The 283,507-nt window shown below is 44.6% G+C and overlaps 9 protein-coding genes, 1 long non-coding RNA gene and 1 other non-coding gene across 29 annotated transcripts in view; 5 read left to right on the plus strand and 6 right to left on the minus strand.

The window, feature by feature from the left end:
* Positions 1-6,344: 6,344 nt before the first annotated feature.
* LOC143695223 (uncharacterized) lies at positions 6,345-22,153 on the plus strand. 2 transcript variants are annotated; one of them, XR_013184295.1, is made up of 4 exons: positions 6,345-6,479; positions 9,941-10,043; positions 14,537-14,742; positions 16,175-22,153. It is a non-coding gene; the product is annotated as an uncharacterized LOC143695223 (long non-coding RNA). The 2 variants fall into 2 exon arrangements; XR_013184294.1 differs by lacking the exon at positions 9,941-10,043.
* Positions 22,154-27,332: 5,179 nt separating this feature from the next.
* PABIR2 (PABIR family member 2) lies at positions 27,333-38,286 on the minus strand. Its single transcript, XM_054641374.2, has 10 exons — positions 37,815-38,286; positions 37,432-37,510; positions 36,098-36,154; positions 35,689-35,732; positions 35,554-35,608; positions 35,226-35,327; positions 33,870-33,958; positions 33,277-33,341; positions 30,918-31,014; positions 27,333-29,888 (listed from the first exon to the last, which is right to left on the minus strand). Exons 1-10 carry the CDS (start codon positions 37,928-37,930, stop codon positions 29,738-29,740), a joined length of 855 nt encoding a protein of 284 aa, XP_054497349.1. The 5' UTR covers positions 37,931-38,286; the 3' UTR covers positions 27,333-29,737.
* Positions 29,960-30,103, minus strand: LOC129126049 (small nucleolar RNA U109). Its single transcript, XR_008535035.1, has one exon. It is a non-coding gene; the product is annotated as a small nucleolar RNA U109 (small nucleolar RNA).
* Positions 38,287-41,447: 3,161 nt separating the features above from the next.
* Positions 41,448-57,741, plus strand: LOC129125737 (P2R1A-PPP2R2A-interacting phosphatase regulator 1). 2 transcript variants are annotated; one of them, XM_054641337.2, is made up of 10 exons: positions 41,448-41,945; positions 45,186-45,264; positions 49,173-49,229; positions 51,246-51,289; positions 51,369-51,423; positions 51,848-51,940; positions 52,397-52,485; positions 53,126-53,187; positions 54,194-54,290; positions 55,424-57,741. In XM_054641337.2, the coding sequence occupies exons 1-10, from the start codon at positions 41,797-41,799 to the stop codon at positions 55,581-55,583; spliced, it is 885 nt and encodes a 294-aa protein (XP_054497312.1). In that variant the 5' UTR covers positions 41,448-41,796; the 3' UTR covers positions 55,584-57,741. The 2 variants fall into 2 exon arrangements, with proteins under 2 accessions (XP_054497312.1, XP_054497311.1); XM_054641336.2 differs by having other exon boundaries at positions 41,454-41,945; positions 53,123-53,187.
* A 6,281-nt stretch (positions 57,742-64,022) lies between these two features.
* On the minus strand, positions 64,023-77,418 carry MOSPD1 (motile sperm domain containing 1). Of its 2 annotated transcripts, none has more exons than XM_054641435.2 (6): positions 77,274-77,418; positions 72,060-72,316; positions 71,803-71,878; positions 68,817-69,043; positions 66,710-66,871; positions 64,023-64,360 (listed from the first exon to the last, which is right to left on the minus strand). In XM_054641435.2, the coding sequence occupies exons 2-6, from the start codon at positions 72,211-72,213 to the stop codon at positions 64,329-64,331; spliced, it is 651 nt and encodes a 216-aa protein (XP_054497410.1). In that variant the 5' UTR covers positions 72,214-72,316; positions 77,274-77,418; the 3' UTR covers positions 64,023-64,328. The 2 variants fall into 2 exon arrangements, with proteins under 2 accessions (XP_054497410.1, XP_077042029.1); XM_077185914.1 differs by lacking the exon at positions 64,023-64,360 and adding an exon at positions 64,416-66,133.
* Positions 77,419-97,797: 20,379 nt separating this feature from the next.
* Positions 97,798-137,808, plus strand: LOC129125760 (integrator complex subunit 6-like). Of its 6 annotated transcripts, none has more exons than XR_008534992.2 (19): positions 97,798-98,051; positions 98,135-98,212; positions 116,019-116,168; positions 116,596-116,685; positions 117,001-117,184; positions 117,994-118,122; positions 119,952-120,115; positions 121,171-121,323; positions 122,932-123,064; positions 128,829-128,923; positions 129,681-129,791; positions 131,464-131,679; positions 132,160-132,283; positions 132,833-132,975; positions 133,637-133,868; positions 134,515-134,907; positions 136,275-136,368; positions 136,796-137,172; positions 137,534-137,808. XR_008534992.2 is itself a non-coding variant. In XM_054641370.2 (18 exons), the coding sequence occupies exons 1-18, from the start codon at positions 97,941-97,943 to the stop codon at positions 136,893-136,895; spliced, it is 2,700 nt and encodes an 899-aa protein (XP_054497345.2). In that variant the 5' UTR covers positions 97,798-97,940; the 3' UTR covers positions 136,896-137,808. The 6 variants fall into 6 exon arrangements, 4 of the variants coding, with proteins under 4 accessions (XP_054497345.2, XP_054497346.2, XP_077042026.1 ...); XR_008534993.2 differs by having other exon boundaries at positions 136,796-137,097; XM_054641370.2 differs by having other exon boundaries at positions 136,796-137,808.
* A 9,836-nt stretch (positions 137,809-147,644) lies between these two features.
* MMGT1 (membrane magnesium transporter 1) lies at positions 147,645-152,446 on the minus strand. The gene is made up of 4 exons (XM_054641551.2): positions 152,306-152,446; positions 151,655-151,707; positions 150,766-150,869; positions 147,645-149,790 (listed from the first exon to the last, which is right to left on the minus strand). The coding sequence occupies exons 1-4, from the start codon at positions 152,385-152,387 to the stop codon at positions 149,628-149,630; spliced, it is 402 nt and encodes a 133-aa protein (XP_054497526.1). The 5' UTR covers positions 152,388-152,446; the 3' UTR covers positions 147,645-149,627.
* Positions 152,447-153,403: 957 nt separating this feature from the next.
* SLC9A6 (solute carrier family 9 member A6) lies at positions 153,404-176,618 on the plus strand. Of its 2 annotated transcripts, none has more exons than XM_054641450.2 (16): positions 153,404-153,716; positions 159,520-159,719; positions 160,073-160,150; positions 160,795-160,871; positions 161,783-161,895; positions 163,464-163,569; positions 166,359-166,488; positions 166,695-166,833; positions 167,060-167,148; positions 167,366-167,479; positions 169,051-169,162; positions 170,071-170,224; positions 170,759-170,789; positions 171,967-172,046; positions 172,711-172,816; positions 173,298-176,618. In XM_054641450.2, the coding sequence occupies exons 1-16, from the start codon at positions 153,455-153,457 to the stop codon at positions 173,571-173,573; spliced, it is 2,067 nt and encodes a 688-aa protein (XP_054497425.1). In that variant the 5' UTR covers positions 153,404-153,454; the 3' UTR covers positions 173,574-176,618. The 2 variants fall into 2 exon arrangements, with proteins under 2 accessions (XP_054497425.1, XP_054497424.1); XM_054641449.2 differs by having other exon boundaries at positions 153,440-153,716; positions 166,359-166,500; positions 166,728-166,833.
* Positions 176,619-185,073: 8,455 nt separating this feature from the next.
* On the plus strand, positions 185,074-219,672 carry FHL1 (four and a half LIM domains 1). 8 transcript variants are annotated; one of them, XM_077185842.1, is made up of 6 exons: positions 185,074-185,092; positions 215,169-215,350; positions 216,315-216,492; positions 216,975-217,144; positions 217,745-217,931; positions 218,693-219,672. In XM_077185842.1, exons 2-6 carry the CDS (start codon positions 215,195-215,197, stop codon positions 218,848-218,850), a joined length of 849 nt encoding a protein of 282 aa, XP_077041957.1. In that variant the 5' UTR covers positions 185,074-185,092; positions 215,169-215,194; the 3' UTR covers positions 218,851-219,672. The 8 variants fall into 8 exon arrangements, with proteins under 8 accessions (XP_077041957.1, XP_077041958.1, XP_054497284.1 ...); XM_077185843.1 differs by lacking the exon at positions 185,074-185,092 and adding an exon at positions 189,585-189,603; XM_054641309.2 differs by lacking the exon at positions 185,074-185,092 and adding an exon at positions 190,184-190,331.
* A 727-nt stretch (positions 219,673-220,399) lies between these two features.
* Positions 220,400-263,227, minus strand: MAP7D3 (MAP7 domain containing 3). The gene is made up of 20 exons (XM_054641314.2): positions 263,019-263,227; positions 250,138-250,233; positions 249,256-249,336; positions 247,674-247,837; positions 245,541-245,655; positions 244,556-244,588; positions 240,081-240,185; positions 238,283-238,381; positions 237,804-237,902; positions 236,613-236,735; positions 234,604-234,749; positions 234,084-234,214; positions 233,187-233,431; positions 228,766-228,901; positions 227,493-227,673; positions 226,276-226,380; positions 225,987-226,040; positions 225,124-225,217; positions 224,527-224,725; positions 220,400-223,421 (listed from the first exon to the last, which is right to left on the minus strand). Exons 1-20 carry the CDS (start codon positions 263,098-263,100, stop codon positions 223,112-223,114), a joined length of 2,598 nt encoding a protein of 865 aa, XP_054497289.2. The 5' UTR covers positions 263,101-263,227; the 3' UTR covers positions 220,400-223,111.
* A 17,255-nt stretch (positions 263,228-280,482) lies between these two features.
* The window catches only part of ZC4H2 (zinc finger C4H2-type containing), a 15,634-nt gene continuing 12,609 nt past the window's right edge, over positions 280,483-283,507 (minus strand). For all 3 annotated transcript variants that reach the window (XM_077186002.1, XM_077186003.1, XM_054641682.2), the window contains one exon: positions 280,483-283,507. This exon is cut by the window's right edge and continues 1,231 nt beyond it. The gene's annotated coding sequence lies outside the window, so the exon portion shown is untranslated.

Below are 283,507 nucleotides of genomic sequence, written 5' to 3' on the forward strand. Positions count from 1 at the left end.
AGAATTTCTTGCCCTCTATGCAATTTCTGGCAGAAATGTGTCAACAGAATTACTTAACAAAATAATAATAAGTATCAGTCATTATTAATAGAAATATTATGTAGATTCAGTGCATACTTTTACATGTGATTTGGATATAGGGACACACATGGAATTGCACTGATTAAACTACAGATGCAACACTTAAGGTGGGAAAAACCTATGTGACCACCACTGTGTCTTAGTCTTAAACCAGATATATCTAATTTTAATTGTTTGGAAGTGGGTTTTAAGTAAGCCACAAGGAAATTAGCTTTAAACCACCAGTCCTGTCTGTACAGGAAGTTGCATCAGTGTCTTTTAGCCAGTGCAAATCTTCGTGCAGACAAACCCTGCGTGACCCTCCTCCTGGAGGCACATTCCAAACTCACAGCACACTGTACCGTTAGTGCTGGCAGGTCAGCACCAAGATCTAGGGCAGGAACTTTAAAAAAATGGGAGATCATTAGTTTTTTTCTGTGGTGATCAATGAATCCGGGACAAAAAAATTGCACTAAGTCATTAGCTGCAGTGAATTAATCACCCAGGATTTGCTGTTCTGCTTCCTCCACTGGGGTTCACTGAATAGTAGCATCCACAGGAACTTTATAGCACTTGTAAAAACTTTATGTTTTAGGTGAAATGTGATTTCTTTGAAGGATAACTATGAACTGCAATCAGTAACACCAGTGACTTCAAATCGTCACTCTGACTGCCATCGTGGTGGGTTGGCTAAAAGGAAAATGAGTCTGTTGGTCTCTGTGTGTGCTCAGGCTATTGTAAAACACCAACAGGGGCTGTGGGACCTGCTGCTGCTCTGAACCCAGCAATGCAAAGGGGTAGCTCCAAGGATCCACAGGAATCAGGTGAGAAAGATGTTGCCATAGGTTTTTTAAAAGGGCATTTCCAAGGGACTGTGCTGGCAGGTGAGCTTGTGCCTCCCAGCAAAAAGAGATAGAAACACAGAGCTGGAAGGTGGATTTGCAGCAACAGAGCCCTAAAAGTAGGGCTTGTCCCATGCAGGAGTGGGAGCTGAGACCCCTCTGGCTTCTCCAGCCAGGACCCAGGGCAGCCCAGCCAGCTCAGCTGTAAATGTTATTGTGTGTGTGTATTTATAAACAAGAGCAGGCTGGAGGGATGACATGGCTCTGTTTACCCCAGTGGCATGCAAAAGTAAACACCCCAGATGAGCTGATCATTAGCTTGTCTCCCCTGCTTTCGTGCCTATGTGAATAGGAACATTCCCCCTCTCTCCTTTGCTCTGTCTGGTTTTGTGGCTCTATCTCCACAGGGCTGATTTAGCAGCCCTCCTTGAACTCAGAGAAGGCTATCATTTGCCTGCAGATCAAAACAATGCTGACTGCCTTACATTTGAAAAACCCCCAATTTCTGCTTTATGATCGAGATAAAAATCCTCCTCTCAGTTTCAGCAAACAGGCAGTGAAACTTTGTGTGGTTCAGGACAAGCCCACAGAAACCAAGACTTTACTGAGAGGTTGGGAGCAAGCCAATTTGATGCATTAATCTCAAGACATAAATCACATAAATAAGAGATAAGCACATGTTTCCCCCCAAGCAAATAGAGGCCACTTGGCTGTGAAAGGCACGTCCTTCTCAAATAATGAGTGGGAGACTCTAATTCCAGGCTCTCAGTCAGTATTTCTGTAGGGGCTTGCAGGCTGTGAGCAGAGGAGTAGCTGAGCATTATCAGGCATCTATTGAGAGAGTGTATGTCTGACACAGCTCACAGAGCCAGCAGAAAAGTCAGCACAGATTATTTTCCCACCCACACACTTTCACAAGGAGTCAACGGCGCCACTACTGCACAGGTCTCGTAAAGGGTCAAGGATTTATTTTTCTTGAGTGAGCAACAAACTTCTTTTTCCATCAGCAGTAATATTTTGTGACAGTGAGGCACCATCCCTAGGATCCCAGTAGTCTCTGACCCAACAGACACTGAAACTGCAGGCACACTGTTGGGTAAGTGCCCAGCATTTGGTGGCTCACAGAACCCCCCCCTTTACATTGGGTGAGATGTCTAAGGCAAGCACTGGAAAGGTGAAAAACACCTGAATTGCCACTGAAATCCTAATCCACCTCCTTCATGTTTCATTGCATAGGCCTCAGTAATGAGGGCTGGTCCAACACCAGGCACCAGAGGGGCAGGAGGGGTCTCAGGTATGGGCTAGTGAGTACAGAGGCAGAGGCTGCTGGGTTGTGGTACCCAGCATCCACCTTGATCTGCCTTTTCCCTTTGGACAGTGAAAAGCCAGGGAGTTCTGTGTGGAGAAGCCACATGGATGAGGTCTGGTGCAGACTGCATTTGCAATCCTGAGTGTTGTAATGTGACTGTGGCAGCAAATTTGGGTTAATCTGGAGTTTGGCTTTTGTGGCTCTAGGAGGCACTTCATGAAAACCCAAAGCAGCCAAGTCAAATGAACAAACACCCACATCCTTGGTAGCCTGATTCTGCTAAAATTAAATGCCCTGAGATGTGCTTCTCTCATTAGCTCTTTCCTAAACTTGTCTTTATTTCCTTCCCTCTGCAGCATCCACAAAGCAGGGCAGCTCTGCAGCTCCCCAGGGTCACCCATCCCCAGCTCCCTCCCAGGCAGTCCCATCTCTGCAGTGTTCCTGAGGTGGCCTGGGCTGTGTTCTTTGGCCCCAGCATTTTACCTCTCCATCCCCACAGCCCTGTTTCAGCTTTTCTCATTTATTCCGGGCCATACTGGCAGCTGGATTGATTCTTGCAAAGCTACCAAACCACATCTCATGGAGATTGATCACAGAAGCCATTGTTGTCCTGTGGAAAGCCATTTATTTTCTGGTTAGTCCCCAGGGTGTCTCTGGAGGGAGAGGGGGAAGGTGGACAATAACGGGAGTGAAGGGTCCCTGCTCAGCTCAGGCTTCCTCAGGGATGTGAAACCCCAGCCAACCACAGTGTGCTTCCACTCACACATGGGGCTATTTTTAGTGCAGCATTTCAACTGGGTTCCTGTTCCCTCTGCTCAGAGCCCAAATGTTCTCTCAGACACTGACTATTGTGAGTGGCCTGAGGCAGGAGGGTGGCACAGCTCTTCCTGCATGCTGGGCAGCTTTTAGGGCCCAAAATCAGGGCATGTGCAGATCCAAACCCTCACCTGCAAAGGGTTCTTCAGGGCCTCCTCTGCTGAGGTCTGGGCTGATAACTCACAGCACAGGACAGGCATCTGCTGCCCTTCTTCCTCTGCTCAGCTCTGTTAAACTCCTGAGCTGTGAGTCCTGTGCATGGACTGCGGAACCAGCCGGGTGTGCAGAGCAGGACGTGCTCAGAGGTGCTGGAGGGCTGCAGATGACACAGAGGTTTGGCTGCTCTCAGATACATCTCTCCATGCTGTCAGCTTGTGTCACACCTGCCTTGTAGCAGCTGAGGCATTGCAAAGGGTATATAGAGAAAACAAGATCTAAAACCAATGCACCATTGATCTGCAACAACTCTTTTCAGGCTCTTCCCCCACCTGCAGGCAGGGAAGTTCTGAGAAACACTTTGACCCCCTGCTCAGAAGAGCACCCCAACTCCAAACCAGTTCTTGTTTTGCCTCCTAACCAGCCCAGTATACCTTGCCCTCCTCAGGAGCTTTCCCCATCAGCTGGAGACATCTCCTTGGGACAATGTCTCTCCTGCTCATGGGGTCACAGTGTGTAGGGACAGGAATTATTGGACTGCTGACTCTGGGACATGATTGTGTGCTCCAGGAGAAACAGAAGAAGATAGGAAATAAATTCTCTGTTTTAATGATTGGTTATGGAGACAGAGGTCATCACCACAGCAAACAGAGTCTCCTCTGGGGAAAGATGAGGGTTGCTGAGCCGAGCTGGGTTGTTCCCACGTGCTGTGTGCTCACCGAGATGTTTGGGAAGTGCTTTGTGCCAGTGAGCTCTGCTGTGTGTGCGTGTGTCTGGTGGGGCACAGGGCAGCTCTTCCTGTGCCTGGGCTGGAAACATTTTAAACAGGACACTGAAGAGTAGCAAATAATAAAAACCACACTCAATCTGAGATTACTGGATGAATAATCAGTGGTGTTGAAATACACGAAACTCTGTGAGTCTGGGCTCTCAGTGCTTTGTCTGGGCTCTCAGTGCTTTCACCAGTACCCAGTGGATGTCCAAACACAAACAATGAGCAACCACAGCAAAGCAGTGGGGGGAAGGGCAGTGACAGTTTGTTCTGTCACTGGGCGAGGGGACAGGGACTTGCCAGTCTCAGGGGTGCTGTGGCCTCTGTATGTCTGGACTGCACAAAGGAGGTTTTGTGCCCAGACCCCCTCGCCAGTTCCTGGTTCCCTCTCCCTGTGCCTGCCTCTTCTGCTGCTGGTGGGCTGCAAACCTGGGTGAGCTGGCTCTGGGGGGCTCCCAGCCACACACAGCTGCCCCAGCTGTGCCCAAGTGCTGTGTCTAGAACTCACCCAGAGCTTTTTCAATGAAGAAATTGGTCTGGGACCCCAAGGCCATGGCAAGATGGTTCACACTCCCTCCAGTAACCTTTGGAAAAGGCCCATAGCCTGCTGAGCCATCGAGCTGCCAGCTCCAACCAGAGAAGCAGGTTACAAAACAGAGACAGATGGTCCGGGTTTAACTTGGGCACTTTTTCATTACTTCTATCACGACACAGCCATCAGGGGTGTCTCTGCTGCCTTTGCTGTGACTGAAGGGCTGGGCTCCCTCTCACCCCCAGTTCAGTGGCACCCTGTGCCCTTGCTGAGATCTGGGGGCAGACCTGATTCTCCCTGCCAGGACTGGAACCAGTCTCTGTATACACAGCCAGACTGGGAGCAGTGGTGCAGGGGCTGCTGTGTTCAAAGGGGAGGGGAGGGCAGTGGTCCAGTCTGCAGGGTGAGAGCAGTGTCCTGCAGGGATGAGGAAGGAGGTAGCTCAGGCAGGGAGGGATGCAGGGAGCTGCTGGAGCTGCTGGGGATGAGGACATATCAGTCTAAGGCCACCATCTGTGGCCACATCATGGCAGCAAATCTGCCATTCCCCAGACCCCTGGCATCAGCACTGACTACACAGGTGCACTGAAGGACTTGGATGCCAGATTGCACAAAAACTCCACCCCAGGCTGGTGTCTGGGTTTAGGGTGGGCAGCAAAGGTTCCTGGGCCTTATGCAGCACCCTCAGTGTGCAGTCCCACGTGCTGCAGGGGATAACTGCACTGACCATCCCATTGTCCTGCAAACTGGGAGCTGCAGTTCCTGGAGCTGCCCTTGGCCATGCCTGGCTGGATCCCCCCCCACTCTCAGTCTGTGCAGGGCAAATCTGCAGGGGGGAGCTGTGCCACTCGTTCTTCAAACCTCACTGGTCCAGGCCAATGTCCCCTCAGTCACAGCTGGAGTCAGTTGGACCCTGATTCCAAATCCAAATCATTGTTAAATAAAACCAAGAGGGATGTATCAGTAACAACTGAGAGAGATTAATTCCTTGCACGGGTGGAGAGAAAATACATGCCAGGCAATGTCTGTTTTCTATCAGCAATTTAAATGGCTCTCTGGATGTAAGATGAGTATGTCCCCTTACTGGGGAGCACCACACTGCACTTGCAGGGCTTTTCCCTCTCTCAAGCCCAGCTGCTGCAGAAATACAGGCAGACAAAATTGTCTGGGATCAGGAGTCACCAGCACTTAATTTTTAAATAGTTTAGCTATTTTAAATGCTGACAGTGTTGGTTTTTTTGACCACAAACTTTGCCCAGCCTCCCGCTCCAACTCCACCTGAAGCAGACCAGCTGGCCACTGGCACATTGCTGCTGTGGTGGCACCATGGTGTGACACATCTGCCCAGGGACACAGCATCACAGAAAATCCTTGTCCAGAGCCCTCCCAAGTACTGGCTGCTCTCATGCCCCTATTGTTGGTGGCTCTGAGTGACACCTGGCTGTGGGTGTTCCTGGCTGGCATTGGAGCTGCTGCTTTGTGCTGGTCATGGTGCCTGTGCTGGAGTTTTGCCCGCAAATTTCTTGTTCAAACATCAGCTGTACTAAATTTGTACAAACCATTTCTCATGCTGTCCAGATGCCACTGCTTCTAAAAATAGTCCAGTCTAGTCTGTTTTCCCAGATTCTTGCCTTTTATCAGCAATAGTTTTAATAGTCCTTGCAATATTTGTCATTTGTCCATGTCAGGCCAGCAACTCCTGGGAATAGGAGTCAATCCCAGTTGTCCCATACTCCCATTCATGCCCTACACACACAGAAAAAAAAAAAAAAAAAAAAAAAAAAAAAAAAAAAAAAAAAAAAGACCATGAACAAACTTTTTTCATTGGAAAGCAGAAGTTTTTTATGCACACTCAACTGAAGCTGGATGGCAGAGGGTCAAATCTCAGCTTTCCCTGCAGAGCTCCCCAGCACAAAAAAGCTGCTGTGGGTCCTTCCCTTGGCACTGGTGCAGCACCTGGAGGGGGAGCAGGACATCCCTGAGGATTCCATGGTGAGCTGTGCTGTCTTACCAGGACAAGGAGAGCCATAGGATGGGATGGGAGGATGGGATAGGGTGGGAGGAGATGAGAGAACATGACATGACATGAGATTGAGTGGGCTGGGGGTGAGCTGGGATGGGGATGAGGCTGGGGTAGGAGGGGGCACAATGGGGTGCCAGGCCAGCATCTGGGGGCAGTTTTGTCCTGCTGCCAGTTTGGTAGGAAAAGCCGGAGCGGGCTCAGGCGCGGAGCAGGGGCTGTGTGCGGGCAGGGCTGCTCCTGCAGGCTCAGCCGGGGCACTCGGTCCGGTTCGCCGGCTCCCTCCGCAGGAGCTGCTCCCGTACTCTGCCCTTTATTCTGCTTCTTCCCGGCGCGGAACAAACAAGCACGGGAACAATGCTTCCCAGGAACCCCGCACTTCCTGCGGGAGCGCCGGCTCAGCGCTGCGAGCGCCGCAGAATCGCTCTGGGCTCTGCCCGTGGAGAGAGCCCGAGGGGGAGCGGCCCGCCCGGCCATCCTGACAGTGGTTTTGGTTAAAAAAAAAATAAATTAAAAAAAAAAAATTGTGACTTATCCTCCATCCCCCAAAAGAGCGTTTGGATTCCCGGTGCGAGGGCAGGAACGCATCGGTGTTTCAGGGAAGGCTCAGAAAGTGCTGATGGAGCATTTGGACTTGGGGACTTGCAGAGTGGAGGGAACACGCGTGGTGAGAGGTTCGTTCCCACAGCTCCTCTAAAAAACTAAACCCCGTGCATTTTGTGCATTTGTGGAATGGGCTGCATATAAATTATCCATAAATAAGCTTAACATTAGTGAGCAGGTGGAACAGGGCAGGGTTCAGGAAATTATACAAAGAGAGTAGACAAAGAGCCAGGCTGAGATTGCTCTTTGTGTTGAGGAGCTGGGCTCACTTCGTGCAGTCACAACGAGTTAGTGCAAGGCACAAAGGCGGCAATTTTGGGTTTGATTAAACTCTCTGACAGCATTCATATGTTAAATGATTATGTGCTGCTATCTGCTGCTACAGCATGCATATCACAGGAGAATCCCAAACGAATCCGTTGAGGCCGGACTGCAGTGTCACAGGAGATGTAATTAATAAGCCAAACAAGAGCAGGGTAAAAAAGCAAATTTGTTGTAGTTCTTACTCAATGACCAGGCACATCAAGTCAGGAAGAAATTACTAACATGGAGCAACACAGATGTACATTCTGGCATTTGAAATTCTAACCCAGATGCAAATGTTGTAGTCAGGATCCTGTCTCCCACCTTCAAAACTTCAGACACACAAGAGCCACGTGGCATCCCCGGTGCCAGCCGAAGCCTGCGGGGGCAGGCCAGGGCTGTTCAAAGGCATTCCCAGCATAACCATTGTCCTGCCCTTATGCTTGCTGTCCATTCAGCCTTTTGTGAGGTGCCACGGGGAATTGAGTGACATTTGAAACAGGAGCAAGGATTAGACATGTCCCCCCTCCCCTGTGGGTCACACAATGCCTGGCAGAGGAGCCCCCAAAGATGCTGCCAGACAGAGCTGCTGCACACCTGGATCACCTCCAGCAGGAGGGGAGGGCACCCACATGTGCTGCCTTCAGCCCCTGCCTCCACCCACCAGGGAGAAGATGTCTCTGGAACCCTCGATGGCGGGCAGCAGGAGGGGAGTGGGCAGGTGATGGGCTGCAGAGCCCCAGGTGTCCCTGTCCCTGCCATGGCCCATCCTCACTGGCATCGGCACAGATGTGGGAGCCATCTCATTTACATTGGCACAGCCATAGCAGTGAAACAGCCACATCCATGCAGGCTGGGGATGCCCAAATCTCCAGAGGGCAGCCAAAATTGGGTTATGGGGGCTGTGGAGGAATTGCCCCAGCTCCCAGGGACACAGAAATTCATGCACCAGTCTTGTTCTGCTGGTTGGCAGCTACCAGGTTTAGGTTGTTTGTGGAGGGATTCACCCAGGGCTGGCTTAGAGCCATCTGTGTCCTGATCCCCAGCAAGGTGCACAGGGTCTTGCAATGTCACCCTGCCACCACTCCTGCCCCCCAGGATAGAATCACAGAGTGGTTTAGGATGGAAAAGCCCTCTAAAATCATCCAGTCCAACCATTAACCCAGCACCACTGTGTTCACTGCTAAACCATGTCCCCAGGTGCCACATCCACACACCTTTTGAATGTTCAGGACAAACACTCCCCCAAAATCTTTTCATTCCCATTCCACTATTGCCAACTTTCTTCTCGTAAAGCATTTTCACCTCCCCTCAAAGGAGCAAAATGGAAATGAAGAGTGCATAAAGATTTTTATCTGGAGCCAGAGGGCTTTGGGAGCGTGTCTGCCTGCCTGGTGGCATGGAGGGCAGGCTCCATGGGGAGGGCAGGCTCCATGGGGAGGGCTGGTTCCTTGGGGAGGGCTGGCTCTGTGGGGAGGGCTGGTTCCTTGGGGAAGGCTGGCTCCATGGGACCCCCAGCTCTGCAGGGAGCCCTGTCCAACTGCAGAGCTCGGCACAGGGCTGGCCAGTGCAGCAGATTGCAGTGCAAGGTTTTATTGCCCAGTCAGCTCACTGGTATCAGTCAGCTATTTGGCTGAAGGGGAGGCGTCCATTCAAAGCCAGTTTACAGCAGAGGCTTTATTTTTATTTTTAAAGCATCTGGAAATTAAAAATCCCCTTTGGCACTCATCCACTTTGGAGAGAGAGCCAGGCCTGTTGTCTGGCCAAGCAGCCCTGCTCTGGCTGAGCTGGGTGGATCCAGGGCTGGGACATTTTTCTATCTGGAGCAGGAGTGGGGTGTTGGCTTTCTTCCAGCAGCCCCACGAACTCCCCACGCCGAGTGCTGGTTTGGTGCTCACACCATGTGTGTCCCACAGTGGGATGTCACCCAGAGGCATACGGGGTGTGCTGTGCCCTTCCCCGGCCCAGGGACACCTTTGAGGAGGTGACTTGGCCAGGACAAGAGTGATGGGATGGGTGGTGTGTGTAGGGTTCACCTCAGGTGAAGGGCAGCCATGCAAAACATGGGTTGTTTATTTCCATTGTGGGATGGCTGCAGGTCTGACAGGTGACTCTGCCCAGAACTGGCTGAACCTGGTGCCACAGGTGTGCTGAGTTTATAGCAGAGCCCTGGCAAGTTCTCCATGAGCAGGGTATGCCCTCCAAATCCACAACATTTTATTGAATTTTTCCTTGGCAGGGTGGCAAACCCAAGGCAGGGTCATCCCTTGGGTCAAGGGATGTTTTGGAGAATAAAAAACCAAGGTAAGTAAATCCAATGCCTGCATGCAGTTATAGTTACACAGACCTGGTTTGCATCCTGCAGGCAAACAGCAGGCACTGGAAATGTCCAGCCTGCTCTGGCAGCTGGCACCTCTGGCTGCCCAGCCCCTGTGTCCCTTCACCACTCCTCAGCAGGAAGGCAGGTTAGTCTGGAACAAGGCAGAGAACAGAGTGATGACATGGATTTGTCCATTCTGTGTCACAGAAAATTGAGAAGCCCCTGTCCAGCAGCTTGGGATTGCCACTGTGGAGACTGAACCTGCTGAGTGCATCAGCTGCAAGCCAGAGCAGCTTCTTTTATCCAAAAAGTGAGTGAGGTGAGGTGAGCAAAATGGTGTGTTCAGCAAAGAGCTGAGGGTCTCCAGACTCAGCTTTCACCTCCATCCCAGGAGGGCCTGGGCTGCCCTCCTGCCCTTGAGGTGGGAGCTCCACAGCCTGGGGCAGCTGCAGCCAGAGAGGTGTTCCCTGCCTGATCCACACCTGGAGGGAAATGAGGATTATTGCTTGTGAGTGTCCTTTCTGGCAGGAGAAGAAGGGAATACCCATCAGGCTGGGAGAGGGGATCAAACAGGCAGAGAACCAAAGAACCTCTCAGCCTTCCCAAGCTGCCCTGTCCCCCTGGCTCCTTGTTCCAGGCACAGCCCCCATCCCTGCTCCATCCCTCAGCACTGCAGTGCCTGGGCTTCCCCTGGTCCCTCCCCAGGTCCTGCTGCACAGCGGATGAGGAAGATCAATTCCACCAGTGGCACGGGCCAGTGAGGGCCAGGCACCAGGAGACACAAGCAGAGACTCTTCTCTAATCTTAGCTAAGCCCTTGCAAAGCCCTGCTGCACAGACACAAACTAGACTTCTTCAAAGCCTCATAAAACTGAAAAAACTGTGGCCAGACCCTTATGGCAATGGCAACACACCCTCTTTAGCACAAAGCCTATCTTCCCACATTGGATTGCAAGTCCCCCTTTCAAAGTATGGAAGCATTAGGTCTTTGCAAAGAAAGGATTTCCTGAATTATTCTAGTACTGAAAAAAAAAATGTATTCTTTCCTGGCTCTTGCAGGCCATTGAAGTACTTGGCTGAATTTTTTTTTCCTTAAAAAAACCCCAAAAGCCAGGGTCATGATATAAGAACAGGATCTTGTACTTAAAAGGGACATGAACCTCCAGAGCAGGCTGGGCTACCAACTCTGCCTCTAATAATAGCTGCCAACTTTGTGAGCATTGTACATTGTTTAAAGAATCTAATCAAGTTATATATTCCTTTTGAAGTCAGACAACTTTGATTTAACAATGGCCTCAGAGCTTTGAAAAACCCAATCTTTTCTAGTTTGTCTTTCACGATAGTTCCTTACCTGTCTCCCATTGCTGAATAAATCATTATAAACATAAACCAGATGCCTAATGCTAACAATAACTTTAGAGAGCCCTGCTTTCCCCAAGATGTATGGGCAATGACTAACACACTTTTAGCCTCCAGACTTAATTTAAAGCATTCTGGAATTGTGCACTGGTGAGATGAAGGCTGCCCAAGACAATAACTTTTACATTAAATGTAATCTCTCTCTTTAGCAGCAACAAAGTCAAGGCTGTTCTCCTTCAGCCCTGGTGTCTCAGCTGGCCATGGGCTCTCTGTGAGCCTGGAGGCACTGGAAAAGGAAGACCAGGTTAAAGAAAATGAAGTGTGTGTGTTTGAATGCATGGGAGCAGCAGGTTATGTGAGCATGCAGCTGCCAGGCACTGCTCCTCACAGCAAAGCCAGTGCTGTTTTCAGCAGAGGTGTGACAGGGACAGTGCTGAGTCTCAGGTGTGACAGGGACAGTGCTGAGTGTCCTGGTGTGACAGGGACAGTGCTGAGTCTCAGGTGTGACAGGGACAGTGCTGAGTCTCAGGTGTGACAGGGACAGTGCTGAGTGTCCTGGTGTGACAGGGACAGTGCTGAGTGTCCTGGTGTGACAGGGACAGTGCTGAGTCTCAGGTGTGACAGGGACAGTGCTGAGTCTCCAGCCACGCCGTCTCCCTCTGGCAGAGCAGCAAACACTCGAGCTGCCCTCAGCCTCTGTCAGCAGCTGAGCTGCAGCACTTTGAGAGCTGGAACTCACCTTTCCTGAAGACAGATCAGGGCTGTGTGGAGCAGTCAGGGGCTGTGCTGGTGGAAGAGGAGCGTTCCTGACCCAGAGACCTCGGCCTGCAGAGCTAACAGCTGCTCCAGAGCTGCTCCACAGGGAATATATTGCTTAACAGAGGAACACATTTAAATGCATTACTAGCAGAGCTAAATTAGTGTCTGGAGATTGAGCTCTGGCAAAGAAACAAAGTTTTGAAAGCTTCCTTCAGTATTCTTTCACTTTCCTATGTCTGTGCACACTAAGCCTGCAATTGGGTTAATCCTGCAGTTTTATTTTCATGATTTTGTCAGCCCTGTTCTACAAGGTTTACTGTCTTCCTTGGTTTGGTTATTTGAAGCCATAACCAAAAAGTAGAGAGAAGAAGAAAGGATGGGAGGAAATTAATATTAGATAAACTCTTCCACACTGAGGTGCTTTGCCCGTGTGACGTTGCTGGCACAGCGTGGCACAGGGGGAAGCTCAGTACAGAATTTCCTGACAGACTGAACTAAAAGGAGCCATTGCTAAAAATATACCAAAAAGGAGGCTCATGGGGAGCTTGATGGGGATTATTTCTCCTCCCTGAACTTCACAGCAATACCCCTGTTTTTTTTAGGGACTTTTGTGTGACAGTCTCCCAAGCAACCCGGTCACACCGAAGTTCAAGGATGTGTTTGAAACCCTTGTAAAGATACCCCATGAAAAAGAAATGCACCCCAAAACAACCAGAGGGAGGTTTTCCAGAAGGTCACCCTTTTCATGAAATTTGTGTTACCTTTGCATCACAGCTTAGCCTTTCCTAATTCCCAGCTGCTTGGTAAAGCTTCAGCCCAGGACTGGCTTTTTCCATTCTAATTTTCAAGTGAAGCCTCACCAAATTATTTGATATGGAGGGCAAGGTAAAGCACAGAGTGGCTTGAGGGGAGGAAAGACTCCAGACCCAGCATCTCCCAGGAAACTTTTGCCACCTGTTTCATTCACAACAGGAGAGCTCCTTGCCAAACCAGACCCCACCAGCTCTCCAGCCACACTTGCAGCACCACCAAATCCATCTCCAGAGGAGGCACTAGGGCACTGGAATATAAAATACTGTAATTTATGTACTTTAAGCCATATTTTTGATTATGGTGGATAGCAAGAGAACCCTGCAAATCATCTTTTACAGAAAACATTAATTCTAGATGATGTTTTTCCCTTATAAAGAATGATTTACCTGTCTCTGTGGGGTTGTACTTTTTGTACAACAGAGCACATGTCTGTTCTGGTTCCATACATATGAGGTACAGATCCCAGGCAAGCAGCTGTCCTGGGGTATTGTGGGGTTTCCATGACAAATGGGAATGCTTTACAGGCAGCTTTCATTTTTTCCTCTGCAAGCCTCAGTACACTGGCAGTTGTCAGAGTCCTGTGAACTTTCATATCTATTATGCCTTCACCACTACAAATGCTTCCAAATTAACAACCAGCCACATTTCCTCTCTATGAGCAAGCAGGAAAATGAAGAGAAAAAACAGAAATTATTACATTACAGAATACCTTCTCCTCAGACCCACCTAGCAATCACTTTGTAAAGTGATCTGAAAGGTTATTTACATTGGGATACATCTAAGGGGATGAATAAGAGCAAACACTCCAAAAAGGGATCACAGCTGTTTCCTTTCCTATCCTTGCCTGTCTCTGCTCCCAAACAATCGCCCTCATGCTGGCGTCAGGCAGAATCCTCAAAAAATAGTAAGAAATGTGCATTTTAAGTAATCTCATAAATACATTTTTATTTCAATTTTTAGCTTGTTGCTCTTTCCAATTCCTGTTTACCTTTGAAAAGGGGTATCTTAAATTTGTGCATGGACAAGGGCAGGTGTTGCCTTGGGAAGGCTGACCTAGAACAGAGGCTGGACAGAGTTAAAGAATAAAGTAGGGATTTATTAAAAGGCTTCCATGGATACACCTTGGGCAGTGCAAAAGCCCAGCCAAGGCTCTACCCAAGATGAGCCAAAATGGTCACAAAATGCACAACCACTCACAGGGTCTCTCCCTTTTATAAGTTGTGCTCCATTTGCATCTTGGAGTTAATTGTTCAATTCCAGCTTTAGCCCATGCAGTCCCATCCTGCTTGTTTTTCTCTCTTCAGTCCATGTTGTTTGTGCTCTTGAACCTGAGATTTGGATCATTTGTCCTTGGTCCCCAGCTGGAGAAGGAATTGTTCTGTCTCCGTGCTCTGTGAACAGAGCTCACCATCCCCTAATGTGAATCTCAGAACTACACTCTAAAGCAGCACAGAATCTGGAAAATATAGAAGCTAAAACCTGAGGCATCACAGACACATGGAGAGCAATCCCTTCTGTAGGAGCAGATCCACTGCTGCACTGGCAGTGACAGGAGGAATAGAAAACCAGGAGGAACAGAATAAAAAGCAAGACAGCACTGGAAGAGGAAAGTTTTCTAGCAGAGCTGTCCCACCATTGCTGACACAGGCACATGTGGTGGGATGCACAGCAAAAGGCAGGAATGCTGGAATCACAGCCCAACACCTTTTCTGAGTATGACATCGGGGTCCCAGGTGTCCTTTTGGTGCATCTGGCACAAAGATCTTACATCTAAAAAAAATGAGAGACATTAAAAAATTAAGGAAATTCACTCTTTCACAGTCTTTTTTCACAACTTTGAAATCTTCCTGTTAATTTCCCCATCTTTTGACAGTGCCTTTTCAAACCATGATCAACAGCCCCATCTGCTTGGCAATGAGAAGTGGAGTCTCAGTCTTTGATGAGGACTTGCAGGGCTCCAAGACCCTCCATGGTCACTGGTGGGAGATCACATTCAGGCAACCCCAGGGATCCTCCTGGTCTGGCAGCCTATGGATAAAATCTGTGTGAGTGACTTAAAAGCCTCAAAAAATTGCCATGGTGAGTAATCCCCTGAGATTTGGTGTTGCCCTCATAAACACAGGCTGTCCTTTTTTATATTTAAACATCAAAGGATGCCATTTGCTTTTAAAGTGATGTTTGGTGTTAATATTCTGCTCCTACAGGCCAGTTGGACCATGGGGAGGATGCACTCATCTCAAAATAAAGGTCTGCTTTGCTGACTGATAGGCTTGAAAAATTGTGCAACAAATGCTGATGGGCTCATTTATATGGGACACAACTGTCCTGGAAATGTGCACAAATGTTTTATTTCTACCTTCACTGAGGAGAAAACAGAATGTTGTGGTCCTATACTTTTTATAACTCTTCCCTCACCCTGCTTCAGGGTTAAAATTTTGCTATTGTGGGAACATTTTAGCCCTGAAGAACTGCAGTGGGGGAGCTTTCATCAAGGGGACTCCTTTATGCCACAGGTTCAACCAAAAGGAACTGCCAGGGTGCAGGTTCAGGCCAAATTTTTCTGTCTAAATGGTGATGCAAAAATCAGAAAAGTAGCAAATTTTATTATGCTTGTACTTCTGGGGGAGACTGTGGATCTTCAATGACTTTGGATGTCCTGGGGACAAAGTGTCCAGGCTTTGTTTCTTCTCATCCCTGTGTCTTGCACAGCTCTAAGAGTTGTATGAGAGGAGATCACAGCAGAGAGAAAGGAAGATACAAACCCCTCTTTTCTTAGCCTCTTGGCTAAACTCCAAGTATTTTAAGCATTTCTGGTAGGGGTTGATTCCCCCAGCGAGCCCCAGAGCTCTCATCTCTGAGGGCTGTAAATCAAAGCCTGTTCACAGGAGATCAGCACATGCCAATACTGCTTTAGGCTTTATGGCATGCACACTTCATACATGGATAGCAATGGGCCATCCCTCCCTGCAAGCCCTTTAGTGACCTCAGGGTTGTGCTTTGATTTAGTGGACAGGGGAGAAAAGCACAATGGAAGTCGTACAAATGAGTACATGCAAAGATCTGCTCATCTTGTGAGATCCCTTGTAAATAATTTAACAAAGATCTTTAATGAGTCTCACTCTAAAGGAAAAAGTTGGTCCACTTTAAACCCTGTTTTTCCAATTTGGATGTTTAAATCAATACTGCAGTCTTTTAAAACAGCCAGATTCTGTAGAAGTTGCCATAGACAGACAGACACAGAGTTCTGGTTGCCAAGTGTAAAGGAGAAAAATGTGAGAAACTCTGTAACAGGCAAACATGGGGTAATCTCCCTTCCCCCAGGAGAGCTCATCCAAGCCTTGGAGATAGTTAAAATATTAAAGCTGGAGGTTTTGCCCTTCCCAAAACCACTGTTCACTTGAACTCTGCAGTGATGCTTTTCTCCACAGGAAGACTCAGCAAAGCTTTTGATAATTTTATGGGAACACCTCATTGCATATTTTAAGTATTCCCTTTACCATCTCTCTTCCAGAAGGACACGAACATCTCCAGTAAAGCGCAGCTGGAGACAGCACATCTCAGGGCTCTTGGGTTCCAGCCTGCAGTGGCACAGCTGCTCCAGGGCTCGTGTGAGGAGCGTGGATCCTCCCCAGGAGACACCTGATCCCCAGGGAAGGGAGGCCAGGGCAATTAATCACTGCAAAACCCTCTAACGAGGCTAAAGGAACAGCAATGGCCCACGCTCCAGTAAAACCAAGTGCTTTATGTGACTTGAGATGCAGTTGGAGGAATCTGGCTAATCTTCTGCTCTGCTAGTAAATCATTCATTGAGGCCATCTGTGAAATATGAGAAGAGCAGCTTCAACCCAAGGTTCCTGCTTAGCAAAGCTCTCACTGGCTTGGCCGGAAAGAAGCTTTCCTGATAAAGCTGATAGCTAGTCCAAGCCCTCATGATTTCCAGAGGCAGTAATCCTGCTGGGGAGATTAGAGAAGCAGCCCTTGGAAGCCCTGAAGTGTGGCCGTGCACTACAGCAAAATTAAAGGGAACAAAAAAAGGTAAAATCTGCAGCACTCGGCAGGGCCTGGCCCTGATGTGCCCCTCGATGCTCTCAGGCCCAGTGGCCTCTGCAGACAGGGCTGACCAGCAGCCCCCAGACAAGTCACAACCTCTCTGGGACACACGGCATTTATGGAGCTCTGGAACAGCACCAAGGAAAATACCCAGTGCCTTGATGGCCAAGATTGAACCGGGGTTTTCTTCAAGAAGTGTGGATGCCCATCTGAAAAGTGATATTCAGCTCTCACAGCTGAATGCAGAACCCAAAATTCCCTGCTTCAGAAAAGTCCATGCTTGAATCAAATGAGTACAGTGTGAGGTCGTGTATTAATTCATCCAAAACAGCCCTGCCAACTCCCCACACCAGCCTGCCTGTCTGTGTCCTCCACCCAGACTTGACAGATTTTTAAGAAGCAGTCAGTCTTTCTCCACAGGCATAACCACTAATCTGGGGAAAGAAGAAAGTTCTTGGGTAAATATTTCATATGGCAAAATAAACAAAATTTTCATTTACAAGAGAAATGGGCTGAGCACCTAAGCAGAGCATTCAAGGACATGAGTTACAATCCACCTCCTCCGAGAATTAAGACAATACAGTTTTTAAAGGCTTTATTTTTTTATATCTTGTAGCTTCCAAACTCTTAGGATCTGCAATTCCCAGGTGACTCAGTAGCTGGTAGAACAGAGAGTTTCAAAGTGAAAGACGAGATTCACCAATTCCTAGAGCCAAGTGTTTGAAGGGAAGTGAAGCAAAGGCCCAAACAGGAGACAAAATAAGAGCTCAGCAGGGCTGGAGGCAAAAGCTTCCAGTCTCACCTGGTGCTGGACTCTCAGGGAAGGTGAGGTTTGCTCACAAGGAGGCTGAGCACATCCCTCCTTTGAACTGTGTCCAATCCCTGCTGTATGAATCCAGGCATGTGCATTGTGTTTGGGTGCCTGCAGAACTACAGCCATGGAAGGGAAAATTCACCCCCTCCTGCCCTGTGCTTCAGCTGAGCAAGACCATGCTTGGTTTAGTGCTGAAGTCTTGGTCCAAATTACAGCCCTCCTGGTGACCAGGGAAAGCTGGGCAAGTGACTTTGTCTTGGAGCAGCATGGGGGACAAACAGCAGGAGCTGCAGCTCCCAGAAGACAAAGATCCTCTTTGCCATGTGAACTTTAACCAAAGTTTGGTGTGATAATCCATCTGTTTGTAAGATTTTAACGATTCTTTCTGTTCTTCTTGGCTTCCTGGTGTTTGTTCCACTGACCTTGGGGCCAGTGACTGTCTAGAATACATCAAATTTTCTGCCTTCTCTGTAAAATCTCCTCAGATCTAAGTGAAACAGCATCTCACTGACCATTACCCCAGCAAGCTTATTAGTGATGCATTTTCTGCTGTGGAGAGAAACAGGTCAAGACAAGTAAGACTGAAAGTTGTTTTATTTTGGTTTTAAAAGTGAGGGGTTCTTCCTTGCCACTTCCCAAGTATCTAACTGCTGAAGAAAGTATTTCACCCAGTGCATCAGCTGAGGCACTAAGGAAGCACTTCCTCTAGTCTTAATTAAGTGTAATAAGCACTGTAAATGCCCCTTCCTGTAGCGCTGTTTCTGTTCTTAGCACATTCTGTACCATCCCTGGGAGTCAGGGCTGTGGGGACACAAACTGGGGCTTGGATCCCTGAAAACAGAGAAAGTCTGGAAGGAGCAGCAGCAGGGAGAGCAGCTGGCATCCCCAGGCCAGAGGTGAAGGAAGGTGAAAACCAAAGGGTAACAGAGAAGTGCTCAACCTCAGCAAGACCAAGGACAAACCCTGGCTGTGGCACTGGACAGTGCCTGAGCAAAGCTGTTGAGGAGATGTGTCCCAGCACACCAGAGCTCGTGCAGGAAGGGAATCTCAGTGTCAGCTTGGCTCTGGGATTTTCTGTTTGTCAGCCAGGACTTGTGTTGTTCAGCAGAAAGCTGCCCTGGCCTCCCTGGCACAGCAAGATTGGTGCATCCTCCACCTTCCAAATCACACAATGCAGGCTGCAGAAGCATCTGTTATAAATCCTCTTCTCTGGGCAAGGGCAGGAAGCACAACTTTCACAAGACTCTCTTAAATTGGAGAAAGTCATCCAGGCCTTTTCTTTGGAAGTGCTGCACCCCTCCTGGAGCCCTTTGTGATCTAAGCTGTTTAGAAAGTAAATGAAATGGAGTGAGCCAGAGAGACAGTAATGGTTATTTCTCCAAGAAGGAAAAGCTTAATTTTACCATGGGGATCTTGCCTCTGCCATGACCCCTCCAACAGCTCACAGGAACACAGGAGGAATTAACCAGCAGTGAGGACTGGTTCATCTTGCAAATTTGTAAAGAGTTTCATCTTAGTTCCTAACAGCAATATCCTTGATCCTGAAAAAAAACCCCAACAAACAAACAACCTGCCCACCCCAAACTCAAATAAACAGCACCTAGTCCTCAGCTAAATGCACTCAGCTTCTCCATAGCTTGTAGCACCCTCCTTTTCCATCTAACCAAGACAGAATCAGGGCTTGTAACTTCCTTGGAGGCTTCCCTGGGCTGCAGCTGAGATTGTCAGTGCACAAAGAGCAGTGAACATTTCACAGGCAGCAACCCTAGAGGGGCTGGTCCCAGAGAAGATGAGAGGACAGGGAGCAGGATGAGGATTACCAGGCTCAGAACCATTTGTGTTTGCTCAAGGTTGGTATCTGTGCAGCTGACTGGTAAATGAAATCAACAGGATTTTTCCATCTAATCTAAGCAAGCAGTTGGGTTTTATTCAAGTAATTCTTCTAAGGGATAATAATGTCTTATTATGACTACAGGGTTTATTACTAGAGTGCTGCACTAAATTCAATAATCTGAACTCACCAATATCATCCCTCTTGTGGGAGCTTCAGCTCTTTGAGAAGGAGTCCCAGAGTTGCGTGATCATCCCTAAAACCTTCTCCCCTAAGTTCCAGCTTTGGAGAACAAGTTGTTCATCATATGCTGAATTCAGCCTTGGAGTAACTCCAGTGAAAACAAAAGGAGTAACAACAGGAATGGATTAGGCCCAATTGCTTTCACATTTCTCCAACTTGAATTTTCAATTCCAGTACTAAAGGAGGAGTAAAAAACCTGACCCAACTCATGGCACAGAGACAAATACACTCCAAAATGTAAGTCTGCTTTGTGATGTGACCTCGTGCCCTTTGGAAAGTGCCCCAAGGAGGGCTTCCCAAAGCCTACCTAGGGAAAAAACTCTGCTATCATCTGGCAGGAGTGATAGATATTCCTGTTTCTGCCACTGTATTGTACCAATTTTTGCACAGAATGGTCAAACTCTGCAGTTCTAGGCTGCTGCATTTTGACTACTGACCTTACACATGTCTGAAAAAAATCAGTATCTGCCAAACTGAGATATAGAGCCATGAGGATTTAATTTAATTTCATAAAAACATATTGAGGAAGATTAAACAGTGTGTTTTCTGTACCAGCCCCATTTTTCAGAGGGAGCTGTGCTCAGATCAGGGGAGGGCACAGTCTCACCTACAAACTCTCATCTGACAGATCATCACCTTGGCACCTCTTTGGTTAAACAGAAGTCAACAAGCAGAGAGGAAGTGGAATAAGGACAGAGACAGAGAACCCCAAGCTCCCCTGCTGACTGTGGAGCCTTGCTTGCTTGCAGTGCTTGCTGCACCACTCACTCATCAGCTTTTAAGTTCCTTCTAACTTTGGCCTGCTGTTTCCTGCCGGGGCTGATGAGCCACGAGTGCAGAGTCTCTTCCTCTGGGCCAGTTCCTCAGAGCCACTTCCAGTGGCTGCCACATGAAGTGAGCTGAAGAAAAAAACGTTGCTCTTGTTTTGACTGGAGTTATTCCCAGTGAAATTCCCAGTGTGTTATAAAGGGGGTAACACAATTACCCAGTGATCAAAGAGCTAAACTGCAAGTCAGAAATCCTGGGTTCAATTTCTAACTCACATTCAACCAACACTAACCACATGACCTCTCTGTGTCTCCACACACTCGAGGGTTTCAGTAATAATGATGACACTCAAAGCTACTCCCAAACAAACAAGAAGTTTATGAAACATCACAGAAGCACAAAATGCTGAGACCACATTTGACCCACGAGCTTCACTAGGTGAGTGCAGAGCTTTGTCCAACTGACAGGCTGGAAGTGGAGGAGTTCAGCTCAGCTGCTATCTAGCTCAGAAATCACTGCACATTGTTTGCAAACTTATCAGGAGTGACTTGAATTGTGAATTAGCTTCAGCAAGGCAGCTGGCAGGCTGCTGAGGCATACAATGCCTGCTGAATCTGCACTTCCTGCTGGAGACGTGCAGAGGAGAAGGCAGACTATGAAAGAGCAGAGAAACCCTCCCAGCCCCAGCCAAACCTACGTGCAGCACAGGCCCAGCAGGGCCAGCCACTGATCCAGGGGCCAATCCAGAATTCCCAGCAGCAGCAGTGCTGGCAGCACTCAGCTCAGCTCAGCACTTGCTGTGGAGGGAGCCCAAAGCCCTTTGGGAAGGTCATGAGGCTCCCCCACCTTCCCCCAGCTCTTTTCCAGGCTGGGTAAGGCCACAGAGCTGGAGGGCAGCACTTGGACCATCCCAGCCCACACTGTGACCCTGCAGGCAGCTCTCACACACAGCCCAGAGCTGGTGCTGCCCCCTTTTACACCTTGGTTTTCAGTAAATAACCAAATCTGTGTCCAAAGCAGCAGCAGACAGCGAGTCCTGTTCAGGCCAGCCTTACCTGAGCTCTCACCTGGCCAGGGCAGCAGAGCAGCTCCATGGCTGATGCTGCCATGCAGGCAGACATTCCCTGGGTGCTGCGGGCACAGAGCTGAAGCTGCTGTACCTTCTCCAGCATCCAGGTCTGTGTGTGCCCACTCAGAGAAACAACAGGAAGATGTGCAGTCTGATGGGAACACTGCAGCATCAGCACTTGGGAAAACCCCAGCTTGTACACTGCAATCCCCCAGACCCAACCAAAGTGTGCCACAGCAGGGAAAAGAGCCAACGTGCCATGCACTGCTAGGAAAGCTCTCTTACTGTGAGCAGGGCCACTCACTCATTTCAGGCTCTCAAGTAAATTTGATCCCAGTCCCCTCTAGCACAGGATTGAGTTATCCTTACAGCCACAGAGAACTTCTTTTAAAATCAGTTTTAAGGTTATTAGCATGAAGAAGTCCACACCCTCACTCTGGGAAGTTGGTGTTGACTCTGAAAGAAGAGGTTACCTCGTAAGTGAAAAGGAAAAAAACCTTGCAAGTTTCTAGCACAGAAGCTGCAGGGTCAGTGCAGATCAGAGCACCCACGGCAGCACCACCGCTGCTCTCCGAACAGCTCCCTGCTCTTTGCAAGCCGCCAGACGCCATCCCGTGGCCATCCCCATCCCCACAAACCTCCCAGCCCGCTCAGGGAAGCGCTGTTTGCTCGCTCCGAGTCCTCCATGCTCCACGTTCTGTGCTGCTGATGTAAAGCAAGGCTGAAAAATTCTGCTACTTCCCCAAAACGCGCAGGCTGCAGGATGTGCCGGGGCAGGTTGCTGCCTGCATCCAGCTGTGCCGCGACCTCTCTCCCTCAGTGTGAGCCTTCTGCTGGCTACAAGGACAGCCCCAGCCCTGCAGGAGAACCAGGGCACTCTCCACAGCGAGTGTGCCCCAGCCTCTGCCAGCCGTGGCCATCCCGCAGGGTGACACTGCTCCCCTGCTCACTCACGGTGCTGTATTGTGGGGTCCCAGCTGCGGGTGTCCCCGGGTCTGCGTTGAAGGCACCTGAGATGGTAGCTCATGTTCAGACTCAGGTGTTTGTTATTTCTTACCAGTAAAACAGTCTCACTACTATGAGTTGGGCAGTTTTTCATTAGAAGGCACAAAATGGCCAACAGTCTCTTGTTATAGGGTCTTTTAAGACTCAACTGTTCAATAAGAGGTGACACCCAGTATTTTCCCTTTTAACCCAATAACTGATCCCACAGAGCTGCAAGGGGGACTTTTCTACCAAATTACAAAATGCCACCCAAACCCAAGAAGAAGAAGGAAGAAGAAGCATGAAGAAGAAACCCAGGATAACACCCTGTGCCCTCCAGTTGCTTCCATCCACAACATACTAAAAATCCCAAACCCTAAATTTCTCACCAAGTGATACACCTACACTACTGTATAATCTATTTTACACTTTTGTGGATTCCAGTCTATCTTGAGGTCTGGGAAACTTTCTACTGAAAATAGACCTGACCCTATGAATGAGGGTCAAAGTCAGTGCTCCCCTGGGGGTCAGGGCACCCCAGAGAAGACTGAGAAATATTCCCAGTGTGCTCTGGGTTTCCACATTTTATCTACAGTCCCTTGTCCCACCAGCTCCCTCGTGCTCTCCCACAGTGCCCAGAGCTTCTGGAGCACCTCTGTCCCACTCCTGCACCCTTAATTCCCCTCTCATTCCCCCAGGAAGGGCTTTGCCCCCATGCAGGACACGTCTGACAAACTGACAATCCCATGTGCTCACTTTCCAGCTGAAGGCACAGAGCTGAGCTTCCAGCCTTGCTTTGGTTGCCCCAAAAACACAACCACAGCCTTTAAGGGTGATGCAAACTCCATATGAAGGGGGTGGGAGGGAAGCTGTGCAATCCCACAGAAATTCAGCTGCCCCTCCATATCCCTCCTTGCTGCCCATCCAGCTCACCCTACCCATGCTCCTTCTGTGTTTTAATACAGGAGGGGGAAAAAAAGAGGAAAAAAATAAGAAGTGACCAGAAGCAAAAAGAGTCCTCAAAGGCAAATGTTTTCTATTACAGCACTGGTTCTTTCAGGGCCTTTGATGTTGCTTCTCCCACACAGAGCTGTTTCTTTCACAGTCTGTTCTTGCACATGAACAAGATGTTACACGTACTCTACACAGCACATCCTCATCTCTTATTCAAAGTATATTTGTCCCAACTCACTGTACTTTGTAACATTTTTCAAACCAGAACTCATGCATCATAGGCACAGAGGAATTTTTATTCTAGTTCCCCTTTTCATATTTAATTTTCTTCCAAATTCTTGGAGGTTCTGGTCATAAATTGGAAAGTGTTGACATTAACTAGGGTTGAGAGAGAGCTGTTAAGTTCATGGCAGTAGATTAATTTTTCCAAAATGTTAGGGGCTTGTAGAACTTTGTCAGAGGCTAGATCCAACATTTTTATTTAGATACTGGATTAGTTAACTTCCATTACATTCTTTATTTTACTTGGGCCCACAGTTTTTAATACCACCTGCTTCCTACCTGCCTATCACAAGCCTTAACTTTTGCATACTGAAAAAATTATTGAGCACACATTGCATTGATAAACGATTACAGTTCTCATGATAAATTTAAATTGAAAATTATTTGAGGGAAGGAAAATATTTTTGTTCTAGCACAATGGGGTTTTCATAATCTGTGTTATAAACTATCCAAACACAAGTAATAGCTGGGAGCTTCTGCCAACTTACTCAACTTTGGTGGTAGTTCAAAAGTGGTGCCAGAATGCAGGAGGTTTCATTAGGTCATGGAGGGGTTAAAGCTACTCATCTTCTGAAAAAAATCTCATGTCATTGTCTCCAAGATTCATTTAACTCATGTTGTCAATTAGGACTTACTTCTGCATAAACTATATCCAAACATCTTGCAGAATCAAAATACAATGGAAATTCTTCCAGAAAATATCACATCTGAAAAATAATCAAAAATACCAAATTTTTTTATACCCCAAGATAAGAGACAGGCAAGAGACCACCAGGAATTTTACCACAGCTATTCAGTAAGATAGGCAACCTATAGTAATTAAATCATAATTGTGTTTGTATAGAAGGTAATAAAATTTTATGGCCCTCAGAAATAAGCTAAGGAAGAACAAGAGTGTTTGAACTCTTGTACAGTGTAAGATGATGCTTTTTGGACAGAGAGCCTGGTGTCACTCACTGTCCTGTTGAATCACAGGGACTGTCACTGCAAACTTAGGCAGAGACCAAGAGAGACCTGGCCTGGTTGGTTAGAGATGAACAAATTTTGTGGTCTTTCAGTAATAAATTCTTACTTTACAGTAAGAAGACTTTGGAGGTGGAAGCACATTGGGTTTTCTTGCTGCTACTAAAAATATGCTCAGAAGAATATTGCCTGTGTTTAGAAAAGGAGCCTGGTATCAAACCAGCCAAATTGGTTCACTAAAAATAGGCATTTCTTTGTTCTGTGTTTTCAGGTCTCATTTCTTTTAAACCCCCACAGTCTTTTGTGATCATCCAAGCTAACTTGCATTCTTTGTTAATAGCAAGAACCCACCTCCTTTCCATCTCCAAACTTCATCATGCAAGAACAACAAACCAAAAGCTCCAGGTTTAAAAAGAAAATGCTGGCCCTGCCGTGATAATCAGAGGCAAGACTCAAACCATAAGGCTTTAAGATCTAAGAGCAAGTAATAAAAAGCAGCTTGAATGCAAAAAGGGCTTGGATTGAAACAAGAGACTTCCGCCAAGTGCCCAGTCCACTCTGAAGGGATGAAGGAGAGCCTGGAGGTGCAGGGACCCTTTGCAGTGGTTTCTGTGCCTTTGCATTTGTAGGAACAGCAGCCCTGTCCCTGCAGGGAAGCAAACCCCAGCTGCCACCCTTAAACCAGCTCTGCAGCAGAATTACTACCTCAGAAAACAGACTTGCCCTAAAAAAGATCTACTTCTGATTTTAGCCTGATGACAAAGGTCCTTCTTGGGACCTTTGGGAATTAGATAACCAGCCCTGAAGGAAACCCAAACACCAAACCCCTGCCCTCCTCAAAACCAGCTGGAACTGAGAGAATGCCACTCCAATTCTGATGGGCAAGCACAGCTCCCTCTTTTTGGAGTGGATTAAGGAACACAGCCCTAGACTTGCCCACAAGGAACCTTTTCCTCTAAGTCTGAACAGAGCACCATGAAAAATCTCAGTTGTCTGAAGAATGCATTTTTTCCTTTGAAAATTAGCTGAGTAAGATTAACTCAAGGCTAAAACTCTTCATTTATCATTAGGGGAGCACATCACTGCTTCCTTCTCACTGGGTCTTCTGTTACCTCCAGTGACCCATCTTACACTGAGTTTGCTAAGGATTACTTCACAAGCCTCAAGAGAGAGTAAAATACTCAATGATGGGCAAAGGCAAAGATCCTTCCCATCTCCTATGGACAGCTGCCATTCATGTAATAGCTTTGGAATACAAGGGGCAGTTTGTATAGCTCCAAAAATATTCCTTGGCCTTTACTCCAAAAAAAAGCAAATGCAACAGGCCTACGACTTCATGAAATTCTTGAACTCATGTTAATGCAAAGCTTTTTTATTATGAAGTTACCAGGAAAATTATATGCTGATAAAATTCCTTCCAGGAAAAACACGTTCTCATCTTTGTTGTCACACAATGTATTAGCAGGGTCTACAGATAAGAATGTGAATATTTGCAAAAAATCATTTCCCTGGGCCAGTCTATTGTGTTTGTGCACCAGAACCTCAGTTCCAAATCTGCCTGAGCCTGCTCAAGTTCCACCTCTGCAAACAGCCCCCAACACAGACCTGCCTGGAGAAACATGCCAAGATAAAGACTTGCATTTAAAATCTTTTTAGCATTTTGAATTATTAAAATGATTCTCTATTTTTATCATGACTTACAAAATAATTTTTAAAAAATCTCACTTTAGTGCTTTTATGCAGTATAGAGTTCCTCGAGCCATTCAAAAATGAGTTTTCCAATAAAGTCTGCAGGACTCAGATTTACATCCTCACCCACTGACAGTTTAATTACTTCCATTGTAGGAGAAAGTATTTAATCACATACAGTCAGAAGAACAGCCCCTTAAATACAGGCTTTTGGGCCCATGATCCCCCAATTTGAAATTCAATGAAGGAGAATGAAACATGCAAACTGTGATCCATTTCCTGATGCAGAACACTTGATATTATCAAAACATACAGAGTTCCACAGCTGACACACACATTTTTCTAAACCATTGGTGAAATTCTTCCAGCATTTTAAACCCATGAAATGAGGATTCAGTGTGCTCTGGATATAATCTAAAGGCAGTGCTGGTCAATGAGCTGTGCAAAGACCATTGCTGTAATGCTGTGCTAATTAACATATTAAAAATAGTCCATCTAAAATGCTGCTTGAATTACACAGGTATTTTAACTTAGTTCTCAACTATTACAACGTTAAAGGTAACTCATCACTGCGATTCTCAGCAAAAGATATGCACTAATGATCCCTTTTAAAAAGAAGGAAGTGGGGGAAAGACAGGAATTCTCAGACACTCATCACGGCAATTCAGCCACAATAAGTCTGGTGAAGTCATAAAAACCAGTTGTTAAATGTCAATAGTTATACATTAAAGCTGACTACTAGCACCAGCTGGCCTTCTTTCCCAACTGGTGTCTAATTCCCTCGGACAAAGGCAGGTAACAAATCCAGAAATGCAACTTCTAGTCAGTTTTAGAGTATGCTGCAGTATCAATGAACCCTCTAAGCAGTGGCAACTCAAAGGCAGTGAAGAGCAAGAATCAATAATCAGCATGTTAGAAAACTTTGCTTCAAAATTAGCAAGTTGTGCTAGGAGTGTGAAAGAGAACCTGGGCCCGTTACACAGCAACATCCATTTGTTCTGAAACAACAGACACAGCGAGAGTGGGCATTACGGATATATTTTATATTTTATAAAAGAGCAATGTCTTGTACAAGACCTTCCAAGAGTGGGGAATAGCCAGAACACTACAAAAAACTGCTGTAACAAGAGTGACTGTTTGTGCGCTTGCTTTATGCAGCTTACATTCGAATGTTTACAGAGGCCAGCACTCAGAAAGGACTCTCCACTAACAAACAAATCTGGAATACATCAATTGTACAGGTAAATCAGCCAAAATGAAGCAATAGCTATGCTCTTCTCAGGTTTAAGAAAGCATGCAAGAGGTTTCCCCCTCCTGGCACCCCTCAGATTTCCACATCACAGTACCAGTAAAAGCACGGTGGAAGGGAAGCGGGGCACAGGTAAGGGGTTGGATTTCATCACAGACTGTTTATCAATATTTTGCAAATGGAAAAGCAGCCTTCCTTAAGCACCAAGAAGGCAGAGAAGATACAGACATGAATAAAAAAATAATTAAGCGACTTAAGACATCAAAAGTTCAAGAAATAGCACTGTGCATATACAAACAAAATTAACATTCAATACTGTAGAGCTCATTTAAAAATGGCACCAATGGACAATATTTTACAATATGCACATTTATTTGAAGTGGGGAACTAATGTTCCACAGGTGGAAATGATCATACAAATAATAGTGCCACTGTTGGCCCGTTCTGGTACTTCTTACAATTTAATGGAAACACTTTTAAAAATAATCTGGTATGTACATGTCTTCTGGATACCCAACGGCTTCTTCAGAACAGAAAAAACTACAGTTCTCCCCCTCCCTTTTAGCCAGACAGTATTGCCAGAGATTGTGCTCACATCTAAAGCACATAACCTTACTTTAAATTCAGTGCTATTTTCTTTCAGAAAGATCACAAGTTGTACTTTTAGGTAACAAAAGCATTTATGTTACAAACATTCAAAAATGGAAGCTTATGATTCTGGCAGACAACGTTGCGTATTAAATACAAACCAGCCAGCAATTACTGAACATAAAAAACTTATTCAATCATAAAAAAATACTATAATTCATCACCACAGACTTTTTACAGAGTTATAAATAATAAATAGCATAACACAGTAGATTACAAACGGATTTATTTTGCCCCGTTATAGTCTTTAAAAAGTAAAATATCTGTTTCTACCTCAGACTGACCAAGGTACTGTATCAAGACTACTCATAGCTCAAAGGGAACTCCTTCACCAAGCAATTTGCAGAGCTTGTATCCAATCCAAAGCCTTTCCTAAGGAATCCAACGTTTGCTGAGCTGTTTGCTCTGCTCATGACCAGGAAAGGGACAAACCCTGCCCCGAGCAGCTGCAAAGGGTCTCACCCTGGCTGCCCCTCAGAGCTGGGGCTGCCCCAGCACCTCCACACCTCACAAGGAACACAAAGGGAAGCAGCACCCCCGACAGGCTTGGTAAGCACTCTATAAACAAGCTGTACACAAAGGACTTTCCCCACCCACCCCTCTGGTTTACATTCCATAATTTTGTAACAATGTCCCCTAAGGCACAAAAATACTTATGACCTCAATGCCACAGGAGACATCGATGGTGCCATACATGGTTCTCCTACACAGTAGTTTAATTAACTTAGTTATCTGCACTGTATGTCTTCAATCGAGGAGTGGATTATTTTTTTTCTGGCCAAATCTTGCTGAATAATGACCTTATTTCATACAATCTGTAGGACAAATGTTCTGGGAAGAGAACTATGCAGCTAATTTAATTGTTTGCAGAGTATTATTATTTCTTCACTGATGGCAAAAGTGACAGTCATTAGTTATTTTGCTGTGGGGTTTTTAGTTGAATGTAATAGAGTGAGATTTCCACACTCAATGTGGTCTTCTATAAATGAATTCATAAAAATGACTAGCAGCACTAAGGAAATAAAATATTTTTTCTCCCTTCCATAAAGGAATTTGAGGCTAGTGACTGAACAAAAAAAAAAAAGCAAGAGTAATTTTACTCAATAGTAGAAGTGCCAGAGAATAAATTAGTATTTTCAAATCCTTCCAAACCAAGTTATTTCCCTAGACATAGCGACCGTGATAATGATAGAAGTACATTCCTAAAAATTGCAACACTAATAGGTAGATACCTATTCCTGGAATCAAAAAGTGTATGCAAGTTCCTGAAAGCAAAAGTTAGTATAATATCAGCAGACATCTTGTTTAAAAAATAAATTCGCAAAACCAGACATTAATATGGTCTACAATGTCCATTAAATGGATAAATTAAAAAAAAAATCACTGGAAAGTAGCCAAGGATTACAGTAACAACAATTTTTCCTTTTAATAAACCTCATATGAATGGTTCAAGGATCAGAGTTCATTTCTCTGTACGAGTGTACAGGAAGGGGACAGCACAGCCAGACACTGACTCAGGACTTGGTAAAGTCACTTGGGTGAGAAGTCATCCATGAGAATGAACGAGGAGCAGGAGTTGGAGCACGTCACTGGAGACTCCGTGGTGATGCTGCCTTTAGTCAGGGAATCGGAGGAGGAGCCGACGCTGCTGCTGCTCCCGTCCAGAATATCCGAGGACAGGCTGGGGAAAGGGAGAAAGGTCCTTTAGTGCAGGGCCACGGGGCTCTGAGCAAAGCCTCCCCCTTGGACAGCACTTGTAGGAGACCTATACTACCACTCAGTCTTTACTGCAAGACTGGCAGCCCTGAAAACTCCTTGTTTTCTGTAGCATGTTAGAGATATTCCTGCTCCTCATGGGAACGAGGAGCAGAATTATTGGGTTTTTATAACATGCAGAATCAATTATGAAGCTGGTTTTAATCATAGAAGGGAGGTGACAACAAGTAAATATAAAAACTTAAAATCTTATAGTAAAGGAAAAATAATAAATTAATCAGTACTGCAGCAAAGATGTCACTAATTAGCTGGTATGCTCTTTAACATGGCACTACTCAAATCAAGATTGAAACCTATTTTTCTCACAGAATTCCTGGGTTTGGATTTTGCAGTCTAGATACAAGATCCCAGAAGGCACATAAATTGATGCTTTTCCAATTTAGAGGGAAGCAACATGAAAAAAACCATCTAGGCAGTTTCAAGTCCGTAGTGAAATTCTGAAATTACAGCAGTAACAGCTGATATTTTTGAATACTTAGTCTCTGACTCAATAAAAAACAAACCTTGGTATTTTATGATTGTAATAAAGAAAGATAAGACTAAAAATCATGAACTTAGGGACAAGAACAATTAAGTACCCACACACATTTTCTAAGTATTCAGTGAAGTGCCACAGACACCGTATGATCACTGCCTACAACATATTGTAAGGATGAACTGAGGTAACTTTGCTTATGAATCAACAGGGATTTGTAACAATTATATTCAGTGTAAAAGCTTTGATACCCAAAATCTAGGCTAGAGTCTGTTCAGGAAGAATTGATCAAAGGAGAAGGACCATTGTCACAGGACACCACCACAGGAGAGCTTCCATTATTACACATCCACAAGATACAGACAAAGTATTTTTTTCCTGGAAAAAAAAACAACTAGAAAACTTGTGATAAAAGCACATTCCCTGTTCTGGCATTTCAGGGCACGTGAAATATTTTACCATGAACTGAGATCTGTCAGATGTGTAACATCTGGAGAAAGCATGTTGGTTGTTCCTTGGAAAAGTCTCTTTGGCTGACTTTCAGTTTCCATTTCACCTAAGGAAAACAGTGCAAACAATCAAACTCACTTGAGTCTCTGCAATATACTTTTAATATTTGCCTGCTGTAAAAGAGAAGTTTGACCTACAACACTCCAAGGTTGCATTTGTAACACCAGTTCTCTAATTCAGCCAACCAAGCACCTGGCTAAGACATTAATTTGATGATAGCTTTTGTTAGACCATCCAGTCCATCCTTAGCTAAAATTCCAGCAGTATCTGAGGGGCTACAATGATCTCAAAGACATAAAACTTGCTACTTGTACTGCAATCAGACAAAATAATCCAAAGCAAACTAATTACCATGACTTATTTTAAGTAAACAGTTGAGATGAGGTAACTGATATAAGTGAAAATACGAAGTTTAAAATTGTTAGTGATTGTGAAAATAAGAATGACAGCTGGGTTCAGTTTCACCCTCCCCTGTACAATGAATTCTGATGCATGGGTACACCTTTGCAGGAAAGCTGAATGGAATAAATCTGTAATGTGGAAGCATTTCCACTTACTCATCATGGATCAGACTATCTTTGTACCTGTAATCATCTACAGACATTAAGAGATTAAATATGATGGGGAGAATTCATGTAATCTCTTTAGTATAATCTGCACTGAGGATGAGCTGGCTCACTAATAGCTGCTCTACAACACACATTTGAAAATATCATGAACTTGAAAATAAATTTTAAAAATCCAAACCCTCTCACCTACAGTATATTTTCATTCTTACTTTGGGGGAAAAAAGCATGAAATGGGAACAATTTTTCTGGCTTTTACCTACACTGGGCAGCAGTTGCAGAGTCAGTTCAAAAACCTGACAGAAGCTGAACATTACACCAAACCAGTCTATACATTCTGCAACAGAATCACACTGCTACATTTATAGAGGACTGGTAACTTCCAAAAGTCCCATTTCCTTCACCCCACAGGGATATATTCCTATCTTAAGGCAAGGAATAATTGGTTCTAGCAAGCAGAATGGGCAAAAAACATTTATAAAATACTTGGTCATGCAGAAAAATGAACAAAACACCAACACTTTTGCCCCTTAAATTTCACAGAGACAAATCTGCACTGCTACAATACATTGCAGGGTCCACCAATATAAATCCCCTATGGCAGTGAAAAGTTCTTCTGTTCATGGCTTTCCTTCTCCTACTGTAAATCTATGGCTGAAATTCAGAAAAAACCAGGACCACATATTTAAAAAAAGAAACTAAGTTGATTTATATGGATTAGATGATCCAAAATTAAGCAGCATTTTGAAAATTCCTTGATATTTCAAGAAAGATAAGGAAAACTCATGCCTCCACTTTGTAAAAGATGTGCCATGGGAGCACATGGATTTGGTGAGGAAAGGCCAGTCTGTCTACCTGCACTGCTTTTACAATTTGTGTAAAGTGTAAGTGTGGATATTTATTCCTTATTGATCATTTAGTTTGATAAACTTTTGATCAATTTTAGTGCCTCTAAAATTCACAGAAAATAAAAACCAAGACAGAACTGACATCTGTGAGAAAACTTCTCTCTCTCCACTGTCAAATCAGTATCAGTTAGATAACGTTCTTCATCTGACAAGACAAGCAGTACTTAAAAAAAAGCCAAACAAAACCAGTAACTTTTCTCAAAGCCTAAATGTAAGTCTTGTACAATAAAAGGATGTTTTTGGTGCAGTTAAGAATGCCTAAGTTAAAAAAAAAAAGGCAGAAAGGACAAGCACAGCTAAAGCTACACTTTAAGAATATCTCATTTTTACAGTTCTACTGTGGAGATTTGTTTGAGGATGTTACTTGTAAATCTGTAAAAAGGAACAGTTCCAGGAAAGAATGCATTTTCCTCCTTCAGGAGGAGAGGGCACTGATCTATTCCATTTCTCTAAACACTCACCTTCTGAACTCTCAGAGTGAAAACAAACATTCAGTACTAAGTTTAGAAGATACTGCATGATAAGCAACATTCCTAAGATGATCTGAAGGGTGTGCACTGTTCAGTGGTGCTTGGAGGAATGTTTTGAACATTTGTAAGCTCTGCCATTTAATCTCGTGTATAACAAAGTTTGCATCTGTCAAACAGTAGCTGTTTTTTAAGTTTTTCATTCCTGTGTTTTAGATTAGCTACTTTACATTGTATTTTTGAGTTATGCTAGGCAAATTCCAGTTCACTGTGGATACAAGTGCATTATAATTACAGAATAACAACAACAAAAGAAGTATCCAGCTAGAAAACGACATCCATATTAAGGTAAGGTAAATACACCTACCTTTTCTTTTTATGGGGCCAAGAACACTGGGCCTGATACAGTTGATTGGACTTTGACTCCTCCTGCTGAAGAGAGAATACTGAGAGTCAGGCCTGTAAAGGTTCCAGTTTGCATCAAATCAACATAACCACAGCATATTAAGAATTCTTTAAAACTATTCCTGCACAACTGGAATTCTTGTGGAATCTAAATGCATAGATAACAAATAAGGGCTCCCTATTAGAGCAAATTATCTGCCACAGAAAGCTGTCGATTTTCTAAGGTCATCTCCTTCCCTTAGTGAATCACATCCTCATTTCAATCCTTTTCCAAATTTTGCAGTTTATTTATGTAAAAACAATCTGCTGACAAAGTTAATTTGAAATACCTGAGGACTTCCCCCCAAGTTACCAAGTCCAGTTTAAAGCTGACACATGCTCTATAAGAGCACACACATAAAGCTGCCATTGGTAAAGGTTGAACTGTCAGAGCATTTTTATATGGCAATGCTCTGGCAGTTGTAAAACTGAAATCTCTTTTAATGCCTTAACATCAGCTTGAATTCATCTTTGGCTTAAATTCCAATGTTAGCAGGACAGAGACTCATTTCTTACTTGCAGAATCGCCTTGTTGGACTGGGAATAGGGCTTGGAGGTAATCCATTACTGCTCACAAACATTTGCAATGATGGTGAAAAACATTGCTGCAGGAAGAAAGTTCAAATAAAGATAATTGAGAATTTCCTTTAAAATACTCAGATGTGACACTCCACCCTCCCAAACAAACATCCCCTATTCTATTCCCTTTTTATTCTTAAAGAAAAGCTAGCAAGAGATTACTCAGACTATCAAATATAATCTTACAAGTATTAGAATTTAATTTAAAAACATACTGGCCCATGCAATTCTGCTCAGATTAAGCTAAAATTGAAACCCACAAGAGAAGTAAAATTGAAATCGACACTGTTCTCTAAATAAAAGAATTGTTTCTGTTCTTTGTTACATTTAGAAACAGCAGTACAGTACTCAGGACTTACTTCTTTCAAAGGGCTTTTGAAACAAACAAGTTGAGTTTACTCAAAATACATCTGCCCTGAAAACTGACAATATTCCAGAGTAAAACAGAATATTTAGCTCTGTGATTCTGCAGCTAATTTGAGTTTAGTCCACGAATGCTTCTAGCTAAGCACAAAAATCTTTCTGTCAAGTTATCTGCTAGTGCTTTACAGTCAGAATTCCAAAGGTGCAGAACCAGCTGGCAGCATCAGTGTTTTCCCAGAACACATTTACCCAGCCTCATACATGGCTGCTACATGCACCAGTCTGGTGGGAGCACAGAGATTGCTCCTTTTCTGTACAAAAGCAGAATCACACAAGAGGTGCCAACAAGGTCAAGCAGCTCATCTTCAAACCCAATGCCAGCTTCTCTGTGCTACATTTCAGTTTTCCAATCCTCACTGGAAAGGTGGTTTATCTAACATCCAGCTCTTTCTCTGGCATCTGCCACCAATTTTCAGTACAAGTTCAACACACCCAAGTCCTCCTTCAGAGAACATTTGTGCCTTCCTTTCCATAACTGATGGACACATTTCATCTCTCACCATACAGATTTGGAGTCCAATTTTGGTGCTTGTTCCCCAAAATCCCCTCACTTCTGCACCTGGAGATGCTGTCTATGACTATTTTCATGACCTGTTCCAGCTTCCCTTGAACCAGAACCCCAACCCACCCAGCACAGCAACTAAAATCATCCAGTGTTTCACTGCTTAAACTCTGCAGGCTCCCAGATGGCAACCATTTGATTCTAAGAAACCAACAAAATATGGATTTGGCTTTCTTGGTGCTCGTTCAGGTGTGTTGCTCTGGGGTTTTTTAAACTATGAAACAATTTGTGAAGTTACAAATCCTGACAGTTTAGCTTGGTCCAGAATTCTGAAATATTGTCTCAGCCTGGTATTTCACTTATCCTACCTTTCCTATTCCTCTTGTAGGTGAAGGTGCAGGTGAAACTGGAACGAAGTCTATTCTCTTTGGGGAAAAAGATTTCTCAGACTTGTCCAAGTCATTGTCGCTCTGTGAATACAAAGTTTCAGATTTAACACTGGCACAGGACATTACCTTGAAATCCAAGGCACAACCTTCTAATGGAAAGTCATTGGGTCAAATGCACAAAGTAGCTAAAGCAGATGGGCTTAAATTCTTCTTAAATTATTTTCACAGTTAATTCCTCTCTTTCCCTTAAATTCGTCATTTGAGTGTAAAAGTGGAATTAAATAGGAAACATCTATAAAAAGATTACCAGGCTCAAGCTTTCCTCCCATGACTGGCTTATCTGCATTGCTGTCTGCACTTCCCTAGAATACAAAAAACCCCATCAGTAGCTACAAAGAGGATAACTCTGGCTATTTTATCACCTTCTTTCAGTAACACTCACCTTTCATGTGCTGCTTCTCTGTTCATTAAATCCACTCCTTCCTCCTGCAAGAGATAAATGTCCTAAGTTTTCCCATAACATTTGACTCATCACAGGTACTTGAAAGAACTCTTGTGATTCCATTATTTGCCATCAGGATTGAAAAATGAACAGCAGAACCACTACACAGAGAGACAGGACAGCCACCAGTCCAGCTCATTGCTTCTCTCAAATGAAATACTTCTAAGATGCAAGGTAGCTTAAACACAACAATAAGCCTTGCAAGGCCACTTCCTTGTTGGAATTAACTCTTAAGAAATATCAGTTTTCTTTAGTACTTGAAATACTCAATAGGAAAGAAACCCCCACTTCAATATCATACAGTACTCTTCATTCTGTTACTGAACACACAGATAAAAACTCCACTTACCCTCCTGATCTGATGAAGTCGGCTGCTAGGAATACGAATAGGAGATGATGACAAAAACTGGGGAAAAAAGTGACAGCCACAATGATTAAATCACACACAACTGCTTGCATGCACACATGTTTACCATCAGCTTCATTCTTAGGGAGTTCAAAATGAGCTGCACAGCTACATGTGGATGACTCAAACAATGTTGCAAAAAAGCAAACACTGACCTTCAAGAGAAAAGACTTGTTTTACCACTCACAAATTCCTTGTATCACTCAGCAAGTGGCACGGATCTGACTTGCAGGCAGATACTGCTCAGCATCTCCAGTGCACAAATAGCTACAGATGCCATTTAGACAAGGGAGATACTACAAATGAAACTGTGATTGTTACACAATTCCTCACTGGCCAGGATATGACAAACTCCTGCAGGACACCTTACTCAACCTGCTGGCTATGGCAAAGGAGAAATCTCAATGCTTCAACCCAATCTTGAACAACACTCCCTAAAGCTTAACTTCTGCAAGTTTTCAATTGTGTGCAATTTTATGCATTTCATTTCTCTGGAACTCTAACACCACATATAAATGGGCCAACAGCTCCCACTCAGGATGGCCGTGTGTCCAGTGTCACACCTACTGACATGCTCCAAAATTCTGGATTCTTAAGAAGTCTCACAACAGAAGACTTTGAATTAAAAATCCCTGTCACGTTTCCTGAACAGAAGACATGGAGGAAACTTATGTCAAGACTTCAAGGTTTTGAGAAAAGCAATATTCAATCTTCACTATCCTCAGATACAACAGACAAATTTCAGTGGAAGGAACACATAAATCCCTCACCTGAAGAGGAGAGGGTAGAAAAAAAGAAATGGAATATTTCTGAAAAGTTAAACAACTGCAGTAGTGTACACTACCAGAGAGCAACAAATAAATTTCTCTTCTTTCAGTGATTTTCTGAGGTCTAGTGTTCTGCCTTTGCAAAAAAAGAGCACGATGTCAAACAGGTCAACAAAAACTGTGACAGTCCATTTTCAGAACACAGTAAAACACTCTTTCAAGACTTTTAATTCTGACAGCATTTTACTCTTCTAACAGAGGCTTAAATTAACTTTAAAATTTGACTTAATATGGGGAGTCACATAAAATGTCAACTACTCTTGTCTTCTTGGGGACAGTCAACACACCAGTATTATTTCAGTATATATTGCAGTGAGGTGAAAAAATGCTTATTCTGCAGCTTGGAAGTTTGCTAGGATACTTAGTGCAAATACAAATCAAGTTTAACTTCATTTCTCTCTCCAATTATTCCCTGTAGTGTGTAAACATGACATGCTTAAGATTCCTCACCATTCCATGGCGGCTCATAACTGTTGTGCTGTTCCTGCGAGTCCGCAACACGTAAGGCTGAAACACCTGGGAGTTGTCACTGCAGGGGGAGAAAACAAAGTTTTGTGAACAGCTTTTTTGGGTGCGCCTTACTTAAAGCTCCACAGTGCTGTGACACGCGCTGCAGCCTCCAGAGCGCTGCAAACACCATTTTATTTGAACGGGAGCGCTGCTGTCGCCGGGAGCGCGGCGAGCAGTGGAAGGGGACAAGGGGGCACCGGCGGCCCCGGCCCCGTGGGACAAGGGACACGATCCACAGGCCGCTGAGGGAGCGCCGGGCCTGGCCCAGGCCCCCGGCGGGCAGCGGCGACCCCGGGGCTGGATGAGCCCCCCGGGCCCCTCACCTGAGCCCGTGGATGAGCGGGGCGCTGTTCGACCGCCTCAGGCCGCCGCCGTCGCCCGGGGCCGCGGCGCTCCCCGGCGGCAGCTCCAGGTCCAGCTCCATCTTCTCCTGAGCCATCGCGGCGGCGGCGGCGGCTCCGGCTCCTCCGCCCCGCCGCGGCGCCCATTCACTGCCAGCGGCCGCCGCGGCTCCTCGGGCCGCCGCTGCCCCGGCCCTACAGGCCCCGCGGGCGGCGCCGCGGGCTCAGCCCGGGGGCGCGCCGAGCCCGGCGGGGGGGGCGGCCGCAGCAGCGCCGCATCCCGGGGACGGCCCGGGGGCGGCCAATTCCTCCAGCGGCTGCAGACGGTGCCGCTGCCCGCGGTGGCGGTGGGAGCGCTCCCGCTGCTCCCGGTGCTTCCCTCGATGCCGACCGCGCTCCGCGCCCGCCGCTGCCGCGCACTACGCATGCGCGGGGATCGGGGCGCAAGCAGCACCGCCCGCCTCGAACGGCGCAAGCGCGGTGGCTCCGCACCCCGGCACTGCTTCGGCGGCGGGAGAGCTCCCGACAGCCCCCGGGGCCGGCGCGCGCACTGATTGGCTGTGGGAGGAGCGTGTGTGTGTTTGAAACGCCGCAACGGTCGCTAGGACGCGCGCGCCGCGGGGGCGTGGCCAGGCCGTGACCTGAGCAGGGTCCGGGTTCGAGTCCCGCCCCGGTCACAAACCCGGCGCCGTTTGCCCGTCTCAGTGGGGAAAATGTTTTACAGCCTGCTTCAAGATTAGCTCCTGTCCGACCTGAGTCCCGCAGGCTTTCCCAGTGTTCTCCCCAGCCTTCCCTAGCTGCTGAAGCACGTACCAGGGCTTTGATTGCACTGAAAGTAGGCTCAGCATTCAGAAATCTGCTGTACAACTCATTATAAGACGTGATCCGAGATCTTGACAGTGTTCAGGTTTGGACTGACTTGTGCAAACCCACTCTAAGTGATCAAAGTATCAAAGTTTGTGCTTACTTTACAGTATTTTTCTGCGATAACTGTTGTACATATTTGTCTCACACATGCAGGGGGCTTCAGGGTCTTTCCTAGCACCAAATTTTAAAAGGTCTTAATTTTCCCCCTGGATAAAACAGTTCTTTGTCATAGTGCTAGGTGTCGAAACTGTTAAGATAGAAAAGTTAGGGTTTTTCAACATTTCAACTACCTTAGTTGGGAATACACCTAGATGAATTATTCTCTCAAACAGTTGAGGGTAGATGCTTCTAGATAACTGATTAGAACTCTTATTTCTGTACCTTAATATTTATTATAGTACCTCCTTACCTTTTTTGTTAATCAAGACTGACTCAAGCATATTCCATTTTTCTGTGTTTGGGGACTCTGTGTCTCATCAACTGTTGTTGATGCTTACATTTCTTTCACTGAAATGATACTATTAATGAAGAACTTTGTGCTGACATGCACAAAGATGCATGGAGATGAGTTAAAAGACCCACAAGATTGTATATAAAATATTTACAGGATTTTTTAATATGTATTTATATTGAAAAACCCAGAGAAAAAATCCTTATCTTGTACTACTACAGAGGAGAAATACCTTTTACAGTCCTGTGCCCCTTACACTATGGCCTACCACAGCCAATAATGACACCCTTCTGTGAGGTGGTACAGAATTGCCATCTCCTGCAAAGACTGAGAATGTAAACATGCAAATAATTTAACCTAATCTCTAATAATTGTGACCAGTCTGATTCATTGGAAAATTAGGATCTGCAGCTGTGAAAGGAATAGACTGTTAATCACCTTTTGCTGCCACCATTCTCGAAAAGCAATACGACACTTTTACAGAACCTACACCAAAATCCTTGTCTGGTGCTTCAGCACAAGCATTTCACAGCTTGGAACAGCTTCCATACCTTTATTTTCCATGGCTAGAATTGCCTAAAAGGCAATTCAGGTGAAAGTTCTTAGCAAAACTTCTAGTTCTGAATGGAAATCTACTCACAAATATGCTCGTTCTCTTAATACAAAAGCCACCTGCAGGATCTGACTACAGCACTAAACTATGTGGATTTTGCTATTTATTTTTATTGTGGAGATATTATATTATATCCTTGCCACTAAGGGCAGCAAACAGCTTCAAATGCCATGCACCAGGATACTGTTAAGGAAAAAACCAACAATATCCAAAATGTGTCTGAGAGCTCAAAATCATCTGCTCCATGTTCTCAAATTTTCCAGTGCCAGGCAGGCACATCATCCTGCTGTCTGACCAGGATTTACTGTAGCCAAGAGAACTTTAATGGGAATATATGTCCAAAGAAAAGTGGGGACTGTCAGGGTGACCCTCAAAGGGCTGAGGAGGGTAATGAGGGAAAGGGAAAATTGTACTGTGGAACAGAACTATGGAAATGAGGAAACCACAAGTTGTTGAGTTAGATAACACCATGGCAAGAGGGGTTAAGAATGGAGAGAACATATTAAAAAGAGCCTTGGGAGGGTGAGGGATGGATATTCATAGTGGGGCAGCAGAGACTGAAAGAATGAGATAGGTGAGTACAGTGATACAGAGGGACTGGTGGGCATGAAGTGGGTGATGTTGTGGGGGTATTTAATAGTGTCAGGGAAATACCCCTGTGGGTGAAATAAACACAGCCACAGTCACAAAATGCCATCAGCCTTAGATAAATTAGTAAGCATGGAGCCCATGAAAAAAATGTTTTAGCTTTCTATAATCTACCCTCTTTCTCTGGTTATTTCTGTTCCTAAAGACTGCCTGAAACTCTCACTATAAACAGATGAAGAGATGGAGCTCCGCTCCTGAGGAAAGGCTGGGACAATTGGGATTGTTCAAACCGGAGAAGCTTTGGGATGACCTAATTGTGGCCTTCAGGTACTTGAAGGAAATTTACAAGAAAGATGGAGATTATTTACAAGGGCCTGGATTGACAGGACAAGGGGGAATGGCTTCAAATCAAAAGCAAGTGGGTTTAGACTGGATGTTAGGAGAAGTTGTCCCTGGAAGTGTCCAAGGCTGGGTTGGACAGGGCTTGGAGCCACCTGGGATGGTGGAAGGTGTCCCTGCCCATGGCAGGGGATGGATCAAAATGGTTTTTAAGGTCCTTTCCAATCCAAACCATTCCATGATTCTAGGGTTAATGCCCTATTAAGGCAAACCAGATTCCCCACTTCTTTCCAAGAGTTAGGAGCCCCAGCACTGTCCACCAGCCAGTGTGGCACTGCCCTTCCAACCTATTTCACCACAACCTCCTCTAGGTATAAACTAGGGCCACACATAGCACGTTTGGTTTTATTCCTCGAGCTGCCTGGTCCTGCACAGAACCACCCGCTGGTATTTCTGCGAGCGAGAACATCTCGCTACGAGCTCAGAGGCGGAATTTTCGCTGTGTAGCGATCAGCGCGGCGTCCCTCGGCCGGAGAGCTCCGCAGGACGAGCACGCTCCGGTCCGATCAGAGCGGTGCCCCCTGGCCGGAGAGCTCCGCAGGACGAGCACGCTCCGGTCCGATCAGCGCGGTGCCCCCTGCCCGGAGAGCTCCGCAGGACGAGCACGCTGCGCTCTGATCAGCGCGGTGTCCCCTGCCCGGAGAGCTCCGCAGGACGAGCACGCTGCGCTCCGATCAGCGCGGTGTCCCTTAGCCGGAGAGCTCCGCAGGACGAGCACGCTGCGCTCTGATCAGAGCGGTGTCCCTTAGCCGGAGAGCTCCGCAGGACGAGCGCGCACCGCTCCCCTCACGTCTGTCCCCTCACGGAGCCGTGCCCGAGCGGCCGCGGCCCGAGCGCTGCGCCTGCGCCCTGCGGCCGGGCCCGCCTGCGCTGGGGCCGGGCGGGGAGAGCGGCCCGGGGCCCGCGGGGCCGCGGGGGCTGCGGGAATCAGCGGGAACAGCGGGCACGGGCCGCCCCCGGAGCCCCGGGATGCGGCCTCGCTGCTGCGGCAGCCCCCCCGCCCGCGGGCTCGGCAGGGCCGGGGCAGCGGCGGCTTGAGGCCGCGGATGGGCGGAGCGGGAGGAGCCGGAGCCGCCGCGATGGCTCAGGAGAAGATGGAGCTGGACCTGGAGCTGCCGCCGGGGAGCGCCGCGGCCCCGGGCGACGGCGGCGGCCTGAGGCGGTCGAACAGCGCCCCGCTCATCCACGGGCTCAGGTGAGGGGCCCGGGGGGCTCCCGGCCCGGCCCGGCCGTGCGGGGGCTCCGGGGATGCTCCGCGGCGGCACGGGGAAAAGCGGGATCCTGAGCGCTGTCCCGGGCTGGGAGGGATTTAGGGAGCATACCAACGTATGGAGGGGTGCGAGGAAGCCCGGGAAGACGGGCTTTGGTTTTACTGAAACGCTTTGTTTTCACCAAGGGCTGCTGTGTGTTGTAGAACACTGTCCGCAACGTCAGAGTTGTGGCTGTTCTTCTGCATGGAATAACAATCGCGATGATCGGGTCTGAACAAAATAAATCACTGCTCTGTGTATCATTACAACAGTAAATGCTTTCGGAACAATCAGGCAAATTTGGTCAGGAAGGTAATTTCACGGGACCTTGACGTAAGTTTTGCATTTAGTGTACAGCAGTGTGTCAGGTGGCCAGGAATTTTCCTGGCTGGTACTAATTCCTGTAGTATGCATTACCGGAGAAATACCGTGTGCTGTGGGGACAGTTGTGCGTGGATGTTGCCACCAGCCTGTGGCAGGTCCGTTTGCAGGAGGGTTGGGTGTTTGCCAGCTCTGGCTCTCTTCAGCCGACAGGACAGAGAGTGGCAGTGGCAGGCAAGGGCAGGTGAAAGCTTTCAGACAGGTAGGGTTTCTTGTACAGTTTTGTTTGGGTAAGTTTATAACCCAAAGGGCTGTTGCTTGTCTCCTCTGGGCTGTTGAGAAGTTGGGAGATGCCCCATCTGCTACATGATGTGGCTTCCATCCAGCTGTGAGGTGGTCCATGTGCTGCTGCTGTTAGTGGCACGTCTGCATTTTGGGGAGAGCATATTGACAATAAGTTTCATAAACTGTAGTGTATTAAATGATAAGTACTTCCTGGTGGATTGATTTTTTTTCCTTTTTTGTTTCTGTAAGGAACTGGGTATCAAGAGATTAACAAATCTCACACACCTCTTTTACCAAAATGGTTAACAGTGTCTGACAGTTCAGATGAAATACTACTTTTTATTCTATCGTGATTTAATGTTAAGTGAATGTAATTTTGATTCGTTTACATAATCACAATGAAACAACTCCCATTTTACATTTTGATGCAGTATGGAAGGGTTGTGTATGGCAGCTCTCCCCTGGGAGGTTTCTGAGCAGGTAAACGAATTGAGTAGCTGAGACAAGACATTTTTATAATCTCAGCCTTTTGTAAATTGGAAATTGTAAGACCCTTGTCTTTAAAAAAAAACCCAAACAAATTATTTAGTCCATGGTTTGGGCAGATAGAAGGATAAGCCTGAGCTCTTGCCTTGGCACTGTGCATGCACTATGGGTTAGGTGTTCATACAAATAAAGCTGAAATGCCATTGAACTAATCTGAGGTGGTTGCAGTGGTTTGCCTGTTAGTTTGGAATTTTCCACCAGAATACTGTTTTTGCAAGATTGCAGCTCTTGGCAAGAAACCTCAGTTTTTCCCAGAATGGCTTTGTTGGGTAAACTGAAACAAAAGCTCTTGCTCTTACACAGCTTGCTTTTTCTCCTCTGCCTCTTGTTTTGACTTCTTCATTTTTTAGTAGGGAATTTGGAAAATGAGTTGCCATAGATCCAGAGAACAGTTATAAGTGGAATATTTTAGATCACAAAATTTACATTTCACAGAACTTTTAACTCTTGTTTTTGTGCCAAATAAAATTGATTTTTCATGGGAACTGTGGTTTTCTGTGAAAGTAAGTCTGAGATCTGACCAGTCCTGGTGTTTTTGCAAGGGAGATTAAAGATAGGATTATTTGTAGGTCTTTTTTCTCTCCCTCTTTGCTAGTTAGCACTGAGTATTGGACTCAGGCTGTGGTAATGTGGGACAGGATTGTTCCAACCTGTTTCCTTGACTCAGACCCTGGATTTCAGGATGAGCTGTTTGTCCTGTGTTTGCATGCCAGCCAGTGCACTTACACTGAAAGGAATTGTGGCTGCTGGCCTCAGCCAGAACTCATCTCTAAACATCATGTCATGGATCCCTTCAGCTTCTCCCCTTCCACCTCTGTCAAATGGCAGCTGCTTGATCTCTCAGGTGTGAGCTGAGTGAAACTTCTTGGAAAATTGGAAATGATGTCTGATCCTATGTACTTGACATTTTGGAGAAGGAGAGTCTATGCATTTTTCTTGGCAGAAAGTACAGTGCTTATGCCAGTTGCTGTTGGCTTCTGTTTCACAGTATAAGCTTTATTTGTTTTTTATTTACAGCTACCTAAAAGCTGTCTAAAACTTATGTGTCTAACTGGTGTGTTTTAAACTAGAGGATTCTGACAATGGTGTGTCATGAAAGTGCAGTAGGATTATCACTCCTTACAGCAAGGTAGTGCTGTTGGTCAGGTTAGTTTTAAAGAAATTTTATTTTGGGGGGCTTTTGTTCATCCCAAGTTAGCAGCTGAAACAAAAAGATACAATGTGAATTCTTGTAATTTGAATCTTATTACAGTCTTATATTTGGATTTGTTCACCTTTGCAGTTCCTCATTGATTTTTGGGCAGGGGGACTGTAGGGTTGTGGCTCAACATTTTTTTATGGTTGCTAGAAAAGAAAGTTTATTTCTGCAGTCACATTCATTAAGTGCTGATCATTGGCTGTTGATAACATTGGTGATGACATGACCAGTAAAACTTGCTTTAGGAATCAATAGAACTGAAATTGCCTTGAGAAAGAAGTTCATTTTGTGTCAGATAAATAATCCTATACCATTTCAATGGTACGCTGCTGTGGGGCCTTAAAAACTGGGTTTACTGTAAGTTTAATTTAACTTCTGCTGGAAAAATGTTCAGAAGATATTAAATGTTTGTGGTGATAAGATTTATCAAGATGCTGTATTTTTTAATTCTGTTTTATCTGTGGGATTGAAGCTTGTTTCAGTTACTGCTTACGAGCCATTGATACATTTGTTCTGTTGAATGACATTTGAAGCAATATACAAGCAGCAGCCATTCCAAACATAATAAATCCCCACAGTCTAAACAATTCTTCAATTATTCTGAAGACACAAAATGATTAATTGAAATCATTAATTGAAGTAGGTGGGAATTGGAGGATGAACGAGTTGATTTGCACTCTGTGCCAACAAGCTGAAAGAGTTCTCACCTGCCTGTCTCTGGGTGCTTTGTCTCCACAGGAGAGCTGCCACAGCCCTTGGAAGGGAGCTGGTGTGAAGAGGGGCTCTTTGCTGGGGAGGAAATGCCTTTGGCACTGACGGGTTTTTCTTTTTGCAGCGATAATTCCCAGGTGTTCCAGGGCAGCGTCCTGCGCACCCGCAGGAACAGCACCACGGTGATGAATCGGCACAGCCTGGTAAGGAAACTCCTGCACCACCCCACAGCTGCCAGGCAGAAGTGTGCAAACAGCAATGAACAAAACTAGACTGCAGTCTGGGAAACCAATACCACGTTGCTTTCAGAAACAAGGCTCTAGACTGTGACATTAATATGCTGTAGCTGCAATGAAATGGTACTTGTAGATCATTGGGTTTGGAGAATGCTTGTATTTCATTGTGATCATAACTTTGCTTGTAAAATAGATGTTCCAAGTAAGAGTAAGAAAGGTAGCTTGCTAAGAAAACAAATTATATAACTGTACTGTTAACAATAGTCAATGTCTTAAATGATTTCTGATGCTTAAGAAAAAAGTGCAGACAAATACTTCAGCAAGGTTGCATCTGTAACAGAACCAGAATAGTTATGTATAAGAAAAGATGGGTGAAAAAGCCTTTCTCCTGCTGGGATGAAAAAACTGAAAGAAAGTGTTATGGTCAAGATTTCTTAATCAAGTCTCTTTCTTCATATTTTTAGGACAGCAACTTAGTATAAATCAGTTTGGGCTTGTGGTCAGGCAAGAGGAGAGAAAAACAAAGGCAAAAGCTCAGTTTATTGTGTTTATTCCTGAAGATTCTCAGTTGATGGGCTAAAAAGATGCTAATTCAGGATGCCTTGCCCAGAACTTGCTGGGAAGCAGGAGCTAATTCACTGATGGGCTGCTCTTCTGCCTGCCCCTCATAAGTGTTGCAGTCTTCTGGACTTAACCAGTGTTTCCATCTTCATGGGATGATGCTCCTAACCCATCCCCTCACACTAATGTTATTAAAAAGTGTCCTTCTTCACTCCCAGCTGACCAGGTGCTAGCAAAAATACATGAAATTTTACTTACATGAAAATCAAGTTCCCCACTGACTGCTAGATCAGTGCCTTGTCTGCTTTGAAATGCTCCTTTGAGTTTTGATCTGGGTTATGGTTCTGTTGAATATGGCAGGGAGGATGGAATTGGAAAGAATCTTAGATTCTTGTCCTTCTGTGGTCTTAAACCAGGATCATCCACAGATAAATGATTTTGTGATAGAATTAAACTTTCAGTATCAAGGACCCTAAGCAACCTTCCCTGGTATTCTTCCTATAGCAAAGAAGTACATTTAGTTTTATGATGTTAGAGATATTCTAAGGAGCTAGATCACATCTAATTTTGTAAGTTAAATTTTACATAAGAAGGTGATAAAGTGTATTTCAAAACCCTCTTCTTTGTATTTAAGAAAACTAATCCAAGGTTTACTGCAGTGTAAACTGTAAGAGGGTTAAAAGATTCAGTAAGCAACTGAAACTTCTTATTACAAGTATTACAAATACAGCTTAAATTTTATATTCTGTTAAACTTCATAGAAAAAAAGTTGATTAGTGTTTGTCTAATCTGTGTGGTGTTCCCTGTCAGGGGAACAACAGGAGTTGCTAAAATCTCTGGTAACTGGAGCTCATACAGTATCAGCTGCAGCTTCAGTGCTGTCCCAGTTGCTCAGCTGAATTCCACAGTCTGGTTTTGAGCAGCTTCTCCAAGTCTCAGACTTCAGCTGGTTTATAATGATGGCTGCAAGGGCAGTGCTGCCATTTGGGCTGGGGCTTGATCTGCAGTTTTCTGACACTACATGTAATTGCCAAGGGAGGGTTAACCAGGCTCTGCAGTATCTGCAGTTTATTTTCTTCCAGGAGATACCAATGAGTAAATGTTTTGATGGTTTTTTGATTTGTTTTGCACGGCTGGGGTTTTTGTTTTGTTGCTTAAGCAGAGTCTGTGGTTAGATACTTAGGTGCTATTTCAGCAGAAGCTGATGTTAAATTTTTTCTATTTTTTTTTTTTTTTAACCTGGGTATTTTCCCTGCTGGGTTCAAGTGGCTGTGCTGCAGGAGGCAGAGGGCACTGCAGGGCAGGGCACAGGCACTGGGGCAGTCCCTGCTCACCTGGGCAGTGGCTCCTGCCAGCCTGGCACTGCTGGAACTTTACCTGCTCTGGAGCACAGCATCTGACACATTGTATTGGGGGAAAGGTCAAAGTATAATAGTTTGTAATGTTTTTAATAAGCTTTTTGCTCTCTTAAAGCAATGGGGATTTGAGTAGCATAATTTTAATATATGGGTTCAGTTTAGCAAGTATCCTTTGAAAGTGACAGAGCTTTCTTTCCACAAGAATTAAATCAAAGGATGCAAGCAGAGCAAAAGTGAGTTTTACACACTGACAAAGCAAGGATGATGACCTGTTGGAAACAAGATGTGGGATCCTCAGAGCTGTGTTAGTGCATCAGACCCTGCAGAGGAACACTTCATTGTCTTTTTACATTTTTTGTTTTATACTGCAAACCACTGTTTTTTTGCATATTCTATTAATGTCAAACCTTAAAGTATGTGGATCACAGTCATAATATTAGAATATAATGAGTGGAACAAATGCATTTCTAGTGTGGAATGACAGAGTGAATAGGCAGGAATGCACTATTGTCCAAATCCTTTTCTGTGTGTGAGAATCAAGGTCAACTCAAGGTCTGCATTGGCTGGTGCAGCTTGGAGGAATTTTTATTAGGTGCACAGGATTTTTGGGAACGCAGTATAATAGAAAAGCTGACCTAAACTGGACCTTAAAAGTAGCAAATCAAGATATTATAGTTGTTAGACTTTAGTCTTGTGTATTATGATGACTAAATTCTGGCAGAAATGTTAGTCATCCTCTGTGTGAGCCTGATAGGCTGAATTCTTTTGTGAGAAGCAGGGTGTGATGTGTTCATGTTTGTTTTTTTAGAAGGAGGGTTCTGGATGTATGAAGCATTAATAGTCTGTGCTAACTTACCCTGTCAGGCAGCAAAATCCTTGTATTCTCCATGGCACTGATTAGAAGATGGTGCAGTAACAGCTAAATGAATGTCTCCAGCCTCAGCATGATGAAGAGCTCCAGTAATGTTTTGTGAAGCAGATGAAGCCTTATAATGAATGAAGTATAAAAACACCTATAATAATGCAAGCCTTACTTACTGAACACATCCATTTTGAAAAGACACCTTATTTTTTGGAAGGATTGTCATCTTACAGAGAGGTTAAACCTCTATTCAAGGCTTCAGTTTAGAATTTTTGTTCCCCGAATGGCTATGACATAAATAAACTGAGGGCTGACAATGTGAGAGGTGGGAAATTTATGAAAGAAAATGATATTTTGAGAAAATAATCACTTTAAATTACTCGGTTTGGGGTGTGCAGTTTTAGATCATAGCATTCCAGTGAGATCTTGGTGCAAAACTGTCAACATTAACAGAAGACCATTTTTAGTGACGTCTTCTCTGATTTCACCCAAATTGGTGAAGCTCTTGAGAAACCATAAAGAAAGTGTTTAACTCTTTGTTAGCCTTCTAATAGCTGATTTTTTTCACCTGTCAAAGTACTCATTTATAAGCAGACAACAATCCAGGAACCTTTTTGTACAATTTGTTGTTTTGGCTTTGTATTTCAAGGGATCTATTGGGGAGCTTTCTGGACCACTTAAATGAAAATAAATATTCTGAGTCACATAAAGGAAAATATATATGCCAACATATATACTAGGGGTAACAGTGTGCTAGTGAAAAGCAGCTCCATTCTGTGGGGAAAGCTGTCAGTTCTAGTTGCCTGGAAATGGAATGGAAGCCAGGCTGATACCAATTAGCATCTGTGAGCTTACAAAGCAGTATAATGTGGAAATACATATTAACATGCAAGAATGCATGTTAACATGCAAGAATGCAACATTCTTGCAAGTAATGTAGGTTATTTATACACTGAGAATGTTATAAGTGATATGGGGTTTTTTTTAATCAGTTTTTAAATTTTAGTTTGGGGCAACACTAGTTTACTGACACTTCTGTGGCACCTTTCCTCCCTTCTGCTGTACTTTCAATTGTGTGTGGCTTTGTTTTGCAGTTTGTGCCATCGTCTCCTGTCCGTATTCCTAGCAGCCGTCTTCATCAAATCAAACAAGTAAGCACAGATTCTTCTAAATGAGTTTTCTATAGGTGACTGGGGTTTTTTGCAGTCAGTGTTTAATGTCCTTCAACTGGCTGTAGATTCCATTTTCAAACTGCCTGCCCAGTTCCATGTTTCATGAAGCAAAATGCATCTTACAGCAAGGAGAAGATTTAAGCAGAGAGAGGATTCTTAAAATGGACATTTTAGAAAGGAAACCTTTAATGTAAACCCTTAGGGTAAAGTTTCACCAAGTTTTTGGCAGCAGTGCCAGCATAAATATTCGGGGCCAATAACAAAGTGTTCCTTAACTTGTATTGGCACAAGACTCTTGTGCAGCCAGAAAATGAGCAGGATAAGGAAGCACTCTGGCTGAAAAATAGTCTGTACTCTTCTGGCTGGGCTATTTTTCATCTGTATAATTTTCTTATCCAGATCCCTGTACTTGTGCTGTCACAGCAGGAACGGAGGGGGAAGGGCAGCAGAGCAAACACTCAGGAGGGGGGGTGGTGTGGGGAATATCTGAGCAGGCTCAAATAGCTCTGCTCCCAGCCAGCACACCACAGGCTGAAGAATCCAGCTTTAAAATCAACAAGCTCCAACTCTTATGTCTCCTTCATTTTATATCTTTTTGATAGTAGAATGGTTATAAAATTGGCTTGAAGATTCTTAATTTTTTTTTAAATTTTTTTTTAGCTGGCTAGTTTTCAATGGACAGGCTTGATTTTTACAGGGTCAAAAGTTAAGAAAACAATTTAATGCTTCAGGCAGCATTTTTAGGGTATGGTGCCTGAGTGGTGGAAGGCACTTCTGCTTCCTACCTCGGTTTTTTAAGGTAGTTGCACAGTAATCCTGAGGAAAATAACTGCTTGCTTTCATTATGTAAATAATTCACTGGCTTGAGTAGATTCTGAAGCACTCAGGTCTGTTGTGCAGCTCTTTTTATCAATATAAAAATGCTTAGGATTAATATGTAAATATCATAGAATCATAAATTAGTTTGGGTTGAAAGAGACCTTTAAAGGTCATCTGGTCCAACCCCCCTGCAGTGAGCAGGGAGATATAATGAGAAATATGCTGAGAGCAAAGGAATGAACTCTTGTGGCTCTGCTCTATTACCTGAAGTAAAATTTGATAATTCAATCTTCTGGAAAATGTTTCTCATTCATGTTTATGTTGTTCATTTATTGAAGCAAATAGTGTAATTTCCTCATTTGTGTTTGAGCTTTAGATTCACTAGTTGGAATTAATTCCATGTCCTGTATACTCACTGAGAACCTGTGTGATTCACTTCTGATCTCTTTCAAATCTGTGCAAATGATCACACAGGTGAAGAAGTTGGACTCCTCCTACTTATGATGAGGATTGTGAAGATGTTTACTTGAACTTTTACTTTGAATTAGGGAACCTACTCATTCACTGAACAAACTGGGTAGCATTCAGTTCATTTTAAGGAATGGTGTCTGCCTAAGAGGAGATTGAGTCATGTTTGTACTTGGTGTTAATGTTTAGTTTAATTTTATATATTTGATCCATCTTAATAATATTTTATGGAGTTTTTTTAAGAAAAAAACCCTCACTGACTCCTGAATTCATGGTGTGCAATGCAGTGTATTGCAAATGAGATGCTGACAAGTGTCTAGTTAGTCACCAATCCATAGGGTCAGGTAAGAACCCAGCCATGTTTTTGAGGTTTATCTGTACTAGCGTCCCCTTTGTAAAATGAAATTACTCAAGACTGCATAAAGACACTCCAGTTTGGTGGCTACTTCTTGGTTAGTAATGAAAATAAAGCTGCTTGGGAAACAACCAGCTCACATAAGCACTTCTTACATGATGGTCTCTCCTGCTACATCTTTCCCATCCTCTCCTCACTCCTTTCCGTGGATGAAAACTTGAGGTTATTGTTGCTTAACTGAGTTGAATTAAATTTTCCACATGCCAAAGGGAAGTGAAACCACAGCTTTTCTGATTTGCTGGAACAAAGTGGGGTTTCTTTTGACCTTACTTTTTCATGTGCTAATCTTTTAGGAGGAAGGAATGAATTTGCTGAACAGAGAAACCGTTCGAGAAAGGTGAGCACTAAGGCAAAGCAGAACAGTCACTGCAGCCGTCTGTGGGCCCAGCACAATACATTTCTTTTCTTCTTTATAGAGAAGTGCAAGTAGCAATGCAGATGAGCCACTCATGGGAGGAGAGCTTGAGCCTGGTAATGCATTCATGCTTTAATTTGTGTTTCTATCATCAGTATCAGGACACTAGAGACTCTCATGTCAACATTTCCTTTGATAGTTTGACCTACAGTTAAGTTGTTATCATAGTACTGCTTTTGATCAGCAATTTATCACACTAACAAGACATAGAATTATCAACTGTTCAAGGTACATGTGGGTTCCTTGGGCTGCTGTGTCAAAAGGAAATTGCATGGATGTCTGCCTATTCAGATTTTCTTCCATGTTCTGATACTCTCCATGTAATGTTTAAGGCTTTTTTGGTTTTGTTAAGCATAAGCTCATAAATGGCTGCCTAATAATTGTTGATATGATGGAGGATAACTTTGGGATTTCACACCAATCAGTCCTTTTCTTGTTAAGGTACCTGCTTGTGAGATTTATTATGTGTACTGTTTACAGAGTGACAATGATTTTGAAAAATCACTATCACCAAAGCAAGTAGACTTTGTTCCAGTTTCTCCAGCTCCTTCACCTACACGAGGAATAGGGAAGGTGAGCAAAATGTGATAATAATGGTTTTATCTTAAGTAGAGCTAAATAAATTCAACCAAATCAGTAGCAGAAGATTAAGCCACCTGCTCCTTTCTACCTCAGCTGCAAACAAGAAACTAGAGAGTAAATAAAACCCCCTAAAACCCCAAACCAGAAAACACCAGCTGCTTATGTTGAGGATGTGAATTTCTGTGGAGTGTTCAGCTGTTATGCTGTGGTTAATAAAAACCAAATAAGTTTGTTTAACCAGAGTACAGTGAAATACATCTGCATGAAAATGGAATCTGTCCAATTTTAATTTTTTTTTCTCAGTAGCAAAAAGTGATGTCTCAGTACAGCCAATGACTGGCTGCTGAATTTGATACTGGATTGTTTATTTCTCTGCAGTTAAGCATCAACTGTTACCACACGGGAGTGATACAGTATTTATAATAACACAAACTCTTTTCCTCTCAGCAATGTTTCTCACCATCTTTGCAAAGTCTGGTGAGCAGCAGTGGCTTGCCTCCAAGTCCCAGCCCAAGTCCAACAAGGAGATTTTCAAGGTAAGTCACCAGATCATACCAATGATAGAAAATTAACAAAGCTTGTTCATAGTAGGCATTTGAAATACCAGGATTTGTTGCATCCATAATTGATTTCTGAGCACAAACACAGTTTCATATATTCATGCAGAGTTTAGATTTTACAGTGTTGTAAAACATTTGTCAAACTCCTCATGTCATAACATTGGGAAATGGGCTGCATTGTGGCATCAGTCTTGCCAGTGTAGTCTCTGTATTGCTCTCATTCACATCTTTAGTAATTGAATTCTGAGGGAAAGGAAACACAAACAGATTTAGGGTTTGTTACTCCTTTGAGTGATGTGGGTATACAATTAAATTTTACTAGGCCCTCACAGTTCAGCCTGTCAGCTGAGATGTTGTCAGTGCCTGGATGAGAGCTTTTAGACTGCCTGCCCCAGTTGTGAAATAATGTAATTAAACATTTCCTGCTCAGTTCTATCCTTCCTGGCCTATCTTCAGAGGGGAAAAAAAAAGATCTTTTTTTGGATAAGCTGTTTTAATGCCTATTTTCTTAATGGTTTCCACCCAGTAGTTTGTTTCCTGAATATCTTTTGATTCTTTTTTTCAACCTTTCTCTTTCAATGGTGATCTCAGTGCAGCATTTGTCTTCTTTTAGCAGGAGAAGCCAGAGCCCCATTAACTGCATTCGACCAAGTGTTCTTGGATCAATGAAAAGAAAAGGTACAGTATTTGGGTTTGGCAAATACAATAGGCCAACTTGTTAGTTATGTAATAATTCATATAGCTTTCTTCATAATTCTGTCCAGTTGGCTGATACTTCAAAAAGTAACTAGAAATAGAAGATAGTACGCATAATGAAACAGATAAATCATTAAATTAGATTTTACTATTCCATAAAGCTTTTAATTCCATAAAGCTAATAGTTGTTTTGTTCTAGTTCATCCCCATTGCTGTGGTCATATAGATGTGACAAAAAATCTGATGTAGCCTGCTTAACAAAACAATAATTACAACTATTGGTATATTTAACTTAAACAGAAAACTTTGAAAGTCCTGGTTAACTGAAGCACACAGGTACTGTACATTTAAAATAACTCTTCAAAACCCAAAGCTGATGCACAGGCCTGGTAGGCACCTTACAGCTTTATTAGGAAATGTTTCTCTGTCTTTCTGTATTTTCCTTCAAGTTTAACTTCTGAAAATTTTATTGCACCTATTTTTATATCCTCAAGCTTCACCTCTGTTACAGAACATCTCTGGCTCTGAGACAACTTTTAAAACACTTTCATCAGAGTTCTGTCATAGCCTTTTTAAGCACATATCTATCCTCTCCTCTTCCAGAGTGTTTGGAAGTCAAAGTCAATAGAAAAGTTCTGTGATAATTCTGGGGCTTGTTCCTTTTCCTTATTTTCAGCTTCTCTACTCTGGTGAAGCTGGTCAGTGAAGTGATAGCTGGGTAAACTGAAACAAAAGGATTATTCTTCACTACTGAAGGATAAATATCTGATATCTAAGCCTTAGTTAATTATTCACTAAACTGTACTGAAGCTTGGACAAAATGGCTCCAGAAAATAGTCTTTAAAATTTCAGCATCTAAATTCTATGTTCAACATATGAAATATTGTAAGTTTGAACCTCTATTCTGTTTGCTCTGTAGAAGTACATTGAAAGCAGATTTTAGTTTAGGTGAGCTGTAATTTTTACCACTCGGTATCTCTTCCCAAAGGTGTGACAGAGATGGAAGATCACCCAAAAAGATTATTCCAAGGATCCAGCACCATGCTAACCCCCGAGGCTGCGCATCAGGCGGACCTTGGGGCATGGTAAATCTCTGCTCTTTATCTCTTTATTGTCCCTTCAGCAGAAGCATTACAAATCTCTTTTTTTTCCAGCAGTGAGAATGCTTGAAGTTTTTTGTGCTTGTTTTTGTCTTTTTTTAATAGAGATACCTCATAATGCTACAGCACTGAAATTATCACAGTAAACAGGCAGCAATGTTCTCTTCAATTCTGCAGTTTCTAGGCCTGGCTGATAACATGGGATGTTGAGCATGTTTAGGAAAAGACACCTCATGGATGACAGCTTTTGGAGTCTGATTCAAATTGCAATCAAATGTCAGTGCTGATGCTTTTTGGGTGAACTGGGGTTTTCTTCTTTTCCCTTGTTCTTAGTCACAGAGGAACATGAGTTTGTCTGACCCTCCCTGGAGGGTCAGAGAAGCTGGGAGGAGATAAAAAGTACTTTGTTAAAAATTGTAGTGATTGGTAGTAGCAAGGGATTTTGTGATATTAGTGTTTTAGTCAAAAGGTTAATCCTACATAGGGTGTGCCCACACAACTGCCAAGGGTTGTTCACTGTATTTCTGTCTTTTTGCCTCTCAGCTGATGTACAAGTCATGCAGCAGCTTTGAGTAGCAATAGCAAAATAGGTGTTTTAAAGGTACTTTAAAAACATCTTTTTTGCACACTGTGTTTACAGTGGGGATAGCAGTGTGGCTTCAATTGCTGCCTCTTGGTGTAGGAGAGGGTAATTTAAAAAAAATCTCTCTGCTGCCATACTGATGACAGATCAGCTGTAGTTATGAATTTGTGTCCTGTGAAATACATAGTACCATGGAAGATGGACAATTTATCATTGGCTCTCATGGCAAAAAGGCCTCAGGCTGTTGTTTTGGCCCAGGGCTTTGAGGATGGAGTAAAGCTGGAGTGGATTGTTCCATCTGGAACTTCTGATCTGTGCCCTGTTTTGGGTGAGCAAAGGAGAACATGGGCAGAGTGTCCTGTGTGAGTCTGGAAGTGACTGTGTGTGGCTGCAGGGGTATTTCAGATCACAGGGCTTGCTGCTCCTTCAGAGCTGCACGTGTGTTTAGGATGGCTTTGGGGTGATTTGGGCTGGTTTTGGGCACTTTCCTGAGCCAGTGCCTTGTTTCTCAGCCCTGGTGTCTCTCTGTTTTCAGTCTGTCCTCGCACACCCTGGATGACAACAGGAGCAGTGCAGGCTCCTCCTGTGACTCCCCAGCTGAAGCTGGCACCAGCACAGACTCTCCAGTGTCACTCTCTGACTCCAGATCCCCGTTTTTGCCCGTGGATCTCATGGCCAAGTTACCAATGAACTGAGGAGCAGAATCTGCTGCTGGACACTGGGATACAGGCGGATATCGCCCCGACTTTCTGTTGTGTGTGACCCATTCTGTTCCTCATAGGAACTTCCAGCAATGTCATTACTTCTAGAAAACTTCCAGAATAGTTCCTTGAGGAGGAATTCACCTTTCTAGTGATTTGTATGACATTTACTACAGTACAGAAGCATTTGGGCTGCAGACACGTTGGGTGCTCACGTCAGTCAGCAGGCAGGTTTGCAGTGATGGGATCTCCTTGGCATGAGTTACAAACACTGGACTTGTGTCCTGCTTGTGGAAGACTTGGCTTGCCAGCAGCCTCTGTCCTCCCTGCCTGTGGAGGAGCAGATAACTCACATTTGTCCTCAGCCTAAAACCAATGAAGCAGCTTACTAATTGTTTCTATTCCCAGAGTGTTAGATCTTTATATTTTTTTCCTTCTTCATATGAAAGGGAGAATATTGAAGGGGGGAAATTGATTATTATTAATATTATTGTGTTCTGTTATGATTGGCTCTTAATCAATTCTGTGTTCCAGTGGATGTCAGAAAATAACAAGTTGGTAAATTGTCAAATTTATATGTTGGATTTCATTCATGATCATGACTGCTGTTGTGACTAAATCTAAATTAGGTGTGGAACATTCTTCTGGGGTTTTGTATCTGGCATTTGTTTCTTTTTCTTCCCCATTTAGATGATGTATAGGAGTGGTAGATGCTCTGTTAAAGGTCTTTTAATAGGGAAAAATAGTGACAATATTTGGAAAAATGCATTAAATCCTGAGATTGTAGTATTTAGTACTTCAGAAATGCATTATTTTAAGTCAGTATTTGTCCTCATCTATGACAGATACAGTGAGGAATCTTGAATGCCTTTTTACAGCCTTAGGCCATCAAACATATTTAATCTGTATTTAATTTCCTGATGTTGCTTCCTCAAACAATGGCATCAAGTCATTTCTGCTGTTGAAAACTTCAGATGCTGATTGGAAGCCTGGATCTGGTAATCTGAGATGCTTGAAAAGTCGGTGTGTTGAGACATCCTGATCTCAACTCTGAAATTCCCCAACCAGGAGGAAGAATTTGCAGACCCCCTATGACAGCTGTCTGGGATTTTGCAGTGACCCCCTCACTGGGGTTGTGCAGCTGAACTCCCCCAGCTGAGTCCCTTTTTGTACATGTCTGTGCATCTGTGCTATGTGGTTTCCAACCTTCTCTCCAGAGAGGTTAAGAATGAAGCAAAATGTTTTATTTTTAAACACTAAATCTTTGTAGTGTGTCATAAAGTGAGAAAAGTATGGAAACTTCCTCAAGTAGGAGAAAAACCTGCCCTGAACTCTGCTGTGAAAGATTCACATGGATGAAGCTTTGACTGACAGCAGCCATCAAAATGAGAAAGGGATGACTTGGAGTGCAAAGACCTGGCAACCTGAGGGCCAGTGACCCATTTCTGTGTGTCCTTATTGTAGAGAGAAAATAGAATGTATTTAATAGTCTGACTCTGTTCTAGTTAACATACAACATGGTTTACTTCTGGTATCATTCCTCTTAAATTATTGTAATAATCACCCTGCTGGTTGCAGCCCCTGCCCGAGTCCAGCTGCCCTTTGTCCCTGGCAGAGGCACACAGGAGTGCTGGGCTCTGTTTGCTCTCTCTGCTGAGGCAAAATTTGGCTTTGCAGTTTCAGGTTTGTGCCAAAGAGTTGCTGTGCCACCACTCTTCTGGGGTGACAGCAAGACTCTTTTTTTTTTTTTTTTAAATCTTGCTTATTTCTTAAGAAGGAACCTCCTGGTGTCTCTTCCAGTCTTTGCTAGAAGACACATCAGTATAGGGGGGTTTAATAGCTGAGTGTGGGTCAACTTGTCTCTTTTCTGTTGAATATTTATGCTATTTTTCAAATAAGTGCCAATAAATGGAAAAATAAATGTGTTTTGCTGTTTCTGCACTTTTTTAGATAACCATATTCTTGTTTCCTTCTGGGATTAAATGCTTTCTTTTAAAATCAGAATATCAATTGTAATTTACTTCCACCCAGTCTAGTTAACATGCAAGCAGGTATGAAAATCTTACCTTGTTTTCCTCATGCAATGCTGCCTTGCAGGTCTGTGACAACTCTAGGAATAAAGAAGAATAAACCTAAACACTTTTGAATATGAGTTACATGTGTCCCTAGTTTATACCTAAAGGAAGTTGTAGGGAAATAAAGAAGCTTCTGCCTGCTGGTGGGAAATACTGAAGGTCTTAACTCTTGGGAAGAAGTGGGGAGCCTTTGTGGTTTGCTTTAATAGGGCAGTTAATCACAGAATATGGAATGGGTTGGGTTGGAAGGGACCTTAAAAACCATCTCATTCCACCCCTGCCAGGGGCAGGGACACCTCCACCAGACCAGGTTGCTCCAAGCCTTGTCCAACCCAGCCTTGAACAGTTCCAGGGATGGGGAGTCCACAGCCTCTCTGGGTCAATGAATGCTGTTGGAGGAGAGTGAAATAGTTATTTATCTGTATCTGCTCCTTTCCCTGCTTTTGCAAAACAGAAACTGCATTGAAATTGTTGGAAAGCAGCTCAAGCATGTCATCAAGAAGCTGCAGTTCCACTCCCTGAAGCCCAGTGACACATACAGAGGTTTTTTCCACTGAAATGAAAAATTCTGGAATCAATTATACTCCAGAATATGTATCTGGATACAGGGAATCAGGATGTTATACCTTGCACATAATCAGCCCTGTACTTGTCCATAACTCATGCTTTTAATATTGCCTCTGCTTCTCTCTGCAATTCTGCCATGAATGGCACCTTCCAAAAATCACACTTAGATTTGGCACTTGCTTGGTCTGGTTGAAAATTATCCTGCAGGATTTGTTGGCAGCTAAATCAGCTCTTGGGCTGCTGTGTCTTCCTTGACAAAGGACGGGTGTTTTCCTTCCACCTTCTCCAGAGTGACACAGTTGCTGAGGGAACGCCGGTATCCGTGCCAGTGCTCAGGGGCTGTGTTTTTGGAATGAACCCTTCAGTGGTTGCTGCATTTAGCAGAGGGATAGATACTTCCCTCTGGAAGAGGTACAAATGCCAGGAAAAATGAGCCTCTGCCTCAGCTAGGTTGACTTGCAGGAGCTGTGTGCTGCCAGCGAGGCAAGTGACCTGAATGCTCAGCTGAGCTGCTGCCCAAGGTCCTCCTGAGATCAGGGTAAGAACTCAATCCTAAATTCTTACTTCTCACCTTTTTTCAGAAAACTTGCATGTAAATGATCACCAACCCATAGAAACAAAACAAGTCTCCAAAGCCTGGTGAGACTGAGATATTTCCATTTATAGATGTGTGCTGTGGTTCCAGTATCAGTGCTGTTTGTGAGTCCAGCCCTGCTATTGTGCAATGATTTGCTGGTGAAGTGACTGGAGGGACCTCCAGCACTCCCTGAGCTTGAGAACAGCTTGTGCCTGCCTTAGCAGTCATCATTTCAGAAATGTTCACTTTATGCTGTTGTATTCTTGCATATGCTGGAGTCGTAACTCATTTACTTAAAATAGAGAGCTTCAGGAGTCATAATTAAACTGTGTGAGCTCTTCCTATCCTCTTTTAAGCAACCTTTCTCATCACCAACAGGCAGATGGAGTTTAAGTTGATCCCTCTTCTCCTGGAAGCAACAAGTTAAAATATTTGTACATGCAACTGAGTGTTTACAGCTACAGCACAGTAATTAAAACCTTACTGACACAGAGAGGAGTGCTTGGCAAGAATCCTTTTCAATAACTGGGTGTAAAAATTGTCACCTCGGGTTCATTTTCTTGGAGTGATTGTTTTACCAGTACCAGTGGAGCCTTCCCATTTCTGCATATCTGTTGGGAGCATCCTTGTTTGATAAACTTGAGAGCAGTTGCCATCTAGCCCAGGCCTTGGAGATTCTTTTCCTCTGGCATGGAGCACTCAAGGCAGACACCCTACATCCCAAAGACCCAGACCCCACACACGCTGAGACTGCTTCCACCACTGGGGCTTTGTGGTAGAAGGACAAGAGAGGAGGTGAAAAAAAAAAAGCTGAAGGAGAATAACCTTGTTTGACTCCAGTAGCTGGCTTGGGAGCAGAAATTTCAGAAGGGGGGAGGAGCATTCAAACCAAAACCAAAGACAGCCTCCACACCCCTTCGTGCTGGCTCCCCTGTGTCTCTCAAGGAACTGGTGAGACATCCCCAGTGCCACAAAGATTCCTCAGACAAATCTGGCATTTATCAAATGTAAAATTCTTCTGTGAGTTTGTTGTTTTTTTTTTTTTTCTTTTATTTGATTCTTAAGAGCCTTAGAAGATGCTTGCTATTTTAAGACTTCCTTCCATGACAAATAATTGTATGTAAAATGTTAGGTTTTTCCTGGATGTCAACCCAGGTAGGAAGAGCTGCTCAAGAGGAAGCAGGTTTTGGTGCAGGGACTAATCTTTGGAAATGGGGTTCTCCTGGTTATTTTCTGTCCTTGTGTGGAGAAAAATCAAAGCCATGATGTGCACAGCACATGTCAGGGTGTGTGGCACAGAAATCAGGTACTGGGTTGTCTCTCAAGCCAGTTTAAATACAGCTCGCACTGAAATGACTGCAAGAATCTTCCTGCTAAAAATACATCAACATCATTTCATTTAAAGTGCATTCACTTCAGCAGTCGGTTTGGATTGTGGAGATTCCTGGCACATTCCTGAGGGAAAGGCGTTGATGGAACACGGGTTTTCTCCCTACTGCAGTCTCTTGATGGTGGTTTTTTGTTTGTTAAAGCAAATGTTCCTCTAATGCCTTCATGTTCATACCTCAAGCCACTGAGTGTGCCATTTTCTAGAGAACACTCTCATTTTGTTACTGTAAATCATATTTTGCTATTGAAAATTTTATGGCTATTTTTTTTCTTTTTTTAAACTGGAAACATGGATTTAAGTTCCATTACTCAGCTATACCTTACCAGCCTTTTTCCTCATGCTGAGGAGACAACCATAGCTGTAATCGTGGTTGTGCTCTTGCTTAAATGATTTCTTTGCAGCCTCTGCTGTTTTGAAGACCAGTGTGGTCACTTTGCCTGCATGTAATCCCACATTTCATCGTCAGCGTGGTTGTACTGGTCATATCAAAATCAGCTTTGCAGATTTCCTAGAGCTGATGTGCAGCTGTGATTAGCTGCAGCTCATTATCCAGAGCAAACAGCTCGTTAGCGTTCAGTGGAGAGCTTCTAAAGGAGACAAAGATACACCAAAAGTGAGTGAAGAAACCCCTTACTCGGCTTTACTGAGATGCTGCGAGTGTCGCCTGCCCGTGTTCATTCCTCCTGCTCTCCTCTGGGGAGGATGCATTTGTTCTCCTTCCACTGAGGTCCCTGGCTGGAAGTGGCTCCTGCTGCCTGCGTGGGGTTCCCGATCCTCACCGCTCCTGTGGGGCAGTAACGAGTGAGTGACGGCTGCTGGCAGCAGCGAACTTCACTTTCCTTCTGTGCTTTCAGTCTTTATTGAATTTCCTCATTATGCTTGCAGGAAAGATACTCCAGCACTGTTACCTTTGGCTGTTTCTCCTCCAGCTCTGTGAGAGATGGTGCCTGCCCTGCCCTGCAGGGAGCAGGGAGTGCCCCATTTCCCAGGGACACGGAGGGAACCCCCTCTCCAGGGCCACTTGGCCCCTCCATGGGCACACAGGTGGCAGGAGGGGCAGTGGCTGCACTGCTCAGCCCTGCAGGCCTTGTAGGGCATCACTGTTCCCTTCCCTCTGCCCAGGGGGGCTCATGCAAGGTCAGAGGGCAAAGCAGCTGAGCTGCTCCAGCCCAACAACTCAAAACCCACCTGGCACAGATGATTCAAGGCTTGGGGGTTTTTTAAGGCCTCCTGTACAAGAGGTTTTTTAAGATGTGGTCCTTAAATTTGATGTTGCCCTGAGTGTGTTTGAAGTGTGAGATTCACACTCCTGACAAAGGAAAGGGGTGTTGGAACTTGGCATTTATAAGGAAAGCCAGGTATATTAAGTGTACATTGACAAATAAGGACTAAAATACAATGATTTATTGCCAAACCTATTTGGCAGCCTCTTTCAAGTTTAGGCTTGTTGGTCATCAGATACTTGTACATATTAGCATAAGATGAAATAACACATGATTGGCTTTGACAGTTCTTAATTAGCTGATTGCAGGATTTCTCTGCTTTTATTTTTGTTGAAGGCACAGTTCTGTTCATGGGCTCCTCCTGGAGCTGCTGCAAACATCCCTGTGGAGCTTTTCAAGAGGAGCAGTGACTGCAACATCCCATTGTCTTCCTGGGGCATGTCTGAGCCATGTCAGCAGCAGCAGCTCAGCTTTTCCCTTTGCAGGGGCTGATTTGGGGCTGATTTGTTTCCAGGGGGTGGAAACACCAGGGCTCCATTATCAGCTGGTGCAATGAACTGATTCCCTGGCAGCCCCTCCTGTCCCTGGAGCTCTGCAGCAGTGCACTGGGTCTGCTGAAGTTTCAAGCACTCTGTGATTCATTCCTCCAGAGAAACTCGATCACCTCAGGATTTTCTGATGCAGACAAGTGCAGACAGCTCGGGAAGATCGTGTAACAAGCCATGGGAGGGATGCTCCCCAAAGCGTTCCCACTTCCTCTGAGGCACCCGTGCCACGGCAGGCGTGGGTAAGCAGCAGGATTGTTTCTGCTGGATGATCTCAAAGCCCTCCCAACTGTCTGCTGAAAACACTCACCCATTGCAAGGAAATGACTGTTTGTTTGTGTTAGGAGTCAGGAATGGGAAATGACGTGAACACTTGACTGTTTTTCCTGGTGTTTCTAAGAGGTATATGCAGTGTCTCGGGTCTTATTTCCAAAGGTGTTCAGTGTTTTCTGAAACTCTAGTATGTAAGTACCAGAGGTTTGTGCATGGACATGAATATACATAAAATCAGGAAATATCTTCAAAATCTTGTGTATCCACCTGGTAACATTTTACTGGTGCCCTGCTGTAACATAATTTGATATGTTCTCCCTCAGTGCTGAACTGAAACAGTCCCCAGGTCTTGTTTTCATAACTGGGATAAATCTGTGATTCTGCAGTGTGCTGCAACCTCCCTGAAGGAGAAAGAAGTCAGAATTCACACTTGTCATCCTTATTTCACCCAAGCACCAGTTTTATCTACATCTGCTGAATTACTCTGTGCATTTAATATTTTTTTTCCTGCGCTTTTTTGATCAGCTTGGGCACAGGAAAACGTTCAGCCAGGCTGTTGGGTGCTAAGATAAAGTACCATGTGGCACTTTTATCTCCCCAACTTCTGCTCCACTCCCTCACCTTTCCCCAGGCAGCAGCAGGTTAAACCACCTGGAGAAAATCAGAATCCAGTGTAGGTACTGAGGAACAGTGAAGCTACAAGAAGAGAGCCCTGCAGAGGCAGGAAAACACTGACCCAGCCATGAGCTCAGTGTTGGAGGGCAGTGCTGCACCTGCAGCAGGCTCTGGCATCCGGCCTTCTAAACCAGCTGGGAACCTTTTTTGGTTTTTTTCCTTAGTCAATGTTTGACTTTATCATCTGATGCTGATTGATCTATGACACAATCCCAGCTCTTCTGAGAATCAAACTGGAGTAGCATTGTATAAGAAAAAACATAGTGGTTAACAACTTTTTCAACTTCTCTTTCTCATTTTTTTGTTTTTTTTAATAAACACTTTTTTGCATGGTTTCTTTGTATTTCTATGCATAAGCAGAAAAGTAACCCGAAACATGCAGGGGGAAAGGTTTGATTTTCAAACTTTATTATTCATATCAGAGCATACTCTATAGACTTCTTACAAACAAAGATTTGTCTGTATGAATCCAATGCAGTAATAGCTGCCCTTTTAGAATTAACATCTCGACAATGAAATGTCAAATAAAGGGAAATACTTGTTGTATGAAACAAGATTAATGTTCACCTCAAATATGAAACTGGCATTTAAGCAGGAGTTTCTGATAGAAAAGAAGTTCCTGTGGTAGCTGTGGGGGGGAGGGATGTAGAGAAATGCCTTTGCTGTTTCACTTAGTTTGGTCTCTAAAATAGAGAAAATTATTAATTTTGTATTAGTATGAGTTCAGCTTCCATTAATGCCACTTCCATGCATCCCTAAGAAATGAAGGATCTGATTACAGAACTTGGTTTTATTGTCTAGTAATTGTGGTACAAAATGACTCTTGCAAGAAATTATTTCCCCAGGTAAGAAAATGAGCACTCAACGACATATTGGTAATGATGAAGTAAGAAATTTGAGAATTACTTCTTCACCTAAAATTCATGGTTTATTTCAGTTCCACTGATGGAATTTTTCATTTTCTTCAATGATCAGTCACGACTCTCACCCCTTGGCATGTATATACAGAAGTGTTATGTGCCAGCCTCAGCAGGTACAACCACAAACCAAATGAGCGTTTTTACAGGAGACAGTTTGCTTTTATAGTGATCACACACTGATGTGAACATAGACTAAAAATAACAAATGTTGTTTTAATAAGGATTTTTTACAGTAGGCATAGATATAAAAGTTTTTTCAAATTATTTTCACAGGTATCACTGAACATTTCATAGCTGTCTGTTACAGAAGCACCGCCAAGTGCTTTGAGTCTTTCATTTATTATACACAGTTAAAATATATTACACTTCTGAAGGTATCTTAAATCACTGAACAGTTTTGCTAGCATCTTAATGAGCCAAATGGGAGTAAAAGGCAGTCCACATTCATGATGTGAATATACAGTAAGGTGTTTGACATCCTATGAACTCATTGCTCATGTTCTCAAAATAACCATGGTGATGAGACCTGAAAGACAAGAATTAAGAACTAAATACTTCTATTTCACTCAAAATAAAACATTTAAAATAAAGAGTTTACCCTGTCACAGGCCAGAAAATATGGTAGAAGTACACAAATGCATGCAGAATGCATTTATGTACACGCTTAAATATTAGAACTATTGCTCCAAATTTTGACATAGTCAAAAATCAATGCTGACATGTGGTGCATCTAATAACTGAATGTCAAAGAAGGTAGAAATACTCCAAACAATTATTGCCCTCTCTGCTGGAAAATCTTAACATTGAACTTTTGACTGGGGTAACTGTAACAGCAAACCCCATTCCTCATGGGGGCCAGTTATGGGCAGTGTCATCCAAATGCTGAATCATCAGTAAGGCAGATCAGTTGAAGGCTCCAAGGCTTTTTTCTGCTCTGTGAATAATAACTGATCAAAGACCAGTTCCAACAAAGATGTTAAGCTTCCTTGTCAGTTTGCAGAGGGAGCTTTCAACAGACTCTTTGTTGTGACCTTTAGAGAGGGAGGAAAAAAAAGGCAGCTCTGATAGAGGTTAAAAACTATTAAAAGCAGATGAAAACAGGAAATAGGGGCTAATAAACCTACCCATGAAACACTGAAAAGTTCATTTTAATTATATGCTGATACAGGAAAAAGTACAAATCTGCAGTTTTTAGCCATGGGTTATATTGCACAAGGTGAGGTAGGTGGAAGAACACAGGGGCTCCCTGAATTCCAGCCTTATGTAACATCAAAATAACAATTTATCAGTTCTTGAGCAATCTCACTTTCTTGCAGGCTCAGATGATGTCACTATAACAGCTTTTCACTGCAGAAAGCTCAGCTAAAACCTACAGATCTCACCATGGATAAAGACATTTCTGAGACTGTTTTATCTCCTGCCACTCCATACTGATGGAACTCTGCTACTTTATGAAAATGGTGAGGGCAGAAGCACTGTCTTCCATTAGTTCAGCCATTTATCCCTTAAAGAGGAACTACAGCTCAGCTATTTCTTAAGGTCTGTACTGGTTCAGACAATCAGTGCTCCCACAGCTGCTGGATCCTCAGCTTGGATCAATTCCATCACCTCAGAGGAACAGCAGAGGCTTCTGCAGAACAGCCTGCACCACTTGTACAGGGACTCGCAACAATAAAGGGTTTAACTCATTTCTGTAAATCAGATCCTTCTCAAATATCATAGAGTCCTGTTTGTGTGGTATAACAACCCTTTCCAATTAAATGCTCCACAGTCCAGTTGTACTTCCCTGTGGAACAAAGTGGTTTCAACTTCTCAAGAGCAATTGACTTTCTACATGAGCAAGAGCTGCACACAAAAGAATCTGTCCATGAACACTAAAAGCACTGCCAGCAAAGAAGTCAAAACCTCTCAAAACTTCATAGGGAATCTACAAACAGGTTCAGCTCTTGCAAATGTATAAAGTCAAAAGGCTTAAAACTGTAGCTGACACCAGCAGAACCTGGAGTAATTTTCAAAAGCAGAAATAAAAACCAAGTGAGGAGTACTGCAAGGTCCTGATCTGAGAATCCATCAGCACCAGCCTGGGCAAAGAGCCACAAGTGAGATTTCAAACCACTTCAGCAGATGGACCTTTGTGAGTCAGCAGAGTGTGCATGAACCATCAGAACTTGCACCTTTCCCCATCACTACCTCACCTCTAGCTATCAGTTTGGAGCTGCCTAGCTCTTTTCCTTTAAATCCTCATTTCTGCCAGGTAGTGGGAGAGGAGAACTGAGTTTAGTGTGACTGCTCTTCAAATCTGAAACAGTTATAGAAAAATAGTCATAACAAATGAAATGTGCAACTCATCTATGCTAGCTAATGCAGGAGCAGGTTACAAATCAGGAAGAACTGGGCATGGTAGTGGTCTCAGACAGGGTTTACAACAACTTACTGCTACACATATCAACTCCTGATTAAACAGGCACTGAGAATCAAGCCTTGAAAAACAGCTCAGGGGGCTAGAGAGAAACACAATGACACATTCTACATTCTGCAAGAGATTAACTATTGCAATGCAAGGGTAAGAAACAGCACATTCCATTCAGGTGTGTTGGCAGATGACTGTTACTGGCCCATCATCAAATAAAGCTGAAATTAGCATGTAGGGGCCTGTGTGCAATAGGTATCAACTCAAATCTGGTCTAAAACACAATAACTAACTTACCCTGCTATCACCATGGCTACAAATTAAGATGTAAGCTGAGATGCAAAACAAAACCTAACGTGGTGCTTTGTTTCCATCCAGTTTCCCAAGGCCACTGGCACAGACAGGTAGAGTTTTCCAAACTCATAGATTTTGCAGGGAAATGTTTCTAAAATCCAAAGTACTCACCTAAAACATAAGCAGCTACTAACTTTTGATTCACACTTAAGTGGAGGTAGAGAGGCACCAGGGATTCCATTTCCCCCAATGTAGGTAGCATTAGTGCTGCAACACACACCACTCCAAGGAAGACTGTGAGTAAACTAGGTCCCGACGAGGCAGTTCTGTTTTCTGAAAAGCAGCAAAGGACCAATTGTAAGGAAGATCTAAATAATATAAACATTAAATATTCTGCAAAAATGTCAGCAGTACATGGGAGCTGAAATATCCTCAGATTTTCCTTTTTGCTCTGCAGTTTGCAGGGGGTGGAAGCCAAGTCTTAAACCCACCCTTCTAAACCTTCTGCATTCTGCAGTGGAGGAGGCTGCTCCCTGTTCTGATGCTGGAACTTGTTTTCACATGACTTCCCAAACCACTCCCTTCTGGAGGAACAGAGCCTGCCAGGCCCAGTTGCTATATATACACACTCAGGACAGCTGGATGTCTCAGCTATGCTTGAGGTTTCCCTGTGCATCCTGACTCCATTCCTTGATATGTTCCTTCAGTGATCAGTAATCCATCAATGTGAGCACCCAAAAGACCTGCACAGGCAGAAAAGCTCACAGCTCCTGAACAAAACCTGCCTGCAGCAGGAGCACAGGTTCCTGGGCCAGATGAGCTCCCCTTCATTCTTTACAGGGTTCAGGGGCTATACCTGAGCCAGTCAGTTTAGAGGCCACAAATCAGTAAAATTTGAATCTTACTTTAAAAACTGTGAGAGTGCACCACTCTGACAGTCCAGTATTATCAGAATAAGAAAATGCAAACCACAGACAATAAAGAGTCCTTCACAGTCTTTATTGTCCTGCACTTTAACAGCTGGAACCTACTCAAAGGCCCACTGTGTCATCTTTGAAAAGAGCTGTTAACATGTTAGTTGAATACCTCCAACCAAATCCTTAAGACCCACTGGAAAATAGCCAATGTTTTTACCAACTTCTCCTATTCTCAGTGACTAGCAATATGTGCTCTATTTTAATGTCATAAATCTTATTTCCAGGTTGCAAAACTGCAGTTTCTTTGTTTACTGCTTCTTTTTTCACTACAACATACCACAGTCAATGAGGTTTTTAAGCAGAGGAACAGCATTTGGAGTAAGACCAGTATCAGATTGTTCAGGATGGCTCAGGCCCTCTGCCCTGGATCAACTATCACAGGAACATTTTGTTCTGTGAGCCCAGAGACCTTTGTAAGTTTGCTTTAACTTGTGTATCCTACTAATATCTATTATGAGGGCTTTTTTTTTAATTAAAAGTGTTTCACCAGCCAACAAACTCAGTATAAATAGTGAAACATTCATTTTAACAACATGAATACCCTCAAGGAGGTTCATCTATTTTCTGGAATTGGTTTTTGTTGTCCTGAAAAATATAACAGTGATAAGAACATTTCAGTATGAATCAGTAAAAGCAAGAAGAATGTAGACAATCAAGAATCAGTTCAGATTCATTTGAGGTACAACTTGACACTTTATATCCTATCCCTTCCATTTAACTGTCTGGCCCAGGTTTTCAAGACTGTTGATTCACTTCCTCAGTGTGTGTATGAAACACGCAGAGTTTTCAGCCACCAACTGTGCTCTTCTGTTCTTGTGGGACAGACAAAGGACAGGGCACAGAACAAGGAGCACTTTAGAAGATGTTCTGGCAATATTTCCTGCTCATCAGGAAATGGGGGATTAAGGGTTTGGAACAAACTCACAAGGGGCATATGTTTTGAAAGAGCCCAAGGGAAAAAGTAACTAGCATCCTTTCACAGATAAATTCCCATTATCTGTATGAGAACTCCTGCTCCAGAGGAACAGTGGATGCACTCTCCAAGGTATGACACACAAACACAGGGCAGCAAAGGGCCTTGATTGATCAACACAGCATAAGCAGAATAGTCAGAATGGGTTCCTGAATACTGTCATCCTCAAGTGAAAAAGACAGCAGTCCTACAGGTAAGAAAAATGAATTATTTTTAAAAATTATTTTAAAATGTATTTCTTTTTAATTTAAAAAATGTTTTTGAGTCTAGTCACTTGAGCTATTCAAAACTGATACAGAACATAGGAGAGGAAAAAGATTTCAGTTACCTGGTTGACACAAAGTCTGCTCAAAAAAGACACTTTCAGCCAGGTGTTCTTTTATTCGCTTTTCCTCCTCTTCCTTTTGTTGTTGTTGTTCCTTTGCAGATGGAAGCAGAGTAGCAATAATCTCCTTTTTCCCCAATGCTTTCCTCTGGCTCTGCTCAGACACTTGGAGTCGGAATTTATCTATGACACCATAGTAAGAGGCCCGAACGTCTCTGTGACGAATCACACTGCAGAAAAACAACATTTTCAAACAGATGAGCTGCTAACAAGCAGGCCTGTTGTGGAATTACATCCTATATCACAAAGTCTGCCCTCTGTCCCCCCTCCTCCAGATAAACTGGAATAATCTAGACCTCCATTACCTCCTCCACCACTCAATGTTCTTGAATACTTGATCTTACCTCCTCTCTCCCCTCCCTATGTTTGCTTTAATTCCCAAATATAAATGCTCCTGGCCAAACAGGACAGTTAATTCTTTATCCCAAGCACATCTTTGCCTCAATCTGAGGCCCTGCTGCCAATTGATGAAACATCAATGATCTGAAAGATCCCCTCAATCCCCTCCTCCTGTATCAAAGTTGTTTGATGCTGGCCAGTGATTTTAAAAGGACTGAGGGGACTGGAGTGGCCAGGGAAGGAAAGGAGTTGGGCAGGTGTTTGGCAAGAACAGTCCAGCTTCTGGAGGAAACCAGGCTGAAAGCTTTGCAATTCTACTTTCTCAGAAGCAAAACTCATTCCCTCTATAGACAAGAGTCAGCTAGGGATTTTCAAAATCAGAAACCCACCACTGAGAGCATGTTTGGAACCTATAAAAAGCACAGCTTTAAAATAGCACTGATCAACAGCAAAACAGACCTCTGAGCAGTGCTGTGCTCAACTGCCTCCTCTCTGCATTTGTGATTCATCATGAGAATACATATCTAGCATTGAAAAGCTACAGCATTTGGGTTTTGAATTGTTATCAGCTCTTAGGGTAAATAAGGATTTCAACTATTTTTCCAGATGTTTTTTGTTAAAGGTTATTCTAAGTTTCCAAGATAACAGCAGCTGATCTGAAGAACACACATACAAAGAAGAAAGTTGTCATCTCATGAGGGAGGAAAAAATGACTGTACCCTTAGAGACACAGAATAGGAGTCTTAAAATTCTTCAAGAAACCAATCTTTGTGATACTATATACATTAAAATGCTGCAAGAAGTAGATTTTTGTTTTTCAGTCTTTATTTAAAGGAACTATATCACATCAAGATATCTACAAGCATTAGCACGTAGCCAGTGCTTGCAACTGGTATCTGGTTTGAATGGACTATTCAACACAGAAACAGAGACCAAGTCATCCCCTCAGCAAGAGGCTGCAGTGATGTTTTACGTCACTTCAGAGGCAAAGCAGAGTGCCTGTGACAGCCTTCCAGCAAGTGGAGTGTTGGCTGGGCAACTGCCTTCACTAAAACAAAAGGCTTTTTGCCCCCACAACCCTAATTCATCCAGCTCTCAGCATATCAGTACAGCAGATCAACTCTGATTTCTTCCTTTAACACTTCCTTTTAAACTGGTGTTCCTGCTCCTAGTGCCATGGTACCAGCTACCAACCTAAACAGAATCTTTACATAACACTGTGCTAGGAGAACATGTATCTGCTGCCAAGCAAGGAGATATTTTCTGCAGACCCTTATAAACAGATACATTCTCCTGTTTCTTTTTAGAGATCATTGCATAATTGGAAGCTCTGTAGAATATCTGTTTATCTGGCAAATGGCCACACTTGCATAGTACTGCTCATATCCTAGCAGTAAACACTGTCCTTCGACAGCAACCACTGGGGTGGGATGGGGGGTTTTGCTGCACAGAAAAATCCCCTTGGAACAGTCTTATTTTCCTTTATTTAATAAAACACATTTGTTTAACCAAATGTAATCAAGCTTGTGTAAATGTCTTCTAAAGAATGGAATAGCTCACTGGTACACTGGTATAGTCTGACCTGTTTAGTTCCATTTTTAGCATTGTTGCCCCTGCTTACTGAAATCTTGCAGTTCCATGTTCTAAGCTTCCTTTCTATTTCATGAGTCCTTGGAATTTTTTAAATTGCACCTAAGGAAAACAGTCTATAGAAATAAAGAGCCATTCCCCAAGAACAGTTATTATTTATCTGACAAAGGGTTTCTGTATATGGCCATTTGTTAGACAGAGAGTCCAGGTGGTCTTTTACAGTTTGGAAAATGTCTATTCAAAAAGTTCAGTCTGCTCTTTTAGGTACTTCAGATTTTCTTCAGCTGTATATTATTTATATTCTATTTGCCACAGAAATAATGTGGCAAATAGAAGATAAAAAGAGTTGTTCTATTTTAGCTTTTACACCTACTCTGCTTCAGCTTTCGGCAGCCTACAGACCCTGAACATTACTGTGGTCACTTAGGCAGCCTCCTTCTGTTCTGAGTTACTGGGTTAAGACCTGACAGGAGAGATAAAGGGCAGGCACAGAGATCTGAGGATGGGTGGTCAGGGTGGAAGGTAGGCAAAACTACCTTTATTTACATGGCCCAGGAAAATGTGCTCAGTAGAACTGCATACATTTCCATTTTGCCAATCTGCAAACAAATATTTCTCACAAACAAATCTCAACCCTGGGGGTTTTGCTTTTCTTGTTATTTCTAACAAAAAGGTGCTCAGAGAAGGCTCATATTACTCTGGCTCCTGGTTTACAAACTGGTTTACAAACATTACAAGATGCATTTACTGGCATTTTATTTATGCCCAAAGGCAAAATTAAAGAAAGAAATATCTCCAGTATTGTAATACCTCTGCTCTAGAGGGACAGAACAGCAAAAATCAGAACCACAAGTATATACAGGAGATTAGGAAAACATATATTTATCCAACTTATGTATTATAACATGCATGCTGTCATTTACAACCTCTTAAATAACAAAGGAAATGAAGGTAATAAAATGTTGTATATTAGGAAAAAACCCAACCAACTTCTACTTACATATCAACACAGCACTGAGGCTTCACTGCACCAGTAGCATCCACCACCGCATATTTATTTGGAGTTGTACAAAGAACTGCAAGGAAAAGGACAGGAGTGGTAACAAATCATGAACTAATACATCACCAGTTCATCAACAGATACATGTAGAGAGACGAGTTTGGTTTTGTCACAGATATGATTTTTACATGAATTATAATTGGACTGTTCAAGATCATCAACTAGCCCTTAAATAGAACTTAACCTAAGAAACCCACCTTTGAATTTTAAGGCAAACTCATAGGGGTTATATAGAGTCAACACCTGCTTGTGTGTTGACTGGTCATCTGCATAAAATATAAGTTCTGTAGGAAAAACAAAAACAGGAAGATTTCCTTCCACTAACTCTGGCTGTCTTTTTTGTTGCTGCATTGGCACTGAATCCTCCTTGCTGCTTCTTGTGTTCTTATGCTTTTGTATCCTCAGAGACTTCAGCTTTTGAATCGTTTAAGAATTCCAAAGCATTTTGGCAATTCTAAAGGAAAAAAAGGGGAAAAAAAAGAGAAAAGGCAAGAAGATTATTTCCATAAGTCTATACTAAACTGAGGCAGTTAACAAAGGTGCAAAAATATAAAATACGATGCTTGATTATGAATCTACCTCTACTTATGTTCCTTCAAAAATACTGAAATAGAAAAAAATATTTGCACTGAGCTTCCATCTATTCAACAAATTGCTACAAAATAAATGGATAAGCACCTGTGCAGTATATCATGACTAGGGCTGCTTATGCTGGGTCTTTGCAACACAAACCAAACAATGACAGCAGAAAGAAATCCCATCCTTGCCTCAGGACAGCAACACATCAGAAACACGAGGGCAGAAATGAGGAAATGCAAGGACACTGAGGCAGCAGGAGTCACTGTTTGGGCAGGAACCTTTCTGTGGGGATGACCTCCCTGGATGAGGTTTAACAAGTTAGGAATCTCCTCACCTAGGCACCCAGGTATGTCAAATCCCAGGGATTCAGAACAATGGAATGGGGAACGCCTTCATGTCTTGTTTAAATCAAACTCCCTGTTCCAACTGCATAGTTACAGGTCATGAATGGAAAAATGACTGGGATGAGTAACAGCAAACAGATTTGGGATTCACTGTTTTATTAAGAGATGACAGGTTTTCTACCACCACTACCTCTAACCAAAGTACAATCATCCCAATTCTCCCTCTGCCACCCCCCACAGTTCTGTTTTATTTTGAGTGACATTCCAGAACTAAAACCAGAACCAATGACCCAACCAAGAAACAATCCCAAATGTAATTCATAAAATAAAATTAAGGCCAGACTCCTCAGCACACATACCATTGACTCAACACATGACAGAGAGAACAAAGTCTTTCTCCTCCCATGAAGAAGGTCACATTTTACTGCAGCTTCTATAGATTAATTATCAAACTGAAGGTGTCCTTTGAGGTCTAACTTTATAGCAAAAAGTATTGAAACAACAAAAAGTTCCTACTGACTCATTAGATGTCATTTCCACTTCCCATAGAGCTTTTTAGAATAAGGTACATTTTACCTGTTCTCCAGCTCAATACACTGGATAGTTGCACCTTAAAGAATTTAGCTTCTGACATTTCTAGCAGCAAATAGCCCAAACACTATGAACAATCAAAAACAAACACTCGTTTCTGCATTTTAAACATCACAACGATCACATTTGCAGGCACCATATACATATTCCATACTTGAAACATGACACACATTCATGTGTTTACAAAAGTCTATCTGTCATACCATCAGGTTTACAGATTCTGATTGTTATTCACAAACTAAGCTTTTAATTTTATTTATTTAGGTATTAAAATAGCAAATTATCCCTGTAGAATTCAAGTTCATGGATCTCACTGGAATGTCTTTCCCCATGATCCAGTTCCTTTTCAGAGCACAGGTTTGTTTCCACTTCACTGAAATGCTGCTAATAATATTCTGAAAACAAATCCCCAATGACAGTGTTCCAAGCTGATGTTCTGTTACCTTATTAAGAAGAGTCTAGAAAAAGAAATGGCTCCCTAAGTGGCAGTTTGGGTTCTGAGTGCTTCTTGGAATTACAGTGAATCCCTTTTGTTTCAGAAGAACCAACAAACTCTGGAATGACTTTGTACAGCAAGTGTAAGTATTATTTCTTGAACAACTTCATGCACTATTGCAAAGTGAGTTTCATTGTTCCAGTCAAACATATTAAGACTATATGAAAAGCTAATGTGGAAAAACTGCCAGCACACAGGAATACAAAATACCTTTTGATGCTTGTCATAGGCAGAAGATTATTTATTTAAATTTCTTATACCAAAGTTAGCTCAATGCAGTATGCAGTAAGAATATGTTGGAATCTTTGGTTCTCATATCTATCTACACCTTGCACGCCATGTGTAACAGAAATACAGGCAAATTTTTACATTAACAAAAGGGATTTTTTTCAAATAAATATTTGCAGCTACCATTAAACCAAGAGCAAGCTACTGCTACACAACTTAATTGACTATGCTTAATAAAATTTTCAATTATTATTTATAATAATCAGTATGATTTTGATGCTGTAGTTTATTATTTAAACACTGCACATGTTTCATTCCAATTCCTGGCTTCATCCCACATCTTCGGTTTCTTCAGCTCCATCCGTGGCAAGTGTCCAGTGTCCAAAACCCCACAATTCTCAGTATCAGTGGAGGTATGGATCACTACACCTATCAACAGGCTCATTTTTGTTACACATCTGTGTAAAACAGAGTGCACAGCTCCCAGGATCCCACAACCTGCATGTGGAAAGCCACCAATCTTAAAAAAGAATATCCCGTTATTGCTTCCTTTTCCTATTTAGCTTGGCTGGATGAGGAGCTACCGCCCCAACCTGCAAAAGCAACATCTGGCAGGCCTAGAGCAGAGACATCTGCTGACACAGCAGTGTCATTCAGGGTATACATTTCTGTATTCCTAGGCAAGCAAACCAGCATCCTTTTTGAGACAATGGTTTTAGCTGAGAAGTCACCTTGCTGGGGCATCTCACCAAGTGACAGCAGTAAAAGCACTTTTCCCAAAGATTGATGGATAAACCACACATGTGATAGGGAGATGTGATGGTTTAGTACTGATACTCTTGATAACAGCACATCTTTCCCATCAACGAGAATCTGCCAACACTTTTACAGAGGAAGTTTGTATCACCACAACTTCTTTGCCCAGATTAACCCCACAGCAGCTCTAATGGTGAGAACAAGGTCATGTACCCCAGACAGTTCATGAACAGAAACTCAGCTGCTGCTCTTCTGCATCCCCACTGCACCACAACCACTAAATTTTGTGGTCAAGTCACCACGATTACTTGCAGCACATAAAGGTGAGCACAAGCAAACCTGTCCCAGCCCAGGATCTGTGGTGTCAGGCCTGTGATGTGCACTGCACAGATGGGCTTCTCCCAGGATGGAATTCCCACAGGAGCAGGGATCTGTCACAGGTAACATTTGCCAGGGCCAGCGTGCAACACCTGAACAATGCCAGCTCACTTCCCAGCTCCCTTTGAAGTCCTGACAAACAATTGTCACTGGTATTTTTTCAGCACAATAGGGATCTTTCCTTCATGAAGTTACTAAATATATACTGCTGGTGTCACAATAGCACAGATCTGCCAGTGTTTCCTTTGAAATCCCTTTCTTCATAAATTTAACTTGACAGAGAAAAACACAAAGCGAAACGTAACTTCTCTCCAGAGTCAGAATTAACATCCATTGTGATTTGTTTTTACTTAACAAGTATCTGTTGAATAAATAAATCAACTGAGGAACTTTTTTGTTCCCATTTTAACTTCCAACAGCCTCATCACCATGGCTTCCCAGGGCATTTGTTGGTTGTTTTTCTTCATAACAACTGCAAATAACTCTACAGAATGTCATCGGGTAAACACTTCATTCAGAAGAAAACCTCTTTACAGTCATGCCTCCACACTGCTGATTTAAAAGTTGCCTAATTACAGTGTAATCTACTTTTGTTACATCTCATGATCTACCTCCTAAATCTACACAAGTCTTTCTACACTTTATACTCAGTAAAACTGGTGTTTTTGAGCACATATTTACCAAATAAACCACAAAGTCTCGAAATTCCCTCCTATGCCAAACTGAGCAATCACTTTAAGCTACATGCAAATGCAGCATGGGATCTGAAGCACAGCATAAGCATTTTGTTTCTCCAAAATGTTTTGAAGGCCTCAACGTGCACTTACGCAAACCAATGTTTAAACTACCTGCAATTATTTGGGAGCGTCACCCAATGATGGGAGCACAGAGCCAGCAGCCAGGATGGCTGGATTCCATTGTTGCTAACTCTGTCACTGACACTCCATGACCTTGAGCAAGTTGGTTAACCTCACCTCAATTTGCTGATCTATGAAGGCACACACATTCTACAAAGTATTTCAGTAGGCGGAAGGTTCCCTTTGAACCCGCAGAGCTGCTCTGATACTTTGCAAAACTGCTACTGTTTACCCCTCCACAGGATGATGAGAAATGTCACCAATAACTTGTGTCCAGGATGCTGTAAAATGAAACAGTCTCAGAGCATTAACTATTAGCATGGATGACCACATGCATAAATCATGCTGACACTGACAGCAAAATTTATTAGGACCACATTATTGTTTTAAATGCTGAAAAGGTGACTAACAAAAGGAAATATTCAAATACAACTAAGAGGCATGAAAAGCCGTGAAAAATTAAGTAACAGCGGTGCACTGCTTCTGATCCATTCTGCTACAGGCTTGCAAGGATCCTAGAGAAGACATTCAAGGGCACGTGTGCTTTAGTCTCCATTTCCTCACTTTAAGTTTGTGTTTAATGCACTAAACTGGCTGATTTTTAAACGTGTGTTTCGCTCATTAGCGCTGCGTGGCCCCAAACCGCCTCGGCTTCACAGAGGGGAGCACTCTTCCCCGGGAGAGCGACGGGAGCAAAGGCGTTCCGAGCCGTGCCTGCTGCCGGCAGGGCACGGCGGTAATTGCACACTCTTAATTGATCCTCTTTGTTCTCCAGCGAGGAGCAGCAGCGATACGGGCAGAGGCAGCTGCGCGATAACGGCGCCTCCCGCAGCCGGCCCGGCCCCGCCGCACCGCCCCCGGTCCGGCCCCGCCGCACCGCCCGCAGCGAGCCCCGGCCCCGCTCCGCCGCCCCTCGCAGCGACCCCCGGCCCCGCAGCCGGCCCCGCACCGCCCGCAGCGAGCCCCGGCCCCGCGGGGAAGCGGCTCCAGACCGGGGCCTCGGAGCGCGGCCGCCGCCCCGCTCCTCGTCCCGGCCCCGCCGCGCTCCCGCAGGGCCTGCGGAGGGCAGGGGCGGCAGGCCCGGCCCGTGGGGCCGCGCGGCCCGGGACGGGCCAGGCCGGGCCGCGGGTGCCGCTCCGCTCGCCCGCCCCGTGCCCGCTGTCGCCCCCCGGCCCGACTCACCCGCCCGGGGCCGCTGGTGCGGGCTGGCGCGGCGCCCCTTTGTCCGCCCGTCACTGCGGGCAGCGCTGGGGCTGCTGGGACCGACCGGCCGCCGCCGCCGCCGCGTCACCGCCCCGCCCGCCGCCCGCCCCCGCCGCCATGTCGGGGCTGCCCCGGCACCCCGGCTCCGGCGCGCTCGGTACGGCGGCCCTCGGCGCTGCTTCCCCCGCCCGGCAGCACCGCCGGCTCCCCGGGCAGCGGCCGGCCCGGCGCCTCTCACCTGCGGGAGGTGTTTTTAATGGTACTGCACCTCATTCCTGAGGTTTGGCCCCGTCCCGGAGGGGTTCCTGCCCCTCTCCCGGCTCCCGCTGCTCTCGGGGCCGCCGTGCGTTCTGCCCTGCGGGCTCGCCCCGATGCCGCCCATCGCGGGCAGGTCCCCGCTGGAAGGGTCGCCCAGAGCCAGAGCAGCAGGGTTTGCGAGCGAACATCCAGGCGTGACCGCCTGCTCACCCAGCAGCACGGCTTAAACGGGACACACTGTCCCTGTAAACACTTCCATGCTCTTACCTTTGTTCTTTATTCCTCTTATTTACTTAATGTGCTTTCATTCAGTGAGGCTCTTTGTGGACTTCAGCTCGTACTGTGCGTTATCCACTATATCATGTGCATTATCCACTCTATCATCTTCCCTTGTTTTTTTCCCCAACTTCCCCTCTGTATAATACAAACAAATCCATGTGTAATCACCACCCAGTATCATCCCAAACTTCAAGATCTTTAGTACAGAAAAATGTTTTTGTTGCAAGTCAAGTGGATAATTAAGATTTATGTTGAACCACCCAGTACAGGATTGCAAAATCTTTTACCCATTACCAAGCTTTACCCTTCAGTGAAATGAACACAAGTCCGTGGTGAAATAAACACAGCAGCCGTGAGTGTTTCACAATAACATAATGAAACAATCCAGAACAGGAAGTAACATATTTAAAATCATGGAAGACATTAAATAAATTCTAAAAAGTATATTTTCCAGCGTAGGCAAGGTGTGCGTACTAGCACTCACCTTTTTCTGCAGATCTAATGGTTCACTAGAAGTTCAGTCTTTCAGCCACAAATTACATAATATTGTTACATTATTGTATAGAGAAATCATAATCTTGTCAGAATTTCTGAAAATGTATGCAGTGAAAAGTGGCAAAATATTTTGTTTCTTGATGAGTGTAAATCAGTTCAGATTTTTACATGTTTAAAAATAAACTGGAATTCTTGTTTTTAAAAAGATTATCAGCCTTTCAGAATTTCAGAAAATTATTACGATTTTACTGAGTATTAATCCAATGGAGGGTGCTCCTCATTTTGGAAACCTGTCTCAGGAGAAGCAGCAGACATAAACATGCTTCAGAGATATTCAAATTAATAACAAACAGAATGATCAAATAAAAACATAATCTCAAATGGCTAGACTTAAAAGCACATTAATTAGACAAATTGGTATTTTCCAGTTCATCCAGTTCATTCACAAAGTTCAGACTCTCTAAAAGCAGATATTATGTCTGCCCCTGTAAGCTTCCCAGGATCCAACTTTTTTCTGTCACATTTGATAAGGTTTGCATCCACCTGTTGAAAACTGAGCTGGTCTCCTTCCTCTCTCGCCCATGCTGTGAGTTACCTAAAAGCATTGGCTAGACTTCTGTTACATAAAATATTGCCTCCTTATAGCATGAAACCTGACAGTGGAGTGTGCAGAGATGAAATGCTCCTGAATGACTCTGTGGTGGTTTTGGTTGCTGTGGTGATCATCCATCTGTTTAAATACTTCATATGGGAGATTCACAACTCATTTATCATGGAAAAGATTTACCTAAGTTGTCAGAAACACAGCATTATGCCTGATTCCTGTCATTTTGCACACTTGATTAGCAAAATATTCCACTTTATCTGTCATGATACAAGGACATAGTGTAGCATTTATAACAGAGGGTACCATGCTTGGGTTCTCTATTCAGCACTAACCTGGTGGGCCTGGGACATGGGCACTGTGCAGTTGCAGAGCCTGACTGCAAACACTTCATGAGGGGCCTCCTTTAATGAATCTTCAGTCTGAAGAAGTCACACGGATTAAATTGTATGTTTACAAAATCTGATGTGAAAACAATGAGCAGATAAAGAGCTAAACACTTTATATATCTGAACCTTACCTAGAGCTCATAATGTATTTAATTCTTACCAATCAATATTGTTAATGTGATGTTTTGGGGTTTTTTGACAGTTCCCTTCTCCATAGCACAATGTGGCAGATCCTCTTTGGCTTTGAATTAACTCAGGAAAGGGAGTGGCATGTCTGACTTTCCATTTGGCCTCATGTTGTCTTTCTGTAGAAAATTACTGGAGTTTTCTTTCTAATTACTACCAATTTATTAGAAAGTCTCGATAACAAATATTTTTTTCACTTTTAGAGACTAGCAGAAGAAACAATATTGCATTTAAACTACCTTAAAGCAGCAGACATGTTCTGACTTACAATAGAAGAAAGAATTGTTTAACCTAAATTGTCCAAGCTGTTCTTGTAACTTTAATTCACCAGCAAAAGTGGTTTTTTTTTTTTTTTTGTTTTTTTTTTTTTTTTTTTTTTTTTTTTTTTTTTTTTGACTAGCTCATGTGGCAGGTTTTTAAATTTCCCCCCTCCAGTGGCAGCGAGCTGTATTCCCATTCCCTGTCAGTGGGGACTTAGACGAACTCGTGTGTATTTTTTGTTTCAGACTGTTTGTTCTTATGACTAATGATGTGGACCTTGGGAGCTGCATATCACAGCACTGTTGAGGAAATATCTAGACTTCTGTTAAAGTGTAATCCTTTCCAGGGCATGCCTCTACAGGAGAGTTAAAGACAGCTTGAAGCTCTCTCTGCCATGCTCTCCACTGGCTGGAGCCAAGCCAGTTCCATCTTAGGAATCTTTTAGCTCAGCTCTCTGCCTGTGCTGCTGGGTCCCTGAGGTGTGCCTATGGACACAGTGAGCACAGCATGCCAGAGAGCCACATTTGCTGCTGAACAGATAAAATTATTTGAGGAAAATGCATCCTAAATTGTTGCTGTCTTTAAAACAGTCAATGTAAACAAGGGCAGGTTTCATGTATGCTCAGGTGAATAAGGCTAAGTTAAGATCTAAGGGATCAAGTCCCTTTCAGATCTCATACTGAGTGAATTTTGCCCAAAATGTGTTTGCATTACACCTCAGGCAGGCATCAGGGCTCACTTCCTTTTACTTGGTGTCTTATGGTTCTTCATGTGGGAGCTCCTGACGTGCTGTGCTCCTAAGCTGTATGAAAGAAGCCATAATTGAGTCTTAGACACTGTGGTATTTATAATCATTTTGAAACCTCAGAGAGAACAAACATTTAGAGGTTTATAGACAGTCATCATCTTTATGAAGTGTAGGATCTATTTCTGCATTGTCTGCAGGACCCTGCTGAGAATCTCCATGTCCTGCTCATCAAAAAGCTGCACACCCAGCATGGGCTCTACTTTTTTCCAAGGATGTGCGCATACATCTCTTATAAATAAGCAGTTATGGTTGTTTCATTAGACCTCTAATAACATCTCTATTTTATTTTCCTTTCAAAGATGTTTATTCAGTGTTGACACATATTTATAATATCATCTCAACAGTAAGAGTCTATCCTGTCAGATTTACAGCTATTATAAAATATGATGCTATCTGCATACAAATGGATGGTGGGAGCCCTACAGACATTTCTCCTATTATTACTGCCTAAGGAAGCAATAAAAATTTAACATTTACCATCGGGAAACACCTGCAGAGATTAAATTAAAACTAGATTATATGCTTATCAGTTATATGTTACAAAAGCAAACTCTTTAGAGATTAACATAAAAATCATTGTTATCAAAATCTTATTAAAAGCTTCAGTTAATACGCTCCATTTTGCACCTCCACTGCTCAAGCATTCTCTGTGTGTGACTTACTGAGTCTTTGTGCAGCTGTAGGGAGGGGAGGCAGGGCAGCCTCACAACAGCTTTGCTATCGCCTCAGCAAACGCCTGCCCTGATATTTGGATTTGCTGCTAAAAGCTGCTGCAGGTACCGTTTGTCCTTCCCCCCGTGCTCCTGGCTGCTCTCTGAAGGGCTCTCCACACTGCACGCTCTGTTTCTGGAGCATGGCGCCAAGGCAGGCTCCAGGCTTCCTTGTGGAGTTCTGCTGGGAATTACTCTGGAGAGCACTTGTCCTTCCTGCTGAACTCGTTCTTTAGTGTGGTCAGCAGGACCAAGACAAGGGATTTTCTAAGGCTAGAAGATGAGGACAAGGAGCTGCTGTTGCTGCTAAGCAGATGGTCTTGTGTTTAGCTTGTGCAGCTTTTGACACGTTCCAAACACGCTGCAGAAAAGAGAGACCAGGAGGCAACTGGGCTGGAGTTGATCTCTGACCTGGAATTCAAAATGCTTCTGGATTTGGGCTTTGCTGCCACCAACGACTGAGAAGCTTAGAGTGCAGATAATCTACCTGCTCTGGCTCAAAGAGGACATGCAGATCCTACCTGTGCCTGATTTGCACACACACTGGTTAGGGTTTATTTCTCCATCTGGTATTACAGTGACCCCTTTGCCTCCAGGCATTAGAAGCAACCTGCCTTGGGCATATTCCAAACTGTGCATGGGAGGGTTTCACTTATGAACAGCCTGAGCTGCTTACACGAAAGCCCAGGCCAAAACCCCCTTTGTGGAGAATCTGCCAAGTTTGGTGGATCTGGAGGAGGTGACACTAAGAAGAGGTTAAGATCATTGTTTCTGTGATTATAAAATAACCAGAGTCATGTAGTTTACCAAGGGCCAAACCCAAAAGAGGATTAGGGTGTGTTAGACCATGATTTCCTCAAGACATTTATTCTGAAGACAAAGATGATGTAGGGAACCTTTTGGTGATTTTTTCCAACCCCTCTGATGTGTTGGCACAGACTGTAACATTTGTTTAAGTGAATGAGGAGCGTTGGGGGAATCAAACTTAAAAAAAAGAACAACAACTTAGGTTTATAGAAATAGACAAAATAGTGCATAGACCTGTGGGGAATTCAAAGCCAAAGCAGACCCAAAGAAAGGGAGTAGAAATGGATGGAGATTGCTTTGCAGGGAAGAAAAAATGTCTGTGCAACCATGGCCTAACATTTTAAGCACTAATGGTTTGCTGGCCCAGCTGATTTTTTTCTGAAATAGGTTAAGGAGTGTTCAAACAAGTATATCCAGATCAGAGAGGTGGTAACCCATTGCTGGGCAATGCTCACCAGCCTCTGGGCAGACTGGGGGAGGACTGTGCTGTCAACAGAGCTGCATTTGGGAGGAGACACGTGTCCACAGCCTGACTCTCAGCACTGTCAGAGCCTCACCCAGGCCTGCTGTGTGTGCCTCCCTCTCAGAACAGCTGGAGTGTGCACTCTGCCTTCCCTCCTGCCTGCAGGGACAGGCTGCACATTTGCATTTTTATAACAAGCTCTCCTTTGAGGGGAGGTGATGGCCAGACCCCGTCACTTCAGCCCAGCCACGGGTGCATCCCAGTGCTGTGTGGAAGCCTCAGTTCTGTCATTTTACTTGGGCAAATCACCATATTTAACTTGGAAAGGCTTGCTCATCCTCTCTTGCTCCACTTTCAGGCTCTGAGCAATGTGAATTATTGACAGGGGGATTTAAGGTTTCATTTTTCAAAACTGACGCACATTTTTGTATGTACACACCTATAGCCAAGATGTAGAAACTCCTTAACTGTAGTCTGAAATTTTCCATCGTCATTATGCTAAATAATTCACTTCTGCTGCCACTAGAGGTATAACATTCACTTGAACAAATACCAAAGGAAACATTTAGTTGGAAATCTTGCCCATATTAATATTTCATTTTTCAAATAATGTTTTTGATCTTGGTTCTTTTGGAGGCCTCAGCCTACTTTGCCTATTCCTGTTGGGCAGCCTTTCTTTTATTGAACTACAGCTGGCTACTCCTGAGATGAAATGCCACTTTGTGATTAAAGGGTACAGAATTGAGTGCTCATTTAAACTGCATAAAAAGCTAAATTATAGTATCAGTCATTGTATCAATCATCTGTGACTACCTTATGTGCAGCCTTGTACCAACACATTTGTAAGTCTCATTCCACATCAATTCTGGTGCAAATTTACATTTATTCTGAAATGCAAACATAACAAAATTTATTTTAAATGACTTTGCTTTTTTTCCCCCCCATGTAATAACCAGCTCTCAGATATAATCTCCTCCTTCTTGAAAGTCATGAAAGTGGCAGTGGGGACAAGGGTAGCAATGAAGTTCTCAGATTTCCTTCGGCACTGGTAGAAGAATTGCTGCATAACCTGGGTTTTCACGGCAGACCTGCAGTGCCTACACGGGATGGCTCAGCTCAGGGGTGATGGCTTCTTGTAAGGGGTCTAAACTACACCTAGTGGCAACCTAATCTTTGTCTGTTTGAGGTGTGTAACCTTCCTTTCAGAATGCTCTGCCATGCTCAGCACCGGGCTCTGCTCGGCGGGTGCTGGGAGGCTCAAGGAGGTTCCTGTGGGCTTTGCCTGCTGTGCCACCACCAGCAGCAGCTCTCCTGCTGCCTTCCACATGGCCCCCCTCGCCTTCCCACTGCAGTTCCACGTGCTGCTTCCCACCTCCCCCTCAGCTGTGCCCGAGCAGCCCAGCCAGACGCAGCAGCAGCTCGGGAAGGAGCGTGGGGACAGCGAGTGACGCCAGCCGGAGCTGCAAACCTGCCCCAAAACTGCCTCCCTGCCACGTTCTCCCTGCTGGCCTGCACCCACCTCACCCCAGGGGCAGCTGGGAGAAACAGAGACAGCATCAGCGATGCCGGAGAGAGAGAGATCTCTTGCCCCTGTTTTGTGAAGTTGAATTTGTTATTTGGGTAAAACTGCAGTGCTCAGAAGATGAAGGTGTGATGGTTAGACTGAAACGTGGGCTTTAATTTAGAATCCCCTGCACTGCAGCATGGTGTACCCCCTGTTTATAGGCACTGTGCTACTTGTCACAGGAAAATTATTTGGGAGAGAAAATATAGAAACAAGACACCAGATGATCTCAGAAGTTTTCCTCTAAAATGAAATTTTGAGAAAATTATTGATTGCTTGAAGCAGTTAATTCCAGTCAAAGTGGGCTATAGCTGGGAAAGGTGTTCCCAGCATAAATGAGACACAGATCCTCATAAAAGTCCTGGCCTAGTGCAGTCTTTCCCCAATCTAAACTAATAGCACAGTTCAGTATAGAGCACATACATATTGCACTTGGTATCTTAGTTTCTTTGTATTTTTGTAGTAATACTGATAAATTCACCAAAGTCTTACTACACTCACAAGAAATATTTACTGAGAGAAAGAATGAACAGTTGGGATACTTTGGATTATATTAGGATAAAAGTCAATAAAGTAATACCGCTGAAGTTATAGCAATAGGAGATAAAAATTAGATCCACTGAATTCAGTGAAAACAACAGCACTGCTGTCTGACCTTATTTCTGCCCTCTACACAGTCATTAGCAAGACTGTGCCATTTATTTACAGCATCCTCCTGTTGCAGGCCCAATCTTAGGCAGTAAATTCAATTGCAGAGTATTTTCGCTGAAGCAGTTGCATTTAGAATAAAGTTACCAACAAACTTTCTCCCAAAATTCAAGAAAATGTGTGGCGACCTTGTATGCTTTGTCTGCAATTTTGATAACTCTTCCCAGAGATACAGTTTAGAGTCAAGTTGACCTTTATGGGTTTCACAGCTAAGGCAACAGTTACATAAAAAGGATGAACGAGCAACAACAAAACAGGAAGATCGTGTAATCTGAACGCCAGAACTGCCTGCACTTCTACTTTACTACTTCAGTGAGGGAGGCAGCACTGGAGAGTGGTAAAGCTCATAACTTTAGGTAAGGAAATGGAAGTTCTGCTTTAATTTTTGCCTTTTATTCCTTGTATTGCCCTGAGTCATTTAAGACCAGACTGCAAATGTTACCTGATTTAGATTAAAAGGCAGAAAGTGTACTATTAAAAAGAACAAATACCCAAACCAAACCTGTTACCAATAGTCAAAGAAAAGGGGGCATGCAGCAAAGTGATTTTCAATGACAAAAGTGCCTTTGGCTCCTACAAATTAGACACTGATTTCTTCCTCAGTGAATGAGAATAAAACACTGACACCACGTGAAACATGTTGGATGTGAATTGGTTTATGCAACTGTTAACAGTTGGGACTAATATCTGTCACTAAACTAAAATATTGGCAACTACACCAGTAACAGGAGTGTCTCTGTTGCTCAGTCTTGCTGGTTGGTTATGCTCCCTGCTTTAGTTTTTTGCTAGGATACAAAAGGCTCCCTTTCCAAGCCAATGAATCATTTAATTATGACAAGAGATGTATGACATGCCCATAGCCATGGCTGGTAGAAGTGTTTCCATTTGTTGTGATCCTAGACCAGATCTGGGCTCATCTGGAGATCTTCTTCCAGCATGGTGATACTTGGGTTTTATGGGACTTTCTTTCCTTTCTCTGCAGGATTCTGGGGCAGACATCTGGGATGGCTTAGGGAACTGGATAAAGTTTGGGTCCCCTTGGGGAAGCAGCAAAGACTCCCTAGCCTTTGAGGGCAGAAATTCATACTTTCTTCACTGAGTTGGCAAAAATTGACCTGTTTGTCCTTCTCTTCCAAGATTCGGAAGGGAAGGGACACTTTTGGAGAGGCAGCAGATTGGTCTCTTTGCCACTCAAGCCAACAGAATTTTTGTTCAGCTGCTGTATTTGAGGCCTGCCTACTTCTGATTTTAACTGTTCTTAAAATATTTCTGCACTAACAATGAGGAATATTAGCACACATAAACCTGCTGGGCTTGCTGAAACAGTTTGCTTGTAGTTTCATTGACCCTGACAGCAACAACAATAGTGTTTCCGGGGGAGAACTGACTTTTTCTGTATGTTTGTTGTGCTAGTTCTTGGTTCAAAATTTTTTTCCACTATTGTCCATTAAAATTTGTTAAATGGCCTGTGTGACACAGTGACTGATGCTGAAATCCTCTGATATCTTTTGGAAATGCAGTAGAAGCAATTTCCAGCCCATGTCACAGGAAATTTACATATTCCAATGAATAAAAATTAAGATGAAAGCAGGATGTGTGGGAAGACCTGGTAGTGACAGAATCATTCCCAGCTGCTTTCTTGGTTGCAGAGTAATCACAAAATGAGGTTTTTTACCAAGCTTGTTTAATCCTCATCACTGGATTTTGGAGGGATGTGGCCACTACCAGCTGCCTCGCTGAGTTATGTGTATATTCTGTACCACTGGAAAACTCATGATTTGGCTCTGCCCGGAAAACAAACCTCAGTGAGAAAGAACTGTCAGCAAACCCCTAAAGTCCACTGTCTACAGAGTCCTGTTTCTTAGATGAGCTGGCTTTGTTTTAATGGTGTTAGGGAAAAGCTCTGTTTGGAGGCAGAAGGCAGAGTGTAGCCCTGGCCTCTGAAATCAGATCACACTCTTGCCTATCTACTGGGAAAGGAGCAGCTGAGGATAAAGCTTGCACACAGGCAGCTCTGTATAGTGTTTCAAGGAAAGCTTTGGGGAAGATAAGATTCTCATTTTGTGCTTTGACAAAGAGCTGCACTGACTGCAGGAGTCTCCATGTTACACTCACAGCAAGTACTGCAGTTTTCCATGGTGCTGCTGCAGCACTGCCCCACCTCATTTTATTGCCCTCCCTGTTTGCCACATCACCAGCTCCAGGGAGCTGGGGGTGCTGTGGCTGTGCCAGTCCCAGAGCCTGGAAGCAAAGGGTTCATGGGAGAGTTCTGAGTCTCTGCAAGCAATGGGAAGTTAAGAGTCCAGACAGCTTTTGCTTGAAAATAGTAAACAAGTAAGAAAAATATTATGGTTGTAGCTGGTATACAGTAAGGCTTTAAATTTGAGTTTACTTACCTTTCAAGTGTTCCACATATCCCATATTTGACCAGAGGTTTGCAAACGTGGCCCTGGGAGGGTTGCAGGGGTAATTGGCTGGCAGCCTAGGACTGTATTTAATTAGCAAGGAATGCACCGGGCCTAACTGCATTCCCTGCAGGAGCCACAACCCACATGGCTACAGGTGCTGTCCTGCTTGCTCCTCAGGCCCAGGGACTCTTCCTCAGGCAGGAGTGCTGCATGTTGCAGCTTGTACTGCATTTGGAAAAGAATATGTTTGGATATCACTACCAGGACACAAGTCCTTCTATTTTCTGTATTTTGCTCTGCTATGGTGTCAGGAAGTATCATCAGATTTAGGATCTTGCTGCCCTCTTAGTACATGAACCCCTGGGTGCTATAGCCTTGCTGGATTCACATTTTTTAATGCTTCTTTGATTAACCATTGTGGGACAGCTGGGCCTGACTCTGACTATCATCAGCTGCTGATCTTCCTGAGTTCATCTGGAGTTTCAAGTGATTGATACCGCAGAGAATTAAGCTCAAAGTGCACCAGGCGAGACTGCCTAGAGCTAAAATACCCACAGTCAAAGCCCATTAACTGAAACGTCTGTGTTTCACTGAAGGTGTCTTTGGAAAGCTGAGGCTAATTTTTCCTTTGTTGCCACCGTTCTGAAGTGTTCTGCCTTGATGCACTAAGATATAATGTACTGTTCTGTTTTTTAAGCAGTCTGATGGATAAATATTTCCTTTGGTGCTAATTTCTGAATTTAAAAAGTTAACTTCCGTTTTTATGGTGATTTTAGTTTTATCAGGTGATTGTTCTCCTGAGACATGATTCAGGTAAGCTCCTGTTATGTGTATCAAAGGGTAATTTATGATTTCAATGCATTAAGTTATGTATTTTGCATCATAGTGATTCCTCCTCAAAACAGCAGGAACCTTGTCCTTGTAGAACTGTTTTTCTCTCTGCTTGTTTTCCTTCAGATCTATGCTTGTTTTTTCATAACTCCTTTTCAAAGGTTTATTCCTTTAGCTTGTCTCCATCCATCCATTTTCCTGCATTTTATTTTCTGTGTTCCATAATGTGTGAGCACTGAGGAGGCCTGAGCAAGTGGAGAAGAGAAGAGGATTTGTGAGCACTTAGCTGGAAACCCCAAGGCATTGTGCTGAGATACAAACCCCTGAGGGGCACAGTCCAGGCTCAGTGACTCCCTTCCCAGAAAACCCACAGCACCAGGGGTGCTGAACAACTCAGGGTCCCCCTGCCTTAGTGCAAGTGTAAGCACTTGCCTCTATTTTTCATTTTAACCTGCTCCTAAGCTGAGAATACAAGTGCTGTGGAAACCTTGATTCACCAGTAGCTCATCACAGCTTTCCACTGTGCCAGACTGACTCTAGGCTTCTGTGGGCTTCCCCCTTGAATTTTTAATTTCATTTCTTGTAAATATGCATATACAAGGCCTGTGCACAGCACTGATTACCCACCATGTCCTTTTCCCTTCCTTCTTGTCTGCTGCTTTCTTCTCTCCTCTGCTCTTTTTACCCCTCTGGATGGTAAAATGAGGGAACAGGATGTGTGTGTTGGGAGGAAAGGGGAGATTGCACTAGGGGTGGCAGGAGGATGGGGCTGCTGGGGATAAGGGACAAGCTGCCTGTCCCTGGCTCAGTGGTGATGCAGAGTGTGTGTTGTGACATGGGAAAGGGCTGGCACAAACTCCCTGTTCACTTGGATTTTCCTTGCAAACACAGTGGGTTTAGCTGAATAGGGAATAATTGAAGTTTGAAAATGTTTGGATGAGAATTGGCATTATTACAGTTGGTTTTTTAATAAAAGGGTGAGCATAATCATAATTGGAAAATTTTGTCCTTTATATGAATGTTGAATATAAAATCTTTTATTGCAGATACTATTTTTTAAAAATTAAACGGAGTGACTTTAGGGTGGAGTTTCTGGTTTTTCTGTTTGGTTGGTTGATTTTTCTTGCTGTCTGAGGTAAATCATTACTTTCACTTGGCTATGGAGACCAGTTGTTTGGTTGTCTTTTTTTTTTTTTTTTTTTGTAGAAAGCACTGAATTATTATTGGGGACTGACAAGCATTTTGATGAATAATGGGGGCAGCTACATTTTCTACCCTTTAAATGAGATAAATGCTACAATTAAATGCCCAAACATAGGATTTAAACTTTCCTTGGTTTAACCTGAGCTAACACAATATTCTCTCTCTGCACAATTATAAGTGTGGTTGCTTTAGGGAAAATGGGGGGGAGGGTTGGATTGCAAAGCTCTGTCAGCAGCATCTCTGAGGGAATCTGCTGGAAGTCAGAGTCAGGCATGAGACTGCAGAGAACGTTTCTGCTCCTCAGTGATGTGCAACACCCGGGCTCACAGCACCACAGGAACTGCCACGCTGTTTCCAGGAACAGCCGGCAGTGCTCAGGGAGGGAGGAAAAGGCCACACACCGAATCATCAGGACTTGGTGCCTCCTCCCAGCTCTGGGAAAGGGTTTGAAAGCACAAAAGTTTCACCAAAGCTACGGTGTTTATTTGCTGTTGATCACACTGTCCCATATGAATTTCTTTAATGCCTTTTAAAATCCATTTTCAGTCTCCACAACCTCCTGAGGCACTGACTGCCACAATGCAATTATGGATGGTAGGAAAGAGTATTTCCTTTTGGGTGTGTCTGTTTTAAACCTGCTGCTAAATGCCTTTCTTGGATGCCCCCTCAGCTTTTGTGCTGCAAGAGAAAGTGAACAATTACTCTGCATTTACCTTCTCCATTCCGTTTTACAGACTGCCATCGTTTCCCTCTGCAGTCATCTTTTTTCCCAACCTGAAGAGACTTTGTCCACTTCTTCTTGCAGTGAAACTTCTGTATCTCAAAAAAGATAAATGTGAGCTTTTTATTACTCCTCTCTTTTTTTCTCCATTCGGACAAAAGTGTCAAGGAAACCCTATACAGGAATGCCATGGTTAAAGGTTTCTTTGGTGTTTCTTTGTGCCAAAATAATTAGCTTTCGCTCTGGAAATTACCAAAACCTTCTGAAAGGAAGAGAAAAATGTTGTTCTTGTAATCCCCTCCAGTCTGAGATTGTGTTCATATACAAAACTAGATAAGAGAATGCAGCAAATAAACAGAAGTGTCTGGGTTTGAAGTTCTCCTTTGTTGCCAAGAAACCTTCCAACTTAACATACAAGAAATGAGTGAGCGAAAGGAAGTGACAAAACTGGGACCTGAGAGTTCAGGAAGTTCAGTAATTCAGTCTGTACTGGGCAAGGTCGGCAGCACTACCAGGACACAGCATCTCCAGAGAGAGTGGGGCTGTTTTATTCTACTTAGTCCAGAATAAGCACAGTGTCTTCTATTATGTCTAAATCTGAAGGGACAGAGGAGTAAAAGAGAACACATTTTTATTTGAAGTTTCTGTGCTCCTATCTGGCACAAATACTCCATCTGAGAGAGACAAATGCAAATGTCTCCAGATCTGAGCACAGCCATCTGCAGGGAGCACCTTGCTGTCCTTTCAGTCTGGCAAAGTCACAAAGCTCTTCCACCTTGTGCCCTTTTTTCTTACCTTGTCGCATTCGAGCTGACTCTTCAAGACTCTGTACACCTACTTCTTGCTTCCTGCTGTGTCTCAGTTCTTTGGATTTCCCATCTGCTGTGTGCTGCTGCCCTGCACTTTCTCCTCCTGCCATCTCCCCTTTCAATGTCCCTACACAGAGAGCTGCTCTTAAAAGATGAGGTTGTGTCCCTGCTGAAGATCTTCCTGGAAAATTGTTTCTTACAAACAAGATACCAGATATCTCAGGAGAGGAGCTTTATTTCACTTCTTCTTCTTCATCATTGTCTATCTAAATATATATATATATATATATATATATAAGAATGAAAATATCTTTGTTTCATTTTCCCATGCACTTGCTTTTTGGTGAGTTTCCTGGTAAGCTCCCAGTGCTGCTTGGGCCTTTCCATCCTGTCCTGCTTCATTGTCTTGTTACCATCCACTCATTAGATCATGGCTGAAATTAGCTGGTGAGAACTACAGGGCAGGGCTGATACAATTTTAAGTTGTTATCTTTTTTAAAATAGTGAAAACAACAAAATTAGCACTTCTGCAGCTGGGGCAACCAAGGTAGGAAACCATGGAAAGTGCTGGTGAACGTCTGTAACAGAACTAGTGAGAGCTCACGTGGCACCTTGTGTTCCAAGTAGATCATTCTGTCTGCTTTTGTAACTCTCTTTAATGATAAATAGTCTTTAGGATTAAATATGGGATTCCTTTGGGGGGAAAAATATTTTGTGAAAATTGCTTATAGTAAAATACAATGATAATTAAACTAAATAATGATAAACATACTCATGTCATGGAAGTGTTTGGTTTCAGTAAGTTGATAATGATCTGTTAAGGATATGTTGGAAATGTTAATATTCATCCCTTAATGAAAATATTTCCTATTTGGGACCAGTAAGTTATTTTCGGTGTCCTGAGCACAGAGTTAACATCCCATGGAGTGGTGTCCCATCAATATTTTGGAGACTGCCCCCAGTTTTATTTTTAAGACACAAGGTGCCATGCCAGTGAGGGACAGTGGGTGTTCCCAGTGCAGTGAAATGATGGTGAGGGGTGAAAGGTGACTTACTGAGCTGAAATCAGAGGGCTGAGGCTTCCAGAAGGATCTGATCTGCTTTGGATCAGGCACAAGCAGCATGTGGAGTGCAGTCAGGTTAGCTAAACTTTCTCTGTGGGAGATACTTTGAACTCTGCAAGGGAGAATTTCTGTTGCAGGCAAGCCATGTATATAGTAAAAAATCATAACTGTGTCCAGAAATGAAACAGCCAAGTGTGGTTTTTGCTTTATGATAAATCCTGTCAGGTCCCCAGTCCATGAGTATTCTTTGCCATAAAATAAATTCTGATAGGTAATAGATGAAACAGTGTGAATTTCTCACTTGGTGGCACAAATCTGTGTAGCATAGCCTGGGAAAACTACTCTCCTAACCAGTCCCTCTTGGCTCCAGTCTATTTAAACATATGTATTTTCAGGTTTCAGTTCTGGTAACGAAATGCTGCTTTTATGACTCTTCCTCAGAGGAACCCAGGCAGAAGGATGTAGTTTTCCTCAGAAGTGGTAATTTTTTAGTCTGTCTTTATATTTTACATTGTAGAATGTAATAAATCCAAATCCTGCCACTTGTGCATTCATTTAATTTATATTGTTGCTTTCCACATTGGTAATACTCTGGATTTTATTTTTTTTTTTTTAATGCCTTTCATCCAAAGATCCCAAGCTGATTTGGCCTGATTCCCAGGTACAGCTTAGCAACACTTAGCATAAGACCAGTAAAAGGAAGTAACGGGGAGTTTCACGCCGTTCTTGGCTGGCTGTCAATTCAAATGCACCTACAGTGGGAGCATCCCCTGCCCGTGAGCCCCTGCTTCCCGTGGCTCTGCTCCCCTGCCTGCTGCAAGGCTCCTGTCTCAGCCACAAATCCCTCTCCCTTTCTCTCACCCCCTCAGAACAAGCTCTGTTGTCTCCCAGTGTTTATCAGCAAGAGATGATAAATCTTTCCTAGGGGAGAACTTAGGCAGGACATATGGGGGCTTGGGGCTGGGGCCATTAATCTGATATTATTTGCTGTTGGATCACAAACATGCACGAGGCTCAAGCACACACTTTCGGTTTTGTATCTCCCTGCATAGGTATGTGCACAAATTTAATTTTTTTTTCTTATCTCCTGAGGTTTAGAGTAACACAATTCTCCAGTTTGCTAAACAGGAGAAGGTTTCAGTTTCTTTTTCAGCAGCCAGAATATTTTTCAAACTTTTATTCCGAGAGTTGTTTCTTCCTTGGCGAGACTCTTGGACTTTGAAACCTGTTCTCATATGGAAAGCCTTGCCTATCTGGAAATCTGTTCTGGCTTGCTTTGCTGTTCAAAGTGCTGCTTCGTGGGTTCATTTCATGTCTCCTCGGAGACATTTTGTCAGAATTTTGCTTATCTACCAGTATTGCAAAACGATCCCCCATCTTAGGCAACCAATCACTTCCTCATCCCCCTCTCATTGGCCTTTTAAGCAAAATGGAAATTAAACTGTCTGCTGTTATGCAGGCTGTGGATCTGGCTTTCACCTTTGGACTCTGGGCAGTATTAGCTGTGCTTGCATAAAAACTTTGCAGGAAGAGGAAACCTTGCTGAACTGTGCACAGCAAAGGGTTAACACATCTGAGGGAGAAGGGGAGAAAATCAGGATGGCTGGACTCTGCCCCTTTGCTAAGTGGCTGCTTTTTCTGAAGTACATGGAAGACAGATGAAAAACCTCAGAGGTGCCCTGAATTATCTTCTTGAGCATAGAGCTCTCTCTTTTTGTAGTTAAATATGACAGTTATAGTGCAGTATTTATGCACAGTCAATAAATCAGCAGAAAACGTGCTGCAGTCAGGGCATGTATCCATAGTCTGTTCTTTATATTTTAGCTGAAAATGGAATTCCTGAATTTGCTGAAGCCTGTGAAAAGAAATTCAGGTGCACATCTCCACTGGAGACTTACACAAAGTCTGATGGCTTACAGTAGCCAGGGTTTGCTCCTCAGCTTCCATTAATGTCCTCCCATCTGCAAACCCACATTCCTTAAAAGTAGAGAAAAGGCAAATTTTGAATCAGGTTCCCAAACTTTTGAGTGAAATCATTACAGAAAGGAGAAAGAGCAAGTGAAAGGGGCAAAAATCTTTAAGGCTAAGTTACAATTTTGTGGAAGTTTGCAGTGTAGTTACAGAAAAGAAAAAAGAAAAAAGGTCCTGCTGAGCAATATCCTGGAAAATACTGGTTTGGGGGTTTTGTTTGTGTTTGTTGGTTTGGGTTTTTTTTCTGTTTTGTTTTTCCAGAAGGGGCTGTGTGACACACTGGCAGAAGCAGCCTGGCCTTTTCTAGTGTGTGGCTTAAGAGCAGCTAACTGCTGACAGGGGAGAATATTTTGCCCTGATACAGCACACACAATATCACAGGACTTGAATTTGTTCAGCTTCTGCCATCTTGAATATAACAGTGAAGGAGCTGTTATTTAGAACAATTTCTTACCTTCCACACCCGGGTCCAGCTGCACACAAATTCTTTAAGTTAACAGGGGATTTCACCTTTCTGAAAGGGACAGCACACACCTATGGTTGCCTAAGAGCTAAACCCTTCTAAATTCTCACTGTGGTACTGAAAAATGGGCCTTGTGTGGTGCCAAGTAAGTCCCTTAGATCTGGTGACAGCCTCTTTTTTTGTGTGATAGGGATCATACCTCCCAGCTCCCAGCATGGATTAATCTGTATTTTTGTAGTGATTTAGCAGTGACCATTTCTCTTCTGGCTGGAAGTGTTTTAAATTAAGCAAAAAGTCATCAGGACAGCTGTATTACATGACCAAGACAGGGAGCCACAGCAGCAGAGGGAGTTTTGAAGGGTTTAGCTGTTGATCCAGATTTTAAGTAGATAATTTCTTCCTAATGTATCCAGTGTGCCCCAAATTCAGGTGGCTAATCAGTGCCAAAGCTGAACACCTTCAGCATCTAAAGCAGCATGGCTTCTGTCTCACAGGTGTATTACTTGTTCAGGGCAAAAAGCAGCTAGGTGAGAAAACAGTAAGATGAAGCAATAGAAAAGTGTTAAGAAACAAACTGTTAGTGCTAAAATCCTGTTAGAGGCAACAGCTTAGATGTTAAGCTGTGTTAGAACAAGAAACAGAAAAATAATACTTTATCAGCACAACAGGGAAAAAATACCACTGATCTGTTTGGTTCAAAAATTGACTAGAATTAGCAATCCAGAATCCTGTTCCTTTTTACTATGGGATAGAATATCTACACAGAAGTTATTTCAAAATATTTAATTATAGGAGAGCTTAACCTGCTGTACCTGTTGTGATTAATTTCCCCATAAAGACAATTTCTTGAACTATTGCAGCTGAAGAAATGTAGTAGATGAGTGTATTTTCAATTAAAAACCAAGAAAAGTTTAAACTTTATGGAGATGATAAATGTCCACTGCCAGAAAGTCAGCACTGCAAAAACAAACTGTATGGAGGAGGAGTAAAAGCCACTCTAGCTATATTCATGCATGTTAGCAACCCTGGTGTCTGTAATTTCAGGAACAAAAAGTGTCGCATTAAACTAAATAAATGTCTTGCATTGTGTCTAGAAGATTGCTAGACTTTAACTCTTGTGGTGTCCAGCTGGAGCAGGATCCAAAAACAAGATCCTCAAGAGAGAAAGAGGGAGAGTATGTGAACCTTGCCTGCTGCTGCCCTTGGAAAGGTCAGCCTGTGAATTGGGAAACAAGAGTTTCATCTTGACCTTTAAATACTATGTTTGGATAGGAAAGAAGTAGCTTTTAGCTATCTGGTGGTCTGGAATTATAAAAAAAATGGTGAGGATATGAACTTGTAATTGTTTAGCATTTCATACAGCCAGTCAGGGAGGCTGCAGGACATGGGCATTGGGCTGCCAGCTGGAATTGGCTGAGGTCAGCTGGAGGCAGAAGGAGTCTCTGATCTCATCTGGCTGACATGAGAGCAATGCATAGGTGGCCTCATCGCACTCCCCGTGCCAGGACCTGGCGGTGTTAGGTGGCATCTTCTACCAATCCTTCAGTTTCCATTCAGGCCTTTGCAAATCCATTCCTGTCCAGGAGTTATCTTTCCAGGCTAACATGCAGCAGTACAAAAATACAGTATCTGCATTTTTATCTTATCTATAGAGATTCAAATCCCATTTGATTCAGTCTGGCTCCATTCATCTGCACTAATGACTTGCGTAAAAATATTTCTCTGTTTATCCCTCTTGGCCTTTCTGCTATGATTGTTAAAATTCAGAAACCTTAATTGCAGATACACATGCACAACTTATGGAGGGCCTGGATAATGGAATGGAGTCTCCACGTTTGACAGGATTCTTTTTCAACTATTTAACTTACCTACTTTTGGTTCAATAGAATTAATTAATGAGATAATGTGATTTGAAAAATACCTGCAGAGGTTTTTTTAAAAGACAAACGTCTTTCTAAAGACAATATGGAGATGTGGCAGGTCCTGTGTGCAGGTGTTGGGCTTTTTCTGGTGACAAAAGGGATGAGTACATGCCTGAATCAAATTAGCTTACATCTCTTGATTATTCTGAGCAAAATGGGTAATGGTATCTTTACCAACATGTGTATTTTGTAATGCTTTGTAATGGGGCATTAGAATTCACCTGTGATGCTGTGCAACAACAGTATTGTCCAAGTGCTTCACAAAAATGGAGTGAGAACTGAAACTGATTCTGCTTGCTGTTGAAATGAATGGCAAAAAAATATATGGAAAAAGCCCTTGAATTTAAAAGCAGTGGAAAATATTATCAGTTTCTTTATTATTTCAAAGTAAGATACTTGCTGGCAGTGCTTTTTTGTGTGTTTTGGATTTGCTCCTAGAAGAAAACAAGCATTCATGAGTGCACATAGTGCTAAATACTTCCTCAGCCTCCTTCCCCTTATCTGGTTGCTGCTGGTAGTGGCTGCCAGGCCCGTTGGAGCAGGACACCTTGAAGAGGAGGCTCAGGGAGGACTTTATTTCTCTCCAAAATTACCTGAAAGGAGGCTGTAGCCAGGTGCAAGCTGGGCTCTTCTCCCAGGCAACCAGCGGCAGGACAAGGGGACATGGCCTTGGGCTGTATGGGGAGGTTTGGGTTGGACATTAGGAGGAATTTCTTCACAGAAAGGGTGATTAGAACAGGCAGCCCAGGGGAGGTGGCAGAGTCACCATCTCTGGAGGTGTTTAAGGGAAAACTCAATGGGGCACTCGGTGCCATGGCCTGGCTGACAAAGTGCTGGGCCATCAGTTGGACTCGATGATCTCAGAGAGACTTTCCAGGCCAATTGAGTCTGTGATCCCTCCTTTCAGACAATACTTTTTTTTATTTTTCTGAGTGGTAGGAAATATTGTAGGGTGTATGTATTTTCAGTTTTGCCACGATTAGTTTGTTGCCATACTGTATTGATTCAGGTACACTGAGGTGCCCTGTCAGCGTGTGATGGCCAGAAACAGGCACTGCCTGTGGGAGATGATACCTGACCCGGGAAAGGATCGCATGTGGGGACTGGGGATTCAGTGCTTAAGTGAAACCTCTGGAGAGCAGAAACGGGGCCTATTATGTCACCGGGTGAGCTCTGAGAGGCTTCGCTCGGCTCCCCGGGACCAGCACACAGCTCCTGCATACTCCTCAGCCATGGAGGGCTGCGCGGGCCGAGGAGAGGCGACGGCGGGAAGGTGCGAGGCGACGGCGGGGTGACTCAGTCGCGGGTACCGGGAGGTACCGGGGGCACACGGCGATACCCGGACCGTGAGGGGCCAGCCCGCGAGGGGCCGGGCGGGGCGGCCCCTGGAGCGCGGGGCGGGGGACCCCGCAGAGGGGCGGGGCGGGCGCTGTGTGTGTGTGTGTGACAGGTGCGGCGCGCGCGCGCCCGCCGCCACCCCGCTTCCCCCCTTCCCTCCCTCCCCCGCCCCGCGCGCGCGCGCGCGCGCCGCCATGAATATGCAAATGTCGGTATAATTGCCAGCCAATGGCGTGCGCGTTGGTCACATGGTGCTGGTGGAGGCTCAGGGAAGAGAAGTTGAGTCCGGGCGAGCTCGGGCAGCGCCGCCAGAGCCGAGCGAGCCGCGGGCGAGCGCCGCGCCTCCTCCGCAGGGAGCCCGCCGGCCGGGGCTCTGCCTGGACCATGCCGATCCTCCTCTTCCTCATAGACACGTCCGCCTCCATGAACCAGCGGGCGTACCTGGGCACCAGCTACCTGGACATCGCCAAGGGCGCCGTGGAGATCTTCATGAAGGTGAGTGCGCGGCGCCGGGGGAGCCGCCGCCCCCCTCGCCCCCTTCGCCCCGCTCACGCCGCTTCTCTCCGCTCTCTCCGCAGCTGCGGGCCCGGGACCCCGCCAGCCGCGGCGACAGGTACATGCTGGTTACATTCGACGAGCCGCCCTACTGCATTAAGGTAATGACCCCCCCGGCCGCCTCGGCCTCGCGGCGGGGCCGCCCTTGGCGCGGCGCGGCCCCGTCCGGCCCGGCGGCGGCAGCAGCAGCCTGTGAAGATGGCGGACATTTTGCTTTTGTATGGAGGAGAGAGGCTGAGGGCGCTGCTGAGATGGAGGAGGGGGGGGGAGGAGACGGGCGGGCCGTGATTCACCGCCCCGGCGCAACGAGGGGCGGCCGCGCTCCGCCCCCCGCGGGGCGGTGGCTCCGGCGAGGCCATCACCGCGCTCGGGCTCCGCGCAGCCCCGAGCCCCCCGGGACACGCGGGCAGGGTGGGGCGGGCCGGGCCCGAGCCCGGCGGGCAGGCCGGGGTCAGTTACCCCTCACGGCCGCGGGGCAGCGCGGAGGCCCGGCCCTGGCGCGGCCGTGGGTGTGGGACAGCACCCGCGGCTGTTTCCGCCTCTGCGATTGAAGGAGCCTCAGTGTTGGGGTTGTGTGTCCCCCTGCCCCGCTCCTCCCGCCCCGTTCATCCTGCTGAGCACGGTAGCCTGCACCGGTTCCGTGGAAGGGGCTCGCAGCCGCCACTCCGTGCAGGGTTGTGGTGAGCTGGATGTGGAACCATCGAATCACCAAGGTTGGAAGACACCTTTAAGATCACCAAGTCCAGCCATCAACCCCGTTCTGCTACTGTAATTCCTAAACCACTAAATCACATCATCCAGTGCCAGCCTCTTAAACACGGCCAGGTACAGGGACTCTGCCACCTCCCTAAGCGGCCCGACCTCCTGAATTCTGAAAATTTTCTTTCTAATATTTTATCTGAATTTCCTCTGTCCCAGCTTAAGGCCATTTTCTCTGGTCCTTGCTGCCGGCACAGCAGAAGAGACCAGCCCCTATCTCACTGCAGCCTCCTGTAAAGGAGTTGTAGAGGATGATGAGGTTTGCCCTAAGCCTCCTTGAGAGTAAACAAGTCTGCCTGGCTGGCTCCTCTTGTCCCTGTTGTCTCATTCCTTGAGTTTGAGGCAAGTACAGCCATGCCGTTCTCCACTGCACCACGAGGTTTAGGCAGAAGTAAAAAAATAAATCATGGTGCTGCACCCCTTATGCTGAAGGCTGCAGCTTGCTGATGGAAACATCCTAACTGGAAACACTTAGGTAAAGTGTGTCACAGAAAGCATTGCTGTGGGAGTTTTAGAATCCTCCTGAATAGTCCTGGATTAGGACTGTATTTGCTCAGACTAATACACTACTTAAAGTAACTGTTTACCCATGCTATGAACACCAAAGAAGTTCATGTACGAATACATTGTTGGTCATCCTAGAGAAAAAAGGAAAATACTCTATAGATCTCCCAGATAGAACTTCTTGAGATGTTTAAGAAGTAAGTAGGCTCACTGGTGCTGTGAGCTTATTCACTTATTCACATCTTTGATAATGAGGAAATGTAATTATCATGAGCTATGAATCTTGGCTCCTTTCATCGGTAATAAATTTACACAGCTTTCTGAAGTGACAAGTCACAGAGTAAGTATTTATTGTTTGGTATTGCACCTTTCATTTTCCCAGAAGAAGGTGTGGAAGTAATTTCTGTGAATTGAAATCATCCTTGACTTACAGAAAGTTACTGTCAAAAAACCTCCATCTGCCTTGGAGAGATGTTTTTTAGACACAGTGCATACACCATTTTCCCAATCCGTGGCTGTGCCTGGATGCAAACCCTAAATCTTTGTTATACCAGTGTTAACTGGATTTCTTTTGTCCTAGATTTCTTCTAGTTTTGTGTCAAATATTTCACAAATGTATCTTATGTTTGAGGAATGAACTCGCTCCCTGCAGTGACAGCAAGCATACTGGTGATTGAATAAAAAAACGACTTTGCTGCTGGAGGTCTGTGTGGTAATGCTACAGGTTATTACCACGTCTGTACTCAGATTTGCTGAGGAAGATCCTTGTGTTTAATAAGCATCTGTGTACATTCTGATGGGCTAATGAACATCTGACTGTTGGCAGTTTTAGTAAATAGTAATTGAAATAAATGGGGCTGTGATACCCATCATAGCATTCAGTCATATTTAATATACATTAAATAGCCGAGGGAAAGGAAAAGAACTGTGGTGCTTGTAACTTGCTAATGTTTCTTCTTAGAAATTTTTATTTCTGCCTTTAGCACACTGATTTCTTAATTGGACCTTAAACAATCTTAAAAGATTTTTTTAAAAAAATTAGTAACTTTTCTAGGAACAGGCTGCAAATTCAATAAATATCTGATTATAGTAATTATGATCACAAGTGCAGCTCAACTATTGTGTAAAGACTTCATGGAATAATGAGTGTTACTGGGCTGTCATCATGTCTGTTCCTTGAGCAGAGAAAGCCTCACAGCAGTGATGACTCCCTGTTTGGAGACTTGTTCTCAAGACCTGCTCTGGTATTTATGATGTTCCCTCCGTTGCGTTTTTTAACAATCACAGTTGTTCCAGGAAAACTTCCTGGTCCAGGCCAGATTCTCTATGTCTTACAGAACATGCCTGTAAAAGATATAAAATCTGGTTTCTTTACTAATGCTGCTGCAGTTAAACACTTATTTCTCTTGATTTAGAGAAGGTAAAAACAAACCTGACAAGTGAATGCATTTTGCAGGCTTGCTTTCCAAGTATGTGCAGCAGTGGCTGCTTTATCCTCTTGTTTTCTTGATGATTTATACTAATTAAATTACACAGTCTCTCAGATAGTTTACCAGTGAAGCATTTGAGGGAAATAATATGGTGGTGGAGCTGAGACCACCTAGAAGGCAGAGGAATTACAGGAACTTGAGCTTTGGAGCAGGGGTAGCTGAAATACGTGCCTTGGGTTGGTTTGTTTCAGAATTTGTTTGTCTGTAGCATTAAAGTATTTCAAACCAACAGCACCAGTTCACTTTTGATGGACAAGAATATATCAAGAAAGTATTAAGCATATGTGTTGCATTGTGCTAATGAAAGAATCATGCTATTGCACATATGATTTGCCAAAATCTATGAAAGTAAGATGGGGTTTTTGAAACTGTCTTTAGTATAGATGGTTTGAAATTATTTACAGGACCTGTTGATTCTGTTTGGCTGCTTGTAGCTCTCTGTGCCATTTTTTAAACATGAAATTATTTAGTCTGTCAGTTTGCAGTGGGGCTCTGCAAAGAGCTGTGATTACAAGTGTCTAAAGAGGAGTCAGGATGTTGTCCTGGGAAGGTGGGGACAGGAAGATGGGGATGGCAGGAATCTCAGCCCCACTCTGGCAGCAGATGCCTCTGGAACCTCGTCAGCTGTTTGGCTCCTATTTGTTATATAATGTATAGGTGGTGATTTGTGACAGCAATTACAGTGCAACCATTTATAGCTCTTACTTTGTTTCCAAAATACTCTACAGAAAGAGATAAATATATAATATTTTAAAAGCACATTATGAAATGTATTAACCTTGTAATTGTCAAGTGATGTGATCCTGTATAGGTCAGTGGAAAAATACCTGTACATTCTGTTGGATGTTGGGTCAAACTCCCATTTCATGAACTAGGAGGTAAAATTAGTATGTTACTTTGAGAAGTAAGAATGTTCAGCCTAATGTTTTTAGTGTATTTTTTAGATTGAAATTGTGATAGGGTGCTATCTAGTGAGTCTGTCTTAGTGAGTGCCATGTTAACATGGAAGTGAGCCAGTCTGTTCTGGTATTTGGGTATCTGATTTGGGGTGTTTGGCATGCATGGGAAGGTAATAAGATGTACAGTAAAGCACCTTTGTGAAAGGTGTCTATCATTATTAAAACACTAGTGTTTAAATTTAGTTACAGAAGGAATTTATTTCCAGTGTGTATCCAGTTGGGCAAGAAAAAGGGGTTCAAGAGCAGCCTTGCTGCCTGGCAGGGTATTTGATGTGCCTGGCCTTCTGGCTAAGAGAAGTGCATTGTCCTATTCAGGGAACAGTTCCTGATGTGTCCTTGTTGTGAGGACTTTGTGTCCATGGATTGCTGGAGCCCGGATATTGCTCCATCCCAGCCCTGTTGTGTCCTGGTGCTGCAGCACCTCCAAGCCTTGTGTGCCAGCCCCACCCTTCTCACCCTTCCTGCACAACGTGGCTGATCTGGAATGCCTGGGCAGGAGGGTGGCAGCGTGCCAGGCGTGGCACTGGCAGCTCTGCACAGCACTGCCCCAGCTCCCAGGGCTCGTGGGGCTCCTGAGCTCTTGGGGGTGACCCTTATGGGCTTTTTTCATATATTTACCCAGTTGATTGATTTTCTTTTTGAAATCACATAAATTTCAGCATCCTCTGTCAAATATAGATGTATTTCTGTACATAAGCACATGCTGTGGTATAAGTGGGCAGAATCTTAAACCCTTTTTTTTTTGTGAAGTAATGGTGCTAGAGTAAAAGTATGGAGAAAAGAGAACAGTCTTCTCACCTACCCTTTTCCCTGCAAGCTTTTCTTATTTTCCAGTGATGATGTTTCAGCAAGATCTATCTAGATTTGTCTGAAAATGGAGCTCATGCCAAAATCTTAGCCCAAAGAGTTTTTGAAAAGGAAAGCAAGGCTTAACTCTTCATTTATTTTTTTTCCAGTCTTGATTTTTGTGAAACCTCACATCCTGCAGTTTGTGGTTTTCTTGTGGATTTGGGCTGTAACTGGCGAGTTCAGGCCCAGACCAAAAACACAATGGTGGCCTTATGTGAAGTTATTGATTAACTGGACTGCCCTGTTCCCTTGTGACTGATATCTGGCTGCTGGCAGTGATATGGCTTTTCCTCAGGGCTCAAGGAATATTATTTATTATCTGGTCACAGAAATATGACTTCTGTTTTATGTTCTTCAGAGACTCTATCGTCTGACCTTCTTAAATGATATGGTCACAAGTCAGAGGACTGAGAGAACATAAGTTATATTCTGAAATACATATTTTCCTCCTTCTGTTGTGTTATACTGAATTCAAGAGTCAGCTGTGGCTGCACTGCAGAAATAGTCTCCATGAATTTGAGTGCAGAAATATGTATGTAGCTGTCTAAGAAGTAGCTCAAATTACTTTATACAGTGTATGTGAAACACTGCACTGTTTGAGATGTGCAAACTGGGGCTGATGGATAGGATGTCTTCCAGTTCCACTGCTGTTCCCTGCTAGCCTGAACATATGTTTCAGTGCTAAAGAGCTCCCTTGTGGAAACAGCTCTTCATGATGGGCTCTGAGCAACCTCTTCTTTTTTCCCCTGAAATTCTGGAGTTGGATTGGGATATTTTAGAGGCTGGAGCAGGAATTTGTAGAGGCTTTTTTAAACATTTGTCAAAGAATACTTATTGTATGTAAATAACCTGCTCATTTATGATATTGAAATAGTGCTTCAAAACTGGGAGTTCATAAGGTCACACTTGAGGAGACTAACTTTGCTGTCTTTTATTTCAGTGGCACAGAAGCTTCTGCAAGCATTTTTAAATTTTGCTTTCATGGAGAACCTGTGCTGCTGCAGAATGGAACCGATTACCACTCACTGTGCACAGGGCAGAGGCAAATGAATAAGCTGTGCTGCTGAAAGAGAGATGTGAGATCTGTTTGTCTGTTTCTGGAAGAAATAAGATCAGAGCTCCTGACTCTGAGCTGCAGGGAGAAAGAGGAACCCAGCCATGAAGCCTGTTGGGTTTGAGGCAAAGATCTGCAGGAATGCTGCCTGAGGTGGTAGGAAATTGGTGTGTTTTTCTACTTCTGTGAAGGAGGAAAACCTGAGGGATACCTAGTAAGCTTAACTGTAGCAGATCCACAGAATAAGCCTAAGTTGATTAAGGTTTTGCAGGAACATTTAGACACTGAAAACCATTGGGTTTTCTATGTAAAAGATCTGACTTTTGGCAGGCATGAGTTCTTGGTGGCCTGTGCTGTGGAAGGAGTGGTGTGAGCAGCTGGGAATACACTTGGACGTTTACAAGCTGGCACTGGGGTGTGCAGGCAGAATTTTTGGTGCAAGGCAGATAGCAGCTGCAGGGGCAGGAGGGAGGCTGCTATCTGAGAGGTGAAAAAGGGAAGGAGAGCTGAGCCCAGTGGGAGAGGCCTATCTTTGTCTCCAGATATGCTGTTAATGAGGCACACACTTAGTGAACCCACCAGCCAGCGTTGTTGGAAAGGGGGAAAAAAGGTGCTGAATGTGGTACTGAGGGACTGGATGAAGGGTAAGCAGCACACACAGTGTCTGTTGCTGATAACTAATTCAGGAGACTGTTCTGTACTTGTTCAATGCAGAGAGATAGCCATTCCTGTTCTACCACTACACACGTTTTGGGTCAGTTACAGCAGTATTTTTATTTCTGAGCACCAACATCTTCCATTGCCTGGGAAGTACTGCACACACCTCTCCTCCATGTCTTCCACTGTGCTTGTTTGAGGCTTTGTTGTGAAATTTGTGTGTTTTCTGAAGGCTGTCTTTGAGCAGAAATGACTGGCAGGTTAAAGCCAGCAATTTCTTTTCCTCTGTTAATGACTTAAGGAAGAGAAACAGAAGTCAGTTGTTTAAGGAACACTCATGCAGATAGGATTGTTTTTTTTGAGGGCAAAACAAAATCAACTTAATACTGTTTGAGAATAACCACCAAACAGTTTTTACACACTTCTTTCAATTTAACTGCTTTATCACTTAAATCTGACCAAAGAATGTGTACAAAAAAGTTCCTTTTTTTTAAAATTAGGCATCTATTCTGAAATTGGATAAGTAAGGCCATAGGCAGAAGGTTCTTGTTGGTACAGGTGGTAGGTTTGTATTTTACATACTGCAGTGTATGTGTCTCAGAATCTGAAAACATCTAAAAATGTATTTTACTAAAATCTTTGGAATCATCCCTGCAGCAGGAAAGGAAGTATTGTAGTCCCTTTTAGCTTATAAAGGTATCAAATTGATTCCTATAGAGAGTGTCCTTTAAAAATCACATTCCCATTCCTGAGAAACATCACACTGGGTAGTGTAAAACATGTTAAAATGCTTTTAAACATGCATAAGCATGCTGCTTTACTTCTTTGTGTCCTGGTTGTGAGTTGTAGTAAGCAACCTCTTCCAGGAATTGGTGTAATGAGGCCAGAACATTATAATGAGGAATTCTGTGAAAAGTAATGTACCTTTGCTTAAAAAAAATCCCAAAGCAGTAGTAATCAGGGTGATTCATTCTTCTAAAAGGGGTAGTTTTGTGCCTTCTGAAATTGAGGTATTTTGTAAAAAATCAAATTCATGCAAGAACTTAAAGGTGACGGTTAAATTTTTGAAAGGAATTGATTTAAATGGAAGGACAGTTCAGAAATTAACTTCTTGATAGGTATGAGGGACTGAACTCTGCTTAGCTGTCCTTTTTATTATTATAATTTTGAAGTAGTCAAATACTGGAACTTGTGCTTTCACCTGCTGCCTGTCTTCACAGAAGGGCAAGTGTGTGTTGCTGGGTTAATTCTTAATGAAAATATTTTAACTGGTTCTGCTCCTACAGGAATCTGTAAAGTAAAAGCTTGCTTTTTTCATGTGAGATGGGTTTCTGCTTTGTACTGTGCAGTAGATGAGATGCCAGAAGCCTTGAATGGAAACCATCATCTGTTGTTCATAGCCACTACAGCAGTTTATATTTTCTTTTTTTTATTTGGTTCTTTATTTGGGCTTGGACACATTCAAAGATGTAAGCCCTTAAGACTACAGGATAAACTAGACAAAAGTAGATAGGTTTGCATTAAGAGGCTTTACTCATCCTCAGTGCAAAGGTCACTTTTATTTTAAAAATAGAAGCTTAAAATGTGGAATCAAACACTTGAGTTGGATCTCCAGAGTTATATTTTTGTAGGGAGGTGTTCTGTAAGGAGGAAGGTGCTTTGTGTGAAGTTGGTGGTTCCTGGCACATGGAATCTTTGTGGTCTGCCTCTACCCCTTTTGTGCTGTTATTATTTCAGTTTCACTTAGAAGTTGAAAAAAGACATTTTTGAAAGGTTTCTTTTTTTGTTGGTGTATATATATGTAAAAAGGCCTGGGCATTGCACCCTGGCTGTGTGGTGTGGCTAAAAATATGCACAGAACACATGTGATACCTTGAAAATGGGCATTCATTCTTTTTGAACATGATGGGAGCTGATGTAGTATTTGATTGGCTCACATTTTAACAGTGGGAAAAGGTAATTCAGATTGCAGGCACTTCTACCTTGTTCACCCTTGCATATTTTATAACAGCTTGCCAGGAGGAACTATGGTTTGCAGCAGTGGTGCAACAATGATGTTTAGAGCTTGCTGTGATCTAGAAAAGATGTATCTTAGTGCTGTCTCCTGCAGTGTTCTCATACCCCAGGCACGTTCTGTACCGTGTGCCCCGTGCTTGGGAGCTGAGGGCTTTTGGGGGGAGCAGGGCAACTCCAAGGGCCCTGGCAGAAGGTTCCAGATGGCTTCAGCCTTAGTGATTCTCTTCACTGTCTGTGTTTTGAATGCCTATATCCTTGATTTTATTTAATAACATAGACTAACAAAAAAACCCCAAAAAACTCACCACCAAAAAACCCCACCAGAAATAAAAAAACCCAAACAATGTAAAGAGCAGCTGGTGCCGTTCTTTATTCTAAATGCAGATTGTTACTTAAAGAATTCACTCTAATTCACTCTTGTAGATTGAGTCTTGGAATTTCTTCTTCTTTCTTAAACTTTATTCTTACAGTGCACCTCATAATAATGGAGCTCTTATGCTTTTACACCCCCAAAAGATAGAACAGGCAATAATTGAAAGGAATTTTTTTGCTTTGAAATTTTCTGGCTAATTTCAGAATACTTAAAAAACACATAGCAATCAATTTCAGCTGTAAGCAGCATGTTTAAGGTTCGAGATTTTAAGAATGTACCAAGAGATTCATTCTTGTAAAGAGACTGTTATTGTGCAGATCAGACTCTGTAGTTGCCCATAGACTTGTATTGATCTGTATATTCACTCTGCAGAGCATTAAAAAAACAAACTTTATTGTGGTGTAAGAACTGAGATTGACAAGGATCTCTGAAACTTGAACTGCTTTTTGTCAGATAGGTAAACAAGTCTTGTTTTGTTTTAAAATAGCTGCTGCTATTATTATTATTATTATTATTATTATTATTATTATTATTATTATTATTATTATTTCCCACCCAGTTATGATTGTTTCCTTGTGTATCAATGCAAATTTCAGCATCAGCAGCACTAGATTTATTGAATGTTATTCTAGACTAAAAAAACAAACAGTTCAGAATGCCTTAATTTTACTTTTTAAAGATAAGGCAGTTGTTGGTTTGTCTGTCTTCTCACAGATGCTTTTAAAATCTTAAATGTGTGAAATAGTGTTTGGAAAAGTAAGGATCTTGATAAGATGGATGTTGTGGAGCAATTAATTGGACAGAAAACAAAGATCTACAGTGTGATTAAGCTGGTGTTGCTATGCTCTGCTTCTAAGTGAGTATAATGCATTAGCACTGGTCTTCATAGCTTGTTAATGGTTCAGCCAGTGAGTTTTGATTAAAAAAAAAAAAAAGTTAAGCTCTGCTTTGTGGGAGAATGTGCATCTGTTGAGGCAGAACACTTGGTGCCTGTAGCTGCTGCCAGGGCTCCGGTGGCTCTCCCAGGCTGGGATGTGGTGGGATGGGAGGGCTGGATCTGGGCCATGTGCCCTGCCCTGCCCTGCCTGGGGAGCTTTCCCTAATCAGAAGAGCTTCAGCTCAGGTGGTTACTTTTGGTCCAGGTGACTCTTGCATTGAAAAGAAATCCAGCCTTGCCATGATCTGAAATAAAAATCTGACCAATAGTAATGCTCCCAAGGCCATCAGTGTATTTTGGGCTGTATAAGAATGAAGTTATTTGCTGGGCTGGCTAGTTGATATTTCCATGAGTATATGGATTTAATGGTCATCTAAAGTATTTATTTTCCTCAGCACTGCCTTGAACAGCATTTCAGACATGAATTGAGCAAAGCTGGTGATTAGATGACTCCTTCTAGATTCTTGAGTTTTGAAGTAAATTTGTAATACCTGTAGCACTTTGGTGTGCTGCTCTAGTTCTGTGATGTGCTTTTGGAAGGAAGGAGGAAGGAATGTGGCATTTTGCAAAATTAATATGAAACATATTGTGTTGTTTCAGTTCTGGGCTGTAAAGCTAGAGTATCATCAGTAATGCTTTTCCACTTGGTTTCCAAAAACGTGCAGTGAGGGATCCCTTGTGTTGATAGCAGCTACTCTGTAACCTCTTAGCTATTGCCTTTGTTCCTTGTGGCTTCTCCAGGCATGCTGAGTGTAGGAAGGGACCAGGAGAAGGACAGAGCTGGGGCTGATTGGTATTGAAAGCACATTTGATAGGCTGAAAGAGCAGCAGGCACTGTGAGAAGCTGAAAATCTTTGATTGAAACCTCCACATTTCTGCAGTTGCCCTCTCTACAGTGTTTGGATAAGATGCACCTATAATGGTATTTCTGAAATGACTGCTATGCTGCTGAACAGGAGCATGGAGCCTCTTGTTATGCTTACTGTGCTAAGCCTGCAGACTGTGTGATTACTTCTGTGTTCCCTCCATTAAGCTGTTGTGTGAAATGTAGCTTGTTCTGGTTCAGCTCTGTACTGAAATATCCTGGCTTCTCGAGAATTCCTCAGAAATAGGTGCTTTTTTAACTGGATAGTGTTTTTCTATTTAAATAAGAATGCTTTTTGGAACAGGGTGATCCCACGATCTCTTTGGTATTTATACTTTCCTTTCTTCATGTGTTTCCTTTTTTCCTTGTACAAGATAAAGTGCAGTGAGAGTAACTGTCAAAATACATGAAATACTGATGACCAAAAAGCTAAATCCAGAGATAGATTGAAGCAGGAGCAGCAGGTAATAAATAAAAAGGTAGTGTAGGCTTTTTTCTTTCTGCTTGGCATTGATTATTATCCCTTGGTTCCAAGCAGTTTCCAGCTTTGAGTTGTTCATACAGCTTCTGCATTTGGCATTCCTGTAGCAGGTGCTGCTTCTCTCTAAATGCTGATATTAACAAAAGGCCCCAGCACTTGTTTCATAACTGGAGCTTAAGAACCTCTCTGCTTGTGTTTTGCAGGGGTGTTGTGCTTAAAGATTATTTGAGTTGTTTGTAACACAAACATCTTGAATTCTTCTTGAAGGAAAAGTGTTTCTATGTCGTATTTAATGGTGAAGTCATCTTGAAAGGACAGGGAATTGCATGGTGTAGTTTGAGCTTTCTTTGGGTTGGGTTTTTTTATTTTAAGGTTTCATGGAGAAATTCTTCTTTCTATACAAGATGAAATAGTTTTCTGTGTAGCTGACTGCCTGTAATAAAAGCTGGCACTTAGATGCTGTGCTAGAATGTAGTTAACATTCACTAATGTGCTTTAGAAAACCAACTGGTTCGATCTGTCTCTAGAAATTATTCAGTCTGATGGGTGCAGGTACAGGAGAGTTCAGCTTAGAAATGTGCAATTGCAGGGGATCTCCTGGGCATCTCACTTCACACTGTAGCCCTTCCTTGGAGTGCAAGGCCTGGATTGCTTTGAGGGGAGGTGAAACTGGAGGGTGCTCCCCAGGCACTGAGGGCTGTCCAGGAGGGGCTGCAGTGGCTGTTGTGTCCCAAGGGACAGCTGCAGGTGCCTGACACCTTCCCTGCACTGTTTCCAGCTGTGCAGGGAAAAATAGTGTGGGTGAGGGCAGGAGAGAGTCTGTGTTATCAAAGTACATAATGTGACCCAGAGAAAAAGGAAGAATTGTGGTGCCTGGAGGTGGATGGAGATAGAGGGGTCTGCAAATTGGCAGCTTTCTGCTAAAAATCTGGTGTAAGACTGTATCAGCTGTGTGGGATCAAAGGAATCCTCTACTTCAGTGTCTTCTTTTTTTTAAGATGTGTTTTTTTCTAAAGATGTTTTAAAGCAGTTTATGCTTCTTTGGTCTCTTGGAGATGTTTTATGTATATTAAACTTCTGTGATATTTTATTTGACTGGAATTTAGGTGCTTTTAAAAAACCTCAATTTTCAGAAAGTCCCCACTGGATTTCAAGAAGGACTTTTGATGGATGGTTTTCAGTTTGAGTGTCCTACAAAAGCAGCAGAAATAACTTTACAGGAAGAAACAATTAACTTACTATTCACAATACTTAGCCCTAACACTCTGACCTGGTGCTCACTAGCTGTGATGTAAGGAGGACCAAGTGATGCTTCTGTAGATTCTTCACTGTACTTGGCTGCTCTGTGGGATTATTGAGGCAGTAATTTAAACCTGTGAATTGATTACCTGCTCAAATACTCCTCAGATGAGAACTGAGGAGGGTCTTTGTTAGGCAGGTCTCAGAGCAGGCAGCAGTGAGTCCTGCAGCTCCCTGTGCTCAGCACTGCCCCAGTGATGAGCTCAGTTCACACTGTGTGCCAGTGCAGATTTCAGATACCAGAGGTGGGTGCTGTGCTGCTCTCTGTGCCAAGAACAAAAAAGAATTGATCTTGGGAATCTCTTTGCTCCAGGCTGTTCTGTGCTTTGCAGTGACAGGAACTGGTGTGCTGCACAGAACAAACTAGAGAGTGGTAGTGCTGAAATGAGAAGAGTTCTGCAGCCAAAGGTACAGAAAGCCTGAGAGCTCTCTTGCCTCAAAAATGGCATTCATAAGTATTTGGAGGGGAGTCAATATCTGTAAGTGTCTCTTAGAGCTGTTTTTCTGCCCCATTTGCACAGAAAAACGTTTGTGAGGATGAAATTAGTAGGTGATTAGTAGGTCATATGATTTTGAATTATTTTAGGAAAATGAAAAATGTTAAATAAAAATGTATTTGGTGTTCATAGTGTAGTCAGTGCCTTTCTTCTCCTGTGTGCTATTTTTAGCCAGCAAATCTTCGAACACCAAATCAAACACATGGGGGTAGCATGGGCATTGGCTGCTCTGTAGTGACAAGCAGCCTTACCCTGTCCTTCATGGGCAGGGGACACAGGTACCAGCACCTGTCCCTCTCCCTGTTTGTGCCAGAACTGGGGTGGCCAGGACAGTCTTGGCTTGCTAAAACTCCTCTGCCAAAGTTGTCGATGCTCAGGCAGGAATCTCACGACTGCAGAGGAAGTTATTCCCTCCTGCAGGACCCACTGAGCAGTGCTGGGGCTGGGTTCAGGAGATTTTAAAGAGATGAAGATACTTGGGCATTTGGGATGCAGCCCCCTGAATTGTAGGGTGTCCAAAAGCATAATTGACTTCTGTACAAAAGAAATATCTGCTTGACTTTGGCTCAGACATGAGCAGGTCTGAGTTGTGATTATGTGTACAGTCACAAGTGAACAGAAAGGTAATTTTAAAATGAATCATTCTGGTGATTTGGGAGGCAAAATGTTCTGCTGGTTTTACTGTCTTCCTGTGGTACTTGGAAATTCCATAACAGGAGTGGTTTCAGATTTCAGCAGCTGGATTTTTTTTCTTACCTTATTTTTTCCAAATGATTGCCACTGACAAGCTAGGATGCCCCAGGCATGTTGTCTTAAGGTAGTCTGTTTTCCTAAGATGGGTGCATTTAATAATAGCTTGAATTTTTGAGAAACTTAAATACTTAAAACAAGTTGTAATATCTGAAATGCAGTTGTTCTTTCTTGGGCAACATTAGCAGAACTCTTAAAAATCTGTATGTTTGACTAACTATTGAGTATGTACTGTAACACAGATTGTTGTGATTGGCATGCAGGATTGCAAATTGTCTTATTGGAAGATTATTTTTAGTAATGTTGCAGTGTTTGAATTAGATCTGAAAGCAATCCAGTGAACAATAAACTGTGCAGTTCTGTATTATGGCATTGCTTATTAGAAGCTCTGAAGATGAAGACTTGGAGCCTCCAAAGCACTGTGTCCCTGGATTTCCTGAAGCTGGTGAAACTGGGAAATGCTTTGGACCTGGAATTCTTGTGCTCTAATGCCCAGCCTTTGGCTCTGCCCCTTTTTTTACAAGCTGACAAAACTGTGCCAAGAAATAGTTGGAAAGAATAAAAGAAAAAAAGCACAGCACCAATCAAAGCCAGAACAAACCAACAATGAACCAGTAAAAAACTACAGTAAGACCAGTAAACCTGACAGATTGGCCAGTGTAGCTGAGATTTCAAGATCTGTGTTACATGTATTCAAAACTTGGTACTGTTTTACTTGTACATCAGTATTACCCCTTTTATGTGATAAAGGTGGAGTGATTCGTTTTGTTTTTTTTTTTTTCACTCCTGCTACAGCATTTTTACAAGATTTTCTTTCTTTCTCTTGCAACTAAAATCTTCTGTTTCTCCTAAGTCTTTAAAGTCTTTTTAAGCTACCGACCCTGACCAAGATTTTCTTTTGCTGCTGAACTCTGTTCTTTTGATGTTCAGTTAGTCCTGATTCTGCTTGGTCTAAATAAGGCCTCCTTTTCCTCACTGGATTTTTCACCTTGGTGTTTGAATTCTCGTTAATCTGGGCCTTTCTCCTGCCGAAATAAGCTGTTTTGACCTTACCTGCTTCTTGAAGCAGCTGAAATACTTCTCTAGCTGTGTGGTGAAATATAGAGCAGGGCACGGATTTGTCTGAAAACTCAGTTAGCAGAGAAAAATGTTACTTTTTAAGTATGTTATTTCTTGTCAGCATGATTTGCTTGCCAAGGCCGAGGCCAGGAGCTGGAGGGTGGTGTGATGCTTCCAAATCTCTGGGTGGTTTGTAGGCTGGTATCCAGAGCTTGCAGAAGGCCAAATGACAGTGCATTTTTGTCTGTTGTTGGCATAAGCAAAAAGGGTGAGATTTTTGATTTTAGTACTTGTTTTTTCCTACCTATCTTTGAAAGTCTTCTGGTATGTGTTTAGAGTCTAAAATTATTTGTTCATATAAATTATCAAAGGAAAGGCCAGTAATATACTGGCAAGGTAAAGGCTGCTCAGATTGCTATTAATAAATTCTGGGCATAAAAGTGACTGAGTCGGAATGTAATATTGAAGATTAGAAGCAAATACTCTCACTGCTCAAATTGGTTCATAAACAACTGAAATAACTAATATTCAGTTCTGACTTCTTAGTTACTGACCTGTAGAGGATTTGTAGTTTTGTGGAATATGTTTGTGTTTGCTCCTTTAAGGTTGTGGGGTTTTGGTTGGGGTTTTTTTGGTCATTATGTTTATCCTGGCAAGTAAAGCCAGTGAGTTTTTTGTAAGCAATGTTAGTGGCAGTATTTTCAATTTAGAAAGGATTATTATTTATTCACTTCAACGTGAACTCATTGTGCACCTGCTCGGTGTGGGGTGCTTGACTCTGTTTTGCCCTAAGAATATTCCCACTGTATATATGGAAAGGAGAATATACAGACTCTTTGGGGCAGGAGTTTCTGTCCCTGAAATATGTGTTTCATTATATACATTGGCTTGGGTCTTTCTGGAGAAAAACATGTTACAGAAGTAGACTTTCTTGTCATTGATTTAAGTGGTTTTTGATTCAAGAATCTTTTTTTTGATGATAAAGTAGAGAATGGAGTACATTAACTAATCAGACATTTAGTTAGAGCTGGATATGGAAATCTTGCATTTGCTGCTCTTGTTCTCATTATGAGAAGTTCTTCCATTTTACTCTGTTTATTTCAAAGGTACAGTTCTTGGCTTTATCTTTAAAGATCCTGTGAGAGCTGTAAGATGAAAAACAGTTTCCTTGGACAGCCAACCATTGGTGATCAGCTGCTCCTTGTACCTTCAGCTTCCCTACTTCTGCCTGGGGAAATGGTACATGTTTTATTTTGCAGGCAGTTGACCACGCTGCAGCAAGATCAAACAGAGAGCTGGAAGCTGAGCAAACATTTTCACAATGGGAAAATAGCAGAATCTCCAAATACCAGTGAAGAAGACTCTTACTGTTTATTTTATAAAGAATACTCTTAAATTCATTGGAGTTCAAATCAAGAAATGTAGACTGGGAATAATGTTTCTTTTGTAAATGTTTTGTTCCCCCCTGTGCTTTAGTAACAACGTAAGGCAAATGGTCTTTGCTGGAAAACACTTTGTGAACTCCAGCCTGGCTGTTCCCAGGAACATTGATGGACTCAGTGATGGGTGTTCTTGCCAGACAAAAGGGAACAGTCTCACCTGCATTTATGGATCTGTAGAATTCAGACAAAACAATTTTGGTAACTGTTCACTTAAAATTGTTTAAGAGAAGCTTTTTTACGATAAGACAAATAATCTTGTTGAGATTTGGTGCTATTTCACTCTGAAAAAGTACCATTAACTAAGTCACTTTTACTCCAAAACAATGACTCTCTGCTTGCATTTCATTTTTGCCTTGAGCTGACCACAGGTGTGGGAGGTTGCTGTGGCTCTGCTGATGAGATGCTGTATTTTAAGCTGTGGTTGTGTGTGAGTGTTGGTGTTTTATTGAGAATTACCTGGTTCTTTTGAGCTTCCAGGGCAGTTTAATCATAAAGCTGAACCAGTCTTGGTGAAAGTCTGTTCTTTCGTTGTCCCATTGCAAAGTTTTCTCACTTGTATCCCTTGCATTAATCTCAAGCTTGAAGAACTGGTTAAGGGAGCTAAACTTGACCAAAATGCTTTTGTTGTATCATCTTATGATAATTCTCCATTCTGAAAAGAAATCCACCCAGCTTAGGCTTGTCAGCTCAACAGAAATGTTGATCATCACAAGTCCTTTCTGCTCAATTCTTCTATCTTTTACAGAACATGTCTATCCCAAGACCATTCAGAGAGCCCTCAGTGTGTACTAAAGGTTGGAAATGGGCTAGAGCAGCTTAAAAAGCCCAGGAAGATCCTGTCCTGGTGTTCTTGCACAACTTGGCACAGGCAGTGGGTGCTGCTGAGCCCGGGCACGGGGAGGAGAGCCTGCTTCACCTGGAGGATGCGTTGCTCAGAGGCTGTCCCAGCAGCAGGCAGGCTGTCTGAAATGATCCTCTCCATGTCTGCAGAGCTGGGATTCCTGGTGGAGCACAGGCAATGTCTCTGGTGCCAGATGAGAGTGAGCCTGGGTGAAGAGCTGCTGGCTTGCTGCAGGAGTAGCTTGGAGAGTATGCTGTAATAGCAAGGCTGAGAGTTACAGGAATATCCAGGACTTCCAGGCTTTTAGCTGAGGCCTCTTTAAATGCTGTACCAATTCCTTGTGAGCTGGTCTTCTCTAAAATAGCTTTCCAACTGTGCAGCAAACCACTTTTAAGGGAAGGGTATGTGAATCACACCTGTTGGGCCTGCTTACCAGAGGGTCCAGAGTGCTTGGTTGGTGATCCACCCTCATCACTTGCTCTTCCTTTGATCCCTAGGCTTTGTCAGCAATAACTTTTTTAAAGACCTCCAAAATTTTAAGCTGTTACCCTGAGACACTAAACAGTGATTTGATTCTTAATAGGGTGTTTGCAGCCACTCCTTTCTTTTCTTCCAGACTTAATTTATGGAAGAAAGGACAAAAAGGAAATGAGTATATGCCAAAAGAGGCAGTGACATTATGGTGCTTTTATCTTGGTTTTACCTTTGCTGTTACTTTGGCAGCTGCATTTCTGATTTCCAAACTTGGCAGTTTCTCCTAAAAAAGTACTTACATGCTAAATCCAAATACTTCTATTAACAGCATCATCTCTACAGCAGTTTTCATGGTAATGCAAAGTTTTTCCAGTGCTTGGCAGTGTGTGTGTTTCTTGAGTCTCCCATTGTAGGTGTAACCATGTTTCACATCAAGCTGTGCATACCTGGATTAGGTGTGTGCAGCATGTAAATGGTGCAGTGCATCCGTTAATCAGGAGTATAATTAATTTTTGTTGGGAAGAGAGATAAATGCCAACTTGCAGTTGATTGCAGTTTGCTGCTAGAATAACTAATAAGCTTTTTTTGTTTTATGTAACAGGCTGGATGGAAGGAAAACCACGCAACATTCATGAATGAACTGAAAAACCTTCAGGCTTCAGGACTAACAACCCTTGGTCAGGCACTCAGGTCATCGTTTGACTTGTTAAATCTCAATAGATTAGTGTCTGGAATAGACAACTATGGACAGGTAACAAATCTATCTATAGTCTTCTGTCCTTTATATTTCTATGTTTTTTTAAATTAGAGTTGGTGAGGGATTTTGGTGGTTCAAGTTCCTTTTTGCATTTAATGGTTTTTTTAACGTTGGATAGCTCTGTGTAAGAGCTTGAACTGGGAACTCATTTTTTCTTATTATGGCTACTGAAAAGACCCTGGAAAATGCTGACATTTTTTTCCTTTCTGAAGTACAAAGAAGCAGAGTATAAATGCCCCAAATGTAGACACACAGGAGTAGCCCATCTTTGTAGTTCTGGTGGTTCCACATCTATTTTAAAAATTACAGGATTATTTTGAAAGATTGCTTATCTTACTGTTTATTTTATAATGACAAAAATACAAGCCTCTCATCCTGTGTGTTAAGGTTGCTCTTAGCATTTTTGTGCTTTTGTCTGTAGGGAAGGAATCCATTCTTTTTGGAGCCATCTATTTTGATTACCATCACAGATGGAAACAAACTGACAAATACAGCTGGAGTCCAAGAGGAGGTAAACTTTCATTAAGTTCTTTCAAGTTATGATTGTGCAGGTTGGTGCTATGCTGAGATGAATATTAATCAGTTTTTCCCTGCTAATTGTACTTTTTCATAGCTGACTTGTTTTTATAGAGAATAGAAACCAGCTGTCCTGTCACTGCCCAGCCCCTAAATTCATAGTCTGTAAGGGTTTTGAGATGACAACTTCAGATAAATTAGTGGGTTGGAGAAAACTGGGACTTCTACAGATAAATGAATGAATTTGGAGATGATGTTTTTAGCTGGTTTGTCAAATACTGGAAAATGTTCTTCAATGTTTTTTTACCAGCTTCATCTTCCGTTGAATTCTCCTTTGCCTGGAAGTGAACTAACCAAAGAACCTTTCCGCTGGGATCAAAGGCTGTTTGCTCTGGTGCTGCGCCTGCCAGGAGCTGCATCTGCTGAGCCAGAGCAGCTTGGGAGTGTGCCTACTGATGAATCTGCTATCACACAGATGTGTGAGGTCACAGGAGGTAACTGCATGCTTTTTTGCTTTGCTTCTCATTTGGCATTTTTTTCCTTTAATTCACCTTCACCTCTGTTTTGTCTGTCTGAATGACTCTGTGTCCATGTGAATCCATTCCATGTGGTGCTTTCTTGGATTTCAGTAGCACAGGAGAACTTTAAAATAAAGCAATATTCATATTTCAGATCTAGATGTGAGAGCATTTTCTAAATGCAGTGGGAGGTTTTGGAAAATTTCTTTGGTTATTCTGGATGTTGGCTTTGCTCATCCATGAGGGTTTTTTAAATTTTTTTTGTTATTTAAGTGCTGAATTGAGCAGGACTGCTATTAGTGAGATGTTAATTCTGCTGCAGGGCTGATAAGCTAAATTTAATCTTAAAAAAATTAATTCTGGATCCTATTGCTTGATATGTTGATTAGATTTTTTTTTAAATTGGTGCTTGGAGAAATTGTTGTGTGGGAGGAGGAGGAGCTTTGGGTAGACAAAAGCAGATAGATTACATAGTCTTGGTGAAATCAGGCCTTCCTAAGGGCCTCTGTAAACTTGGCCTTGGTCCAGCCTGATGAAGCCTTAATGGCCTCTTTTTAGTAACAGAATCTCAGCAGGTTGTGGGGTTTTGGTGCTTTTTCTTGGTTGTATTGCATTTGCCAAGTACTTTGCCTTTTACATAAACTTGGACAAGGTTTGTTGCTGTTATTTTGGATAAAATTGAAAGCCTTGGCAGTGTGACTTAGCTAATAAAACATCTTCCTTAAGTAAGATTACTCAAAGTTTGCTTTTCTTCTGTTTCCCCATGTAATTTCTCTCTTGCATAGGTCGTTCATACTGCGTTCGGACACAAAGAATGTTGAATCAGTGTTTAGAATCTTTAGTTCAAAAAGTCCAAAGTGGAGTTGTTATTAACTTTGAGAAGTCAGGACCAGACCCAGCTCCTATTGGAGAAGGTACAGTGATTGTTGGTTCTTTTCCCTGTTCCTAATGTTTAAGACAAAATGTTTTGTTTGTGTGTAGATGTCCTTAAATGTCTTCCATGTCCTTCCTGCCAGCTTTTCCCTGTAGTGTACAGGATACACCTTTTACCAGTGTTACTTTGATCCTTGCTAAGTTAAATGATGCCATATGTCTGCACCTGCTTGTATGGATCATCTACTGCTGGCTGGCTCTGTGTCACTCTTTTTACCTCTTTGGATGGCTGAGGAAAGGGAATGTTTGCAGGAAGCATTTTAGTTTGAATTACAGTGTTGTCAGGACTATACTTAAAATAATTAAATCTACTAGTAGTGTGTTTAAACACTTAAACATCTCTAAAGCAATCTCAATGCTTAATTTTCTGTAGATTTTCATTCTGCTAAATGATCACAGATCAGTAAATGCAGGTGAACATTCTTAGCTGTGAGTGAAAAACTGTGCAAAGAACAAAGAATTACTTTGCTCCCTTGAGTCAAGTGCATAAGAGGAAAAGAGGAAAGTGCACTCCAGATGTGAAGCAGTTCTTCAGATTTACAGAAGTTCATGGCTTGAAGGAAGAGGAGAGGGCTGAGCAGTTCCAGTTTAGGAAGTTAGGATCCTGGAATATCAGAAAACATAATAGCATTTAGCATCACCTGAACATTCTAGCAAAGCCAGCTTTTCCTGCTTTCATTCTGGAATCAGCTTTTTCTATGTTTGTTTTCTCCTTTTGCTTATTTAAAGAAGGCTTTCCTGTAATGCTGTGCTGGACAGCACAGCAGCAAATTCCCAAATGTCTCTGGTGGCACAAATGTTCTCTCCTGTGTGGCAGAATGACTGGTGAAATTTGGGGGTTTTGTTACCTTCATTTCTGTCACATTTGAATGGTGATGGACTGTGGATATGAAAGCCAAGGCTTTACTTTTCTATGGAAATTGAGAAAGTCCTAAACTAGAGAGAAATACGATAGTATTTACCCAAGCTGTAAAAATCACTGTTTTTATAATGCAGAGAAACCAAACTGATGTGTCACTGAAACATGGTTTCCACAGTATTACTGGCTAATTCTTTAAAGCAAGGAAAACTAGTGATGTAAAATCTTTTTAAAACAAGGAAGATTGGTTAAGTGGGTGATCTCTGCTGTGCTGTTTGCTTTGAAGAGCAGTCTTTGAAAACTGCTGGTTACATCTGTAATGCTACAAAGTTCTTTATCCTGAGCATGCAGGAGTGTCTGTGCTCGTGGGCTGGTAGGGAATGCTGGCCTTTGCAGCCCCCAAACTTAGGCTGTGGGGTTTAAGTGATTTGTGAATTGTTGTAATTAAAAATGTGGCAAAATCTGCCTCCTGCAAGATGGATCCAACTTCTCCTAGGAACTTTGCTCCTCTGAGTTTCCACGTGTGGCAGCATCAGTCAGTGAGCACTGCAGCCTGTGTAGAAATGAAAATGCCAATTCTCAGCCTTGCCAGGTGCAGCAGAACCAGCAGCAGTAGCTTGGTGCTGCCTGTGGGAGCTGTGTCAGACACTGAGCTTAAGCAAATACATTTTCCATAGTAGGTGAGGATGCCTTGCTGCACTCACTGTGTGATGGCTGTGCCCTAGAAGCAGAAGGGAGAGCAGGACAAATGTTGTAATTGTTTCTCAGATGATTCTGTGATACACCTGGATGCATAGGTTATTTCAGCCTCTGAATAAAGATCTGTATGTCTTTGGAACAAGAGTAATGAAATGCCTTACTGGCTGCTAATACAGAAATTTTGCTAGCAGACAAATGCATGCATGGAGCTTTTCATTTTCTTTTTGTTATTTTGCTTTGTTTAAATTTTAGATGGACTTGTTGATTCATCCAGGCCCATCAATTCATTTGCTTCTCAGCCGTGGCATAGTTGTCATAAACTCATTTATGTACGGCCTAACCCTAAAACGGGTGTTCCTGTGGGGCATTGGCCAATCCCAGAATCTTTTTGGCCTGATCAGAATTCACCAACACTGGTAAGTAAAATAAGAACTGAAAAAAGATTCTACACTAATAGTTCAGACTGGAAATAAATAATGGATAGAGTAGTTTTTACTTTCTCTGTTTATAATATGATGTGACTTTGCTTTAAAAGGTTAACAGAAAGGTGTAATCCAATGTGGATACTGTAACCTGTGCCATTTCTTGTATCCAGAAAGTTCCCTTCCATGTGTATGGTTATTTAATTTGCTTAATGGTTTTAAAAAGTTAAAAAACTGAACTGTAAGGTACTTCATGTAGCACAAAACATAGTAAGCCTATTAAATTTTAAACAAAGCTTTATAAAATTCATTAACATGGAAAAAGGAGTATTTGTTTTTGAAAGAAGATCAACCATGGGTTTTTTTCCATAGTATTACTTCATGTGTGGACTCTTTCACTAGCAGGAAGAACTAAAACTGAAACAGAAGAGCTACTCCCTGCAGAAAATGAGGAGAAAACAGTACTAATTTCTCCTTTTCTTACTGAAGTGATCATACATTTGACATGCCTTATTAGTCTATCTAAACATCTCTCTTTTGTTAGGCATGTTCTGTTCCTGCACTTCGCAAGTGCACCAGGTACTGTCTGTCCATTCTTCTTGCTCCCACCTCCTGATTAAAGAGGGGAAAAAAAGAGATTTGTTGAGAGTTCTTTGAGATATTTTTTGTGAATTGAGTGCCCTCTCCCATCTGTTTTTCTGTGGACTTCAAGATGGGAAGAAGAGTTGAAGTCTCCTTTAAGCCTGTCTGTGTTGCAGCTCAATTGACATGAAGGCTTTTAAATATTAAGATAAATAGTGGCATATTAACCATGTTTTTCTCTTGGTGGGAAGAGTGTATCAGTGTGTGAGCATTTTTTTCAGTTAGAGAAATATTTAGTTTATATTCTGTTGTGGGGGCTTGTATTTTATTTTCTTCAAAGGACTACTGTGGAACCTGAGTGTTTTAAGACTTACAGGATGGTGAAATATCCGCTCATGGATGTTTTTAAGAGAATTGTTTTGTTTGCCATAAATATGTGAAAACTGATACCCTTTTCCCCCTTTCAGCCTCCACGCACAGCTCACCCTGTGGTGAGGTTCTCCTGTGTGGATTGTGAGCCCATGGTCATAGACAAGCTTCCTTTTGACAAGTATGAGCTTGAGCCTTCACCCCTCACCCAGTATATCTTGGAACGAAAGTCTCCCCATACCTGCTGGCAGGTACTTGCCCTTTATTTGATTCTAGAAATATATGGGTAATCAGTACTGGTTCTAGAAATATAATGGGTACTTCAGTCTTTGCAAGCCTGGAGAATTGGGGTCTGGTTCAGACTCTGCAGCAGATGAGAAGAAACATGTCAAGGTTTCACTTACCTCCTTTCTAAGAGAATTATTAGAAGTCAGAATTGAGTGTTCCCTCCACAGGCTTTGTAATCTCATTTAATTCTCTTTCTAGGTCCATCTCATTTTGCTAAGAAATACGCCCCCCAGGTTCCATTTTTGGCTAAATTGAAATTCTCTGCAGGTTTCCATTTGCTTACAGGGAAAACCCAGCACTAGTTTCCATCATGTTACCTAATGAACAGCTGCAAATCATTTTCACTAGATGCTTGAGGCTGCTAATGGGAATTGAATGGAAGCTGTTGATCCTGTTGACTAGATTGGCCTTGAAGAGGTCGAAATTCTGTTGCTGAAATCCTTTGTCACATGATAGTTTTGTAATTTTTTAAATAAGTTTCTGTGTCCTCTCTAAAATCAGACTCCCTTCTTGGTGGTGTTCTTTTAAATATTAGCCTAATGTGTACACCAGCAGTATGCTTAGTATGATACTTCAGCTGGAAAGGTGAATTTGGAGGTGTCTCTGTTTTTGTATCCCTAATAAATGCTACAGCTTAGTTGAAAATATGACAGCATATTCAAAAGAAAAATTAATGTTACTTTAAAAAAACTAATTTAAAATGTCCTTTTTATTCTCTTAGGGACATTATTTGCTTGAATTACTAAAATTACTCTGCTGTTTTTCAAAAACTGCTTTTCTTCTCCCTGCTACACATCAGACCCTTAAAAATCAGAGAAATAGGCTCATTGTCATAGAAACCATGCAACAAACCCAGTTTCTTAGGCCCTGAAAAAACAGAGGAAAGCCGCTTGCTATTTGCTGCAAGGTTTATTTTTTTCTAGGAAAACTATTTTTGACTTAGATGTGGGTTATTTTGCTTACCTCAGTCAAGAACATCTACCATTTTTATCCTGTTGAAATATTGTTTACATGTATTGCTTTTCATGGTTAAAACCCTCATATATGTGCACTTAAAAAAATAAAGTCAATTTTAAGAATGTTGGCTCTAGGCACAATCAAGACATTTCTTGAGTGGATGTTTGTTTTGTTTAATTTCTGTGCCTAAAAACGTTTTGCATTTCTTTTCATCATTGTTGTAAACATTAGTTGTGCTATTTTTGAGTCAGAAGACTAATTTCAAATAGCTCTTTTATTTAACATTCCTTCAACAGATGTCCCTAACCTGTTTTAAATAATTTCAAAAACTCTGCAGGGCATCACTTCACAGTAGCTTCACTAAAGCAGTCAAGATTACTCTGTGAAGAGCATTTCCACACTTACTGGGTGTACACTAAATGTTGCATGTCTCAGTTTCATGACTGGGGAGTGTAGGTCCATACTCCCCCTGATGTGTTCAGATTTGTCTGTGCTTGATAATTTGTTGTCTTAATGCAGTTGGATTCAGATTGATTTAAATTTTTAAATGCCCCATGTTTACTGTTCTTCACATTCTTCATTCTAATGCAGTGCTCTCTCTTATTCTTTGTCAGGTATTTGTGAGTAGCAGTGGAAAATACAGCGAGCTCGGCCACCCGTTTGGGTATTTAAAAGCAAGCACTACTTTAACCTGTGTAAACCTCTTTGTGATGCCTTACAACTACCCTGTTTTACTTCCATTGCTAGGTAGGTAACACCTCTGCATTGCACTGCCAGTGCAGCTGCTCCAGAGTAAAAGCAAAACAATAATGGTTGGTGTTCTGCCTTAGTTTGAGACGTTATAAAATAATGGAGATCAGAGAGTAGAGAATGTTGCAAACTCTTTTAACCTACTTTGGGAGGAGAGGATTTTCATACCCCCTCTCCCTTTTTTTCTCTCCAGCAGAGGAGGAGAGCTACCTGCTTCCAGTGCATGTTTGATGCTGTTCACCTCCTAGACACGTAGCCTCTTCCTTAACCTGGAGTAAGCTTCAACCTCCATTCTTTTCCCTCATTTAGGGTGTGGTGTATCCAGGTTTTGCAGTTGCTCTTGTAGCAGCTTATTTTTTACTGGAAGATGAGATGCAGTGTTTGTCACGGGTGTTGGGAAGAGGGAATTCCCTAATGCAGTTCAGAGCAGTAAGAAGGAATTGAGCAGTGAAACAGTCTGCATTTCTTTCCTGCCCAAAGGACCAGGTTTTGGTTTTGTTTTTTTTTACTCCCACAATGAAATTATTTTCTAAGGAAATATAATATGAAAAAGTGCTGTGTGAGTAACTGGCATAAAGGCAATGGCAGAGAGGAGTTTCCAGAGTGCCACTAACCCTTTCAGTTTCAGATGCTGTTATGGCTTTTTTGTTCTAGTTTTTGTGCATGTTTTAGTGATACAGAAGAACAGTGACCAAAAATTGAGTCTTACTGTCTTACACAGGATTTTTCTATTCATTTCTAGGGAGAAAGAAAAAAGATCAGAACACAATTTAGGAGTGCTTTTTTGTAATCCTGGTCATAACCAAAAAAGAAGAAACTTGTGCTTGCTAATAATGTGTCTTTTATAGTTATCTATGTAGCCTGGTAATTGTCCCAAAGTGTGCAAGGAGGATGAGAGTGTCAGTGACTTTGTGGTTCCTGAAATACTGCAGCAGATCCACTAGCTGGAGAGCCATCACTGATCCTAAGTTAACTTCCCTGTTCATTTTGATGTTGATATTTGCAGTTCTGCTGAGTCTTCCCTGGCAGCTCTTGTCTTCCCCCTGCCTCTTTTTTACAGGGGTGTAAAGCTCTTCCTTCTCTTTGAGGAAAGGCACTTGTCAGTGTGTGTAGTGCTATTCTGCAGTTTACTCACCTGGTAATCAATTTCTTATATTTCTGAAGGCTCTTCAAAGGAAAATGCAGAGTTTCCACATTGCCTGAGTTGTAAAGTGGATATTTCCTTGAGGTCATGAATCCCATGCATTCCACATTGTTCATACAAACACACACAGTGTTACCTTCAGATCTCCTTCCAGGGCTTTGTTTATCCTTGGTCTCTAAGGCATGGTAGGATTAAGTTCTGTGGAATATACCTTCAACACAAAAGTAGATCTGGGTCCTTTTCTACTTGGCACAGAAGATGAGTGAGATGATAAGCAGCATGCCTGGTGAATTATTTCTAGATGATTTTAGCAATACTGACTCTGTATTTGGCTCGTAGGTAGGTAGGAACACTCCCCCTGTTCTACCTTCATACACACCAGTGGTGGATACTGATGGTTCAGCAGAGGACTGATAGGAGTGTGTAAAACCAATTTTTCATTACTCTCATCCAGATTTAAAAGGATGTGGAGAACTCCCAAGGCCAGGAGAAGTCTCCATTCAGCCACTACCTCCCATATTGATCAGTGTGGGTCTTGTGGCTCCTGCCCTACTGGTAGAATATTGTGTTGGAGGACTGGTTGGGACAGTACCGTGGATAATCTACCTCTGTTCCTTCTGGTGACTCTTTCAAAGACAAACCCACTTTACAACTGTGTATTTGTACTGTGTTATCGAATGTGTTCAACCTTAGAAACAGATAGTAAGATGTTTAAAGATTTTTTTTTTTTGCTTGCATTTTTGTTTTCCTCCTGCATTCCTGAGCAGGTGAAGTTTTAAGTCTCTTTTTGAAAAATAATGTAAGACAGCCCTGCAAACAGGTAGGTAGGCATGAGGCAACTTGCAGGTGATACTGGAGAAAACTGAAAGAAGTTGTGCTGGTCTGTGGCTGAAGGAGGTGAATTGTACCACATCCTGTAGCTTTGGTGATTTTATGTCTTGGTTTCTGCAAGAGTGGATTTGGGAATGCTGTAACTCCTGCTGGTGTTTAACTCCAGGGCCTGCATTCAGAAGCTTTGTAAGGGAAAGGAGCCAATGAATAGGAGTTGATAAAACAGGGAAGGCACACAGTCTGTGTGTTAATGGGCTCATGCACTGTGCTTGGTTGACTGACAGAAACCCTGGCCTCTGCTCCATTTCCAGCCATGATGGATGATGTGGGATGAGAGCTCCAGTTTGCTTTCAGACAGCTAGAGAGAATCCTGACTAGCTTGGTGGTGGTTTGCTCCCAGAGCTGAGGAGGTGGGCTGCAGTTCTTTCTGCTCAGTGGGAGGCTGCTGAAGGCAGAACTTTTCACAGGCAGATGCTGACGTGCTTCAGTGCTGAATGCCTGGCCTACAGATGATAGAAATCTCCTCTTGAAGGATTGTGCAAAGCTGTTGTACTTCAGGTGCTGTTCTGTTTAAAAACATTGTACAGCCAAGTTCATGAAGCAGAAGTTGAAGGAGGGGTTTTAGGGAGAGCTGAGTAAAGATGAGGTAAATTTTCAAATGCTTCTGCCTTGCCTGAGATGTTTCCTTGGTTCCTTTTAGCTGCATGGGTGGGAGGGCAGGCACTGCTGGGCAGTAGGAGTGACTGTGCACTGGGAGTGTCAGCAGAAGCAGCAGTGAAACAACCATGAAGGAAATGCCTTGAGAGAGTGGTTAAATACCCTTTTTCTGTGGGTCTAAATATTCAACAGGATGAGCATTTAGAAAATGTCTGCTTGTGAAGGACTGCAGCATTGACAGTTTACTTTGATGCTTTGACAGGCTCTGGGAGAGAACCTGCAAGTAAGGATTTTTATATTTTGGAAACTAAGGGCTGTGTTCTCACCAGTGTGAACACAGCATGCTGTTGGCTCTGGGAGGAACAGCCAGATACTTTTGATACATTTTGTATCAATGGGGAAACAGTGACACAACACCTTTCTTAGGTAATGATGGATGCCGTTTTCCATTGCAGTGCCTTACTTTTGCTTAGATGGTTTTCAGGGAAGGATACTGTTTTCTGTGAATGTAAAATCATGAATCTACTACCTAGAATAGTGGATTAGTGCCTAATTAGGAGAATTACAGGAGTCAATAGGGAATGGTGGTATACTTGCTCAGGTGGAGTTTAATGTGAGTGGGGATTTAAAAAATAAAAAAGAAGTTCTAAGTTTTACTTTGAGTTACATGGTGCATGACTGTTGTAATTTAGACTCCAGCTGAACTACTTAAATTACCTGCTGACTCTCCTCTCTCTCACACTCTCTTTTTTTTAACTGTTCACTGATCTTTAAAGGTACATCCAGCCCCCTTCTGTAGTACTGAGTGTTAAAAGTGTGTATTGTGTCCTGTCAAAATTTGATTGTTTTGTACATTAATCTGAAGTAGATAAAGACTTTGCAATGCAATTTTCAGTTAACTGGTCTGTGATTTTACCTGATCCCTTGAGTTGTTGCTTGCAGCCTGTTCTTAATGGGTTTTAATACCATGTTCCCAATTATACAGTGCTTTTAACTCCCTCTGAGTTCAGAAATAAAGAGAATTCTGCATTAAGTAGACTTTGCAGAAATTAGTATCTGAAAATAATTAGATAGAAGTAAAACTAAATTGTGTAAGGATTTTTTCAATACTTTTTGATTTTTATCTGAAAAAAATTGGTGTTTAATCTGTCGAAGACATAGTTAACTGGATTATTTTTAGTTTGCTTATTTGTATAAATAATCATGTGCAGCACAGGGGAAAAAGTGCTTTTCAAGTGCCTGTGTTGCAATCTGCTGACAGTGTGTGTCTCAAACTCTCGAGGTAGAGGCAGGTAAGATGCTGATGGTGAAGTTCTCTCTGAAACTTGTGGCTGTGTTCACCTCCCTTTTGAGAAGGTGGCAGTGCCTGCAGTGAGTTTGTGCTGTGGGGAGGCTGATTTTAAAAATTTGAAGCTCTGCATAGGTTGGAGAATTTTTTCTTGGGATAGCAGAGATCAGGGAGGTGCTTTTGCATTTGATGTCTGGGAGTAAAAGTGCTGTGGATTGGGAGCTGAGCTGAGGAGTGCCTGTGCCATGTCACAGTGCCCTGTACAACCTCACAGTGCAGCAAGTGAGACACTAATCAAGTGCTGATAAGGGATTTAAGGTTCAAGCTGTACTCAACCAACCCATAGACTGTCAGATATTAGGACATGCTACAATACTGAACATCTTGCTTTTTAAGTTTTTGGTTTTATGTTGAATTTTGAGAGGGGTGTAGTTTAACTTGCATTTTGCTGCAGAAAGGAAATAGGTCTGTGAAATAAAAATGGATTTTATTTTTTTTTGCCATATGTCATGATATCACCCCAGGTTCTTTTGGATAATAGTGTAATAGTGCTAAGCTTGAAGTATATTGAGATTTTAAATGGAATTTTGATTTGTCCTCTCCAACTCCAGCTCACTTTCTTCAGGCCAGGAAAGAGAAGAAGTAGCATCTGTAGTATGGTTTTTATATGTAATCCAGAATTGATTTAGATTGGAAAATACCTGTAATTGAGAGTGGTTTGTCTATGAGAACTTGGGAAGTAGTATCATAACATCTGTTCAATTTGTGCAGACTACTATGCAAGTCAAATTTTCTTCTCCAAATACATCTTCCTGAAAACTCAATGTGGAGAAAACTATTTCTTTGCTACATCTGTCTTTTGCACACCCTCTTCTGTGCATCTCTGTCTCCTGCAGCTCTCCCCAGTTAATTTTTGAACATCCCTTTCTCCAGACCTGCAAATCCTTCCATTATCCTCACTTTGCCAGCACGCTACGATCCTACTAAGAACCTTCATTTCAGTGGATAATTCATAATTGCAAATGGTAAATTGCAGGATGCTGTGTTTGGTGTAGAATTCACAGTGTGCACAGCAAATAGGCCCACGCTTCACCTCAGCCATTCCCGAAAGCCACGTGCACACCTGGAGTGAGCCACGTGCTTCTAAAACACTACCCAAAGCAAGAAATGTCTGCTTGCCCCTCTCTTAAAGGACATCAGTTTTTGTAGCTAATATTTCTCTCTTGTCTATAGCTGTGGGAGACTTTGCTGCCCTGGCATGAGGCAGGTGTTGTGGCTGGAGGTAACCCCTTGTCTGCCAGGTGTAGCTGCTGCTGTTGGCAGCAAGTCCAGCAAAGCTGTCCAGAAGGATTCCCTGATTTGACTTGTTTTATTCTTTCCCTTTGATGCCAAAGAATATTTTTACTGGAGACCAGAATTCATCATACAGGTTGAACAGAAGAAAGCTGGTTTGAAAATGGATCTGGAACCAAATTAATGTTGTTTGATTTAATCAGATCCAGGGACTCCCTGATGTGCAAGAGAGAGGCAAGGGAGGTGAAACTCTTTAACAGGTGGATCTGTTGCACCTTCCATGCTGCTGGTAGTTGTGTGCGGTGTTTAAGTCTGGTGTACCTTGTAAGTTTGCTTGTAATGGGGACTTGCTCTGGATTACCTACTGCAGCTAGGAGTGGGGATTCCCAATCCTTCACACCTCAGGTTAAGAGCAGTTTTTGGGGGGAAGCCCCAATGGGATTCGGGTGTGGGGAGAAAATGGGGGGAAACCTGGCACGTACGATTTTGCACAAAGCTAAAGGTCTGGGACTGTATAAATGACACCTTTTGTTGTTTTCCTTTTGCAGATGACTTGTTTAAGGTTCACAAACTTAAGCCAAATCTGAAGTGGCGACAGGCTTTTGACAACTACTTAAAAACAATGCCTCCTTACTACTTACTGGTATGTTCCTCTTCTCATCTCATCCTCCGGGGTATAATGGCTGGTGTGGCCAGAGTCCTTTGCATCATACCTCTTCCCAGTAAAGTTTTTTTACATAATTATGATGGCATTTTGGGTAGTTAACATTCTGCCTTTCAGAGGTATGTAGATTAGAATAAATATTTTTAAGAATTAAAAGAATTTGTAGAAATACTGAGGAGGAGGAGTAGCTATGTTAAGATATTAAGTGTTTAATAAATGTGTTTTCTGATCATTAAAAACTGAATTAATTTTGATCAAAAGTACTTCAGAACATTCAGAGAAGCCAAATTTGGCATTATTTTTGTAACTGGATTAGGAAAATGCAGTTTAAGTTGTTTGTTAATGTGGGTGTAGTGCTACAACTTGGGAAGCTGATACTGACTGGGCCAAATAAAGGGTGGAGGGAGGCACTGTGTCACCTTTCACGTGTAGCTTGGACAATGCACCTCAATATGGACTTGCATCATCCCGGCTATTCTGGACCTGAGCCTTGGAGTGGAAATTGCCAGTGGCACCACGCTCTGTGGTGTCTTGGTGATGTGGCATAATGTCCATTGTGAGCTAGTTAGACACCAAACTCATGTCACATGTTATCTGAATAGACTTGAATTTTAGTGGCCAAAAGTGGAAAAGCTAGAGCACTAATCTATGTGCCTTAGCTTCCTATAATTGAGCTTATAAATTTCTTTTTTAAATACTTATTCTCTTACTATTGTGTATTTTGTTTTCCTTATAGCCATTAAAGAAAGCCCTAAGGATGATGGGAGCTCCAAATCTGATATCAGATAATTTAGATTGTGGACTTAGTTACAGTGTTATCTCTTACCTTAAAAAACTCAGCCAACAGGTAGTATTGATGAAACCTTTGCAATTAGAAGTGCGTTGATTATTTAGTTTGTGGTAATCTCATTATAAAGCAGTTAATCCCTGTGGGAGTTCATATGGGTGTGCAGCATATATATTATAATTGAAGATTGGTGAGCATTTCCACTGCAAATATGGATGAATCCTGTACGGTTCTGTAGCCAGTGATTGTGCCTTCTGTAAGTGGTGGAGAGGAATGCAAATGAAACCTCTTCAGCTATACTTTAAATATTTGCTAGATTTTAAACTCCAAAGATAATCATTAATTGGATTTATGCCTGTTCTTGCCATTGTTCTTCACAGCTGAAGTCAGAGGCTTGCTTTCAGTCTCATATTTATTTCCATGTGTCCCTTGGCAATGTGTATTTTCCAAAAAAAAAAAAAAAAAAAGTATATTCTTGTCTGTGGGGAGTAAAATCACAGTTCAAGCTTTATATCTGAGCTTCATGTTTCCTTCAGGTCAAAGTCTTTCTATGTGTTAAGTGTGACCTGGTGGGAAATAATCCTGTGTATCTTTTTCTCTTTGCCAAGACTGCCATCCCAGGTGTAAGGGCCTGGAAGTTCTTCCTCCTTAGCATGAGGAGCTCCTAAAACAGCAGTTCAACATCTAGAAGGCAGTGGGGAAGCAGCCTTTAAAATTACAAAGCAAAAATCCTCTGCCTTAAAGAATGCACAAAATACATCCCAGAGCCTCTGAATGACTGAGCCTCTACTAGACATAAAACTTGCTGTGGTATTTTGGTAATCCAGTGATATGCAAATTGATATGATTTATCTGCACTGTGGAATTGGAATGACTGGAGATGGCTGCTGTGGCTCTCACAGGCGTTCTCAGCACATGGAACAGTTTGAATGTGTGGAATGCATTATCAGCTCCTCTATAGGCACAGGCAATTCCAGAATTCTGCTGTGCTCCTGCTGTCCTTAAATTCAATTTCCCACAGATAATGAAGCAAACTGTGCAGAGGAGGAGTTCTGGGGGAAGTGGCTTGCAATTACAGTGGGTTCTGGGGTTTTGGTTGGTTGGATGTTTTTATTTTTCTTTGGTGGTATTGCTAATGGGTAAAAAAAACCTTAACTCTGAATACAGTTAGAAGTTAATACAGTAAAATTCTCTGTAGCTGTAATAAGAAATCTCTGCTAATTGGAGAAGTGATGCATTTTTAGAAATGTACTCATAAAACAGATTTCTATTGCAACTTTTCTCCCTTATATTGTTACAAGCATACAGGGCAAACCTTATTCATAGGTTCAAAAATAAACTGAAATTTTATTACTGTATCTAAATAATACTATTGTTTTAAATGCAACTTTATTGTAACCTGAGGATCCTACCTTCCATTTTGTTTTTTCTTTCCCTTTAAAGATGGTTCTTCAGGGACACAAGAGAGTCACAGACTTGCAGCAAAATCAGGGAATATTCACAGACCTCCTACTGGCATATAAATTTAGATACACTGGCTAAATATTTTTCCATATGCTCGCACATTAGGATTTCTTTATGCTTGAGATCTAATCTATGTAATCCAATGTATCCCTGGGTAGGTAGCAGGGAACTAAATTTGTAGTTTTATTCTGCTAATGTTCTGTGTGTTTTGTACTGGAAATGTGCAGTGCCTGCTGATTCTTTAACTCACGGTGTGATTCCATTTTAGACAAAAATAGAATCGGAACGGATAATAGGTTCAGTGGGTAAGAAAGTTCCACAAGAAATTGGAATAAAAGTGAAAAATCACTCCAGTGGCCTCTCCTTGGTACACAGTAGGGATTTTAAACAACTGCTGCAAGGGATCACTGGGGAATCTCCACTGAGACTGTCAGAAATGAATGTTAAAGAATTTGCTGGATTCCACATAGGACTTTTAAACAAGGTAAACAGCACTGTGATCTTGCATGACTAAGCAGTTAATCTCATCTGTTTTATATGGGTAACTTTTATGGACTTAGTGTGGAAGGAAGTACCTTTGCTGAACTGTGATGAGTACAGCGTAGACATAAAGAGCGAGAAGAGTAAATGCAATTTTTTTGCACTTGATTTTGGGACACTGTTTAAAAACCCCATGGTAGTAAATGAAAATTACTGTGTTTTAAGTGCCAGTCTCTGCAAAAGACAGCTATTGTTGTTCATCCACAAATTAATGTGCTTACTCTTAATGGAGCTGAAAGCACTAATGCTGAATAAGGTCGTGTTGAAAAGACAGCCACTGAGCTGCTTGTATCCAGCTATGAAGCTCTAAAGTTACTTAAGAATATTTTTCAAAAGTTAATGTTATTACAGTTCTTAGTGGAATTTCTCTATGTATGAGAACTGATGGATTAACTGAGAGTTACTTACTTTGTTACAAAACTAGGATTTGAAGCCACAGGCATTCAGAAATGCATATGATATTCCTCGTCGCAGTCTTCTAGACCAGCTAACTAGAATGAGAACCAATCTTCTGAAAACACACAGGCTTATCTTGGGGCAGGATGAAGGTAAGGAATCCCATTTCTTCATTAAGAGTTTGAAGAGAATACAGCTATTTTTGTTATTTCCTTAAAGTAGTGGTTCTTGGTGTGGGGGCAGAGGTGGCCATTGCATCTCTTGCTGAGTCAGACAATGTCCTTTTCTTGACTCTGAAGGGGAAGGAAGGAAATCTTTGCCTTCTGTCATGCAAGATGTCATGCTGGCTTTGAAATTTAAAAATAAGTTCCATGGGAGAGCTTTCACATTCACCAGGGTTCAGTAGACATGTGTTATAAAGTGATGAGGGCTTAAGGCAGAGAGGAGCTCTCTTTGTTTTTTGTGAGGTGTTGGTGGTCTAAAGATGCAGTTGTCGGCATAGAAATTAAACTTGGTCATTTTTTTATTCTTCTGTCAATTAAGCTCAGCTCTTGCCAGGCTTATTTCCACAATTGTAGTCTTAGCTCATCCTCTGTAGTCAAAAGAAATAATCAGTTCAAGTTCTTAATGCTAACACTTGAGGTGTGAAGTTTATATTGCCTTAATTTTAAGACTAAATTAAGATCTCGTTTCTGTTGCAGACTGCCTTCATAGTGTTCCTGTTGCTCAGATGGGAAATTACCAGGAATACCTGAAAATGATGCCTTCACCTCTTCGGGAAATTGACCCAGATCAACCAAAAAGACTCCATACATTTGGCAATCCATTTAAACAGGACAAGAAGGTAGGAGGGGCCTTGCTGCCTGCTGTGCCTTTATAGTTAATGCAACTTGAAATTATTTGTGTGTAGGGGGATAGAATATAAGAACATAAAAGATAGTGTAGAAAGTAATCTTACCCCTAAGGAGTTGCCGCTGGGCCAATTATCAAAGCTTAGGAACAGGCCTGATTTTTAACAGTCCACAGCTGTAACCAACGAGAAGAAGATGCTATAAGAGTGGGTTGGTTGGTTGAGAGGAGAACTGGAGTCAGTTGGCTGCTTTGTGAAGAAGAAAGAGTCAGTGCTCTGAGGAGCTGCCCACAAGAAACACCAAGAAGGTGTGAAACTTAAGCAATAAGGAGACAACAGTATGGAACCCCTGCAATAAGATGACAACATCTGTGCATAGAATTTCTCCCCCACAACAACAATATATTGCTAACCTGTGCAGCCTGTGGAAAGGAGGGGTGTCTCCCATGTGGTCCAAGAGGAATGTGTATGGAATTGTGCTGCTTTACAGAGTGGCACTGGGCTCTCTCTATTTATGTTAGGTGTCTCTGTTCTGAGAGCTGTCAAGTGTTCTGAAAGCCACTTGAGTCTGAACACAGAGGGACTGAACTCATCAGTGGATTGGTGAAACAGTTGCTGCTTTGTACTGCTGCTGAAATTATTACTTCCTTTTCAGGGTATGATGATAGATGAGGCCGATGAGTTTGTGGCCGGGCCCCAGAACAAGATCAAGCGTCCCGGGGAGCCGAACACGCCAGCGTCGCTGAAGCGGCGGCGCAGCCTCTCCCCGCTGCTGCGGCGCCCGCAGGCACCGCCCGTCGTCACCAACCACGTTGGGGGCAAGGGGCCACCCCCTGCTCCTGGCTCCCCCTCCTACCTGAGCCTCAAGGGGCTCCCAGTTAATAAAGGTATGCTGAGGTGTGGTGCAGCAGCTCGGGTGGTGGGGGGATCTGAGGAGGAAGGGAAAAGGTTCTGCCAGCACATCCGTGCGTTGCTGTTATGTAGGAGTGGGTTTCTTTTGTTTGCTTAGGTGAACAGGTTGCTGCTACAGCTCATGAAATCTGAAATTAAAATAAACGGTTTGGAGATAGAAAGTATCTCATATCAGTTTTTAGTTTTTCTTTGTGTATTCTGTGGTGAAGAAGGAAAGTTAGAATACAGTTGTTTCCTTTCCCACAAATAGGAATTTTCATACCCACCTAATGCAGCAAATGGAGTCAGAAGAAAACTCTGTTAGCTGGGTTTAGGGAAGAGAAGGAAGACATGAGTTTACTTAGGAGTCATGACATTGCCCTAGGAATACAGAACATGGTGACTTAACAGTAATGATAGGAGATGCAGCAGGCTCAAGGGGAACTATTCCCTTGGTCACATCCACAGCTGAATAAAGGTATTGAAGTGTTGTCCAGTGCTGTCAGATTGCTCCACAGCACTTTAGACAAAAGGGATACAGAACTACTTCTGTTTAGTTCTTTGGATGATGTACTTATCCACCAGTAAGATATGTATTTTTCACTTGTAGATACCAGTAAGATATGTATTTTTCACTTGTAGATACCAGTAACAATGTTGTCCAAGATGGCAATGGAGAGAAGAAAGCAGAAAATTGTCAGTCAATGGAGAAGCAAATTGATGGCTTACCTGTGCAAATGGCTCCTGTGGTTCCAGCTGCTGTGGGAGAGGATGAGATGTTACCCAATGACTTAGACTCCTTGCCTGTTGAATTCAATTGTTTAAGTGAAGATGGGTTGGATCACAAACCTGGTACCAACGCACTTGTTCGAGGGCCTGTGAATTACAGTGTGAGTGGAGATGACCAAAAGCGAGCCATGGAGTCTACTTCTGAATCTGTGCCAAATTCCTTTAAAATAACACCTACCATGTTGGAGGGAAGCAATGCTGACATCAAAATTAAAGTGATGAAAGAGGTTCGCAAACCTGGAAGAAGTAAGTTACTTCTTTATTTTAGTAGTAAATATTATATGTGGTGTGAGAGAGAAGACTTCCTGGAAGGAAGGAGCTATTTTCAATATACACAACTTCAGATTTTGAGTAGTTTCTGGTTGCTCATAAATGAGCAATGGAGGGGCAAAAAAGAAGGAAATGCTGGGCAGGTGAGTTGAAGTTTAGATGTTTAGACTTGTGCTTGGCAGGTCGAGTGCCAAGTCCACCCTGGTTTGCCCTTGAAGACAGGCTAACAGGTGTAAGAGGTGCCCTGTAAAGGTAGCACCTTTCAGAGGTTTTGGTTTTGTTTAAAATGATCTAATGAGACTGAATACTCTGCCTCAGGCTGCATTGCTCCTGTGTACACAAAGTGTACTTGTTGCTGTGTGTCCATCAAAACTCCCTTTTGCAGGGCAAAGACACATCTCTGTAAGGCTGTGCATCTTGGAATATGCTTGAAAAGGAATAGTAACAGTTTATAGCAGAGTGATTTTTAAAAAAAATTTGTTAGACTAATTACTGATGAAACACTAAAAGTTGCAAACTCTTAAGAATTGAAGACTAAAAGTGACAGTCTGCAAAGTGGGTTCATCTGATTTTATACCAAATTCATGCCTAGTAAATGGTGATGCAGAGTGAAACTGTTCAGTGTGAGTCACCTGTCTTGCTGCAGAATTCAAGTAGTCATCAGAGAAAGAAGCTAAATTGTAGTGACTGGAATATGTAATCTGTTCAGAGGTCTCACCATTTGTGCTCCCTCTGCTTGCTGCATCACTCTGAGCAGCCTCTTGGTCACAGCACCATAAATGTATTCATACAGGGGTCAGTTATGGGAAATAATGAAACAATGCTGGTTTTAAATTTGTTTCCGATTTAGTATGTCCAGTTTATTCTTTTTCAGTGGACATATTTACCTTGTACCAAAGGGACAGTGTTGTGCTCACACTAAGGGTTGATAATTTTTCTTTCTGGAGATGTAATGGCAACCTGTGCTTGCAGAAATGATGGCTCCAGGCCAGATCAGGGTTTGGTGGCCCTGTGTGTAACTGTGATCATGGAAATGGGAGGCTTCTCTCTACCAGCCTGCATTTTCTGAGGATAAATGTTCCTACCTGCTGCTTTTTAAAGAGAACCTTAATCTTTGGTGCCACATTTGAATTCCCAGATCAGCAGCATTACTTTAAATTATTCTGTCACCTGTGTTCTGCTCTTAAAGCTAGTGCAGGTGTTTTTCTTGCCTTATGTGTTTTATCATACAGAGATGCATGAAACTGAGCTTTGTTTTTCCTTTTTGCCTCTTCAGCTTTTCTGAAATTTTATCTGCAACATTCATTTTTAATACTTGGTTGAATTTTTATCTCTTTTTTTAGATTATGAAAAAATATTTTCTCTTCTTGAGGAGGTGCAAGGACCTATGGAAATTCAGAAGTATTTCATTGAATTTGCTATCAAGGAAGCAGCAAGGTTTGTATAGATAGAAATGACTCAGAGTCATAAATTTAATATTAATTTAGATCATGGTAGTAAATAATAAACTTTATCAGTACTAGTATTCTGATTTTCTGTTTTGACATATTTAAACTATAATTGTTTTAGTGGTCAAACTACTACTGTTACATTTTTAAGTAGTAAATGATGTTAAAGTTTAAATATGAATTAGGGAGATAACAGGTTGTTCTTGAAGACCAACTCAAAATACGAGTGGGTTGGGGAGGGGCAGATGTAGTAAATTAAATTTTCTGGCCATTCTAATGCCAGCAATAAAGCAAGCTCTTCCCTACTGGAAACAGAGAGCCTCTGGGAATACGATTTGTCATGGCTGAACATTCTTGAGTTGTTCAACTGTATTTTTCTAAGAGGAAACTTATATCGCTCTCCCTTTCTTTTGTAGGTTTAAAAAACGGGTCTTAATACAACACTTAGAGAGAATACTAGAGGAACTAGATTTCACCAGCCCACCCAACAGAGTTAATCATGTCAACAGCAGATAATAATGAACCAGCCGGACGAATGCGGACCAGGAACGAGTTTGCTGTGCCACAGAAGAGTGGAAGAGGACGAGGCTGCTGCCCTCACCATCTCGGCAGTCAAGTGATTTTACTGTCACAGTCTGAGAAGAAGCAGTGGAGCTTTAACTTTAAGAGCCTGATTCGGCAGAAGCTGGGCTATAACCTTAAGGATTTGCTATGAAAGGTGTGGCTTTTTCCTGTGGAGGGTGCTCTTTGCTCAACAGGCGGAAGAAAATAACCATTGCTGCCCCTCCTGCAGGTGATGAGAATTTACTCATTTGAACGCTGTCATTAGACATTTACGTGCTATAGGCAGCAGGTTGCACTAAAATGGGGCACTGTCAAATGCACACACTGTCTGCATCGTGGAGAGAGCCCGTGTGTTCCCAAAAAAACCCTCCCAGAAACACCTGCACTGGTAAAATTGCATGTTGCCACCACAGAGACAAGGGTCTTGTTCCCAAGAACTGCTAGCCATGCCTTTAAACTTGAGATTCAGTGTAGATTGAGAGTAAAGAAACTGCTATTGTGTTAATGAAAGCTAAAGACAGCCCTGTGACTGTTACCACCTGATGGTCACTAAACAATCTACCTCAGACTCTCTTCTGTTTTGTCTGCAGACATTATGAAAGTGCACCTGAGGCTTCCCAGGTCCCCGACTTCAGTTCTCTTTCATCCTGTGAGGAGGACGGAGATTCTTCAGGTGGCCTTGGCACACGCTGTGCTTTGGAAGCACTAAAAGGAAACGCTTTTAAAAACGTGTATTTTAATGTTCATACAAAAGAGATTATTTTGAACAGTATTGTTACCAGATCACTAATTTGATATTTTAACTGTATAAATTTTTTTGAACATATGTATATATAAAATAAACCATTTTATTAATTTTTAAGAAGTGCTAATCTGAGGAGTCTGTAGCGGGCAGCACTGAGTTCCTCCAGTTGTCTGTTACCAGCAGACTGAGGATATTTTTGTAAAACCAGCTGAACCTGGTCTTTCACATCCTCAAACTCAGCTTGTGGTGTTAGCTGCAGAATGTGTTTGTACCCTGGAGCAGCTGCCCAGGTGTCACTCAGCTTGGCCTCTGGGGTGCACATTTTTACTCAGTTTTGAGGGCCATAAGTTCCAGTTTACCAAACCCTTGGTTACCTGAGCTGGTATCCTCTCCTCTGTTCCTCTTAACTATTTTGTCCAAAGGCAATTCCATAGATGACAGAACTTACAAAGAAGACTGAAGCCACCTGTATTTAATTTTTTTTTTCTCCCTAAAGCAGTTCAGTACCAGTAATGTGCCAGTATGAAGTGGCTCTTGGGACAAGTGTGTACTTTCAGTTGTTTGCTCATAACCTCCTCTGATCCTCTAACAGCTTTCTTTAAAAGACAGGTTAAAGTTGTGCTCGTGCTGACTTGTGCTCTTGGCCTAGCAGGGGAAATATCCCAGGGATTCCAGTGGATTGGCCAGGCAGGGAAACAGATTCTCATGGTGAGCCTGTACTTCTCTGTTCCTGCTGGTATTTTTAGTGCAAGCCAGCCTGTGAGACATCTTTTCCATCCGCTCTCAAGCAGTGGCCTTGGTTTCCTTGGAAGATGCAGTTTGACCATTGGAATGGCACCAGTGAAATCCAAGAAGGAAATGGAATTCAAGAAGGAAATGAAATACAGCAGCAGCAAATCTGTCACAGTGTATATGAAGGAAGTGACATAGGAGAAGGCATTACTAAAATTTGCCCTGATTCTTAGAAGTAACTTTTATTCATCTGTGCCGATGAATAAAATTGAGTATTTTAAAACCCCACAAATACCTTGAAATAATACAAAGGAGGATTTACTCCTTCAAATTTCATATAGCAGCTGTTTGTCACTGTGATGGACATCCCATGCCAAGTGTTGGACTCTTCTAAGGGATTTTATTTACAGAGGGTCAGATATACTGTGCATACCTTGTTGTAAAATGGCCTGGTTGAATGCATCAAGTTGCATGTAATGTGCTATTCTTGAAATAGTAGGTGATAAGAGGAGACAGATTTCTTCCATATAGTTAATGGCTGTTTTAGTTTTCAGCACTGATTCCAGAGACACTCAGTTGATCATTGTGTGTCTGAGCAGGGGCCATATTTTTCACTAGTGACCTTGGCAGTGTGTAAATCTGCTCTTTTGGTGGGATGGAGTTGGCTGCCAAATCAGCTGCAGAGAGCTGGTAACTTCCATGCACTCCTTTGGAATCTTGCACCTCAGAAGCTACAAAATAGTCAAGTGCAAGCAGTGGGAATTTTCCCTGATTTCACCATTATTTTATCTGAATAGATTGAATTTGAGTTAGAATATTAGAGCAGCAGAAATCATACAGTGAACTGGACATGAGTCTCCATAAGAAGGAAGGAAGATGTCCTCAGGGCTTGTCAGTGCAGAGATGAAGAGAAAGGAGCAGCAGCAGTTGATGAAGAGCACACACAGCCCTGAATTCCACATGGAAATGTTTCATTTAGGAAGCAGCACAGCTGGTTTAAGAAGATTCTTAAAGGAGAGAATTCCTTGTGACCAGACCCCAGTGCTGGATGTGGGTGGGACATGCCTGGACAAACACGGTCCCAAGCTGTGCTGGCACTCCAGGGACAGCCAGGAGAGCCACGCTGGTGCCAGGCCTGGCCTTGCCTGGTACAGAGCACAGCCCAGCAGCAAGAGCTGTGTCCCCAGGACTGTGACCTGGGTGCCAGCTGAGCCTCTCACAGCAGCAGTGTCCCTCAGCAAGGGCTCAGGAGAGAGGATGGGGTCCATTGATGCATCCTGGAATTGGAAGCCATTTTAGCTTTGCTCAAACTTACATGTTTGAGCCCTTGTTTATGTAAGGTTGAAATAATGTGGCACAGTTGAATGTTGGGAAGTAGGGAAGAAATGTGGCTCTGTGTTTCCTGTAAGGAGCACTGTTTAACAATCTGAATTAACAAATTTAGCATTTGCCTTCCTTGGGTTGGAAGGGTTGTGAGGTACTTGGGAGCCTGGATACCTGTGCGAGTTCTGCTGCATCCATTTTCTGACCCTCTCTTAACTAGGCCTCCTCAGTGTGTGTTACCTTTATTTTTTCCCTTGTAGACATCAAGGGTTTTTCCTCCTAAGCCATGCAGTTCCCAGGCTGGTCACTGTGGCAGGTGTCTGTTGGATGCTGCTGTTCCCACTTTGGGGGTGCAGTGTATTTATTTTATTTATGTGTATTCTTGCCCAGGTTTACCCAGCATTAGAGAGTGATTATCATCTTCCAAAATAGCAGCTGCAGAGGCTGTTACTGTGCTGTGCTTGACTGTGCTGTGGTCAAGCAATTTTATGTCTCCTTTTGCAGGAAACTGGGAAAAAAAAAACCCTCAAACCTATTTTTTTGGTTTTTCTTCCATCTGGTAATTTTCTCCTGGTTCTTCCTCTAAACTGCCTGGCTGAAGTGGCAGCAGCATAGGCTGTTGAGTTTCATTTCTTTTGGCCTGTTCTTTAGTATCTACTAAGAAACTTCGGATGGAAAAATACAAGAAATGCATTACCTAACAGGAACAAACGGTTGAAAAAACCTGTAAAGCTCAATTACAGTGTTTCATACCAGCAACATGGCAACATCACACCTTTAGCAAATGGACTTGAGAGTGCTTGTCTTGAGAATGTGCAACCTAGTTAAGCAGAAAACAAGGCCAAAGACACTTCAGATCTGGCAGACAGGAGGTTTGGCAGAGATCTGAAGGAAGGATGTTAGTCACTGGAATTAAAAGGAGCTGCTGCTTGCAGGTCTGCAAAAACAAGTTGGAGTCTATCCTAAGTGGAAAAGGAAGAAACTGGAGAAGAAGAATGCCTTGGGATTTAGCAAAAATCTTCTGGCCTGCAGGAATTGTTAAGCTGTATTCTAAATCTGAATCTCGAGATCATTTCAAGGAGGATGGACTAAACAAAAAATGTTGAACTTCCCTGAAATTATCCATTCAGTTGAGCTGCAGCCTGGCTTGTTGTTTCATCACTGAAAGACTGGCTTGGTTTTGGCATTGGTGTTTTTCTTGTCTCAGTCTGTGATGTGGTGGTGTTTCTTGGTAGTGGCTAAAGCAGCGTGGCAGGAGAGCCCTGTGGTTGTCCATGGAGCTGGAAATGCAGAGACAGGGGTTGTGGGAAGAGTTGGTGGAAAAGGCAGGTGCTGCTTGTGTGCTGTGGGAGGTGGTTCAGCTTCACCTCTTCCATATCAGAACCTTCATTTTAAAAGTGCACAAGATGCTTTTCAGGCCTGGGAGCACAGATCTGATGCCTTGAGCAGGTGATTACTCAGGGTTCAGAGGATGGATGTCCCAAGGAAGGAGTTAAATTGTTGTACAGACTTGTACAGCCTTGTGGTAAATGGTGGAGGATGTTTCCATAAGCAGTGGAAGAACTGAGCTGCACATGCCTTCACCCACACAGCTTTGCCAGGAGTGGGGACTGCTGGTACCATGTAAGGAAAATTGCTCTTCACCAGGAGCTGGCTGGGAAGTGCTCAAAGCAGCTGCATATTTCTTCAGATTTTGAGCTCGGGATGAAGCTCTCAAACAATTCATATTGAAGTCCAGAAGAATAGTTTGGCCTGGGAAAGGTGGTGGAATGGAAACCTCAGATGAGATTTTTGCTTGAGATACGATGTTTTTGAGAGCTTGGGGAAGTTTTATCTTTACATCTGCAGTGGGAATTTGATGGCTGTTTCCTAGTCCTGGACCATCTCCAGCTGCAGTGGAAGTAGCTGGATCCTTGGCACTTGGATGTGCTTGCTGTCATCTCCATCACTGTCACTCCTCTAATGCAAACAGTCTTGCATAATGTCCCTTCAAATATTGGACACCTTTGGCAATTTGCTGAATCCCAGTGCTCCACTTGCCACTGCTGAGCAGCTGGTAGGAGGAACAGAGCTTTTTGGGAATGATCCCCGTGGTGTGTGCTCATTTACAAAGTACTTAGAGCAGAGCCCTGCAGGATGCTGAGCAGGAGGAGAGGGTTATAAAGCATTTTTGTAGTTGTCAGGGCAAAGCTCTTTTTGCATGGTCAGCCTGTTTCTTGTCATTTACTCCAGAGCAGGTGTATATTTTAATGTTAAATTGTATTTGTAAATATTTAATATGTAGAATATATCAGAGGTTCTTTCTTTTGTAAAGGATGAAGTTGGGAGACCTCCCCCCTTGCTTCATCTTGCAGCTGTTACCCATGTGCTTGTGCAGAGGGTGGCCCTTGCAGAGGAGGATGCTTGGCTGTGCTCAGCTTTTCCACAGGGAGGGACTGCTCTGGAACCATCCCAGGTCCTGGATCAGTGGCAATAGGCAGGCAAATGGAGCTGATTTTTGCTGGGTTTGTGGGAATGCACTTGCTGTTCCTTGAGGTGGTGGTAGGAGTGTGAGCAGTTCCTGTCTGGGCACAGCTTTGAGAGCTGAGGAGGCTGTCAGGGTACTGGGGGTTTGAGCAGCTGCAGGTCTGGTCAGGGCACGCTGCTGTAGTCGCTGCCTGATCCCTTGGCACTGGGTGTCTCAGGGATCAAGGGTGCTTTCCTAAGTAGGACAGAAATAAAAATGAGCCCTGTTCCCCAAGACTAGAAAGTGATTAAAAAAAAAGGCATTTTGCTGATTGCAGATGATTATAATGCAGCTGTTCGACAGTGACATCCCAGCCATGGAAAAATAACATTGATTCTTTGAGCTGTTTTCCAGTCTGCACAGCATATTAAAACCCTTCATGCACAGCTGGCACATTTAACTTTGATTATGTTGTTGAAGTGACTGATCTGAGAGCAGCCTGGATCCCAGTTGCTTGCAGAATTTGAAAATAAGATTGTTCCAATTCATCTGCAGTTGGTTATTTTGGAAGAGAGACAAGCTATCTTGAGCACTTTTAGGGCTGCTAATTAAAGTCTTGTGGCTCTCCTCTGAGAGTGCCTTTAAAGATGGATGGAGGGACTTACCCAAGGTCATATAGTGTGTCACTAACAAAGATGATTATAAAATCTGTGCCCTAATTTGGTCTTGCACACTTGAATTATTTCCCTGGTGTGTACAATCTCACCACAAACCAGCACACTGGCTGCTGGGCTCTTGTACATGTCAGTGGGCTCCTTTTTCCCTGTGCTCTCCCACCTGCCAGCTGGGTCTGGCATGGGAGCAGTGTGAGGTGGAGGCAGGACAGGCTCCCTGCTGCTTCCACACTGAGGTGGCTGCAGTGGGTGCCTTTTGGCTGGAAGTGTGCTTCTGGAGCTGGAAAAAAGCAGGAGCTTGGAAAGGAAGGTAGGAGGACTGCAGAGAAGCTGCCCAAGCCTTTTGGCACTTGTGGTGGCGCTGCCTCTTTGTTAGAGTTTGGCTTCTGACCTGAGCTGCTCCAGCACCTTTCCTTTCCCAGCTCGGTGGAAGCACATTTTGAAATTCCGCTGGCATCCCTGGGCTCAGGGCTCCTCCCTCTTCCTACACACAGAACTTAGAAGCTGCTCTCCAAAATGATCATTAGTGGAAAAGGAGGCGGTGGGGGACTCGGGAGCTCTGGAAGAGGCTGTTTTAAGTGTATCCCATCCATCCACCCCTCCCGCAGGAGTTGTGTCAGAGAACAGGAATGCCAGGAGCTGGATGTGGGCAGGGCGTGCTGGGGCTCGGTGAGCTGGGAGGGCTCTCACCGAGCTGCTGCTGCTGCGGCAGCGCCTGCGGCTTCCAGCAGGTGAAACGGGGTCACAGCGACTCCTGGGAACGGGCTGTGAATTCCCGCAGGAAAGGCAGCTCCCGGTGAGTCACGGCCCCGGCTGCGATGGGAAATGGTTGCTGGATAATAGCTTGAGCGATGGCGGTGGCTTTTCTTCACACATCAGGACCCTGAGGAGGCTCTGACGTCGTGGGGCAGCTGAAAGTTGTTTTTTTGTCTGGGTTCCAGGTGGTCAGAGGTGAATTCTTGCAAATGTAGATACAACAGGCCCTCCTTCCCAGGGTATGCCTTGCACCCCTGGCCCTGGTGTACCCACTGTTGTAGGGAGAAGGGGTTGTGAAGGTAAGGAGATGAAAGGGACAGCTCTTGCTATGATAGGAAAGCAGAAGGAGGTTGAAAACCTGTCCCTGTTATGTTCAGGCACGAGGTGGGAGCTCTGAGGGACTGAGCAGTGGTGAGTTGGGGAGGTCAGGGCTGTGCTCAGTGTGAGGCTGGTGTGGGGCCCTGTGAGGGGGCTTCTGCTGATGGAGTGCTCTGCTCTGCCTGGGGCTCATCTGTCCTCACTCACTTCTTATTTCACTGCTCCTGTTTTGACTTGCACTTCATCTCTGTGGAGCATCCCATTGCTCTGCTCCTCAGTGTGCTGGGGTTGAGCTTCAGGTCTGCCCCTTTCAAGCTCTGCAGCTGCTGCCTGAGCACAAGAAGCAAATGCAGAGAAGAAAGTGCCTCGAGACCCCCCTGCCCAGTGCTGCCATGCTGGGAGACAGCTCAGGCTGTTCCCATGGTTGTTTGTCCTCCCTGCCAGCCCAAGGCAGCAGTGTGGCCATAGCTGTGCTTGGCCACCAGCAGAGCAGGGTTTTTAACCAGCCCTGGTGCATTCTGTGGGATATGTAGGATATGTGGGTCCCTCCCATGGGAGATGAACACGGGGCTCACTCTGCTGTGGATTTCCCTTTGTGTTCTGAAGCTGCTGTATTTAAACAGGTATGGAAGGAGCAGCTTGGCTCCAGCTTCAGAGTGGTGGCGGTGACTTTGAAATGGTGCCACCATCTCCAAGGTCCCTCAGCAGGGATCTGTGTGTGACAGGAGGCTGTAGAGCAGCAAGGTGGCCTTGGGCAAGGAGGGGGCATTATCTGACCCCTTCTCTCCCCTCCATGTGCTTTGCATTGTGCTGGGGAAGTGGTGCCTCACTGGGGGCTCACCCAGGCCTTGGAGGCTTCAGTCCAGGGAGTGACAGCCTGGAGTGGATGTGGGGAACAGGAGTGGAGTCCCTCTCTGGACTGCCTGCCAAACTGACCTCTCCAAAACTGCTTTGGGCTGCGTCCTGTTTTGTGCACTTCTGCATCTGGGATGGGGAATAAATCACTGCTTCAGCCTTTGCTGTGCACAGGGGATGCTCCTCCTGCATCCTGCACTGGAGCAGAGACCTCCTGGGGCAGGGACAAGGGATTCTGGAGCAGCCTGTGGCTCTGGGGACATCAGCACTGGCCTTTTGTGGCTGGTACTGAACTGCTCTAAAATACATAGCAGAAATACTGTGGGGGGAGGAAGGGAATATTTTTTTCCCTTCTATTATTTTTTTTTTCTGAAATGCAAAGTGAAGTGCCCCTGCAGCATGGTCTGCCTCAGGCAGATCCTGAGGAAACTGGTTCAGCCAGCACCAGTCTGGGCAGAGAGGGCACTGCCAGTGCTGGGTGCTCTGCCTGGCAGCACTGGGGTATGAACTGGGAATAAACATCCACATCTCTCTGTCTGGGGGGCTGTGGGTTCCCCAGAACCACTGGCACGGGGTGAGCCATTGATAATCCAAATGTCACCTTTTATTTATTTTTTTTCCATCTCCCTTCCTATTAGAATGGCCTGGGAAGCTGTGACACCACACAGCCTGGGTCCCTGCCAAGGAGCCCTGGGGCTTGTGTTCCTGCTCACACTGCCAGACTCCCGGCTGCCTCGCTGCTCTGTGAACTCCCATTTGCCTTTCTTGGCTGGAAAAAGGATTAAGTTAGCAGGACAGGAAAATTAATTCACTGCCATTTTAAGGACGTAGCTTTCGTCGCAGTCTGAAGTGTTTGGAAATGGCATTGTGTCACTGAGAGCAAGCTGGGGTTGATGAAAAGGCTTTTACCTGCTGGAATATCAGATTTATTTCCGCCAGGGTTCTGCCCCTGGTGATTATGGCTTCAAGGTGAACCTCAAGGCCAAATCCAAGGAGTGTTTTGCCTTTGCTGTTAGTTCTGGCTGTGGAAAGCTGGTACCAAAGTCTTTTCTGCTTGTTTAACATTCAAAATAGCCTTGCTTTGCCCTTCCCCTCTGCAGGCAGCCTGCCAGTCTGGCACAGCATGGCTGGGACAGCAGGGAACTGCAGAGCTGCAGCTTCCCTGCCCGGCTGGGGGCTTCCCACTGGGAGCCTGGGGGCAGCACTGTGTCCCTGGATGCTCTGGGGTAAGCCACAGCCTTCCCAAATTGTCTGGTGGAAATCTGCTGCTGTTGGTGCAGGTGGCAAAAGGGAGCAGAAATGGTGCCACTCTTGGTGGGGGGCTGTATCCAGCTGGAGGATGTCCCCACAGTAATGTCCTTGCTGAAGGTGTCAGAGGTGGAGAAGGACAGATCTGCTGCAGTGTGGTGAAGTGTGAGGGAACCTGAACCGTGGGAAGCGAGTGATAGGGAAGCCAAAAATCATTTTAGGGTTAGAAAATAATAGTCATTCCCTGCTTTCTTCAGCAAGGGGGACTGTGGGTGCTCCAGAGCACCTGGAAGGGGCCATGAGCTGCCAGCTTTCCCAAGAAAGCTGTGCTCCACTTTGGGCAGCAGTGGGGCATGGAGCACATGGGAGCCAACTGCAGCAATGGCTCTGTCTGGGACACACAGAGGGGACACATCAGATGTGTGACCGGGAGGGATTTCCACACGTGGTGCTGCATTTCAGCCCTCACTGACCTCTAGAATAAGTGCTTCTGCCAGCTGCACTCCCATTCCAGCCTCACGTGGAAGGGCTGCACGAGTGACCAATCTCCAAAACAAACTGTGGTCCCCATGCCCCCACCTGCAAGGGTGTAAATGACTCCTGCCCTCCTTAGCAATTCCCCACTGAGCTCTCACTGCAATAGTTCAAAAACAGCAAAATTAAAGCAGATTAAAGCTGCTACTTCAGCAATGAATTGAAATTACCAGCACATATTTTTTTATTTTACTATTTAATGTAGTAGAAATATCAGGGCTTGTAGCCAAAGCAATTCAAGATGTGACGGCTGTAAATGTGCATTGGGCGAGGCTGGAAACTCTCCAGTCTAATTCAAGAAACTCTTGGCTCGACTCTTGCTTTGCTTTTGAAGAAGAGAAGCTCATCTGTGAAGAAGCCCATGCTGTAAGGTAAGCTCGAGGTGGCTTTGGGAGCTGGTGAAGGTGCCCCTTCCCCAAACAGTTTTATTGGTGTTTTCCCCTTGTGTGCTGTGCTGGATGCAGAACTGCAGCAGCACAGAAAGCACATGAGGGGTGAGTCTGGTGCAATCCTGATGGATGTTGTAGTTGAGCAAACTCCTCCAGTGCTTTGCTAACTTTTCAACCTCCCCCAGTGGAAAAGCAGAGCAAGGAGTGAAAAGTGATCTTGCTCAAGTCCAGGATTTTAACTATCACCAGCCCTGGGAGCAGCCTCAGTGTTTCCCCCAGTGACTGTTGCAACACCAGACCTTGCAGGAGCCTGTCCCTGTGGGCTGGCAGGGTAGATTAGCACATGGTAGAAAAGCCTTTACTGTGGTTAAACTGAAGACAGAAAATATGTCAGCTCTGCCAGAGAGGATGACGAGGAGCCTCAAAGGCAAGCAGATCCCCAGGCTGGTAATATTTCCCTCCTCAGTATTTTACTCAGCTACTTGCAGTTATTTTGATTCCCCCTTCTGATCTTATCTCCCAATAATGAACACCAGGCCAGACAGCACTCTCACACAGAGCTGCCATAATTAAGGCAATCACTTCATGTCAGTGCTGGGCAGTCACTTTTAAATAGTCATTCACCAGGGATTTGCTGCAGCAGGCTGCAGGATGGTCAGAAATAAACAAACAAACAAACACTTTAAGGATATCAATTTTTATTTGACATTGTGAGATCAATAAGAAAAAATAATTTGTACAGCTTTGTGATAGAACTGCTGCTGCTGCAGAGTGAGGCTACTCCTCACCAGAAGGGCCCTGAGGCAGCCCCAGGGTGCTCCCAGCAGGACCTGCTCTGAGCAGCAGGTGATGTTCTCCACCTCCCTGTCCCAGCAGCACCTCACACCTCAGGCAGGTCCTGTAGCCTTCCAGCAGCACAAACGAGGCTTCTCAGATGTTTCATGTGAGCAGCTCTGCTCTAAGGCCCTCTGCAAAGGGCTCAGTGCAACCACGGCTGCAGAACCCATCTGTGACAGTGCTTACTGAGCTCCTGCCCTGCTTCTCCCTCCCTCTGCTAATTCTGCCTCTCCTCTGCCCCACGAGGTCACCTGGCCCGTGTTGAGCCTCCCCTCAGTGCCAGCCCTGCTCCCCAAGGGAACAGCTCTGTCCCCAATGGAGGGATGACCCAATACTATTTCCGAGGCCTTTGGTGTTGACACCAGCAAGAGGGGAACCAGGACACTTTAGGAACTCATCCTGCAGCTCAGATGCTTTCAGCTGGCAGAGTAACCCTTTCTAATCAAACCCAGATGCTTTAGAGTGATTGTAGAGCAGCAGCCGTGGATATTGCTCGAGCACTGGGGCACCCACTCCATAGGACGGGCAGAGCTAGAAAAAGGGACTTGGGTTTACACAGTATTTTTGCCAAGCTTTTTGCCTTTGACAGTTTTTAACAGTTTAAAAAAATACCAAACACAACTCAACAGATGCCAGGACAAAAGGCTGAGTTTCCACTGTGTCAGTGAAACATCATCCTCCAACCAGGCCAAATTCTTGCTGGCCCCACCAGTATCTCAACCTACCCTCCCTCTGCTGCATCAGGGAGGTGAAAAGCCAGACCAAGAGAGATTTTAGCATTGATTCAGCCCCTGAGGGGGGATAAGAATTTAGACATAAGTAAGAGTTAAGGACAGTATGATCAGTTCTAATACATGAAATCAAGACAGTAATATTAAATCAACGAGGGGCTCAGCTGGAAAAATCAAGGTGGAAGGCGCTGTTGGCAGAAAAGGGGTGGCTGTCCTGGATTAGTGCCAGCAAACAGAGCAAGCTGCTGGATCACTCACAGAAGGGACAGCTCTTACTGATACTTAAATATGAAGATGACTTAGAGGTTGTACCTGGTGCCAATGCCATGTTCAGCACATACACAACGTTCAGCATTCCCCAGTTCACAGCTGGAGAACGTGGAGTGTGGCAGATGAGCTGAGCTGCCTCCCCACACCAGCACCAATCACAGCCACAGCCCAGGCAGCCTGGGGCAACCTGGGGCAACTCACATGAAACAAAGGAGGGCAACGAGGAAATAACATGGTAGTGAAAAACCAGGAAAAAAAGAATAACCCTTCATACAACTGTTTTTCAGCATTGTAAAAAAAATAAAAATGAAAGCAATCTCTTTGAGTTCCCCTGCCACACCGTGCTGGTGTCCCACAGGCATTCTAGGATCAGGTGCTGCCCCTTTTCCTGCTGTTCAGTGATGCAGTGCACACAGCATTTCTGAGGGGATCCATAGACTGTAGTGCAAGCAAACTGAGAAAATAAATACACTCAAACATTCCCTCCTGTCAAAGAACATTAATTGCAGGAAAAACTAGCTTGCTTTTTGTTTTAACTGAAGTTAAGTTAGCTGCAACTCGTTTTAATATCTGAAACTTTGAAGATGTGTTTCACAGCATAACTGTAGAATTTACACTGCATTGCCAATCCACAATTCAGTCATTCTCATTAACAGTGTACAAAGAAGGTCATTAGTTTATATATATATATTTATATATATATATATTTTATAAAGTCTGGAAGATCAATATAAATACTGCTCCAGAAATTAAAAAAAGTGTTTACATCCCCGACTTGAATATTACATCTCAGTGTCCTGGGTTATTGGTATCATCTGTAAAAGTCTTAGCGGCGCAGAGGTTCAAGTTTTCGAAATTTCAGTGCCGAGCTGGATGACAAAGCATCTTGGTTTGAAGAAGAATTCACTGTGTCTGGGGACTGGAACAACACTCTACCACGATGATTAAATACATAAAAAGATGGATGGTTCCTTAATGTGTCAAAAGTCCTTCAAAATAAATGCAAAAAGCCAAGGTTAACACTCTCTCAGAACACGGAGTTAAGAACAGACAGTCTGGGCCTATTGACTTAAGACACAAAAATACAAGTTTTCAATCCAAACTCTCGCTTTCTTTTAAGTTTCCTAAACTAAATCAATTAGGAAATACACAGTTGTGAAAAGACCACAAGGTGTCCACGTGACAAACTTCTCCTTCCTCTCTGGAGCCTGGGGGCAGCCTGTGGGTGCTGCTGCAGACACACCACGTGCCAGCCTTGGTTCAGCTGTCACTTGTGTCACCACCCTGATGATGCTCAGCTTTCCATCCCCCTGGGAGCCTCATGCTAAAAGCTTTAGGTGAACACTCTGAAATACAATTATGTCAACTTTTTCACTTCCCACACTCCCCTGTGGTTTTGGAAATGGCCTGAGAGGCAATGTCTGCACATCCAATTTCCTGTCAGAATCACAGAATATTCTGAGTTGGAAGGGACCCACAAGGATCATTGAGTCCAACTCTGAAGTGAACAGCTCATAAAGCAGCTGGACCTACGACCTTGGCATGCTCTAACCAACTATCCTCTTCAAAATCTTGGCCCAAAATCCCTTATTTTCTTGAAGTCTTTCAGATGTCCTGCCTAGAATATACTGTGTGAGACTCCAGTGACTCAGACTTGCAGTCTGAGACCATCTCATGACAGCAGGTGGTGATTCCTGAGCTCTACTTCCCACTTGCACATTTCATTCCTCTACCAAGTCTGCACAGCAGGATTTCAGATGAGGAAAAGCAAGAAGTTTATTGTGATTTCTGCCTGTTATCTAACTCTCCCTAAAACTCAAGACACTGTTGGCTTTTGCAAGTGTGGCTGTTCCCCTGGGGTCACTGCCTACAGCATGCATTGAAGGGCTGAGCTAAAGATGAGTGATTTCAGTTTGTACAGAGAAGCAGATACCAGTTGTACAAAAAGAAGAAATAAAACATACTTATTTTTGAGTTCTGAAGTGGCATCCATGTCTTTAAACTCCCCTGCAATATGTGCTATCCCATAGCAGGTGACTGCAAAGGCCAGCAGAGTCTGCAGGACTATCTGCAACAGAGGGAGCACAGTGCAACACACACATCACCAGCTATTCTGCACATTTACCAAACAACCTCAGCTTTCACACACAATCTTTGCTGCTTTTCATCCAGTGACAGCAAACAGAGGTGAGCAATCCAGCTGTGGGGAAACTGAGGCACAGAAGAATTAAAATTCCCTCCTATTTGCACAGCAGAGCTCCAGCTGCCCCAGCAGGGCTCTGGGTTGCACCAACTGAATCAACTCACATGGCTCCTCAGCAAGAGCCTGTGTTCTGTGCTCTCCAGGACCCAAATTCCTGCCAGGAACACGTGCCTGTCTCTCCTGGGCACCTGATCTCCCTGCCCTTCTGATTAAGCAGAGAGGGAACAGATAAGTGAAGTGGAAATTTGAAAAGCAAGCAAATAAAGTAAATAAAAGCCCCCTTCCTGAAGCAGGCTGTGCTGGGATCAAACAGCCACACTGGATAAACACGTGTCAGCCACCCAGAGCCAGAGGGTGCAGGATGTTTATGCTGCAAAGGAGGTGATGGATGCAAAAGCTCTCTGAGCTACATCCAGGGAATCCTGGACACTCCAGGGTGTTTAAAAGAGAGGGAGCTCTGGATCTGGGGTTTGGTTTCACTGACAACTACAACACACTCAAGAAGTTGGGATGAAAGGTGTGGTTCTTTCTGACAGTGGGAGCTCCACTGAAAGTGCAGCTTAAAAACTACTTTATTCTTTATGCTTGCCTAGCACATTAAAACGAAGCAATTGAGAGACTTTTGCCTTTCACACATGGCAAAAACTTACATCTATGGGCAACGTTTCATCTTCCTTTTCTGTCAACCTCATGTAAGAACGATCTACAAAACAGAAACACAGGCACGCATCAAACACTCTGTGCACACAAATAAACAGTCTGGCCACACGAACCCCCAGAGAAACGGCTGCAGAGCCACGGGGCAGCCTGACCCTGCCCGGGCCGCCCCCGGTGCCGCTGCTCCGGAGCGCGGCTGATCCCCCCGCAGGCAGCCGGGAGGGAGCGGGCGGTGCGGGCAGGGGGCAGCGGGACGGCAGAGGCCAGGCTGAAGCCGCGACCCAGCCGGAGCAGCTCCCCCTTCCCACCCTTCGTTTTTCCCTCCCTTCCCGGCTGCCGCGGAGCGAGCCCTGCGCTCCCCCCGGGGGCCCCGCTCTCCCCGCAGCCCGGTCCGGGCCAAACCCCGCGCTCTTCCCGGGGGCTCCGCTCTCCCCGCAGCCCGCACGGAGCGAGCCCCGCGCTCCCCCCGGAGCTCCGCTCTCCCCGCAGCCCGGCCCCAAGGGCAGGGCCGCCCCCGCCAGCGGGCTCGCGCCTCAGGACGATGATGATGCCGGCCCGGCCCGGCCCAGCCCCCGCCCCGGGAGCTCCCCGTGGGCCGCGCGGGGGTGCCGCTGCCCCGGGGCGCCCCCCCGGCGGTGACTCACGCTGCGCCGCCGAGAAGGCCGCGTGTGCCAGGGCGAACAGGCCGAGCCCCACCAGCCCCTTCCACACCGACCCCGCCGCCATCGCCGCCCGCCGCCGCCAGGGCGCCCCGGCGCGCGATGATGGCGTCACCGGAGGGGGGGCGGGGCCAGGCCGCGCCCGAAGTGTGCGGGCGGGCAGAAGGGGCGTGGCTTCGGCGGCAGGGGGCGGGGCCAGGCCGCCGCTTTTCCACGCGGGGCCATTGATAAAATGCCAGGGGGGCGGCTGAGGGAGAAAGGGCCCATTGACCCCCCCCGAACAGGCTTCTTCCCTCTAACCGGATCCCTTCCAGCCGAAAACAGAGCGTAGGGCCAGTGGTACCCGAGTTATTTCCCACTTTCCACATGCTTAACCTCAAAGCTTGAGAAACCGGTGCAAGCAAAAACGGGGCGAAGGGATGCACACAACACATGCAGGTAGGACGGCCCTGGCCGAGCCAGACTTGGGGCAAAGCAAGGAAACACCAGGGTCACAGCCAAGCATTCTGGGTCTTCCGTACCCTCAAGGCACAAAGGTAATTCCTCGAGAACGTTTCCTACAAGTCACCTTTAAGTTGATCACTGGCATTTATTACAACCCTTGACCCACGGGCTCCACGCATCACTCCACTATTTCTTGGTAAAAAAGTGGAAAGTTTACCCTGACCCCCCTTCGGGACTGACGGCGGCTCTTGGCACCAAATACACGCCTGGGCACGGTGTGAAGGTATGGAAGGGACACCTCGTGTCCCCATGAGCCGGGGTGTGTCCTGCAGGGCATCCACCCCGCGCACAAACAACACCCTGCAGCAAATCTATTTGGGGATTTGAGTTCTCTTCCCTCTTGCGAACCCCTTTGAGCTCTGATCGCCTTCCCCCTTCTCGCATCCCGTTCCCTGGGACTCATCCCAGCCTCCCCAGGGTTCACGGCAGCCCCCGGGCCCCCTCTCCCTCCCGAACCCCGCCTCAGGAGCTCCGAGCGCCGCCCTCGCCCCTTCCCCGCTCCCGCCGCCCCTCTCCCGCTCCGTCGCTGCCGGCCCGTCCCTATCCGGGCTCCCGGCGCTGTTCCCGCCCCCGGCGCCTGCGCCCAGAGCCGCTTCCTGGTGGCGGCGGGGCCGGGCCGGTGCCGGGGCGATGGCGGGGCCGGGGCCGGTGCTGGCGGCGGCCGCGGGGCTGTGGGCGCGGGGGGCGGCGGGCGCCGAGGTGGCGGCGGCGCGTCCCGGGGCGCTGGAGGAGGAGATCGTGTCCGAGAAGGCGGCGGAGGAGAGTCACCGCCAGGACAGCGCCAACCTGCTGGTTTTCATCCTGCTGCTCACCCTCACCATCCTCACCATCTGGCTCTTCAAGCACCGCCGCGCTCGCTTCCTCCACGAGACCGGGCTGGCCATGATCTACGGTGAGCGGCGCCTCCCCACGCGTGCATCCCGGAGCGGAGCTGCCCCGAGCGCTGGCGGCGCATCCCGGCCGGTGCCGGCTCTGCGCGGGGCTGGCGAGTGGGACCAGCACAGCACCGTTCTCCCGGCCAGTGGGAGCCCTCCCGTTCTCCCCGAGGGGCTCCCGCAGGGCTGGTTTGGGGCTGTGCGGGGACACGACACATCCTCTGTGGGTGCAGCTGTGTCACCAGCGCAGCCCTGTGCTGCTGAGCCTTATCTGGGTGGTGCTGGAGGGAGGGTTGGTTGTTTTCCAAACCCTAGGTATGAAGGGCTCTCAAAGGCAGAGTTACTCCCAAATCTCTGGCAGTGAGGAGCTGGTTGGGTTTTTCCAGACGGCCTGACAGGGTGAAGCTGGCAGGGTCATGGGCTACCACGTCACCAAGCACTGGCAGGTCACACTTACCTGCCCCAGGGTTGAGAGTGGGGACTTGGGGCAGCACAGAGCAGCTGTTATTGCACTGGAGCCTTGCATCCCGGGATGGATGGGGCTCTGAACAACCTGGTCCAGTGGAAAGTGTCCCTGCCCACGGGGGGTTGGAGCTGGAGGATCGTCAAGGTCCCCTTGTGACACAGACCATTCTGTGATGCTGTGATCCCACATGCTGTGTTTCCAACATGTGTTTAGAGCATCCAGATTTCCAGAAGCTGCCCAAGAAGAGCAGAGAGGCCATTTGGGGGATTCTCCCATGCTTTGCCATGCTCAGGGGCTTGCAGAGCCAGCAGCCTTCTATCCCCTGCTGCCTGGGGACCTGTGTGCACAACCTTTAGAGTTCCTCCTCCTGCTGTGACAGGACCTCTTGGAGAGAAACCCCGTGTATATTCCCACTGGAAGTGAAGCAAGGCTGTGGGTCAGTGCAGTGGGGCTGCAGACATTTGGGTTTTAAGGTGGCCTGTGATTTACTCAGGTGACATGGCCTCATGAAGTGGCCTGAACCAGGGTATGACAGGGCCATGCATGGCTCTCCCTGGATTATCTGGCATGACTTTAAGTCAACCAAAGCAGGACTAAGAGGTGTGCTGGGGAATGATTAACGTGGCCATGGGTCTGTATCTAGGGATGATTTGTTGAATTTAGGGTTGAGAAGGCATCTCCTGCTGCGTGCTGTAGTTAGTGTGTGTCCTCTGTGTGGCCCTTGCTGGCTGGGGGTGATGTGTGACCACACAGAGTCAGACGTGGCTGAATCTCCCACCCAGCAGAAAGCTTTGATCCAAAGGCTGTGACTTGACCTGTTTGGGCCACTGGCTTTTGTGATCCCAAGTTTCAGTTAATTGGAAGTGTCCTTCCAAATGAAGGGGTGGAAGCACTTGTGTCATTGCACAGGCATGAAATGCTGCTTTGCATTTCCAGGGACACAAAATCCTGCTCTGCTTTTTCAGGGGCATGAGATACTGCTCTGCATTTTCACATTCCTTCCAGCCACTGCTCAGGGGGGTTCAGGTGTTTCTGGCCTCCTGCCCAGGGTGGGGATGGTCACCTCCTGGAACAGGAGCTGTGCTGTGGGAGGACATGATTCCAGCATGAAAGGTCTTCTCTCTCCTGCTGCCCCAGAGCTGCTGACTTTTATTCCTTTCATGCTTTCACACTTGCCCTTAACCTTGTTCTTCTTCTTCTCTTGGACATTTCTTCCTCTTGATTATCGTCTCACCCTGAAGTACCAGAGTGCTCACTTTATTCTCAGAGCACAACCTGGGTTGTTTCAGTCTCCTGCTGATCTATAAAATGCACCTTTTCTGTCTGCTCTTCTGCAGACTGTGCTTAGGGAATTGCTGGTGAAATCAGTAATGTCACCTGTCTGATCATGCAGAAAATCCCAAGTTTTCCTCGGTGTCAAGGCTTTTGGCATTTGCTTCTCAGGTAGTGGCAGGTGCCATAGGAAAAGGGATGTAATTCCCAAGGAGTGGTGAGATGCTGTTGTTTTACTGTGACAACTGGAAATCTGCAGGGAATAAAGGAGGTATCGCTGTCCCTGGCTCCTGCAATTCTTTTAGCCCCAAGGAAGTTCACTGAAAACGGGGAAGGGGCTGCAAAACAGACCCTGAAATCTGAACAAGAGAAGCAATTTGCAAAAGCTTGTCTTTTTCTGTTTTAAAAAAACCCAATAACTAAGTCAAAACTTTCACATATATCTCTTTTGGCAAAACACATCAGTTTCTTCGTTGTCTTTGTTTTTACTGGAGGTTATAAGCTCTTGCTCCAGGTGGATTTCTGTCATGCACATCACACTGTCAGCTCAGAGCTGATGTTCAAGAGCTGGACACTGGCTGGAGTAATTTCAGTGGTAGACTATAGGTGCTTAGTAGCCCTTGAGCTTCATTTCAGTGTTTAAAATGAGGTTCCCACATCTGAGGTGCTCAGCATTTAGGATGATTAATTGAACAATTTTGTTTCAGTTCTTCTCAGAGTCTGATGGTGGATGTGCAGGAGCTTCTCTAAAAGTTTAGTTTCCTTGTGCTTGTTCCCACTTGACCTGTGGATTCTGTGTGTCTAAAGTGCTTGTTGTCAGGATGTCTTCAGTTGTTACATTTTTCTTCCCTTTTGGTGTCCAGATTAATGCTCCCCTGGGGATCCTGTCTGCTTCCATTGTTGTTAAGTGCTGGGGTTGGTAATATATTAGTCTTCATTTAAAACATTACCTCGGAAATGTTCAACAGCACCTTAAAAAAAAAAAGCCCATGGGCTTTTGTTCTTTTTAATGAAGTCGGGAGAAATGCAATGAAAATAATCTCTTGCACTTTGCATAAAAGAACTCAATTAATTTGCCGGCTTTGCCTTCAGCTTCTCAACTCCTTGCAGCTTTCAGCTGGCAGCTTCCTCAGTGTTGGGTTCCCTCTGCTCAGCTCAGCTCAGCTCCCTCCCAGGGCTCAGTTTTGTGAAACTCCTGGCAGCAGGAGCATGTCGATACTGGCGCACAGGTTGCTGCTGGGGCAGCCCTGAGAGTGCCAGGAGAGTCTGAACCATTTCCTGAGAGCCTGTCAGAACCAGGAGCACCTACAGGGTCCCCTGGGCTTGCTCCAGGTATCCTGAGCTCAGGACTGGGTTGGTGCCTGGAAAACCACGTCAGGTTTGTGCCAGGTGCTTCCCGTGAGCATCGTTGGATAGGGAGGGTTGATCAGACCACCATGGGGCAGGAGGGGCTGCTGGGGGGGACATTTAATGTTGGTGGGATAATTGGTGTCCAGCAGAGCAGCAGGATGCTTTCCCTGCAGGTAACCCTGCCAGTGTCTCTGTGTCAGGGCTGCTGGCAGGGTCACACTCAGTGCCCAGGAGCAATTTGTGCATTTGCATGTGGGTGTCTTTCCCCAGCTGGCAGCCTCCCAGGCAGCCTGTTCCTGAGCAAGACAAAAAGTATGATCTGGGGACTCCCAAAAAGGGGTCTTTGGCAGATGTTGTAGGTTTATCTGTCCCTTTTCCCTTACCCATTCCTGGCCAGAGTGGGAATTTGGCCCTGTCTAGAGCTTGGCTGGCACACGGGGCCAGGAACAGGTGCCTGGATAAGGAGATGGCAGAGGAGCAGGGGTGCTATCAGATGTAGAACTGCTTTGGGACAGGGATTAAGGGTGGAGAGGCAGTGACTCAGGATCCCTTCTGAATTCACAGCAGTGACTCCTTCTGTCTGTCCCTCCTTCCTCCTGTGGGGTCTCTCATCTCACAGTGTTTAGCCTGGGTAGGTTTCCTTCCATCTGAGCAAGGGCAGGCAGCTGCTGGTTTCTGATTCCTGCATGAACTTCTGAAATAATTGTTTTTCTTTTAAGAAAAAACTTTTAAAAACTCACCCCAGGTAGTTCTCAAGGGCTGCAAAATATGGTGTACTTTAATAGCCATAAGCAGATGTAAATAACCCTTTGAAACTCCTTTTGTCCCAGTGAAGGGTTTTTGTTTTTTCCCCTGGTATCTCTAGGACTGTCATCTTCTGTGTGAAAGGAAAATGGAGTGTTTTGTCCTACTGCTGTGTTGCCTTGCAGCCACTGCCACATGCTCCTGTGAATACATGCTGTGGCATCATGATGTGCTTGACTTACTTGCTTTCATTCTATACTTTTATTTCTGGGGCATTGGAAGATCACAGGAGCAGAGGCTGGCAGAAAAGTAAGCTAAAGAATTTGTTATGGTGTAGCCTCTTAAGTGATGGTGGTGTAAAAGCAGCCCTCAGCTGCTCTGCACAGTGTGATGTGCCCTCAGCTCTCCTTGCTGGAGCTGGCAGTGCCCAGAGGGAGCTGTTCTGTGGCTCTTGGGCTGATCAGGGCAGGATAAAGCCCAAAGTGGTGAGCACATGGTTGATGATGCATGGCTTAAAAGCATCTGTAGCCTTTTAGCTCACCTGTGGTGCAAAGTGCTGTATTAGACCAGGGCTTTGGGTCTGCCCAGTCCCTGAGCTGAGCTGTTCTAGGTCAGCAGTGGTGACTCTGTGTGCAGCCACCTCCTCTCCCTGTGCTCATGGCCTGGTTGTGTACTCTGGTGGCCCTGCTGTGTGTGGCACCCCTGAGATGGGAGGTGGGGGCTTTTCCTTTCACCATCAGGAAAAATGGCAAATCTTATCCTGGGAAAACTGTGGCCAAGGCAGGAGAAGTCACAAAGTGTGTGGCGGATCAGGAACTGGCTGCAGGAGGTGCTGAACGAGCTGTGGCCCCACAATGTCCTGCCAAGCTCTGCTCTGAGAGTGGTGGCACAGGAAGAGTTGGGTGTTCCTGTCAGGGTTGTGCTCTGCCTGTAGGAAAGCAGAGCAAAGCTTTAATTAAGGCAGCAATCAGAAGTAGGAGTGTCCTGGGAGGCAAATGGAGAAGCCTTCAGAGCGTTGCGGTCTGGGTTTAGTTCCCACGTGGCTGAAAGCTTTTCATAAATGTGTGGTTCAGGGATGGGGTTGGGATCCAGGATTTCTGTGGCAGCTCGGGGCCGCCTCAATCAAGGAGTTTCCAAACCCTTTTGTGCTGAGGGCTACATGGAAAGGTGTCTTGTGGGCCACCCCTCTTTCCCAGCCTGCAGATGTCAAAACACTCTGCCAGGAGAGCACTCAACATGCTCGAATCTGGATTTGAGACCTCAGACAACAAAAGAAAAATGCTTTATAAATTGCTGACTTGCTAATTAACCCCAAAATACCCCTCCTTAGCTGAACTGGAGGCAGAGCTGCCTCATGGGGCTGCCCTGGGGCTGCTGTTTGTGGTGCAGAGCTGCAGTTTGTAGGGCAAGGAGTAGATCTGGGTGGTCGACCTGGATTGGGAAACAGGTTTATGTGTTTATATTTCAAAATGTGGTTTTATAAAGACAGGGAGGGCTGGGACGAGGCTGCATGGTGCTGCAGCACCTTAGGAAGGATGCTTGCCAGCCTCAGAGTGATCAGGGTGGTTGCTGGGCATCATCTTTAATGCCTGCCAGAATGAAGAGTTTAATGGATCAATGTCAGGTTTCAAGCTGTGCAAGGGGCACAGTTTGGGCACACACAGTGAGCAGCACCTGGCCCAGCAGTGCAAGGTGCTCACCTTAAAAAACCCAGTGTGCCCTCAATGTGGGCTGCCCTGGAGTGAGGCTCTGAGTGATTGCTGGGTGGTTCAAATCCTTCAGGACTTGTCCATGGCTGTGTTAGGAACTCCCCATGAGCACGGAGCATTCGCCTGGCACTGAACCAAGGATGGTTCAGTTCAGTTATTGGGCTGTGGTTGTGCTCAGCAGCTGAGCAGGGGGTCAGGATCCTGCTGCTGCACCCATGCTCAGAGGGATCACTCTGGGGTTTGCTGTGGTTTGTCTCACAGTGCTGTGTCCCTCCCCAGGTGTCCTGGTCGGCGTGGTCCTGCGCTACGGCATCCACGTCCCCAGCGACGTCAACAACGTCACCCTGAGCTGCCAGGTGCAGAGCAGCCCTGCCACGCTGCTGGTGAACGTCAGTGGCAAGTTCTATGAGTACACCCTGAAGGGGGAGATCAGTGCCCAGGAGCTCAACAATGTCCAGGACAATGAGATGCTGAGGAAGGTAAGGGAGGAGTGACTGGGGAGGTGAGCGGTGCTTCCCACGCCCTCCATGGGGACAGGTCCTGCATCTGCTACATTAAATGTTTTTATTTTGATTTTTTAACTTCTGATTGTGATGAACAGTAATTTATATGTTGAACACAATGTAATGAAACTCTAGTTTTAGCTCATCTTCATTTAAGCTGTTTAGACTCTGGGATTTGTCTCCAGAAGATCCCAGACACATCCTCAGCATTGACCCGTTTCACGTGGTGGCACAGGCTTCCTACATATATTACTTTCTTGTGTTTTGTCTTGCAAAATTTCAACAAATCATTCTACTGTTGGGTTTTTTTTTTCTTTCTTTCTTAACAGGTGACTTTTGATCCTGAAGTATTCTTCAACATTTTGCTTCCCCCCATTATATTTTATGCAGGCTACAGCTTGAAAAGGGTACGTGCCTTTACAGTGCTGATGTTTTTAGTTCCTCTGCCTCCAGAGAATTTTTAATACTTGTGAGAGCTTTAATGCTTGCTCAGCAGGCTGAGGCTGTGGGGGCTGGTGTGGTTTTACCCAGCAAATGTGGGATTGTGGGAAGCAGAGCTGAGAGTGCCCCTGTCATTCTTGTCTGCCCCTCTGCCCCGGGAAGGGTCAGTGACTTCAGCTGTTTCCAGCAGGGGTTTTTGGGGTCAGCCAGGCCATTTCAGCCATCCCAGCTTTCCAAGCACATGGGAGTGTGGGAAGGTTTTAGAAAGCAGCAGCTCTCTGAAATGCTGACTTGGAAGGAGAGGAGAATGATGCAGTTTAGCTCGCGGGAGAAGGAAGGAGGAATGCTGCTGGGTTAGGAAATCAGTTCCCAGGACTTGGAATAGCACCTTATTAAACACCCAGCTATGAGAACATGGAACATTCATGTTTATTAATGCTTCATTAACTCCTGGTCTGGCATGGGCTGTGCTGGGCACCCTGTGCCTGTCCAGCTCATGGTGTCTGAGCTGGGTCCAAGTTGCTGTGGACACTGTGGGTGCCTGTGCAGGCTTGAAATAAATTGTTAGCAAAATATAATTCAGTTTTTGATTTTTTTTTTCTCCTGCTAGAGGCACTTCTTCAGAAACTTGGGATCCATCCTGGCATATGCTTTCCTTGGCACTGCCATTTCCTGCCTGGTGATTGGGTGAGTAGATGGAGCTGGTCTGGTTCTTCCACAGGGGTTTCAGCTGTGCTTGGGAGAAGTGCTCTAAGCCTGGAGCTGAAGCTGCTAATCCCAGACCTGAAAGGTCACACAGGCTCTGCTACTGCTGCTCAGCAGCAGCAAATAATACTATTTACTGTGCAAACTTCTGCTGCGTGGGCAGGGTGGTTGCTGTGAAGTGCTAATTGTCAAGTGCTCTCTCAGCATCTGAGCATCCCATGAGAATAGTTGTTCATGGCAAGGAAAGTTTCACACTTCAGAGAAAATTGTCTTGATAAATCAGCAACTTCAAATTATTGGAAGCATAGGGCCTCCTAAACTTGAGGCACAAGAGTGGAGGGCAGGATCATAGAGGTGGGTGTCTGGTGAGCATAGATGTGTTTCAAATTGTTTATCCCTCAGTGCAGAGGCTGCTGGATGGTTCCCACTCTGGATAGTAGCACACAGGCTGACACAGGGTGTTCTCCACTGGAGTCCAGTGGATTCAAGCAAACTCAGCATCTGCATTATCTGCTCCTCACTGAAAATTTTGGGCATTTCAGAGTCAGTCCAAGTGACTTCATTGAATTGTGTTAATGTGCAGCACTGCAAAGTGGTAAGCCTGGCTGCTGCTTTTCTTTAGGCATGTTGTGCTCCTGGAGGAGTTCTGGTCCCAGTTCCCTCCTGGCACCATGTTTGTGCTCCAGTTCAGAGGGTGCTTTGGTGTGTGTGGTCCAGCATTCACCTCTGAGCTCATTGCCCTGGGGTTTCACCAGGCTCTGTGCATCCCATGCAGCTCTTTGTTGTTCTGGCACTTGGATAGCTTCAATCTGGTAAATGCAGGGAAAGCAAGCCCATATGAGTGTTGTTTTAGTGCACTGCAGAGATGTGTGACTGCCTCTTGTGATCCCCAGCTCCGTGGTGTACGGCTGCGTGGCGCTGATGAAAGTCACCGGGCAGCTCGGGGGAGATTTCTACTTCACTGACTGCCTCCTGTTTGGGGCCATCGTGTCAGCCACTGACCCAGGTGGGTTACAGGCTTTCCCTACCTTTAGGCCTGGTTTGAGCTGTGGGGCAGAGGGGAAGAAAGTCTGAAACCCCTGCGCGTTCCCTCCTTCTGAATTTTTGGGCTTAATTTATTTGTGACGTTCTTAGAGGTCAGATTTGTCTCTGTGCTTTTTCATTTTCTTCAGTTATGTGCAATACAGTTTCCAAACCTCTGCTTTCCTGAATCCTTGTTTGCAGTGAAATCCTAGGCAACCTCTCTTGACTTTGCTGGGGTTTGGCATTGTGTCTCTGCCACCCTGTGATGCCAGCAGCTGTTGCAGAACAAGATGTGTAATGTGAGGAGGGTTCAGTTGATAGTTTTAGTTAGTTTAGCTATTTTCTCTTGCTTCCAGTTTGGTTGGATTTTGACAAGGGCTAATCTAATTGAAATTAGATTAATGAGACACCTTAATGAGCAGTACTGAGGGGTAGTGACACCTTGGTTTACTGATGTACTTCATAAATCAAAACTGTGAAAAACATGCTTTGTCCAAATAATTGAAGTTAGTTCATGATAGCTTGGCTGTGGTAGCTGTTCACTTGCATGCTCTCATTTCATGTAAAAACACAGGGCCACAAAAATGGCTTTGTTTGCTCCTGCCCTTTGCTGAGCAGGGCTGCAAATCTTCTAATGCTTAGAAATGCTGCAGATGAGCTGTCAGTGTCATGTCCCTTCTTTGGGCTTGAAATAGGAACAAGAAGAATTCACAGGTAGAAATGGAGCATTTCCCTGTGCATAAATGGGTTTAACTCCCCTCAGTGTGCCCTGAGTGCTGTTTGAAAAGACTCACAGAAGTTGTTTGGCATTGGCTCAGCCCTCAGCCTGAACTGTGCCTGATGCACCATGTGTTACATCTTGCTTGCTTTGGATGTTGTGATGTTTCTGTGAGGCTGATATGCAAAACCTGCTGCTTTCCATTATCTTCTTGGAGCTGCTGGATCACAGAAGAGCTTGAGGGAACTCTGATCTCTGCCATGTGGTCCTAAATCACAGAAACCCCCACATGGGATTTGAGCTGGTGCCTGGCTATTTCCAGTCAGATCTGAAATGTTGTCTATCTGTTCTGGCACTTAGAATGTGTTGAATCCAAGGATTTCTCTCAGAGTATCAGGAACGGAAAGAAAAAGCAGTCATCATCCTGGACAAGCCTGATCCTTCTGGCCTTCTGCAGGTGCAGGAAGGCTCTCCCTGATGCTCTGAGCTGAGAGCATCCCTACAGCTGGGTGGCTCATGCCAGCCTGGTACTGTGGCCCAGCCCATGAGCTCAGACCCTGAGAAGCTCAGAGCAGAGTTTGTTTGTGTCTGCCTGCAGAAGATTCAATAGGCCAAGATGTGTTTTAGTGAAAGGAGGAGGGAAATGATGAATCAAATCCAAATCTGAAAGAGCAGAAGGAAGACGATCCAAGAGAGCACGAGGGGCAGCTGGCACCATTGCAGCAGTGGCACAGATGTGCAGGAAGGCAGCTTTCTAAAAAGGACATTTAGTCTTTGATTACATCGAGATAACAGCACCTTTTTGAATGTCTCTCTATTTTTCTATTTGTCAGTGACTGTCCTTGCCATATTCCATGAGCTGCAGGTGGATGTGGAGCTCTATGCCCTTCTCTTTGGTGAAAGCGTCCTCAACGATGCCGTTGCCATAGTGCTGTCTTCGTAAGTGTCCCCTGGTTTTATTTACAATTGTTACCTGTGTTACATGTCAGCAGCTGGGGGGACTCTCTTGGCCTTGCCCCTGTAAAATAGGAACAATGGGTGTTTGCAAGAGCATCTTAAGTGTCCCAAAAAGCTGTGGTGACATCCTGATGCACGTCCTCGTTGCTTACCGCTGCTTGGGATTACAGACTGTCCTTACAACTTCCCCCTGCGTGAGGGATGGCTTTGTTTTGCTTTTGTGGTCAGTTGACCCATCCACAGAGAAGTTTTTATATCCCTCTGAAACAGGAAAAGCACCAAGTCTCCTTTTCAGCCACAAGATCCCACTGAAACCCCTTGCTGATGGCTTTGCTCCTACCTGCATTGCTTCCCACCTGCAAACCCCTCTTTTGTTTAGGTGGAAATAGCTGGTGAAGCAGCTGTTTCCTTTCTCTCCCCACTTTGAGGAGTTAATATTCTTACAGCTGGAGTTAATGCCCTTGCCTGAACACATGGGAAACTTGCTGCCTTTCTAAGGAATGTTTTATATTCTTTAATATTTTATGTCCTTTGCATGCAGGACATATTTTATTTGCATTTTCACTGTGTTGTCATCACGGCAATTTGTTCAGTAATATATAATACCTGCAATGGTGACAGCTTAACATATAGCTGAGACTAATGGAGAAAATATTTCTGGAATACTTGTCACTCCAGTGTGCTGGTTGTGTGGGTTTCACTGGAGGCAGCAAGTAACACACTGTGAGCTGTGTGTTGTATTTACTGAATCGAGTGTTTCTGCTGAGGTTTCTGGAACTCTTTGTATTGCTCACTCTGGCTTTTCTGCTGGATGTGTCACTGCTGGTGTGAGAGGAAACGCTGCACAGCCAGACTGTGTTTCAGAAGTGGTCATGAGTGAGGAGGGGATGGGGTCTTCCAGCCCGTGCTGGTTCTGGGTAGGAGTGGGTGGATTCAGCTTCAGAGGAATGGAATTCCTGGTGGATCTCGGCACAAGTGCGGCACCACCCACACAGATTTGCCTCTTGCTCTGGAGCTGTTGCTCTGATTTCCTGATTTCCTCTCTCCTGAGCTGAGCTCAGGCCACCCCCTTCCCAAAACAGGATAATTTGCACCAAGGCAGCAGCTCTGAGTTCACTCAGCAGTTATTTTATTTTGCCTCAGCACTGCAGGCAGGGGAGGATGGGGAGCTGGGCTCTTCAGGGGCTTTTGCCCCGTCTGGGTGCTCCAAGGCTCCTCTCCTGCTTTAAGCCCTGGGCAAATGTTTGTTCCTGTGCTTAAGGAGCAGGATATGTGCCTTTCTGTTCCTGTCTTGGCCTGGTGTGGCTTGGCAGCAGGAGCTTGTTGTAGGATGAAGAGGAATTGAACCCAAAACTGAAAGCTGGTGGGCAGTGAGGTGCCAGAGCTGCAGTTTGGGAGCAGAGGGGTAAAAGCAGCTGCAGGATCCCAACCTGCTTCTTCCAAAGGGAGGATTTGCAGGGATTAAACACCACAGGAAGCCCCATGGGGCAGCAAAAGGGGAAATAAAGGGCAGCTGGCAATAGTGTCTTATTGGCAATGCAAAAACAAAACCAGAAGTAGAACTGTAAGAGGTTAAAATGCAAAACCAACATTCAAGGAGTTAGTTATGGAGGGGAAGTGAAACCAGACTGGATTTAAAAAAAAATAAAACCTGGAAACCCAGAATAAAAACATGTTGGTGAATGAGGAGTATAAGATGGAATTGATGAAAGGAATTAAAGCACAGAGAAATCTGCAGCTTGCTGTATAAAAGGCATTGCAGAAAAATGAGCTGTATTAAAAGCAGGGAAGTTTAGCAAGGGAAATTACCTGTTTTGGAAAGGGGAGGTTTGTAATTTCTGTTGCAGAAAAATGTTGGTGTATAGTTAGGGGAGAAAGCTGCAAGATGTGTGTGCCTGGCAGTAACAGGCAGTAAGTGTCTGTTCTCAGCAGTTTAAACAGCAAACGTTTAAAGTTCACATCCAGGAGTTTTACCAGAGTGAGCCAAGGGATTGCTAACTAGGAAGTTAATGTTTCCAAGAAGTTTACATCAAGGAAAGTGATGTAAGGAGTTGATAAATGGGATTTAGGAGCTGGATAAGGGCCCCCCTGTATCTCAGCCTTTCCAGGTAGAACAATGACTAATGCAAGGCTCAGCTCATCAGGAGTTAGGAGGGAGCAGACTGGGAGCACTGCAGACCTATTTGCCATCTCACCACAAAGGTCTGTTGAGGTCTGGTGGATGCAGGGAATGGTGCTGCTGCTGTGCATGGCAGTGTCTGCCTTGGCTGCCCTGTGATATTGCACTTTAGAGCTCAGAGCAGTGCAGACTAAATGCAGTGCATGTTAAATGTGGCAGAACAGCAGCAGTTACAGCTCTCCAGGGATGTTCACAGCAGCTGCCTCTCTGGAGAAATGGAGATTTCCCACTTGAATGCTTCGTGGTCCCACAGCACCTGACATTACAGAGAGCTGGTGCCAAACCCCCCAGATACCACCATAAACACCACATGTCACACAAGGCATGGGCTTTGGTCCCCTGCTCTCTGATGTCCAGGAGTAACTGCACATCCAGGCTGGGGGGTGGCTGATCCCAAACTCCCCAGGACAGGGAGGGTGTGCGGCCACTGCACGCTGTGATCCCGGGGGTTTGCAGGGTGTTGTGCCTCCCTGGCTGCTCAGGCTCAGTGTTTGCAGCAGCTGTAGCACTTTGCAAGGCCTGTGTAGCACCGTGAGGTGCCTCTGCCTCCAGACTAAGCAGATTTGTTCTTGTGCTTTCCCTCCTCTTGCAGCTCAATAGTTGCGTATCAGCCAGCGGGTGACAACAGCCACACGTTTGATGTCACAGCCATGTTCAAGTCCATCGGCATCTTCCTGGGGATATTCAGTGGATCTTTTGCAATGGGAGCAGCTACTGGAGTTGTGACAGCTTTAATATCCTTTTCACTGTTTGGTTTTTTTCACAAGTGTTTGCATAACAGCTTATTTATTTTTTGCTGCACTGCATTTCACCCAGATGTTTAATTTTTTTCCCCCTAAACTAATGAAAGACAGTGCCATAGCCTTTTTAGGGGCAGACTGTGTAGCTGTGATACACAATTGGAATTTGATTTGCTCTTAGCCTGCAGTGTCTCTCCAAATTGTCCTTAACCAGCTGCAACGTCACCAAGTTCACCAAACTTCGGGAGTTCCCCTTGCTGGAGACTGGCTTGTTCTTCCTGATGTCCTGGAGCACGTTCCTGCTGGCTGAAGCGTGTGGCTTTACAGGCAAGCTCCAGCACAGCCCTGCCTCTGGCATGGAGATCTGCAGGGATGCTGGGGCCACTGAGTTCTGCTTCTCTCAGTATTGATTGTAGCCAGGGCTCTCCCTCTGCCTGCAGAAGTTCAATGGTTCTGGGTTCTGGGGTTACCTCATTGAGTTCCCTCCAGGCCTGGGGTGCAGCTCAGCTCCCTTTTCCTGACCAGGACTCTAATGTGATGCTCTGCTCCCCAGGTGTGGTGGCTGTGCTCTTCTGTGGGATCACACAGGCCCATTATACCTATAACAACTTATCTACAGAGTCACAACACAGAACTAAGCAGGTGAGAACTCCTCAGACCCTTTCAGCCTCTCTGAATTTAAAATTAATTTTTTTTTCCTTCCCTCTACCCAGAATTAGGTGCATCTGTCTTCTTTCAGCTGCATTTCACTAGGATTGCTTCTGCAGAAGCATTTATTGCATGATGGATGGGCTAACATGCTTTTCTTGTTAAATCTATATTATGTCTAACTCACTTTTAATTTGTTTTTCTCTTTCAGTTGTTTGAGCTTCTGAATTTCTTGGCAGAAAACTTCATCTTCTCCTACATGGGACTTGCACTGTTCACCTTCCAGAACCATGTCTTCAACCCTACCTTTGTGGTGGGGGCCTTTGTATCCTTTGGAGCCCAATTTATAAGACAGAAAGAAAGGGAGAAGCGCCTCATTCCCAATTTCTGTTTTTCTTTCAAATGAGTGGGTTTGGTTTTTTTTCAGTCAGTCTAGCTTTATTTTTAAAAGGGGATTTCTGCCATGTAGTGGTGCCTTTGCTGGTTATTTTAAGAAGATGGAGATTCTTTTTCCAGCTTTTCTGTTGGTTTTTTTTCCCCCTGTCTTCTCTCCTCTTGTGGGCATCCGAATCAGCTGCTGCAGGGACTCATCATTCAGTGTGACTGTGATGCCAGTGCCAGGCTTTGTCATGTGCCACCAGGAGGGGCTTTGCAAAGGGGGGCTGCCTGGTTTAGCCATTTATTTCCTCTTTTCTCTGCTAGTGCACTTGGTTAACCCTGAAAAAAAGCCTTTTTTTGGTCAAACAGCACAGTTACAGCCACAGTGGATGCCTCTGAATGATGTCATGAGAAAGGATTTCCTGTTCTGCAGGCTGATGCTAATGGGAACAAGGGCCCTGGTATGTCTCAGAAAAACAAGAATTTTGAAGGAATTTTTTTCGCATCACAGGGAAGCCAGTTAAATGTGCAGAATTATTTTCACCCTTTGTCAGCACTGGTGCAAGTTTATACTGGTAAACAAAACATTTTTGCCAGTGCTGGTCCGTGGGTTTTCAGCAGGCTCAGCTGAATTTCCCTGATCAGCTTTTATGGGGTTACAGTGGGGCAGAAGAGGTGGAGAGCAGAGAAATGCCATTTGGGCTGTTATATTGAAATTTTGTGCTGTGCCTCTTCAGTGGGAACTGGCTAACTCGCTGATGAAATAGCTCATTCATGAGAGAGATCATGAAATACGTCTCTTATGCAAATTGTGGTGTTCAGGAAAGAACATAAAAGCTAGAAGCATTTTCCATATTATTCAAGGCTGTGCTGAATACTGGCTCCAAGATTATTTTTGCCATCTGGGTGCTGGTATTAAAAGATACAGCTTCAAAGATAAAAAGCAATAGGAAGGGGCTGGTGATTCTTGTATCTCGCAGGCTATGAAAACAGAAAGAGTATTAGATTTTTTTTTTCCTTCTCAACTGCTGCTGCTTTCATTTTGCTGAATAATCTTTGGGAATGAGACTTGGCTTAAAGCTTCAAACCCAGCTGTGAAGTGTGGCATGCTGGGGAATGTCAGAGGGGTTGTCATAGCTGTGGTAACTTGAGCTTCCCAGAAGACGAATAATTCTTGGGGTGCAAAATGGACCTGGCAGCAGAGAGCATACTGTGGGGAATGGTGTTTTTTCTCTCCTCTCACTTGTCCAACATGCCCTTTCATCATTACCTGTGTTTATTTGTGCTTGTCTCTGTGTGATATTCTGAATTGCAGTCTGTGCTGTGTTTCAGCGAGGCAGTAGCCTGCTCTTCCCACAGTGCTGTAACACTCAGGGCTGGATTCTTTTCTTTGCAGCCAGAGCAGTGGCGTTTGTGCAGGTCCCAGTTCCCTTTGGGCAGTAGAGACTGGCTCTGTGTGCAGGTGGGATGTGATGGGACACACAGGAAGAGCAATTTCCTTAACATGTGCAAATGCAGCTTGCTATCTTCCTAGGAAGAGCTGCCAATATTTACCCATTGTCGTTTTTACTGAATCTTGGGAGAAGAAATAAGATTGGAACGAATTTGCAGCACATGATGATGTTTGCTGGTATGTTACTGCATCCTTCCTCTTGACCATGTCAAGGTGGGAGCATGAGGGAAATCAGGTGTTGGGGCTGATGGATGAGCTGATTCCCAAGAGCTTTTTGCTTTCCCAGCCTGCTGTTAGATAATGAAGGGGTTTGTGGTGTATTCATGGTGGTTTCTTATGGTGAGAAGCTGGAAAATTCCTTATTCAACTCTAAATCTCTTATGGGCAATGTCTGGAGGGGAGGCTGGGCAGAAAGGGACTCAGTGGTCCAAGATGTAGGAATGAGTTCTGTTACTATAGGACACAAAATAACACAATGTGGACATGCAGCTCTCTCAAGGTAAAAAGAGAATTTTAATTTCTGACTCCAACATTCAAAGATTTCCAAAAATGACAGTGGATTGGAGGGTGACAGTGCCACCTCTCCAATGACACTGGACAAACGAACAGTCCATCAAATTTCTCCTCCTCCATAAAAGAATGCAAAACAATAAGTTATTTACATAAAGTGTGTGAGAAAGTTTGTTACAAAACTGTAAACATCAGAAGTTTCATCATGTTGAGATATTTGATGGTGCTGGGAGGTCGATTAGGGCATCGTTGATGATTTTCAGGATTTGGTGGTTTTTACAAAGGTTGAGGGCCATTGGTTGTTTCTGTATGAGGATATGAGGATGATTCTTAAGTTTTTAGAAAAACTTAAAAAATCAGGGTGACAGAGCTCCTCCTGTCCTGCTTCAAGTACCTGGCACGGGGCAGGAGGAGGGTTTGCCTTTCTGGGCTCAGAAAGAGGGGTGATAAAACCATCCCTGTGGTGATGTCCCAGCACGGGGGGCAGCAGGGTGCAAACCCCAGGAGGGCAGCTGGCTGTGGGGGTCATGGGGAGCTGTGCTGACCCAGCTGTGTGCTGTCCCCTCCTCCTGCAGGGCTGCGTGGGGCCATGGCCTTCGCGCTGGCCATCCGTGACACGGCCACCTACGCGCGGCAGATGATGTTCAGCACCACCCTGCTCATCGTCTTCTTCACCGTCTGGGTGTTCGGCGGGGGCACCACGGCCATGCTGTCCTGCCTCAACATCCGGTCAGTGTGGGCTGCCCTGGCTCTGCACAGCCTCCCCCAGCCTGCTCCCTGCTCAGGCTGCTCGGCTTGCAGAGAGCAGAGGCAGATCCTGCATTGTCCTTCCCTCAGTCCTGCCCTGGCATGCTGTGTGACTGTGCTTGTTGGTGTGTGACTCTGTGCCTGTTCTCCCTGGTGTGTGACTCTGTGCCTGTTCTCCCTGGCGTGCTGTGTGACTGTGCCTGTTCTCCCTGGCATGCTGTGTGACTGTGCCTGTTGTCCCTGCCATGGTGTGTGACTCTGTGCCTGTTCTCCCTGGTGTGCTGTGTGACTGTGCCTGTTGTCCCTGCCATGGTGTGTGACTGTGCCTGTTCTCCCTGGCATGGTGTGTGACTCTGTGTTTGTTCTCCCTGGTGTGTGACTCTGTGCCTGTTCTCCCAGCAAAGGTGTGTGACTCTGTGCTTGTTGGTGTGTGACTGTGTGCTTGTTCTCCCTGTTGTGGTGTGTGACTGTGCCTGTTCTCCCTGGTGTGTGACTCTGCCTGTTCTCTCCTCACAGGGTCGGTGTGGACGCAGATCAGGAGAACGTGGTGAGTGTGCTCTGCTGGGGAAGCTCCCTCAGGGCAGGGGTTGGTTACATTCTGACCCTGTGAATGCCTTGTCTGTGCTCTGCTTCCTTCCAGCTGCAGGAGGTTTTAGCTCCCCCTGTGAATGAGTTTGCAGTCACAGCTTTTCTGTGCTCTCTGGTTTTCATGAGCCTTATTTTGACTCAGCTGGGAAGAAGGGCACAGAAGCAATGCTGGACTGTTTAGTCAGTTCATGTTGCTGCTGCAATAGATTTGGTCTCTCCCTTGCTGGGTATGAAATAAATCCTGAAGTGAGCATGACATGGAGGCTGCCTCATCCCAGTGTCCAGGGCAGTACAGGAACACCATTTACTGACTCATTTTTTGTAGCATCTGCCCCACTTTTAGCCATAGGTACCCTCAGCCCCTTCTTACCCCTTTTTCTGTGGATAGTTCTGTGGCAGCCCCAGATCCACTGACCACACTGAGATCAATGCTGGAGCCCCATAGCCCTCGGAGTTTTTCTGCCTGGTAGTTCCAGCTGTCTCATTCATGTGTCTGCAGCTGGCTGTGCTGTGGCTGTGGCTCTCCTTGGTTTCAGTGTGGATTCTGCACCTTGGAGATTCATTTTATTCAGAGCCATTTATTGGGCTGTTCACCTCCTGAAGAGAAAGCATCAAATGTGACAGGCAGCCCAGGGCCATAAATCTGTAAGCCAGATTTCTATGGAATATGTAATTGTAATTCACAGTCCCCTCCAAACAGTTTTATATATTTTTTCTCTGACTAAAAGGAAGCCTGGAGTTCCCATAACATACAATTATTTGCATGCAGCAATATCAGGCAAGATCTGATGGAGGTTGGATCTGTCAGTCACTATTAAATGTGATGTCTGGGTGCAGCTGCTGGCTCTGAGGCACTTTAAACCTTGGGGCCAGACACTGGAAGGCTCTAGCTGCAAAATGGTCACTCTGTGCTTTGTTACCACCTCCCTGAGGCAGTTGAATGCTGCTAAATGCAGCCTGTTGTGGTGTGAGCATCCTTACACACCCGGCCAAAGGCTTCTTCTCAAGAGGCAGTGGGAAAGTCTGTGTCTCTTTGTGTCCCCTGGGGATAATCCAGTGTCCCACGGGTTCTCCTGGCCCTGATCCAGCTTGTGGCATGTTGTCCTGCCCCTCTTTACTGTTTTGCTCTCCCACAGGGTGTCCCAGAGAGCGAGAGGAGGAGCACGAAGGCTGAAAGCGCTTGGCTGTTCCGCATGTGGTACAACTTCGACCACAAGTATCCTTGGGCAGCAGTGGCTGTGTGCTCTCAGATCCCACTGCCAGACACCTCTCACTGGGAGCATGAGCTCCTCCCTGTGCTGAGTCAGATCCCACTGCCAGACACCTCTCACTGGGACCATCAGTTCCTCCCTGCTTAGCAGAGGAGCCAGTGTTTGCTTTCCTGTGACATTGCTGTGTTTGGATTGCACCTACTTGTGTCTGGGGCTGCAAGAAATGACAATTTCCACCCTGTGTCAGTGAGAAGGCAGCAGCAGTTCTGTTCAAAGCTGGGCTCTCTAAGATTGGCATCCTGGGGGTCCTTAATCCCAGGGGCAGGTGGGCAGGAAAGGGTGGGGGTTTTCATACTTGCAGTTCCCCTTGTTAGATCCATGCCTGTCCTCCCTTCCAGATGTGCTGTGCATTAGTGGAGGAGTGATGTGAGGCTGAGGGGCACAGGGTGGTGGGACAAGCAGTGCTGCTGAGCATCTTCCCAGGACTGTGTCCTGCTGTCTTTGGTTGCATTCTCATTGCACACCAGTACAACTTCTGTGCTTCCACACATTTCTGTTCCTTTTCTTTCTGTGATTTCCTCACAATGCCAAGTCCTTCAGTGCTGCCCTCCCAGCCCTTTACTCACCAGCACAGCCCCATTCCTCTTTTTTCCTTAACCCTCTCTGTAGCTACCTAAAGCCTCTCCTGACACACAGTGGTCCCCCTCTGACCACTACACTCCCAGGGTGCTGTGGGCCTGTTGCCCGGTGTCTGACGAGCCCACAGGCGTACGAGGTGAGTCCTTTAGTAGTCCCCTTGTAGCCATGATATTTTCTGAAAAATCCCTTTGCTAGGATTTTTCCTCCTTAGAAGTTGAGAGGCCTCAGAAACAAAATGTAAACAATAATTATCTGCTGCTGTGGAATGCAACAGGCGCATCTTTAATTGGTCTCGTGTGGTTGTTTTTAATTAATGGCCAATCACAGTCCAGCTGTCTCGGACACTCTGGTCAGTCACAAGATTTTATTATCATTCCTTTTCTTTCCTTGCTAGCCTTCTGATGAAATCCTTTTTCCTATTCTCTTAGTATAGTTTTAATGTAATATATCTAATAAAATAATAAGTAAGCCTTCTGAAACATGGAGTCAGATTCTCATCTCTTCCCGTGTCGGGGCTGCCTGCAGAATTCTACAGCCTCTCAGCTTCTCAGGAGAAAAGATCCTAATGAGAGGATTTTTCATAAAACACGTCTGTGACCCTCCTGTTTGCTCCCCAGAACCAAGAGCAGCTGAAGGACGACGACTCCGACCTCATCCTCAACGACGGCGACATCAGCCTGACCTACGGCGACTCCGCGGTCAACACCGACTCGGTGGCGTCCAGCGGCGCCTCCCGGCGCTTCGTGGGCAACAGCTCGGAGGACGCCCTGGACAGGGAGCTGGCCTTTGGGGACCACGAGCTGGTGATCCGGGGGACGCGCCTGGTGCTGCCCATGGACGATTCGGAGCCGCCCTCAAACGTCCTGGATAACGCCAGGCACGGTCCGGCCTAAGGTTGCTCGGTTTCATTGACAGTAATATCTGCATATATGATCAAGAAGTATGTACTACCTAAAGTCTAATGCATGTCTCAAAATGTCTAAGCTGTATAAATATTATTTATATGGTGTCAAAAGAATATAAATATTCTCTGCCAAGCACTTGTAAAGAACAAGCTGCAAATTTAAGTTAAAAACTGTGTTGACTGCACTATGTAGGGTGGAACTGTTTTAGCGTCAGAGTCTTTTGCACACAGTGAGCTTCGTTAATGTGTGGTTTGATGAAGGGTTTAGTTCCCAGCGGGTGAGTAAAGGAGCTGTGACTCCCTGTTCATCCTTTGAACCTGGGAGAGGAGAGGAGGGAGTTGCTGGTGAGCAGTGGAAATTGCTTTCTAGTCTGATGAAGATTGTTGAGTTTCTTTTGGTCTCTGATCTTTGGATAGTCACGTTTGAAATATCAGCAAAAAATCTGCTCACAGACCCTCTCGCCAGGCAGTGGATGGTGATAAACTTGTTTCACTGTGGGAACCTGGAGACTTTCTGCTCCTTAGTGACCCTCTGCCCAAGCCCTGCTTTAGTGGGCTCACGGCAGACCCCGGCCAAAGCTGGCAGCAAGGGCTGCGGGTGTCCGGCTGCAGGGATGGGAGCAGGAGAGAGGGATGGTTGGTGTCTGTAGTTGTGTTCAGGAGAAGGAGGCGATCCCACAGAAACTACACCAGGCGTGCACAGATTTTAGGTCTCAGTCCATCTTTCAGCTGTGGCTCAAGCAGCTTTCTCAAACCAACCATCAAATCCTCTTTTGGCAACTAAATTTCACCTTAGGGAGCGGCCGTGTCGCTGTGCGGGCGAGTCCCTGTCCTGCGGTCACAGATGTAGCCAAGGTGTGCAGAGCTGCACGTGGGGCTGTGGAGCAGCACAGCCAACCTCAAACTCCAGCTTTAAGGCTGCAGATCCACACGGTACCTCCGGAGCCTTCCAGAGGCATCCAGCTGGTCCTGAAGGGGAGCCGTCCGTCTGTCCGTCCTCCCGCGGAGTCAGAAACCATTGCACTTTGTTTGGTAACTCCTTAGCATGCTGTGTGTCTGCAGTCCCCACCCGACCTTTCTTGTGTCTCGGATCATTTAATAAGAAATGTTTGTGAGTTGATTTTTGGTTTTAATTTACATTTTTTATTTTTCAAGGAAGAGCACAGAACAATTTCCGATTTCACACTAGTGTTAAAGGATTTATTCTGTAGTTATGGGAATGGCTAAAGGTGCAGTCAAACTGCTAACCCTGACATCTTTTTTATCCTGGAAAGGGGAAATCATGGAAATTTACTGTATGTAATTTTATTGTCTATTTTATCTACAGTTTTTCTATACGAACCTTTCAGGGTTACTGGTGCACTACAGGTCCATTCTGGAGTTAACCCTCTCCAGAGGGCTTAAACAGAGGTATTTAAAATGAACATACATGAAAGAGAGCCAGGTGAGTCCGAGCACTCACAGCTCCCGTTAGCTGTCTTTGGAACAAACTCTGCATCTCTCAGGATCTGACCCTGGGACCTCAGAGCATTGTCCCCACAGCTGTTTTCCCCAGCACCACCTGAGAGTTGGAGGAGACAGAAAATCCTGAAGTTTCCAGTGTATATGTATAGTTGAGAAAATAAATCTACACAATTTGTTTATTTTTTTTTTTCATTTTCTCAGGTCTAAGTAACATTGCCTTAAATTTATGGATGTGAAACTATAATTATTTTGGCAGTTTATCCCCAAGAAAATGCTTTCTTTTTCCTTCTGAACAAAATGTGTAAGTGTTGCCATAGGACTTCTCTAGAAGGGAGGTAATGCTCTGTTTATATTTGGATATATTTGGGGCATCTTCCTTGCACCTGTAAATGGCATCCCGCTGTTAACAAAGCTGTTGGATTAGCACTGGCCTTTGTTTCCTACTATGCAGGAATTCCATAAAGTGAGTGTGCATTTTATATGAGGTCTGTAACTTAACTTCATGTGTTTAAAAAAACAAAAAAAGAGAAAAAAAATAGTAGAAACCTGTTGATTTTAGGTTTACTGCATCACTTCTACATCCTGTTTTTTGTTCGTTCTGCCTTTTTGAAGAGGTATGATAAATAACTACCTCTTGTTTTTTCCTGTATAGCCTGACTATGAATTCAATTTACAGAGTTGGTGCAGCTGGAGGTGCAGGACAGTTCTGCTGCCCCAGGGCTCCCTCCCAGGCATTCCCAGCTGAGGTGCAAATTTGCTGCGAGGTGGCCACAGGCTGATGTTTTCCCATGGCTGTGGTGGCATTCCTCTCTTCCTCTGACCCTTTGACTTCAGTAATTTATCCACTCACTGTAAACTTGTGAACACATTACCCATAAGCCTCAGTTTTTGACACCAGTAACAGTTCAGTTACATGAAAGGAAAAAAAGTTAAGCAATGGTGATTGTGTGGGTTACATTATGATCCATATATAATATAACCAGGACTGTTTTGAATAGCCTTAGTCAATGAATGAATTTAGGTTTAAAATAATGAGTGATTTCATAAATGAATGGGATTCATCCTCAGGTGATTATTTCCTGTGCTGGGCTGCAGCAGAGCACACAGGAATGCCTGGTGTGCAGAGGCAGAGCCCTGATGCTTTGTGCTGCAGATGGAGCTAAGGGTACCTTGGAAAATCAGGGCCTGAGACCTTTGCCAAATAGCTAAGACAGCCCTGAGGAGGCACTTCACAGCCCCCACGAGGATTTAGAGAAGGTGCCCTTCTTCTGTAAATTGAATTTCCATGGTTTTTGCACATGAAAAAGCATTGTAGGTAAAGTTATGATTTGTACTGGTACTGTCAGTTTGTGTGGTAATGGCATTAACCCCGTAGCTATGGTGTTTGTGCAGCTGATCTGTGATAGCTGATGATCACTATTGGACCTTCTGTTTACACTGACTAAATCCTTTACTGTTGCGTTGTACTGTGAAAGAAGGATTATGGGCCTATAAAAGATGATTATTTTTTTTTTGGAATTGTGTGTACTGTTTCATTAATTCACACAGAAATAAATCTGTAGCAAAGTGACCACGTGCCACTTGAGCTTCTGAGAGCAGTTTGTTCATGGCCTTTGGCAGCAGCCAGGGATGCTGCACCCCGAGGACTGGAGGGTGCGCCCTGAGCCTTCAGCCCAGCTCCTGGGACACTCCTGCAGGAGCAGTGCTGGGGAGCAGAGCCATGCTGGTTGCCAAAAGCTCCTCCAGGAGCAGCAAATCCAGCTGGGATTGTGCTGCTCACTCCCAGCCCTGGGGCAGGGAGTGACCTGCACAGAGGCATCACCTTGGGGTGTTTGCAAAATCAAAGTCCCTGAGCTTTCCCAGGCTTTTATATCCCTGGGACTGCTGAATTTGCACTTGGGATCCTGGCTCTTGGGATCCTGGCTGGTGATTCTGCCCTCTGACTCCCACCTGCACCATTTGGCAAGTTGTTCAAATGCTTTACAACCCTTCAGTATGGAGGGCACCTCAGAAATTTCAGGAACCTCTTTCTGAGGGCTTTGGTTTGCAAAGGACAGCTTTCATCCCTTGGATGGTGCAAAACCACATTGCCACAGCTCTGCCTGTACACCTATTTACCAGGCAGATACACTGATAATTATTTACCACACTTTGTGCTGCTTTCCAAAGGGACTGTGGCCTTTGTGTGGGGTGGTGGATCCTGAGCTGTCCTGCTGGGCAGTCCCAAAACTGAGCCTGCAGCTCCCACAAGCTGTGAGTGAGAGAGGAATGCCTGGCATGGCCTGTGCTCCTGGATGTCACAGCACTGGCACAGGAGACAAAGGTGTTATATTATTTTCTTGCTATGAAGTGATGCTAATTCTGCTGTGCACTCCCACCTCAGCATCCTGGCAGCTGGAATAAACACCACTAATCCCCCTGGATCCGTGCTGTCCAGCCCAGCTGGGGTTGAGCTCAGGCATGTAACTGAAGCAAACAAGGATAGAATTTAGCAATTGAACAAATGCCTTTTGGCAGCCCTTCACCTTCCCAAACCCTCCCAAGCAGTGCAGCAGACCCCTTCAAATGTTTCCTTGAAACAAGGTGCGATTCAGGCCCCTCACCATTGCTGAGCAGCATCCCCAGCACCCAAAATGTAGCTGGGATCCTCTGGACTGTGTCCAGCCCCCCCAGCACAGGCAGCTGCAGCTGGGCACCCCCTGGATGGGCTCACTGTGCCAGGAGCTGGCATCTCCCATCAGCCATGTTTTGGATAGGTGCTGCTCAGGGGCACAGCAAGCAGGGACAAGGCAGTTCCTGCATGGTCTGGGATGGGGGATGTCCCCTGTAGGCTGGTGCAGGGCTGTCACAGAGCTGCCATTTGCTGATGAGTCCCTGTTTTATTAGGGGGAGCATCAGTTTGAACTGATGAGGGGCAGCTTTCAGTCAGTACCATCTGTCCATCTTCATGTGGGGATCAGTAAAGAGCTGGGAAATGGGCCAGCACTGGGTATCTACAGCCTCAGAAAAATCACAGAGCTGTGTTAGAGCAATCCTGAATTGCTGTGTGTAAAGCCACAAACAGTTCTGCACCCTTGGCTCTGCATCTCCACATCATGCTAGGGCAGCATTTATATGAGGAAAAATTTTTTTTAAAAGCAAGGTTTTGATTCTTCCCTATCTCATCATGGTCTGCAAGGAGCTCTGGTCCTTGCTGGGCCCTCTAGATGGCAATATTGGAAAGGACAGCAATTGTCCATCCCCGCTGTGTCCCTGCAGATCGGGGCCAGCAGAGCCCAGCCCAGCCAGCTCCAGGGACCCTCCCATGCCCTGTGGGCTCACCACCCCTCAGGCCCCATCCAGCTGAGTCCTTGTCAGCACAAAGGAGAGGAGACCCTGCTGCAGCACCACTGCTCTGACACCCTGAGCCCCTGGCAGGAGCCACCCCCTTCGCAAACCCCTGCAGTATGGAGGTGCTCACAGACATCTCCCCTGTGCCTTGTTTTCCCCTTTAAGCCCAAATGCTTCTTGGCCATTTTTTTTCCCTACTAAGCTTTCAGAATGAGGAGTTTAAGGCCAGAGGCCACAAGCTGACTGCAGTTTTGGTCAGAGATGAGCTGCAGCCCTTGCTGGAGCTCCCCATGCCTCACATCACCTGGGCTCCAGGCCATTCCCAGCCCTGGGCTTTGCTGACATCTGCAGCCAATCTGTGGTCATCATGGCTGCTTGCACTGCTGCAGGAGGACTTTCTCTTGCCACAACTCCACAAAAGTGTTTCTCACCAGATGTGGGGAGTTTTGTGGAGGGAACTTCTTGGTGAGGTGGAGATGCCATCTGAGATGGCCTCTCAGATGCCAGTGAGCCCAAATATAATCTCACAGCAGTAAATTAAAAAAACCCAAAAACCTCTTTTGGCCACACGTGTCTGTAATTGGAGAATAATTGAAAGATGAGGCAAGTAATATGGAAATGGAGAAATGGTGTCCTTGCTGACAACCCTGACAAAATCTGCCTGGCCAGTGAGGGAACCCAGGGACTGGGAGTGTTTGTGTGCTGTCTGTGCCCAGCACCAATCCTGTGTGTGCCCCCTGCTCCCCACCTCCCCACCCAGCTGGGAGCAATGTGGGTCTCATTCATCCCAAGGGCATTTCCAGCACACCTGGTGCCTGCAGCCTCCTTAGCCCCAGGGGCTGATTTGTACCCTGCTGGCAGGGACAGCCCTGGGGACACCCTGGCTCCTGGTGCCCTGTCCCTGCCATGGCCAAGCAGGGAGTGCCACAGCAGCACAGTGGCTCTGATGTCCCTGAAAGCTCCTGGACCTCAGAGAAGAAGAAAAGCAAAGCCTCAGGGTGCTGGAGAGGTGAGGTGTGGGGATGAGGCTGTGACTGGAGAGCTCAGCCAGGGAAAGCAGAATTCCAGCCTGTCACCACTCAGTGCTGCTGGAGGTCTGCTCTCAGAACAGGGTTTGGGGACCTGGGGCTCTGGAGCACGTTCCTTTGGGACTTGCAGTCCTTAAACAGCCCCTCTTGGTGCTTTTCCTATCTGCAGCCCTCACAGTCCCTGCTCGTGGAACCTGGGTCAGAGGCTACAAATCTGTTAATGAGTGCAGGAGTCCTGAAAGGTTCAGGATCCTGGGGTAGCAAAGCCTTGGATCTGTTGTCCAATATTTAGACATGTGTATACACAAAAGGATTGGGTCTTTATTAATTGTCCTTTAGTAGGAAATTCCACCAGCTGTGCTCCCCCCAGGGGTGCCAGGGATGCTCCAGCCCCAAGGAGCCCATATATGGCTGCAATCTCTAAGCCTGCATGTTCCACAATGGTGTGGTCATGGCTACTTTTAAGGATATGTGTGAACATTTCTCCCTTTCCTGTGTGCATAAGCTCCCAAGAATGAGGAAAAAGATTAAAAATGTGCATAAATTAAAGCTGTCAGTTCTGTACAGCATGCCAGCCCTTCCACCTGCAGCAGGCAGGGCAGTTATGCCAGCCTACCCATGGGTGCTGGGCAGGGCAGGCACTGCAGGGCAAAGGATGCTTTGAGAATAGGAAAACTCCAACTGGCTGAGCATGGAAACACTTGGCAATGTAAAGGTGCCCAAGCTGAGACAGCAGTGAAGATTTTTCTCATGCCCTTCCTGCTCTCAGTACTGGTCTGAACCAAAATGTACCTTTTCTGGGGAGTAGCTCCAGGGGAATGACCTTAAAACCAGCTAAGGACAGCAGGTCTCCACATCCTCACAGCATCCTCAGTCCCTGCAGTGCCTTGAAGTGTCTCCTCTGCACCCTTTGATGATGAATGGCTGAATCTGCTCTTCTGTGATACAGCTCACTCTTAGAATTCCCACAGGTACAAGAGAAAAGAGAACAAGAGATGCAGCATTGGTTGTTTTTCCCTTTTTTCAGGTAGTTAATATTAATCACTGGTGCTTTGGATATGTTATGTGAATTCTCACAGGTTCTGAAGCTTTTGACTTATCTGCAATAAGAGAGAATTGGAAATGTCTGTCTATCTCAGTGACAGATGGGCCAGGTTTAATGCAAATTTCTTCCCTTCTCCATGTACTCTGCCATTAATTTTGTAGCTTTGAAATAGCCCTGACCATCCTAAAGCTGTTTAGCTAAATGATGTCTGAGTGGTCTGAGGTCACTATTTGCATTGGTGTCCATTTCTCAAAGTGCAAAATCAAGGATTCCTCTGATGGGCCAGCTCAGGTGACAGTTCTGAAACTGCACAGGCTGGGACCCCAGACCTGTGTCTGCTGCTCACACAAAAACGTCCAAATTTTTACAAAAGGCCAACAAATTTCCCTTGTGATTGCTTTCTGCTCTGCATGGGCTGGAGCTCTGCTGCTGAGATATTTGCTGTATTATACCTCAGTTCTGGTGGGATGCCTAAGAGGGTTCAGGGCTATTGTCCTGCTAGAGAGAAGCCAGGCCTGTGGCACTGTGACATTCCTAAACTCAGCTCCATCAGGGACTTGTTGCTTCAGCTGCACTCTGTGCTCTGATGACAGAGCTGATAATAGACTGATGGTGCTCGTGACAAGGGTTGAGAGAAAAAACTCCCTGGAAAAAATGGATCATCCTGGCTTTACAGATATTCAGTTTGAGATTCCATAGCTGGCATTTGGCCTCAGCAGTGCTGGCAAGACTGAATTCCATGGCTCCAGGGAGAAGAGTCCAGCGGGGCCAGGCTGGTGCTGGAGCAGTTCTGGGTGCAGAGCTGGCTGGGCTGGCACGGGAGCAGGGGCAGAACTTCTGCTGTGGATACACCCCCAGCACAGAGGCATGCACTGGCTCCTCAGGCTGGGAAAAGGAGCATCCAGTGTTCTCCCCAGGAGTGGATCTGGCTCAGGACACAGAGTGGAGCTGATGGTGCTGCTGAAGTCCTGGAGCAGCACAGTTAATACCTGCGCTCCGCGGCCGCCCAGCCTCTGATGCAGCAGAACGAGTAAAGCTGAGGCCAGAGTGTAAATATTTATAGCCAGTTACCAGGTTTCATATTTGGCCAAGCCCTCTGTCCCTCCTGGCTCCTGCCCTGGGTGTTTGTGGCTCAGGGTTGCCAAGGACACTGGCAGGGCAGGATCCTCCCTGCAGGGAGCCAGGGGCTCGGAGTGACCCTTCCTGCAGCCAGAGCTGCTCCTGCCTCTGCTGCAGCACCCCCTGCACCTGCAGCTGTGGGGAGGGTCCAGCCCCTCCCAAACCAGCCCCCAAAAGGGCCTGGCCAGCCCCCAAATGGGAGCACTTTTCACTGACCAGCTCAGGTTTGCTTCGGGGAGGTGCAAAGGGAATGTGCAGCACCCAGAGCCCTTTTTGCCTCTGTCACCCCTCCTGGCAGGGAGCTGCTCTCCAGAGGGGCTGTTTCATCAAAATCTAAGTAGTCTGTGCACAATTTTCGTGTTCTTCCTCAGATCCAGAATGCCTAATGCCGAATATTTTTCCCTGGTGTTGGTTCAGTTTCTTCTTCTGTTCCCAACTCTCACTTGAGCTGCTGAAGGGAAAAAAAAATCCCAATCTGCTTTTACTGAAGAGATTTATTTCAGTTTGGAAGTGGCAGGAAGACAGCTTCTCTGTAGCCATGCATATGTCTGAGATCTTTCTCTTGGGTCTCTCAGTTTGACTTCAAATCATCGTTAAATCAATTTTCTTCAGCAGAACTCAGCAAAGAAGTGAGTTCTGTCATTTTTACTTAAGAGATGATTCCCAGAAAATTTGGTTAAACCAAAGGCAACACACCCATGCTCTCTTTGTGCCAGCTAAGCTAAGCCAGTTGAAAATCCCATCTGACTGGAAGGAGAACAAAAGTCCGGCATGGACAAATCTACTTCACAGCTGGGTATCAAATCTAAAATCTTTTGTTGGAGAAAGCTGCCTGACAGCTATTTACTGCAGCTCCTTCAGCACACTGAGCTCAGGAAATTGCATTCATAATTTCCTTTGTGCCAAATTGTTTGTAATTTTCCCATGACTATTTCTTTTTTTGTTTGTGAAACAAAGCCTCTGGAAATCTTGCACAAATTTACTTTTTGCCTAAGTATGAAGCTAACATGAAGTATATAGTTTAATGGGATACCACTCCCTTGATTTGTTTGGCATAGAGAATAAGAACCCCAACCTCGTTTGTGACTAAGTTTTCCATCAATAGTCTTATAATTTTAATATAATCTGTTTTTTCAGCAAAGGGAAAATTGATCTGATACAGAAATTCAAAATGCTCATCTGGCCAGTGCTGTTGGACACAAGGGGAAAGCAGAAAAAGTGGAAAGGTGTGACCTGGCTTTTCCACATCACCATCAGTGCAGGTCTGAGCACAATTCCCAGTGCCTTTATGTTAAAGAAAAATGACTTTGATTTCTGCAGAGGCACTTGGGTGTGGTGAGCTGGGCTGGTTTTGGTCCCAGCCCTGGGACAGAGCTCATCCAGAGCCTTGGACAAGTGGCTGCTTTCTGCACTTTGGTCCTGGTGTAACCCTGGGCACCACAGGGGTGTTGAGGTTGGTACCTTGGAGCACACCCAATTTACCCTCTGCAGATTCAGATGCCATTAACTGTGACACTAAATTTGATTTTCACTGGCATTAATTGTGAGCCACAGAAAATCACTTTGCAGGAGCCAGCAGAGCATTTGTTGAGACTCCCCAGCTCCAGGCCTTGCACCCAGAGAGAGAAGGACGCGCTGCTGGAGGGGCTGGGGGTGACTCTGCCCCCATCCCATGGACTGCAGGGTGCTGTGGCAGCACAGCAGCTTTGGCTGAGTCCATTGCTGTGGTTCCACCTCTCCAGCTCTGCTCTGGAACCAGAATCTTCTCCATGGGGTACTTTTGAGTCTGAAAGCTTGTCCTCTTACCACCTGTCTGCTGTTGCAAAACCTTCACATGTCTTTGCCTCCCCAGGAGGGGAGCAAAAAATGCTGATATGACTTTGTGTGCACCCAGGACCCTGGGGGGCACTGAGCACATCCCTCATGGTGGTCAGGCTGGCAGGTGAACAATCAGGGGCTGCAGCACTGAGCACCTCTGCTCCTTTCTGGAGTGTGCCCAAGCATTCCCATGGAGCCAGGCAGGTGTTGCCTGAAATTGTCACCCTGCCCAAGCCAAGGAAACACTTTGTACCATCATGGAGAATTTAATTTTGGTACCCTGAGCTGCAGCAAACACTGTGAGCCCCAGCTCATCCTGTGCCTGTTGTCTCTCATCTTCATGGAATGATCTAATCCAATTGTATGTGTTTCTTCACGGTTCTCAGCTTTTTAATTTATTTGATTTTAGCTGCAGACTCAGGCAAAATGAAATTTGTCATGCTTTGAAAATTTCCTCTGCTGTTAAAATGCGTATTTTACTTATGTTAGTCTGTGGGTACCTTGAATGAATTTTTTCTTAGACTAAAATCTAAAGCTAAAATTAATAAAGAAGCTTAATTTTGGTCTGGTGCCTGGAAGTCATCTTTTTAAATCTGGAACATGAAACTCCTGGTGAGTCTCACACCAAGGAAAAAGACTAATGTTAGGGTAATTATGTACAGTAAAATAAAGATACACATGTGTCTATAATATATATCATCACAAATCCCTTTGCTTTGTTTGAAGGAAAACCTTACATTATATTGCTATTTCTTTCCTCATTGCTATTAGGAACCTTTGTTAAATCTCTCTCAGTAGGTATCCACCCAGGCATTGATAACTGATAAGGACTGAGAACCAAACCTCCTCTGAAATTTTATCTGTTTGACATATGCAAATACTCAAATAGTTGATGGATTCCTGTTATTGTTTAATGCCTGGCCAAGGTGTTTGCTGGAAGGGCCAAAGTCTGGAAACACTTAAACAAACTGCCCCAGCAGTTGTTGAAGTCAATGGAAATTTACTTGACTTCAGCAGAGGGTGGCTGAAAAGTTCTGGAGACAGCAGCAGCTATGCAGGAGCAGAGCTGGATTTTTGGCCAGGCTGCTCCCCACAGTCCAGTTTGTGGGCTCTGCTCAGGTTTGCACAGACCTGGGGTTGGTGTGTGGGGCTGCAGGGGCAGAGCTGGGCACTCCAGGGCTGCCCTGTCCCAGGGATGTGGGGCCATGCCCGTGGGCACAAGCTGCCTGCTGCTCCCACATCCCTGCTTCTGATCCAGCAGGAAAAACACCAGGACCCAGCACATGAATGTGCATGGAAATGCTGAAGTTCAAACAACCACAGAGCAGAAAACCTCAAGCCCTACCCTTGGCAGAAAACCTGGTGTGTTTGAATAGCCCCTTGCAGGCTGCAGATAAATAGCTGTGGCTGCTGCCAACATTCCTTGAAAACTTGAATTGTTGCTGGAAAGACAGTTGGAAACCTTAGTTTCTCTTGCCTTTTCCAAATGTAGCCTTGCTACAGTCAACAGATGGGTCCATTCCTGCAGGGCTCTGGTGCATCATCTTTTATAAATGGGAGTCACCTTTGTAATTTTCCATGCACAGAAGGAGCAGCTTGTTCTGGGAGAAGCATTTTGGACTCTGCCAAAGGACGCCAAGAGGGCTGACACGGCTGCTCCTCTTAATCTGATAGCTGAGCCATCCCTGCAGCTGCTTTTTAAAGGTGGGAACAATCTTTAGCTAGATCCCTTCTCCATGTGCAGATTCTGGTGTCACTCAGGAAAATCTGAGTAGCAGTGATGTCACAACACAGCCACTGTAATTACTCATGGGCTTATTCACCAGCAGGCTCCCAGCAAGTGATTGTCCAGCTTTTGGAAATCTCCTTTGATCTCTTGATCCAGGTTTGCTGATGGTATCTTGGGGCTATGCTACAGAAATACTTTGACACTAAATTGGGGAAAGCTGAGTAGTCTTGTGCATGTCATCTAATACAATCATAATCCTTTTTTTGTGACTTTTTTGTGACCTTACAGCAAGGTAAAGCTTGCTGTTTTGCCCACTAAATTAAAAGAATCACAGAATCATAAAGGCTGGTAAAAGCTTATCTCAAGTCCCACCATTAACCCAGCACTGCCAATCCCAGCTCTAAACCAGGTCTCTACATGATTTTTGAGCTCTCCCAGGGCCAGTGGTTCCACCACTTTCCTGGGCAGCCTGTTCCAATGGTTGACCACACTTTGAGCGGAGAAATATTTCCTAATATCCAACCTAAACCTCTTGTGGTGCAACTTGAGGCCAGGACAACTTGGTCCTCTTCTGGTTTGCTCAACCAGTCATGAAGAAGAGTCCACTGATGCCCCTCATGAATTTCACCCTCACTCCCTTGCATGTGTATGATTTCCAGCCCACACTGATAGGGAGCATTGCAGCAGGAGCACAGAGATGTCTGTGTTTTGGCAGCCTGGCTGCTCCCCCTGGGGATCACAGCCCATGGTGTGTGGCCAGCAGGCTGTGATGCTCTCCTGTGCCTCAGTTTGCAAAGCAGTGTGTTATGTGTTCAAACTCTGTGGAAAAAGCTTTGCATCACTGATGTTTTAACCACACCTTCCATAAGCCCTTCCTTACTTACTCCCAGAGAGGAATGACTCTGAAGTGTTTCAGCTTTTCCATTACTTTGCCTGCCTGGAGACTTTGTGCTGCTGCTGTGAGGTAATTTGCTGGTGTCAGGTGAGTTCCAGCTGCCTGCAGGGCTGAGGCTCCATCTGGCCACCAGTTATCCCCCAGGGCAGCAGAATGGTGGGATGGCTGAGGGTGTGGAGGCTGATGGATCTCTTTTCCTATTTCTTTTCCTCTTTTTCCTCTCTTGAAATGACTCACTGCAGGGCAAGATGTGCACCTGGGGCTGAACACAGACTTTGGAAAAGTCAGAGGACACGCAGAGGAGGGAGCCACCACTGGGACCTCAGGGGATCAGCTTTCCAACATGATAGTTCTCCTTTCAGCTGGGAGGCCCCATGTGAGCCATGGGTGCTTTATATTCCAGTAGAAAATGAACCCATCCAAAACAGGATGGGTGACTTCTACCCAGCCAGGGACGTGGATGTCACAGGGGCAGCCAGCCTGGGGGCTGGGAAGGCTTCCTGCTCTCAGGGCTGGTGACAGCAGGTGGCTGTGTGCTGAAATGAGGATGGAGCCTGTCCATTAGGGAATTAACAGGGCAGTGACCCTGGGGAGGCAGTGTGGACAGGGAGTCAAGAGGGTTTGTGATGGTACCTTAAGCCAAAATAGCTGCATCCCTCAGACTGCAACTTGGAAGGGGGAAAGAGCCCTTCCCAGCTGCTTTGGACTGTTGGGAGGGGAAAAGAACCTTTCCCAGCTGTTTTGCACAAAAAGGGGAGAGGGGATAATGATGGTAATGACTTTAATGAGAGAGATTGGTGATCATTTTCACCTGGAGCTGAGGGAAGGCCTGAGTGGCTCCCTGGGAGAGGAGGGCTCTGAGGGTTTGTGTGTGGAAATTGTCTCTGTTGGAGTGAAGAGCTGCTGTGGCTCTGTGTGGCCATGGGGTCCCACCTTGGGCAGGTGAGTGGGGCAGCTCCATCTCGCACAGGGTGATTGTCACCACTGCCAGCCCTGCCTAGGGGACACCATGGGTGGGATGTGTCACACCCAGCCCCAGCCTGGCACGTGGGAGGCAGGACAGCCAAACCCACCCATGGGGAATGTGAAGGGCATCCTGCAGGGGTTCACCCCAAGGTGCCCTGGCCTCCTTCCCCTGCCAAAACCAGCCCCCAGGTGTGGGAGGGTTCCCCCCTCTGTGCCTGCAAAGGGATTTAATGGAATCTGACAGAAACCCAAAGGATGAATCAAAACACTTCTTTTTCTCCACTGGTGCACATGATCCCTGCTCTGGGGTGAGCCCTTGGCTCTGGGGGTGTCCTGCTCTCAGGGTTTCTTGCAGAGCACTTGGCTGTGGAGCAGCCTCTCCACACCCTCTGCAAACTCTGCCATCTCCAAATAAAGTTTCCTAGCAGATAGGTTTGAGTGAGTAATTCAACCAACTCAGTTTTAAGTGCTTCTGCTTATAATTCATTTTGTTTGGATAACTAGTCAAGGATGTATTGGATCATTGGAGTCCTTCTTTTTTAGATTTATTTCCTGTGTTTGCCAAAAATCAATTTGCAGGGTAATTGATTATCTTCCTTAGCAAGCACTGGTGGTAGCAGGGGATTGACTCAGAGTTGACTCAGTCCTTTGCAATGAGTTGTGTCATTCTTGCACTTTATTCTTGTTTAATGTGATGCTTTGGCAGAGATTTTTATAGTGCTCTACTGCATCTGTAATGTGGCAGTGCCCCAGTGCCTGCTCCTTGACTCTGGTTGTGCGCTGTCCTTGCTCTCTAAATCATCCAGTGCTCTTTTTCAAACAGAATGAAGCTGCTGCTGTGATGAGTGCAGGCTTTGGAGGGCTTAAATTCTTCTCTGTCAGGTGTACTGGTCATTTTAAGGCCTGATTTAAGGTCTGGTCCTGCACACACTCACTTTCTGGCAGGAGTACCATACTGAAGATGGGGTGAAGCACTTGCTCTGTGCCACGTGCCTTTGCAGACCTTTATTCTGCTTTTTTTTTCTGGATGTGGCATCGTGCACATGGGACTGGATAGTGAATCCAACAGGGATCTAAGGGATGCAGCAATTGCAGGATGAGGCCTTGAGCTGCAATCCAATGAGAGCAATGAATGACTCAAATAACAGCCTGCTCTGCTGTAACCAGTGAGAGCCACATTAAATAGATGAATTTATTATTTAGCTGCTACTCTATTAAACTGGCAGACATGCTGCCTAGGAGTTGCTTTTGATGGTATTTAGGATTTGGACATGAAATCTCTAGTTTGTGTTGTATGTGGAAAGCATCTAATACTTCAAATAATTATTATAAAGTATCTAATACTTTAAATAAGTATTAAATAAGAGGCTCCTGATGACATTCCCTGCAGATAGGGGATGCTTGTTACACTGCTGGTGGGCTGCAGTGCCTGTTGTCAGGCTCTTATCAGAGCACTTGTGCTTCTCCAGGATGCATCCTCTGGTTGGGATCTTCCAAGATGCAGCTGCAGAGGTGCAGGATTAGTCCCCAAATACTCCTGTGGGGACAGGGGCAATGCCTGGTCCTGGAGAAGGGAATCCATTGGTACAGACACCCCTGGAGCAGTGCCCTTCCCACTCCTCTCTCCTCCAATTTCTGTTCATGCCAGAGGCAGGAGAACTCCTTCTTTTAAAGAAGAAACCCCCCAGGAGCTGCCTGCCTGCAGGGTAATTTTCCCTGGTGATGTTCTCCTACAGTTATGCAACACCTGGCTTGTCTTTGCATCCTCACACTCTGCACCTCTGGTTTCTCCTGGAGCTCTTGCCTTGGTTTATCTAACTGGGAATGCTCTGTCTGAATGTCCCATGCTTGATGGGGCTCACCTCTGCAATTTCTCATGAATCCTGGAGCCCTGCAGCTGCAAACACGTTACAAATCTCACACCTGAGGGGCAGGGGAGCTCTGCTAATGTTCTTGTAACTCTGATGGTTGGTTCCAACCACTAGAGAAAATATCTCATAATGGTAAGTTTCATGCTTGCTGGGAGAGCTGTTGGAAAAATGAGCTGGAAATGGATATTTGGATTCCTTTGAAAATCAAGTGTAAACTCCAGTCCACAGTGATAAATGATGTTGGTGTTTCACATCTGTGTTTTATGCATGCCTGAAGTTGTTCTTGGCAAGTGGTGGCAGTCTGAGCCTTGAACCTCAGGGCAGCCCAGTGTTCCTGTCCCTGCTAGGGGTGTTGTTGATGTGGATGATGCAGTGTTGGAGGAATCTGTAGGGCTTACCTGTTGAATGAACAGAGACACAGAAAAATATGAATGTTTTTATAAAGAGAGTGTGTTTGCTCTTGCACAATGCTCTTGTTTTACTAACAAAGAGAAATTCCTTGGCCCAAGTACAATGATCTGCTTTCCAGGGATACTGGTGCTGTGTCCAGCACGCCTACCAGCCTCTCCTGCCATTAGTCAGGAGCTCTGTTGTGGCTCTCCAAAGCACCACAAAAGCCTCTTTGTAGAGCAAGAGCTCCAGCACAAGCACCTCTCGTTGAAAAACAAACTTAGTTTCTTGCTGGGCCATGTGTCCAATAGCAGAAGAATGGAAGTAAAGTGGGAGAAACTCAGAAGAATATAAAAAGAATAAGGTATGGAAAATGGGAGAAAAGAAAACAAGTGTGAATACTGTGAGATTTTTCTGGTGTGGTGCAGCAGCACAGGCAGGTGGATTCATTTAAAATAGGAATGAATTGCTACCTGACAGTACTTTTTAAAATATGTGTTTTGAAGAAAATGCTCCTCTTTTGGCATTTTTTTCTGTGCTCTCTTCAGCTGGGTCTCTTCCTTCCCTTCAGACTTCTCACTTGAAATACATCCCTACTGTTCATCTAGTGTGCTGCAAGTTCTGTCTGTGAACCTGAAGGTGCTGTCTAACTGAGCTTCCAGGAAAGCCTTTAGCACTGAGAGAGGGTTTGGACAGGACAGGCGAGGCATCCTCCTGCAAAGATTTTGTGCCTCATTTTCCTTGTCGGGGAGTGCATCTGCCGGCACTTTTTGGGGCAGCATCCCGTGGTTCCCATGGCAGCGCTGTGCTGCCGTGGGGAGCTCGGGACAGCTCTGCTGGCAAAGCGCCGCCGCTGCTCGGGCTTTTCCCCCCAGGGATGGTGCGGTGACCCTGGGAGGAGCTCCCCGGGGCAGGATCAGTGCTCTGGGTTGGACTACATTTTTTTTTTTTTTTTTTTTCCCCCTGCTATAAGCTGGGAGCCGCGTTTCTCCCGCTGGCCAGCCCAGCGCACTCCGTGTCCGACCGCAGCGCTCGCTCTGTCCGTCCCTGCGCTCGGTCCATCCCCGCAGCAGCCCCGCTTCCCGGCAGCCTGTAAGCACATCCATCCCTCCCTCCATCCCTCCATCCCTCCCTCCGTGCCGCTCAGCATCGTCTCCCCGAGCAGGGCAGCCGCGCTCCGGCATCCCACGCCTCGCAGATCTTTGGATTTCAGGGCTGGTGTTGGTCTTTTCTCTGCCGGAGAAGGGTTTGTGGGGAGTGGGAAGCCTGTGGGTGTGAAATGTACTTCTAAAACGCTTCAGCAGGCAATTCCTCCGTAGTTTGCTGAGTTAACCTCAGAAACTGCTTGTTTTATGGGTTGTTTTGGAAATGGGATTTATCTACGTTCTTGTGTCTGATTTCTCTTGCATCCTCTTTTCCTGATATGCATATTGCCTCCTGGAAGGTGATTGCTTTGAACACTGGGGTATAAATACAACTTTTCTCTTTGCTTCCAAGTTGAACTGGTGCTTAGGGAGCATTTGCAGTGGTGCTGATTTGTGTAAGAGCTGTCAGCTCCGTGCTTTCCTGGGCAGGTGATCAGTTGTGCCTCTTTGAGGATTTTAATGAGAGCTGGGGAAGAAATAACTGAAGCAGAGACAGTTTGGGCTGGGCTCTCAGGTGATGTGAGGAACAATCCTGGGAGCAGGATGGCAGTACCAGAATTGGGGAGTATGGGAATGCAAGCTTTTACCTAATAATTATCACACTTTCCTCTTTGTGTGTTATGGAGTATCAGGTGGTTGCAGTGTCCCTGCAGCTGCACCCATGTGGATGCAAACACCTTTAGCTTTGTACAAATGCTGCACCCCTGTATAGAGATAGATTTGGGAAGTCACTTGCATGAGTGAAGTTCTATTTGCCCATGTGTTTGCAAGGTGGGTGTTTCTGTCATTAATCTTTTCTTTAGTAATTGGTCAAAAGATAAGTTAATGTATGGGACTCTGGTCTAGTTTGTGTTGTGTAAGCAGGAGCCTGTCTGTGGTTGAGAATGGGATGTGACTATTTTTTAAACCATTGAAATCTAGCATGTGGAATGGGGAAAACTGTAAAAACAATCCACCTACCAAATAGCCTTTTACCCTGTTTTGAGAGGAAGAGTGTTTTTTAAAAACAACAACAAAAAAACTTCCAAAAGGAAACTGATTAAATTCTTAAGCCATGATGTACAAAGCAAATAGCTGATCAAGCAACCAAATATGGCTTTGAAACTTCAACTTTCTTTTGTAATGATAAAAGCACCCACATACTTCAGTGACAAAACCCTTTTCTTCTTTTTCCCAAACACAGCATTCTTGAATACAAACCAGTTCCTAATTTTTCCTTAAGGAGCTCAGTATATAAAAATTCCTTCTTGACTAATACCTAAAAGAAAAATGTGGGTAGGTGTTTCAGAGCTGGCACCACAAGTGCAAAAAACCCCAAACCCCTCCAGATCTCAGTGCAGCAGAAAGGCAGTTGGGCTGTGATTTTGGACTGTGGCTCTGAGGAAGGAGTTCAGGGCTGGGATTTTACAGCTGGTTTCTGACATGCACTGAGGAATTTTGGCTGGGGAAGGTTTTGAAGATTGGGCCCTTGAGCTGATTCTAGCAGAAGTTATTCCCTGCTGTGAGAGATGGCTTGTCTCCCTGTATGCTGGTACAATTCTCTGCTTGGATGTAAACAATGGCAGCTGTTCAAAAGGAGGCAATGTTTAGGGTACTCAAACAGTTGAAAATAAACACTCTCCTGCCTGTCTTGGCTGGCCTTTACTTCGGAAGCAGCCTTTCCATCGAGCTGTACTGTGAATGGAAAATCCAGATATGTGGTAGGAAGCAGCTGGGGAGCCCAGTCAGGTTCATGTCTGAGGATTGGGGAGTGATGCTGTAGGATGCCCTTCACCTGTAATCTAAATCCTTATCACGTGAATGTGGCTTGCAGTCCACACCCACTGCACTAGGATGCAACAAAAGCTTTAAGGAACTGACCTCCTTGCCCCCAAGAAGGAATTTACTTCCTTTTGTATCACAGAATAGTTTGGTTGGAAGGGACCTTTAAAGGCCATTTAGTCCACAGGGACATCTTCAACGAGGCCAGGTTGCTCAGAACCCTGTCCAGCCTAGCCTTGACCACTTCCAGGGATGGGGCATCTACCACCTCTCTGGGCAACCAGTGCCAGTGCTTTGCTGGTTTTTCCAGTGTAAAAGTTTCCTTCTGTATATCTAGTCTAGATCTAACCTGTTTCAGTTTAAACCTTTGCCCTTGTCCTGTTGCAGCAGGCCCTGATAAAAAGTTTGTTCTCATCTTCCCATTGAAGAACTGAAATACAATATGGCACAAAAGCCTTCCCAGAGCCTTCCCCTCTCCAGGCTGAGCCATCCCAGCTCTCTCAGCCTGTCTCCAAAGGAGAGATGCTCCATCCCTCAGAGCACATCATCCTTGTCCCCTCTGGACTTGCTCCATGTCCTTCCTGTGCTGGGCCCCAGGGCTGCACACAGCTCTGCAGGTGAGCTCTCACAAAGGGAGCAGAGAGGCAGAGGTGAGCCAGGATGATGCTGTCCCCTCAGCAGCAGCCTGGGTGAATTATGTTCTTTTAAGTTCATTCACCAGCCAGTGGAAGCATTGGGGGGTTTAGGTAGAAAATTCTCCTGATCTTTGCTCATGGGACAAGGATAACACAAGTTTGTGTTTTGCATTTCCCTTTTTCTGGTGCTGCTTAGTGCTGGAGTCCCAGGGGCATTAAATGAAGCAATAAAAGCTTCACCACCACCAATGTGCAAAGTTTGCTCAGGCTTTTGATTGGTTTTGGTTTGATTGCTCCTAAATCAGAGCAGCTCCCTGGAGAGCCATGGGCAGGCTCTGGTGCCAGCTCTCAGGGGTCACACGGAGATGCAGACGTGTGGGGAGCTGAGCCAAGCACTCCATGCCTGCCTGTCACCCTCGTGGTCCCCAGGCACTGTCACCTTGTGCCCTGCTGGTGGGAGAGCAAAGGTGGCAAAGCTGAGATTTCAGATTAAATTCTTTACCTTGAGCAGGGTGGACTCACTTTTGCTTGAAAAGATAATGGAAATCATGTCTATGTAATAAACTCTCCCAGAACTGACCTGTGATTTCATTTAAAAAATACATTGTAAGTCAAAATACTACAGCTTGATTCATTTGGATTGCTTTTTATTTCATTTCTGTGTTATAGAAATACAGACAGGGAAAGCAACAAAGCAGAAATGTCTGAGATCAGTCATTTTGTGTCTGATTTTGGCAGAGGGAGTGTGGGAGGAAGAAAGAGACCTCATATTTCACTTAGATACTCTGTTTGGAGAGGAGTTTTAAGCAGATGGCTCTTGAGACTCTGTGACTCTAAAGAATTAAATGTTATTTAGATAAATGCATGCTTCCACTTCTGCAGTGTGGTTTTGGAAGGACTGTGTCATGTATTCTGGCCTCAGTCCTTTTGTCCTTGGGTCCACTAAAACCCTGTTTACAGCCCCTTGGATGGGTGTAGGACCAAAGGACTGAGGCTTCCCTGGGGTTCAGAGACAGGACAGAGCCCAGCTTGTTCCTCTCCCCAGTGTGCTTTAACTGGGATTTTCTGTAGCTGAGCAGCCCAGAGAATATATGGGAATATCATCCCAGCTGGCTTCTGCAGGAATGAATTGGAGCCAAGAGGCTGAGGCTGGTGTGTGATGAGCATTTCTCTCTGTGAAACCTCCCCAGGCCTGTAGGTAAAACTCTCCTACCAGAAATGGCTCATTTGGCTGCTCTCAGCACTTCCTGCAAGGGCTTTGCTCTGCTCTGAGCTGCTGCTGAAAGCCACAGAGAAGCCCTTGAAGGGGCAGTGCTTGCCCTCCCTGCAGCTCTCACTGGGGCAGGAGCTGGCCCTGGCTGCTTCCAGGGTGATCCAGGCATGGGTGGTGCCAAGGATGCTGCCAGAGCAAAGTCCTCCTCTCAGGGACAAAGGGGTGGATGGATGGATGGATGGATAGATAGATAGATAGATAGATAGATAGATAGATAGATAGATAGATAGATAGATAGATAGATAGATAGATAGATGCTCCCTCTTCTGCTTCTCCAGCTCTTTCACATCCACGAGAATAGATGGGAAACAGGGTCTGTGTTCTATGGCAAGACAGGGCTAAAATTACATTTAAGACTTTGGAGAATAACGAAGTAGGGCAAGGATTGCATTATAGCCATGCTGGAATGGTATAGACAAGGTTGGAAGCACTCTCTCAAAAAAAGGTTGAACTAGAGTTCCCTGGAAGAAGCTGGAGAGCCAGGGCAGGGTTCCTGGCAGCTCTGGAGCTGCAATCCAGGGTGGAAGGGCAGCTGTTTTGCTGTGTGCCTGGCTGGAAACTTTCAGGCAGAGTAACAATTTTGGTTTGGATGCTGTCACAGAGTTGCATTATTTCTGTAAATAAGAAATTCAAACTCTCTTGACTTTGGACTGATGTTTTCAGAAGACCCACTCGACATTCCACAGATGTGCCTCATCTCTTTTGTGTCCCTTGAGGTGACCCCAGTGGCTGGGGTTGTTTGGGATGCATCCCTCCTGCAGGGCTGGCTGTGCTGTGAGGGATTGAAGGTGGTGGGACACTGCTGCATTTGTGACCTGTTGGGGTCAGGTACAGAATGCCACTTGTCACCCAGACATCTAATGGAGAACAGGGCAAAACTAATCCTGCTGGGAAGAATCACTGCAGGGCAGCTTTTTGGCTTTCTTGTTTCTAATCCTTTTCCACCCCTGGAAAGGGGACATGAGCAGAGTGGAAAAGAGGAGACTGAAATCTGCCTCACAGATTTATGATGCTTTATGATGCTTTGACATATGAGGGAGCTTCAAATCAAATACTGGCTGGCTCCAGTGGTGTCTGTCTGCTGAACTGATGGGTTTAAAAGACTCCTGTTCACAAGGGACTGTGTGTGCTGCATGTGGCAAGGGACTCCTGCAGGGAGGCACAGTTGGTACAGGGATCTATAATTCACCTATTTTGCTTCAAGGTCCCTTTAGCACTGCAGCAGCTGTCCCAGTGTGAGGGATCTTGTGCTACACCAGCTCTCAGCTGCAGAGGAGCTCAGAGCTTCTGGCAGAGTGAGAATTGCCCTTGCTGTTTTGCTTGGACAGAGCAAAAAATCCACTCAATCCTTTAAATCTCTCTCATATGAACCAGAGTGCTGGACATGCCTTTCTTCTTGTGCTAAGAAAAATAGAAATGATTAATCACACTAAAGCCATGACTGGTCCAGCCCACAGTGGTTGTTAGTTGACTTTCCTGCAGGGAGTTGGCTCCCAGCTCTTCCTCAGAGCCTTCATATGGGAATATTCAGTTCTCATGTGCTTCCAGTGGTCTGTGACCAAAGATTCCCTTGACTATGACACTACCCTAAATACAGCCCCCCACTGCTGGAGGATGCTGGGGTGGCAGAAAATGATGTCCTTTCTTCTAAAGAAATGCCCCAAGATGTGGGAACCATCTGGACTTGGCAGGCTGCTCCCAAGGCATTTGCTGCTTGTTTACCTTGGGGCTGGCTGCCCCTGGCAGTTGTTACCATCAGCCTTTCTTATCTGTTCTTTTCTATAATAAACACTGGAGCAAAGGTTTGGAATTAGTCACTTCTGAGGCACTGCCTGCCTCCCTTTCCAGCTCCTGTCTTATCCTCTTGTTTTTGGACTCCTGAGCCTTTTGCACTTCATTCTGTGCCTCTTGGTTTTCCCCTCATCTCGTTGCACTGAGATAGCAGAGAGCTCTTTAAAATTCCTGGGAGGTGTGTCATCCCCAGGGCTGCAGCATCCCAGGAAACTGCTGCCTGGGGACAGCTGTGTGCACTCACAGTGCTCTTGCTGTGTGCTACAGAGATTTTTCTAGCTTGATTTACCTCATCCAGTAGATGAGTTTGAGTTTCTGACTGATGCCTGCTCAGTTCACGAGCCCACAGAGGCAGTGTCAGGATCCCAGGAGCATTCCAGGGGCCTGGCACTGTGTGCTGCTCTTTAGTACAGCATTAACCACAGGGCAGCCTGTGGTTTCAGGGAATGCAAACACAGACAGCACCTCCAGAACACAGGTGTGTGGTCCTCATCTGGATTGAGTAATTTGAGATTGTAATCAGGAGACTGAGTGGCTTTGCTTCCACTTACAAATTCCCTGGTGATGTCTGAGCATTGTCCTGATGTGCTCCTGCTTCTGACAGTACTGTGAGAAGCACTGATGGACAGCCCAGGGTGCAAGGATTTCCCTCCCTCTCCCTCTCGTTTCATCTCACATTAAAAATGCACAGAGCTGTGTATTTCACTCAACACAAGCAAATACAGTTTCCTGCCTGCCCTTGCTCTGCCCATTGAGAGGCAGCCATGCTCCCCAGGGCACAGCCTGCCAGGTGAATGCTCTTTGTGTATAAATTGATTTCAGTGCTGCCTCTGGAAAGGGCCAGGATGGGATCAGGATGGGAGAGCAGCCCACGTTCACCTCACAGCAGCACAAGGGCACCCACTGGGGATGCAAATCTATTAAATTCTGTCTGGATTTGCTTTAGTGGATGCCAGAATATGTCATCCACCCCTTGCCATAATATTCCCTTCTCTCTTATGATTTACAACCAAAGGTGGAAACTTCCACTCTGGATCTGTCCCTGTGGTAGGATGGGCTTCTTGCAGTGGGTGGGGGACTCACCATTCCTGTTTAGGGAAAGATTTGCTGATTTTTGGCTGGAGAGGATTGCAAACAGCATCCCTGTGGTGACTCTGATGTGCAGCAGAGGCTGTAACGCTGGTTTGGGCTGGCAGGGGCTGCCCTAAGGGCTCACCTGTGGTGTGTGTGGGTGAAAGCCGTGCCCCACAACTCCTTTCCTCGGTTCCATGTGGCTGGGGTGAGCTGAAGGCAGCTTTCCCTGCCCTGCAGGGCTCCCAGCACCATCTCAGGGGCACGGCTGGGAGCATCCCCTGCCCTCCCCCAGCCCCTCTCCGGTGCGGGAAACCTCCGTGCGCTCCTCTAGACACCGAACCAAACAACCAATAAATCTCCCATAAACCGGGAGTAAGTTGTTTTGGTTACCAGGGAGATTGTCAAGTGCAAATTCAACCTGAAATAGCGATGAGCTCATCCCTGGAGCAGCCGGGGGAAGGGAAGGGAAGGGGGGGCAGCGCCAGGAATGCCGGCGGCTCCGGGGACATTTGGATGCTCTGGGAGCTGCTCTGCCAAAAAGCTTTTGCCTTGTCAATGAGATCCTGCAGGGGATGCTGCGTGAGGCTGGCTGCTGAGACAGGGCTTTCACAATTCCTGGAAGCGTGGCAGTGACATTCCTCGGGGACTGTGGGCTGGAGAGCCTCGAGGCTGGGTTCAGGTGCTGCAAAGGTGGCTTCTCTGCCATCTCCCCTGTCCTGCAAACTTCTCCCTGGGAAAGGATTGTGGGGAAACTGAGATGCTTGACCTGTAGGTGAGGGCTGGTTCTCAGCAGCTGCTTAGGCAGGAGCACTGACAGGCCAGGCCTCTCCCTGCTGCTGCTCCAGGGGCTGGAGCAAGGGCTTGGAAAAACCTCATCCTCTTCTGCAATGCACCTGGGGCAGGAGATGGAACATTTGGGCTCTGGCATTATTTTGCCCTGAAATGTCCCCAGTTTAAGCAGGTCAGGACCGGAGTTTTGGAGTCTCCTGCTGCCAGGGCACTGTGGGAGCAGAGATGGCATTTCTGGGATGATGGAGGGGGCTCTGGTGGAGTGCCAGCGGTGCCTGAGAGAGGCAGGATAAGGAGGCTGTGCTGCTCTCAGTCCCTTGGCAGCCCTGGAAGGGCTCCTGTATCACCCTGCACCTTTCTCTGCTAGGACAGAGATGTTTCCAGATGCACTCCATTCAACAGACTCGAATTTTCTGAAGAAGTACAACTCTGAACTGAAAAGCTCTGTCTGTAGGAGGAAGCACTGCCTGTCCCTCTGCACATGGTGCTGCAGGGGGAGGCTGACAAAGCTGTGGCAGTGGTCTCTGCATGGGTTTTGCTCCCCACTGCTGAATTATCAAATACATGAAGTTGTGTAGAAATACCTGAGAATATCACCTGTCTTGATGAAGCAACGCATCAGCTCCTTACCAGAGGCCCACTGATGGATTTCAGCAAATCTTTAAAGACATAATTACCAGTGCGTGAAAACAGGGAACAATTATCAACAGCACAAATGCAAACAAAAGCTGAGCCCCTGAAAAATGATCTGTGAACCTACTCACATGATGAAAAAACATGATCCTTTTTTTGGATTAATATCATAGCTTTCTGAAACAAGGGATGGAGGTTGCATCTATAAAAAGAGATTGGTTTCAGCAGGGGTATTTTGTATTTTGGAAGTCTTTTATTATAATTTTACAGTCATGAGAGATCTGTAAATTATGTGTTCTTGCAAGTCCCTTCAAGGGCTGTGGGTGGATTTTTTCCAGCTCCTTTCTGGAGCCATGTGGGAAATGCTTTGGTGACATGACCAAGCCCCTCAGCATGACCTGCAGCTCTCAGTGCCACCAGTGCATTCAGGCAGAGGCTTCAGGAGAGCCTGGTGCTTGGAGCAGTCTGGCATTTGAAAGAAGGTGATTTTCATGTGGGGACTTAGAGCTGAGTGAGATCTGGGTGAGACAGACATGAATTCACCTTGTACAGCTGCAGGGTGGGCAGTGCTCTGGTGTGCCTGGGCTGTCCCAGGGGCTGGCCTTGAGTCCATGTCCCCCTGCTGCATGGCACAGCCCTGTGCCCCAGCCACCAGGACCCCAAACTGCCCAGACCTGAGCTGGGCAGGATGCTGAAAAACTTTAAAACCTGCAAATGCCACGTGCAGCATTTTATCTTCTGCTTTCAGCATCTCTTTGGAGATGAGACGCTGCTTGTCTGATGTTCCTTTGTGTCACCTCTTTTCTGTGGGGTGCAGCACTGGATGTTAACATTTGGGAGCAGGACAGGCATCCCTGCAGGTCTACCCTGTGTCCTCCCCCAGTGCTTCACCTTCTTGGTACCAAGGTGTGTTTGCCTTTTGGCTGTCTCTGGGTGACTCAACCCGCTGCTGTTCTTAGCAGATCCAGGACCAAGCCTAACCTTGCTCAGCCCCAGCACAAAGCAGGCAAGGCTCCTACCAGGCTTCCTTCTAGCACAGCTGGGAGTGTCTCAAGGGGTAAAACTTTACCAAAGGGACAGCAGAGTCCTTGCTGTTGCAGGAAAACCCTCCATGATTTGGAAACCTCACCCTTTCCCCATTGTCCTGCAGCATTCCCAGAGGGAAGTGGTGCTTGTGGGCTCTCGTGAAATGCAGTTGCACAAGCTGGTTTTCAGAGAAGGCAAACCACTGTTTCACATCTGGTTTAGCTTTTTGACAGTTTTCTCTGGCATTTGTGTGCAATTAGCACTGCTTTTCTCACATGGAGCCCATCTCTAATGGCTGGATGTGGGCAGTAGTTGCAGAGCTTGCAGTGATTGTGTTGAGAAGGGCTGTTTCTCTTTGCAGACTGTGTTGCTCATTGTCCCTGAATTTATTGTCTCTCTGCTACTTGAGAAAGAAAACAAAATAATTTTTGGGCCTGAATCCATCCCAGAGCAGGGGATGGCTTAATCAAACACACAAGCACTTTTACCAGCTCCAGTTGGTTTATTTCAATGTTTAAAATCAAACATTCTTTTAAGTATCTCACTTTTCTTTTTCTGAAGTTTGTGTTTAGTGAATGTACCCACTCACAGGCTTTGCCCATTGCTCCAAGACTCAGCACTGGTAGAAGTGCAGTAGCATGAGAGCTGCTGTGAGACACTTGGCAGAGGAGAGGAGCCCTTCCCTTGGCTCTGAATGTCCTGGCCTGGTGCAGGGGGGAAATGAAGGTATTAAATTTAGCAGTTTCAGTAACCTCACCCCCCACCCTCCTTTGGCCCGAGCTGTCTCCTACCGAGTACTGATCTTAATGTTTCCAAGACACTAAAGGAACTCAAATTTTGCTAGGTTACCAAAAAACTGGAGTGGGAGTATGTTGGGGAGGAGAATTCCCCTGCTTCCCTCTCCAAAACAGCAGATCCCTCTCTATCCTGAAGATAATGACACTCAGCTGGGATACCACAAACCAGGGCAGGGCTCTGAAAACCATTCTGGGCTGGGACTCTGGTTTTGGCTGAAATTGAAACCTAACCCTGATGAAAGATTTAAAGCTATTTGTTCCTTTTTTTTTTTTTTAAACATTTGAGCCTGTGTTTTCTAACCAGCCCCACAGGTAAAGCTTTCCTGTGCAGTCCTTGCCCAGCTCTGATCTGACATATTTCCAGAGAGACCCAGGCTCCTTATCACTTTATGAAAAATGAGATTTACATTCCTGTATCACACAGGCACTTTGAAAATATTATCCCTGACTCCAGATAAATGGCTCATACATTTTAATGCCGTTATTAGAAATTGAATTGACAACACTTATCCTCAGTGGAAATTGCTCTGCAGCTCAGGGGAAAATGTACAGAGAGCACTGGTGGAGACTTCAGAGAGCTCTTGTCATCTTGAGATGTGTGTGCTGCTGGTGCAGTGTGTCTGCTGAATGAGAAGAGCAAGGTTTGATATTTACCAGGAAAAGGGGTAAGCACAAGTTCAGGGGCTGAGACAGCAGTGGGGCTTCAAACATCCCAAAGGTCCTCTGGGCTGAAAGGGAGAGCAAAGAGCTGGGGAAACATGGGCTGCTCCGGCCTGTGTGTGCAGGGTGTTGTGGAGATGTTGCACACAGGTGCTTTATTTGCTGTCTTAGTAAGTGTAGAGAAAGTGAACAGATGAGTGGTACCTGAAAGTGGCACTGGGTGAAGTCTGCTGAGGTGCTCAGGTTGGTGACGGAAGCAGCAAGGAACTGCAAAAAGGAAACCCACTCCAAAGAGGCTGCTTTTAGAACAAAGTCTTTTTAATGGTGAATAAACTTGCAAGAACTGGCTGATGTCTGCTCCTCTCAGGGGATGTGGCCTTTGACATCAAATCTCTGCAGCCTCTGAGCTGGGAGCTCCTGAGAGTGAAGGGAGGAAGGGGGACACTGGCACAATACACAACTGGCAAAATATTCAATATGGTGCCAAAGAAGCAGTTGTGAATCTGAAGCCACTCCAAAGTGAAGAGTTTCCACTTCTCCTGCCCTTCTTGTGCAATGTAGCCCAGCCTGGCCTGGCTTTTGTGGTGGGTGTTGGGGTGCCAGGAAGTTGACTTCTTCTTCCATTTTAAACTGCACTCATCTGAAGCTGGAAGTTAAATCAAACTTCCTAAAGTAGAGGTTTATGAAAATAACTCTTGTGACTAATCCAACCCCTTAGGCCTTGCTGGAGGAGACTTTGCAGCTTTGTTTTTTCCTTGTAAAGAATGCTCAGCATATGTCCTGACAATTAGTCAGAGTGCCCAAAAATACCCATCAGCCCTGCAAGCTGATCCCTTCAGCTCCTGGAGCTGAGACAGACACAGGGTTATGCACTGTGGGGCTTTGGGAAAGGTTATTTTTAAAATGGCCACATAACAAGTGTGATCTGGTCCTTTCAGCCACCAGCTCTGGCTAACAACTGAGGGTGCAGACAGCCAAGTGTTGATCTTGCTCGAGGGGACTGTCCTGCCCAGGGTGTTGGGCTGCTTCTCCTGCTAAAGCATGTGCCAGTGCTGGCTCTGCAGCTCTAAATCAGTGCTGAGGGCATGGCCCTGTGGCCTGTGCCAAGTTTGGGCAGTGCTTTGATGGTGTGCTGGATGCCAGGGAGTCTTCCCAACTGGCATGCCAATGCTTGGAAGGGCATGTCCTGATCAAAGAGGTGGCCTGTCTTCACCCTTGGCCAGGCAGCCCTTTCCTGAGGGCTTTTGCTTTGCCCTTCTCTGACCACCTGAGCTGATGTTTTCTATCCTCAGTGTCTCTCACGTGCTGAATTTCTGGAGAATGTTTTGCCAGAATCACAGTCTACCCACAAACAGCCTTTTCTTCTTCTCCCCTGAAAATCAAGGTCTGTAAGGGGAAATACCAATGCTCCTTGGTGCCACAGAGCACTGCTGGTGTGGGGATTTGGCCTGGCCCCTGTCCTGTGTGGGCAGAGGTTGGAGGTCTGCAGAGCCATCTGCCCAGCAGCTTCCTGGGGATGTGGTATTTTGCTAGAAAACATCACACAGAAAGCATTTCCAGGCTTTGGAGGAAGAGCTTGGGCAGAGCCTGCAGCACCCACCTTGTGAGTCTTCCTTGCTGCCAGGTCCTGTTGGATGAGCATAGGAGGGTGTAGGGGATGCTGGAGACTGTGTGTGTTGTGGCTGATGTGTGGGTAGATTTCCAAGGAATGACCCAGCTTTCAAACAGTGAAGCAAACCAGTGGCTGAACTTCCTTCCATGAGCTCCACAGTGAGCTGTTTACCCTCACTGAGGCAGAGCACTGCCCAGCCAGCTGCTGTGCCCATGAGAAGGAACTGGGAGCTACTGGAAGTGCAGAGTGCCTGCTGGACACTGTGAAATATTATTTCAGTGATGGCTCACTCACTGTTTGGTGAAGCCCTGACATGAGCATTTATTGTGTGGGTATGGCAGGGTTATATTGCTGTGTCTGTTCCTCACACCTCATCTGTCCTGGGAAAGATTGCTGTGCTGCCTGGCTGGGTCACTGTAGTATTTATTTGACAGGGACTTGAGTTATTTTTCTCAGCTCTGAAGCCAGGGATAAGCCACAGGGGGAAAGCTGTGACTGGCAAATATCTGCCTCACATTTGGCTCCTGGTCATTCCCCCTGCCCATGAGTGCAACTGAACTTGAAAAAAGAAAGACCTAAAGTTGGCCAAGATGGCCCTAAGGAGCTGCACTGCCCCAGGTGTGAAGCTTTGGGGTAATAGGCTGGGGAATAACTGAGTTGTGGTGCAGCTGCTTGGCCCCATGGCTCCTCCCAGGACACAGCACCTGGCAGAAGGGACTGAGAGTCACCACAGCACTGCTGGGTTGGTCTGTGTGTGACACAGTTATAGGGCTGCTGGGGAGGAAGAGGTAAGTGCAGTATTTGAAGATTTTTAGCCCAATTATGAGCCTGCTGCTCTTGGGAGGCTTCTGAATCAGACCAGTCTTGGCAATACATGTGGCCCTGTCTCCCAAGGGGGGTAGAGGAAGTCTTTGTCTCCCCTCAGGGTTGTGTGACCTTCATAGCCATGTTCACACCTGTGGTCTTCACCTTGCAGTCCATGAAGGGGGCTGTGGGCAGCCTGCTGAGCCTCCAGCCCAGTGCCTGACACTCACAGCAGAGGGACTTGGCAGACAGAGCTGGGAAGAGAAACATGGCTCACGTTTAAGCAAGGGCATTCAAAGACTAAGACATCTGTCTTTCTAAGAGATTTTTAAAAAATCTTCAGCCTTTTGAGGCTGTTCCTTTTTGAGTTTGCACTGAAGGTCTAAATCTAACTGTTGGGACTACAGCAGGCACTCAACATCCTTGGTGCTGGGAGATGCAGCCTTGGCATCTTATCTGTAATGCAAGAAAGAGGGGCAGGGATAGGAGGAAATTTACTTTATTTTGAAGCTGATCCAAAGCCAGCTCTGCCCAGCACCTGCTGCAGTCTCTCCTCTCCCCAGTCTTCTCTGGAGCCTGGGGCTGCCATGGGGCTGTTTGATGCCTGTATCCCACCCTACTGCCATAGCCAGCATGGGGAGCAGGAGCTGAACAAAGCCTTGGGACTACAAAGCAGCTCCTGATTTATGCACAGACACTCCCCCAGGCCCTAGAGTCACTTGGCTCCCAGCAGCAGTGAGAGGTCTGCCATGTCAGCAACAGGTGAAGGGAAGAAGTGCCAGTCAGGAGCGTGTGTGGAGGGGAGCCACAGAGCAGATGGCAGCAGGGAAATAAATTTGGAGCTGCCACAGGAATAGTCCTGGAAAGAGTCCAGCCTGTGGATGGAGGCAGATGGGGAAGGACTTGGTTTATATCTCTTCCTGGTTTTGCTTTTTCTCAGATGGGTTTATTTCCAGCTCTGTTATCTCTGACCATTCCTTCCTATTACTACGCCCTTATCCCTTTTCCCCCCTCTTCTTATCCTGTCTTCTTTTCCGCCTTTTGTTTCTACTCACACTCTATCTGAGCTCCTGGATGTTGCCCACCCTGCATCTGCTTCCTTATAAACCTATTCAACATTCCTCTACCCCTACCTTCAGAGCTGACCCAAAAGACTTCCCTTGGCACTGAAAGGCTCAGCTCAGTGCTGTGACCCAGCTGCGAGCTGCAGCTCAGCCTGGAAGAATCATGCTTTTTGCACATCTTGCCACTTTCCTTCTCTACTGTCCCTGTGAGCTGTTCCCTGGGAAAACCAGGGCTCACCTGGTGCCTGGGGTGCTCACTCCCCTGTCCCTGCAGGGATGTCCTTGCTGGTTTTGCTCTGGATGTGGGAACATCCCAGCTGTCTCTGCCTTGTGTTCCTGTGAGTGCCTGTGAGATGCTTCAGGGGTGCTGAGGCACATCCTTGAGCACAGAGCTGGATTTGAGACTTTTTGGGCATTTTTGGGATACTTCACACAGAAACTGTTCAGATTTGAAAGGACAAGGTGGAAAATTCCCATTGTGGTTCAGATGTGAGCGTGTCAGGCAGGGTCTCTGGCTGGGGGGACAGGGACCAGCATCCCCTGGCAGTGCTCTGTGGCTGATGTGCAAACACTGCCCTGCAGTGCCTGCTGCCAGTGTTGGGTACTGAGTGCTTGGAGAGCTGGATCAGCCCCCAGTGCCAGTCCTGGTGCCAAACCTGTCCAGCATTTCTGTCCCACTGGGGTCTCTTATGTCTCTCTGATGGATCAGCTACAGCTGCAGAGGTCTTTTCCTTGGAGAGAGCTGTATCTATGTCCTCTCTCCTCTCAAACCAAACTCTCTTATTGGTGGTCTTCCTGCAACCTTTGTCTTTATACTAAAACAAAGAAATGTTTTTTAAAAACTGTTTTATTTCTGCCTCAGAAGAGCCGAGGAAGTTTATAACTGAGATCTCTTGGGCAGGAGTGCTTTGCTGTGGGAAGACACACACATGTAACCTGAGACCAAAAAAAAAAAAAAAAAATTAAAAAAGAATTGATCTGCCCTCAGGACAGGAAGGGTAGGGAGCAATGTGGGACTCTCATTTCCTGGGGAGCCTGGTGAATGGCAGTGTGCTCTTCTGTGCAGGTGCACTGTGCATTGCCAGCAGCATGTATGGAAGCAGGAGGCACAGCATTACTTTAGGAGGTGCACAGGTGCTCTGCTGCTCGTATTTACTGCTGCTTTCTTTGATCATGGTGACTAATAGTTCACCAATGCCTGACTTAGAACAGCTCTCTTTAGGAGTTTCTGCCTGTTGAATGACAGCAGGATGTGTGAGCAAGCTGAGAGACCAAGACCTTTTCTGGCGGGGTTCTTAGGGCAAGAAAATACTCTGGAAATCACAACGTGAATCATTTGTTTATCCCAGTGGATGACACTATGGCCCAGCCATGCTGCTCTGCAGTCAGACCCGCTGGGTGGGATCAGTTTGTCCAGGGCAGCTACCTGGAAAACCTACAGGACAGGTTTAATGTTAAAAACATGACATCCCAAGCCTGCTGTGCCCTGCTGTGCCCTCACTGGTGTATTTGTAGCACTCTTTCCTCTGGGTCCTGTGAGTGCCTGGTGCACAGACAAGGGCTCAGGCAGGACTGGCACAGCTCCATTCTGGGGCACCCTCTATCTCCTGGAGGTGTCTGCTCCTTGACAGGTTTCATGGGGCATTGATGTCTCTCCTTGGCACTTGTGCTACACCTGCAGTGCCTCTGTGTTTAATCACCTGGGTTTGTGTGGATGAGGAGAGTCTTGGGAAGGAAAAAGGAATTAATTGTCCAAAGTTATCTGGCAATAACCAGGCAAGAACCTAAGAGCAGCAGTAAGGTTGTTCCATTCCAGCTGCTGGACCAGGAGGCCAGAGATTCAAACAGAATGGCCTTTAATTAAAGTCTGCTCTGGGGCTTTGCAGAGTGAGCTGTGCCAGGGAGCTCCATAGGCATCCACGCTTCTGGGTCTTCCTCCTGTTTCTTGGCCAAACTTTCTCCCTCTCTTCTCTCCTCCAGCCCAAGCCTGTCATGGTGCTGTGGACACACGTGTGTTTGTGCACATGAAATGCCACCCAAGTGTCTGTCCCTCCTCTCCAGAGCCCTCTGCAGCTCCAAAGTGCTGCTGGCTGCAGCCACCTCCGCTCGGGGCGTGGCAGGGCTGGCATCACAGAGACTCTGCCCATCAGCCAGGATGGGAGCCAAGGCTTCTGCTGGGAATACCTGGGCATTCTGGGGAAAACAGGAAATGACAGCTGGGTGGGAGGGTGCCAGGGCTTTGTGTAGGAAGCTGGAAAGGAATGAGAATGGTTAATGGTGCAAACTCTACGTGCATTGCCAAAAATGAACTCATGTCTGTAAATATTACACTGTGCACAGCAAGATTAGAACAGGAAAATACCAGTTGTTAGGGTTCCTGTTGCCATCTGAATTATGCAAACAATTTGCTGCAGTTTATAGATGAGCTGGGGCAGAATAACATTGGGTTTTTCCTTGCCAAAGTGTTTCAGTGCATCAGTATTCTAGCACGTCCCAGCCTCAATCTGCTGCACCAGTGGTTCCATGCTGAGCTCTTTTGGAATGCCATGCTGTCAAGAGTGGCCTTTTCCAGGCCATCTTGGAAACTTGGAGATGTCAGGATGCTGGTGAGATGCTGAGCTTGTGGTTGTGCTGCCTGGGTGGCTAAGATGGGTGTGGAGGCTCAGGGGCTCACCAAGGCCAGTGCTGAGGCTGGAGACTGTGCATGTGTGGCTGAGGAGCTCCTGGGAAGCAGAGATGTTCCTGGCTGTAGCAGGGCTGCTCTTCAGAGGCCAGACACCACCACCATGGGCTCCCTGGAAGGAATGATAAACATTGGCTCTTCCCAGTGGCTGTCAGGGAGGTTCAGTGACTTTCCCACGGCTGTGCAGTGCGTCAGTGGGAGGCAGGATTAGCAGCTGGGCCTCCCTGGCCCCCAGCCCTGAGCGTCCCCAGCAGTTGCATAACCCAGGGTGAGTGCAGGGCTTGGGGGCTGCTGCAGCCTGCGGGACCCCACAGGAGTGACCCCGAGCCACAGCTCCCTTTCCTCCTGATGTGATTTGGGTGGAAACAGGTCAGCTGGAGCCATGGAGCTGGGATCTTCCTGAGAGCTTTGGGGACACCTGAGTCCAGAGGACAGAGGCATGAGCCAGTGCCTCTAAAGCTATGCTAGATGCTAGAGAAGCCCCATATCATCACACCCAACTTTCTCAGTGCTGCTCTTCAGGGATTTGCTCCCTGTGAGCAGTTAATGCTGTGAGCTTCCTTAAGGAAAAAGCTGGGGAAGGACAGGAATGGCAGTTTTACTGGCAGTGAAACTTCAGCATGACCTCCATGTTGAGAGCAAATCCAACCCACCCGTGAATGTATGTGCTGGTATTTCTGTGGGCAGTCAGCTGAGTCCTTTGGGGTACAGCCACATCCTGCCTGGGCCAGAAGACAGCCCTTTGCTGGCTCTTGGGGCTGCAGCCCCTCTGGCCCCCACAGGGCTGTGATCACCTCTTCCCTTCAGCCATGGCAGAGCAGTGTTCGTGTTGGGTCTGGAATTTAGCTCAGGACTGCGACGAGACACAATCTCACTCTAAAGCCAAGGCCAAATAGTACCAGCATGGGGTCAAGTTCATGAGTTCATTCTGCCTTTGGGACTAATTTGGGTGCTGAGTAGCTGGGCAGGTATTTGACTGTTGCCTGCAGAGACCTAGAGGTCTCAGGATCCTATTCTTCTCCCTCAGATCACCTAAAATGGTAAGAATTTCCAAGGGGGATTAAGGTTGAGATCTCTGGGGAGGGGAGTGGACATCTGGTAGGAGTCCTGTCCATATTAATAGCCTCCATTTAAATATATGTTATCAAATGGGGCAGCTCCTTATCAGCCTGTGAACTCCATTACCTGAGGGGCTGCTGGTGACTTTGGGCTGCTGACCATGGCTTTCCACAGGCACACAGGTAAAGTGGCTGTGCTGCCAGGTGTTGGGGGAGCACACCTGGTGAATGGGGAGGAAAGTTTTGCCAAAAGGCTCCTGTGCCAGAGAAATAACTCAGAAACCTCAGCAATCTGCAGCTGTAACTCCTGATGGCAAATGGGCTGATAACAGTGGGAGACTGGTGCTGGAGCACAGGGCTGGTGCTGGCCTTGTTTGTTTTGTAAAATGCATTGGATTTTAAATGTTTTTGTATCTGCTGCTGTGGGAAGGCTGGGGCTCAGCTGATATTTGATCAAGATGTGGTGAAAATGGGGAACAATGCTCCTCCTTGCTGCAAGTTTATTGCAGTGAGCAGAGAAACCCAGGGCAGAGGGGAGACCAGAGTATAAACCCAGATGGTTTACTCTGCTCTGGTGAGAAGTTTGTGGTTAGTCCCTCTTCTCTGTTTATCTTTTAATTCAGATGGGCTGACCCTTACCAGTGATAGGAAAATGTTAATTTTTCCATTAACACTGACAGGAATCTTGAGATCATATTTTACATGTCAGGATGGGTGTCTTCCCATCCTGACTCATTCCTCTAGCCCTGCAGCTGAAGACAATCAGAAGCTCTTTGGGAATTTTGAAAGCCCATCTCCCTCTTAGCAGCTGTTTTTGTGCATATCCAGGGTGCATTCACAGCCCCACAGCACAGAGGCAGTGCCATTGTGTCTCTTGGTGAGACACAGCCCCGAGGGTGGATGTGCTGGGGACAGGGTGGGCACAGCTCCTGTGGGCACCAAACTCAGCTGCTGCACACCAGGAGCCAGGGGTGCTCCTGAGACTTGGGGACACAGAGCCTCCTCAAAGCTGGGCAGAAGAGGCACAGTTTGCTGCTCAGCTCCCTGCTCACCTTCCCAGGCTGAGGCACACACCTGAGGCTCCTTGCACAGCACGTAACTGCTCAGGATTTGCTGGTGGGATGCACATACATGTTATGCAGGGCATCACTGTGAGTAAAATCTGACTTCTGTGGTATCATTTGATGTAAGAAGATGTTTAACTTCACCCCACAAGACTGAGCAATGCTTGTAGCATCCTTCCATTACACTCCCAGCTATATAATTTTTTCTTTCTCATCTTCCTCAGGGGGCATCCCCTGGAGCAAGAACTCACCCCAGACTTGGTGCTGTGCTGTGATATAAAATGCTGCAGGGTGTTCTGAGCAGATGATGAGGTTGGACTGCTCTGCCAAAGAGTCACAGCACAGTGTCTGATCCTGCAGACCACTGGGAACCCCAGGGCAGCTGTGGGGGTATCACAGTGCGTGCTCAGGGTGAGGCTGGGTCCTCCAGAGCAGGAGGAAATCTCATTTTGGCACCTGGGAGCACCTGGGTGTAAGAGCATCCAGCTGCTGAGGTGGGGCAGACCAGTGCTTAGCTGGGAACACAACAGGGGAGTCTCAAAGGGCAAAACTTAATGCAGCCACAGAGTTAGTTACTGACCAGGATTTGTTTTGTTTTGAAAGGTTTGGGCTTTGTTGCTTAAACTCTGCCTGAAGTGCTCAGCCTTACTTGAGGCAGTGGTGCCTCGTTAGCCTTCACTGAATGCCAAAGCAATCCCTGGGGAAAGTGTTTGCAGGGCTGGGCCAGTGATTTTTAATAAATGGCATGTCCCTGCTTCCCTGGGGAACTGTGAGGATTTAGTAATGACTGGGATGTGCTCACACATGGTGGCAATAGGACCGTAGGGAATGTTTTTGGCAAGTGCCTGAGGAACTTGGAGCTGTTCTTGCTCTAAATAAAGAAGCTTTCCTTTTATCAACAGATTAATTTTTGAATTATAGAGTATGAGACTCGCACGTGCCCCAGCCTGGCAGTGGGAGAGCACAGCTCTGGTATTTTCAACCCTCCCAGCAAAAAGGACCTACAAGAGATTTCTTTTCTTTCTTTTCTTGGGCTTTGCAAATGTTTGTTGCCCAGGGCATTGTGCCAGTGCAGTCCTGAGTGTCACTTTGCATTTGGGATTAACAGGACCCTTCTTTTAAGGGTTCCCCAGGTATTTATAGCAAAGCATGCGACCTTGCATAGAGGAATGCTGAGAATAGTAACTCAGGTGACAGAGCAGGGCTGCCAGCACTGATCTGAAACAGGCAGGTGTAGCCAGTGCCTGGCAGAGTGGGGCTGTGTACTCAGTCTGCTGAGAAAAAACAAAACTAATGTAGAATCAAAAAGCTCTTTTTCTTCCATATGCAACTGTGTGTAGGGCAGAGGGTTAACAACTTCAGCCTCATCTTCTTTCTTAAGTGGCAGAATAATCTGTGAAGTGTAAGTACACATCTCTCTGGTTGTGTATAGAGACTACACTTCAAGTTCTTCCTTGGTGGTTTATCACATTTAAACATATTCCCCAGAGACATTAACACATAGCCTGTGCTAAGTGCTTTGCTTATCAGCTGTGCTTCAGCTTCCTTCCCTGAGTGCTTTGGTTCCATTTATTGTGCAAACCACAGTGATGCTGCTTTGGGTTTTTGGCTGAACTGGGATGAACCAGCCCAGGGTGGTGCAGGAGCCCAGCAGGAGGCAGGGGTTGTGTGGGTGCAGCAGTTTTTGTGGGGTGGCACTGCTTAGGTCTGTATCCTTTCCATCCCAAAGCTGGCCATGCTGCAGGGTGCAGAGGTGGCCCTGACCCTCAGGCAGCCCTGTGTCTGCTGGGTGTTGGTGGCCCTTGGGGCCCAAGTGTTTGAGGTCTCTGAAGGATGGAAGGTGTGGCTGTCCAAGGGCTGTTTTTGTGGAGTAGAAGATGCTTTCAGGGGACAAGTGGCAAACTGGCACCTCTGTGGTCAGGTAAATGTTAGGGTTGTATTCCAGTGGGTCTTTGTGCCAAATACCCTGATATCTGAGAAGGCCACTGGCCTGGCCTTCTGCCCTCCAGCTGTAGCCAAATCCATCAGGGAGCTACATTTAGAGACCACCCTGCCAGGGCTGGTGGGACTGGGATCCCTTGCTTAGAGTGAGATTCATTTCTGGAAGTATGGCTGCATTTTTCTCCATCTTATTGAGGGTCCTCTAGACTATTTAAGGATGGGCACATTCTGCATTTTCCTCTCCCCCCAGCTGCCTGTGCTTGCTGTTTTCACCTGCTTCTCTCCAGCAGAACAATCTTCTGCACATGCCTGGGAGGGGGAATAGTTCCAGCCTGTCCATGCTCTTCCTCTGCTTTCTAAATCCCATTTTATGGCCTCAGTGTCAGACTGACATGGGGTTTGGATCAGTGCATGTCCTCAGGGTATGAGATTCTCCTGGGGCTGAAAAAGAGACCAGGCTGTCACCTCAGAGATGCCATAGTCTGGTGTAAAGGTACAGCCACAGAAACTCGTGCTCAAGCGACTTCCCAGCAAAAACATCTGCATGTACCACTCTCATTTTCAGCACAGCAGTGTGAAAAGAAGCACAGAGGTTCAGTGCTCTGGGTTTTAGTGGTGGTTTGGTGAGTGCTCTCCCTGGTTTTGGGCTGCTGTAGCTCTGTTGTACCCCAGTGTGGATTCCTACCCTCTGCTCAGCATCTGCTGCATGGGAAGGGATGATGAGGGCACTGAAAAAAGACCCAAGGAAGTGATGATTTTTCCATATACCCAGTGTACCCTGAGTTTCATAACTTGTCTGCTTTCCAGATGGTAAAGACAGGCCAGAGTTAATATACTTGGAAGCTCTGGAAAGTTGTGCTGTGGGGACCTGGTGCAGCTGGAGGGTGAGCAGGTTATTTAGGAGATAAACAACTCCAAACCCATGACCTGCTGCCAAGCAGGCTTTAGAAATACATTTATTTTTATACAGAGCACAAGAAATATCTGCTCTGTTTACCTTCCATGAGAGGGGACAGGGCTGCTGAGGGGACCATCTGTAGGACACCAAATGAACCTGAGCTCTGAAGTGTCCACAGATGTTTGCTCCATTTGGGGAAAATAATCTGTGGTCCCAGCACAGCTGCTAGTGGCCTGGAGCTTCACTTTGCCACACACTGGTGGCTTCCAGGGCTCTTGTGCACCCTACCCTGGGTGGGCTGGTCCTGCTTCTGTGGCTGCTGTGGGCCCTGGACACTGCACAGGTGAGCAGAGCCCACCAGCAGCCAGCACATTTGCAGGGGCAATGGGACCCTGCATCTTCACTGCAGGCAAGGGGACAGAGGTGCCTCTCCTGGCTCCAGATCAGGAATTCAGGGATGATAGTGCTGAGGGCAGGAAGCCTCTGGAAAAGCTGGATGCAAATTCATGCTCCTGCCTGTGCACAAGAGGGGCTTTCTGCTGTGTGAGATGGCATAAGGCAGGCAGAAGCTGCTGGCACAGCCCAGTTGGGGGCTCCAGCCTGGTGTTAATTTGCCTGTGGAGCTGCAGAGCTGCTGTGATAAATGTGTCTCACATTAGCAGGTGATGTGTTACATGGGAACACGGGGTTGTGCTGCTCCCTGAGCCATGCTTTCAAGATTATGTGTTCAGGCTGAAAGCAACCCTAAACCTGAGATCAGGGAATTTCAATACCATTTGCCCTGGGCTCTGCAACTGTATTTCTTCCAAATAAAACCCACCTGCTTGCTAGAGCTCTGCAGAGCTGGTGGTGGCTCACATAGTTTCCATGTTTCCCAGCTGTTTATCTGTTTCATTTGCTTGAACAGGTACCTCAAAGTCCCTGGTGTGCTTGTCAGCAGGACATGACATCCCCTGGCCTTGCCAAGGGATTATTTCCAGACCTTGATCCCTCCACAAAGTACAATTCCTACCAGTTCAGTCTCCAGCCTGCCTCTGTCAGTTTTAAGGGTAGGAATAGGGTGTGAACAGAGCCTCCATCTTGCTGCAGCCTCCCTATGTGAAACTTTTCTTTGTGGCTTTCTGTCCTGCTCTCTGAAATAGCAATCCTTCAGCTTAACATACATCTATGTTATTGAGAGGGTGACAAAGAGGAGATAGTGTGAAGACTCTTGGATTTTAAAGCCTGCAAGGTAACAGTGTGAGTCCCACTCTTCCTGGGCCCAGATGAGGCAGATGCTGTGCTGTGATGGCAAAGTGTTCATGCACAGGCTCCTCTGGCTTTGTACCCAGCAGGGCTGGGCTGGTCCTGGTGTGCTGCAGGGCTCTGGTGAGGCTGGGCCCTGTAGCTGATGGTACATCTGGAATTACTGGGGTGGGCAAGTGTCCATGAAAATCCTGTGAGCCTTAGGCCATAACAGGGCAGACCAAGAGCATCCTGCAGCCAAGGGCGAGCCCAACAGGGTCCCACTGACCCTGCCTTGTTGTGAGGGCACAGCCAGGAGTGACACACCTTCTCTGCACCCCAGAACCCCTACAGCTTTGGTGTATAAAGGCAGATTGTGCTGGGCTGGGAGCAGCACGGCTGCAATGAGCACTGTGGTACCCCTGAACTCTGTAAGGAACAGGCTCCAGGGTAGCCCCAGGGCTGGGTGGGGTGGTCCAAGGTGAGGCCACGTGATGGAGGCAGCAGCAATTTGTATGGCCTGACTCTGTCCTTTCCCTCCCTTCCTCTGTCAGGAAGAGAGAACATTTCCTCTTGGCAGTCCCTGCTGCCAGACCACAGCCACATTTCCCATCGGGTTGGTGATGATGTAGAAGGTTCAAGGCTGTGTCCCTGTGTGTTGGCTGTGCAGGGAAATGGGCTCTGCAGTGCTGGGGCTCTAGGGGCACCAGGGGCAGGGCAGGGATGGAGCTGCCTCTGTGGGACTCCATGGGCTTCTGTAACTCTTGTATTCTCTCCCTGGAAGTGCTCCAGGCCAGGCTGGATTCAGCTTTAAGCAACCTGATGTAGTGGCTGGCACCCCTGTCCTTAGCAGGGGGTTTGGAACAACATGATCTTTAAGGTTCCTTCAAACCCAAACCAGTCCAGGATTCTCTAAATCCTGACAGAGCCCTTGGATCCCCTTGCAAGAGTGTTGGTGGCTTCTGCTGAGGAAGGGTGCATGGAAAGGAGGGAGCCATTAGCAGGAGACTGGGAGTGCAGGAAGGGACAGGTGTCTGGGGAGAAAGTGTGAGCCAAAGTGGAAAATCCTCCAGTCATGATTCCCCACACCCCCTGACAGCTCCCTGGCTGTGGTGGAACATCAGACCTTGGCAGAGCCTTGATGGTGTGAACTGAAAAATATCTCTCCATGGAGGCAGATTTTTTCTTGTTTTTTTTTATCTTTTTTTTTTTTTTCCCTTATGGTTTTATATGTGAAAGCCTGGTGAAAAGAGGCAGCTGGAAGCTGCACAACTATCCAGCACAAAAGGCCTTGGAGGGCTGCAGCTGGCTGTGGGTTCAGGCTGAAAACATGGAAACAGTCACACTGTGCTTGTGTTTGTGGGTGATTTCTGCACACAAGTGATGTAGTGCCTCAGCCAGGACCTCACTGAGGCGTGCAGTAATCAACTAAGGGACTCCCAGGGAGTGATCAGGTGTCATTACCTTGCTTGATGTGCAGTGTGTAAATAAACCAGCCTAGCGTCCTTACACTTAACAAGGGGATGGCAAAAAGTCTGGTTTGGGATTCTGCTCTCCTCGACTGGAGCTCCTTTACCTATCGAGGAGCCACCACATGCTCATTCCTGAGCCATGTTTCTTCCAGTGATCTGCACAGCCCCAGGAGGCTGGAGCAGCTGCCAGGGCCTTGGTGCTGTCCCTTCATGGCTGTGCTCTTGTAGGGCCTGGCAGCTACACCGTGGGCACCATGTCAGAGTGCTTCAGTCAGGGCCTTGGTGCTGTCCCCTCAGAGCTGTCCCCTCATGGCCATGCTCTTGCAGGGCCTGGCAGCTACACCGTGGGCACCATGTCAGAGTGCTTCAGTCAGGGCCTCAGGGCTGTCCCCTCAGAGCTGTCCCCTCATGGCTGTGCTCTTGCAGGGCCTGGCAGCTACACCGTGGGCACCATGTCAGAGTGCTTCAGTCAGGGCCTCAGGGCTGTCCCCTCAGAGCTGTCCCCTCATGGCTGTGCTCTTGCAGGGCCTGGCAGCTACACCGTGGGCACCATGTCGGAGCGCTTCGACTGCCACTACTGCCGGGACCCCCTGCAGGGCAAGAAGTACGTGCAGAAGGAGGGGCGGCACTGCTGCGTCAAGTGCTTCGACAAGTTCTGCGCCAACACCTGCATCGAGTGCAAGAAACCCATCGGGGCCGACTCCAAGGTCAGTGCTGAGCTCCTCGGTGGGTGAGGAGGAGAGGCAGAGGCTGGTCACTCTCCTGTTTGCTCTGCTCGGGCTCTGAGCAGCTCTTTGGAGTCCTCTGGCTGCCAGCCGCGTGCTCATCGGGCAAAGAGCGGTGCTGGGGTGTGTTCCTGGTGGGCTGCTTGGGCACAAGATCTTATTCCACCATCTAGATCCAGCCACATGACCTGCTGCAAATGCTGAATTGCCCTGCAGAGAGAGCTGCAGGGAGCTGGCCTGCATAGGGTCTGCAAAACTCATCTGCTGGGCAAAGCACTGAGGTCTGATTTTTGTCAGTTTGTTAGATGCTTATTGCTTCATGATTGAAATCAAGAGTTCTTTCTGTATATATATTTTGAGAGCAGTTGGATGGCAAGATGGCTCTGCTGGGTATTTTTCCTTATGTTAATTTATAATACTATCTCTGATGTTCAGACACTCTAACACCAGGCAGGACATGAAGAAACACAAACTGCAGACCCAGCAAATATCTGCAAACCTGGTGGTTGAAATTATTTTGATCTCCATAAAAACTGGAAATTGGTTTGTTGCTTATCTATAGAAATGTATTACATAAGTCATTAGCATATACCTTCAGGGCCAGACAAATGTTTATGGCAATAATAATGTACACCTGAACTAGAGGGAATGTAAGAACCCGAGAACTTGCAGAACCTCAAATCTCCAAGCTGTTGGTTTGAAGCACGTTCTGCCCCCCTGGAAGCCCAAAGTGAATGTGATTGTGTCAGTGAGTTTGGTTAAATGTCCTTCCCTTAAGTGCTTGAAGAGGAACTGTAGCCCTACCCACTGAATCAGACAAACTTAGGAACAACAAATCCATCCTTCACTGCCCAGGCTGGTGAGACAGGAGCTTGGCTTTAGGAGCTGCTCAGGGGGAGAGAAAAGCTTCTCACTCCATCCCTCCCTCCCTTTCTGTTCACTGCAGGAGCTGCATTTCAAGAACCGCTACTGGCACGACAGCTGCTTCCGCTGCTTCAAGTGCTACACGTCCCTGGTCAACGAGCCCTTCATGCTGAGGGAGAACAACAAGGTCTGGTGCAGCAACTGCACTGCTACTGAGGATGCACCCAGGTGTAAGGGCTGCTTCAAGCCCATTATTGCAGGTACTGTGCCAGTGATGGGTCTGAGGGCCATGTTCTGCTCCAGGGCATAACCAGGGGGGTTTATCAGGCTGTGGAGGCTGCAGTTAGGGGTTTGGGCATCACAGTGGAAGGCTGGAGCACCTCAGAATAGTAAATTTTGACTGCTGCTCTCACCTGTCCATTTTATTCAAGTGTTGAAAGGCTGCTTTGCAGTTAACCCTCATGTGGATAATTAACTCTCATGTCTTAAACTATTTCTACCAAAAGCTTTGCTCAGTAAATTAAGGTCCTAAAAGGCTCAGGCAGCTGATAACTATTTTAAGAAAATCTAGCATGCCCTGGCTAGAATCAGATACAGAAATTACCAGCTCATCCCTAGTCTGCATTCCTGGAATCATGGGAATAGCTATGGACAGGTCCTGCCACAGATGTAACACTGCACAGGGAGAAGGGTTTGCCACAGCCTGAAATATCACAGGACAACTTATTTTTATTTGTTGTAGGAGACCAAAATGTTGAGTACAAGAAGATGGTGTGGCACAAGGACTGCTTCACCTGCAGCCAGTGCAAGCAAGTGATTGGATCTGGGAGCTTCTTCCCCAAGGGTGATGACTTCTACTGTGTCTCCTGCCATGAGCACAAGTTTGCCAAGACCTGTGCTAAGTGCAAGAATGTAAGTGAGTCCTTCCCCTCTGCAGAGGCAGGTGCCAGAACCAGCCCTCATGTGCCTTTTGGGAGCTGGGAGGGTGAACCAGCAGGCAAACCATGGTTCACCTGGTTTACTATTGGTACATTGGTTCACCTGGTTTACAATGCTGATGTTCTTCCTCTGAGATACCAGTGCCAGCAGCTGGTGCAATGGTGGCAGAGCTGATGGTTCCTGTGCATTACAGCATCTGGGCAGGGGTGGTTGGGTTAGCTGATGGCAACACTGCAGAAACCAAGTGATACCAGTCTGCCACTTGCCTTGGGGTAGTTTAAACTTTGCAGTGGTACTGAATATTCAAGAAGTGAAACAGTAGCTGTTTTACAACTTCTGCAATTGATTAGTGTGGAATTTCAGTTACTGCAGGTAAAAGAAAGTATTATGACAGTGCCAGGTATGTGGGATTTCAGGTTAGAGGGACTCAATTGCACTGTTCAATTAAATTTTGATGCAAACTTTGCAAAGATCCTCTCCATGACAAAGCTTTCCTACCCAACACCCCTTGCCTGTGTCACCTCTCTTGTCCCCTGCTGATTCTTAACCACACCTCTGCTCCTCCTCTCCCAGCCCATCACTTCTGGAGGCCTCACTTACCAGGAGCAGCCTTGGCATTCCGAGTGTTTCATTTGCTCCAACTGCAAGAAGCAACTGGGAGGGAAGCGCTTCACAGCTGTGGAGGATCAGTTTTACTGTGTTGAGTGCTACAAGGAGTGTGTTGCCAAGAAGTGTGCTGGATGCAAGAATCCTATTACAGGTATGTTGGCTTAAATGCAGCTCCAGGGCAGTGGGTGCTGAAGGTCAGGACAGTGATCCCCCAAAGACAGGGAGCCCAGGGATGGGTAACATCAGAAGCAGGTCTGGTAACCCAAGCCCAGTCCCAGCATTTTACATGTGATCTGCCTCTTGAGCCACGTGCTTGTGCTGGATGGAGGCTGAGCTGGTAACTGAGCTCTGCAGCCTCTGCATGTCTCAAATTTACCTCCTTCAAAACTCCCCCAACCAGAACTATTCCCACCCATATCTTAGACTGGGACCCTTAAGTCTAAAACGAGTGGTGTTTTATTGTCCCAAAGGGACATTTGTAGCCCTTCTGCTGTATTTTACACTTAAAACTCACTGGATGACAGAGCTGAGCTCTGAAATGTGGGCACTGTCCTGCCAGTCCCACGAGGCTCACATTCCATCCTGCATTTTAGAGCACAGATCTGAGCCCTCAAGTGTTTATCCCAACCTGTCCTTGCTCCACATCTCTCCTTGACTGCTGGAGAAAGGAGCCAAGGGAAAAAGCTTATTGCAGAAACAAGCCATGCAAGCCTTATGCTTGTGTTTCTTCTTCAAGAAACATCAGAAGATGCAACAAAACCATGGCTCAGCTGCCACTTGGATGTTTCAGGCAGCCCCTGTGGCCTGCACACCTGGGGCAGCTCTGGGGGGGCAGCACCAGGCAGGGCTGGTTGGGACAGCCCAGCCAAGGCACCGCTACTATCGCCGTCCTATAATTGTGTTCTCTCCTAGCAGGATTTGGAAGAGGAACCAGTGTGGTTAACTATGAAGATGAGTCCTGGCACGATTACTGTTTCAAATGCACAAAGTGTGCCCGTGGGCTGGCCAACAAGCGCTTTGTTTGCCATAATGGAAAAATTTATTGTGCTGAGTGTCCCAAACGACTGTAAATGAGCAGATGTAAGATGGATTTTAAAGCCCTGCTTTCCCAAACAGCCCTGGTAAAAGAGCAGGTTTTTGCATGTTGAGAGTTTTAACTTTTTCCATTTTAGTGTAAGAACTAAATTAGCCTCAATATACTGGGTTTGACTTTGAAGATCGTGCAGTACAAAAGCATGTAGCCTTGCAAAAATCTAACCCTGTTTCCAAGTAACTCCTAGTGTAAAGGCTTGAAATGCTGTTAGATTTAGAGATCCACACACTGCATTATCTGTGTGTGGCTTAAACTAAAACAAATCTAGTTTTAAACTTATCTGCTATATGATTAAGCTTGGCACTTAACTGAAGTGGGTTTGACAAGGCATGCACCTCCAACAAAGAGATGCAAAGATTGCATGTGGGATCAGAGGGATCCATTATTATGCTTCTACAAGTACAGATACACAACAAACACTGCACCATTAATAAGTAATAAATACCTTAGCTTACTCTACAACACCACATTGCAGCACATGTAAGGAATGGCTTCATCTTACAGATAGCAATGTTTTGGCAGTGACATTTAGCTTAGTTAAGTTTCCATAACCTTGTTTTAGTCTTGATTTCTGTGTGGTTTGCCTGCAAGTTTTCCTCATCAGCTTTTTTTATATTATTGTTTAAACAAGGCTGTCTATGTATAATTATTAATCCATTAACAAGTAGTAAATCTTTCACCTACAACATGCACATGCATTTACAAGTGCCTTAAAAATAGCTCATCCAAGGCTAGCTCTCCTATCATGTCAGTGTATGTTTAGTGACTGAATAAAAGTGAGACTAGTGCCTGCTTGGAATCCATAGTCTGGAAATTATTTTTTTTCATTTTGACATCTTATATGATTGACATGTCTTAGGGCTAAGCTACTGAAACCAAGTCTACTACATTGATACTGGCAAAGTAAGAGTCAGCTGTGCTGTCATTGCACCCTTAAGTATCTGAGGACTAAAGCAACAATTTCCATAAACCAATTATTTTTTTTTAATATATAACTGACACTGGACCATCTGCCAGAAACAGCCTGTGTGAAAAAGCCCTTTGGAGAGCATATGTACAGCCACCATTCATGCACAGATCCACCACGCTTCAGCAACCTGAATGCTGGTTTAAGGAAGTTTTTTTCCACAGTAGTGAAATACTTTATCAACTGGATCTGCTCCAGCCATTCCCTTTCAACAACTGATAAAGAACCCTTGCAAGAAAATGAAAGGCAGCATCTTGCTGGTCACTGCTCCACTGCTGGACTCACCCTCACAACACAGAGATGCTGCTGCTGCAGGGGAAAGGCAAAGGCTGGCAGGGAAAAGCAGGTTAAAGAATCCCTCAGTTCAGAACACGCCATCAGCACGGACAAACACAGCAAGAGCTGAAGGTGTTAGTGCAAATCCCCTCCCAACCACACAGGCAGCTAGTGTGGCAATCTGGAGCAGTTAGAGCAGCACCAGAGTGCATCCCAAGGCAGGTCAGCATGGCAAGGGGTGGAGAGGCCTAGTAAGGTGACATTTAACATTACAGAAATAAAGCATTGTTCAACTGCAAAGTTTATTTAACTGTGCACACGTATTTACACAGGGCTGGAGCAGGCCAGCCAACAAATCTCAGCACAGAAAAAATATCGGCATCTTTGTTAGAATGATTGTCTCTGCCAGAACAAACAGCTATCATACAAAAATACAGTTCTCCTTTCACCTAAGGCACTGCTCTAAAATCTAAAACAGTTCTACAGGATCTCTGAACAGCAAGAGGGGAAGGCTGAGGGCTTCTGTTGCAGCACAGGTGTGCTTCCAGCAACCCCAGTGCACACACAGCTGCTGCTGGCCTGCACCACTGCCACCGAGGGAGCAGCCAGTGGCTTGGAGCAGGTTTTGAGACAGCTGCTTTTAAAGTAATGACCTATCCAGTCTATCTGTTACAGGAGACAACAAGGCTGCATTATTACTTTTAGTAGCAATTTTCAGAAGATGCTTCGTTAAACTCTTCATGCTGAAAAAAGCAGGCAAATTCAGGTTAAATAGATTATTTAATGCAGGCTTTAGGGGAAGGGAAATATATATGCAGTTTGCAGCCACTGTTATAGAGCTGGAACTGGAACACTTGGAATAATTAACATGAACAAAACATGACTTCAATGGTCTAATACTGTTATGTACACAATAAAATAATACTTCCATAAGTGTAGATAAATAAGTAATTCAAAAGGAAAACATTTTTTAAAAGCTAACACCTTAAACTGCACCAACAGACAAATCTAGGGACTCAACATTTTTGCAATGTATTAGAGCACATGCTGAAAAATGTTTTGATGTTTGCCAATAGATTAAAACATATTAGTGATGGTACAACACTTGCATTTTGAAACTGCCAATATTTTCACATTAGATAAGGAATTTTTCTTCTCCATTCAAAATTGAAAATACTCAATTTTGCATTTTTAAATAGCACATGAACCAACAAGCAACAACATTTTTCTAGACATTAAAAAGGGAGTTCAGCTTTAACATACACTGAGTGAGTCTTTTATTTCATCAAGATCATTTTAGAAATATGCAAAGTCTGCAGCTAAGTGGGGAGCCTCCAGTGGCATGTTCTACATGATACTGATATGAAAATAATAATAAAAAAAAGACTCAATCAGGTTACTGTAAAGTCTGTAAAGGGGAAACAAGGAATAACTTGAACTTGGAAACTTTAACAATTAGCTAAACGAACAAAAAAAGAACATTAGCACAACAGTTTCCCTGAAATGTTTCAAGGTGCAAATTAGAAGTTTGTCATCCCTCCCCTGTTGTTTTTTGCAAACTTGAAGATGGATAAAGGTAAACAAGCAGCTTTTTCAAAACAAGGCCTTCGGTACTTGAGAAAACACTGGATTACTGAAGTGCAATCAGATTATTTCCAGGTCTCTAGTGTTCACAGTTCTGTCCAAAGAGCAAAGAAAAGAAAACATTTAACCATCATAACTGTGTGTATGCCACATGCATCCATCATCACTGTCAGTCTACATCCAGGAGTGAGCACAGAACCACTTGGTCACTTACAGTCCAAAACCAGCACAGTAGACTTTCTTTCTTTTTACAGGAATATTAGGAATATTACAGGAATTTCAAAGTTATGTACAGAATTCTTAAACTGTATTACATTTAAAAATTTTCAAGCTCAAAATTAAAAGGCCACACTTCCTTCACTAAAAAGTTAATGAGTCTGCTCACAAGAAAAAGTGAACAGCAGAACCACAATAAATGTGTCTGTCCCATGGCCCTGTTTGGTGTGGCCTCAAGGGACGCCCTCATCAGGGTGTGCCCATGGAACTCAAATTCACCGGACGCAGAGTGACAGAGGAGACTCAGGAAACAGCTCAGTCTAGGAAAGTGCTACACTTTAATCAAGGAAAGTGCTACACATCACTGGAAGGAAATGTGGATAGCAAGGCTTGTTCTTCCACTAGCATTCACTTCAACTGATCACACAGTCATTTATCCCATGGAAAGAGATCTCCTGTGAAAACAGCCCTTTGGGGTTTGGCTCCAACACCAGAGAAGTCCATTCTTACATAAACTGCTTTCTGAAGCTTCTCTGACACACTATGCACTGTACTGCATCAGGGCTTGGCTTCTCAAGTACATGAGGCTTGAGATGCAGCCCTGCCTCTTTCAGGAAATTCAGAATATTTTGTGTACAGCTTTACTACTCCTCCCAAAATGTAACACAACCATCTGTGGAATTTCAGGTTGGTGTTACCTGCCTCAGTGTAGTGAAAGACTGTTCTACAATAAGTAGAGAGGACAGCTAATACACTGCTAAGAGACTGAGGAGACCCTGTAAGACCACACAGGTCAGCATCAAAAACAGAACATGCCTAGGAGTGAAAAGATCTGGTGTGTAGAGTTACATCAGACACCTTTTAAACTATTTTGTATCTTCAAAAGTAACATGTGCCATTTAACATGTCTTAGAAAAACCTTAAATACAACAGCTTCAATGCTGTTTGGAACTTCACACGGGCTCAGCTGTGTCTTTGGAAGAGCCTTAATGTTGGGCCTTATCAAGTCCCTAAAAAGGCATCAGTTGGTGACTCCTTTTGACAGAATTCAAGTTAAAAGCACTAAAGAAAGAGCCTTCCCTCCAGTCTACACACTGGAAAAAGTGCCTTGAAAATAAGAAGCTGTAGTTAAGGCAAGGAGAGCAAAACACAAGGAGGTGAATTGCCTAGCCAGGGGAAGAGAAAGACAGGGAAGTCAGCTTGGATTACCTGATGAAGCATCTATAGGTTTGGTCAATGAATTCACTGCACCATCTTCCTCAAAAGCCAATTTGGGACTAGAAGGTAGTGTAGCAGCATCATTCAAGTTTTGATTACAGTTACCAGCAGAGATGCTGTCCGAGCTCAGTTTGGTTGACTTGGAATGTACTCCAACATCAATGAACTCCTCAAAAGTCCAGGACCCAGATTTTCCATTAAGATTCTGAATAAGTCCAATTGTATGATCAGCTCCATGAACACCCAACTTCCCCGAGTCATCAATAACCGCTTCTTTTGCAGGATGACTACAAAAAACAGAGAATGGAAAAATAAAAAGCTTGTGTTGCAGTTTCCACATGTTTAACCTTTACATTGATTCCAGGACAGATAATTAACAGTCTGCATACTCTGCAAAGCACTGAATATCCCACAGGGTTCCCTGACAAGCTTCAGCTGCCACACAGAGTCTCCCCTCCAAGAGCCAATGGGGAAGAACAACTCAGCAATATATACTCATTTTTTACTATACTGACAGCCCTCAGGTAAGGTTTCTGCCTCTAGAAATTTGATATAAGAAAGTAACAAGTTTAAAGCTTTGATTATAAAGTCTTGATTTTTGTAGGGTGCATTTTTAATTTTTTTTCTCCAGCTAAGATTTTTTGAACACAAAACTTAGTCTCAGAAGACCAGCAATATTTAAAACAGATTCAAAAGCTAAACCCAAATTATGGATGAATTTTCACTCATTCTTAGAAAATCATGGAAATGTCTTTATATTCCATCACTGGAGGAATGACATTAATTTATCATCACTTTAAAAAAGTGTTCATAATGTCATTTCTAAATCATTAGCATTTAGATGAGCAAATGGAACAAGCATCAGAGGACAAATTTTCCAGTAGTAGATGAAAAAGCTTTATGTTAAAAAAAAAAAAATTGAAACAGTAAAAAACCCAAATTCTTCACTAAGGGAGGCTTCTGCATTGTATCTTGTGCTTTGGCACAACTGACAGTGTTCTAGAGCTTTCTGCAGGTTATTCTTCCTTTTCAGTGTTATCTTCCTCCCTCTTGTTTCATGTTTTGTTAATGAGAAGAACTGCAAGGCATTTAAATGAAAAAGGTTTCAAGGCAATTTCAGTTTTTATAATCAACATTGCCATGTTGCTGGCTGTGTGTCTCACTCCTCAGCAAAGGCAGCACTGTTAACAAGGTGCCATCTAAACAAACAATGATGCTGAGCTACCTGCCCTGTGTGAGGCTGTGAGCTGACAGCACACACCACATGGCTGGAGAAAGGCACACAGACCCCACGGAGCCAGCAAGGTGCTGCAGACAGCACTGATTCATTTAAACACAGACAAGAACTCTCTTGTGGGAGAGCTCAGTGCTCCCACAGTACAGCAGACTCACCTGGAATCCTTTAGCTCAGAAACACACAGAGACCCCTCGTCACTTTTCAAGTCACTTCCATTCATGAACACTTCACTGGCCTTCAACTCTGACTCATCTTGTGCCTCAGATTCTGCAGAGATCATGCTTTGTGCAGTCTCTAAACAATCTTCTGCCTCCCCCTTGATGTCCTGGAGCAAGTCAACACCATTTAGCTTTCCTGCACATTGTGGGGAGGGGGGGGGAGAGAAAATTAAATGCAAGAGAGAAAAGAACGTGAGTAGCAGAATTGTTATTCTAGATGAATAAAATACAAGTGCCAAAATAATATTTCCAGCCAAACCCCGAGGCACTTGGCTTCAATAGATTTGTCTACAGACAAGCTGCCTATATCAACATGAAATTTGTTTTTCATCTTCAAAAATCCACTTGTAAAATGAAAGCATGCTGCCTGAATTTCACTCTCAAATAATTTTGACTGATTCTCTGTTCAAGGGAGTCCCCCGGCATCTCTGGGACTGGTGTCTCAGGCCATCCCAGTGCTGTTAGGACTGCAACAGAGCTTAAACATCACTGGAACTCACTGCCACCCAGGCCTGACTCCCTCAGCTTCCTTACCTGGCTGACCAGTCTTCTCAAGACCCAACTCCTCCTCCTCTTCAATATCCTCTCCCTCCATCACCTCCGAGACAGACTTCCCTTCATTCTGCAACTGAATTGCCACAGTGTTATTTGGAACAACTCCCTGTCCTCCACAGTTTCACAAATTCAGTCACAGCTCCCACACAAGACCATTCTGGGTCCAGAAGTGAGGCCACATGAATTCAAAGGCTCACAGACAACCAGGTCACCCAGGAACATGTGCTCTGCAGAGCCAGAGCCTGTGGGACCCACTTCCACCTCCCACCTATTATTCATGAGATCCTTTTCCCCTCATTTCTCCAAGGTGTGTGCTAAATTTTTATTGATTTTCAGCGACTGGAAGACTTGAATATTTGAATGTTCAAAGAGGAACAACTATTCCTCAATATGTACAATTTTCCAAAAAACTTAGGTCACTGCATTAACAAAAATACATCCAGTTTACTGTAGCAATAGCAATCCAAAGAGAATTGCTCTAAACAATTCTTTTGCTTTAAGCAAACAAATGATGCCAGAATTCTAAGTTTTCTGGCAGAATGCATACAGTTGAAAAAAAATCCATTACTAAGGAGTGTTTGGTTAAAACAGTGTTTTAAAAACCAGTCTGGAAGTGATAACACCAGATAACATTGTGTCTACAGGCCTAGAACAAAAAAGTAACAAAGACTCTTCACACAGCAAGCAAAGCAGAAGAATGTGTGCAATGGCAAGCTACTGGAAATTATTCTGGTGCACCAGAACTCTGCACTTCCTGTGGAAGCCATTTTGTGTAAAGATAACAGAGGAAGACAGGATACAAGGCAAAAAGTCCTTTTCTGTCATTATACAGATCAAAGTACCTTGGACTCGTTTTGATCCGATTTCCGTGTTCTTTTCATTATTTCTTCGATTCTCTGTTAAAACATGGAGAACATTTACAATGACTTACAGAACTTTATATTTCAGCATTCTGGTTAAAATTCATCAATCATAATATATTTTCATATTTCATGAGTGTACTATTTTCATCAATGTTTTTAAATCTCACAAATCAGAGCTGGCAGCCTTGAAAAAAAACCACACTTCTATTTAATTGCATCTGTGACCATTTGCCTGTTCATTTTAGGCTGAGAATTCAAAACAGGCTACCTTTTTCCTTTCAAGCCTTTCCTGCATATTTTGCTGCATAATCCTCTCCCTTTCCAGTCGCTGTCTTTCAGCCTCTTCTTGAGCTTTTGCTTCAGCTTCTTCTTTCTGAAAATAAAACAAAAAGAAGAGAGCACCCAGTGCATAACTTATTCCAACAGTAAAAAGCAAAAGGAGTTATAGAATCTAGTTCAACACAGACAGGAACATCAGACAATCACTATTCAATATGACCACACACTACAATTAAATGTCAATTACCTAGTTACTGACATGAAATATATATTACTATGATATTAAAAAACTGAAACCAACTATATTGAGGTAATGCAAATGTTCTGAATGTTGCTGAGATACTGAATGTTGCTGTTCAGACTATGCTTTGGGATGAACATTTGGCTAATGAGGACAATCTATAAAGTAACAAGACAGCAATTAAATTCTGAATGTGTCAAGGTTAACTTAAAAATCTTGGCAGTTGGGTATTGCCACCAAGACACTTGGTGCTGAACATCTTCTACTCCTTCTACACTGGAAAATCTTTTCCAGTATAACTGCCAAGAAGACAGAAACATAGTTAACACTCTGAGTAATTGCTGTTAACAAACATTTAAAGAAATATCCAGACACATGGCAAAACCATTCACAGCTCTTTGAACACGAAGAATTTCAATGTAAAACTGTTTTAGTTTTCAGAATTAATCTAACTTAAGGAAAGCCTGCTTTCTGCAGAACTGCTCCCTTCAGTTCAAAGGATGCCTTTGTAAAGGTACTTGCTGTGGAAGACTATTCAGCAACAGGATAAGCAGACTTGGAAACACTACCAGTCTTTCTTTGAGAGGAATCAGAATAAACCAGATTACTTTCCAGACAGACCATCTTCTTGTAACTCATAGCTGTCTGCTGGTAAAGTGGGCTCAGTACAAATATTTTACATATGCAAAACAGCATCCCTGATGACTAAAAAAAAATATTCCAAAATAGCTGCTTCTGCCCACACTTGAATTTACTAAATGCTAGGGGAAAAAATTAAAAATCACAGAGACCAGGGCAAGGAAAAGACCTACAGACAGTCTCAAATCCATCTCAGACAGGATGAACTCAGCCTCACATCATGCCTGACAGATTTGTCAAAACCATTCTGTGAAAGAAAAATCAAAGACAACCCTCTTGAAACCACAGCAGCAGCTTCTTCCAGGAACCCAGCTGGAGGCACAGACCTGCTGTTGAAGCTCTGCAAGTTTCTCCTGCTCCTCCTGCTCCCGGCGGAGCCTCTCCTCCTCAGCCTGTCTCTGCTGCTCCTCCTGAGTCTGCCTCCTTTCCTCCTCCTGCTTCCGCAGCTCCTCCTCCCGCCGCGCCTTCTCCTCAGCTGCTCTCCTGGCCACTTCTTCTTCTCTGATTCTACAATTTCCAAGGTACAGATTACTGGGTATTTATTTCTTTAAAAGTGTGCATGCACAAGAGACAGAGTAGGAAAGCAAGAAAGTTCCAGGCAGTCAGAAATAACTGGATAAAGACACTTTCTGGTGTGGATTTACGAAAGCCACTATCCAGACTTGTCAAAGTGAAAATTGGAATAACTTGGAAGAAATTATCTGTGAATAAATGCTCTTTGCTGATTAAGCCAAGGCAGGTTGCTCCAATAATGGAATGTTTGATTGAGAACTTGATTAAGCAATGACCATCTAATAAAAACCATCTGCAACCATGACATGAATGAAGCTTATCATCACTGTCAAACATAAATTTAGTGGGATTCCCTAAAAGACTGTTTCTTCTATACCCTGAATTCAGAGATACTCTGAAGGTGTACACTGCCAGCTCTTGCAGACATACAGAGCAGATCTGATGACATATTTCTAGAGCAGATTATATGCAAATTTCTGACAGCTTCATAACCACAACTGGGAAAGCGACAAAATCTGACATTCCACCCTGTTTACAGAAGCAGACAGGTGACCCCTGATCTGGAACAAGTTTAGTCAGCACTAACTTAGCCATTTAATTCAACAACTTCTATGCAGTGAACAAAATGCACACTGATTTAACACTTTGAATTACTTGCCTGCAACATTTCTGATCCATATTTCATATCACTAAAGTGAGATTTAATGTACCATCAAACCACTGCCTAAGCTGATGAAAGAAAAGTTTAATACAGAGAGTTTGACTCTTTCAAACCAAATACAAACAAACCAAACACAAGCGGTGCAAAAAGCACATTCTAGTTGAGAAACAAAAGCCCCACTGGTATCTGGAAGGAAAAAGAAGCAGTGATTTCACAGGGACTGTGCATTACATATGTACTGAGAAATAAACTGATGTTACACACAATAGCTTGTCCCAGGTTGGTGCCAGCGCCTCTCAGCTTCAGGAACTGTATTAACATGTGCAGGAACTTAAATTAAAACTTAGAAAACATATACAGCTGGAGTGTCCTTTCCAACCACATCCCACCACTGAAAGCATCCCTTTCTTCCCCTCAATTGTTACCTTTCCTCTTCTTGCCTCTGAATTCTTTCTTGGTCTTCACGCTCTCTTTGCTCCCGTGCCAGACGTCGCTTCTCTGTCAGGATTTTAGCAGCTTCTTCAGCTGTGGTGGTCCCTGCTACTGTTTTGCTACCTGATTCTGCAAAGGTTAAAAGAATCTGCTGTTAGAAAGTTCCAGGAACTTAAAACTATGAAAGATGTTATCTCTGTGAGATGAGATCTTATGCCCAACTGATTCAGTATCTTTTCCATCAGTGCTCATCACACAGTGATTGCATCCTTATCTGTAACAGGCCTGCAAGAGCCAAAGGGGAGCCCTGGAGATGCAGAGCCACGATATCTGACACTGAAATAGTAACAGCTCATTTCAACACTGATCCAGCCATATTCCAGATCATACACTTCAAGATACTCTCCATTTATCACAGCATTTAAAAACATGTCTCTGACAAGACACCCTCATTTCTGTAATGTTTGAACACTGATAAGAAAACTGGAAAAAATCTGCTTTAGGAAATACCTTTCACTTCCTTCTAATAAAACTGAACACACAGGACCCTAAAGAAGAAATTATCATTCTTCTATTTTTCTTGTTTCATAACATTAACATTCATTTATATTTACTGAGTATCTTGCTGTGCAAATGCTCATCATTTTATCTGGCCCTGAAGGCACATACTAATGACTTCAGTAATACCATATTTCAATACATCAGCAACCAATCAATTTCCAATTTACATGGAGATCAAAACAGCTTAATCACCAGGTGAGTAAATCTTTGCAGGTCCTGCTGTTTATGCTTCTTCATGACCTGCCTGGTGTTCAGGTGTCTGAACATCAGAGGCACTATTACAAATTAACATCAGGAAAAAAGTCAAAACAGAACCATCTTGGCATCCAGCTGCTCTCAATATTTAAACTGAAAGAACTCTGATTTCTATCAGGTATTCCCTAGAAGTATTTTGGTTTGAATGAGATTTAAGAGCTCATCATCTGAATATTCAGAGAATCAGTTCCTGATGTCAGTAGAGCAGCAGCATCATAATGTTGGTGAGGACCTGCCTTTCTCCTGAACATTTCACAAATCAGCACATGTATGTTTGCTTAACATTTATAAAGCATTGAAGTCAAGGTACTTTTAATGAACTATGACATCAGGGTTTGACCACTTGTTTTACTTCTGACCTGAAGACAAATCATTCAAAACACAATGTCATCATTAGGAACTTTAATACCTGAAAAGCTGCTTAGGCCCCACGGACACACAATCACTACCTGCAACTGCAGGATATAATTACACACAGCAAACTCTCAGCAGCTGAATCATGGCTGTCTTTTGTGCATAAAAATTGTCCTCGCAGTCCTAAGAGAAGCATTTCAGCACTGATGTAGTGCAGGCATAGATAGTGTTCTAACATTTAGATTTACCCAAAGCTGAGAAAACACCACCTCCCCAGACAACACACTGCTTCTGATGTGGGAAAAGTTGCAGTCATGTTGGTACTAACAAAAATCAGCCATGAGTGTTCCAAATTTGAACTCAGTCAAAAGGGGTCCTCCTCCTTCTGAGCAAGAAAGACCATTTTGCATTTACAAAACCATTAGCAGATCTGCCTATTCAAGACAGGCAGATGCTTTTCTTCCAATATTCTGAAACTTCCTAGGTTTCATTTACTGTTGCCAGTGTACAGCCATGAAGAATGTCTCTCTCTTCCTCTGCCATATGAGTGTACTTTCTGTTCAGACTACTCACTTTTCACAGCAGAGGCCATTTTTTTTGTTGCAGGTTTGCCATCTGTCCCAGTTGTATCAAATTTGGTTGACACTTAATGTCAGGTTTAACCTATTTCCCCTCAAAACTGAACCTAAATAAGACAACCTAATGCTCAGCAAGAAGCCTAAAGGTTTTAGACTTAAGTTCTAGGGTTCCAGCATGACGACAGCTTAAGAATGATATCTGGTATTGACAGAAGAAAATTAGTCACAACAGTTCAGAACACTGCAGATATGGAAAGAACAGGGGGAAAAAAGAAGAAAGGGTTGGGGACCTTCCCACTGCATTCTCACTTCTGCAGTTTTACTGATGATTTCCATATGGGTACTTCAATACTGTTTTCATCTCCATGTATCCCTGTACAGCCTGTTTCCATAGGGCAGGACATGAGATTTTCCAACATGATTGCTAACATGCCATAAGAAAATTCTGACTGTCTTTTGCACTCAGCTTCCTTTTCCTTGTACTCCTAGTCATTCTTTTTATCAAAGGACTTCCCTCTTTGTAAGGAAAGGGGAAAGAGAGAAAGATGCAAGAGAAACAATCTCTGAACACTTGCAAAATGTAGTACTAGCTGGATGGAGGGAAGATTCCAACAGATTTCAAGGTAAGTAGTTAATTCACAATTAATCTAGGAATCGTATTTCAAAGCCTTCAATACCCAGATACACAAAATGTGAGGCTCCATGATAGTTTATTACCTATCATCATGCATAAGGTGAGAGCTCATGAAGGAGCACTTCTTATGCTTTAAGTTGAACAAGCCTTTTAATTCTCAGAGAAGCTGCGAGAGGCTGCTGCCAGAAATGACAACTGCTCCAGTCACTGAAAAATAAAAAGTGTTTTACTGTGGAACAGTATATTGCAAGAGGAAGACAAAAAACAAGACAAAAACTTGATTGCTGTCGGCAACAGGCAAACAAGTTCAGTTTGAAGGAGAAGAGATGGGATATGAAGATACAATTGCACAAAGCTGAAAGTAGGCTAAACCTACAAGACCTAGAGACTGATTTGCCACATGCCATTCACTGGTGTGCTCTGACTTCAGAAGCTGTCTGGGACAGGGAATTGCACCAACCCATGGGTGAACTGCTGACATAGACCTGTAAAATGAAAATTGCCTTGAAAACTGAAAGGAACTTCTTAAGAAAAAATATTTTTGCCTCATATAGCAATATTGCAGTGTACCTAAACATTCAAAGAGAGAAATGAAATAATCTCTTATTTTGAAGAACATGCCCACTATTTCCTTTTGTTCTATGTGTCAAACAAAGAAGAAGAGCTTTGCCCAGCCCCAGTAGGAATCACAACAAAGATGACTATTTTGAGATTAGAAATAAACTAATAGGAAAACAGATAAACTGGGTTAGTACAGTTTCAGAAGTCAGTATAGAGAGGAGACAGATCAGGCATCCAAGGAACAAGGACAGAGCTTCTTGTTCCAGAACAACTGGGAGATACAGGACTAGGACACATCATTATGGAGGCTTCAACCAGCTGATGACATTGACCAGAAGTGATGATGCTCTGAGGCACACAAGACATTTATCCACAGTATGGCAGCACACTCAGGGATGGACATTCTGACTGCAAAGACAAAGGACGTGACAGAAGAGACGGATGTGGGACTTTGTACAAACATCCACCTCTGAAAGCCAGGCTTCCTTGCACAGGAACACATGCCCAGAGAGCTCTACCATGAGTTCTTCAGGTGAATGACACTTCTTCACATCCAACAGAAGCCATGTCAGAAGGAGCCTCAGAAGTGGCAGAGAGTAGGAGCAGCCCAGGGAAGCACACAGGAACATGCAGTAACGTGCAGCAAACACATGTCCCCACTTACCTGCTGTGTGAGGGACTCACCCCCAGCACTGCCCACTGGCTCTAACTTACATTCTAAAGATCCCTCCTTTTCCTGTCAAGGGTCCCCTAAGTCCTTCTGCACAGTGAACTTGCCTGCCAGACCTTATCAGAAGGCTCTCCCAGATTCTGCTGGAGATGGCAGCTGGCATTTTCCCCAGGGACAGAGGCCAGGCTCAGGGCACAATGAAGAGCACTAGAACACTAATTACTTATGTGGTACATGACTTTCCTGAATCTACCAGGAAAACTTCTCAGTGTGACTTGTGAACTGATCACAAGGCAGCAATGACTGCACACTCACTGGAACTTAGGCCAAGGCAGCCTTCAAGCATTGTGAAAACTTTCTCTCATCCTGTGACGAACAGGAGCTGATTTTGTCCTCCAAGAAGGTCTCTACAGGAGCACTTTAAGAACCACCAACTGAACTGAAAGACCTTTGTGTAGTTTAACTACTGACTTTATAAACCTAAGCTAGCAGATCCCTCAGCTAGAGCAGCTGAAACCCAAAAGGCAAAGAGGATTTCTGCTTTTTTTAAAATTACAATACAAGTAGTAATATTGAAAGCTCCTGACTTAAATCTCCTAGTCAAATAAACCAACCACTGCATTAAAATTCACATCCCAAAGTCATAACATAAAAACTATTATATAATGAGCAATGAACATGTTCTGTCTTAGAGCATCCTACCCTCCAGGGCTCTGCCTCACCAGCCAGTTGTTTCCCCACTCCTAGCACACACTGGAGAGGCCTGGAGCAGGAGTGAGTCAGACACTGAGGAACACCCACCTTCTTTGGTCTTTGTGCTAGCTGCTCCTGCATCCCTCTCCAAGGCTAGGGAAGCACCTTGCTCTTGTCCTATTCCTTCTGTGCTCTTATCCTTTGGTTTGCTCTCTGCTTCAGTTTTCTTTTTGGTAATGTTTATAACACTTGGTGTGAGAGATGGACGCTGGATGGGTGCTGGTTTAGAGACTGGAGTAGGAGATGGTGGCCTTTGTTTAGACACACCAGGTGAAGGTGGGCGAGTCTTCTGCCTGTTGAAATAAAGAGTATTTTTCAGAGCTGCCTGTTGAAATAAAGAGTATTCTGCCTGTTGAAATAAAGAGTACTTTTCAGAGCTAACAATGAAAACCTCAACCACGCACCTCAGAAGAGCAGTCTCCTTTGTTTAGTTTATATTACATACCTCACTTTTAAAAGTAAATCCACCCACAAATTACTGGTGCCTTCCCTATAAAACTCAAACCAGGATTCCAAGACACCTTGGGCACCCGGCCTTGCTACCTGGGGCTAACATCAGAACAGGATTGCTGGCCCAGATCTCCATTTAATTCACATCTAGGATGAACCTCATGATTCCAACCCAAGAAACTTCCTGTGCTAATACAGGTGGAACACTTTATTCAAAAGCTTGCAGACTTTCGCTGGTTTTAGTGCACAGACTGCACAGAAGATCAGGGTGTGTTTTGTCTGCACAACAAAGGTTGAAGAAAAGCTGCATCCCTACTTTGGGAAAGGGAAATTGGACCCAAAATGAAGACATTTCTGTACAAACATGGCATAGCATAGGTAATCCAAACTCTAACAGCTCAGCTGTCTTGAGAGAGGAAGAAGTCTTCATTTTGTGCTGAATAAAAGGTATTTACACATACCTGACTGCAGAAAGGGTTGAGCCTGGGCACGTACCTGACTGCAGAAGGGGATGGAGGACGCTTCACCAAATTAGCAGGAGAGGGGGATCTTCTACGGGCAGACACGGATGGTGAGGGAGGGCGCCTCAAGCCAGAGCCTGGGGATGGTTTTTCTGTCTCTGATTTCTAGAAGATAAACAAAACCAAAATATTGCTGACTCTAGAATTGCAGACAGAGGAACTGCTATTTCAACAAACAAGCAAGTGGTCAACAAGACACACTTTGAATTTCCTCTATGTTCCAGAACACAGACCTGGTCTGTGCTTAATTTTTACTGAAGTTAAACTTTGGGAACCATAAGCAGCAAACAGTACTCATTCAAGATATAAGAGAGATCAAGTACCATAAAATTCCAATTTGATTTTAATCCTCTGTATTTTTTAGGCAAATGCTATTGTACATTTCATTAATGCTTACTGAAAGCAGCAGCAAAGAAGGGAAACAGGATCTCATCCTGAGCTGTTCCAACCCCCCAGATTAATAGAAACTTAATTCCTGTGGGTTTTCAACAAACCTGGGTTGAATCAGGTGAACTCGCATCAGATGAAGACACAGAGGACTTCAACCTGTCGATGCTACGGCTGCGCACCGGCACTTTGGGAGCTGGGACTGGGGAACTGATGGAACTGGCTGAAGCTGAACGAGGACAGAGGTGAGATTCTATAAAAGTTAGGAATTTGACAAGACAAAACAAGAACCAAGTGCACAGCATAAGAACAGGAGAGAAGGAAGAGGGAGAAAAAGAGAAAGAGAGATTGTGTGTGTTAGAAACCATACAGGGAAACACCGCAGGCAGTGCACAGTGCAACGGGTCACAGACAGACACCACCACACAATTAGTACTTGGGAAGCAACAGCACCAAGAATAAACACTCTGAAAGCAGCAGTCTGGAGTAGATAAAAATAAAATGCTTTTCCAAAAATGAACCAAATTTGCAGTACACCAGCATTACTTTAATTTTAGTCAAGTTGCATTCGATCACAAACACTTCAGTTTTAATGACTTAGCATCTTTCCTGACAATTTTTTCATGAGAGGTTCAGATTTTAAGCATGTTTCCTCTATACTCAAGGAGGAAACCTACCTTCTTTCAAAGGTGGTGTAAAAGAAATCTATCAAGAGAAATAGGTCAACTATTTAACTATGATACCTTTCCTACCTCAAGTGTCAATCTCTTCACACATAAGATATTGGAAGAAATTTTATCTTATTATTTTTTTACTAACATGATCACAGACAGATAAGCACATATAGATGCAAAAATATTCTAAAGCTAGATATTGGATTCTTCTGTAATTCAAATACATTGTGACAAATGCAGCACTTACTTTTGTAACTTTATGGAAAATACATTTTATTTTTGTATTTACAGCATTTGTAAATGGAGACCTGCATTCTGTTTGTGCACAGGTTGTGTTAAAGCACAGGTACTTTTCTAATGAAATGAAAAAAGTACCTCTAAATAAACTTATAAAAATGTATCTTTAATTCAGCAATAAGGGAGTGTCATGTGCTAATAGTAACAGAAAAAAAGATGGCATTTCCCCACGTGACATGAACTGAAATATTCATGGTAAAATAAAAGCAGCACATACAACAGGTGTGTAAAAATATGACTACTGACTACAAGCCAAAAAATAAATACTGATTATTAGACAAGGGGAACAGTGTGGAAATGTCACCGTTACTGACAAGGACCAAGTGAAATGGTGTAAGATAAAAAATAAAGATGTGATTTCATACTAAAGAAGAAACAAGCAAAACTGGGAACACAAGTTGTAAGGTAAAAGAAGAGAAAGGACTCCACATTGGTTCCACAGATGCATTTGCTGGGGAATTATTAATTAACCAGTAACAATTTCAGGACATGTGGGATGCAGCTAGGGGGGTTAATTCCTGCAAATTCCTGCTCTAGTAAACTGAGCCCTGGTGTGGACATATCAGGTCAGTCTGGACCAACACAAAACTGCTTGAGTTAGCCAGGGTTTCTCTCTTCTATTATACCTTGACTTCTCCTATCAGCTGAACAAAGCCAGCTCAGGGTCCCCTGTATCTCTGGGTAACCCTACTGTCATGTTCCTGCAAGAGTTTCTTCCCCTAAGGAAATTTAATTTTGCACTTTGAAATTACAGGTTTGCTTGTTTTAGTTCCTTTTTCCTTTCATTACGTAGCACTGCTCTAACCAGAATGTCTCAGACTGAGTTGAGGTACAAATGCAGATCTCTGTCAGTTAAAAAAGCCACACACAAAAGCCCCAAAATTAACACCAGCATCTGGTTCTCTGCAAAGCAAGTAAACCAGCACTGGAGTTTAAAAGCCAATATTATATGGTTTTGTAAAGTAAACATGCAACATAGCATATGAATTGGGTATTAATGACCACAGAAAATACTGGGTAAGTAAAATTACACACAACCACGTTTAACTGTCTGATCCAGAGTAGCACAGTTAGCAGCTACCATCTAAGCTCTTGCTTGAAGAGCAACTGTGTAAGACTTTGAGGCTTTGGTGCCCTCCTGTTACCTGAGGGGTCCTGTCCATCAGCCAAGGTAGCAGCACTTTTACTCCTAGCTAGGGAGGCCTGTGTGGGGGCGAGGAGGCGGCTGATTACGCCACTGTCCAGGGGACTGAGCTGGGAGCGGCGAGCTGGATGACAGGAACAAACCAAAAAGGATCCAACATGAAATCATATCATGGAAAACACAAGCAGTACAAAGCAAAGGAAGACTGAGCATTGTTGCAAATCACAGTTTTTGGAAGATCAATACTGAAGTCATGGAGGGGGAATTCCAAAGGAAAAGCACAGAAGGGTTAAACACTGCAATCTCTTATGTTGCACTTCTTGCCTTGCTTAGTACAAGTCATTTTAATGTGCAGAAACTGGCACATGTACAACAGAGATGAATGCTGAATCCAGTCAAAGTATGAGATGTTTTTGACTGAGCTCTTCAGAGCTACATTCTCTAGATTGCAGGAAAGGCTGTTTTGGCATAATAAACAGAAGGCTTGCGAGTCAAAGCCAGCAGTTATGGTCAAGCATTGCCTGCACACAGATTCACATGGACAGCACCCAACATTCTCTCATACAGGAAAGATTCTGAAGCAGAAATAATTTCAACTGTTGGTAACAGCTGCTATAAAGGAAAGTTTCAGAATTGTTAACTCAGAGGGAAAAACATGTTAGACAAGGTGCTATTCCTCAGGTTTAGGAGGAGTTCCCAGGAAAGAGGTTATTTGTAACCTAGTGGGAAATACATGGATCAAAACAGACTGAAGTGAGAACAGCTTTCTTCCTTCTGCATGCACATGGTTTACTCCAGCAGCAGGAACAGAGAAGTTGCTTTTAAACTGAATAATGAAACGGAACTTTAAAAAGCAAAAGTAAGATTTAACTAAGAAGTGAACAGATCAATGGCATTTTTACAATTTCTGACCTTTCAATCTACCAGATCTCAAATGGATTGCTTTCTTAAGCAGACACATGTTGCTGTCTGCTTGCAGTGCCATTTAATAAAGAGAAAGGCCTTCTTAGAGGATTTTTTTTTCTGTCCAGAAATAAAAATTTAACTTAACTTTTACCATTTTATCTCTAACACTGGGTAACAAAAAAGCCATTAAAATCCTAGAAATTTAAGAACCTAGGAAATTAGTGAAATCAAGCCTATCCAAACTTTAAAGGCTTTAAAGAAATATTCAGTTTTATGAAACAACCACCTGGTTTTTCTTCCTTTTTCACTTTTTCTAGCTCTGGAGAAGATTGGGGTTTACTACTGATTCTACTCAAAGATGTGCTCCTCTTCTTTTCTGTTCCTCCTAGAGACCAAGCGTAAGGAAGATTATTTTTAACAAGATATGATTTTCTAAATTGCCATTCCATGCTTTGCTTTCACTAATCAGCTAAAATCATCAATGTATCATTATGAAGCACTATTTTCTCATTAGTTAAATGGTTTGGCTACCATTTGTCTACTTTCCCCCCACCCTTCCACTTTTCAGAGGAATAAGGCTTGTTTAGAGACAGTTACCCAATATCTGGCACTGCAATGTGCATAATGATATTTATGCCACAGTGCACAGACTGCATCAATGCCTGAGTGAAAACATTTATAAAGGAACTGGGACATGGTTTAAAGTCATCTTTGAATATCCCATTTACTGCCTCCCAATTCTCAAAACAAACTGGTTTCTAGCACCTTTCTGTTCCACCTGCGAACCTTTGGGTGCTGACTGCTGGGAATGTGGAGGGACTTTGTTACTCAGTCTGTTTAATGAGGCACTTCTCTTTGTGGTACCTGGAAGTGAAAGTGCATGGATTAATTATGCTGAAAAGCCCAGAGGTCCCCTCCAACACCTGCCCCACTTCCCTAAGAGAGAAAGGAATGATTCAGTTGCTTTATGATATTGAATTCTTCAGAAGCAGAAAAACTGGATCAGGGAAGAACCACTTTATGTGAAGCATTACTTATTTTATTTCTGCATGTTTCCAATCACAGCAGCAGGATGTCATCCACAATAGATTCTTGTTTGACCTACTGAGGCCATCTTTGTACACCTTTAGAATACATGAGAATTTTAAAAGACAATTGTTCACGTTCTCTGTGAGTGAGCCTAGAATTAACACAGAACACAGTGGTAAGTGGAGATACTCCACTGATCCAGGACAAGCATCATTTTCTCATTTCCACATTCTGCTCCTTCACCCTCCCAGGCACACATGCACAACAGAAGCAATCTGGTTCATTTTGTGGCTGTATTTAATGTCCTATGAATTTACCATTTTTTATCAAACTGACAGTTCTCCCTGAGTGTCAGATTGAGAGCACAGGATCACTCTAAGTCACCCCCTACATCCTGACCACACAGATCACTTGGAGTCCAAATCTGTTGTATTTTAGGCCACCTGAGAATATTTTCTCCAAAGTGACTAAGGATTCACAAAGGATTTCAGAGTATGACAACAGTTTGAAAGCAATCCTAATTAGTTGATAATTAGTGACTTCCTTTGTAAGAGGTTTAATTTGTACTTTACAACCCTGCTTCTGACTCATATCCAGAGCTGAACCCTGCAGACACATAATATATAAATATAATTTAAAATCACAAGCAGCCTCCAGTGACTCAGAGCCCCTGCCAGTATAAATATAGTCACTGATTTCCCCACCAGGCAAAGAATGGATGAGCACAAATTTTTCTGCTGCATCACCTTCCAACACGAACCAGCAAAATCACCTTTAGCTGTGTCTGTGTCAGGGATTCTTTTAGCTCAGTTTGCTTGATCAGAGACTGCAGATTGGCAGAACACTGCAGCACAGACCTAGCTGAATCTGCTTTTGTATTAAACAGTTTTTAGCTTATTCATCATTTTAGACAAACAAAAAAGCAAAACCAGAATCTTCCATTTTTTGCGATATAGGCAGGTTCATATGAAACTCTGGGAAGATTCCAAATAACAAAATCTCATGCTAAAACAAGCCAAAATATGTGCTCCTACAAATAGTTTTTATTAATCTTAACAAGTATATTAGGACAATTCCTTGTCAAAATTGATTTTTTCTGTCCCATTGGCAATCAAATGAATGAAGCTGTCTAACAGAACAAGGCAAACTTTATTTTCGTACTTTTTCTATTTTGCTGAAATTTATGGGTGTAAATTAAGGCATGCAAATCCATAGAGATGATGGGAAATTATCTGTGAATCATTCACCAAGATTTGACTTTAGTAACAGAATTACAGAAATAAAAAATAAAAAACCCAGCAGTTTTTACCATGTTTACCATTGCTCTTCTCCTCTAACAGAGATCACACCAACTGGGTCAAAGCCCTGACCAGTCAGGCTGGATTAACAAATTGCATGAAATGCATCTGAGATCAAAATACGAAGTGAGTCACACAGCAGGGGAGGAGGGAGGAGTTTTTATTCCACCTCCTGTCTCCTCCCCAGGCACAGCTGAGCAGTGCCCTGCTCTGAGCAGCCCCACACCCCCACTTACCTCGATCTGAGGCATTTAACAGAGCTGCAGATGACGAGGACAGGCCCTTGCTCACGGCAGCCTCTGCCTGTTTGAGGTTGGCTGTGGAGGGTGAGCGTTTGCTGGCTGCGGAGAGAAGTGAAAACTTCAGAACCTGCCCTCATTCTGAGCCTTTCACACCTTGCTGAGAACTCACTCTCCAAGTATTACATCCTGAAAGCTATTTCTGCTTTTGTTTGATGACAAACACAAAATTCTGTTTTCCTTTGAACAGGTTTGATACCATTAGCATCAGCCGGGACAGGCACAGAGCAGGTAAAGTTTAGTGGAGTCATGCCAGGATTTATGCATTTGTGTGCAAAAGAGGGATTTTTAAACCCTGTGCCCCTAACATGTAAAGACAAAAGTTACTGAGGTTGTCTGCTGTTATCAGACTCACAAGACCCAGAAATTTTCCAGATTTTGTTGTTATTTTCTTTCTTCATTCCTGCCACATGGGTATGTCAAAACAGTTTTTTAATCACTATTAATAAATCCAAACCAAAACAAATTATTTTGGAGGAATAAAACCAAGTCCTAAGGAAAGGCAAGAAAGCATTCCTATTTCTGACTGCTTCACAAAGGTTGCTGTATTTTAGAAACTGCCATTTTTTCTCTAAAAGTTACTCTTCAGTTAATGTTTCCTATCAAAGCTGCAATTTTTCAGAAAAAAACCTGCCACATGAGGCATTAATATTTTTTTGTATGTGTATACAGATACATATACATGGATAAAAATGACATCTCGTGTGGCAGAACTGAAAGTTTATTACAAGGCAGATAAATACCTGCTTTTTAATTTCAAATAATGTACTTTCAGGATGAACACTACTCCAGAGTGTGAAAGCCTTGGAAAAAGCATGTACCTGTTGCCACAGAAACTCAGTAAGCAGAAAACATTAATGTACACAGAGTGGTGCAGACCATCACAACAAACAGACAAAATTCTAAACATCTAATACAAGTAATCAATTTTACTGACACACTGCACAGCAAAGGTGATTAATCTGAACTCATTAGTGCATAAATACCAAAGGACACAGCAGCACTACTCACCACAGAGGCAACATCTTTTCCCTTTGCCAGCATGCTACAACAGCCCCTTATAGCCAGAGCCAGGACATGAGGATTCCTATGGACAGCCCTATGGGAAGCTCTTGGGACAGTGAACAAGAGCAAAGTCCCCATGGGGTAAGAGGGAGATCTACTGAATCTAGTTTAGAAATTAAGATCTGAACTTAGTGCATGCTTCCCCAACATAATAAAAAGAAGAAAGAAAGAAAAAAAGGGGGCCATTTAATGAATGGAGTCTGAGAAGTGGGATAACTAAACAGCCTTAAGAGGTTTTATATACGAAAATGAGGAAGCTCATAATTCATGTATTCGGGTGCTTTTGAAGGGAAAGGCTTCCCTCTAGTGTCTGCTCTTTAAAGGAAATCCTGGCTCCTGACTGAACTCAACTGAGTCCAAGGCCTCCAAACATCACAGAGACACTTCACACAAATCTCTCTTGGTTCAATTTAGCACTTCAGCATTTGTATGAAATCTGAGATTTGGTCTATCACCTACTGGGACCCAGGTACAGAGGTTAATGCTTTTTCAACCAATACATTTGCATGATCAGATGGCCTCAACTTCTTCCCTACCTCATTCACAGAACAAATTCTGAAGACTTTAAAGTTCCTTTCTCTAGAAAAAAAAAGCTTTAGAAGACAGGCAGGATATTCCTGCCTCAATCAAGGGGTTTGAAATGCAGGAAGCACAGAGCCCACGTGACACCAACTTCTCTATTTTTCTAATGGAAGGGGGAAAGCAAACTGCAGCAGCAGAGCTGAAGAAAGCACATGTCTGCCACGCAGCAGGACTTGGAACTGGGCAAGGAGCTGGGAAACATGGGATCTTAAGAAAATCACTCAGAGTGAGGAGCTTTCAATCCTCACAGGATTTCACTGAGAGAGGGTGCTGCAGCATTGCCTGAGGCTGGATAACATTAGGCTACATGAAATAAGATCAGCTCTCTCTCACTTCCTTCCAAATTTCTACTAGGACAAGGAAGCTCTTTATTTAGCAAGGAGAGGCTCTGGCAGCCCCATTTCTATTCTAATTGCATGTCTCCAGTCCTGATGCACCTGAACCTCTTGTTCTGCTCAGCAGGCACCACTAAAACACCCCCTTTAGCAGGACTGTCATCAAGGATGCTTTATTGCACAGCCTGGCCATTTCTCCTGGCAGACCCACACCCTGCCTGCTTCATCTCAGCACTGACAGCAATGCCATTAATGTAACACTTGACTCTGGGGCTTTCATCCATTTTTACATTTCTCCATCAGCGGGATCCCTGCTGTGGTCTCATGAATCACACTCAGCATCCCACAGAACTGCTGATGGCTGGGGAAATGTTCCATTACATGGGCTTCACTTTCCAGAGCACACTATCACCCAAAACCTCTGCTCTGCCACTCAATGTTCCGAAATATTACTGTTGACACACCCTGTTCATGGAAGACATATCTGATTCTGCATTTTTTTTGCATAGCACTACAATAGACAAGAATGCCTTTTGTCCTAAAATATTTAAAGAATATTTGAAATCAGTTCCCCAAACGGTTCTCATTTCAAGAAATGGGGCTTTAATCCCAAATCTGCCACAGAATTTGAAATATAATGTGGAAATATAATATTGCATTGAAACTCCTCCCGATATGCAGTTAGAGAAGATGCACTATTCAGCCACAATGATGTCATGGACGAAAGCTCATATGGTGTCATTTTTCAGAGTAAAAAGAAAAGGTAATTGTTGTCCTTCCAGAAAATATACTAATATAAAGCAAAATGGACCATATAAGGATTTTTTAGAAAGCCAGCCGGACTGAAATATCCCACATGGCTTAGGTAGATTTCTAATAATAAAGTAATGAGTTCTCAAAGATAAAAAGAACTACTCTGAAACAGGAATAAATATGAGAAATGTAAAACCAGTCATGGTTCCACATTATCCACCCCACACATCATAGCTTCATGTTTGAAACATTAACATAAAATCAAACACAATTTTAAAACAATGTGGGTGCACAAGGGTTTGACTAGGACATTGCATTACCTGTTTATGTCCATAGCAATTTTTTTTCCAGATTGGTGCCAAGTTACCCAAATTGATCTACTGCCAGTGAACTATCTGCATAGTTATTTTATGATGCATAAATCACAGTTTAAGCACTTATTATTATATCAGGAGCATTTGTGTTGGAAGATATTTTATCTTAAATGTACTTCAACAGCACTGAAGATCTTCCTCCACAACGGAAAGGACAGACAGGGCTCATTTCCTCACACAAATCAGGAGAGAGCAAAGAACATTGTTTTGTGTTTGTTAGTAGAATAAAACCCAGTGCTTTCTTAAACATGTGAGGCAAATGTGATTTCCCAGTTTCAAGGCTAAATGATATTTGGTAGTGTGAGATACAGTGAATGGATTTATCTATGTATCCAAGGAACACATGTAAAGCAGATAAACCAACCCAGCCAAACTGGCTGATTTTGGAGAAAATTAGGGGCTCATGATGTGCAGGGCAAGGGAGGAGAAAAGTTAACTAAAATACACATGCTTCTGCTGTATTGTCAGAATAGTTAAACCATACTCAGTCAGACCTCACTGCATTTTCAAGTCTCACTTGTGTGTGTCACAGACAGCTGCACTGCATTAGTAATGTTGTGGGCACGCACAGGCTGCCAGGATTCAGACTCAGCTGGGTCTCAGCTGAGAGTTTTCACCTCAATCTAGCTACAGGAAATAATTTTGCTTATTAAACATTTGTATCAGTGGTCCAAAGCATTTCCATGAATGGCTCAGTCTGTGCACTGGGAAGTGCCAGAAATCCAATGAAAACATATTTCATGTATAGAATTATCTTTAGGTAATTGGGACAGCTCTGATTTTGCAATACCCTTCATGAAAAAAGTATCAAACTGCTCAAGAGACCCATTCCCTTTCACAAAGTTTCACTAAAATATCCTTGATTTTGCAAACGTTACTTCAACTGCTGGTAAACCAAAGCAAGAAGGAAACAAACCAAGACCAACCATGTACTTTTTGCAAAGCAATGAAAGAGTCTGAAACTGCCCTTAAACCCTCCAAACCTTATTCAAATACTTGCCCATAGAAATTTCTCTTCTCCCTGTGCTGTATCCAGACCTCTTTAAAAACCCAAATGCACATAGCCTTTCCCTGAAAATTCCCTCAGCATGCCATGACTTAAGCTGTAGTTGAATTAGCTGGGAGGGATAGCCAAAATGAGGGGGGCTGCTTTCTACTTAGGGATCACATTTGTTGCACAGCTGGCCAAGATCCAGGAAAAGATCTAAAGAAGATGGTTTTCCTTAGTGTGAGAAGAACTCAAGCTTAAAAGGTTAGTAGTGAATGTAAAATAACAGAAAAAGAAAATTTTAGAAATCTGTACCACCAGTTCCACCTTCATCAGTGCTGTGTTGTTCTGTAGAAGAAGAAGGTTTGTAAGCTAAGTCATGAGGTCAAATAGCAAAAAAAATGCAAGTTAACCAAAAAATGGGATGCTGCATATCATAATGACAACTAATATCAAAGCACTTTCAAACATGTTACAAACACACACTCAAGCTGACAGAAAATGACAGTATCACATTCAGTACAATTCCACCAATATAGAAAATAGGCTGAACTGAAGCATTTTTTGATTTATTTCATTCCTGGCCAATAATTTATGTTATTTATTGGTGGTTAGGTAGTGCATGAAAAGATCCCTTCTACTGCAATCTTTATTTGCTAGTCTGATTTCAGAATGTTTACAAGCAGAAACAGTTAACTGTGAAACAGGAAATTATCTGAGTTCAAATTAAAGACTGTTAAAATGCATCACCTAATCCAGAATAGAATCCATGATCCAAGAAGCTTGGAGTGTCCACTGCATCTCCTTACCCACTACTGGGCATTCAAATAATCAGTCAGCATTCCATAACTCCAAGGGTGTGTTTAAAACATTTTAGATGTGATATTAGAGTACAACTGCGTACTTTTGATTTTCATCACCAAAATGGAGTTTGGTTCATGTAATGGAGTGCTAGTCTTAGCACTCCATTACATGAACTGCATTTAAAGGACTCTGAATTATCTTAATATTACAGATCATGATTCCCCCTAGCTGATGTTTAAGGGCTGGCAGTGCTGTCACATGCTGTATTTCCCATGGAGCTTCTCTCCAGCTCTTCCCAAGGTCAGAAATAGCTCTGAGTGTGAGCAGCATTTCAGGGCAAGCACAGATATGACATTTTCCCAGGAGCTACCCACAGATCCTGCTTTAAGATCCCAGATAGGAAATGATGCCCAGGTCCCTATGAATAGTGCTCCATCTGCCAGTGTTCACACAGAACATTCCATGATTCAGCCCTACTAAAACCAGTGCTGCTTACCTGTTTTGCCTTCTGAGTCTGGAGTCACAGACCCCCCCCATGACCATCTCTTCTGTCGTGTTTCCAGGCGCTGACTCCGCTCCAAGGTGCGATGCAGAACTGCTTCATAGCGCTCCTACCAAACAACACCTCCATGAAGCTTAACTGTTCACCACAGCCACGCCAGGAAACAAAATACAGACACCCCACCCCCCTCAGTATGATTTATAATCTGTTTTACCAGGCTGTTGTTACAAAAATTATCATGCAAAGAATGCTGGAGGTAATTAATGGCTTCAAAACACTGCAAACATGATTAGGTTGAGCTAAAGCACAGATAATCTATTCTACTCTTTACTTAAAATAGCCACCAAACAGATTTCCTATGCAGTAAACAGCACTGCTTATTTTCTAAATAGGGATGAACCCCAAACTGAGCAACTGAAATTATTTATATCACCAAGTTATTTCTAAAGGTGATAAAAATTCTCCATTATAAAATACCAAGTATAAAGTTATTTGTATTTTCAAAGAACTGTAAAAACAATGACCCAGGTCTTAACAGACACTGACAGAATGAGAGATCTGATGAAACCAGGAAGAGCAAGACATAAAGGCAAAACTACAAAAGAAGACCAATCAACTTCAGGCCTCAGCAATCATTGCTGACAGGACAAAGGGGGCTGAAAGAAGCTTTTGCTGCTGTCTCCAGAACCAGTAACTGCCAGCAGGGGAGCTTTAGCTCTTGTGCATAAAGATGAACCATGCTGGACTCTCTTGCCAGCCAGGTTTCCACACATGTCAACAACACATTTCTCTTCTGGATTAGTTATATCCCATGTGATCTTTTGAAGCAGTATTTTCTGCAGATACACTGCAGTAAGATGTCAAGGGAACTCATTATAGAGTCATTTCTCCCACTTGGGGACACTAGACTTTCACCTCCTTTCAACACCATTTCACAACACAAACTAAAGAAGTCACCGTGCAAAACACACAATGTAAACCTGGAAGGGAGGATTCTGCTCACTAACAAAAGATAAAACTAAAAGTTTTTGTTTGAAATATAGAGCTTAGTTTCCCCTCTGTTAGAGAAACCTGAACTAGAGTTTACCTAAGGTGCCAAAGTACCCAGACATTATGTAATCTGTAGATTGTATTTCCATGGAGGTATCTGCAGTGCAGCAATTCTTCAGTCAGAGTTAAAGATATAGGCTTCACTTTACAAAAGACAGAAATGAGCTCAAGACCTCAATATAGTGAGCTCAGAGATATGCAGAATACCTGAGGAGCACGGGGGAGACAGGTATGTGAATCCTCACCACAGCTAGGGGTCTTCGAGATTTTTAGAACCACTCCCTTTTCCACAGTATTTGCTACTGTGCTACTGCTCCTCCCTTATTAGAAAATTAACTAAACAAGACCTGGCTGAAAAAGGTAATAATAAGTTAATAATAAGAACTTGCACATTTAATATGCAGTAACAGAGCTACTTGTCAAAAGAATGGAATAACTTCATGTATTTCTTTCTGCTGTCAGCTTCTACCCATTGAGTGAGTCCCAAACTCAAACTCTGCTCTGCCTGTCCATGTGCAGTCAGAGCAAAGGCCAGTGAGAACAGACACCACACAGTTCAAAGCAGCAAATGAAAAATACACAGATAACATCAGCACCTTTCATCATACAGGAATGAATTCTGGTTTAGAAGAATTAAGAGAATGTGAGTCTCAGGCCACAGCAGGGCTCCAAGGAAACAAGACACAGAAATTAGAGAAGTCTAAGACCTGTCACCCACACTGATTTACAGACAGACTCTGAAGGTGCTCTGAAGGTATCTGGAAATCTGGGAATATGGGGTGGGGGTTTTGCTCATGTGAGAAACAGCCAGTGGTCAAACAGCCACAGCTCCTGAAGTCCTGAGTGCCTCAGCTACAGCCAAAGCTCTATGGGGAAGGTGGACATGTGCCTACATAGCCCACTGTAGATGTGGAAAATACTTTTATGTTCTAACACATTCATCATTTTCCTAAGTTTCTCCTTCACAGCACTTCAGAGCATGGTAATGTAGGAAAACAATGTAGTTCTTTTAAACTGCATGGTAATGTAGGAAAACAACATAGTTCTTTTAAACTATGGAACTTTGATGTGTGTTACCTTTTCCTCCTCTATTTTTTGTTTCCTCTTTTCTTCTACTGCTGCCCTCCGTTGTTCCTCTTTTTGCTTCATTTCTTTCAGCTTTCTCTGCCTTTCTTCTAACTGTTTTTCATACTGGAGTTTTGCTTTTCTCTCCTTTTCAAGGATTTGTGTCTCTTTGGCAGCTGTAAGAATATTTTAAAGAAAAAATTAAAATCAAACTTATCCATTCATTGATATTGCAATACAACTTATAAGCAAGAGATATTCAAGCAGAATTCTTACTACCTGAAGTGAAAATGTACAGGAAGATGAGCTTGCAGAGGTGACAACAAACAACAGACTCATCTTTAATTCTGTCCCCAGGCTGGAAGTGGAATTAGAACTTTGCCTGCTACTAGGCTTTATTGTCTAGACAGGAATATCAGGATATGTATATTCCCTAAATTAAGCATACACTTTTCTTATCAACATAATAGTGATGTCTCTGTAAGGAAGCTGTAAATTAAAAATCAAAAAGTAGAATTTTCAATGCTGTAGCTTTTTTTTTTTTTTAAGAACAAAATATAGTAATATTTAAAGCACTGAATGACAAGATGGGAAGACCCTACAGTTCCTGCATCAGAGTTCAAAATAGTTCTATCACCATTCTCTGCAGCCTCCAGCAAGGAACAGCTGTGTGCAGTTCAACAGGAAGCCTCAGGTCCTGTGACACAAAGCTAGAATGCACAGAGTATTTTCCATGGCCAGACAGATGAAATGAACCAAGAGACCAGATAATCACACCAACAATGCACAGGGACCATCTACACATAGGGCCTCCAAAATATTTCTGAGTTTTATATGTATCATAATACTACCCTGTTCCCATATTAGGATAACACAGTAATTCCTGTTGTTGTGAGTGTTTGCTTTTATGTTGAGAAACAAACACACAGCTCAGAGAGACATCTCTCCTCACAAGCTAGGAGCCCAAGACCCAGCACTGCAGGGCACACTGGGACCCTTTCATCTTGTGCTACACACACATGCACTGATTCACATCACAAACAGCATAAAGCTGGGTAAGAGTTTTCTGCTGTTATCTAGTTCAGATTCCCTGCTAAGATAAAGTCTATACTGCTGACACTTCAATGCAGAAATCATTTCAGTGTGCTGGGAAACAAGGGAAGCAGTGTTCAAGGCAAACAAGCCATTCAAGTAGCTAAATCTTTTTTGGTTTTCTCTGAATCAGCATTCTCCAAACGTCAGTCTTCAGGGCTATAGGAAGGACTTCTAAGCTAAAAGTTCTATTTTCCAAAGTGTTTTTGTTAAGGCTTTCAGTAAGGGATTAGCTAAATTTGCTGGGTGGTCACTAAGAAATGGAAGGTCAGAAGTGACACAGAGCTTCAACAAGCTACAACTCTCTACAGTGTTTTCCTCTCAAATCAAAAACTTCTTCTTTCAGATTCAAAGATGGACACTGATGCAAGACCAAGAGCAGACCTTGTCTCTTGTCCCCAGCAAGCTGACAAAAAGTGACAAAACATGGACTAAGGGGGACAGTAATTCCTTTAAGAGAAACATTTTAGAAAATGATATTTTAAGTGAAACATGAAAATACCATGTTGCTTTTCTCGCTCTTCTCTACGCTCCCTGGCCAGTCTTTGCCTTTCTTCTGTTCTTAGCATGGAACCATCTATCACTGTCAAAACAAAAATTGAAGACACATAATTGTCAGTGACTTTGAACATTCAAATTTAAATAAAATGTCAAAAGTCTTTACTATCAAAAGGAGAATGAAACTTCCTGAGAGATGCACATACCACCAAATCAGTGCACACTCTATAGAGAGAATAAAGACACCATCTGAAAAATTCATAGAAAGCTGAACATCCTCCTCTTCCCCTTCTCCATTCCCTCACAACACTATTTTTAACAGGTGCAAGAGAAAGCAAACATTACATTAAAGGCTCAATAAGTACAGTCAAAGGAAGACGTGTGAGAACATCCCCTATTGCAAATTCAGCCCTGATCCTCATTCTGGTACATATTGACTCCCATGAACAAGAATGACAGGAATTTAGGAAAGTGTCATCTGGGACCAGATAGTTCACCTGTCATTACAAATTCAGAGCACTGTAGGACAGTGCTAACTCAGGTAGGAAATTACCAGCTCATTTGCAGACTAAGCAGAATCAAGACTTAAGCAGTCTTTGCAGGTATAAAAGCTTGAATTTCAGCAGGAAGTGAGCTGGTAACTTGCCCAGTTACCATCATTTATCTTTGCTCTCACGCCCTGCTTACATGACAGGCAACTGAACTCTGAGTCAGTCAAAACCAGAAATCTGTCATCAAAACCAGACCTACAAACCATCTACCACGTGCTCTGATGCCTCCTGAAGAAAGAGCACCAAACTTTCCTCTAAATATGTTCTTTTCAACCCCTACTAACCCTCCCTTGTGAGCCCAGCACTTCATTAAGAGCAATGACCTGTAATTATACCTGGCTTAGTCACTGTCTTTATTGAGGTCTGGACTGTAAGAGGGCTAATGCCACTTTGGCTTCTTCTTTCTTCTGCTATGGCTTGGGCTGCAGCAACTGTGAGAAAAAATCAATCCACATTAAGAACAGCTCTACAACTGAAACTCATGAAATAAATATCCAACATAAATACATAAAATTCCACTTGAGGTCGCTGATGCTTTTATTAATTAACTAACTGGGGGCTGCTCAACTTGTAAGGAAAAACTTGTCATATGAGACTTGAGACCTGGCAGAGCATTTTGTTGTAAAAACATTTATCAAACCTTATGTTTTAAGACTACAGAGTTTCAAAGATGAAATTTATTTAATAACACTTCTAAAACAAACTCCATTATTTTGCAAAGTTATATGTGACTTACACTTAATAAAAGAAACTCTTTGCTACCACATGAGCAATTGTGGGCTGCACACATGTATGTAATAACCCATTAGCACTGCTAGAATCATATTCTGATGAGACCCAAGCAGGGAGAGGTCTATGAAGACCTGTCATTACTTCATTACATGAAAGGGAAAGGGGATTAGCTGCATAAAGTAAACCACTGAAGGATGCTTACAACATACTTCTGAAACAAGAGCTTAAAAAATAAATTTAAATTATAAATTAGACTCCAGAACAGTAAATTGAGCATTTGTGCAGAGACCCATTCACCTTATCTGAGTTTCACCAAAGTAACTTCAGCAAAATGCAGGGCTACAACTCACAGATAAACACACAGAAAGGAAATGCTACCAATATTAATTTTGCTAAATAAAAAACCCATTAACAAGTCTGGGAGACTAATTTACTGTATCACTCTCCCCAGATTTTCTTTGTTTTGATATCAACCTTCACTAATCACTTTGCAGGGCGTGAAGAGTTACAGGGAAAGCAGGCAGGGCAACCTGTAAGGCAGCATTACCCCAGCGCCCTGCACAGCTCCACAGAAGTGTCCCCACACACTGCCACCCTGCTGTCACCTTGCCTGACAGGCACTGGGAGCCCAGCTGGCTTCCATGGGAAAACCCAGCTTCAGGGGAAGAAGGGAACACACCCACACATGGGAAAGTTGAGGCCAGTTTTACACAGAAAAGGCAAATCCACAAAAGGAACGCGTAACGTGCTGTGATCTCACCCAGAAGGTGAAGGACCAATAGGACAAATTGCTGTTATATTTTAAGAATGGAGACTACAACTTTGCCAATGATCTGACTTCCCTTTAATAAGAGGAGTGCAAAATGCAAAAGAGGAAGGAAGAGTCTCCCTCTTCTCCATGCATTGCCATGACAACTAGTTGTGTCATGGTAATAACCCTCCCTAAGGCTGTGCCCAAGAACAATCACCTCAAAGTGTTTAATCCCATGTGATTTCAGTGATAAATGCTGATTACAATACTTATTCAGCAACTCTAAATTGTCACCCGCAGCTGTTGCCATGTCTTGAATTAATTTCTCATTGCAGCAGCAAACAAAAGTCTTCCTCAAGCCCATCCTATACATCTCTGAGGCTCTTTTCACACAAGTCACAGACCAGATATACTACAACATGATGAGATTACCAACTGGCAAAAAAATAGCTTAAAAAAGGCTCACTGTTTCTTTCACTCTCTAGATCAGACAAGTCAGACAAAATTCTGATTTTTGTACACTGTTGCCTGTCACATGGATGGGAATCCAGCCCAAAAAAACACCAAGTGACAACAACAGAATTATCTATTCTAACACAAATAGAAGTGAAAACAGCCAGAGGAAAAGCAGCCCACTGCAGGTGTTCTGAGAGCAGAAATGTACAACCAGGGCATTCATATCCAATGACACCTCTGTACATCACAAAGGCTGAAGGAACATAAGCTTCTTGAAATACCACTTAGATTTCAGACAAATCCAGAAATCCAGGTACATCTTTCCTCAAGGGAGGAGACAGAGGTGCCCAGGAAGCCTGAGCTAACTCAGGTAGGAAATTATCCCAACAGAACAAAGTCACTCTGCACCTAAACCAGCTTCAGTTAAGACCAACACTGGAATTTTGCCTCAACTCTCAAAGTTCAAACATCCAAATTTCCATAACAAAGTTATAGTAAGAAGCAACCTGCAATTAAACAGGTACAATATTAACTTTATTTTACTTACAGAAGTATTTTACTATTAGAAATCTTGCTGAATAAAGCAGCCATAATGGAGATGGGGGATTATGTATTTATTTACTCAATCAAAAATAAACGCACAGTTGGAATAATGTTCATGATTAGAAGGCACTGATTTAAAAATGTGTTACATTTGCAAAGCAATTAGTCAGTTTACTTTAATTAATTCAGGTTGCAAAAGATTGCTTGAGATTCTGTAAGGCAGGAAAGTGGGTTACAAAAACAGTTCAGCTTGCAGAGGACACAGAGGTGAAAAAACTCTAGAAATACCCAGCCAGAGGACTCTGCACATCAAGGTTTTTTGTATGTATGTCAGATAAAATATGTTATGTTCACTCCTTTAATGCTTCATTATTTGCATAGAAACAATGTGCTTCCACATTTGAAAGTAGCAGATTTAAGGTACAAGGTGTGCACCTTCCTGTCACATGGATGTGATGCATTTCACCAACAGAAAGCCAGAATCAAATGTGAACTGGGGATCCGAACAGAAGATTGATAAAAGGGGAACAGACATCACATTAGATACATTCCTGAGATATGTGAGCTCAATTTCACCAAGTTCCTAGTCAACAGACAGGTTTTATGGCCCTTGACAATTTCATGGTAAATTTACAATACAAAACTGTGATTTTCAAAGTCCACGTTTTACTACAGCAAAAGAAAATGCATTGCATATTGTTGCACTATGCAATCTTTAAGAAATACCTATCTTATTTTGCTTTGATATTATAAAAGAAACATTAATAATTAATATATTTAAATGTTTTTTGCACAAATACCTATAATTTCTCTGCCTAGTTTTCCATAATGAATGTAGCAGTCTGCTATGGAGTGAAGCTTCATGGAAAAGAATTTTCCACAAAATATATCTCTGTAAAATACAGAGCCTAATATCTGTGTAATGAATCAGAATACCCCAGAACAGGAAACCAGTTAACAACCATTTCACTAGAATCTGTGTCACATGTTGCATTAATGGGGGGGGTGCCTACATGGACATATTCAGCAAACTCCCTGGAGAGGAAAAATTCTCTTAGAGTCAAATTATATCTCATTTCTGTTCTGAGCTTGCCCTCCCACAGTAGTCTTTCACAACAATATTTTGTGATCATCATAATTTGTGTGTTTATTTTACAGTAATCTACCTTTAAGTGCTCCAGGTAAAATCAATAAAAATATAAGCCATGCATGAGGCTAATAATAATATCTGCATTCATGCATAATAAAATAGAGCTATTTGAATCATGAAATGATTAGGTCATTTGGGAAGCAGTTTTCCTTCTGTGCCCTCAGCACCATTTAGCACCCCAGGTCTGGCCAAGCAAATCGGAGAAAAACCAAACCCACAGAAGCACCAGGAGGTGACATTCTAAATAAATCCAACTCTCCCAATTCCACTTCCAGCTCACGATCCCCTGACAGTGCAGGTGCTGAGGTGCCTCCCTCACACTGAGCATGACAGCACTTCCCTTCCCTGATCAGGTTTCCAATATGCCCTGAAGGGACCGGCGCTAAAAATAAACCTTGATTTCTATTTCAACCCCTGCACACGGCTAATACCCTTGGCCCCTGCCAAGATGGCAAAGAACCCACTGCTGTTCTTAGTAAACCTCATTAGGGACTGAAGCAGCTCCATCCCTTCACCCAGTGAGCTCCAGGCCTTCCCTTCCCTTCCCTTCCCTTCCCTTCCCTTCCCTTCCCTTCCCTTCCCTTCCCTTCCCTTCCCTTCCCTTCCCTTCCCTTCCCTTCCCTTCCCTTCCCTTCCCTTCCCTTCCCTTCCCAACTACAGAGGAGAGCAGAATGTGCTGACTTTCACAGCAACCCTTCTGCTTCTTATGATTTAATGACTTGCTATGCAAAGCAAACAAAAAAATCCCAGGCTAAGCTTCTGAAACAGGGGGTGTTAGGAGGGCTCCTGAATGTTAAGCATTGTTATGATTCTAAGTGTGCTCATAAAAGTTTAAAGCAGGTAACAAGAAGCCAATAAGCAACCCATGAATCAAAAGTGAACCTTCCAGCAAAACATCTCTGATTTTATAGCAAACTGTGCCAAATCTGCAAGCCTTCGTTCTTGTCTTGTTCCACTACAGGGAGATGCTGTTTGCCAGTAAGTGTTCAGATCCTTTAAAAGTTTTCTACATACTTTCAGGAAAGATGAGGAAAGTCAGCATTCAAGCTTGAGATTTCCATGCACTGCCTTTTAAGATGATTTCCAATCATTAATTAACATAGGTTAAGAAACAGATGCAAGATCATAAGTTTGAAGCTTTAAGAAAAATTAGGTATTGGTTTTTACACCACTACTCCTTGTTCAGACGACACCAGAGGAAGGATGCACCTTCACACAAACAGGTGGACAACACAGAAAGTTTCTAATGATGAAGGGAAAGCCCTCTCTGTGTGCATTCCTCTCTTCCCTGTTTTCCCCATTGATCCTCACATCCCATCTTGGGGCTGCAAGGACTGACAGCTCCACAAACAAACAAACACGTGAGCTTCCCTGTAGGCACCTTCTGAGGGACCAGCTGGGAGGCAGATGGTTCTCCTGTTTTGTCTGGGCAGCCACCAGATGGGAAGCACAGAGATCTCCAGAAAGCAGTGCACACTCTCAGCTTCAGCAGGCTACAAGAGCTTCCTGTTGTCTTATCCCTATCCCAGACTCCATTTGCAAACTTTGTCCTATATTTATTCCCTACATGGGATACCTATTTTACTACCTTTATGTGCTTTCCTCCCTTTAAGACCATTTCCTCAGCTAATTCTGTACAACAATCTGGTTTTGCTCCCAAAGCTCACGGCAGTTAAGGGTGATTTCTTGAGTTCATCTCAAGTTTTGAACCCACTGACACAAGCATTCCTTTGCAGTATATGAATTAGCAGCTCCACGAGTAAGTATTTGAGACATACTTGCAAGAACCTAATTTTTTACTTATCTTCAAACATTCATATTGAGATTAAGACCTAGAAATATTTTTTTAAATCACATAACTAACAAAATTACTTATTTTTTATAAGGAAACCTGCAAAGATACAGCTGAAGCAATCTCAAAGTTGTATGATAATCTTACTATGTACTCATGACCAGAAAGGCACCATGAAGGTTGCTAGTTAATTTTTGCATTGATCTCTGCACACTTTGCCCTAGGGGAAGCACATAATCTAAACCAAACTTGACTGTAATATAAGCACAGACAAAGGCATTGAAATTTGTCCTCAACAGAATTAGCAGCCATCTCCAGAAACTTTCTACAGTCAGAGATGTTACACCATTGCTCAACAGCCACACCATCCTCACTACCTTCAGTTGTCTGAACGCTACTGAAAACACACCTGTGGAGTCCCACTGACTCCCACTGTCACTTATTCTCTTATTTTAACCTCACTTTATACTGCTCAGCCATGAGTTATGCTTCTTGCTATTTAATGGAAAAAGCAACTGCCAGCACAATGCTTAGAAAGGACAAAGACATGTCACCAACTCTTGCAGAAGCCATCATAAGGTTAGTAAGAAGCACTGTCTGTGTTTTGCACACAGAGCTGACAAGCTAAATCTATCTCCTTCTCTGGAAAAGACACCTGGCTTCCACAATTTGGGGTTCTTTATTAGTGAGGTGTATTATTATTCACCTCCTGAAAGAAATTAAGTGGAATGACAGCAGAAACTCCACTCTCACAAAGACCCTTGTGAACCTTCTCAAGTTTAGCTGAAATATTTACCTATTTCTGCATACTGGAAATTCCAAAGTATCCTAATACACAGGACTAAAATGAAAGCAGTCTACACGATTAACATGCCCATAGATAATTTCAAGCAGATTCATTGTGAAATTTACTAGTTATGTGACATCAATGTTTATATATAGGGGTAAACAGATTTAACACTCTCAACTGGACAGAATTAGATACAGATTTAACAGCTACAGAAGGACCCAAAAGGTAAAATGGAAGATTATCAATAACCAGTCTGCTGTACAAATAATTTTCTCTATTTAATAGCACTGCCCAGTGCCTCAGGAGTACATACATTGTCCCTCAATGCTGAAGTGGCTTCACAGATGCCAGAGCAGTCCCTTTAACCTCCTCTGCACAGCTCAGTTCCCACTGGAATTCCAGCTCAAGCATTGACAAAAGCTACAGACAGAAATCAGCTCTCTGCTTTGGGCTGCCTAACACTGACTCCTCTTCACACTCCTGCAAGCCATGGCAAAAAGTAACTTCAAGACAAGCCCTTGCTCTCTTCTCTTATTTCACATCTGTTTTTTTCATTGTATTGTTTCTTCCCCCGCCGTGCACTATCCCTAACACTGGCAATAACTAACTTCTCTCCATGACTTCCCTCTTTCCTGAACACTCTGGGGTTTTTTTGCTTGCTAGAAGCATGGCCTTGAAAACGCTTTTGTGCTCTTGTTTGCAGGCTGTCCCTATTGTTTAATTCACCCAGGCCAAACAATGCCAGCCCACACCACAGCCTAGCACTGCAAGTCACAACAGACTCAGACAAACCCTGGGAAAACTCCATTTTGAGCTTTCTTTAGGTGCAAGGACAGCAGTTCCTTTCCAAGACAGCAGTGAAAACTACTGCTTTTGCTTTTTACACTCAATGAATTTCTCATGGAAAATTTAGAGCTCATTCAAACACTGCCTGTGTGTTTCAGAAGGAGAGACTGGTGTTGGCATTTACCCCCAAGAGGCCAAGCTCAAATCAAATCACTCAGTACAGAAAGTGCTGCAGGACACTGACAGGTCCACAGTGTGTTTAATGCAGCAAACCCTCTGTCTAAAACAGAAAAGTGGAATGCAAAATGTAAAAGGAAATAAACTGCAAATTTTCTTAAAGCTGTACAGTTCACCCAGCTAATTAAAAAATGAAGGCTCTGGGACACTCCAATACACGCAATGTAAGACCCCAGCAAAGTAACCATGAATCAGTCCCAGCCCCAAAGAGCATGAAGGATAAGTGAAAAGTGGCAAATGGGTGTAAAAAAAGCAAGCAGGAAAAAAGAGCTAAAGAGAAAATAAAGAGACCATGTTTTTTTCTAAATTCATTACCCAGTGGCACAAAGTCTTTTAAAGAAATCTGAATGTAAGGTGACACTCACTGACCTGGTCTGGAGATGAGTGTCCTTGGTTTTAATATCCAGAACACAACATACAATAATATTGATCAACTCTGTGCTGCAAAAATGTTCCTCCAAGAAGTTCTCTTGGCAAAATTAAACAGAGGATAAGGTTTGAAATTAACAACTTAATAAATTCTATTAAATTATGTTCTTTAAGTACAAAGATCCCTACTGTATTTCCATATTCTTGTAGCCAAGCCCTCTTCGGCTTGGGAGAGGAATTCTAACACTTGGAAGCTTTGAAACACTTGCCCAGAGAACAAGGCACTACAATATCTATTCTCCCTCCCAAGATTCAGGTCAGTGCATTTAAACAACAGAGAGTGTCTGTAAACTAAGAGTCAGTTAAGTACTCATAAAGGAGTATTTTAGAAGTTCCCTGTGAATTATGAAGGAAAAAACCATTATGAGAAAAGACAGAGGTATTCTGAGCATGGCCAGTGGTAACTGCTTTCCTCAAAGGTAACATCAGCCGGGGATCCTTCACCTAGAAAGCAGAACTTCCAAACTGACTGGAATATAAAAATAATTTAGATGAAAACAAATGTCAAGCAACCATGTCAGCCTTCCTTAAAAAGCAAAGGCTTGTGTCCCTTTATGCACAGCATTATGCAGCACAGTGGAGGTTTCTGTCTCTTTCAAACAAAACCAACTCTGAGCAACACTTTTTTCTTCCACAAATGCCACCCTCCAAAAAACTTAAATCACCAGCATGTAGAAAGGTTTTGATTATTGGACAGACATATGCAAACACACTGAAAGCATATCATCAATTAAGATTAACCTGGTTGTAAGCTGCATAATTGGAAGCTAAATGGCACTAATTTATTTGTGGCAGACAAGAAATTTGCAGTCCCAGTTGGATTTTCAAGTACCACAAGTAATCCGATAAGTCATATTCACAGAAGTCATTAAAATTGCATGCTCAGAATTTTATTTGTCAGGGTGTCCTTTCACAAGAGGACTGCAAGCATCTCCAATTATTTAATCAAATTTAAAGACAATCAGCAGCTTTTGATACCCCTATTATTATGACTAACCTAGATTATTTTTTACATTTATCTTACAGTAACCCATAGTAACCCTTCTTTATTCTCTTATCACCTTTAAGAACTGAAAATTAATAATAGCATATCAGTATTCCCCGTTTTCTTTTTAAAAAACACAACTGTATGAAGAAGCAGCAGTCCTTAATTCCAGTCACATTTTAAGACTATGCACAGTTAGGGAGAGTGTAAGCCACAGCATCTCTGGGCTCTCACCACTGGAGTTATGACCCTTGCAAGTCATTATTTGCTAAATAGTTTCATCTGAATTCAAGCATGGAAGCCAAATTTATATTCTGCAATTTCAACACATGAAGAAATATGTAGAGAACGGAACACTCGACACAAGAAACTGAAAAGAAAAATGCTGTATATGCACATGGTTTGGGTGGTTTTTTTGTTTGTTTGCCTTTTTCTCCTTACAGCAAGGAGCATATCTCTCCTGAATATATTTGGAGAAATCTCAAGAATTTAAAGTTTTAAATTCTAATAAAACCTTTTATAAACCACTTACAACTGTAAGTAATCTTCAGAATGCTAAGCACCTCAATACATAGCATTCATCTTTCTGAATCAGCATGAAATTATCCCTACCCTAGATGATTGTATTTCCCTGAACAAAAAGAAAATGAAATTAGAGCTCATAGCCATCACAATTACATTAAGTTCTCAGCCTGATTTGGGAATGTTCTCTCACCACTGAGATCTACATGAAATCCAATTTCTGTGCAGTTCTTTGCACTTATTGCCTTGGCACTCTGCAAAGCAGTCTTACTACTTTCATGCAGGGAAAAAGGATGAAGCACAAAAACCCCTTAGAACTTTGTCCAAAGTTCTGAGGAGTTTGACAAATCAAGAAATTGAAGCCAGCCCCAGTGATCATGAGCTGAATGCCCCAGTGATGAGCTGCCTTTGCTCTGCAGATGGGACCTGTACCAGTCACTCATTCAAACATCACCAAATAAGACAACAACTGAATGCTCAAGATGCTTTTCATGCAGCACTCCCACATTGTGAGAAACCTGGCAAAGAAATGGTTTCCTTGTCTTGCTGCTTCCCAGGCAAGACCTGAAGCCCACCTCTACTGACAGCCACAGTGCAAATCCCAAAGGCTTTAAAGAATCCAAATTCATAAGTAAATTCATTCTTTCCATCTTCCAGCAAGCAGCTCTGACACACAGGTGAACTCATCAATTGTCTGACAGATGCTTCTGGATCCCAAATAATTTCCTCTGACCATCTTCTGTTATGGGACCAAGACTGTACCCAAGAGCTCTCCAGTACTCCTACAGGTGTTGGTGCAACCTTGTGTTCTTATGTTTTATAAGTGTTATCTAGAGACCAGAAAAATCTGTGCATGTTCCTGACTCCTTGCCTGAGCAATGAAGATGCACTATTAGTTACCCATCCATCCTTTTCATGCCAATTCTGTGTACATGCACTTGATAAAGCTGTTGCTAAGAACTGTGGTCTGGGCAAAATGGACAAAGCCAGACAGTGCCACTTGCATAGGGAGAAAAAACTGATTACATGCAATGAAGTTGTCGTTTTATTAGAAAACTTCCAACCAAACAGGGACCTGCAGGTCATGGAATTTATGCCTGCAGCTAGATTTGTTGAAAAAGGCACTTTATTTTTTTCCCCAAACCTGAGATAGGTTTCCCAAAAGATGATGCAAGTCCTGGAAAGGAAAATACGTATGAACAGCATTTAAATATACTGTTTTGAACAACCTTTGCAACAGCAATTCAATATGTGAGTGGAAATCCTGGCAACAGCACAGGAATACCAAGCTCTAGTAAAAAAATCCAAACATTCTCTACCACCCATACTGTGAAAGACAGGACTTTTCAGTATTCCAGTGAAAATGAAGACAATAAATGTAGGCTACAGCAGCATAAATTACAGGTATTTTTCCTCTGATTACCCACACTACTCAAGGAAAACCTCACTTACTGGATAAACCACAAGTACCCGACTATTCCCCTCTTCTCACATCTTAACAAGCTCAGCAGTACTTATGGCATTAGAATAGGATCAAAAATTCCTCTTCATCCCTGAGGGATGACAGCAGCAAGCATGGATAACAAAAATGGGGTAAGCAACTGCCATCTATGCACTGCTGGTTCAGTGTACAACTACAATTCATTTCTAATGTTAAGTGATGTTCAGAAACCTTAACTGCCTTCTAGTTGTGGTAGCAGATTCTGCTTTTTGTCATCCACATAAAGGAAATAAGATTGGACAAGTGTGTCAGGGCAGAAAATTATTACAAAGGAACTGCAGAACTGGCACTGCAGGCATGAGTTGGCCTGCAGAATCTTAATCACAGTTGATACTCTCTCAAAGAAGGAGAAACACCTTTTCCTTACCTCAACACCAGACTGAATTAGAGAGAATATTTTTCTTGCTAAACATACCACATTGGAAGTTAGTTACAAGTGGCAGCGTGGGATTCTACGTGTGCAAGGCCTAAAAATCAACAAGCACCATCAAGAGGCTGGTCAGAGAGAGCAGAAGTGAACAGAACAAGAACCCAGAAGTGTCCTTTAATAAGGACCCACAAGGTACCTATGCAGAAGGTGACTACACAAACAGTATGTACACACACCTCTTAGCCAGGCTGCCACAAAGAGCTGTGGCTTCTCAGCAAGATTCTCTTTATTTATTGTCTTTAAACGTGAGATTCCCAGACACAAGTTCACTGACAAACTTCTGAAGGCACACAACACTGTATTTATTTTGCATAGATGTTTGTTCTCCACACTGATTAAGACAGCAAAGTACACAACTGCCCCCAGAGCAGCAGAATGTGGCTCCAAGCATTCTTGTTAGCAGGTATTTTGGAAGTGAGGAGTCCCCCCACGCAGCCAAGTGAGCTCAGACAGGCAGGAAGTTCTATCCCTCCCCAAACACGCCCAAGGGGAGCGTGGGACTGAACGGGTGTCTTTTTTTCTTTTTCTTTTTTTTGTACATCTTCTCCAAACAGCTGCGATATCAGACTTGGCTGCTGCTCACAACTTCTCCAAAGAGCAGCAAATACTGTGGCAAATCATCCTGCAAATTCCACCGTCAACCACTGGATTGCAAGGATGATTTCTAAACATCATTTGCTCTCTCCAGGGAGTGCTACTGAGTAGAAGTCGGGAGCAGAGCTGCAGCAGCCTGAGAGCTCACAGACAGCATTGATTCACTGCACATTAGCACCGAGTTTATCTTTGAGCACATAACTGCTACAAATGCATTCTATGTACACTGAAGTTCAGATTCTGGTTCAGTGACTTCTACCCCCTCAGGGAAAAAAAATCAAGGTCTAGCCTTTCCAGGATCTAGGGAGGGGGGTTGTTTTTTCAACATGATGTGCATATTACAACATGTGCATATCTGAAAGGAGACAGAGCTGCCTGGCCCATGGAGCATTTCCTCTGTGATTTTGGGACTAAATCTAGGTCATGACAGCTGTAACCAAATATGGGTGCCCATCCTTGGAAAAACCTAGCAGCCACCATGTAAGTGCATCCCATATGCAAAGTAAAATTCAGCAGTTCTAGCAGGAAGAATAAGGTTCAAACAGACATAGCCTTTGCAGGTGAGAAGTGCTATCTTTTGGTAGATCTTTATCCTTCTGGAGCACTAAACTGTCTTAATTTTGAAACAGAAACAAAAAGTAATTAAATAGTATTTCCAACACCCAACACACTGAAGAAGAATGCCAGATGAGAATTGTGCATTCAGGACCCTTTGCCAGCACTCGTTTTTATGTAATTACACAGATACACTGAAAACAATGCAATAGGCTCTCAAGAGTAGTTGCTGCACCTAGTCCTAGTTAGTTAGTTTAGATCAAACCACAAGTCTCTTTACTTGTTTTTGTGACTGGGATAAGTAAATGTTTATCTTTTCTAATGCTCACCCACAAAGCTTTCGCATGGAGATGTACCAGAAACGTTGCTGCAAACACATATCGTGCATGCACAATACTCGTTGCAGAGTATATTATTAAGGACCTTAAGAATAAATAGGCACATAAGCACAGCCAAAGACAAAAGCAGAGCTTCTTCAGCCCTCTTATAACACCAGTTAAAAAAAAAAAAAAGTGAAAAGTAAAATCGGGAATTATTCAATCTTTGATTAGAAATCAATGCCAGGGGCTGTCTCTGCCTTCTGCACTCGGGACCGAACACATCGCTGGGGCAGACCCTCTGAAAGCCAAGAGCCAGCACAGACACCGCCGAGTTGGAGAACCGGTGAAAAACGGGCGGCTCGTGTAACGCAGCCTCCCCGCACCGCCTGTGCTGAGCCCACCAGCTGCGGGAGGTCCCGAGCCAGCAATCACCGCCCGGAGCTGCGGGAAGCACGGACCGGGCGGGCAGCGGGCCGGGCCCGGCCAGCCCCGGCGGCCTCCGCTCGCGGTGCCCCTTCCCCGCCCCGGGACGGGGCCGGACGTCCAGCGGGGCGGCCGGGGGGGGGCGGCCGGCGCCAGCCGCGCCCTTGGGCCGCCGGACCCCCACGCACCCCCCGTGCTACCCCTCCCTGCCCGCTCTCACCCATCTGCTCCCGCAGCCCCTTCAAGGAGGAGGAGGAGGAGGAGGAAGCGCAGGACGGGGGCGCCGCACCGCCCTCCGCCATCTTCAGCGCCGGGCCGCGGGAGTGCCGGGCGGGCCGCGGGGCGCGGGGCGCAGTGCGCAGGCTCCGCCCGCTCCCGCCCCGCCGGCACCGGGAGCGCTCCCGCGTCCATCCGGGGCGGCCGCGGCGAGCGCCGGGCGCTGCCTCGGGCTGCGCTTCCTCAGGGACGGGGCTGCTGGAGAGGGTCCGGCCGTGGGCAAGGAACCTCCTGCAAGGACTGGGGAACTGAGAGAGACCAAAACTGGGGAACTGGGAAGGACTGGGAGTCTGATGGGCAGCGGCTGAGGGAGCTGGGGGCTCCAGGAGGCTCGGGGGGAGCTCATCACCCTTGACGGGAGCGTGCAGTGAGCTGGGGCCGGTCCCGTCTGCCGGCTCTGCACGGAGAGGAGCAGAGGAAACGGCCTCAAACGGCGACAGCAGAGATGCAGATTAGAAGAAAGGAATCCAGTGGTCAGGTGTTGGAATAGGCTGCACAAGGAGGAGATGGAGTCACCGTCCCTGGAGGTATTTAAGGGGTGTGTGGATCTGGGCGCTGAGTGATGTGGTTTAGGATCATGGAATTGTCAAGGCTGGAAGAGACCTTCACGATCATCAAGTCCGCTCAGCACTGGCACTGCAACCCCAAAACCACATCACCCAGTGCCAGATCCAGAAACCTCTTAAATACGCCTTTGGTTTAATGGTTTAGGGGTTGAATATTGTGAATATTCTGTGGATATCTGCCAAAGGGGCCAGTGGCATTGGCCGCCCCACGGGAGCCATCGTGGTCCCCGGTGGCCGGTGCTGAGGGGAGCCTGGCCGGGCACGGCACAGCTCCCCAGGTACCCCACAGGGCAGGGGCAGTTTGTGTCCCCACAACAACTGCAAATGTCATCCCAACACTGCAAGGAACTTAGAACTGGATGGTCTTTAAGGTGCCTTCCAACCTAAACTAATGTGTTATTAACCATGATGAGTTGCCTCCCATTAGAGAGCTCTCAAAGAGAGATGCTGCTCTAGTCGGTTATCAATAAATTTGGGAATAATCTTGTTTTGCCTCTGAGTTTGCACTCTGAGAAGAGTGAAGGTAAAGCAGCATCCATGGCCATTCCAAAGGGCAGGCTCTTTGGGCCTTGTGCAGGAAACTTCCTTTGCAATCATGAACAGAAAGTTTGCCTGCCAGTGGATCAAAAAATCAACCTCTAATTGTGATGAATACAGAAGAAGTAGCAGTAAGATCAGGTGGTATTTCAAGAGAATGAAAAAGGAACCTTTTAAATATTCCCAAGTAGAGCTCCATTTTAGCTTGAATATTCAGACCACAGACTTGCCCTGTTCTTTGTTTCTTTTTTTAATGTTGGCTATATGTGTGTGCACAGAATCCTTTGTCTGTTGTTTCCTCTCAGTGTTAATAGAATTTCAATTATTACTAGTAATATTTAAAACTAAAGGGTAGCTAAATGGGAAAAAACCCCTACACATTCAATGCCAAATTTGCTAGGTTTATATTTATAAAATATGGTAATAACACCTTGCCACTTAGCAGTCTCCATGTCCTTTTTACACATGCTGAAATCAAATTTCACCATTCCACTGAGACATTCAGATGTTATCCTCATTTTACAGATGAGAAGACTGAGTCATTGAAATCAAAGTCTCTGGTTATGTCATGAACAAAGGAGCACAGCAAAAAAGCCCAGCCCAGGTTTCTTGATTCCTTGTTCTGTGTCCATGTATTTTTCCATCTTCCTTTAAACAGCAACTATCAGAAAATATCACCAAAAAGGCTTGTATTCGTTCTCAACAGCATAAAGTACAATAGGTGTGGTATGAAAAAATGGTCAAACTACCTGAGAGAATGTAATTTTTATGTTTTGCAAGCCCCAAAAACAATGTGTAGTTATGGGGCTGCACTTTCCATATCTGTAATAATAAAGTGTTCATTAATGTTTTGAGGTGTCTCTGAATTTTTATTAGGTTACAGTTATTTTCCTTAACTTTCCCATTTAACACACTGTGCAATAAAAGGGGTCAGAGCCTATTTATACATTTTTGTTCCTCTGAGAAAGATGAGACAACTGGCATGGGAGCAATCACACTGAAGGGGATGCTTGCAAACAGAATGGGCAACTAAAATTCACTTTCAAATGAGATGGCATTTTCTTTTCTTTCCATTTCAACCAACACACACGAGTGGTCTCACTGCTTGCAATTTGCCACGCCTGATATTCTGCACGTGCAAAGCCTCAGAGTAGAAGGTATGAATTACAGGAAAGGAAATAAACCAAGTGTTGCACACTCAGGATGTTTGTGGTGGTGCAGTGGAGGCTGTAAAGTTAAAATATAAAGGCGAAGCACATATAAATTCATGAGAGATAAAAGGACTCTTGAGGTAGAAATGGGGCATTGTCCCTCCCTGCTCTCCATGTATCTACAAACTGCTTGACAAGCATATCTTTTATCTTTAAGCACACAGGAACTGAGCTGAGAAAATCTGCCCCAATGCGGAAAATGTGTTATCTTTGTCTTTGATGAGCAGTTTAGGAATGTTTGAACTAATGTTGCAGCAATTGTACATGTAACATTTGTTATAATAATGTTATTTCCTGTTAGACCTTGTTTCTCAGATTTTAGGTTCAGTTATGCAATTACTGCTTTTGCATTTTTGGTGGAACTTCATTAAAATTTTGACCTCACATGGCTTCAGCGGGACTTTCAATTGCCTTTCAATTTTGCAGCATTTGCAGATTTGATTATAGGAGCTGATTTATCCTAATCCTTGAAAGACTGTCCTTTTTTTCCATGTCCCTGTGGAAAAATGAATAATTTAATTTTACAATAACTTTTTCCATCCTTTTAGTTTTCATGTGATAGTTTCTGACAAATCTTCAAAGCTGTTTCAGGCCAAATCACTGATGGGTGCATATTGGCATTGTGAGCTCAGAATCAATAGAGCCCTGGCACTGTGTGCAATGTGAGATTCCAGGGGGTTATAGTATTGTTTTCAGTTTAAGGAATACTGAAAGTTGTTGGAATAATAGTGGCTGAAATTAGTCAGGTAGAAGCTTCCACATGTGATGATCCAGATGCAAAAAGAAATGCTCAGAAAATACCTAAGCCACTGATAGATCTGGGGAGGGTGCCAGGGGAAGAAGCACCCACCTATTAATTTATTCCTTACCCTGTTTCCCAAAGTATCCATTGTTACACAGTATTAGATGTTGTGCTTGTCTGGACTCAATCTGAAATCTGATATAATGGTTAAAACAAACAGCCCCCAGATTTTATTTTCTTTGAGACTGCAGCTTTTCATTCCTTTGGTCACTGAAGTATCCAACACTAAAATGTTCATGTGTATTCAACTTTATTTGTGTCAGAGTCTTGCTGAGTAAGAGCTAAAAAAAGAAACCAGGGAAAATAAATGTATCTTTATATCCATATGTAGGATTTTGAAAAATTATGAACAAGTATTTCAAAATGTTGTAAGTCCAAAAGTGTAAGGCCTGTATTGTGACAGATTAGAGTGGGTTTCTTGTGGTGAATGTAACTGTTGTAGCTGATGGAAAGAAAATTGATGGCATGAAAATTACTGTAGCTGCCCAATATTCTTTCCAAATGGGCTTTAACTGCATATTCTTGTTTATTGCTCTCCTGCTGGGATAAATACCTGCAAACCTTGGTGTTACAAATACATCTGTATGCTTAGGACCTCATTTCTCAGCTCTGGCTCAAGTTCACTTGTATTTATCTGGGTGAATAATTCCTTAGATGTGAAGTTATTAGGCAGTATTGCTTAGTAGAAGAGATACAGAATTCAGCTGTTAGTTTGCCCTTGTCCCAGTATGTTTATTAGTTACCTGGATGATAGAAGGGGAAGCATTTCTATATCATTTGTATGCACTGCTGATATGGTAGAGTACAAGCATAGAATTCAGAATGATCCTGAAAGTTAGAGATACAGTCCAGGAAGGTACGATGAGGGTAAATAGGGAGTGATGCAAAAGAAAACATTTAGGCAAGAACAATTCAGTGTGGAAAGGCATGACAGAGGACAGCTTGCTAATAGCAGATAGAGCAGAAAATAATCTGGGGTGTCACAAGCTGAGCATGAGTCAACAGTGGCCTGGTGTTGTGAAAAGGGAAGTGGCCCAGAGCAGGGACAGAGACTCTGGGACACACAGCCCCCCTCTGCTTATCAGCACTACTGGGGAGCAGCAGGACCACTCTGGGGGTGTGCCCAGCAAGATGCAAGCCAGCTGGGGGACATCTAGAGCAAGTGAGAAGAAATAATGAGAGGAAAGTTAAAGAATTCGAATTTTTTTTTTCCAGTCTAATGAAGAGGTAAATGAAGGGTGATAATCTGCTTTCTTTGAAACAGAGATAGTAAAATATGATTGAAATTATTTTAATCAGGGAAGATTATTTGATTTCAAGGAAAATATTATCAGGTAGGGGTGGGAAAATAGTAGTGGGATGGATTGCTGGGGGAGCTGTAAAGCTCTAGCATGGGGTATCTGTGTCTGGGTGAGTGTCAGCCCAGAAAGACAGGTCTGATCAGAGGGACCCCATGACCTCTTGAGCGCTGTCTCAGCTCTGTGTTTCTGTGATTCTGGCATTCCTACTTGTGCCTTTTGGGACTATTGGCCAGAACAAGTATTATTCACTGCAAGGGTTGCAGAACTGCCTTCTAAAATTAGACAGTGTTCTAAGCAGTGACAAAAGATAAATGAGTTCAAGGGAAGACATGGTGGTCATGTGGCTGCTTGGTTGGCTGGCTGAAAGGGTTTGATGCTTCAGTGCCTGACATCAATTCTGTCTCTAAGATCAGCCTTTCTGTGTAATAGTTTAGTAAGGGCAGGAGAGCAATTTACACATGAAGGAATTGAGAAAGAACATGCACATGTAACATATGGAAACAGATCCTCTCCTTTCCTATGTGCCATCCTGTGCCTGCCCACCAGTTCTCACTTCATAGAATTATACTTATGTGTTGTCTTAGAAAACATATTCCCATACAAACTTAAGTGCTTGCAGGGGTCAAAAATGGGAGAAGTAAGTCTGTTCTCACCATCTCTCATCTTTTCAGTGTTTATGTACCTACTTATTTATTCTGTAGCTTTCCATCAAGCATAAGCTCTCTCTGAGGCTGGCAGTTGTATTGTGTATGGGTGTGTCTGGGAGGTTGAGCACACTGAAGACAGTAAAAAAATAATAGTAGGTTATAAAAGTTAAGCTCTTAGGCCACTTCTTGTGACAGTGGCTGCCTAACAGTGTGTGTCAAAGCTGCATCTGTTCAGCCAAACTGAGATGCTCTGTGCTCAAGTTCTCACTGCATGTGTCATCACTGGCTATTTACTTGTGTTGCCACATGGTCTGGGAGCCTGCAAGAATAATGCATAAACACAGACCACAGTAGGCTGCTCCCTACCCCAAAGAGCCCAAACCTTGTCCTGAATTTCCTAAGGAGCTGTAGAGCAGCTGGATAGTTTTTAAAAAAATTTCCATACTGTTTCCCTCCTGCCCTGCTCTGATTTGGAGCAGTACATTCCCCAAAGGAAAGACTAAGGGGAATCAGCTCAGTCAATTTTCTTAAGGTACAAATCCCATCACACTGAGTCATTGTATAATGTTCAGCACTGGCTGTGCAAATTCCAGCATCTCCCTTTGCCTACAGCACAGTGTGGTAATTATTACTGAATCATTTGAAATTATCCAGAATTTCAATGTGATTACCATCAATGGCACTAGGTAATATGATTTCAACAAGCTAAACACTGATATGGTAATCCTTATCACTTCTAATGCCAAACAATTTAATCTTATCACCATGTGCTAATGAGATAATATATTTCAGTAGGGCTTTTTATGAATATTTTATTATTCCAAGTGGTGTTGAGATAAATCACTGATGTGAGTTACAGTATTTTGTTAGCAGTGCTGTGCATCTGACTGAAAGGACATTTTTTGAAGACTCTTAAAAGACTTCTCAATCTATGTAATGATCTAAAACTCTGACTGATTGATCCCTGCCTAGAAATGAGCACTTATGGGAATTATGAAAATACAGAATAATTTTTCAGTTGTTTGAGCATGAAAATATTTCTAAGTAACTTAGCACTGCTTAGATGTTTTTTCTTTGTAACAGTTTGAAGGTCACTGCTTTTGAAAGATCAGTTGTCCAGGAAGTCTTCTTGGACAAAAAGAAGAAAAGCCAGTCATGCAAATTTTATTCTGTGCAGAGCTCCTTGGCAGAGAAGAGGAGAGTCCCTGGTAACTGCCTCACTGCCTTTGGAAAAAGCAAGAATAAAGAGCAGGTTGTAGTGATGATGGGGAAGATTCTTAGTGCTAGGACAGAAACTTGGTCTGAAGGATTTGCTTCCCTAAGGTGATGTAAGATATTTGCTTGAGGTTTGAAGAGTGGCTCTCCCTGCAGTAAAAACAAGATTTGTCAGGAATGGTTCCCATTTCCCAGACTCTGTGCAGACTTTTTGCTCAGACTGCCACCTGCTCTCCCCACATTTCCTGGCAGGCCTGGATTTAACAGCCCTGTTGCATTGTCTGGATTCCCTGCAGAGGTTTGGTGCAGGCAGTGTGCTGCCTTTGGCCAGCCATTCCCATTCTGAAGGAGAGGGAACTCCAAAGAGAATCCTGCAAATGATGGTTACACTGTCCCACTCACAAAGTTAGAGAGAACAAAGAAATGGCTTTTCAACAGCAGCAAAAATTCACCAAAAATCTAATATTGATTTCATGACCACACTTGATATTTGGAGCTAATTTAATCCAAATTTTAACTTTCTGCAGTATTTTGGCATTTACCTACCTGAAAATCCCTCCTTTATCCCAATGCCTTCTAGCTGCTGTTCAAAGCAGCTTGTAAGGGGAGTGGGCACTAACAAGCTGTGTTTTAGGATGACTTCCTCCAGTTTGCTTTCCTCTCTCCCCAGGGTCAAAGATGCTCTTGGTGTGGGATGGATGCTGTTGGGGCTGCACCATAAATGCCCATTTGTGAATCTGGCACAGGGAAGTGCTGGCTGCATTCACCCTGCTGAGAAGCTGTGGTTCCATTTCTCCATTTCTTTCTGGAAGTAACAACCTCTTAATTCTGCTGCTGAATTTGCCTCTTCCCCCTTCAATTACCAAGTTCAATATGGAGTAAAGTCTATAGGTCTTATTCAGCAGCATCAAGAAAAAAATTTCAGCTCTTGGATTACTTAATCAGTTTTAGAAGACCAATTTCATACTGAAACAATCTTTAGGCAAACAGCAATGTTTCTTTCTGTAAGAAAATGTATTTGGAGAAGAGCTTTAGCAATGTGGTTGCTACTGAACTCTATGGTGTTCCTTCCTGTTTTGGCTTGGACTTTGCTGCCTTGGCAACTCCCACTGGCTGCTTACATGGCTTGGAAAGACCCTGGTCTCACAGGCTGCTTCACCATAGACCCTACCTTGTCCTCCCATGAAATGGGCCCTCTGCTCCTGCCCAGCTGAATGAACTGAAGTGGGATTCTGCAGGGACAGGGGGAGGCCCCTGCCATGCTTTGGGACTGTAGCACTGTGAAGCTCCTGTATTCCAGCACAGGAAGAGGGCAAGGAGATAAATGACTGCAGTGTTTGTTTGTTTGTTTTGCCTAAAGAAGGTTCTTTGTAAGCGTATTCCACATGAGGATTCTTCTAGCCACGTAAATAGATCCCTTGTGTCTAAATTAAATTGTGTGAATTTAAGTCTCTGTATATTGTTCCTTGTGCAATGGCTTAGAAATACTTTGGAGGCATTATCTGGGAGCTTTTATGGCTTCTCTCACATATTTCCTCTGCCTTCCTGCTCCTACACATCCATGCACACACAGTGAGAGATGCAGGGTCAGATTCTGAGCAGACTTCTGCTCATTTTACACACACAAAACTCTCTTTTTTCACTTTTTTATTTTCTGAATTTCACCCACAAACCAATTTTGGACGCTCTAGGCAGCTCCTTGTAAACACGAGCCCAACAAGAGCTGTGCTACTGAGGACCTCAGACTCCAGGAGGAGAGATAACTGGCCAGATTTGGAGCTGAGAGCCTTAAACACAAGCACCAGCCCATCTGTGGCCTGTTTCCCTGCCTGGTGGGGCTGTTTTGTGAAGTTGTTACTCCAGAATCACAGCAGTGCCATTTATTCTTGACACTGTGGGTTGCTTTGCAGGGACAGCCCTAATAAATTGCTTGCATCTGCAACAAGCAGGTTTTCCATTTGGGTTACTCTTCATAAAAAGCTTTGACTGGTGGAATGGAGCAGAAAGAGAAAGGCCAGATGTTTCTCCTTGAGCATTTTCTGATTGTGTCTTCCTCAGAAGTTAGCCATTCCATGGTTCCTTTGGCTTCATGTTTTTATTTAATATCAGTTTTGAAGTCTTCAAGAATAAAACCTAAGAAAGCATTTTCTAGCTTTTCTAGCAGAACACATTTCAAAATGTGGCTGTGCAAAAGAATTAGGCTTTACACCAGAGAAAAAAGACATGTTTTCCATTTAAGAAAAAGAAAATTAGTTAATTTAAAATTACCATTATAAAATTATCAGCTTTTAATGGGCAGGTAACAAGGGGTCCCTGCATGGACTGTGTGAAGGTGATTGATGTGAGGCTGTCTGTCTGTTTGTCTGTGTGAGTCCTTTCTGTGGTATCTGGAGTTTTGGAAGTCAGAGACACAAATCCTGCAGATGCTAACAGTCTGGCAGTGGCACTCTGCCTGCAGAGCCAATTGTTACCCAGCCCCTCCAAAGCACTCAGGGATGTGCTCTGCAATTAGGCCCCCGGTGTAGCTGACAGTAATGAGCACTGGCTCTGTTCCTGGAACACTCTGAGTGTAAAATAATAGGTAAGTTCCTCATGATGAGTAAATTGATGCTGTGGGCAGCAACACGAAGGATGTAGCCCCCCCATGAAATCCATTCTGTCCAGTCTGATGCCTTCTAGATCTACATTTATTACATCTTTGGCAAGGACACAGATTTCTTCCTTCTAGAAATTTAAAGGCCAAACTAGCAAGACATTTAAATATGTCTGAAATAAATGAGATGTAGCATAGCATGTAGGAATCCTTTAGATACATTTTGTGGCAATCCTAAGTGATGATTTATAGTGTGTCCTGAAGAACCCTCCAGAGGGTAATTCCCTTCCATAGCCCTGCACAGTGAACCAGGCACAGCAGCCACCTGAAACCCCAGCAAAGCAGCTTCAGTCAAGCACTGAGCACATGCTCTGTGAGCTTTTTAAGGCAAACCCTTCAGTCTTGGTACTCTCCAACCCACACTCAGCTAACAGAAACCTCTAGTCTCTTGTTTTCTGGGAGTTAATGGCTTTCAGTATGACTGCTAATTAGCAGGTCACAGCATTGCTAATAGAGTTTCCACTGGTTTCTTTGCCACGACTTTGGCTTTCACATGTGAAGGTTTCTTTCTGTCTCAAAGCAGCAGTGGTGAGCCCTGTGTGGTTTGAAATCCTGTGGTGAGTGGCCTGGTATAAATGGCTCTGAGCACTGTGTGAAGATACCCACATGTGCATAAACTGGGCTGCAAGAGTGTTGTTGAGGTTGAATGGTTTGTTCAGTGAAGAAGAAAAAATGAGAGAAGTTTGAAGAGCCCTAGAGATTCTCCTTTGCCTAGCTGTGGTGATGCAGCACCTGCTTTGGTATCCAAGATTCCCACCTCAAGGTGTTTTACCCTGGATCAAAGCTGGTGGCTGTCACAGGAGCCCTTTGAAACTTGTTCTGCTACAGGAAATGAAAAAGAAAGGAGCAGCCAGTGCCTTGGCAGGGCTGAGCATGAGGTGCTGGCTTTCCACCAGCAATACTGGTTCTGCTTCTTAGTATGACAACAACTGCTCAGCCCACCAGGACTGGAGCCTTGTCTTTTCTCAGGCAATTCCTGGGGGCAGGATTTTCAGCCAACCTGCACTCCAGTGCTCAAGGGGGTATCAAGGCTGTGTAACTTGTGTGAAAAGAAGTTGTGACAAGTCCTGTCATGGCAGCACTTCAGCTGCACAAATTTGGCTGGTGAGTGTGTGGGGGAGTGGATGGAGGTGGGGGGTTTCCATCTCAAGCTTCATTTAAATACTGACATTTGCCAGTTATTACTGTACTGTGGCATCTGAGCAAACTCGAATATTTTGCCTTTCCACACCTGAAAAAATAACTACTGCAGTTCAGACCTCAGGGTAGTAAGTGTTGGCTGCTACTTATTTTTCAGTGGTAGCTCCTTATCTGCTTAAAAGGGCTGCCATGAACCTCAATTAGTCAGTGCTTCTACAGTGCTTTGAAATTATATGACACTATCTACCTTTTAAGCATTATAATGTTTCTACAACATATTCTAACAAGTACATGCTTCAGTACACAGCTGCACACTCGGTGGTAGGCCAGAAATACTTCCTAAGGGAAATAATCCAGGAGTTTCTGTCCCCATGGCACAAGGAAATCTTCATCAGTTTTAAATTTGTAGTGTGTGTACCTTCAGAGCATGGAAAAGCAGACTACAAATAGCTGCCAAAAAACCCCAATATTTGGTGTAGTGCAAAACCTCTGCACAATCTGATCACAGTGTAGAGCAGGGCTGGAGGCAGATGGAGCAGGTATAGCACCATTGATTTCCAGTTATTTCCTCCAATATCCAGCCCAGGAGCTCCTGGTTGCTAAGAGCGTGCTGTGCACACTACAGATGTTCTTTTATTTTGATGCATTGGAGACAAGGATGAATCTGACTTCCTCATTTTGCTCTTCAGCCAGTGCTGCCAGTGGTGAATTAATTGCCTTGCTAAATTAATAAGTCATAATGTTTTTGGGCTGGGGCCAGGGAGCTGTCAGTGTGTGCTCTGCACGTGAGCATGGCAGATAGGTTATCCTGGGGATAGAGTGACAGCTCCCAGGGCTGCAGTGAAATAAAATCTGGATGGGACATGGGGCAGCCAGCCAGGCCATCTGTGGGAAGGGGCACCCAAAAAGGTGACTGGCTCAAAAACTCAAAGCACCCAGCCTGGTTGTATGTGGCAGCTTCCATTTGGCAAATTTGAGAGTTGTGAGTGTGGCACTGAAGTTTTACAGTGATGGAAAGTGGTTAGGAATACGGATATTTAGTTTCTGTGCTTTTGCCACTTTAATCCTGGCTCTTTCCCTGGCTCACCAGGTCAGCATGGGGTATGGATTAGCCAGAACTGCCTCAGAACAGGGATCTCTGGCCTGGTCCTTGCATGTGGCTTTGCAGACCTCACAGCTCAAAGGCTGCCCTGGCCATGCAGCACCAGCCCTTTGGTGTCTCTGTCTCTGAAGTCAGCAGAAAAATGGCCCTGTGAGAGTGGTCTGAGGGGACAGCAGCAGCTCAGGCATGCTGGGAGGATGGGATGGGACTGCAGGGCTGGGATAGGGGTCAGGTCTGTGACACCCCTGCCAAGCTCTTGCCTTGCTTCAGCTGTAATCCCACACTCACTCGTGCCCCTGGCTCCTGTCCAGTCTTCACCCTGGCTGGGCTATCCATGCCTCACACCTCAGCTCCCACCACCATCCCAGGGACAACGAGGATGGATGGGGGACCCCTCCCTGGAGGATGGGCTCACAGAGCTGCAGAGAGGCCATGTGCAGCCACAGAGGGTCTGCACAGCAGCAGACCAGCTTTTAGGAGTTCAAAATAGCTTTAAAAGAACAAATATGTCTCAGAACTAAATGCTTGGTGCCACCTGCAGAAATAAAAGGAGAACTACTCATGTCTGCTTGCTGCTTTTCTGACAAACAGCTCCAGAGAGAAGTGGTACAAGCACAAAGCTGTCCTCTACATTCAGATTTCATCCTGCTTTCATGGGACTGTTTTCCTTAAAAGCCTCCAATGCAGTACAGCCCTTCAGAAATCATCCACTTGAACACGCTGCAGAGTTGAACACTAGAAAGGAAATAAGATGCAGATCTGTGTGGAGTGACTACATGAAGGATACAGCTCAGAAAGATGCTATGTAATATCTGAACTAGAATTTGGCTCCAGTGGGCTGTGGCAGAACAGATTAAATCAGGATTTATGAATTCTTCATGTGAGGAGGAGGGTGTGTCGACTGCAGACTTGGTTATAGATGGTGGTTTACTTACCACTGGGATCTTGGAAATTGAATAAAAAGACCAATTACCACCTATTTCTGTAATGAGAGGTGAGGGTGGATGTTTCTCTTTGTTTTCCTAGCCAAAACAATGGGCTGCGTGTCAAAGCTTGTACTTGCAAAGGCAGAGGGTAGAGGATTTGGGTGCTTTGTGTGTCAGTGAGAAAAGGAGTCATCTCATGCACTCCTGAAATAACAGGAGGAGAGACTTGTGTGCAATGGCCCTGGTTTGGAAATGGTGAACAGGGCTGCTTGGTGCTCTTCTGTCTTCAAGGAAACAAGGTTCAGTATCATTAAAATTCCAACTTTTTCCTTCAGCTTCTCTTCCCAATGGGAACAATATAGTGAGGTCCTGGTTAATACCTGCTATAAATCAGCTGAACATTCACTTTTCTGACTCCAGCAGGGTCCCCACCCCTTCAATTATCACTCCTTCTCATGTACAAACATTAAAGCAAAACTCAATTAGAAGGGAGCCAGAAGAGCACAATTGAAAACTTGCATGTTCCCAAATGCCCTGAGCAGAGCAGGTGGGACATTCTGAGGGGCTGCAAAGGTACATCCTGCAGCAGGGGGCAGATCCAGGGTCAGATTTCAGCATCTCCTGCACCCCAGGAATTCCAGACACACTTTTGGCCACAGATTGTTTCTGCCAAGAGCACTGACAGGCTGGGTGGGGTCTGGCAGAGAGGCTTCCTTGGCCTTTTCTGAGGATGGGTTAGACCCAGGACCTGCACTGGGAGGATTCTGGCAGGTGTGGCTTTTCTCCTTTCAGAAAGGACATTTTGCTGGATGTGTGTTGGGACTCTCATATTTAAGCCTTATGGTCTGAACAAGGTCTTTGCCCTGAAGTGGGACAAGGACACTTTTTCCTTAAAGCAATGCTACTGCAGCTGGCAAATCCCAAACTCCTCCTTTACCCAAAACCAGGGTGGGGTGGGGTTTTTTTGTTTGTTTGTTTTTGGTTTTGTTTTTGTTTTGTTTGTTTTTATTTGATTGTGGGGTTTTTTTGTTTTGTTTTTTTTTGTGTTTTTTTTTTTTTTTTTCTCTCAAATGATCTTGGCACAGCACATCTCATTATTCCACTGACTTACAGGGTTTGGGCTTTCACATCCCAGAAATTTGGTATCTCTGTACAGTGAAAAATAAACTCATATTAGTTTAACTAACTCATACAGTTATCACAATTCTAGGTGATAGTCAATGTCAATTAGCGTAGAAGAGTGTATTGAAAACCAGTATATACAATATTTATATGGATGTATATAGATTTTAGATTGGATATTAGGGAATTTTTTTTCACTGCAGGGATTGTCAGACACCAGAAGGGGCTGCTCAGGGCAGTGGTGGAATCACCATCCCTGGAGTTCTTAAAAAAATGTGCAAATGTGGCACTTGGAGACATGGATTAGTGATGAACTAGGCAGTGCAGGGTTAACAGTTGGACTCAGGTCTTTTCCAACCTTAAAATTTCCAACCTCTATGATTCTCTGATATCCTCCAAGCATCTGGGAGAATGAAAAGGTGGCTAAAAGCTTTCATCCCCTAAGTCTGTTTTTCCAATTGGCAAGATTGTTTATGCCAATATTAGTTCAGTAATGTTTCAAAACAGAAACCTGAACCATATTGAAGCAGTTTATATCCTCATTAAGAAAGAGGATTTTTTAGGACCACTAAAATGCAACTTTTCTCTTGCCTCAAGACTTAATAATTATACAACTGAAAACGGAAATTATTCTCAGAAAGAACATAAAGAGATCTTTGGGGTGGTGGTATCGACCTTACAAATACACAGTGAAATCCTGTTGCTATTTTTAACAGCCTACTTCAGCTAAGAGAGGAAAAATATCAGAAGATGTAGAAAATGTTAAGAGGAAGTACTGCAGAGTGAACCCAGAGGATTGCTCAGAGAGGAAATGACTCAGGCAGTTGCTAAGTAAAGGCAGCTGCCTATTTACAGAGGAATTCAAAGAGTTAAAGGAGAATTTCCCAAACAAAATATCCTCAGCAGAGTGTGGATGGCATGAGGATGCACTTAGAATAAATGTGTCTGAATGAAACCAGGGAATTGCCTGAGCTTTGCCATGAGGGGCAGGGGTGAAACAGCCCCAGCCAAGGGCAGGAATCAGAGGGCACAGGACCAACCCCTCCAGCCTCAGCAGGCACTGGTGATGTGGGCACTGCTGTGCCCTGGTCTGGGTGAAGGAATTCCTGTGGCAGCCAGGACATGAGCCCTGCCCATGGCCAGCCACCACAGTGAGGGTGGGTTGAGAAATACTGGCAGAACATCCAAGTGCTCTGGCCTTCATCCTTCCATCCTTAACAGGCTCCCACCTTCCTTTATCTCCCTTTGAAGGCCACTTGCAAGCCCAGTCTGGAGGAGCTCCTGGTGGGAAGGCATGGCTCCTTTTTCCAGCTTGTGAAATGGGGACTCACTGGGATCTGCTGGCAGAGTTTGTGTGTGAGCTGCATGCTCTCTGCATGAGAGGTGCACCAGCAAACCCAGCATCCTCAAGGCAGGCCACAAGGCAGTGTTTCAGTCTTCCAGGATTTACTCTGCATGGCTCCTTTTCCCTTTCTTCCCACCAGGTATGTGTGGTTAACTAGCTGGAGCAGAGAGAAAACAGAAGCCCTTCCTCCCATTCATATCTAGAACCTGTAATTTCTCTCTTAGCAAGACATCAAGTAAAAAGACTCCCAGCATTGCTCATTAATAAAATAAAATCTTACAATAAATCATAGCCTGTAAGATGTGTTACAGAGAATGTATCTCAGTTTGGGGCAAGCAAAGGCTGGTGTGACAGGTCAGTGTCCTGCTGCTGGTGACAGTCCCTGTGTTTGGGTCCCTGACTGCACAAGGTCTATGGGGAGGGAGCAATTTACATCCACCTAAGGGAGCAATGAGTCTCAGCCTGTCATGAGTAACTGCAAAGCTTTTACACAGTTGTTCCTATCTATGAAAATGGTATTATCGCTTTAAGAAGTTCCCCAGCCACAGGGAATGAGAAAAGCAGTGATGATGTGACACACTGAATTCAAGCTCTGGAAAAAATCTCAGCTATGGCACTTCTCTGTTTGAGTTTCTGTGTGTTAGGGGTTAGGTTTTTTCAGGGAATTTCTTTGCATTTATTCTCAGGGAGATGGAAAATAGTGATCAAGAGATCTCGGGATCTCTACTGCTCAGAGTGACCCTGAGATAGGTTAGAAAGTCTCTTTTCCCAGCCCAGCGCTCGAAGAAGGAGTCAGAGCTCTTCATTTCTCAGTCTAGAGGTTGTTTATTGTATTTTATCTATAAAATTTTTCCTCTTGTCCAGCCAAGGTCTGCTCAGCAGGACAGTCAGAGGCACTCTGCCTGCCCCTGGGGTGGTGTTATCTTTTTATACTAAAAACTATGTATAAAATATTTACAATTACTTTCCAATACCTATCACCTATGTTAGACAGTGAGCTTCTACTCTAAACCAATCTAAAAGTGCCAACAGCAGAAGATGGAGACCAAGAAGAAGAAGGAGAAAGGCTGGACACACCCAGATTCCTCCATCTTGCCTCCTGAACCCCCATTCTAAAACCCCAAAAATCTATTTTTCAGCCCGTGATAAACTCACTATCATTCTACTTAGACTGTCGTGACTTGCAGATCTTTATATAAGGTTGGTAATTTGCTCCATGGGTCATAATCAAAACCACAGGTGTCTTGGGCTCTGTGCCAGGGTCTCTGAGCCCCTGGCAGGGGCCTTGGCAGTCCAGGACAGCCAGAGGGATGTCCTGAATTCCGACAGAGACAAAAGCCGAGTCCCTTGACCAACCCTTGAAATGATTCTGGGGGAGAGGAGGGAGTGGGGTTCTTTTCGGCAGTTTATAACCAGGCTGGTCCCTCTTTGCCCAGCTCGGAATGGGAGGCAGTTTTGGGTTTGGGTGCTGGATTTCTTTGCCCAGCTCGGAGGGGAGCAGTTTGGGTGGGTTTGGGTGCTGGATTTCTTTGCCCGGCTCGGAGGAGAGGCAGTTTGGGTGGGTTTGGGTGCTGGATTTCTTTGCCCGGCTCGGAGGGGAGGCAGTTTGGGTGCTGGATTTCTTTGCCTGGCTCGGAGGGGAGGCAGTTTGGGTGGGTTTGGGTGCTGGATTTCTTTACCCGGCTCGGAATGGGAGGCAGTTTTGGGTTTGGGTGCTGGATTTCTTTGCCCGGCTCGGAGGGGAGCAGTTTGGGTGGGTTTGGGTGCTGGATTTCTTTGCCTGGCTCGGAGGGGAGGCAGTTTGGGTGGGTTTGGGTGCTGGATTTCTTTGCCCGGCTCGGAGGGGAGCAGTTTGGGTGGGTTTGGGTGCTGGATTTCTTTGCCTGGATCGGAGGGGAGGCCGTTTGGGTGGGTTTGGGTGCTGGATTTCTTTGCTCGGCTCGGAATGGGAGGCAGTTTGGGTGGGTTTGGGTGCTGGATTTCTTTGCCTGGCTCGGAGGGGAGGCCGTTTGGGTGGGTTTGGGTGCTGGATTTCCGCTGCTCGGGGGGAACGCGGTGCAGCCGCGCTGCTCAGGGCCCGGGAGGGCGGCGGGGCCGGCGGGAGTCGGCGGCGGCCACGGACAGCGCCGTGCTCCAATACTGGGGGCTTCCCTCCGGCGGCAGCACTGGCGTAGAAAGGGTAAATAGTGTATAGAGTGTACAGAGTGTAAAAAGCGTAGAAAGTGTACAAAGTGTACAAAGCCCCGGCGCTTGTCAGGTCGCTGTGACGGTCACCTTCACATTTCGGGGCTGCAGCCCCGCTTTTGACGCGAAGGGGGCGCCCGCGAGGCGTCCGAGTGGCCGCGCAGGCGCATTCGGGGGCGCAGTGCCGCTCTGGGCCTGCAGTACCGCGGGCTGCCCCCAGGCGGCGGCAGCGACCCGAGCGCTGAGCCCTGCAGTGCCACGAAACGCGCGGAGCTGCTCCTGCTGCCTGCACAGAAATCCTGTTTTCTCCCCTTTTCAAGCCCTTTACTGTTTCATTTATATAATTTATATGTAAAGAAGATGTATGTGTATTTTTAAACCCATTATGTATCTGTATTTGTAGGAACAAAACAAAAAATGTGACCCAGAGACATAGGTTAAAACCTGTTCTGCTATCTCCTTTTCCTTTCTATTTTCTGAAGCTTATTTGAAGGGATCTTTCTTACCGCATATTTATTTCCATAAAGTTTCTATAAAGGTATAACAGAATTGTGGCTGAGGCTATTCTGTAAAATCAGAGAGCTGAGTTTTACCACCTGGGCTTCTTAGTAGCATAAGCAAATAACAGATGTGAAAGTACTCTGAAGGAAGAAAGCATGACATGAAACATACATTTATTTAAAAGGACTGTACAGACAAATTAAACTCACACTGTTACTCCTATGAGGCACAGGAGTAAAATACTTAAAACACAGAAGCCAGTGAAAATACCAGATATTGCTAGAATACCTAAATACTAAAATGAAAATGTATGCTGGAGGAATTAGAAAACTGTAAAATAAAAGAATAAAGCACTTTTTATTTATTTAAAGTGCTAGTGAAGTCCCAATTTCTTGAATAGTATGCTATTTAAAGTAACACATCAATGTCTATTCTTTCAAATGTATATTATGTAAATTGAAGCCACTGTCAGGTTCAGTCAGGGTCCTTTTATAAAGCTAAGGTTGAATTCAGGAAGTGCAAGTATTTAAATTTGCCTTACATTTTCTCTGTAGTTAATGTGTCCTTGACACTAAAGTTTGGACAACTGATCCACCCCAGCTTGGGTATGAAAATTTCTGTAGCAAAGCATTCAGATGCAGTACAGTGTTTGCATCCTTTTACTTATGAGCTTAGGGTTGATGGTAGGGTGAAAGGCTTGGGATTTTGGTTTTTTTCTGTTTGGTTGCAGAACAACAGGACTATCCTTTGAGGCAAGTGATGAACAAAGACCCTGGAAACCATCTTTACCAAGAAAATCCAGTTCTTTTGTTGTTACATGGATACCCTTTTAAAAACAGAACCACAAAGACAGGGTTAAACCAGACTTCAGTAATATAAAAGTCTCCTAAGCTTTGAGGAGGGTCTCATTGTGGCTACTCAGACAATTTGACCCAAATAAGAATAAATATAAGTGAAGTGGAGAAGTATCCACAAAGACTTCAGATACAAACGAAGAAGCCATTGTTGCTCCATGAAGCAAAAATGCAGCAGACTTTTGTTAAGAGCTGTACTTCAGACAGCTTCCTCTTCTGTCTGAATACCAAGAAATCAATATTTCCTAATTATTCCTCCAGTCTCTTGAGAGAGTTGCCTGGGAGAAAAGAGCCTGGGGCTGTCACGAGAAAAGTTCTTCAGTTAAACTTCTGTGATTGTTCCGTGAGAGAAAAGAGAACTCCTTCCCTGTGAGAGACACTGCTTCCCTCCCTGCCCCCACCCCCATGGTCCCCTCATACATAACACATATTTTACCTCCTGAAATGGCTGGAATCACAGAATAGCTCAAGTATGAAGGGATCCATAAGGATCATCAGGTCCAACTGCCTAGCATTAAACTGTATGGCTGAGAGTGAAATCCAGGTGATGCTCAGACCCTGACAGGCTTGGTGCCTTGGCCACTTCCCTGGGTCACTGGGCCAGTCACCAACCACTCTGTCAGGGAAGAACCTTTTCCTGGTGTCCAGCCTGAACTTCCCTCAATGCAGCTTCATTCTATCTCCTCATATCCTGTTGCTGGCCATCAGAGGGGGATCAGCACCTCCTCCTCCCCTGGAGGAAGTTGTAGGCTGTGATGAGGGCACCCCTCAGCCCTCTTTCCTCCAAACTGAACAAGCCAAATGTCCTCAGCTGCTCCTCAGAGGTTTTGTCCTTGAGACCTTCTGCAGTTTTGGTCACACAGGTGACTCCAGAGCACTGTAACAGTCTGATGTCCTTCTTGCACTGAGGCACCCCAAGCTGCCCCCAGTGCTCAAGGCCCCCCCAGTGCAGTGCAGAGTGAGACAATCAGCTGGCAGAGTGAGACACTGCTGTGCTGGAGGTACCCCAGGTTGTGGTTGGTCCTTTTGGCAGCCAGGGCACCCTGCTGACTTATCTCCAGTTACTCACCCTCAGCAATGCATGCTATTCATGTGGCAGAATATCCTTTGTAAAGGATGTGAAAATTGGTAAATACTAGTACAATTGATGCAAACACAGTGTGTCAGATTCACTTTTTAAAAAAAAACAACAAACCCTAACCTTGTAAAACACAAGAGAACATGAGACTAGTTTAAAAAAGTAAAAGTACAAAACTGTGTACTAAATTAGTAAATGGTGCATCCTTAAGTATACTTCAGTTCAGGGATCTCCCAAGAAAGAAAGAACCTGGCAAAGTAACAGTAAAGTGAGAACAACTATGACTAACCCTACTTATTTCAGAACTGTAAGCAGAAGTCTCTACAAATCAATCCTCCTATTCACACTACTTCATTGCAGACCATTCACCCACTCCATTGTCACTACTTCTTAAATTTATGTACAACCACCATCAAAGTATGCTGCTCTCCTGTATGCACTTTGGGGAAGCCCACATACTGTCTTTTAACTCTGTGCAGTTTCCCTTCAACTCCATAGGAATTGCTCTGAACAGAGCACACAGCATGAGACCACCCTGACATTTGAAACAGTAAAATCCAGTATTTGTGCCACAAAACATGTATAACACACTATTGCCATTTGGAGCATGGAGACTGTCTTCCATTATTGCTGTCTCAGAGACCAAATCCCTGTAATTCAGCTAGCAGAATCTGCTTTTCACATAATTTCAGGGGTAGGTGGTTCACATTGTGTCTGCTGTTGACAGATGTTGATTTGACCATGTAACATTAAAATGGGGGAATATCTCCTGAACCCGGCTTAAGTTTCAGGATTTTTCAGTAAATCACTCATGTACTTAGTGGCAGACGTAGGAAATTAATGGTGACATATGTGATTTGGCCAGCAAAATTGCATCATGTAGATTTATTACAGTTGCCAACATTTGGTGAAGTTCTTGGAGCAGAGACTTGGTGCTTCCCTGTTCTTCCTGTCTAACAAGCCAAATTCCCAATATAACCACTCTAACATAATATAGAGAGAAACCTGGGCTAAAGAGAAGAGTGTGAACAAGCACTTCCTGTGTCCCAGAGTTAGTGAAAAGAATATTTAACACTTGAGATCAATTTAGGCAACAAAGGTGGTGACAAAACTGGGATTAGAGATGAGTAAATTTCAAATGCCAGTTCTGTAAGTGGATCATTGCCATCCTCCTCATAGCAAGAACTGTTGTTAAATTACATGAAACAAAGGGAAGACATACAGGGAGTGATCTACTCCAGATGCTGTA

Source organism: Agelaius phoeniceus, chromosome 14, assembly GCF_051311805.1.
Source record: "Agelaius phoeniceus isolate bAgePho1 chromosome 14, bAgePho1.hap1, whole genome shotgun sequence".
NCBI lineage: Eukaryota > Metazoa > Chordata > Aves > Passeriformes > Icteridae > Agelaius > Agelaius phoeniceus.

Excerpts from the sequence above, each read along its gene's own strand:
- LOC129125737 (XM_054641336.2), top strand. The coding sequence starts at position 41,797 with ATGGGCGGAGCGGGAGGAGCCGGAGCCGCCGCGATGGCTCAGGAGAAG. Across the intron at positions 49,230-51,245 it reads GTCTTCATCAAATCAAACAA|GAGGAAGGAATGAATTTGCT; the intron begins GTAAGCACAGAT and ends CTAATCTTTTAG. Across the intron at positions 54,291-55,423 it reads CAGGCGGACCTTGGGGCATG|TCTGTCCTCGCACACCCTGG; the intron begins GTAAATCTCTGC and ends CTCTGTTTTCAG.
- SLC9A6 (XM_054641450.2), top strand. The coding sequence starts at position 153,455 with ATGGCGGGGCCGGGGCCGGTGCTGGCGGCGGCCGCGGGGCTGTGGGCG. Across the intron at positions 170,790-171,966 it reads ACGCAGATCAGGAGAACGTG|GGTGTCCCAGAGAGCGAGAG; the intron begins GTGAGTGTGCTC and ends GCTCTCCCACAG. Across the intron at positions 172,047-172,710 it reads TGGTACAACTTCGACCACAA|CTACCTAAAGCCTCTCCTGA; the intron begins GTATCCTTGGGC and ends CCCTCTCTGTAG.
- FHL1 (XM_077185842.1), top strand. The coding sequence starts at position 215,195 with ATGTCGGAGCGCTTCGACTGCCACTACTGCCGGGACCCCCTGCAGGGC. Across the intron at positions 216,493-216,974 it reads CTTCAAGCCCATTATTGCAG|GAGACCAAAATGTTGAGTAC; the intron begins GTACTGTGCCAG and ends TATTTGTTGTAG. Across the intron at positions 217,932-218,692 it reads ATGCAAGAATCCTATTACAG|CAGGATTTGGAAGAGGAACC; the intron begins GTATGTTGGCTT and ends GTTCTCTCCTAG.
- MAP7D3 (XM_054641314.2), bottom strand. The coding sequence starts at position 263,100 with ATGGCGGAGGGCGGTGCGGCGCCCCCGTCCTGCGCTTCCTCCTCCTCC. Across the intron at positions 233,432-234,083 it reads CCATCCCCTTCTGCAGTCAG|GCAGAAGACTCGCCCACCTT; the intron begins GTACGTGCCCAG and ends TTATTTCAACAG. Across the intron at positions 226,381-227,492 it reads TTGCAGAGCTTCAACAGCAG|AAAGAAGAAGCTGAAGCAAA; the intron begins GTCTGTGCCTCC and ends TTTTATTTTCAG.
- PABIR2 (XM_054641374.2), bottom strand. The coding sequence starts at position 37,930 with ATGGCTCAGGAGAAGATGGAGCTGGACCTGGAGCTGCCGCCGGGGAGC. Across the intron at positions 37,511-37,814 it reads CCGCTCATCCACGGGCTCAG|TGACAACTCCCAGGTGTTTC; the intron begins GTGAGGGGCCCG and ends CTCCCCCTGCAG. Across the intron at positions 29,889-30,917 it reads CTGACAGATCTCAGTTCATG|CCTGTCCTCGGATATTCTGG; the intron begins GTAAAATATTTC and ends CCCTTTCCCCAG.
- MOSPD1 (XM_077185914.1), bottom strand. The coding sequence starts at position 72,213 with ATGCAGCAACAAAAAAGACAGCCAGAGTTAGTGGAAGGAAATCTTCCT. Across the intron at positions 69,044-71,802 it reads CCTCAGTGCTGTGTTGATAT|TGTGATTCGTCACAGAGACG; the intron begins GTAAGTAGAAGT and ends GTTTTTCTGCAG. Across the intron at positions 66,872-68,816 it reads GCAGACTTTGTGTCAACCAG|AAAACAGAACTGCCTCGTCG; the intron begins GTAACTGAAATC and ends GCTGCTTTTCAG.
- MMGT1 (XM_054641551.2), bottom strand. The coding sequence starts at position 152,387 with ATGGCGGCGGGGTCGGTGTGGAAGGGGCTGGTGGGGCTCGGCCTGTTC. Across the intron at positions 151,708-152,305 it reads GGCCTTCTCGGCGGCGCAGC|ATCGTTCTTACATGAGGTTG; the intron begins GTGAGTCACCGC and ends TCTGTTTTGTAG. Across the intron at positions 150,870-151,654 it reads ATGAAACGTTGCCCATAGAT|ATAGTCCTGCAGACTCTGCT; the intron begins GTAAGTTTTTGC and ends CCTCTGTTGCAG.
- LOC129125760 (XM_054641370.2), top strand. The coding sequence starts at position 97,941 with ATGCCGATCCTCCTCTTCCTCATAGACACGTCCGCCTCCATGAACCAG. Across the intron at positions 117,185-117,993 it reads GATGTGTGAGGTCACAGGAG|GTCGTTCATACTGCGTTCGG; the intron begins GTAACTGCATGC and ends TCTCTTGCATAG. Across the intron at positions 133,869-134,514 it reads GGGGCTCCCAGTTAATAAAG|ATACCAGTAACAATGTTGTC; the intron begins GTATGCTGAGGT and ends TTTCACTTGTAG.